The sequence below is a fragment of the Bombyx mandarina genome, chromosome 24 (assembly GCF_030267445.1).
Source record: "Bombyx mandarina strain Sakado chromosome 24, ASM3026744v2".
Lineage (NCBI taxonomy): Eukaryota > Metazoa > Arthropoda > Insecta > Lepidoptera > Bombycidae > Bombyx > Bombyx mandarina.
In genome coordinates, this window is record NC_143230.1 from 9477730 (window position 1) to 9720190 (window position 242461).

At 38.0% G+C, this 242461-nt stretch overlaps 11 protein-coding genes and 4 long non-coding RNA genes across 29 annotated transcripts; 6 read left to right on the forward strand and 9 right to left on the reverse strand.

Moving 5' to 3' along the window:
• The first annotated feature begins 10557 nt into the window (after nucleotides 1-10557).
• On the forward strand, nucleotides 10558-171457 carry LOC149500050 (uncharacterized). Its single transcript, XR_016325294.1, has 2 exons — nucleotides 10558-11467; nucleotides 171324-171457. It is a non-coding gene; the product is annotated as an uncharacterized LOC149500050 (long non-coding RNA).
• On the forward strand, nucleotides 27091-28511 carry LOC149500051 (uncharacterized). Its single transcript, XR_016325341.1, has 2 exons — nucleotides 27091-27988; nucleotides 28093-28511. It is a non-coding gene; the product is annotated as an uncharacterized LOC149500051 (long non-coding RNA).
• On the reverse strand, nucleotides 28509-30432 carry LOC149500052 (uncharacterized). Of its 2 annotated transcripts, none has more exons than XR_016325342.1 (3): nucleotides 29846-30432; nucleotides 29450-29601; nucleotides 28509-28786 (listed from the first exon to the last, which is right to left on the reverse strand). It is a non-coding gene; the product is annotated as an uncharacterized LOC149500052 (long non-coding RNA). The 2 variants fall into 2 exon arrangements; XR_016325343.1 differs by lacking the exon at nucleotides 28509-28786 and adding an exon at nucleotides 28823-29073.
• On the reverse strand, nucleotides 54949-70733 carry LOC114245312 (uncharacterized). The gene is made up of 4 exons (XM_028177444.2): nucleotides 70088-70733; nucleotides 58804-58879; nucleotides 56594-56735; nucleotides 54949-55284 (listed from the first exon to the last, which is right to left on the reverse strand). Exons 1-4 carry the CDS (start codon nucleotides 70503-70505, stop codon nucleotides 55168-55170), a joined length of 753 nt encoding a protein of 250 aa, XP_028033245.1. The 5' UTR covers nucleotides 70506-70733; the 3' UTR covers nucleotides 54949-55167.
• LOC114245306 (serine hydrolase-like protein) lies at nucleotides 108906-119560 on the reverse strand. The gene is made up of 6 exons (XM_028177439.2): nucleotides 119445-119560; nucleotides 117817-117948; nucleotides 116395-116532; nucleotides 113833-113983; nucleotides 112882-113019; nucleotides 108906-111804 (listed from the first exon to the last, which is right to left on the reverse strand). The coding sequence occupies exons 1-6, from the start codon at nucleotides 119500-119502 to the stop codon at nucleotides 111486-111488; spliced, it is 936 nt and encodes a 311-aa protein (XP_028033240.2). The 5' UTR covers nucleotides 119503-119560; the 3' UTR covers nucleotides 108906-111485.
• LOC114243457 (serine hydrolase-like protein 2) lies at nucleotides 119560-130333 on the forward strand. 3 transcript variants are annotated; one of them, XM_089737875.1, is made up of 5 exons: nucleotides 119560-119578; nucleotides 123557-123718; nucleotides 128162-128269; nucleotides 129072-129351; nucleotides 130001-130333. In XM_089737875.1, exons 2-5 carry the CDS (start codon nucleotides 123682-123684, stop codon nucleotides 130302-130304), a joined length of 729 nt encoding a protein of 242 aa, XP_089594001.1. In that variant the 5' UTR covers nucleotides 119560-119578; nucleotides 123557-123681; the 3' UTR covers nucleotides 130305-130333. The 3 variants fall into 3 exon arrangements, with proteins under 3 accessions (XP_089594001.1, XP_028030764.2, XP_089594000.1); XM_028174963.2 differs by lacking the exon at nucleotides 119560-119578 and adding an exon at nucleotides 121547-121790; XM_089737874.1 differs by lacking the exon at nucleotides 119560-119578 and adding an exon at nucleotides 122776-122866.
• On the reverse strand, nucleotides 131147-143043 carry LOC114243514 (serine hydrolase-like protein). Its single transcript, XM_028175030.2, has 6 exons — nucleotides 142664-143043; nucleotides 139090-139163; nucleotides 137665-137934; nucleotides 136633-136832; nucleotides 132210-132307; nucleotides 131147-131464 (listed from the first exon to the last, which is right to left on the reverse strand). The coding sequence occupies exons 2-6, from the start codon at nucleotides 139145-139147 to the stop codon at nucleotides 131170-131172; spliced, it is 921 nt and encodes a 306-aa protein (XP_028030831.2). The 5' UTR covers nucleotides 139148-139163; nucleotides 142664-143043; the 3' UTR covers nucleotides 131147-131169.
• Nucleotides 142373-155646, forward strand: LOC114243515 (serine hydrolase-like protein 2). Its single transcript, XM_028175031.2, has 7 exons — nucleotides 142373-142687; nucleotides 144060-144176; nucleotides 145354-145506; nucleotides 146559-146658; nucleotides 147635-147722; nucleotides 148643-148740; nucleotides 149508-155646. Exons 1-7 carry the CDS (start codon nucleotides 142633-142635, stop codon nucleotides 149815-149817), a joined length of 921 nt encoding a protein of 306 aa, XP_028030832.2. The 5' UTR covers nucleotides 142373-142632; the 3' UTR covers nucleotides 149818-155646.
• DCTN1-p150 (dynactin subunit 1) lies at nucleotides 153331-211084 on the reverse strand. Of its 10 annotated transcripts, none has more exons than XM_089737861.1 (32): nucleotides 210891-211084; nucleotides 210608-210816; nucleotides 208128-208261; nucleotides 204296-204346; nucleotides 201034-201090; nucleotides 197364-197469; nucleotides 196631-196747; nucleotides 194781-194978; nucleotides 194123-194333; nucleotides 191578-191708; nucleotides 190645-190824; nucleotides 183690-183824; nucleotides 183150-183282; nucleotides 181274-181495; nucleotides 180074-180158; nucleotides 179098-179203; nucleotides 178278-178440; nucleotides 176707-176864; nucleotides 174944-175084; nucleotides 173606-173791; nucleotides 173242-173373; nucleotides 171028-171150; nucleotides 170142-170281; nucleotides 169354-169478; nucleotides 168561-168599; nucleotides 167709-167747; nucleotides 164631-164715; nucleotides 163751-163913; nucleotides 163344-163463; nucleotides 161113-161223; nucleotides 160091-160194; nucleotides 153331-159572 (listed from the first exon to the last, which is right to left on the reverse strand). In XM_089737861.1, the coding sequence occupies exons 2-32, from the start codon at nucleotides 210782-210784 to the stop codon at nucleotides 159488-159490; spliced, it is 3957 nt and encodes a 1318-aa protein (XP_089593987.1). In that variant the 5' UTR covers nucleotides 210785-210816; nucleotides 210891-211084; the 3' UTR covers nucleotides 153331-159487. The 10 variants fall into 10 exon arrangements, with proteins under 10 accessions (XP_089593987.1, XP_089593988.1, XP_089593986.1 ...); XM_089737862.1 differs by lacking the exon at nucleotides 204296-204346 and adding an exon at nucleotides 203148-203180 and having other exon boundaries at nucleotides 191578-191723; nucleotides 210891-211083; XM_089737860.1 differs by having other exon boundaries at nucleotides 191578-191723; nucleotides 210891-211083.
• On the forward strand, nucleotides 185841-189760 carry LOC149500053 (uncharacterized). Its single transcript, XR_016325291.1, has 2 exons — nucleotides 185841-186205; nucleotides 187092-189760. It is a non-coding gene; the product is annotated as an uncharacterized LOC149500053 (long non-coding RNA).
• Nucleotides 211085-220087: 9003 nt separating the features above from the next.
• Nucleotides 220088-221668, reverse strand: eIF1 (eukaryotic translation initiation factor eIF1). The gene has a single exon (XM_028175044.2). The coding sequence runs from the start codon at nucleotides 220755-220757 to the stop codon at nucleotides 220425-220427; it is 333 nt and encodes a 110-aa protein (XP_028030845.1). The 5' UTR covers nucleotides 220758-221668; the 3' UTR covers nucleotides 220088-220424.
• On the reverse strand, nucleotides 221052-221612 carry LOC114243525 (protein D1). The gene has a single exon (XM_028175043.2). The coding sequence runs from the start codon at nucleotides 221610-221612 to the stop codon at nucleotides 221052-221054; it is 561 nt and encodes a 186-aa protein (XP_028030844.2).
• Nucleotides 221669-225480: 3812 nt separating the features above from the next.
• LOC149500054 (uncharacterized) lies at nucleotides 225481-227710 on the reverse strand. Of its 2 annotated transcripts, none has more exons than XM_089737884.1 (2): nucleotides 226340-227710; nucleotides 225481-226237 (listed from the first exon to the last, which is right to left on the reverse strand). In XM_089737884.1, exons 1-2 carry the CDS (start codon nucleotides 226341-226343, stop codon nucleotides 225843-225845), a joined length of 399 nt encoding a protein of 132 aa, XP_089594010.1. In that variant the 5' UTR covers nucleotides 226344-227710; the 3' UTR covers nucleotides 225481-225842. The 2 variants fall into 2 exon arrangements, with proteins under 2 accessions (XP_089594010.1, XP_089594009.1); XM_089737883.1 differs by having other exon boundaries at nucleotides 225481-226240.
• A 117-nt stretch (nucleotides 227711-227827) lies between these two features.
• On the reverse strand, nucleotides 227828-232852 carry LOC114243489 (uncharacterized). 2 transcript variants are annotated; one of them, XM_089737880.1, is made up of 5 exons: nucleotides 232702-232852; nucleotides 231378-231471; nucleotides 230218-230391; nucleotides 229090-229202; nucleotides 227828-227941 (listed from the first exon to the last, which is right to left on the reverse strand). In XM_089737880.1, the coding sequence occupies exons 1-5, from the start codon at nucleotides 232822-232824 to the stop codon at nucleotides 227882-227884; spliced, it is 564 nt and encodes a 187-aa protein (XP_089594006.1). In that variant the 5' UTR covers nucleotides 232825-232852; the 3' UTR covers nucleotides 227828-227881. The 2 variants fall into 2 exon arrangements, with proteins under 2 accessions (XP_089594006.1, XP_089594007.1); XM_089737881.1 differs by lacking the exon at nucleotides 232702-232852 and adding an exon at nucleotides 231994-232204.
• A 126-nt stretch (nucleotides 232853-232978) lies between these two features.
• SmD1 (small ribonucleoprotein particle protein SmD1) lies at nucleotides 232979-233812 on the forward strand. Its single transcript, XM_028174967.2, has one exon. The coding sequence runs from the start codon at nucleotides 233096-233098 to the stop codon at nucleotides 233474-233476; it is 381 nt and encodes a 126-aa protein (XP_028030768.1). The 5' UTR covers nucleotides 232979-233095; the 3' UTR covers nucleotides 233477-233812.
• Nucleotides 233813-242461: the final 8649 nt, after the last annotated feature.

Genomic DNA, 242461 nt, shown 5'->3' on the forward strand with positions numbered 1-242461 from the left:
TGGGCTCCAGTAACCACTTAACACCAGTTGGGCTGTGAGCTCGTCCACCCAGCTAAGCAATAAAAAAATAATATATTAGTGGTTTAAAAAAGATTCCCTAATGTTCAAACCGTACATTTCAGCCATCGGCTAATACAGAGCGTTGCATCAAGTACAACAAAAAAAGAAAAAAATTAATTAATTTGTAAGCATCATTAAACATTTACGAATCGATATCATTTAACGATTTAGAACATCACTAGTTGTCGTATTTAATTATATAATAATTCTGTTATAACATTATCATTTTATTATTGGTGATTTATGTCTGTTTAAAATTTAATGTAAATATCTACTCAACTTTCTTCTTTGGGTTAGTGCAAAGGCAAAATAATAATGATTTAATTCGTTACAACTATATTTCTATACTAGCCGTACTCGCCCGCTTCGCTGCGCATTTAAAATTAACATTATTATTTATTGTCATTATTATTAGGGAGTTGACCAGTCTGTGTTGCCAGTGATGACATATGGCACTGAAACGTGGTCGCTCACAACGGGCCTTATGAGAAGGCTCAAGGTCACCCAAAGAGCAATGGAGAGGGCTATGCTCGGAGTTTCCCTGCGAGATCAAATCAGAAATGAGGAGATTCGCAGGAAAACCATGGTAACCGACATAGCCCAAAGGATTGCGACACTAAAGTGGCAGTGGGCAGGACACATTGCTCGCGGAACGGATGGCCGTTGGGGCCAGAAGGTTCTTAAGTGGGGACCGCGAACTGGAAGACGTAGCGTGGGTAGGCCTCCCACAAGATGGGCCGACGATCTATTAAGGTTCGCGGGGATCCGCTGGATGCAGGCAGCGCAGGACCGGTCTTTGTGGCGAGGCTTGAGGGAGGCCTATGTCCAGCAGTGGACGTCCATGGGCTGATAGAATAGAATAGAATTATTAGGGAGTCCAACACTCATGTAAATATTAGCCTATCCATTAAGCACATGTATTTTCTACATGGATACCAAGTTTCAAATCAATCGGATGCACGGTTCAGTAGTTATAACGGAACATTCTAGATTATTTAACGATTCACATCACTAGTTGTCGTGTTTAATTATATAATAATTCTGTTATAACATTATCATTTCATTCTATTTTTGGTCAGGAGGAAATTGCCAGACTTCATCTTTCTTTATAACAGTTTTTGGGTTAATACATATGCAAAATATTACGTATCTAATTCACTACGACTAAATTAATGATATTTTTTTATTTACTTAGTTGATATCTGTGTCTTTGTTTTTTTTTCTTTAAATTGTGTATTTACGTACGTGCTAAATTACAATATTTCAGCTGACAAAGTGATATTTTTATAGTTTTGAGAGCTATACAAATTTAATAGGTTGAGGAAAAAGTTTTTAAGAAAATTCCACCGAAAAAATCTCAGTAAATGACCACCATTTTACGAAGATTATATTTCATTCCAGATCATCTCATCTCCTTTAATTTCATTCCAGTTGATTAATATCTCAAATTAATCATCTTCATTTCATTTCACTCCATATTATCATTATTCATAAAAATAAGAATATAAATTAAAACAAGGCACGACTTAAAGGTCTTAGTAACCAGGTCATAAAATCCCTAAAAAAAAAATATAGCCAAAGGGATTTTATTACAAGTTCATACATACTATTCATACAAATTATAATAATATACATACTACATACATTTCATACATACTAATTTTCCCCAACCTATTTATTACATTACCCATATTCGTGTTTCCCGGTATATAGATTCACAAGATTTTAAGCAAAAATTGCAAGTATTTTTATTAGATAAGGCTTACTATAGTATGTCAGAATATTTAGACGATAACTTTAGATAATTTAGTTAATAAAGTAGAATAGAGTTCAATAATTATAATTTAAGTTATTTTTATTTTTATGTAGATTATACTTACACCTAATATTTGTACGCTTTACTAGCAGGACATAGTGATACATTTATTAATATTAACTTATTAATCTTTGTTAACCTATGACCACAAATAATAAATAAATAAATAAATAAATATTTAACGATCCAAGCCGTGTGTGTATTCGCTTGACATTGAGCGTTGTGCAAAAAAAAAAATTGAACACTATATTCTTTGTTTTTTTTTTGGCGCGATAATTATGCGGTCCGATTTGAAGCTTGCAAAACCTGTATTAGATTCGTAATAATCAAATACTTTAATAAAAAAGCTGTAATAACCATGAAACAAACATAAAAATTCCATTTTTACTTTACTTATTATAATTGAAACAAAAACGACAACACGATTTAAACGAACCAGACGGTTTTTTTTTTGATAACGCCATCTTGTTGTGTCTTTAAAGCGGTTAGTTGCCCTCAATTAAGAAAAATAGTATCATTATTCGCCAATAGATTTCGGGAAGACTTGATTATTGAAAACACGAATAAAACAACATTTTCTGAAAATAAATCGTAGCTAGATCGATTTATCGCCCCCGAAATCGCCTGTATACTAAATTTTATGAAAATCGTTGGAGCCGTTTCCGATATTCAGATTATATACACATGTATTAATGTACAAAAATTGCTCGTTTAAAGGTATAAGATATGAAAAATAATGTTAATTTATAGAATCAAGAAATAATTAATTTGACGTCATCCGAATCCACGAATTCTTATAAAAAAATCGGTGGCCATTGTATGTTGAGGAAGTCGACGAGGGAAAAAAAATAACTACAAAGTAAGTTTTAATGGCAATAGTAATTAAAAATTAGTGATCTTTTCTGTTGTGAACACGATAGGGATAAGGTGGAGATAAAGAAGAAGAAGAACACGATATTTAAAGACGTTAAAATAATTAAATTATTTTTGTGTTGATCCTTGATATGTGTGCCTATTTTCAAGATAATCGGACATCTTGGATTTGTCCGAAAATTGAAGAACTCCGTTAAACAGATTATGTTACAGTTCAAAATTGAAGCAGTAGGTATGTAATAGTTCCATTTTTCCAACTGGAAAGACGAAAGTCATCACACCATACAGCCTAATCTGTTTGTGTATTCTGTTTAATGAAAAACGGAACGTAACGAAATGAAGTTGATTAATTTGAGATATTAATCAATACGAATGAAATTAAAACGAGATGATATGGAATAAAAAAATAATGATCATTTATTGAGATTTATTTTGGTGGAGTTTTTGAAAGATCCCGAGAAGCCACGCCAAGTGGCTATCTCATTTTCCCACGCTTGTGCACTTTTTCCTATACTACTAAACTAAGTCAATAAAACAACGTTATCTTAGGAGCCCGCATGGGCTGGCCGACCAACTACCCTGCCAATTTCTTTTATATGCGTTTCGGTTTGAAGACTGGGCCAGCCAATGTATTGTAAAACTGAGGCTCACCATCCACTTTGATAAAGCGGCACGACACGAGAACCCTCTCATCGTGGCCGCCGTTAACTACATTCCCGATCCTGCGGAATGAATGGAAAGCAGTCGACGTCGGCCCAAACACGTCATTTCGGATCCTCCCGATCCACTAACGGTGCTTTTAGGCACCTCAAGCACCGGTCATCGTTCTCGTCGAACCCGTAGCTTGCGACGTAGGGCTCGACGAGTACATTAACCCTCAGACACAGCCCACTGAGTTTCTCGCTGGATCTTCTAAGTAGGTCGCGTTTCCGATCCGGTGCTAGATTCTGCGAAGAACGGCTCTTGCTAGGGCCAGTGTTAGCATAACTCCCGGTTTGAGCCCCGTGAGCTCACCTACAAGCTCGGTGAATCTAGAATAACCCCTCGAGGTTATTAGTATAAGTAAGAAAAAAAAGGAGCTTCAGATCTCATATCCGCTATGTTTGCATGAATCCTCATTACGACAATTTCATGTTTGCCTTAATGTTTATAATTTAATTTTAAGGTTATATTAGCTTTCAGTGGATTCAACGACCACTGATGACGTCATAGTGCAACAATTTACATGGTTTTTTTTTTTTTGTGTTAATTATTATAAATATTGCCAAATTATGATGTTTTTTTTTCTAATCATTAGAGCAAATTGGGAGCAATTTTTAAGGTTTTATAGCATTATTATTTTTTGGAATTTTATTTTTTTTAATTTATAAAAAATTAACTAATAGTGATAAACGTGGAGAAATTACGGATTCTAATAGAGCATTTAAAGAGCAATTAATTGGCTTATCGCTTAATTAAAAAAAAAAAATCTACGCTGACTTCCTTCCGGCATAACATTATGCTATAGAGCGTCATTTATATAACTGTTTTCACTTTTAATTTCTGGTACGTGAAATAAAAACCACTATCTTCTTCTTTTTCTCCACCTTATCCCACTAGGTGGGGTCGGCACAGCTAATTTTTCTCTTCCATTCTCTTCTATCAGCCGTCATCTCAACACTCACTCCTCTCTCTCTCTCTCATATCGTCATTCACACACTCCATCCATGTCTTCTTCGGTTGACCTCTTCCCCCTCTACCTTGCACTACCATTTCCATACATCTCCTAGTCACATGCATCTTCTCTCTACGCATCACATGTCCATACCACGCTAACCGTCCGAAATAAAATAAAATCCACTATGTTAAACATAAGCTATGCATTCTACATCGTTATTTATAAATTTCACACAACCGAGACTAATGATTATGTTCGATATGTTCTAAATAAACACGTTACTTAACACGGAGAAATCGTATAGATGACTAATGACTAACGATTATTGATTGGCCGCCTAATCACCGAAGTTCAGTGACCGGCGAGTGGCAAAAAGTTACTATAATACCTAAGGTATGTATAAGGGTTATCCCGAATAAAGGCTAACTCAAATTTGCCGAGTTATAAATTTGATTTGCAACAAACGATGGCGCGATACATTCTTATGTCTAGCGACATCTATTGAGGGTTGTGTAAACTCAACTATTATAACGTATGAAATATTATACGTCTAACGACATCTACTGATGGTTGTGAAAACTAAATTTGATAGCAAACTGTGAGATTCGTTCATAATATGGAGGGCAGAGGTAAGGAGAACCATCTCAGTATATTAAAAAATGTCCACTGAAGGCAGGAAATTAAGATGGCGCCATAGTAGCAAGTGGAAAGATTTTAAAAACAGCGCCATAAGCTTTATTTATTTATTTATTGCTTAGATGGTTGGACGAGCTCACTGCCCACCTGATGTTAAGTGGTTAGTGGAGCCCATAGACATCTACACCGTAAATGGGCCACCCACCTTGAGATATAAGTTCTAAGGTCTCAGTATAGTTACAACGGCTGCCCCACCCTTTAAACCGAAACACATTACTGCTTCACGGCAGAAATAGGCAGGGTGGTGGTACCTACCTGCGCGGACTCACAAGAGGTCCTAGCCCCAGTCTTCAAACCGAAACGCATATAAGAGAAATTGGCAGGGTAGTTGGTCGGCCAGCCCATGCAGGCTCCTAAGATAACGTTGCTTTATTGACTTAGTTTAGTAGTATCGGAAAAAGTGCACAAACGTGGGAAAATGAGATAGCCACTTGGCGTGGCTTCTCAGGATCTTTCAAAAACTCCACTAAAATAAATCTCAATAAACGACCATTATTTTTCCATTCCATATAATCTCCTTTAATTTCCTTTAATTTCATTCGTATTGATTAATATCTCAAATTAATCAACTTCATTTCGTTACGTTCCGTTTTTCATTAAACAGAATATACAAACAGATTAGGCTGTATGGTGGGATGACTTTCGCCTTTCCAGTTGGAAAAATGGAACTATTACATACCTACTGCTTAAATTTTGAGCTGTTACATAATCTGTATAACGGAGTTCCTCAATTTTCGGACAAATCCAAGATGTTTGACTAACTTGAAAATAGGCACACGTATCAAGGACCAACAAAAAAAAAAGTAATTACTTTAACGCATTGATATTCATATAAACCCAAGATACACAGTTTCATACAAAAGTAGCACTCGGAACTGTCCCGAAACACTCACCAATTCTATCTACGTTGTTATAGTGAACTATAAACATATCTTTTGCAAATTCAACTTTACGCGCATTGTTTTTTTTTTTATGATTGAAGGATTACTGGTGGCCCGGAGGCCTTTCCAGTTTCACCATGACAGGTGGGCGAGCAAAGGCTCAGCCAGGAGGGGTGGGATTTGCTACAGCTACCCGAGCGCCTCCGAAGGAGACCTCAAGAGGCTCTAGAGTAGCTGCTTCGCGAATGAATCTACTACCGGATCGGAATCGCGACCCGCTGAGAAGATCCGGCGAGAAACTCAGCGAGCTGATTCATGGGTTAGGTTGCACGGCGAACTCTTTGTCGAGTTCGACGAGTACGGTTACCGAGGTCCCTAAGCCTGCTCCTAGTGTTAGAGCTGAAGGCGTCTAATGCAAAGGTTATTGGATCTGATGGATCCGTAAGGACATGTCTAGGGCGTCGACGGTGACTGGCTCCTGCGTGATCAGGATTCGAGGAGTAATCAGCGGCGGCAACGATAAGGCGATTATCATGACGGTACGCGCATTGTTTAAAGTTGTTATTACAAAGCAGTGTACAATAACCAATCAAATTTTACGACCGAAGTTAGCCAGGCAGGACAGGACATGTAGTAGAGACGAATATTTGTATATTTTTTATTGTAAAACATTGAGTAGTATCTTAAGAGTTAGTTAAATTACCTATACTTTTATCTGAGCATAAATATTATTATGTTTTTGGGTAGGACATGTGTACATCAATCTTTAAATATTTTCTCTAAAACTTTTAATGCATTCTTAAGTGAAATGGTCTTTTTCAGTCTAAATTTTTTCTTCCTTAAGTTGTTAATGACTTTCTTCTTGCTAATTAGCCTTCTGCGGCATTTGTGAAGTTCACTTTTTCTGTGAACTTTTCGAGGTGTATCCAAAATTGAGCCTATACTCAGGGAAGGAGTAGGAGATTTGAATTCCTTGTTATTTTCTAAATAAAACATTGAACCTGTACGACAGACTTCAGTATTCCCTAAGTAATCGATATAATAATATAATATTCATTAACTTTAAAAATAACACAATAATTCACAGAAGCGAGACTTTTTTTTTCCTACCTAAGCTGATAGCCTTGAGAGGCTATTTCAGCGGAACCTTAACTAGTAGGTGAGCTCACGGGGCTCAAACCTGAGGACGTTGCTAACACGAACCCCAGCAAAAGCCGTGCTTCGCAGAATCTACCACCGGATCGGAAACGCGAACCACTGGGAAGATCCGGCGAGAAACTAAGTGGGCTGTGTCTGAGGGTTAAGCGAGACTAATGCCCGTATCTTTAGACGTTTCGTAAAATAGTCATCCACTCTTAACTCATCCGATGATGCTCGAGAATTCCCTCCAAACTTACTCGAGTTTGGTATTTTTAGTCGATCATTACAATATTCCTCAACTGTCCTCGAGTGAGGTAATAATGATGAAAATTTGATCAAGCTAGCATCAAACCCATAGAGTTCTGTAGTCTATGGTCATTGTTTAATGTAAAAGTCAGGCTGCCGCTGTCTGTTTGACGCTAGATGAACTTGTTTGATGTTTTGGTTGCTGAGTTATTCGTAAATATGTGTGCGTGCGGTAAATCTGAAAGTATATTACTTATTTTCTAACCTATTATTATTTTAGATTTCGGATCCGGCTTTGTATTTTTATTCGCCGCTTTTGTGTGATTATGGTTGCATCGTGTTGTTGAAGTGCTTTTCCACAACCACCAGTTTATTATTATATAAATAAAACTTATAATCGCATTGACTTTATTTATCAGGTAGTAAGCAAAATATGTCTCTTATGTAGGTAAATAAAATAAAGAGTTTCAAATGTCTAACCTCGAACTATTTACTTTATTAATAAATATTATCAAACTTAAATTATCTAAATATGCGGGAATCATGCACAGATCCAGGCCATTGCACAACAATATCATATATTTCCATTTGCGGTCCACATACTATTTGGACATTGATAGAAAACCAGCCTTGAGGAACGTTCGAGGTACGTCGCGACGTACCTTAACTTGACAGTTCGCTTACTTCACTCCGGTTAGGAAATTTTTCCAAGGACGTTTGAGTGGAGTTTATTTTTACGACTAATCATACCAAAACGCGCGTTGGAGGTTGAGTCGAGTCGAGTTAAGCTCGTGTAAACGACTAAAGATACGGGTGCTATGATTATGATTATTTATGATAATTATGTTCTCGACATGTTACGTCACACGGAGAAAACTTATAAATTACTAATGATATTTGATTGGCCGCCTAATCACCGAAGGTCAATGACCGGCGAGTGACAAAAAGTGTTTAAAAGGTATATAACCTTTAACCATGGTCATTAAGGAACGTGGATTATCTACATAACTCACGTTATACAAATTTTACGACTTATAAATTTGATTTGCAACAAACGATGGCGCGATACATTCTTATGTCTAGCGACATCTATTGAGGGTTGTGTAAACTCAACTATTATAACGTATGAAATATTATACGTCTAACGACATCTACTGATGGTTGTGAAAACTAAATTTGATAGCAAACTCAGAGATTCGTTCATAAATGTCTTTGAGATTCGGCGCGTGTCGCATTTTCGGATTGTTTAATAGAATGATATTATTTAGATGAATCTAATATAAAAAATGGCTGGGCCTAGTTTTCTGTTGTTTTCAATTACAATTAATATAATAACTTTTATCAGGCAATCATTAAATTTTATTCAGCATAATAAAATGCGTTGCAGTCAAAATGTCCGTGGCACCAGGTGCACAAGTGCTTTTTTTAAGGGATTTTATGACCTGGTAACCTAAGTAATTTTTAACTCTTATTTTTATGAAAAATGATAATATGGAGTGAAATGAAATGAAATGAAGATGATTAATTTGAGACATTAATTAACTGGGATGAAATTAAATGATATGAGATGAAATATAATTTCAGTAAAATGGTGGTCATTTACTGAGATTTTTTCGGTGGACTTTTTGCAGGATCCCGAGAAGTTACGTCCAGCGGCTTTGTTTCATTTTCCCACATTTGTGCACTTTCACAGATATTAAACAGTTAATAAACCACCGTTATTACCGTTATCAATTTAAAGCAACTAGAGGTCCCTCAGTAGTCGAAATTCGACTATAATTAATTGGAATTGTAAGTTTATACACTATTATGATTGTATTTTATACTTCTATAATCACAAATTTAGCCAAGGCTACAATATTAAAAAATAATAATAAAGACAGTTTGACCACAGACGTGAAGAACAAAAGTTTGACAATAAATAGTATGCAGGCGTGTGTGCGTCAAATACGTGGTATGTAGTGTGTGTAAAGTTTTCTTTATTGATTTAATGTATCTATAATGCATTATTTTTAAAAAATATTAGCATTGTGCACTTCTTCTCTATGTTCACTATAAGTGTGGAAAATTTCATACTCCTTCGTCCGCGCAATTTTCGTAAAAAGGGATACAAAGTTTTTGCTTCACGTATTAATATATAGATGTTTCATTGTTTTTTTTAAAAATATTCTTGCTTATATAATTTCGGGTGTGCCTATAATTAAAGTGAAATTGGTCATGTACTTTTTATTGAATTATTCATTGTTTTAAATTGATGATGATGGCTTATTGATGTGTCCACGTTCGGGACAATTATTAAGTCTGTTTCTGGAAGTAATGTTATACATATCTATACTTCTATAGGTATACTAATATTATAAAGAGGAAAGATTTGTTTGTTTGTATTGTATAGGCTCAGACACTACTGAACCGATTAGAAAAAATATTTCACTGTTTGGAAGCTACACTATTCCCGAGTGACGAAAGCTATAATATTTTTTGAAAAAAATTAGGGATCCTTACTAAAACTCCAATAATGTAACCAAAGGTGTAAAAAAATTACCTAAAATATTCTTAAAATCGCGTGCGCTGCGAAAACTAGTGATGATAGAATAAAATAATGTACTACGATTTTGTAGAACACATTATTATTTACAAAAAGTGTCGCGACAGCATATGTCTAACTATTATAGTTATGCCCGCAATAAGTGTTCTTTTATTTTTAAAAATAAAACAACGTCAAATAACGTTGAATTTTTTGTTAAAGACCAAAGTGGAGCCGGAGCGGGCCGCTAGTAATTAATATTTTTAGTCCGACTGTAATACATAATTAGATATTTTAAATATAATAATAATATGTAAAAAAAGGCGCCAATTAGTAATTGAGTAAAAAATACACAGATAATATAAAAACAATGAGCAATACGTTTCGTTTCACGCTGTTAAGATCTTGTACGTGGTGCAAGTTAATAAATAAACTAAAAAGAAAGATATTGAAAATGTATTTAATACTTTTACGATTTAATCTTGCGTGTTTTTTATTAAATTATCTTTAAAAAAAAAAATTGCTTAAATGGGTGGACGAGCTCACAGCCCACCTGATGTTAAATGGTTACTGGAGCCCATAGACATCTACAACGTAAATGGGCCACCACACAAAAAAAACACCACAGAAATTTAATTGATATATTATTTCTGTGCGTCACACTGCCGCTTAGGTATGGTCTGAAAAAAGGATTCGTTATGACTTTAAAAATGTAAACAAATGTTTGTTAGATTTTACTTTGCATTTATTGTTTTTAACAATATATTAAACATAGGTACATTAGAATATAACGATATCGGATTTTTGTATTAAGACCACCCGGGCGTTCTTGCACTTTTTAATTATTATTTTTTATTGCCGTATAGGCAGACGAGCATATGGCCCACCTGATGGTGAGTGGTTACCGTCGCTCATGGACGTCAGCAATGCCAGGGGCAGAGCCGAGCCGCTGCCTACCGCTTAATACTCTCCACAAGCCTCGTTTGAAGAAGGACATGTCATAGTTCGGGAAACACCATGGAGGGGAGCTCATTCCATAGCCGGATGGTACGTGGCAAAAATATCTCTGGAAGCGCACTGTGGATGACCGCAGTGGCTCCAGGTAGCATGGATGAACTCTACTCCGGTGGCGGGCGGTGCGATGGTAAAAGCGAGATGTCGGTATCATCTCGAACAATTCCTCAATTTGTATCCCAATTGCTCAGTAACAATTTTTCTTAATGTTTCTTTTTGGCCTGAATAACGCAGATCCCGTTTTGCATTCTTGAAAATTTTATTTAAGGTTGGGATTTCTTTTCTGGCGGTGTAAAATGAGTATATTTTTATAGGACTTAATTTGGCATTAGTACTTGGATGTGGCGAAGAAACTGATGCTGGTAAAGCAGCTGGCTGCGATAATTGTTTGACTTCTTTTTGAAGTTATACTTCTTTAGGCGCGTTATGAAAAATTGATGAGAGTGAAATTTTACGATGCGCGCGCACCGTGACACGAAATTAACAGAAATGAAGTTGCCCACTAAATCGCTCATTACAATACGACCGACGTAACTTGGCGAGTCTGAATATAGCCGCAGGTGAACTTTCGCGCATGTACACTCGTAAAAAAAAGTGTTATTAGCATTCATTTTTTAACGTTAAATATTTAATATTAATTACTTAATATTTAAAAAAAAATACTTAATATTAAAAAAAAAAAAAAAAAAACTTCGCGCGTACATAAGTACACGCACCCTTTTTTTATATTCATTAGCGTCCTCTTAGATATGCCGGTTACGTCACAAGTTCGCTGGATAACTTTATCAACCGGATAGGTCATCCTATTATTTTATTATATTATTCATTATTATATTACTCGTAGCTTTTTCTTCTTCGAACAACTTCAATACTTTCAGGATTATGTCTCTCCCTTCACTGTGTATCACCTTTCCTTTCATTTTTGTTGAAATGAACGTTAGCCGTTCAGTAACAACAGTACAACAAAAACAAATCGGTTGTCTGTATAATCGGCTTACTGACGGTAGTTGAACGTGACAACGTCATAAGAAAATACTGATGGAATGGTTTCATTTTTCAAAAGAAAATTTTAATTTTATTTGTTTGATAGATATTTTGTACGGATATAGAGAAGGAGGTAAATGGAAATCACTATTGAATTGATCAAGTTACATTTATTTGTACGCATAAATACAATTATGTCAATTTTTTGTATAGCAGCTGTCCACGCGGATGCGTCGCTCACTCAAGTAGGAGAGAGACAGATGTAGAACGCTGCCGAACGCGGAGGCTGATTGTGCCTCTTTGTCGCTCGTCGCGCGCTCTCGCTTGCACTTCAAGCCTTAAATGGAACGCCTCAGAGTGAGGTAACGCCGCATGAGTCATGTTTTTTCGTGCGTGCAGCCGCACAGTGGGTCGATACTGTGATTTTAGTGACTTAGGGACCAACTTTGTTTTTATATATATTTTTTTATGTAGATAGATAGAGCTCGTTAATCTCAATAATAATTGTTTTGGGCAAAAATTACAAAAACTTTATAGTTTGGTCAGAAAAATGTGTTTTGTGATTTTTTTGTATGGAGCGGGTCACATTAAATTAAATTCCTGCTAAGTACCGCGAGGTCCCGCTTTGAAACTTTATTTTCCTTATACCTTGTCTAGTCTACTATCATTTGATGCTATGAACATGTGCATAAAGTTGCAACTCTGCCAAATAAATGGATCGAAAAAATTTAATAAATACATAGAATAAAAACCTTTATATTTTTTTTCGTAAGTGCTTTTAAGTTAAATTTGATATGGATTAGTAAGTAAAAGCACGTAATGATACCCATAATTACATAATACCTAACAACAATACATTTAGTAGGTCTCTAATTATGCAATCTCTCTAAATATTATATATTTTGTTTCACCTTTCGATCTTTGGGTCAGAAGACGAAAGAAGATTGTGTAAAATATCCTCATTAGTCGACGTTCTACTTCTCATTCTTGAATAACATCTCTCTGTATATTTCCGAAAATCTTTATTGCGAGCTTCCGCTGCCTCTTCCGAGAGTTTACCTATACGAATGGCACCAAAGTTCTTCATTATTATATATCACTGCCATGTGCTAACAATTTATGGATACTGGAAGGCATATATAATACCAGGGATATACATTAACATACAATTCTGCAGTATATCTAAAAAATTCCGAAAATTTGGAAACGCGCTCTCCAGATGCAACAGAGTGAAGAATCACGTGAAGCCTCTCTATTAAATCTTTACGTATTCCTGTTATGCGGGCTGTTTCTTCTGCATCCCTGAAAAATCTTCTGGCAGTATTGCCATCATTGGTTGTTCCTACTCCTTGCTTGACAACATCTATAAGTAAACCGCATTCCTTTTTGAACGCTTGCTGTATAGCGCTCTTTCTGATTGATATTTTTTCTTTGTCATCCCCCCTTGCAACCCCATTTCTTGAAGTCCAAACGATAAGACGCAAACAAAAAAGTGTCATATAAAAAATAATCTCACAGGAAACTACATATGATGAAAAAATTGTGAAGTAATAAAATTATATTTACCGATATGAAGTAAGCACTCCATGCATCTTATCCAGGCATGTAAAGATGGCATTCCATACTGGAATATTTCTTCATTATTTTCTCTTTGATAAGCAAGTCACTCCAAAAAACTCTGACGGTTTTGCTTTGCAAATATCACAGACAGCAGAAAATGTTTCTGAAAAATATGAGGTTATTTTGCTGTCCATCATCATCATGTGCAATTGATGCTTAACTTCAACTTGTTTGATTTTTGATGGCTGAAGTCTTTCTATTTCTTCTGTTATGCTAGCTTTTATAATTGTTGCGTTTCTTTTGTAAATTTAAACATTATTGGACGGCAATAAAAAGTTGATGAGGTCGTTTTCCCAAACAATTGTTCCATCAAATTTCTGAAGCCTTATAGGAACTAGACTGACCATGAAAATAGATGAATCATCAAACTCTGTTTCAGTTTTTTGTTTATAATTACTTTGACCTGGGGCTCTATCAAAGCCTATTTGCTTATAAGCAGTAGCTCTCTTGCAGAGTCCAAATCCGAAGTAATCACATCTAAAAGCCTATATAGCGCCAAGTTTAGTAATGCTTGCATTTTAATAGCAGCTCCTTCTTTAGTAATAATTACCTCGTCTTTCCCTGGATAACATTTGGTCTTTTCTTGCTTAATTTTATATTAAGAAGGGTATAAATCAGACCCATTTTCACTTGCTGCTTCTCTTAGGTTTATATACTGCCACTTAATTTAAGTGAAACTAATATTGCCTTATCGGGAGAATATGTACTACTTTTCACTTTACTTGTAATTAAATACTCATTAACTTTTTCTAGATCTTCGGGGTGATTTGACAAGTGGTTCATTATTTCTCCTACATCTTCATTTCTAGTGTTTCTCAAACTAGTAATTGTAGTAGCTTTCATTTCATCCGGGGATAACGAAAGCGATTGGTAAATTTTTTCAATGCGTCTTCGTTTTTGCCTGGATCCCAATTCTTCAAAAGGTTTTCGAGGTGCAAAATAGATGTCGAGGCTTCTGTAGTACATTTGAGGGTGGTACATTTTCAACATCTTCAGTATTAGAAATCTCGAGCCTTTCATGTGCAGTGTTGATAGCTTCAGGTATCATTCCTTCAGGCCAGTTTATTGCACATTCTAACCAATCACATTTTTTTCTTATAAACTGTGCTAACATGCGACTACTTCGTTTCCATATTGCACTTATATTTGAACAAAATTGCGTACTGAATTTTTGGAGCTCAACATTTTTCTCTTCGGTCACGTTTATTTGATTTTGTAGGAATTGAAAGAGTTTTTTATTATCAGACAGCGACTGTAGTTGCTCTCTTAAAATCATAAATAATCCTAAATTGTTAACAAAATTATCAATTATAACGGAAACAGCAAGATCACAACGACAATCACGAGATGTTAGTAGTAGTACGAATAAACGAACACTAGTTAGTATATAATAAACATGGTCACTTTATACTTCCAGAGACAAGCAAATGTTTACTATATTTTCTACTACCCAGTAATGGCTACTTAACTAATTATCCTCATTAAATAATGTTAACTATCTTAATAATTAGAGAGATTGCTTAATTAGAGACCTACTAAATGTATTGTTGTTAGGTATTATGTAATTATGGGTATCATTACGTGCTTTTACTTACTAATCCATATCAAATTTAACTTAAAAGCACTTACGAAAAAAAATATAAAGGTTTTTATTCTATGTATTTATTAATTTTTTTCGATCCATTTATTTGGCAGAGTTGCAACTTTATGCACATGTTCATAGCATCAAATGATAGTAGACTAGACAAGGTATAAGGAAAATAAAGTTTCAAAGCGGGACCTCGCGGTACTTAGCAGGAATTTAATTTAATGTGACCCGCTCCATACAAAAAAATTACAAAACACATTTTTCTGACCAAACTATAAAGTTTTTGTAATTTTTGCCCAAAACAATTATTATTGAGATTAACGAGCTCTATCTATCTACATAAAAAAATATATAAAAAAACAAAGTTGGTCCCTAAGTCACTAAAATCATAGAATCGACCCACTGTGAGCCGGCTCCATCGAATTATAAGACGTTGTCACCTCAAAACTTAACAAAAAACAGTCCAGTAATATAACAAAACTTCAAAAAAAAAGCTAACAAGAACAATTCAAATATTTGAATTAAACGGATGGGGAGACGAAAACTCGTATGACGCTCGTCGGCGACAAAGATGCTAACCGTAGTGACGCGATAGGGCGATCGCGGGGAAGCGGGCGGGGCGCCGCACGCCAACGAGGTTAGCTTGGTCGAGTTGTACAAATCGGCAATTTCATACTTTAATCCCTATTAATCTGTATACCATATTAATGTTCAAACTTATAATTTCAATTTTCAACATTATAACTTATAACTATAGTCCAATTTTGACTATTCCGGGACCGCTTGTAAACATAAATACTCACTCTATGAGTCTATATCGCTATTTATAAATTTATAGATTTCAGACAAGCGAGAATAAGTTCGCTGTCCGAGGTTCAAAACTTCAAACACAACACGGAATGAAATTGCCGTGAAACTCGTTTTCAATCGTTATTATAGACACTATAGACAATTATTATATGACGCCCAGTCACCAAAATCAATGACAGGCGGATGACAAAAAGTGTTCAAGGGTATGTACCCTTTCCGTGGTTCGTCAGGAACATCGACTATCTTCAACCATTGCTGAGCAAATTTGTCTTCTTATAGATTTCATTTGCAACAAACGATGGCGCGATACATTTTTACATCCAGCGACATCTATTGAGGATTATGAAAACTCAACGATCACAATAATAAATGAATTATTATACGTGTAACGACATCTATTGATGGTTGTGAAAACTAAATTTGATAGCAAACTGAGATTCGGATTGTTTGATAGAATGTTATTATTAAGATGATTCTAATATAAACAATGATTTGGGCCTAGTTTTCTGTTGTTTTCAATTACAATTAATTTAATAACTTTTATCAGGCAAACGGAAAATTACAAATTTGATACAGCATACTACAATGCGTTGCAGTTAAAATGTCCATGGTAGTTGGTATACCACAGGTTGCAAAAGTGCTTATCACTACATAGTATAAAACAAAGTCGCTTTCTCTGTCCCTATATCCCTATGTATGCTTAAATCTTTAAAACTACGCAACGGATTTTGATGCGGTTTTTTTTAATAGATAGAGTGATTGAAGAGGAAGGTTTATATGTATAATAAAATACATTAAATAGTGGAGAAATACTGTTATTTTTGAGGTTTCTAATGTGATGTCGTAAATAATCAATAATAAAATTTCATGTTTCCGAAGCGAAGCGAGGGCGGGTCGCTAGTAATAAATATAACCTAATCATAATTAATCTCATTGAATGCCATCAAGTTTTTTTTCTCTCTAATGAAGTTTAATTATTAAAACTTTTGTCACTCAATGAAAACGTATTATTGTGGATTTAATTATTCTTACAATATTTCATTGTAATTTAATTATTCTTACTTGTCTGATTTCAAAATGTCGTCAACTATTTATTGCACTATCGGTTGTGACTATATTTAAATGCTTAAAATTAAATTGATATTTGTCATGTACCTTTTTGTTGACTTGCCGATGTTTTAAATTTGATTATCACTTTCTAGGTTTGTCCACGATCTGGAACAATCATAAGTGGGCTTGTAGAAGCGATGTTATTTGATTTTGGTCCGACAATAGTAATCTATATAATACTATATATATTAATACGTGAAGCAAAAACTTTGTATCCCTTTTTATGAAAATTGCGCGGACGGAGGAGCTTATATAAAAGAAGTGCACAATCCTAATATATTTTTTTAAATAATGCTTAAAAGATACATTATATCAATAAAAAAAACATTACACACACTACCATGTATTTGACACACACACGCATACTCATAGATTATACACTTATTATATTTGAGACGCATACTATTTATTTATTGTCAAACCTTTTGTTCTTGACGTCTGTGGTCAAATTGAGAATAGATTAAATATTGTTTGTCTTTATTAATATTTTTCTAAAGTGTAGTCTTGGCGTTGAAAATACAACCATAATAGTGTACAAACTTACAATTCCAATTAATTATAGTCGAATTTCGACTACTGCGGGACCTACATATTAGATAAAATATTTGTAAAGTTATAAAAAGGCGCCAAATTGGTGATTTTTTTTAAAGGATTTCATGATCTGGAAATTAAGACCTTTTGGGGCAAGTCTTATTTCAATTTAATATATTCTTATTCTTATGAAAAATGATAATATGAAGGGATATGAAATAAAATGAAATGAGATGATATGGTATGAAATATAATCTCAGTAAAATGGTGATCATTTATTGAGACTTTTTCAGTGGACATTTTGAAGGATCCCAAGAAGTTACGTCCAGCGGCTTTGTTTCATTTTCCCACATTTTTGCACTTTCACAGATATTAAACAGTTAATAAACCACCGTTATTACACATTTAAACCCGAAGAAACACTAAATAGACAAAATAAAACAAATCTCAACTTCACTCCTCGCGTTCCCGCCAAAAAGTCCCCAAATTGGTGATTTTTTTTTAAGAGATTTTATGACCTGGTAACTGAGCCCTTTAAGTCATGTCTTATTTTAATGTATATTCTTAATTTTGTGAAAAATGATATTATGGAGTGAAATGAAATGAAAATGATTAATTTGAGACATTAATCAACTGGGATGAAATTAAATGAGATGATATGAGATGAAATCTAATCTCAGTAAAATGGTGGTCATTTACTAAGATTTTTTTCAATGGACTTTTTGGAGGATCCCGAGAAGTTACGTCCAGCGGCTTTGTTTCATTTTCGCACATTTGTGCACTTTCACAGATATTAAACGGTTAATAAACCACCATTATTACACATTTAAACCCGAAGAAACACTAAATAGACAAAATAAAACAAATCACACAACTTCACTCCTCGCGTTCCCGCCAAAAAGTCCCCAAATTAGTGATTGAGTGAAAAATGCACAGATAATAATAAAAATGATCATATACGTTTCGTTTCACGCGATCGTGAACATGATGCAACTAAATAAATAAAATAAAGAAAGATATTGAAAATTTACATAATATATTATGAGAGATTACATAATATATTTACATAATATGTTAGAGGAAGTCTGAAAGTGCCACCTGTGACAGAGAAGTTGAGAAGTGCGCGTTTGGGATGGTATGGACATATGATGAGACAAAATAAAAGTGAGGTTATTTTATTTTTATTGCTTAGATGTGTGGACGAGCTCACAGCCCACCTGGTATAAAGTGGTTACTGGAGCCCATAGACGTCTACAACGTAAATGCGCTAGAGCCCATAGACATCTACAACTTAAATGCACCACACACCTTGAGATATAGTTCTAAGGTCTCAGTATAGTCACAACGGCTGCCCCACCCTTCAAACCGAAACGCATTACGGTTTCGCGGCAGAAATAAGTGGGGCGGTGGTACCTACCTGTGCAGACTCACCAGAGGTCCTACCAGCAGTAATTACGCAAATTATAATTTTGCGGCTTTGATTTTTATTGCACGATGTTATTCCTTCACCGTGGAAGTCAATCGTGAACATTTGTTAAGTACGTATTTCATTAGAAAAATTTGGTACCCGCCTGCGGGATTCGAACACCGGTGCATCGCTAGATACGTATGCACCGGACATCTTATTCTTTAGGCCACGACGACTTCAAGGTTCAGGTTGTTAGGAGAGAGTGTTAACTATGAATGTGGAAGGATATAAGGGAAGAGGTAGACCTAAGAAGAAATGGATGGATTGCGTGAAAGACGATATTTGTAAGAGTGGAGTGAGCGAAGAAATGGTATATGATAGAGGCAGTGGTGGATTTACACTAAAAGCAGTCGGGGCAAGTGTCCAGGGCGACAAATTTGTTAGGGCGGCAAATTTTTGAAAGCTAGAAATAAAAACAAATATTTATTTATATTTTTGGAATATATAACATGTTGTAGGGACCACAAATGGCCCCATAGCAACTAATAATTATATGTATGTGTTAGCGGCAATTATATTGCAGTGCTGCTACGTCAGTCTCGGGATTGTCGGGCTGTCGATAGCACGTTAGGTTGTAATCCCAATACACGTTAGTCACTTAACTGAACACGTGTCTTATTAATCCTTGCCCGATATACCTAGAGACTCAACAATCTAATAAAGTTTCTGCAATAAATTACATATTTTAATTTTGATAAATAAAATATGTAAACTATAACAAAAAAACGCTACGCACTACAAGATACGAATTGAAACTAAAATTACGTTTTTACAATAAAATTCTAAATCGACGCGCGCGAATCTCGTCGCGTGACGTCACGGGACACCTGCGCGTTCGGGAACTCCGATCGCATCCGATGACGCCCGAGTGCAACCGAATGTTGCGCGCTACAGACTTACAAAACTTTCGGACTTTCGGATAAATGAGGCCTATAAAATCAGGTAAACTACGAAAATCGGCCCTAAACACGTCATTACGGATCCTGCCGATCCATCGAAGTACCGCTTTTGCTAGGGCCAGTGCTAGCAATACTCCCGATTTGAGAAGCTGAAATAACTGTTCGGATAGCTACGATATTCTTTATTTTAAAGCAGATTTATAAAGAATGAGAATATTACTAAAAATTTGAATTTTAAATGATAAAACTTCGTTTATTAGTACTTAGTACAGAGTAAATATAAAATTTTTGAACTGAATTTGTTAGAGATTTAGCTGCATTTGTTATAACATGAAAACACTAAAGCGTGTCCAACTAACTAAACAAGATAGCGTCATTGTTAATCCATTTTACGACATTAAGGCGTTTAGCTGCCTTTGATTTTATAGGCCTCAAATAAGGATTTTAATTTAACCCTTTGAGCGAGAACCGTCGATATATCGACTCTTTATTAGTGCGTATAAAGTTCGGAGCATCGAAATACCAACCGTTGCGTAGTTTTGGTTAAAGTTAATAAACATTGACTTGTACGGAAGTTTCTTAGAGCACGATCTATAACATTTTTTATTTTGTTAATAAAATTTATAAATAACCATTTAAATTAATTTTATTTTTTAAGGTCGTTTTTTTTGTTTCAAAATTCTTCTGCATGTTCAAGCGAGATGTTAATAAAAACATTATTATGAGAACGTCTCAGACTTAATGTAATGTAATGACCCATCCATACGAAACCATCAAAAAAAATCATCATATTGTTTTATTAAAATTACATAAGTAGATTAAAACATTACATGCCTGCCTGATTAATTTAAATATTAATTATAATTGAAAGTGAACGAAAACTAGGCCCCGGCCATATTGGAATCATCATAATAATAATTCGACGCTTGAAAGGCAAACATGACTAAGCGACAATGACTGCTTTATTTAAAAATGATAGGCAATAACCATAATCGATGCGCAAAAAACAAAAACAAAAATCTAGGTCTATTAAAATCATTTCAATCCTACAGCTAGATTTGTAAAAATAGTTTTTTTTTTCAGGTATTTCAACTTTAAATTAGTCTACTGTAAAGTTCACGCATTGTCGTTTAGTCACGTTTGCCTTTCAAGCGACGAATCATTCTAATAAATAATTCGAAGATTCAAAGAATTTCGCGCCGAATTTCAGTTGGCTGTCAACATTTAGTTTCCACAATCGTCAATAGATGTCGCTAGACAAAATATTGTATCGCGCCATCGTTTGTTGCAAGCGAAAGCTATAAGATGTAAAATTTTTTCAATTTCTTTGTCTATGGGTTATGACGGTAACCACTTAACACTAGGATTTTTGTCCGACTGCCGGTCACTGATTTCAGTGATTTGGTGGTTAATCAATTGTCACATTTATCACTACTAGACTTGCGCAAAATATCACTTCCCAATGTAATGTGATATGACATCACTTTTACAGACAGGTGATATTACTCGAAAACATTACACATCACTCTTAACATTACTCGGTGCGTTCAATAGATACTGTGACGACGAATACATTGTATCTATACACCCGAATCATTACCTAAGTGATGTGTTGATACACATCACTTAGGTATTGATTCGGGTGTGTCATTACAGTAGTGTATTACAATACAAAGTATTAACTTTGTATTGTAATACACTGTTATATTACTTGACAGAGATTGACTTACTTAATAATATAATAATTTTATTTTTTACTTAATATAATTTATTGTGGGATGAACGGATTTCATATGGCGACTTAGACTGCAAATTGAGCTCGACAATAATGTTAATATACGAGAGCAGTAGATGCATTGTTTCGGCGCGATATCCTCAAAGTGCATCCAAGGAGGACTGTATAGTAACCGGCAAACTTCTTGAGCAAATGACCTTGACTGCGCAGAACCGAATTTTAGATCACTTTGGTGGTGAGGGTGAGGCGCGACGGCAGGGGAAATCCTATCGAGCGCGTTATTGGTAGATCAATCGAACCTTGCGTCCCGCACCCCGCCCTCATTCCGCTTGCTCCCAAAAGTACGCTTGCGTACAGTGAAAAGTCTATCGTTATTCATCGTTAAGTTATTTGTTATAATTGCTTGTTGACTTTGTTGCCATTGCTATATGTTGAGTGTTTGTTGATTTTTTATAAAAAATACACTATGCCGCGACAAACTGGTGTAGTATTCAAAAGAAAGGGTAGAAAAATTGTGTACGACGTATATTGCTTCATTATAAAACAGGGGAAGAATGATATGGAAAAAGTAAAACAGACTTCGGAAGCAAGAAAAATATCAGTGAGTAGTGAGTGGCTCGGAATGAAGCTTACGACGAATTATGAAAGAGCTAGGCTTCAGATGGAAAAAAAAACAGAAAGTAATCGGAAGCTGGTAATTGAAAAAAGTAACATTACTACGAATCGAATATCTCCAAAAAATCATTAATTATAGACAAAAAAGAAGACCGAACCGACCGAGTTGTAAACTACACCAATGAGCCCTATGTCGACTCATCACGATGATAGCGACTCGGGTGATGAAAACAGTGATGATGATGATGGTCAAGATTAGGATAACGAAAAAAAAATTACAAATACCAGCTTCGCTTCAACTGAACCAAGACCTGGCAACAGCTCTAGTTTTGACTTAATAGAAGGAATATCTATTTTACCCCAAGATTAAATTATTACAATTATTAACCTATATTTTTTGTTGATGTTCTAATAAATATATAAATAAATACATATGTTGATTTTCATAATTTAATAGCATTATAACGCAGAGTAAATAATGTTTTTGCACGTGAGTGTACCATGCGCGAACTTACCCCCACTACGTCGACAAATGCTCAAGAAGTTTGCCGGCTATTATACTTTCATTTAGACGCCGTTATTTCTTTCACTTATTAAACACGCATTAAAACAAATAATAAAACTATCTTCAAACAAGTGCTTAAGTAATTCAAATCAAACACAAAAATTAATATGAAATATTACTAAACAATTACGAGCGACTAGCGATTTTACAAAAGTTGCGAATAAAAAATTAAGTAAGTACTTGCGGGAAACTACCGGCTGGCCGCATGAAAAATATAAACACAAATACCTATATTAAAATTCAGACGTACCATAGGTATAAAAATGTACCTAGCGGCCAGGACATACGGTTCCAAATCACTAGGAATAATTCCGTGTCGCTTGCTCATTTATTTTGCGTCGATCGGTCTGTCTCGCTCGCTCGGTTCCGTTCGTGTATTAAGCAACATTACACGACAAAGAAAGAAACATGTTGGGTGATGGTGTGATGTTTGTTTCCTTCGCGTAATGTGTGATGTTGCATTACATCGTAGAGTAATATTACCCGAGTAATATCACTCGCATTACTTACACATGTCTAATCACTACTCTTCGAAAATAAATACTTCCTCTTCCTAGAATATTCCACCGGATAGAAAACGCGACCCACTGAGAAAATCAGTGGGCTGTGTCTGAGGGTTAATTTACTCGTCTTAATCTAAGAGTTTCATGTAATAAGCCCAAAATAAAACATCGAACCCGCAAAAATAATTATTAGCGTAATTACTGGTGGTAGGATCCCTTGTGAGTTTGCACGGAAAAAAAAAAAAAAAAAAAAAAAAAAAAAAAAAAAAAAAAAAAAAAAAAAAAAAAAAAGGTACCATCGCCCTGCCTATTTCTGCCGTGAAGCAGTAAATGCGTTTCGGATTGAAGGGTGGCGCATTTACGTTGTAGATGTCCATGGGCTCCGGTAATCACTTATCACCAGGTGGGCTGTGAACTCGTCCACCCATCTAAGCAATAAAAAAAATTATATATTATTATAAGCTTTTATTTTTTCTTTTCTTTTATTTTCTTCTTTACTTCTTTTATTTTTTCTTTTTCATCTTGTTTCTTTTCAAAGGTCTTTCGTCATCAGTTCATCGTACGTCAACTAAATTCCATAATATTAATTTATCTATAGAAAATACTGAATGTGTAATCAATAAATAATCATTATAAATTAAACTCCCGAACTTGTACTCCTTTTCAATTTCCAGGATACGAAATACGCAATGCTTAAGCAACCATTCGCGTATTAAAAGCATCAGTGTTCCCGGGTCGTTTTCAAATTTGGGGCCAAAAGCGAGTTACATATTTGATTTAACTAGAGATCCCGCAGTAGTCGAAATTCGACTATAATTAATTGGAATTGTAAGTTTGTACACTATTATGATTGTATTTTATACTTCTACTAGCTGACCCGGCAAACGTTGTGTTGCCTTAAATAAGATTTCTAGGGAAATTCTACTGTAGAAATAAAAACCTCATTTAACCACATAATACCTCATTATAAACAAAAAAATATATCCAAAAAATTTAAATAAAAAATAAATGTTTGGGGTGGACAACCCTTTTCACTTAGGGGTATGAAAAATAGATAGTAGCCGATTCTCAGACCTACTGAACATACTATTGATACACAAATAAAACCAACAAAACATGGCTGAAAAATGTATAGTATTGTATAGCTCTCAAATATATTAAGTGTATAATCTATGATGTATAGTGAGTAAGTAAGACAGGAGACCGGCTTCGTCCCCATCCCTACTACGTGATGTTTGCTGGATCAGTGGTGACACCTGGTGGGGATAGCTGATCGATTGATAGTTGATCAGTAGTCGACCGGCGAGCGCGGGAGATCAAATTCAATTTAAAAAAAATCATAATTAAAGGAACTTGAAATTATAAACTCTGAATAAGAATTTATCGTACTACAATTATAATATTTGATTGCCATCTTGCAACCTTATTGCGGATGGAAAAATAGGGGTTGATCGTATAAGAGTGAAAATTGAGAGTCATATGATTTTTTTTATTTTAAGTCATGATAAAACTAAATAAAAAACTTGCCAAAAAAATTAAAGTTTATAATTAACAAAAAATAGGGGTTGATCATAGAGGGATGAAAAATTGAGAGTAACATCAGATTTTTTATTTTAATTCATGACAAAATAAAAATAAAAATGAAAATCTTGCCAAAAAAATTAAAGTTTATAATTAACAAATAAAAAATAGGGGTTGATCGTAGAGGGGTGAAAATTTCAGAGTAATATGATTTTTTTTATTCTACGTCATGACAAAATAAAAACAAAATTCTCGCAAAAAAATTTAAAGTTTTTAATTAGCAAATAAAAAATAAGGGTTGATCGTAGAAGGGTGAAAATTGAGGATTGTATGTATTTTTGTATGTTGTATCATAAAAAAATAGAAATTAAAAATTTTGTCTAAAAAATAAAATTAAAAATTTAGGGGTGGACTACCCCTAACATTCAGGGGGATGAAAAATAGATGTTGGCCGATTCTCATAGATACCGGATAAGCACAAAAAATTTCATCAAAATCGGTCAAGCCGTTTCGGAGGAGTATGGCAACGAAAACTGTGACACGAGAATTTTATATATTAGATAATCACAAATTTCGCCAAGACTACACTATAAAAAATATTAACAAAGACAAACAATAAATCTTAATTTGACATCAGACGTCAAGAACAAAAGTTTGACAATGAATAGTATGCATGCGTGTGTGCGTCAAATACATGGTACGTAGTGTGTGTAATGTTTTCTTTATTGATTTAATGTATCTTTTATGCATTATTTTAAAAAAATATTAGCATTGTGCACTTCTTCTCTGTATTCTCTATAAGTGTGAAAAATGTCATACTCCTCAAACATTCATTCGCAAACTTAGCGGCTGTGCAAATGGGTTCGGTACTTAATTTGCGAACCCGTTTGCGCTTCCTCCCACACTTGTTTACGAATGTCTCACGAATTTCTCTTCCTTTTTAATTCGTCAATAGAACATTGAAGAGAAAAAGAGAATTTTTTTGAATTCTTTCCCAGACATCATTAACAGCCATGCTGTTTTTATGGGATTTCTTTTGATGAAGATACGCTACACAGTAGACGTCACGATCTATGAAAATAGCGAAACGTCCGTGTCCGTTGCCTTCGCAATCCTGGGCGCAACTGGTTTGCGCGCTTTGATGTCGGTTAAAAAACCGACACAGCGTGGAAAACCACGAATGCAGCTTTTTTTTTTACCTACATGAGCTGATAGCCTGGAGCGGCTATTCCAGCGTAACCGTAACTAGTAGGTGAGCTCACGGGGCTCAAACCTGACGACGATGCTAACACGAACCCTAGCAAGAGCCGTGCTTCGCAGAATCTACCACCGGATCGGAAACGCGACCCACTGAGAAGATCCGGCGAGAAACTCAGTGGGCCGAATGCAGCGAAAACTTTGCATAATCATTTGCAAATGTCGTCCTACACTTGCGGGTTTGCGCATTCGTGCGAATGTGAGGGACCGGTATTACCGTAATTATAAGTACAGTAAATTTGTTGTCATTGACAACAGGCACGTGGTCCTATAACTATAAATATTCGTAAACATTGTTCAATCAGGAGTTATACATTAATAAATAACAGTTTAAAAAAACTAAAAAAATACGCTTTTATAGAAAATCCAACTAAAAAATAGAAAATAAATTTGAATTAAAAATAGTCTAAGAAAAAATGATTTTATTGTAAAAAAAGGCGTGGGGTGCATGGTATAATATCATTAGTTATAAATATTTTATGAACAGATATGAGTAGAAGGGTTATTTTGATAATATCCTGAAAAGCACCCCGCGCTTTAACGCTATTTTTAATTCAAATTTATTTTCTGTTTTAGTTGGATTTTCTATAAAATCGTATTTTTTTAAACTATTATTTATTTATTCTGAAAATGCCTAAATACAAAAAAAATTGGAAAATTATAGAAAGTTTAAATTCATGAAATCGTTACCTACTTTTTTAGCCGTAAAATTGAAATCGATCCTTCCGAAGGCGCCTGAACTTCGAGGTCACGAGGCGAGTGCTACGCTATTTACCCGCCCCGCTAACCTCACCGCCCGTGGCCGCGAGTCGAACCAAAATCATAACGCATAGACAGATCGAGTTGCAATTCATTGAACTCTGCTGTCACGTGATGGGACTATCATTACATATTGAAACGTCAATGTACACGGTACATTGAAATCATTTTCGTTCGAAACTTGCGGACTTTTTGGCGGGAGCCCGAGGAGTGAAGTTGTGTGATTTGTTTTATTTTGTTTATTTACGGCCGTTTTCAATAACGTATCTGAGTTTACGGATAGATCGTTACTTTATCTCCGAATATCAGCAAGAGCGTATCTATCCTTAGTTTGCGTTTCACAATCACGGTTAAGTGCTATCTCTCTTTAACCAACAGTAGATAGCTTCTTCCCTCCGATTTATCCGAGCCTCTTGATACGTTTCGTTCTACTACAAATACGAAACAACATCAGGATCAAGACTTATTTTATTTTATTCTAAATTATATCTATAATTTAACCAGCATATCGTAGACTATCATAAACACATTTGTTTATAACAAAAAGTAATAAAAACATATGTAGATTTTTTTAAATTGGACGTATTGCCATTTTTATCCTAGTCGAAATTATGAAACGAAACGTTTTGACAGTCCGTTTGCCAATAAAGCAGTGATCAGTTTGTTTTTCTATTGTTTACCTACTATATTAGATGATGACTTACCTCCAAAACGCTTTAAAACTTTCGTTTATAATTCTAAGTGTGTTTATAATTAAAGAGCTACAGTGAAATAAAATGAATTCTGTAAGTATCTATGAACTACATTGATAATAATAATTTTACTTTGAAAACTTTGAGTTCAAGTTTAGAAAATATATCTTTTTCAGTCAAGAAAGGCAGCACCCATGACAAAAGATGAGACGATGATTCTAGCAGAACTTGTGGCGGCGAAAAAACATTTCAATAATAAGGCAACAAATGCTACAAACAATAAATTGAAGGAGCAGGCTTGGCAAACCCTTGTAAATCATTTTAATTCGTCGATTCGTCGTTTCCGACGAACTCCATCGCAGCTTCGACTAAAATGGGAAAACTTAAAGAACGCTACGGCAACATAAGAAACAACCTTAGTAAAGTTAGTATAATTAGTTGATTGTTTGTCTCTAATAACACATTGATAAACATGATTTTTTCTTCAGGTTGCCGTAGTATTTGAAATAATTATGCTCTTTGTTACAGGCTGGAGGTGGTAAGGATTGCAGATGAAATTTTGGATAAAGCATGCACATTGTTGTAGGTCACATATAATATTTTTAACACTTATACAGCCAAGCGGAAACAAGATGGAAGAAAAGAAATGCAAGGCTAGCATAGGGACAATGCATTAGCAGAATATCTAATAGCAAAAAAGAGACTTGACTTGGAAAATAAATAAAAGGAGATTGTTGTAGCAAAAGTTAAGTTAGATTTAGATAATGCTAGTTTAAAAAATTAAAAATTACTTAAAAGGAATATTAAATTTCATAAATTAAAAGTAGGCAATAATAATTTTATGTTAGATAGTTTTTTAAGTATATGTACAAATTCTAAATTAAATATCTTGCATGTACTAACTACCATGTAATTATCATTTTGGAAAATAAAAAATAGTCAAATTATCTTTGGAGTTTATTTTATAAATTATCTTTGGAAGCAATTATTTATAAGTACATAGTTGTATTTCAGATGTAAGTTTTGAAAAATTGTTACGAACAATTATATTATTTTCCTGTAATGTATCTGCGACTGAAATTTCTGATTCTAATTCTTCTAAATTCATACTTCTGACGATATTATGCAGCATGGCAGCTATAATAACAGCTTGCATATTTTCTAGTTTTAATCTACTTTTCAATGATATACAGGGAGTCTTCTTTTATAAACACCAATGCATCTGAAAATTATACATTATTCGCTTACATTATTTTACAATACAGTATAACAAGCTCTTAACTAAAAAAAAAGATTACCTCTCTATAGTATTCCTTGTTTGAATATGTGATTCATTTTAAATCGTTCCGATTGAGTATGTGGGTTAATTAATCACGTTAAAAGATAGGGTTGTGGGGATAGCCTCTATCGGCAAGCAAATAGCAATTTCCAAGTCCACCTTGTTATCAATGTTCTCTTGATATGTAGATAATTTATTATAATAGTGTCATATTAAATTCATATAAACACCTAAATATATAATATAAATAAATAAAAATATAATAATAATCTATATATATAAAAATGAAACCCGTTTTCCGTTGTCACGACATAACATGAAAATGGCTTGACCGATTTGGCTAATTTTGGTCTTGAATTATTTGTTGAAGTCCAGAGAAGGTTTATATGAAGATAAATATGAAAATGCTCGGAATTAAATAAAAATAACAATTTTGTTTTTCCTTTGATGTGTCCCCCGCCGGACGGATTCCTTTTGTTTTATTTTAAGTTTATCTTAAACAAAAGTTTAGGTCTTTTATTTATCGATTGAGGCACTACGAAGTCTGCCGGGTCAGCTAGTATATAATAATAATAATATAAATAAGGTAATATAAATAAGAAATACCTTTTCAATCAGAATGGTTAATTATAGTTGTATCATGAGTAGACCCAGGCCATCAAGCAACAACATTTTGAAACATCAATGATGCATTGCCCACAAATTACACATTCGAAATACTCTTTTTCTATTTCTAAATTCCTCTCCTATATTTGAATCTGTAACACAAATATAAAATGTAGAGGTATCAGTGTGTATATAATAAGAATGAAGGTAAATAGCCTACCAGGTTATTGTATTAGTATATGAATGTCATTTAGGGCACCATGGGAATCCAGCAGTATTATAGAATTCCTGTCGAGTGTGATTTTGTAACACAACAAAAATTAGGTATAATTTTGCTATTGCTATAAAAATATAAGTTGTAATAACGAGTACTTTTATGGTTAAAATTTATCTTACCTTTTTGACGTTACACTCAAATATGGTCTCATTAAATTAGTCAATTCATTCACAACACCTTTGCTCAGAAATCTATAGTCAAATTCGTAATTATTGATCTTCGCCATGTAATTCAGACGATCTTTATTTTCCTAACCATATGATATCGGCCTCACTATCACTATCTGCATCACAATCCATTATCATTTGAAATAATTCCATATCACTATCATCACTGCTACAATATGCCAATATGAAGAGAAACAATTATTAAATTATAGCGATTTACTTTCGAAAGATAAACATGTAACCGGCCGATTTTGACAGATAAGCGAATGCCCTTACTAGAGATAGCGCCGCCTACCGGAGAGTTACTTAAAACTCATATTGAAACGGAAGTAAGCACGATTTGTATGAGCGTTCTATCTTTAGCAGGCTATCCGTCCTCCCGACGATGGATAGATAAATCCGATAGGAACTGCTGTCCGTCGATAGGTTATTGGAACGTAAGTAAGGACAAAAAGACAGATTTGTCTATCTTTAGTAACCGAAACTAGGGATAGATAGGTTATTGAAAACGGCCGTTAGTGTTTCTTCGGGTTTAAATGTGTAATAATGGTGGTTTATTAACTGTTTAATATCGGTGAAAGTGCACAAATGTGGGAAAACGAAACAAAGCCGCTGGACGTAACTTCTCGGGATCCTCCAAAAAGTCCATTGAAATAATATTAGTAAATGACCACCATTTTACTGAGATTATATTTCATCCCATATCATCTCAATTCATTTCATTTCATTTCATCCCAGTTGATTAATGTCTCAAATTAATCATCTTCATTTCATTTCACTCCATAATATCATTTTTCATAAAAAAATTAATATAAATTAAAATAAGATATGACTTAATGGTCTCAGTTACCAGGTCATAAAATCCCTTAAAAAAAATCGAAACTTGCACTGAGCTTATTGCTAGATCAAAATAGACTCTATCTTCATAACTGTAAATATATTTTGTCATGCATTTATTACAATAAAACTAGGTTTTATTTGGGTTCAAGATATACGCGATAAAAAAATCCGTATTTTGATCTTATTATTTCCTATTAACCATCTAAAATAACAAATTAAATTAAACTCAACGGCTACACGACCTAACCAGAATTAGTCGAAAATTAGTGTTTTTCAACTAGTTTATCATCGGTGATAAACGATCTCATTGCAAAGACTGTACAATGAATGTACAATCGTCCATGTCCCGTTTCCAGATATAATTGAGTCGTCAATTATCAAAGGTGGCAATCTGTGCATTTGGGCAAAAAAATGTTATTGATAAGTCAACACAGATTGATTTGAACTTAACCTGTTATTTATCCAAGATGTCGTTCAGAAGAGTTTTGTGACTGCCAAATGCCAATAGAATACAAAGTCTATAATTCGTTTTTCTGATTTACCAATAATTGTCCAAAAGTCACATTGCCGGCTTTGATATAGTCGACTCAGATATAACTATGGAAATTAGAACTTTATTGACAATATTTGACAAGTTTATATGGACTAGACTTGCGCAAAACATCACTCCTCAATGTAATGTGATATGACATCACTTTTACAGACAGGTGATATTACTCGAAAACATTACACATCACTCTTAACATTACTCGGTGCGTTCAATAGATACTGTGACGACGAATACATTGTATCTATACACCCGAATCATTACCTAAGTGATGTGTATCAACACATCACTTAGGTAATGATTCGGGTGTGTCATTACAGTAGTGTATTACAATACAAAGTATGAACTTTGTATTGTAATACACTGTTATATTACTTGACAGAGATTGACTTACTTAATAATATAATAATTTTATTTTTTACTTAATATAATTTATTGTGGGATGAACGGATTTCATATGGCGACTTAGACTGCAAATTGAGCTCGACAATAATGTTAATATACGAGAGCAGTAGATGCATTGTTTCGGCGCGATATCCTCAAAGTGCATCCAAGGAGGACTGTACTTTCATTTAGACGCCGTTATTTCTTTCACTTATTAAACACGCATTAAAACAAATAATAAAACTATCTTCAAACAAGTGCTTAAGTAATTCAAATCAAACACAAAAATTAATATGAAATATTACTAAACAATTACGAGCGACTAGCGATTTTACAAAAGTTGCGAATAAAAAATTAAGTAAGTACTTGCGGGAAACTACCGGCTGGCCGCATGAAAAATATAAACACAAATACCTATATTAAAATTCAGACGTACCATAGGTATAAAAATGTACCTAGCGGCCGGGACATACGGTTCCAAATCACTAGGAATAATTCCGTGTCGCTTGCTCATTTATTTTGCGTCGATCGGTCTGTCTCGCTCGCTCGGTTCCGTTCGTGTATTAAGCAACATTACACGACAAAGAAAGAAACATGTTGGGTGATGGTGTGATGTTTGTTTCCTTCGCGTAATGTGTGATGTTGCATTACATCGTAGAGTAATAGACATGTGTAAGTAATGCGAGTGATATTACTCGGGTAATAATGTAGTATATATAGTACTGTAGATAGTACTGTAATGACACACCCGAATCATTACCTAAGTGATGTGTATCAACACATCACTTAGGTAATGATTCGGGTGTATAGATACAATGTATTCGTCGTCACAGTATCTATTGAACGCACCGAGTAATGTTAAGAGTGATGTGTAATGTTTTCGAGTAATATCACCTGTCTGTAAAAGTGATGTCATATCACATTACATTGAGGAGTGATGTTTTGCGCAAGTCTATAGAGTAATATTACCCGAGTAATATCACTCGCATTACTTACACATGTCTAATATGGACCACCTATGTCACTTGTTAAAGTGAATGGTGGTTTAACAAAAATCCTAATGTTAAGTGGTTACCGTTATAACCCATAGACACTTGATAATTCGACAATGGGGGTTTTTATAGTTTTCGTTTGCAACAAACGATGGCGCGTTTTACATTTTACGTCTAGCGACATCTATTGACGTACATCAAAAAGTATTCGACAGTTTTTCGTTTGAGCTTTATGTGTTGAGTAAACTTATTTATTTTTAAAATATTACGTAATACGTTGAGTTAATTATTGCTGTCCTTAAATTAATGAACTTATGTCCTACATGATTTGAAATGACTTAACCAAGATCATAATATCGACAACTACAGCGCTTAACCTAAGCGCATGGGTACCTACTTTGTGGCAAAAAGTCACCAATCAACTCAATACTATAGATGAGTCGTCTATTATCAAAGGTGGCAATCTGTGCATTTGGACAAAAAATGTTATTGATATGTCAATACAGATTGATTTGAATATAATCGTCTCCTTCAAAGAATACGGTTCAAAACCTGCATTAGATAAAGGTTAATAGTTAACCTGTTATTTATCTAAGATGTCGTTCCGAAGAGTTTTGTGACTGCCAATGGAATACAAAGTCAATAATTCGTTTTTCTGATTTACCAATAATTGTCCAAAAGTCAGATTGCCGCCATGCCGGCTTTGATAATAGTCGACTCAGATAATACAATACAAGTTACCGCATTTTTTCATGTTAAATATTCATTATTTATTTTTTGTTTGTTTTAGTGAATTAATATTTATTAATCTGTGAAGGCGCAACAAAGGCATTTTTTTACACAACTAATCAAATATTACACTAAAGCTACATACAAAGATTATTTAAAGTGCCCAACTACACTAATTTACTGAGTTTTGTACTCTTTTTTCGCAAACCGTACTCTTTTCAAATCCTGTACTCTGAAAGTACTCATTCGTATAATTTTATACTCATTTGTATTTCTAAAACATTTTTTTAGATTACATAGTTTATTTCAATTTTATTGATTAAATATTTTGACATTGAATTAAATTTCACGCGTACATATTATGGCTGCCATTTCCGGCACAATTGAGAGGCCGTATTATGTACGGTACCTGGAGAGATAGATAGATACATATAAATGTATATTGATATATATAATCAGTTTTTAAAAGTAAATAAAGTTTTTATCGTTTTTTCTTCTTTTTTTTCACCTATGAAATACTGCAAAGTGTACTTACTCTTTTTGACCAAAAAATAGTTGGTTATTAATGATTATGAATCTTAAATTATTGTTATTTTATCGATACATTCACTAAGAGATTATTGTCCCGCACTATAGTCAGATACTTACGTTGATTCGGTAACGTTTTAACCGGTAATGAAAGTAAATACGTGCTTCCTATATTTACGTAAACAACTAAAAATCACGTTCTATGACTGGAATGTTTTTGCGTTCATAGATTTGAGAATCAGTCTCTCTGACTGTAGAGTGTTCACTGCAAACATTTTTATTCATTTGAGATGATTTTCGTTATTATTTTTCACTATTCACTATAATGTTATCAAAGTTGTTTTAATATTGTTTGAAAACTCACTCGTTCAGTAACTGTTTCAGTGAAAATGGTGTTATTTAAATCCTTATGATAAGAGATTTATTAAGATCAATGTCATGACCCGTAATCATTATTAAAATACTTATTTATTAACGTTAGAGAGTTTGAGAATTTGTAGGTTAGTTTTTCAGCGAACGAAATCGGATCGTATATTTTGTGTACAGCGCCATCTATTGGTCTCCGTAATTTTATTAAATAAAACAGATAAAAAACAGATTAGGCTGTAGGGTATGATACAAAAATCTAACCACTACTTTACCGCGAAATGCTGTCTTCTGCATCAGTCAAAAACATTTTGTCATCTTAAAAAAGTAAATGCGATAAATAGTTTAGTCAAGAACAAAATTCTGATTACATACTAAGATTTTATATTGAATGTTTATTTTTTTGTTATTATATCAAGCTAAATGAGGTTAAATTTTGAAGTCGTCGTGGCATAAGGTGCAATTAGTAAAGGTAGTTAAAAATCTATCAATTTCTGCCGTGAAGCCGTAATGCGTTTCGGTTGAAGATTGAGGCAGGCGTTGCATTGTAAAACTGACATTTCAACAAATACCTTTTAAGTTTGTGGCGGCATTTACGTTGTTGATGTCCACGGGCTTTGATAAACGATTAATACTAAGAAATAAAAAAATTGGTTCAACATGTTTACTTGGAAATAGTGCGATACCATTTTGTTTCTCATACAAATACGTAGGTAATACTGTATGTGCAAGCTGATTTGGGCGAGGCCATTTTGTTCCTCACAAGATCCCCAAATTATATGGCAGAACTCAACGCCTATGTAATCTTACATTAATAAAAGCCCACGTGTATATATTCTCTACAGACTCCAAAACGGCTGGAGTGATTGCGTTGATGTTTTCAGGAAATATTCAGATTTTTCTAGAACATGAGCCTATGATGTCAGAGTCAGCAACGATCGAACTAAAGTCAAATCGTAGATCAGCGAGCACAAGAGCGGGCGGAATTGCCTAGTGTTAAATTTATTTTATAACTAGCTGTTCCGGCAGACTTCGTGGTGCCTCAATCGATAAATAAAAGACCTAAACTTTTGTATAAAATAAACTTAAAACAAAAAAAAGGAATCCGTCCGACGGGGACACATTAAAGGGAAAACAAAATTGTTATTTTTATTTAATATTTTTCATCATTTTCGAGCATTTTCATATTTATTTACCTTTTAAGCCTTCTCTGGACTTCCACAAATAATTCAAGACCAAAATTAGCCAAATCGGTTCAGCCGTTCTTGAGTTTTAGGGAGACTAACGAACGGCAATACATTTTTATATATATAGATATGTAGATGTGGATTATTAGATTTAATAATAGATTTATAATTTATAATTATTTATATATACACATATTGAAATTGTCTCTTATATCAAGCTTTAAAACTTTGAAATGTATGAAATTAATTATTACATAATATTTTCTTTTATATCACTAAAGATTTTTCAATAGTGTGATTTGGATGTAGCAACGCCATCTATTGATTTTTTTTGTCAATATATAAAAGATTGTGATACTTGAAGTACCAGAGATTACCAGCTTTTCGTGTCCCTAAAATGTACTCTAAATAGTCTTTAATAACGAATTATAAATTATTACTATTTCTGTCTGACCATCATAAAGGAGAGAATAAAGTGAAATCGAATTTTAGTAAGCGATTTTAGTAAGCTGTCAATAGATGGCGCTGAACGCAAAATACCAGTTTTATATAGTGTTTTTTTTTTTTTTTTATTGCTTAGATGTGTGGACGAGCGCACGGCCCACCTGGTGCTAAGTGGTTACTGGAGCCCATAGACATCTACAACGTAAATGCGCCACACACCTTGAGATATAGTTCTAAGGTCTCAGTAAAGTCACAACGGCTGCCCCACCCTTCAAACCGAAACGCATTACTGCTTCACGGCAGCAATAGGCGGGGCGGTGGTACCTACCCGTGCGGACTCACAAGAGGTCCTACCACCAGTAATTACGCAAATTATAATTTTGCGGGTTTGATTTTTATTGCACGATGTTATTCCTTCACCGTGGAAGTCAGTCGTGAACATTTGTTGAGTACGTATTTCATTAGAAAAATTGGTACCCGCCAGCGAGATTCGAACACCAGTGCATCGCTCGATACGAATGCACCGGACGTCTTATCCTTTAGGCCACGACGACTTCAAAAGTGTTCGATTCTAACACCCGTATCTTTAGTCGTTTACACGAGCTTAACTCGACTCGACTCAACCTCCAACGCGCGTTTTGGTATGATTAGTCGTAAAAATAAACTCCACTCAAACGTCCTTGGAAAAATTTCCTAACCGGAGTGAAGTAAGCGAACTGTCAAGTCAAGGTAGGTCGCGACGTACCTCGAACGTTCCTCAAGGCTGGTTTTCTATCAATGTCCAAATAGTATGTGGACCGCAAATGGAAATATATGATATTGTTGTGCAATGGCCTGGATCTGTGCATGATTCCCGCATATTTTTATAATTTAAGTTTGATAATATTTATTAATAAAGTAAATAGTTCGAGGTTAGACATTTGAAACTCTTTATTTTATTTACCTACATAAGAGACATATTTTGCTTACTACCTGATAAATAAAGTCAATGCGATTATAAGTTTTATTTATATAATAATAAACTGGTGGTTGTGGAAAAGCACTTCAACAACACGATGCAACCAAAATCACACAAAAGCGGCGAATAAAAATATAAAGCCGGATCCGAAATCTAAAATAATAATAGGTTAGAAAATAAGTAATATACTTTCAGATTTACCGCACGCACACATATTTACGAATAACTCAGCAACCAAAACATCAAACAAGTTCATCTAGTGTCAAACAGACAGCGGCAGCCTGACTTTGACATTAAACAATGACCATAGACTACAGAACTCTATGGGTTTGATGCTAGCTTGATCAAATTTTCATCATTATTACCTCACTCGAGGACAGTTGAGGAATATTGTAATGGTCGACTAAAAATACCAAACTCGAGTAAGTTTGGAGGGAATTCTCGAGCATCATCGGATGAGTTAAGAGTGGAGGACTATTTTACGAAACGTCTAAAGATACGGGCATATGTATTTCTGTATTATACAGTAAAAGCTCCTTAATCGCGCTTCTTTCATTCGCATTTTCGCTATTCGCGGATTAAAAAATGCGACCCAATTCCTATATTCACCGCTAAATATTTCTTTATTCGCGGATCTGATCAATACATCGGTACATACCTACACACATTGATAAACAGGATTCCAATATGGAGGTATCCAACCGAATATCCTTTGTACCATCACCATACCATATTCACAGCAGTGCCGGATTAACCATGTAGCAAGAGTAGCAATTGCTACGGGCCCCGCGCGAACGGGGGCCCTGCATATTTAAACCCACTCATCTCTGCCCGAACTTAATTTTTTGAGTGACTTATTAAGAAAAAGTTGTTTGTATAAACGTGTAGAATTTCAATCAGCCTGATAATCAGCTCGACATTAAAGCATTTTCGACATTAGAGCGCATAAAAAATGAGTTAATGAACACTATGAGTCAAGAACGTCTGAATTATCTCGCTTTGATGAATATAGAACATGATTTGCTCAGAGAAATTGATACGGATAGTACCTATCATTTCTCAATTTGCCCACATGAAATCTAGAAAAGTTACTTTGTGGAAGTTTAAAAAATAATAAAAGAAACAAATAAATAAATATAAAACATAAACATTATTTAAAGTACCTACACCATTGATAAAATATAACATTAGCTATTCCTAAAAAAATAATATACTTTGCATTAAGTATCAACTTTGAAATATGTATTGAAAAAAATTATTTGTGTAGTGTCATCAGTTTTCAATTGTTAGTTTCTTATCAAAATTATTCTATTCTTTATAGCTAGAAAATCTCATCTCTGGCTTTTTTTACTTGTCGGAGCCTAACAGCGCCTATAGTAATTTACTAAATACCCACAAAATTGTAACCTATAGATGGCAAATAAACGTATAGACTATTGATTTGTTTTTTTACCACTTTATTTTTTTTTATTGCTTAGATGGATGGACGAGCTCACAGCCCACCTGGTGTTATGTGGTTACTGGAGCCCATAGACATCTACAACGTAAATGCGCCACCCACCTCGAGATATAAGTTCTAAGGTCTCAGTATAGTTACAACGGCTACCCCACCCTTCGAACCGAAACGCATTACTGCTTCACGGCGGAAATAGGCGGGGTGGTGGTACCTACCCGTGCGGACTCCCGAGAGGTCCTACCACCAGTGATTACACAAATTATAATTTTGCGGGTTAGGTTTTTATTACACGATGTTATTCCTTCACCGTGGAAGTCAATCGTGAACATTTGTTGAGTACGTATTTCATTAGAAAAATTGGTACCCGCCTGCGGGATTCGAACATCGGTGCATCGCCACATACGAATGCACAGGACGTCTTATCCTTTAGGCCACGACGACTTCTACAACTTAAGAACCCATTTATACTTAAGAACCCATATTAGATCAAGGGCTCTTTGAAATAATTTGCTACGGGCCCCGCGCTTGCTTAATCCCACGCTGAATCACAGTATCTGTATTCGCAACATATTTACAGCTGTCGCCATGTCGGTCTGGCTGTCTGGTGTAGTGGTAAGTGACATGGTCACTACACAAGGGGGTCGCGGGTTCGAATCCCGCCAAGGGAAGGTATTTGTATGGTAAATATAAAATGTCTTTTCCAGGGTTATGGATGTACATTAAATATATGTATGTGTATAATAAAAATCTTACATTTATTTTCCGTTATCTGGTACCTGTAACACAAGTTCTTTACGGAACTTAGCACGGGACCAGTTGACGTGGCGTGGTTGTTAGTAAATATTTATTATTATTATTATTTACGGAACATATAACCCGCGAGTAAAGAGTCCCTCAGTCCCGCTTACCCCGCGCGCATCCTAGGCGTGAGGGCATCGTAGGTTCGGCCCCCGGCCCAAAAAAAAATAAAGGTCTATCCTATTTCTTAAAACAGAGATCCCGAGCGAAACTAATTAGTGATTGATCCCTGTCAAAACCAATTACCAATCAAAACAAACTACCAATTTTCGATATGCCGTAGTTATCAATCACATTCTTAAAATAACTAAATAATAAACTAATCATATAATTACATTTTATTTATATTATACAATAATAAGTGGTCTATTTATGATTAAAAATTGAAATGTACGAAATATGAGTATTTCTTATACTTTGACATTACGATTTTATTTATATGGGATTTTATGACCTGGTAACTAAGACCTTTAAGTCATGTCTAATTTTAATTTATATTCATATTTTTCTGAAAACGATATTAGGGAGTGAAATGAAATGAAGACGATTAATTTGAGACATTAATCAGCTGCGATGAAATTAAATGAAATAAAATGAGATGATATGGGATGAAATATAATCTCAGTAAAATGGTGGTCATTTACTAAGATTTTTTCGGTGGATTTTTTGGAGGATCCCGAGAAGGTACGTCCAGCAGCTTTGTTTCATTTTCCCACATTTGTACACTTTCACAGATATTAAGCAGTTAATAAACCACCATTATTACACATTTAAACCTGAAGAAACAATAAATAGACAAAATAAAACAAATCACACAACTTCACTCCTCGCGTTCCCGCCAAAAAGTCTGACATTACGATGTGTCAATTCAATACAGATTATGATAAAGAATAGGAATTTGTGACGTTAGGTTTATTTTTTTATTTTCTTATCATATTGTAAAACTATTATAATTTTATAGGATCACTGAATTTGGCCCTCCTTTTTTTCATTTTCGGTTTTTTTTTTATTTATTTTTTGTTCGTTAATGTTCGAATGAATTGTCTTTTATTTATTTATAATTAATTAAACAAATGATCACCCTTAAGTTGAGCTCCCCCCCCCCCCTTACTAGATATCTTTACATATTTTTATCGCTCAGATTAATTAATTTTGATAAATTATCGTTTGTTCGACGACTATTGGTGATTGTTCGATCATAAAAACACTTAAATTCCCAATTATTAATTATTTTATATCTAATAAGCAAACCATCACCTCAGATTGTCTTTAACTCAGATGAAAATTGAATAATTACCTTTAATACTAATGTTGAATGGTAATAATTTATTCAGTTTTTCTCAAACATATAAAGCATCTAACGTATCGAACATCTATATATGTGAGCAATGAAATAATGGTGATGATCATTGGCCGTTTTCCAATTACAGCACAAGAGCGCATTATGCGGCATAATGCTCAACTAAGCTAAAGTAATTAACCATTACTTAATGGTAGTTTTTTTTTAAATAAAATCCTGTCGGTAGAGTATATACCTAGTCTGGCCATAAATACTGTTACAATTAAAAATAAACAAAATATTACATTTGAATTTAGAATCTGTCATTTTTATATGATTGCTCATTGAGTTTTCTCATTTTGGCGCCAATACATTGTACAATATTTTGCGATATTAAAATGGAGTGGGGTGATAAAGAGAACCGAATCGCTGTGATTGCATTACACAAAGTAGGTATGGAGCCAAAAGCAATTTTTAAAACTCTCCATACGCTTGGTATTAGTAAAATGTTTGTGTACCGGGCTATTAATAGGTGCAATGAGACCTCCTCGGTTTGTCACAGAAAAAGATTTGGCCGTCCACGTAGTGTTCGTACGAAAAAGGTGGTCAAAGTAGTAAGGGAAAGAATTCGAAGAAATCCTGTCCGAAAGCAAAAGATTTTATCTCGGGAGATGAAGATAGCACCTAGAACCATGTCGCGTATTTTAAAAGATAACTTAGGACTTGCAGGCTATAAAAGACATACTGGTCATTTTTTAACTGATAATTTAAAAGAGAAAAGGGTGGTAAAATCGAAACAACTACTAAAGCGGTACGCAAAGGGAGGTCATAGAAATTTTTTGTTTACGGATGAGAAAAGTTTTACAATTTTGCAACATTTTAACAAACAAAATTGCCGTATTTATGCTCAAAGCTCTAAGTAAGCTTTCCAATTAGTCGACAGATTGCAACATGGGCACTATCCGACTTCAGTGATGGTTTGGTGGGGTATTAGCTATGAAGGAGTGACTGGGCCATACTTTTGTGAAAAAGGTATCAAAACATGGGCACAAGTGTATCAAGATACCATTCTTGAGAAGGTAGTGAAGCCCCTTAACAACACCATGTTCAATAATCAAGAATGGTCCTTCCAGCAAGACTCGGCGCCAGGTCATAAAGCTCGGTCTACGCAGTCTTGGTTGGAAACGAACGTTTCGGACTTCATCAGAGCTGAAGACTGGCCGTCGTCTAGTCCCGATCTTAATCTGCTGGATTATGTTTTATGGTCAGTTTTAGAGAGTACGGCTTGCTCTAAACGCCATGATAATTTGGAGTCCCTAAAACAATCCGTACGATTGGCAGTGAACAATTTTCCCATGGAAAGAGTCCGTGCTTCTATTGATAACTGACCTCAACGTTTAAAGGACTGTATTGCAGCCAATGGAGACCACTTCGAATAAGCTTTTTATACTTTAAATTGTTTTATATTTATGTATTAAACTAACACACTGTAAAAGTAATAAATGTTATTTGCCATAGATTTTTTTTTGTTTTCCTTTGTAACAGTATTTATGGCCAGACTAAGTATATACCTAGTCAGGTCATAAATTCTGTCACATGTTTAATGTAAAATAATTGAAACAAGTTTATTCATTATGTAACCATTCATATACCAAAATGAACTTAACAAAACATAGATTCTTATGACACTAAAGTTTATTCAAAATGACCTCCGTGATTTTGAATACAGGCCTTCAATCTGCGCGGCCAGTCGTCTATCGCAGCACGAACGAGGTCCATGTCAATATCGGCGGCTGCCTTAATCAAAGATGTCTTGAGTGACTCCAAATTGGGATGAGGCTTTGAGCACGCCTTTTCCTCCAAGTGTTGCAATATCGTGTAATCTAACGGATTCAAATCTGGACTGGAGGAGGGCCAGTCTTCGTGCCGGATGAAGTCGATTTCACGCGCCGCCAGCCAGTCTTGTGTGCTCTTCGCTCTATGAGCTGGCGCCGAATCTTGTTGTAATACCCAGTGCCTGTTATTGAACATGGTATGAGAAACAGGTTCGACAAGGTTCGTCAGGACTGTATTTTGATACACAACTGCGTTCGTTTTTACACCTTTCTCACAAAAATGTACCTCTGTTAAGCCCCAATAAGAAACTCCCAACCATACCATGAGCGAGGATGGAAAATGATCTCGTTGGACACGCGGAATACGGTTGCTCGCTTCTTCACTACTGTGTGCGTACACCTTATCATTTTGTTTGTTGTAGCTCTCTTCTACGGTAAAAATTTTGTCATCCGAAAAAAGAATTTCCCGATATTTTTTTCCCGCGTACCGCTTCAACAAAGCGCGGCATCTCTTCAGTCTCAGGTCCATTAGACGAGCATTCAAACGATGTCCTGTTTTTCTTCGATATGCCCGAAGCCCTAAGTCTTCATTTAACACCCTTTTCACCGTGGTTCTGCTTAACCCCATCTGAAGGGCTAACAGTTTCTGCTTACGTTTGGGATTTCTTTGAATTCGCGCCTTCACAGCTTTTATCACTGCTGGAGTCCTAACAGACCGAGGGCGACCACTTCTTGACCTGTCATCTACACTAGAGTCTTCATTGTATCGTTTGATGGTACGATAAACGAATCTTTTGGTTATATTCAAATTTTTCATTATGTTAAAAATTTGAATTGGCGCGTAACCGCAACGATGCAACGCAATAACTGCAACACGGTCTTCTTTAAGCGTCCACTCCATATTTAAAAATTAGTAAAAATTCTAAAAGTATACATTTTTATTTTCATGAACAATTCGAAATTCGAATTCAATAAACTTTTTTGTGGCCAGCATTCTAAAAGAAAAGTTTTTACTGTGTGACAATACTTATGACCTGACTAAGTATACTAAGTTTATTCTTCCGTATTAAATGAATTTCTACTAAATGTCCCTGCAATATATTTCGTGAACTTATAAATAATTATCATTTCAACAAAAACAGATTTTGTGTGCAGTACATTTACATTTTTTGAACTACGTAATGAATTGCGGAATTATTGATTTTATTATAAAATACAAGTATCTTAACTATCTCTTATTGCATGGTAATGAATAGTCTCATTTTACCACGAAAGTTGTACTCCTAAAATATTCTTAGACTAATTAGAAATCACTGAAATTTCAATGTGCTTGTTTATATTAATTTATATTATAATTAATATCATTAAAAAATATTAAAACCGCGCTAACCGCACTTTACTGACTAATTGGCCGTCTTCACTGACATTTTTTTGTTGAAGTTTGTTGAAGTTTTCAATATTTTGAAGTGAAAACTTCTTTAGAATCGTTGTGATTTCAAACCGGATGCAACGGAAAAAACGACAGGTAAGAGACACAAATACAAAAATGTGTAGGATGAAGCCAGCAAAGAATGAGACAGAAATATACATAATATTTAATACAGCGCCATCTGTGAGATTTTTTTAATACTAACGTGTGTATGAAAGCTCTTGTAGTGAATTTTAATTTAGGATTATACGTGAAATTAAAATATCAATTCACAGAGGGCGCTACCTTACTTTTATTTACTAATGACAAAATTTTAAGACGTTTAGGATAACTGTATTTTAATTTTGGAAGGTTTCACTTCTACCACGTGTGAATTGCACACAATATGTATTTTTATTTTTTTTGATCTACATAACAAATAATTAGACAGTATAATAAACATACTTGTTAACAAAACGCTAGTAAATACGGCCATTGCCAGCTGACTGACAAAACCGGCGCATGCGCAATGTAGGCGTGAGGTTGATGGTTTGCTCATTAGATATAAAATAATTAAGAATTGGGAATTTAATTGTTTTATGATCGAACAATCACCAATAGTCGTCGAACAAACGATAATTGATCAAAATTGATTAATCTCAGCGATAAAAATAAAGATATCTAGTAAGGGGGGGGGGGGGGGGGCAACTTAAAGGTGATCATTTGTTTAATTAATTATAAATAAATAAAATACCAACAAACAATTTTTACATTCGAACATTAACGAACAAATAATTGTGAGCCAATTTTATAGTAAATAAATGTTATGGCAGTAAAAAACGGGGGAACGAACCATAAAAGTAATCTTAATTTTGTCTTATCTATGAGTCGCGAAAGGCGAACTAAGTATTATTTATTACATATTTTATAATATCGATCTTAATCTACAATTCGTATTACAATAATTAAATTGATTTGCCTTCACGAAGTTTTATTAAAATTTAACACACATTAACTGCCGTGTAGGTCACCGGTGACTTTATAACATCCTCAGTGACTTGCACGAACGGTGCAGGTGCAACTGCACGGACAAAATAATTCTACTATAGTGAAAAATTAGACTTTTTTTCAACATAATACTTTCTTTATCTGCTTTATCATCGATGATAAATGAGTCGACTATTATCAAAGCCGGCATGGCGGCAATCTGACTTTTGGACAATGATTGGTAAATCAGAAAAACGAATTATTGACTTTGTATTCCATTGGCAGTCACAAAACTCTTCTGAACGATATCTTGGATAAATAACAGGTTAAGTTAATACTTTATTTAATGCAGGTTTTGAACCGTATTCTTTGAAGGAGACGATTATATTCAAATCAATCTGTATTGACATATCAATAACATTTTTTTGTCCAAATGCACAGATTGCCACCTTTGATAATAGACGACTCAAATGGTCTCATTGCGTTGACTGTACATTACTGTACAATGTACAATCAACATTGGTCGACAAACCGCCATTTGACAGATGGAGAAATTCCAAACAAGTTTATGTTGTTCATATCGTGAACTATTATGGACCACTGCGTCACTGATTACAGTGAATGGTGGTTTAACAAAAATCCTAATGTTAAGTGGTTACCGTTATAACCATAGATTATACACTTAATATATTTGAGATAGATGCGCAACTCTCATTTTTATTTTTGCTTTAGTTAGAGCCCAGGACAGCAGGCGTCGCTGCTGTCGATTATTAGTCTCCCTACCCCCCACCAGGTGGCTTTTTTAGTAATTTTAATATTTTTTATAATTAACTCTCTTTATGAAAAAATCTTATCGTTTAGAATCGCTGAAATTCCCGGTGGTACTTATGAAATATTAAAGAACGTTTGATTGTGTTCAGCATTCTAATCGATAAGACCTTTTCATACAGAGAGAAAACAGTTTTTTAAAATAAAAAGCTGTAATTCTCTGTAAGCTATTTAATTTCCCTATATTACAAACAGTTTACTGTTAAAAGATAGTATGAACGTACAATTGTATAAAATTTCGAATAACAATAACTCCTCTAGATTAATCCTACTAGAGTACTTAATAACATTAAATCGAAAGTTATCTAAAAGTTAAATAAGTCTAGATAATCAAATCATTCCATCTCAATTAAGTCATTCGTGCGAAATATAAACATGTCAGCTTTCCATTACAAACATAGTAGACAATTTGAATTAAATTTAATAAATTTGTTTCACAATGATAGCAGTTCTTGCTTAAAGTTGATCATGACAGATCATGACCTTGTACGAAAATCTTACATCTATAAACACTACCTATGCTTCGTCATACAATAATTGTCATTTAAACTAGCATTGTAGAGATAATACACACACTAAAGTGAATACTAAATTATTCTTAGCACTCTTATAAATATTTTCACATTTAAGAAACAATTAACCCACAATTGTTCATAATATGTGACATTTTGTTCTGCACAAAACGTTTTTTACATAATTTGAAAAAAAAAAAGTGTGGAAAAATTGTAATGATTTAAAGTACTCTTAAATATTGATAGTTTGTACTTAATGACGCTTATAGAAATCTTAGACATGATTACAATAGTTATAGTTTTATTTCCCTTCTAATTTATTTCTATTCTGACGTTTCTGACGCTTTAGCTTTGGTAATACGAGATGAAACAAACAGCAGATTGAAAGAAAATCATCTTAAAGTTAATTACATTCATTGCAAACCATTAGTTTGAATTTTGTTACAAAAGAAACTGATGTTCGTTACATGCAAATGAATTATAAACATACACATGCAAACATAAAATGTAAATTTATCTTTTAATCCAAATTAAATGTACATTAATATTACATCTAAGAAAGGGTTTCGAAAATTTTTATTGCCCTCAACGGCAGATGAGTACGCAGCACGGCTCGTGATAAGTGGTCACCAGTGCTTATAAACTTTAGCGGTGCCATAGGGGTCGCTGTCTATCACTTAAGTTTTAATAAATTTTTAATATACTCAGTCACAAGCATATTGATTTCACAGAATGAAAATGTAAGAAACGTAATCATGTTTGGGCATTTTCGTTTATATCTGCTCATACAGAAAACACGACTTAGCTAATATATTCCACAATAATGCTTTTGAATTACCATTAATTAAAATCATCTTCTCGTAGAATTTACAAAAGGTTATTTACAAAAATTTATATCAGTGTTTTCATATATTACTAACTTACTAATTACAACAACTATTCAAATGTAATATACTATAACTATAAGAACTAAACAACCTATTTTAAAACAAAATTGGTATCAATTTAGTTCATATGAACTATTTCAATTAGTAATTTATAAATTATAAACATATTTAAAAAAAATTAAGATCCCTTGTGAGTTCACATTCCTTGCTGAATCAGTTCTTCTTCTGAAAAGGAGAAACAAAGTATCTTAAGTATGTAACAAATATTGAAAAAATACGACCATGAAAAATTGAGTGTTAATCTAATCATACTTACATAACCTTCTGCTTCAAATATAGTGCATCAATCTTAATTTTCATGTTTCAGACATTTTATGTGCTCCGTATAATTTTTTCATAAAATTTTGTCATTATCAAACCTTTGTCTACAAAAAGAAAAACATTATTTTATATTGTGTAGAAGGATGAACGTGGTCACAGGCCCCTTGGTGTAACTTTGTTATCAAACACTAGAAAACAAAACGTGAATGCCATCATCTAACTTTGGATGTGAGATCAATTGGGCTGTATTTTATTTAAACAGGAAAGCATGAGTGCTTCCCGACAGAAATAGGCAGGATGGGGATACATAACGGTATGACTTTACAATATGCCCTACCTCAACCATGTATATTCCAGTCAGTAGTTGCAGTATTCTTGTATAGTACTCAGAAAACGCTGCTGTCCATTCTGCGGTGAAGAGATGATGTGATGCTTTTCATGCTTTTCTGCAAAAGTATTCTATTTCATTTTACCACAAAGAAATCAAAATAATTTATAATTATATTAACCAAGTTAATTTAAAAAAATCATTTATTTTTTATATTTTTTGTTATAATAATCAAAGGCTTGTACTTTAACCAGGTCATTCTTATCAAATTTCGAAATTTTCCCATGCAAAATACGATTTACACCAGTACACCAGCTATATATTATTAATCTAATTGCAAGATCATTAATAAAATTAATTAATTTGGTTTTGTGTTCCTTACACGTAATAAAACTATAATCACAAGCGAGGTTAAGCGCAACAGCAATTTTATGCTTTAAAAAGGATGATTCGGGAGAAAGACGTAAACATGCAACAATTGTATAATAAATATTGTTCATTAAATTGATGAAATTGTGATTGGGATGAAACAAAGATTTCTTAGTGTAATCAATCTCGTAGATAAAGGAATTAATGTCTAAATTGTTTTCAGCTAAATCATGCATGCAAGCAGTACATCCAGTAAAAATCTTTGATTTACATTTTTTTATAATATATCCTGATACATATTTCTTTGATTCAGCATAAATCAAACAATCGCTACTTTTTAATTGACCCACTACTAATATCAGGTGGTCAATATCAAAAGAATAATCTATTTTGGGAATGTCATCAGACTTCTGATTGAAAAACTTTGTAAAGATTTTCATTGGATTATTGTTGTCTTTCTCACAATTCGCTCCTAGAGAATGAGGTGAACTAAAATTATTAATGAGCAATGTTTTAAAAGCACTAATAAATTGACTACAATTAGGGTTAATATTTCTAAAACCGTTACTTCGAATACTACTAAAGAAATTCTCCAATGGATCTTGATTGAAATTTCTAGTTAGTAAATTGCAGATATTGTGGTATTGATTTAAATGATGCCACAATTCTTTAAATACTTTGATGTTATGGATCCAGTTTTGGATTGAAGGAATTGATTCGTGTTTAATATTTACTACATTATTTTTTATAACTACTGATTCGAATTTAATAGACTCTAATATAGGCAGTAAATCATGCCATAAATTAAAATGAGGAGAATTTCTTTTTAAGCAGTTTTTGTATTGTTTTGGAGAATTTTGATAAGAATGACCATTAAATGAATCAAATAATTTGTCAAAAATTAAAAGGAAGTCAGCAGTCTGTGAACACTCCTCAGGAAGTATTTTGTGTTCTGAAAAGAGAAGAAATACTGAAATGACTAATTTGTTTCTGTGTTCACTACATTATAAAACCATAATTACAAGCGAGGTTAAGCGTAACAGCAATTGAATGCTTTGACAAGAATTATTCAGGAGAAAAACGTTTTCTTAGCATAATCAATTAGTTATCAATCAAATAGTTTTCAGCTAAATCATACATATATGTAGTACGTCTAGTAAATTTTTTTTGATTGTACATAAATAAAATTGAATTTACAAAGTCATATACAACACTCACTTGCAAGGAATCTCATAGCTGATGAGACTCTTTGACTGAATATTTGTGCAGCAAATTTAACTTTCATTTTTGGGATCTTTTCTTTAAGAACATGTGCTTCCGTCAGTTTATTGACCAATCTAATTTCATCATCACCATCATCCACATCCAACAACATTCTAATATGATCCCATTTTGCTCGCTTCATGACACCATCCTGCACAAATAAAGCATCTTTGATCAGTAAATTATTTCTCACGCCTTTCAATAAATGTGGTGGATCAAATAGAGGAAATATTTTTTTGCCGCCAATTTCAATGGCTTTTTCTATGTAATCTCCATGTCCTTCCTTCAAATATTTCTCCCTTGTATCCTGATGTAAGTTCTTTAGGGCGTTGACATTTGTCCTGGCTTGATCGCAAATAACTGTAATAACAATAAAACCAATATTTTGTAATTCTAGCACAATATTTTTTATGAGGTTTTTTAGGTGTATAGCTTTTGTTGAATTTTTACAAAAAGTAAAACAAATGGGTTGTTTGCATTTACTTTTGACACTCTTAATCATAAAAACAAGTGCATGGTCAGCCAGAGTTTTATTCCTACTATTAGATCCCATATCCTCAAATCCTATCACTGCATCTGTATCAGGATCATAGGTCACTCCAGGACAAAGTGATATTTCATCAAACATTAAATTCACAATTCTTTTCTCGTCAGGCATTAACCTCACTGCAGATTGTAAATCTTTTAAAATGTGTAGATTCAGACCCGGTTTGACAGAAAATAAACTAAGCAAAGTCTGAAGGCTTCGTTTTGATGGTAAAACAAACATCTGTCTTAAATAATTATATGCCTTTGGACTCTGCTTTAGAATAGTTAGTGACATAATTTTCTCATTTAGAGAAAATCTCCTCCCTCTAGGTTTAGATGCATTTTTTAATTGCATCTTTGTAAAAACATTTATGGGTTCAGGTAATTTATCTATGTATTTAAGAAAAACTTTAGTCCTTGAAAGCTTCTTTGCCATTTTAATATCATCTCTTTGCTTTCTACATTTATCCTTTAACTCTTTCACTTGTGACATCAATTTCAAATATGTCAAATTAGAATTTGAGCTCTTCTTCAAGGCTGAAAAGAAAAGTGTATATTCAAAATCAAATATACTAGACAAACTATCCAAATATTTATGGTTTTTTGCATGAATAATTTTGTGTTCAGTATTAGAGCAGTTTATTAAAAAAGACAGATATTGGCACCTACTTCTGTAAGACACACTTTCAAGTTTTATCATATTATTCATACTTGAAGGCGGCACAATTCCACTCAACAACTGTGGCTGATCAATATCGATGTGAGCTGCATAATTTTGGCCTGAAATATTGACAAGCAAAAATAATAATGTTGTAATAATAATTATAATATTTTAATTCTATAATTACATCTACACTAATCTCTATCTACACTCTATAACTTCTAACTTTCCACTTACATTCTCATATACTAAAAATAATTACAATTGTAATTAAATAAATGATAATAATCCCGTACCCTTTATTTATATTTGTATCTATCAATACTACCTACTTTTATTGAAGTATTTTAGTGTCAGAAAATAATGACAAATCTTGGTTTTACTACATAAATAAAAGGTGTAATATTAATTATTACGATTTACCAAGAAATAATGTTGGGACTGAATTTTTAGTAAGTCTATTTGATGGTAGTATGAAGCACTTTTCAAAATGCCTGTTGCAAAGGCGAATGTTGTTATATATGTATTTTTCACTGTTTTCCTGAGATTCTGCACTTAGTACAGATTTCCATTTATTAAATCTCTCAATTTGTTCTATTATCAAACTTTGTGGATTCGGAAATGCATGGAAGGGACCTTGAAATACGTAAAATTAAGATAATATAAGTTTTTAGTAGCTAGTCTTTAATTGATCATTCCAAAAAACTAGTTCGGGCCCACTTGACAATAAGCATATAATACGCGGAGTTGCAAAGAGACAATTATCTGAGGTGTGATTGGGTGATAGTACGAAACTTAATAACGACTGTTTTGATCAAAACTTAATATATATGATAGCTTGGCAGCAGAAATAGTAAGGACCATTAGTTGGTGCTAATTCATTTAATTATATAATTAATAATATTTCTGTTAGCAAATAATATACCGGGAAAATAGTGAAAATAGTGAAAAAACTCACCGTTATCAAGGCATCCGAAATAGCATTTCATTTTCGATCTTCGAGGCATACTGATTTTTAACAATAAACTTTCTGTAAGAAATTAAAATAGTTACACAGGCTCACGACACTAACGAAGAAAAAAGTATTGGAGCCAAGTTATGTCTAAAGAGAATTTAAAACAGAGTTTCTCAATGTCTAATCGTTTTATATTCTCACAAACTAAAAGTTGCTCCAAATTGATACTAAATCGTAAAATAGCTCACGAACCGAGACCAATCCAAAAACGATTTAAAAAATTAAAGCGTCAGGTACGCCATTATGAAAACTACAAAGTTGCCAATCCAAAATAAAATATTTCTAAAATTTGGTTTTAGTAGCGGTTTATTCCCATGATACTGTTTATTTTCTTAACAAAAATAGCATTTAATGTAACACAAGATAGTAACAGAAGATGTTGTATTTTTGTTAAAAATAAAAAATAGTGATAAGTACGGTTTATGTTTCTAACTTTTTTTTTTTTTGTTTCTGAAATAATTCCAATTTCTACCAACGCTAGCATATTTTATTGAGTCAGAACTCATATCTGCCATCTAGTGAGTTTATTAGATCATTAATGCCTAAACGTTACAAAAATGACGTCGCCACAGGAGTAAGATGGCGCTAGTTGAATGTTATTTTCCTTTGTATGGGAGTTGCACCCCCCTGGTTATAACCCATAGACAATTTAAAACTTCGACAATGGAGATTTTTATAGTTTTCGTTTGCAACAAACGATGGCGCGTTTTACATTTTACGTCTAGCGACATCTATTGACTTACATCAAAAAGTATTCGACAGTTTTTCGTTTGAGCTTTATGAGTTGAGTAAACTTATTTATTTTTAAAATATTCCGTAATACGTTGTGTTAATTTTTGCTGTCCTAAAATTAATGAACTTATGTCCTACATGATTTGAAATGACTAACCAAGATCATAATATCGACAACAACAGCGCTTAACCTAAGCGCATGATTATATAGTATTAAATTTATTTTTTAATTTAAATTTTAATAATATATTTATAATTTATAATTATTTATATGTATGCATGTTGAAATTGTCTCGTATTAAGCTTTAAAACTTTGAAATGTATGAAATTAATTACTATTTTCTTTTCTATCACAAAAGATTTTTCCATAGTGTGATTTGGATGTAGGTAGAAACGCCATCTATTGAATTTTTTTGTCAATATTTTAATGATTGTGATACTTGAAGTATCAGAGATTACCAGATTTTCGTGTCCCTAAAATGTACTCTAAATAGTCTATAATAACGAATTATAAATTATTACTATTTCTATCTGACCATCATCAAGGAGAGAATAAAGTGAAATCGAAAAATAATAATATATATTTAAATCCAATGTTTTAGTACGGTGTCAATAGATGGCGCTGAACGCAAAATACCAGTTTTATAGTTTTTTCGATTAGAGTATGTATTTCTGTACAGTAAAAGCTCCTTAATCGCGCTTCCTTCATTCGCATTTTCACTATTCGCGGATTAAAAATGCGACCCAATTCCTATATTCACCGCTAAATATTTCTTTATTCGCGGATTCAATCGATACATCATTGATAAACAAGATTCCAATATGTAGGTACCTTCCAACCGAATATCCTTTGTACCATCACCATGCCATATTCACAGTATCTGTATTCGCAACATATTTACGGAACATATAACCCGCGAGTAAAGAGTCCCTCAGTCCCGCATACCCCGCGCGCATCCTAGCCGTGGGGACCTCATAGGTCCGGCCCCCGGCCCGAAAAAAAAAAGGTCTATCCGGTCTATCCTATTTCTTAAAACAGACCCCGAGCGAAACTAATTAATGATCCCTGTCCACAGATAATTTGGAATTGGGGGCTATCTGTGTCCCTGTCAAAACCAATTACCAATCCAACCAATTACCAACTTAAACGGCCGTCTGGTGTAGTGGTAAGCGACATGGTCACTACACAAGGGGGTCGCGGGTTCGAATCCCGCCAAGGGAAGATATTTGTATGATAAATATAAATGTCTTTTCCAGGGTTATGGACGTCTATTAAATATAGGTATGTGTATAATAAAAATCTTACATTTATATCCGTTATCTGGTACCTGTAACACAAGTTCTTTACGAACTTATCACGGGACCAGTTAACGTGGCGTGATTTAAAAAAAAATCAAAACAAACTACCACTTTTCGATATACCGTATTTATTAATCACATTCTGAAAATAACTAATTAATAAACTAATCATATAATTACATTTTATTTACATTATACAATAATAATTAGTTTATTTATGACTAAAAATTTAAATGTACGAATTACGAGTATTTCTTAGACTTTGACATTACGATGTGTCAATTCAATACAGATTATGTTATAGAATAAGAATTTGTGACGTAAGGTTTATTTTTTTATTTTCTTATCTTATTTTAAAACTATTATAATTTTAAAGTAAATCAATATAATGACAGTAAAAAACGGGGGAGCGAACCATAAAAGTAATCTTAATTTTGTCTTATTATCTATGAGTCGCGAAAAGCGAACTAAGTAGGTACATTATTTATTACATTTGAGTCGTCTATTATCAAAGGTGGCAATCTGTGCATTTGGACAATTTTTTTTATTGATATGTCAATTCAGATTGATTTGAATATAATCGTCTCTTTCAAAGAATACGGTTCAAAACCTGCATTAAATAAAGGTTAATAGTTAACCTGTTATTTATCTAAGATGTCGTTCCGAAGAGTTTTCTGACTGCCAATGGAATACAAAGTCAATAATTCGTTTTTCTGATTTACCAATCATTGTCCAAAAGTCAGATTGCCGGCTTTGATAATAGTCGACTCATTTATAATATCGATCTTAATCTACAATTAGTATTACAATAAGTAAATTATGCAATTAAATTGATTGCTTTGACAAAGTTTTATTTAACACACTAGCTGCCGTGTAGGTCACCGGTGCCCTACGCGGCGCACTGAAGTAATTACGTCGATTTCTGTTACTAAGGCGCCTGGATTGACTAACTCTTTGCCTTAATTTGTTTGTTAATGTATGTCTTAGTCGTTTAAGTCTTAGAAATAGATTCGTTCTCAGTATCGTTCGGATTCGTTTTTAAATTAATTTGAATTAAATTTTAATTGCGCTTGCATCTGATACCGTTCCCAAAAGCTATAGGTAGTAGTAACACAGTGAGTTTCTCGCCGGATCTTCTCAGTGGGTCGCGTTTCCGATCCGGTGGTAGATTCTGCGAAGCACGGCTCTTGCTAGGGTCAGTGTTAGCAACACTCCCGGCTTCAGCCCGTGAGCTCACCTATTCGCTTGGTTACGCTGACATAGCCTCTCAAGGCTATCAGCTTAGGTAGGAAAATAATAGTTTAAAAAAACTAACAAAATACGCTTTTATAGAAAATCCAGCTAAAAAATAGAAAATAAATTTTAATAAATTTGAATTAAAAGTAGTGTAAGAAAGAATGATATTATTGTAAAGGATTTACTATTTACTACTATTTTTTAGTTGGATTTACTATAAAAGTGTATTTTGTTAGTTTTTTTTTAAACTAATATTTATTTTTCAGTTTTTAATTGAATTTCTATTTTTTTAATTGAATTCAACTTTTTTTTTTAATATTGATTTGTCATCGGTCCTTAATAAGTATACTAAATTTCGAGTTAATCCGACGTTTTGAAGGGGGTCAAAATCATATTCAAAGATTCCGTTACAAACATACATAAAATATACATACATCTGAAGCTAATAAAAGCGTATTAAAAAAAAAACTATATTTTTAACGTTCGAAAAATGAAATTTCTCTTTTTTCCGGGCACGGTGCCTTTGTATACGGGGTGTGCTATATCCGAATTATATCCTAAGCGTCCTCCTCTTGGTCGTGGTGGTGTCGCTGGAGTACGGCCAGCCGTTGCTGCGTCACTTCCAGATGGTGCTTCCGCCATTTTATACGCCGATTTTGGAACCACACCTTCACCTGTCGATTAATGATTGATGAATTCACGAGCACGGTAGCCGTCGCGGCCTAAAGGATAAGACGTCCGGTGCATTCGTGTGTAGCGATGCATTCGTGTGTAGCGATGCACCGGGTACCAATTTTTCTAATGAAATACGTACTTAAGGAATGTTCACGATTGACTTCCACGGTGAAGGAATAACGTCGTGTAATAAAAATCGAACTCGCAAAATTATAATTTGCGTAATTAGGTACTGGTGGTAGGAGCTCTTGTGAGTCCGCGCGGGTAGGTACCTAGCCCTGCCTATTTCTGCCGTGAAGGAGTAATGCGTTCGGTTTGAAGGATGAGGCAGCCGTTGTAACTATACTTGAGACCTAAGAACTTATAACTCAAGGTGGGTGGCGCATTTACACCGTAGTTGTCTATGGGCTCCACTTCACATCACGTGGGCTGTGAGCTCGTCCGTGAAACTTCTTTAAGCGCGTTGAGAGTAAAATTTAATTCGCGACAGATTCGTTACGGCTAGAGAGAAAAGATACAATTTAGGACGAGCGAGAGTGAGAAAATAGACCGGGCGTCTCGCGAACCACCCGACCCTGGAGAGAGGGAGAAAGCGAGCTAGGTCGTTTCGCTTATACACATTCTGTTTACGGGCGTCGGCCACTAGATGGCAGTAACATATTAAGTATCCTATATTTTATTTTTAACGAAGGATTCTAAATGGCGAAGAGGTCGTTTCTCTTAAACACATCATCATTCCCTATTACAAGATAAATTTGATTTAAGGATGTAACACTACACACCGCAAAAGAAGTTTCACTTCTCACACGTGCATCGAGTTGCACGTGCACCATCTATTATTATTCTTATTTTTTATTCCCCGAACAGGCAGACGAGCATACGTCCCACCTGATGATAAGTGGTTACCGTCGCTCATGGACGTCAGCTATGCCAAAGGCAGAGCCAAGCCGCTGCCCACCGCAATTTTTTTTTTCTTTTTTTTTATTGCTTAGATGGGTGGACGATCTCACGGCTCACCTGGTGTTAAGTGGTTGCTGGAGCCCATAGACATCTATGACGTTAATGCGCCACCCACCTTGAGATATAAGTTCTAAGGTCTCAGTTACAACGGCTGCGTCATCCTTCAAACCGAAACGCATCACTGCTTCACGGCAGAAATAGGCAGAGCGGTGGTACCTACCCGCGCGGACTCACTAGAGGTCCTACCACCAGTAATTACGAAAATTATAATTTCAATTTTCAATCGCAATTTTCAAGGGTATAGTTCGAAATACATAGATCTGACCAATAAAAAGATGATTATCTCACCTGAGCTTCCGTGAGATGCAGCGCGTGCGCTAAATACAGCCTCTCTGGGCCGACCATGTACTGTTGCCTCTCGAATTCCGCCTCCAGCCGTTCCAGTTGCTCAGGAGTGAATATTGTTCTTATCCTCTTACTCCGGCCAGAGCTGCGGATGATAGGATGAGTATTTAGAGAGAGAGAAAGAGAGAGAGAGAGAGAGAGAGAGAAAAAAAAAAGAGAGAATATACTTTATTGCACACCAAAACAAAATTTACATTCAAAAACATTCAAAAAGCAGATATATTTGTACAATAGGCGGTCTTATCGCTAAAAACGATCTCTTTCAGTCAACCGTTTAATTTACAGAAGTTCTGGAAAATACAAAAATTTAGCAGGTATGTTTCGGTGTACTATAGACAATACATTATAGACAAAATATTATATATATACAATAAACAGTTAAATACCTTTTACATATAATATATGAAATTTATAACTAGTATTGGAGTATGTACCGTAAGTATTTACGGTCTGGTCACCTGTTTTTTATTGTCAATACATTATTTCAAACGTTTCCAGAATATTGCGCAGTTTTCGAACGACTTTTGTCCCTACATATTTGCTGGTAGCTAAGGGGATATTCCAACTACGGTGAGACCGGTAGGTGAGCTAACACTGGCCCTAGCAAGAGCAGTGCTTCGCTGAATCTACCACCGAAATCGCGACCCGCTGAGAAGATCCGGCGACAAACTCAGTAGGCTGTATCTATGGTTTAATTTACTCGCCGAGCCCTTCGTCGCAAGCAACGGGTTCGACGAGAACGATGATCGGTGCTTGAAGTACCTAAAATCACCGTTAGTGGATCGGGAGGATCCGAGATGACGTGTTTAGGGCGACGTCGATTTCCATTCTGTCCGCAGGGTTCTCGTGTCGTGCTGCTTTATCGAAGTGCGGGATGCCCATACAATCTCTATAAGCTTATATGAGCTTACATTCCGAACGATGAGGAAAAAGATTGGACCGTAAAGTATTTATGACTACGCCTTATGAAAACCAAAGAAGCTATTAATTCAGATAGATTTTATTTATCATTACGCCGCCGCGCCGGTTGCTTGTTTTGCCATAGTCCATCGCCAAATAGCAAACTCAGTGGGCTGTGTCTATGGGTTAATTTACTCGTCAAGCCCTTCGTCGCAAGCGACGGGTTCGGCGAGGACGGTTACCAGGATGATTCTCATAAGCTCGACACTTACAACAATGGCGTCGCAAGAATCCAATTTCACGATTTAAAAATAAGGAGGTATATGACAGCAGGCGCTCTACGTGGATACTTACATGTGGAAACGGGCTGGTAGATAGTAACTAGGCTGGGCCCTGGATTCATTGACGTCTATGAACGACAGTGACCATTTTTTCTGTATTTTATTGCTCTTATACCCAAAAGTGCATACGACTTACCTGATGGCGAACGGTTACCGTCGCTCATCAGCAATGCCAGAGGCAGAGCCAAACCGCTGCCTATTATTAAGTACTCACCGCAAATCTAGTTTAAAGAAAAAAAAAAGTCGCAAGGGACCAAACCAGGTTCCATTATAATATACCGCCGCTGTCAAACCAAAATCTGTTATGTGCAAAAACTATACCTATTTCGAATTAACGAGTAAAAATAATTTTCGTATAAAATTTTATATTATATCAGAGTGAATTTTTAAGAACTATATCAAATGAAAGCTATAGATAAATATTAAAGATATAAATAGTTTCTACACAACAGTTTTTTTTATACGGTAGATAGATAGGGCTGTGAACTAACTATACGAAACAGTTAAAAAGTAAAAATCTCAATAAGCACACAGCAGATTTTGGTTTGACAACCACGATATGTTAGGCGCCTTGACGACCCGTCGGTCTGGCGTTCTCGGGGTGGCGCCACGTGTCTGGTTGTAGTGTTGACCGCGGGAACCCCCCTACTCTGACCGGGTTTTGACCCCGGACGGAGATCGGACGTCGGGTGTAAGAGTGCAGGGGAATCGTTTAGTGGGTGGGCCCTAAATTCCTTGGGCCCGCGGTCTGCTCTCAACAGTCTCAACACCTGCAAATCGTTGAGTCCCACATACCCCGCGCGCCCCCTAGGCGCGAGGACCTCGAAGGAGGTTCGGCCCCCGGCCCGGAAAAAAAAGGCATTGGAGCTTCAACTACACACAAACAGCTTCGTAAACGAATATAGCCCTTACCTTGTAGAACATAAGGTATGGCTCCTCGAGCTCTTCATCTGGCCAATCTGCTGCCGGATTTCAGGTCGGGGACTGTCTGTGATAGAAGAGAATTCAAATGAAACACACGCTTTGTTTTGGGCTTTTAACGAACCGAAGATCTCACAGCGCTTGGTATCGAGTGAACAGCGAAGCTAATAGACATCAAAACGAGTTTGTCCCTGACACATGAGGTAGAACTTCCAACAAATGTTCACGATTGACTTCCATGGTGAAAGAATAACATCGTGTAATAAAAACAATATCAAACCCGCAAAATTATAATTTGCGTAATTACTGGTGGTAGGACCTCTTGTGAGTCCGCACTGGTAGGTACCACCACCGCCCTGCCTATTTCTATCATGAAGCAGTAATGCGTTTCGGTTTGAAGGGTGGGGCAACCGTTGTAACTACTTAGTCTGGCCATAAATACTGTTACAAAGGTAAACAAAAAAAAACTATGGCAAATAACATTTATTACTTTTACAGTGTGTTAGTTTAATACATAAATATAAAATAATTTAAAGTATACAAAGCTTATTCGAAGTGGTCTCCATTGGCTGCAATACATTCCTTTAAAGGTTGAGGCCAGTTATCAATAGAAGCACGGACTCTTTCCATGGGAAAATTTTTCACTGCCAATCGTACGGATTGTTTTAGGGACTCCAAGTTATCAAGGCGTTCAGAGCAAGCCGTACTCTCTAAAACTGACCATAAATCATAATCTAGCGGATTAAGATCGGGACTAGACGACGGCCAGTCTTCAGCTCTGATGAAGTCCGAAACGTTCGTTTCCAACCAAGACTGCGTAGACCGAGCTTTATGACCTGGCGCCGAGTCTTGCTGGAAGGACCATTCTTGATTATTGAACATGGTGTTCTTAAGGGGCTTCACTACCTTCTCAAGAATGGTATCTTGATACACTTGTGTCGATGTCTTGATACCTTTTTCACAAAAGTATGGCCCAGTCACTCCTTCATAGCTAATGCCCCACCAAACCATCACTGAAGTCGGATACTGCCCACGTTGCACTCTGTCGACTAATTGGAAAGCTTCCTTAGAGCTTTGAGCATAAATACGGTCATTTTGTTTGTTAAAATGTTGCTCAATTGTAAAAATTTTCTCATCCGTAAACAAAATCTAAATTTTTTTTTTATCACCCTATTCTCTTTTAAATTATCAGTTAAGAAATGACCAGTACGTCTCTTATAGGCTGTAAGTCCTAAGTCATCTTTTAAAATACGCGACATGGTTCTAGGTGATATCTTCATCTCCCGAGATAAAAGCTTTTGCTATCGGACAGGATTTCTTCGAATTCTTTCCCTTACTGCTTTGACCACCTTTTTCGTACGAACACTACGTGGACGGCCAGATATTTTTCTGTCACAAACAGAGGAGGTCTCATTACACCTCCTACTAATAGCCCGGTACACAAACATTTTACTAATACCAAGCGTATGGAGAGTTTTAAAAATTGCATTTGGCTCCATACCTACTTTGTGTAATGCAATCACAGCGATTCGGTTCTCTTTATCGCCCCACTCCATTTTGCAACGGTGTTCGAATCCCGCAGGCGGGTACCAATTTTTCTAATGAAATACGTACTCAACAAATGTTCACGATTGACTTCCACGGTGAAGGAATAACATCGTGCAATAAAAATCAAACCCGCAAAATTATAATTTGTGTAATTACTGGTGGTAGGACCTCTTGTGAGTCCGCACGGGTAGGTACCACCGCCCCGCCTATTTCTGCCGTGAAGCAGTAATGCGTTTCGGTTTGAAGGGTGGGGCAGCCGTTGTGACTGTACTGAGACCTTAGAACTTATATCTCAAGGTGGGTGGCGCATTTACGTTGTAGATGTCTATGGGCTCCGGTAACCATTTAACACCAGGTGGCCTGTCAGCTCGTCCACCCATCTAAGCCATAAAAAAAGACGAGCATACGGCTCATCTGAAGGTGAGTGGTTACCGTCGCCCATGGACATCAGCAATGCCAGAGGCAGAGCCAAGCCGCTGCCAATCGTTAAGTACGCTCCACGAGCCTCGTTTGAAGAAGGACATGTCATAGCGCTCGGGAAACACAATGGAGGGGAGCTCATTCCATAGCCGGATGGTACGTGGCAAAAAAGATCTCTGGAAACGCACTGTGGATGAACGCAGTGGCTCCAGGTAGTATGGATAAGCTCTATTCCGGTGGTGCGAAATCTCACACATACATACCACCCTGCGTATTTCTGCTGTGAGGCAGTAATGCGTTTTGGTTTGAAAGGTTGGGGCAATAATTGTGATAATGTAAAATCTGAGGCTTATATGTGCTAGCTTCATTGAATATGTAGGTAAGCTTCAAATGAAGTAGGAAGCGATCTGTCGCTGCCGGCCGTAGTGCGGAGGATGGTCGGCAGCGCAGAGTCGTGGAACGCGGTGGTGTCCTTCTGCGAGGACGTGATGTCGCAGAAGGAAACTGCAGAACGGGAGAGGGAGATCTCGACTCCCTTTCCCGGCCGCAGAAGGCGCACCGGGCGCAGGACAAGGGCGGACAACGCCCTTTTCCGCCCCCCATGAATGGGTCCAGGGGCGAGGGACTTGGGAAAGCCCTCGCCCCCTATTCGATGGACCTGAGACGGAGGCGCATGCGGGTGTCGGCGCGTGCCTCTGAGGCGATGCACGGAGTAGCTGAACGCCTCACTACTCCGTGCAGGAGACGAGGCCTGGATAGACCGGGCCAGCACTGGTGTGGGGCTGCGGAAGAATTTGGATTCCCGCGGCCCTGCGCGCACGTGTGGGTGGACACCGGGGTGGTTTTAGCCGGTAGGAGTCCGGCACGCCCCTTCGCTTTTCCCCAGGCGGAGGTAGTCCATGAGGATTTCCCCCCGAAAAAAAAAAAAAAAAAAAGGTAACGTAGGTAAGGTAAGCGTAATATATATAATATAATATATAACTTCGGTAGATTTTTTATTTATCCCGAACCCCAGCGCGTAACAAAAGATAAACCGTTTTAATGTTCCAATTCATGATCAGTGACGGATAGGTACTGGTGTAATATGTTATCCGGCTACTGAGATAGTTTTTGATGTCCGATCGGCATGGCCCACCGAGGGCCAACTTGAGATATAAGATTTGTATTTTTACTTTCCTAGCCTTAAAACTGGACTTAAAAATAGAGAAGGATGAATTCTGAACTTTCAGTGATTATAATAGAATTAAGTAAGAGACTTCAGTCATGTCAAGTTACAAATTATATTACTGACGGTAGTGTAGTTGTTAGCGGTCTGTAGCGCCCAGGGTGGTGAATTCGGTACCCACATTGGGCGAACCTTCACGTGAAATGAAATGGTTTTTTTTTTATTACCCTTGTAGGCAGACGAGCATACGGCCCACCTGATGGTGAGTGGTTACCGTCGCCCATGGACTTCAGCAATGCCAGGGGGAGAGCCACTCCTCACTACGCAGAAACCCGCCGCCGCCGAGCAGGGGGTCGGGACCGGGGTCGTATCCGTGACCTGGCCCCCTAAGAGCTAGGGGTCCCACCCGCTTTGTGCGGGGAGAGACCCAGACGTGGGGTGGCGTGCTTGGCACGCTCACCCGCAATAGGAAGCCGGGTGATGGTAGACCGCGTTCCCCCGACCGCTCTGGGGGAAGGTGTAACGCGGCGCCATCAAAGCGGGCTCTCGGCCCGCTGAACGAGGGAACCGGTGGTCGTGTCGCTGGCGGCCACCGGTCCGGCGTCCGTGGGACGGTGGGATGGATGTAATGTGCTCTGCGTCAACCCTGTCCCGCCGTTTCAATAGCCCCGACTGGGCTCCGGCCCGGTCCGAGGTAGGGCGCCGGTTGTGAGCGGCAGGAGTTTTTAGTGGGTTCAACTCCCACATACCCCACCTGCCGCGCGGGTGGGGATCCGGCGATTTTCTCCTGTGGAAAAAAAAAAAAAAGGGGGAGAGCCAAGCCGCTGCCTACCGAACCAAGCCGCTCTGCAAGCACTCTTGGCTGTGCATTTTGATAGAGTATCTTACTTGCTGTGGCGGGTAGCCATCATATAACGCAAGATATTTGACAGATGCCTGAATTTCGCTTACGACATTTTCAAGATAAGTTCCCATATACAAGTTCCGAACAACAACATTCGGACCGTCGGTCTACCGAGTAATATCATCCGCTCGGTGGAAGATCTTCCCTTTCTCGCATATTCCTACATCTGCTGCCATACTAATACAAATAGCTATGCTGTTATGTACAACAAGAAACTACCCGCAACTTATATTAGTCGGTTTTGAAGAAACAATTTTGGCGGGCAAATTATCGCCCTCTCAAAAGCGACCGCTAAACAAACTAGAATATTTAATTTTAAAACGACAATATCAAATAAAACGTTAGAACGCGTAAAATCGCGACCCCCGTACGACCCTCGGGGGTGGATTACTGATAATAGCCAGTTAGGAAGGGTGCAGTTTTAATTAAACACAAAGTCATTCCCTTCATGTTTAATACGTTAATGAGACAAAACTTAGGGTCGAACTTATTTCACTCGGCTGTCTGATTGAGGACGCATTTGCCTTAATTTAGAACAAATAAAATGAACTAAAATCTGAATCTGAATTAAGTGTTGGTAAAGACTTTTTGGCGGGAACGCGAGGAGTGAAGTTGTGTGATTTGTTTTATTTTGTCTATTTAGTGTTTCTTCAGGTTTAAATATGTAATAATGGTGGCTTATTAACCGTTTAATATCTGTGAAAGTGCACAAATGTGGGAAAATGAAACAAAGCCGCTGGACGTAACTACTGGATCCTTCGAAAGTCCACTGAAAAAGTCTCAGTAAATGACTACCATTTTACTGAGATTATATTTCATCCCATATCAACTCATCTCATTTCATATGATTTCATTTCATATAATATATATATATATATAACAGATTAGGCTGTACAGTATGATACCTTTGCCATTATAATTGAAAAAATAAAACTACTACTACCTACTGAAAGCAAATGTCACTCGCAATCGATTCATATTTAATTGAAAATTAAAGAGTGTAAAAGTATAAAAGGACCAGCTCAACGTATTATAAAGTGTCCGCTGCAAGGGAGCCAATTAAGTTAGCGCCAAAGTAACAAGTGGAAAGATTTTGAAAACGGCGCCATAATAAAGAAATACTTCCTACGTAAACGCGTAATAATAAAAACTAGTGGTCCCAATGTAGTCGAAATTCGACTATAATCAAAGACTATTTTTTTTTAAGAGATTTTATGACCTGGTAACTGAGACCTTTTAAGTCATGTCTTATTTTAATGTATATTATTCATATTTTTATGAAAAATGATATTATGGAGTGAAATGAAATGAAGATGATAATTAAAGACTATTATATTTCTTTAATCACAGATTTCGCCAAGACTACACTTTATACAAATATTAATAAAGACACACAATATTCAATCTATCCTCAATTTGACCACAGACTTTAAACAATAAGAAAAGTTTGACAATAAACAAATAGTATGCATGCGTTTGTGTGTCAAATACATGGTAGCTGTGTGTAATGTTTTCTTTATTTTTTTAATGGTTTTTATATACATAATTTAAAAAAATGCTATCGTTCTGCACTCCTTCTCTATATTGTATATAAGCGTGGGAAATTTCGTACTCCTCCATCCGCGCAATTTTTTGTAAAAATGGGTACAAAGTTTCGTGAAGCAATCACGTATTAATATATAGATAAATAGTTGAGTTTTTAAATACTGCATATTTTTTAAATACAAATTTTCAAAACAAGCCACGAAAAGTATTAAATTTTTCAACCCAGCACACTTCACTTTGTTTAAAACCGCTATATTCCCACCATTTCCACTTCCTACACTAGCGCTGTTTCGTTGAGTCTTCCAACAATAGCTCGCTGTTTACAGGTGGACACTTTTTCAACTTGTCCCCTATATAATATGACGCTCTTTACTTCTATCCTTCACCTAATTCGATTACAAAAAAAAAACACTATTGAGTTTCCGTTTGCGCGAATACAGATTTTTACAGAACATACAGACAATTAATGGAACAAGTGGTCCCGCAGTAGTCGAAATTCGACTATAATTAATTGAAATTATAAGTTTGAACATGATTATGGTTCTATTGTCAAAGAGTATTTTAATAGGTTGGGGAAAAAGTCTTTTCGCGTTATAGTATGTATGAACTTGTAATAAAATCTCTTTGGCTATATACTATTTGTATCTGGCTGGTTTTGGTATCATTAAAAGTTTGAATTTTAAAGAAGATAATTCCAAATTCATATTAGGAAAATGTGTGATTTTTATTTATTTTTCGTACTGTCAAGATGAGTGAATTTAATGAAGAAATTCGATACATTTTAAAATTTTACTACAAAAAAGGTAAAAATGCAAGGCAAGCCGCGAAAAAAAAATTGCGATGTTTAAAGACCTAGTTCAGTGTCTGTGAGAGTAGCATAAATTTGGTTTTAGCGTTTTCAGTCCGGAAATTTTGATGTCAAAGATGCACGTCGCTCTGGTCGCCCTATTACGGATAAAATAGATGGCATTTTTGAAAAAGTGGAGCAAGATCGGCATATCAGTAGTTACGACATAGCTGAAGAACTGGGAATTGACCACAAAACAGTTTTGCCGCATATTTGAAAAAAAACTGGGTACACAAAAAAGCTCGATATTTGGGTACCTCACGAGCTCACTGAAAGAAACCTAATGAACCGTGTACTCATTTGTGATTCATTATTACGACGTAATGAAACAGAACCATTTTTGAAGAAGCTGATAAGTGATGAAAAGTGGATCACGTACGACAAGAACGTGCGAAAAAAGTCGTGGTCAAAGGCCGGTCAGGCTTCACAGACTGTGGCGAAACCCCGGTTAACTCGCAACAAGGTGATACTGTGTGTGTGGTGGGATTGGAAGGGCATTATTCATTATGAGCTGTTACCACCAGGCAGGACCATCGGTTCTGAACTCTACTGCGAACAACTGATGAGATTAAAGCAAGAAGTTTAGAGAAAGCGGACGGAATTAATCAACAGAAGGAGTGTGGTTTTTCATCACGATAACGCTAGACCTCACACAACTTTAGCCACTCAACAAAAATTAAGAGAGCTTGGCTGGGAGGTGTGAATGCATCCGCCGTATAGTCCTGACCTTGCATCTTCAGATTTCCACCTATTTCGGTCTCTTCAGAATTCTTTAGGCAGTGTCAGGTTAACATCAAGACAGGACTGCCAAAACCAATTGTCGCGGTATTTTGATCAGAAGCTTCAAAATTTCTATAGCAATGGGATCATGTCCCTACCTACAAGATGGCAAAAAGTTATCGAACAAAATGGTATCTACATACTTTAGTTAAATGTAAATAAACTACTATATTAAAAAATGTTGTGAATTTTCTTAAAAAATGCGATGAAACTTTTTCCCCAATCAAAAATTTCGCCAAGACTATAGTGTAGTCAAATAACATTAAAGATAAACAATAATACCCTATTCTTAATTGGACCACAGACTTTAAGCAATAATAAAAGTTTGACAATAAACAAAGAGTATATATAATATGTGTGTCAAATACATGGTAGTGTGTGTAATATTTTTATTTAATGATTTAATGTATTTATAATGCATGATTAAACAAAAAAATTAGCATTCTGCACTCCTTCTCTATATTCTCTATAAGTGTGGGAAATTTCATACTCCTCCGTCCGCGCAATTTTTCATAAAAAGGGATACAAAGTTTTTGCGTCACGTATTTATTTATAGATATAATCAGATAAGTTTTAGATTATAGGTACATACCGATTTTCAAGTTTCTATCTCTATAAATATAATATAAGTTATGAATTTTGAAATAGTTTTATGGTTTCTGTGTGGAGTCATGTCTTTCAAGTTACGACAATTTCACTATCTTCCGTCATTATATAATCTTACTGTACGTAAATCGACATGATTACTTCAGTGCGCCGCGTAGGGCACCGGTGACCTACACGGCGGTCAAGGGGCTAATGATGCATATTCAATTTTTTTTATTGCTTAGTTGGTTGGACGAGCGCACAGCCCACCTGATGTTTAGTGGTTACTGGAGTCATAGACATCTAAAACGTAAACACGCCACCCACCTTGAGATATAAGTTCAAATTCAAATTCAAATTCAAAATCATTTATTTCAACTTGGATGTCATCAAAAACACACTTGTTGAATGTCACAATGTAAAAGAAAATGTTAACTCTACCACCGGTTCCAAAAAAAGCCACAGTCCTGAGAAGAACCGGCGAAACAAACTCAGCGGGCTTTTTTTTTTTTTATTGTATTTTCTCAACTATTTTCTTTTTTTTTTTAAACAAGAAAACATATTTACAGTATACAAAAAAACAAGTCAAAAAAATACAATTCAAATAAATAATAATAATAATGAAAAATGAAAAGGCCAGGAGCGAACGCCTCATTCCCACGTGGTGCCATCTAGTAAAAAATTCTTAACTTTATAATATGCCTTGTTGCACAAACGTTCCTTGACAGTTTTCTTAAATCTATGAACAGGTAGTAGTTGAACGTTTTGTGGGATCTTGTTGAAAAGCTGTACACCCAGCCCCCTAAAAGAGTTGCTTATTTTCTTAATTCGAGCCGCCGGCAACGCAAGCCTATGTTTGTTCCTAGTGTTCACATTATGCAAATCGCAGACTCTGGGGAATTCTACAATGTTTTTACGCACGTACAATAAATTTTCAAAAATGTATTGGGACGCTAAAGTTAGAATTTTGATTTCCTTAAACTTGTCCCTCAAGGATTCCCTCGGGTGCATATTATAAATAGCACGAATAGCCCTCTTCTGCAGGATGAAAATCGTTTCGACATCGGCAGCATTGCCCCATAGCAAAATGCCATAGGACATAACACTATGAAAATAACTGAAATAAACTAGACGTGCCGTATCTTCATCAGTATACGTTCGTATTTTTTTTACCGCAAACGCTGCAGAACTAAGTCTATTCGCTAACTTGCATATGTGAGGACCCCACTGCAGCCTGGAATCAACTGTTATACCAAGAAAAACTGTCGAATCAACAAGCTCCAGTGTCTCTCCACTTACAATGATATTAGTGTCTACTTGTCTAACATTAGGTGTGGTAAATTTTATACATTTTGTTTTTTTGTTATTTAATAACAGATTATTAACACTAAACCAATGTACCACGCGCGAGATAGCATCATTCACATCGTCATAATCTTCCAATTGTCGTTTAATTTTAAACAATAAGGATGTATCATCAGCGAATAATACGACCTCGTGACGGGTTTCAATAAACTTTGGTAAATCATTGATATACACAAGAAATAAGAAGGGACCCAATATGGAACCCTGAGGAACACCCATATTAAATAAGACACCGGAAGATCTCTTTCCTTTAACGTCTACCTTTTGGATTCTTCCGGATAAATAAGATTTAATAAGTACTAATGAAACGCCCCTAATACCATAATGGTGTAATTTCCTCAACAATGTATTATGCTCAACACAATCAAAAGCTTTAGATAAGTCGCAGAATACCCCAAGGGCATTATGCGATTCCTCCCAAGCCTGAAAAATATTTTTAATAAGATCTACACCTGCAGTAAGTTCTAAGGTCTCAAGTATAGTTACGACGGCTGCCCTACTCTTGAAACCGAAACGCATTACTCCTTCACGGCAGAAATAGGCAGGGCAGTGGTACCTACCCGCGCGGACTCACAAAAGGTCCTACCACCAGTAATTACGCAAATTATAATTTTGCGGGTTTGATTTTTATTACACGATGTTATTCCTTCATCGTGGAAGTCAATCGTGAACATTTGTTAAGTACGTATTTCATTAGAAAAATTGGTACCCGCCTGCGGGATTCGAACACCGGTGCATCGCTACATACGAATGCACCGGACGTCTAATCCTTTAGAACACGACGACTTTTTGACTCTATTGACTGTGACTTTTATCGAGACAGTTTCATTTTTACATAAATATATTATATTATTTTAAATACTCATATGATGTAACGCGATATTTCAAATTTAATTTTTTCTTTTTATTCTATTCCTAATTTATTCAAAATCCAATTGGTGTTCAGAACTTATAAGCAACTAGCCGTACTCGCCCGCTTCGCTGGCCATTTAAAATTAACGTTATTATTTAATTTTATTGTCATTATTATTAGGGAGTCCCAACACTCATATAAATATTAGCCTATCCATTAAGTACATGTATTTTCTACATGGTTACCAAGTTTCAAGTCAATGGGATGCACGGTTCAGTAGTTATAACGGAACATCCGTAAAAACCACTGAAGATTTATACTTAGTCTAGCCATAAATACTGTTACAATTAAAAATAAACAAAATATTACATTTGAATTTAGAATCTGTCATTTTTTCATTGAGTTTTCTCATTTTGGCGCCAATACATTGTACAATATTTTGCGATATTAAAATGAGGTGGGGTGATAAAGAGAACCGAATCGCTGTGATTGCATTACACAAAGCAGCTATGGAGCCAAATGCAATTTTTAAAACTCTCCATACGCTTGGTATTAGTAAAATGTTTGTGTACCAGCCTATTAATAGGTGCAATGAGACCTCCTCTGTTTGTGACAGAAAAAGACCTGGCCGTCCACGTAGTGTTCGTACGAAAAAGGTGATCAAAGCAGTAAGGGAAAGAATTCGAAGAAATCCTGTCCGAAAGCAAAAGATTTTATCTCGGGAAATGAAGATAGAACGTTTCGGACTTCATCAGAGCTGAAGACTGGTCGTCGTATAGTCCCGATCTTAATCCGCTGGATTATGATTTATGGTCAGTTTTAGAGAGTACGGCTTGCTCTAAACGCCATGATAATTTGGAGTCCCTAAAACAATCCGTACGATTGGCAGTGAAAAATTTTCCCATGGAAAGAGTGCGTGCTTCTATTGATAACTGGCCTCAACGTTTAAAGGACTGTATTGCAGCCAATGGAGACCACTTCGAATAAGCTTTTTATACTTTAAATTGTTTTATATTTATGTATTAAACTAACACACTGTAAAAGTAATAAATGTTATTTGCAATAGTTTTTATTTTTATTTTTAATTGTAACAGTATTTATGGCCAGACTAAGTATATTAGTACCTATAGATGGAGCCGACATGTAAATAATCACATGTTAAATCGCTTAAAATTAAAATAAAAAAACATCGAATCCAGCTTTGCTAGATTCTTGAGACTACGCCAGAAAATATGATGGAAAACTCGTAAAATCTCAACTCACCTTGTCTTAGCCCGGTCGGTCCGGTCACAATGCCTCTGAAGCCTTCATTCAGTCTCTGCACCTCGTGACCAGAGTACAGGTAATTGTGCAGGTTCCTCTGATTCTGTAGTCGTTCCTGGACGCTTAAGTTCATAACGTCCTCATCGGGGCCCGTCAAGCCCAAAATGGCAGCTATCGTAAAAGATTTCCCCCCCAAATTCGTGGATTTTCCGGTCAAATCCACGCCGAAAGCCGAATGGTTACTGTCTCCGTCGTCCAGCGCTGATACCGGCGACGAAGACCTGTCGAGATTCTCCGCCTCATAGTTGTCGTCTTCCGTGAGGTTCGAGAGACGTTCCACGTTCTGCTGGTACGCGGAGGCAGTCAGGAAGTCCGTTAGGTTCGATGGATACACCGAATTCTGACGCTGCTCCATCATGGCTGATTCCCGCGTTCATTTAACGAATTTCCGACGAACCATTTCGGCACTAGCACTTCACATTTGAATTTCAGTAAATCATTAACTTAATTTCAATAGAGAGAGAGAGAGAGAGACACATTAACACCGGCCTTATGAAGCGGTTTATGATATGAAACTGTCAAAGATTTAAATCACTTCAGAGGCGGGGCGGCTGCTATCGGTTTTTGCGGGAAAAAATGACATGTAAAAGATGGTCAATTGAGGGTGCATGATTGCCGATTTGGGGGTGGTGGAGGGACGAGAATGGAGCGAAGCGATTGGACGTTGGCCGCGCATGCGCGAGACTGGGCGTGTCTTCATTCATGGGGGTGTGGAACGTCAGTGATTTGCGGTCGGCGAAACCTTTGATTGACCAGGGTCGGATTAAGCACAATTTGTGACGTTTTTTTTTCCTACCTAAGCTGATAGCCTTGAGAGGCTATTTCAGCGTAACCTTAACTAGTAGGTGAGCTCATGGGGCTCAAACCTGACGACGTTGCTAACACGAACCCTAGCTAGAGCCGTGCTTCGCAGAATCTACCACCGGATCGGAAATGCGACCAACTGAGAAGATCCGGCGAGAAACTCAGGGGGCTGTGTCTGATGGTTAATTTAGTCGTCGAGCCCCTCCTTTTGGAAAAGGTTTAGTTCTTCAAGGCCGCTGAAGTTTTATCCGGCTAATAAACCGCCGCCCAACATTCGACGCTGACTTTTTAACGGTGGAAAGGTCGAACTCCAACTCAAAGTTCCTTTTTCTCATCCGGGCTTGGGACCGACATTAGCAGAGTTGTATTAATATTATATTTTGAATCTAACGTAAATGATACACACACACATTGGACTGCTTTTCGCACCAATGTGTCAATACTAAAGGAGCTTAATGTTAAAACTAGACTCACCACAATGTGCATTCGTAGAGTATTGGAGTTCTTCGGACACATTGCTCGAAGGGAGGGTCATAATCTTGAGCAGATACTGGTGACCGACAGTCCCACGAGATCGTCGGACTAGATTCGGATTCCGCGAAGCACTGCTCTTGCTAGGGCCAGTGTTAGCAACACTCCCGATTTGAGCCCCACGAAAGAGAAAGTGTGTTATCTATATTCGGGAATTCCGATCGGGCCCGATGAGACCCGATCGCGACCCAAATCCGATATGCCAATGTTGCATGCTGTAATCTTGACTAATTGGTGCAGCGACCTATTTCTGGTGAGCAGATACATAGATAATTTATATATTAATTAATACGTGAAGCAAAAACTTTGTATCCCTTTTTACGAAAATTGCGCGGACGGAGGAGTATGAAATTTTCCTCACTTATAGAGAATATAGAGAAGAAGTGCACAATGCTAATTTTTTTTTTAAATAATGCTAAGATACATTAAATCAATAAAGAAAACATTACACACACTACATACCATGTATTTGACGCACACACGCATGCATACCTACTATTTATTGTCAAACTTTTGTTCTTGACATTTGTGGTCAAATTGAGAATAGATTAAATATTGTTTGTCTTTATTAATATTTTTTTATAGTGTAGCCTTGGTGAAAGGACATCGGGCACCTTTGTATGGGACACTTACCTACAGCGAACAAAAATGAAATTAGGTCTGGTGGATAGGCAATTGAATCTAGTTTACAATGGTATAGGTCCCATATCTGTGAGCCGTGGGAATAAGGAGAAACTGGACATTAAAAAAATATATTTTTTTTTACTTTTTTGTGCAATAATTCAAGAGGAAAAAAGGAATAAAAAAAACATGTTTTTCTCTTTACTTTTATTCTGCCGCATCCAAATCTACAAGAGTTTCGTCTAAAAACGCCGCAGGTGCGTGAAATTCTTCTTGATATATAGCCCAAGATAAAAAGTATACCACACTGGCGATGTGCGCGCAACTCCCTACAGTGCGGCGGCCGTGTATACAGGAACAGTAATACCCTTCGAGGATTTGTCTTCCTTGCAATGCCGGATTTATTAGTATATATGTATAATAGCGTTTTGCTCTTATGTGACGAGACTGTATTCTGCCTCGTATTAATATTTTATTTTCTACCAACTCTCTGCGATGGTATAATTCCATTATATACACTCCGTTTGGCCGCATGTGTTCATGGCAATAAGATTTGGCCAATTTCAAATGGTATATTCCCAAGGTAAATAAAAATAGCTCGTCGTAAGTTAATTGTGGAAAATCTAATAAAATAATAAAAATAATAGAAAACAAATAGTCAACTTAAAATATGAATTTCATTTTACTTTTATTTCCATTTTCCCATTGTTATGAATTAAAATAACCACATAATATTAAATATGATTGGAAGCACTATGATTTAAAAGTGTTTTGGTTTATGTTCGCGACTTTAAAAAAAGCGGGTAAAAAACGCCCAATGATCTTTGTGATTATAGAAGTATAAAATAGAATCATAATAGTGTACAAACTTACAATTCCAATTTATTATAGTCGAATTTCGATTACTACGGGACCTCTAGTACACATAAATTAGTTATAAGATAAGTAACTCAAGCACTCAACAAAAGTGTTTACGGGCGTCGGCCACTAGATGGCTTCCCTTCGATTAGTTTCTCCTTGCTCCTGTAGATGGCAAAAACATATTACCTATCCTATATTTTATTTCTGATGAGGGATTTTGTAAATTTTCAGAATCAAGATAACAAGACTTGTATGATTTATTATTTTTTTATTTTCTGTGTATATTTATATAATAATTAATTGCCTTAACTTTAACAACATATAAGTTTAGGAACATCCGCTACAAGATGTCGCTAGTTTCTATACAAAAAAAAAATTGTCCTAAAGTATCGCAGTTTCAGGGCCCTGAACGGATATACGAAGTATGAGGCCTGACTGTAATTATTTTATTTTGGTGTATTTATCCACATTTCTGCCACTAAAATCATAGGAGAAAGAAAATAATAATATGTATTTTTTTTACTTAATTGTTTTTTTTTTCTGTCTGCCGCTAATCGTATGCAAGAAATGATTTTTTCGGGTCTTCTCCACAGAAACCAGAATGTTTCACAACACTTCAGAGGTCTTTCCTCCGCAGCGGTCCGACAATAATTGAATCTCCTTTTTTATTCCCTAACTATTCTAATGATCTTGGTCAACTTAAAAAACTAAAAAAATATAATTCGAATATACACGATAGGTTAAGCTGTTATCAAAATAATATAACAACCAATAGGAATTTTTGGTGGGAACGCGAGGAGTGAAGAACAGTTGTGTGATTTGCTTTATTTTGTCTATTTAGTGTTTCTTCGGGCTTAAATCTGTAATAATAGCGGTTTATAATCTGTTTTGTATCTGTGAAAGTGCAGAAATGTGGGAAAATGAAACAAAGCCGCTGGACGTAACCTCTCGAGATCCTCCAAAAAGTCCACTGAGAAAATCTCAGTAAATGACCACCATTTTACTGAGATCATCATTCATCCCAGTTGATTAATGTCATCATCTTCATTTCTTTTCATTTCACTCCATATTATATTTTTCATGAAAACAAGAATGTAAATTAAAATAAGACATGACTTAAAGGTCTTAGTTACCGGGTCATAAAATCGCTTTTGTTAAAAAAAAACCAATGGGCACTGACCTCCGCGTTAAACTTCCGAGTACATATCTGACATCGCTACCTCCGCCCCGAGTCCGCGGGCCGGTTCAAACAATTTAATATCATAATCTGTACCTGCGTAACAATAAATAACGAAAATCCGTGAAGTCGGACACGGTATTTTCAAATTGGTTTTCGCATTAAGAATTTAATCCTTGCTTTAAGCTGCAAACTTCGGCTACAACAAATACTCTGTGGTTTGTAAGAAACGAATGAAACAGAATAATTAACGCTTATTAACTACCCATTAGTTATTAAGCGTTGAAAAATCTATACGTGAAGCAAAAACTTTGTATCCCTTTTTACGAAAATTGCGCGGACGGAGGAGTATGACATTTTCTACACTTATAGAGAATATAGAGAAGAAGTGCACAATGCTAATATTTTTTTTAAATAATGCATAAAAGATACATTAAATCAATAAAGAAAACATTACACACACTACATACCATGTATTTGACGCACACACGCATGCATACTATTTATTGTCAAACTTTTGTTCTTGACGTCTGCTGTCAAATTGAGAATAGATTAAATATTGTTTGTCTTTGTTAATATTTTTTATAGTGTAGTCTTGTCGAAATTTGTGATTATAGAAGTATAAAATACAATCATAATAGTGTACAAACTTACAGTTCCAATTAATTATAGTCGAATTTCGACCACTGCGGGACCTCTAGTGATATTTATTTATTGAATAAATAGAGATATTAAGAAATATAAATGTTGTTTACGTATTTATAGTACAAACTAGCGACCCGCCCTCGCTTCGCTTCGGAAACATTAAAACACACACGAAAACAAAAAAAAAAAATAAAAAAAAAATTAAAAAAAGTAGCCTATGTTCATCAGGGACAATGTCGGCTTCTAATGGAAAAAGAATTTTTCAAATCGGTCCAGTAGTTTCGGAGCCTATTCGAAACAAACAAACAAACAAATCTTTCCTCTTTATAATATTAGTATAGATGAGTGAATATTTTGTTAGATGAATTTATTATAGTTTTAATTTAATACTTATTTTTAGTTTTATTTACATACTTATGTCAATATTTATCTCAATAATCTTAAGAAATCAAAATAATTGAACATAAATCAATTCATATTGAATTATTGAATTACCTACATAGATGTTAAATTATTTTTGACATTTGTACGTTCTCGCTGCCTATAAAAGGCGGAAAGACTTTTTGGCGGGAGCGCGAGGAGCGAAGTTGTGTGATTTGTTTTATTTTGTCTATTTAGTGTTTCTTCAGGTTTAAATGTGTAATAACGGTGGTTTATTAACTGATTAATATCTGTGACAGTGCACAAATGTGGGAAAATGAAACAAAGCCGCTGGACGTAACTTCTGGATCCTCCAAAAGTCCACTGAAAAAGTCTCAGTAAATAACCACAATTTTACTGAGATCATATTTCATCCCATATCATCTCATTTAATTTCATGCCAATTGATTAATGTTCCAAATTAATAAACTTTATTTCGTTTCACTTCATTATTAAGATTTTCTATAATTTTTTTTATAAAAGACTAGGCTGAATGGTATGATACCTTGGCCTTTCCAGTTGGAAAAATAGAACGGCTACTACTATAAAACTTGAAAGTGCATTTGTTTGTTTGTTTGCCCGTTTGTACTGCTCCCACAGATCTTAGCAGTGACGGCGTGATTTTTGAGTTTCCGAGGCGTTAATCCACACTTATCCTACTTTAGTTATTGCAAATGTAAATGTAACTACTACTAAAAGGCAGGACGGAAAAGCTTTTTTTTTTTTTTTTTTTTTTATTGCTTAGATGGGTGGACGAGCTCACAGCCCACCTGATGTTGAGTGGTTACTGGAGCCCATAGACATCCACAACGTAAATGCGCCACCCACCTTGAGATACAAGTTCTAAGGTCTCAAGTATAGTAACGACGGCTGCCCCACCCTTCAAACCGAAACGCATTACTGCTTCACGGCAGAAATAGGCAGGGTGGTGGTACCCACCCGCGCGGACTCACAAGAGGTCCTACCACCAGTAATTACGCAAATTATAATTTTGCGGGTTTCATTTTTATTACACGATGTTATTCCTTCACCGTGGAAGTCAATCGTGAACATTTGTTGAGTACATATTTCATTTGAAAAATTGGTACCCGCCTGCGGGATTCGAACACCGGTGCATCGCTCAACACGAATGCACCGGACGTCTTATCCGTTAGGCCACGACGACAGCTTCGCGGCTAACGTCATTTCGGATCCTCCCGATCCATTACGGTGCTTTTAGGTACCTCAAGCACTAGTCATCGTTCTCGTCGAACCCGTCGCTTGCGACAAAATGCGAGTAAATTAACCCACAGGTACAGCATACTGATTTTCTCACCGGATCTTCGCAGTGAAGTTACCGGTTAGGGACTTTTTGGCGGGAACGCGAGGAGTGAAGATTGTTGGATTTGTTTCATTTTGTCTATTTAATGTTTCTTCTAAATGTGTAATAACGGTGGTTTATTAACTGTTTAATATCTGTGAAAGTGTACAAATGTGGGAAATTGAAACAAAGCCGCCGGACGTAGCTTCCCCGGATCTTCCAAAAAGTCCACTGAAAAAATCTCAGTAAATGGTTACCATTTTACTGAGATTATATTTCATCCCATATCATCTCATCTCATTTCATTTAATTTCATCCCGGTTGATTAGTGTCTCAAATTAATCATCTTCATTTCATTTCACTCCATATTATCATTTTTTTCATAAAATTAAGAACACAAATTAAAATAAGACATGAATTAAAGGTCTTAGTTACTGGGTCATAAAATCCCTTAAAAAAAATTACCAGCTCAGGTAGAAAGAGGTGGGCGCACGCGGCCGGCCTCTGTTTGTTGAATAGAGGTTCGGTTGCGACGTGCGTGCGGTGGCAGGGCGAGTCTATTGTGGACGTTACGTTCGCAAGCCCGGCCATCGCACGCCGTATCCGCGACTGGAGAGTTTTGGAGGGGGCGGAGACGCTGTCAGATCACCGATATATTCGGTTTGATCTCTCCGCCCGCTCCGCAGTCGCGGACGTCCACGGGGACCACCCCCGTGGTGCATCCCGGTCATTCCCCAAGTGGGCACTGAAGCGCCTGAATAAGGCGCTCCTGATGGAAGCCTCTACGGTGGCGGCGTGGGCGCCCATGCGTCCACACCCGGTCGAGGTCGAGGGAGAGGCGGGGTGGTTCCGGGACACGATGCGTCGCATCTGTGATGCGTCGATGCCCCGGATCGTCCCTAGACTCCCTAATCGCCAGGCGTACTGGTGGTCTCCCGAAATTGCGCAACTCCGCGTGGAATGCGTTCGGGCGAGGCGCGAGTACGCCAGGCATCGCCGCCGCCGCCTGCCGCGGCGCAACGATCCGGTTGCGTTCGCGGCGGCAGAGGCCCGGCTGCACGGCGCATTTCGCGTCGCGCAGAGGGCATTGCAGCTGGCCATCAGAAGAGCCAAGAACCAACACATGGAGGGTCTCTTGGAGACGCTAGATGAGGATCCGTGGGGGCGGCCCTATCATATGGTGCGCAATAAAATGCGCCCATGGGCCCCCCCGATCACGGAGCGTCTCCAGCCTCAGCAGCTGCGGGACATCGTCTCGGCGCTGTTCCCGCAGGAGCGGGAGGGATTTTTCGCTCCCGCTATGGACGCGCCGCCGGAATACGACGGCGAAGTCCCTGCTGAGGTGCCCCGTATAACGGGGGCGGAGCTCCGTGTGGCCGTGCGCAAAATGTGCGCGAAAGACACTGCACCCGGCCCGGACGGCGTGCATGGCCGGGTTTGGGCCTTGGCTCTTGGTGCCCTAGGGGACCGACTCTTGAGGCTTTACAACTCCTGCCTCGAGTCGGGACGGTTTCCTTCATCGTGGAGGACGGGCAGACTCGTGCTGTTGAGAAAGGAGGGGCGCCCGGCGGATACTGCCGCCGGGTACCGTCCCATCGTGTTGCTGGATGAGGTGGGCAAGCTGCTGGAACGCATTCTGGCGGCCCGCATCATCCAGCATCTGGTCAGGGTGGGACCCGATCTGTCGGCGGAGCAGTATGGCTTCCGAGAGGGCCGCTCAACGGTAGACGCGATCCTTCGCGTGCGGGCCCTCTCGGAGGAGGCCGTCTGCAGGGGTGGGGTGGCTTTGGCGGTGTCTCTCGACATCGCCAATGCGTTTAACACCCTGCCCTGGTCCGTGATAGGGGGGGCGCTGGAACGGCACGGAGTGCCCCCCTACCTTCGCCGGCTGGTGGGTTCCTACTTGGAGGACAGATCGGTCACGTGTACCGGACACGGTGGGATCGTGCACCGGTTCCCGGTCGTGCGCGGTGTTCCACAGGGGTCGGTGCTTGGCCCCCTTTTGTGGAATATCGGGTATGACTGGGTACTGAGGGGTGCCCTCCTCCCGGGCCTAAGCGTAATCTGTTACGCAGACGACACGTTGGTCGTGGCCCGGGGGGGGAGTTTTGCTGAGTCTGCCCGTCTTGCTACCGCTGGAGTGGCGCATGTCGTCGGCAAAATCAGGAGATTGGGCCTCGACGTGGCACTCAGTAAATCCGAGGCCATGTGGTTCCACAGGCCCCGGAGAGTGCCACCTGTCGATGCCCATATCGTGGTTGGAGGCGTCCGGATTGGGGTCGGGGTGCAGTTGAAGTACCTCGGCCTCATTCTGGACAGTCGTTGGACCTTCCGTGCTCACTTTCAGCACCTGGTCCCTCGTTTGTTGGGGGTGGCCGGCGCATTAAGCCGGCTTCTGCCCAACGTCGGGGGCCTGACCAGGTGACGCGCCGTCTCTATACGGGGGTGGTGCGATCAATGGCCCTATACGGGGCGCCTGTGTGGGGCCAGTCCCTGGCCGCGGGGGTGGCGAAGCTGCTGCAACGGCCGCAACGCACCATCGCGGTCAGGGTCATCCGTGGTTATCGCACCATCTCCTTTGAGGCGGCGTGTGTACTGGCTGGGACGCCGCCTTGGGCTCTGGAAGCGGAGGCGCTCGCCGCTGACTATCAGTGGCGGGCTGACCTTCGCGCCCGGGGCGTGGCGCGTCCCAGCCACAGTGTGGTCAAAGCGCGGAGGGCCCAATCTCGGCGGTCCGTGCTGGAGTCATGGTCCAGACGGCTGGCTGATCCTTCGGCCGGTCGTAGGACCGTCGAGGCGATTCGCCCGGTCCTTGTGGATTGGGTGAATCGTGACAGAGGACGCCTCACTTTCCGGCTCACGCAGGTGCTCACTGGGCATGGTTGCTTCGGTGAGTTCCTGCACCGGATCAGAGCCGAGCCGACGGCAGAGTGCCACCATTGTGATTGCGACTTGGACACGGCAGAGCATACGCTCGTCGCCTGCCCCGCATGGGAGGGGTGGCGCCGTGTCCTCGTCGCAAAAGTAGGAAACGACTTGTCGTTGCCGAGTGTTGTGGCATCGATGCTCGGTGACGACGAGTCGTGGAAGGCGATGCTCGACTTCTGCGAGTGCACCATCTCGCAGAAGGAGGCGGCGGGGCGCGTGAGAGACGCACAATCCCGCCGCCGTCGAGCGGGGGCCAGGGAGGCGGATCTCGCCCAAGCCCTGGCCCTCTAAGTGTTTCGGGTCCCCCCCTCACATGTCGGTCTGGGGACCGGCGAGGGGGGCCTAAGAAGACGACGTGCAAGCTGCTCTGCACGCGTTTTACGCAAGAGCATCCGGGTGATGGAAGGCCGGCTATCCTCGACCCACGCTGGTTCTGGTCCAGCGGGGTATTCCGTAGGATAGCTCACTCTAACCGGCGCCATCTAGGCGGGCTTCGGATAGCCTGCCGACCGAGAGGGCTGGTGGTCGTGGCGCCGACGACCGCCGGTCCGGCGTCCCGAGGGGGAGGGTGATGGGAGAGATGTACTCCGCACTAAACGCTTCACTTTCCCCCCTTTGCCTCTTCATGAGTTCTGTCTCATGCGAGGTTTGGACGTTGGTTGTTGAGCGACAGGAGGTTTTAGTCAGTTCGACTCTGACATGCCCCGCCCTCTATCCCCAGTGGAGGGCGGAAGTCTGGCGATTTCCTCCTGACCAAAAAAAAAAAAAAAGCTCAGGTAGAAAAAAAAAAACTTCGCTGCCATTTACATTAAGACGCGGTTAGAAACTCTATCAGTTCGATTCGATGTGATTTGTAATTCCGTTCCATTTTATTGCTTGATTGGTTCTTTTTCTTCTCCATTTCTTGGCCTGTACGGCTTGTGCGTCAGCCATGCAAAAAGGTTAGGAAGTGTGTTTGTTATTGGATTGAAAATTGGAACGGAATTTGTAAAAGGATCAGGTTAATTTATTATATAAGTATGACGGCGTTAACGATATTTCTGTTACACAGCACGTGCAATAGGAGTGACTCATACAGAAGCCAGGTGCGCCGGCCGTGTCATTCCACTCGTAAAACAGCACGTGCAACAGGAGTGACTCATAGATAAGCCAGGCGCCCCGGCCGTTATAAAACCCTTAGAAATAAGGTGACACTCTACAAAACTTGCATACGCCCCGTCATGACCTATGCAAGTGTAGTGTTCGCTCACGTGGCCCGCATACACTTAAAATCATTTCAAATTATTCAATCCCGTTTTTGCAGGATAGCCGTCGGAGCCCCGTGGTTCGTCAGGAACGTCGACCTCCATGACGACCTGGACTTAGAGTCCATCAGTAAGTATCTTCAGTCGGCGTCCATGCGCCACTTCGATAAAGCGGCACGACACGAGAACCCTCTCATCGTGGCCGCCGGTAACTACATTCCCGATCCTGCGGACAGAATGGAAAGCAGTCGACGTCGCCCAAAACACGTCATCTCGGATCCTCCCGATCCACTAACGGTGCTTTTAGGTACTTCAAGCACCGGTCACCGTTCTCGTCGAACCCGTCGCTTGCGACGAAGGGCTCGACGAGTAAATTAACTCTCAGACACAGCCCACTGAGTTTCTCGCCGGATCTTCTCAGTGGGTCGCGTTTCCGATCCGGTGGTAGATTCTGCGAAGCACGGCTCTTGCTAGGGTTCGTGTTAGCAACATCGTCAGGTTTGAGCCCCGTGAGCTCACCTACTAAAGTTAGGGTTACGCTGACATAGCCGCTAAGGCTATCAGCTTAGGTAGGAAAAAAAAAAAAAAGAAAAAAACGTTATAAAAAGGCGGTATATGCCTCGCAATGGACATTCGTTGGACTGCGCTTGCCTGGTGCACTTACTATATCGTTGTTACGTTGTGTGATTCAGTGACTGTTGTACGTACTGGTTAAAGTTGGACAAGTGTTAAAGTGAATTGTCAAGTTAACATATTGTTGATTAAATCAGGAATCAAAAAGTGACTTCGTGTTACTTAGTGTTCAACAAAATAATGTCTACCACCGATCCTATAAGTACATAAATGGTTATAATTGTATATTGTTAAGAAAAATGAAACGGGCTAAAATTCTATATACATCAATATTTATATTAGATAAAAGGACAGAAATTGAAGTAGGAAAAGGAATTTTAATTTACAAAAGCGAGGAAATCAAAGCGGAATGGTCACGAAGTCGTCGTTGAAGTCGTCGTGGCCTAAGGGATAAGGCGTCCGGTGCATTCGTGTTGAGCGATGTCACGGTGTTCGAATCCCGCAGGCGGGTACCAATTTTTATAATGAAATACGTACTCAACAAAAGTTCACGATTGACTTCCACGGTGAAGGAATAACATCGTGTAGGTAATAAAGATCAAACCCGCAAAATTATAATTTGCGTAATTACTGGTGGTAGGACATCTTGTGAGTCCGCACGGGTAGGTACCACCACCCTGCCTATTTCTGCCGTGAAGGAGTAATGCGTTCGGTTTGAAGGGTGAAGCAGCCGTGAGCTCACGGGGCTCAACCGGAGAGTTGCTAACACTGACCCTAGCAAGAGCAGTGCTTCGCAGAATCTACCACCGGATCGGAAACACGACCCATTGAGAAGATCCAGCGAGAAACTCAGTGGGCTGTGTCTGTGGGTTAATTCGCTCGTCGAGCCCTTCATCGCAAGCAACGGGTTCGACGAGAACGGTGACCGGTGCTTGTGGTACCTAAAAGCACCGTTAATGGATCGGGAGGATCCGTGATGACGTGCTTAGGGCGACGTCGACGGTTTAACATTCGTTCTATAAGATCGGGTATGTAGTTTCCAGCGGCCACGACAAGAGGGTTCTCATGTCGTGCCGCCTTTCAAAGTGTTCCTCGTGTCACGCGTCTGCTCTTACTCCGCGCAGTTTTAACGTACATTATAGATTTTTCAACAAAAACACAATCCATATAGTTACTTTGCTCACCATGCTTTATATATGCATAGCAATCAAACGCACTGCATATAGACATGTTTTCTCTGCTGACCCATCATGAAATCTTGCTGATCAAATAGTTATTTTGCAGACTGAATTTTTATCATGCAAACTCATGTTATTGTAAGCTGCCTATTTATGATTTAATTTACGACCATTATCAAAATTATTTGCGGAACAAGGATTGCTGCCTGATTTGTTTTAATTGCAAACAAAATCTTTGTATGCCGCATAATTATTTCAATGCTGTTTTTTTGTGGCTCGCCAAATTTTATAATTGCTAAACATTTAATTAATTCTCAAAAAAAAATTGCCTTTTCCCTTGTTACCATACAAAAAATGTATTCCTTTACACGCATCAGTAAATAAAACGAAGAAAGTTGTGTATCATAGAATATTGTAATAATAAACACCTTATATCAATAATTGGAAAAATATTTTTGCTCATAGTTAACCTTTTTAGTGCTAAGCTTATTTTCACATAATTTGCAGAAATTGCTAAAGAATTTTTGAAAAAAACCTTAAATTTAAAAAAAATGCTAAAATCAATGCTAAATTCATAGCAACAAAAAAATGGTTATTTACTAGGCTGCACTAAAAGTATCGGGAATGGAATATTTCCACTGTTCCTGTCATATTAAAATCTTTTTAATTGAAAACGCCTTGGTTTTAAAAATCGAATACCATTTATTTATTTAAAAAAAGATTCTCGGTCTTGTCACGAGGTTTTGTCAAACTTGTTTAGTCGTTGAGAAAATGGAATTGACTCGAGAAAATTCAAGAGCGATGATTTATTATGACTTTCGAAGTGGTTTAACACAAAAACAGTGTGTTGACCGGATGATTTCTGCATTTGGTGATGAAGCCCCATCCAAAACCACAATTTATCGCTGGTTTGCTGAGTTTCAACGTGGACGTGTCAAGCTCAGTGATGATCCCCGTCAAGGTCGTCGAAAAACTGCAGTCACCCAAGAAAACGTTGATGCTGTGCGTAAGCTGATTGAGGAAGATCGACATGTGACATACCGCGAAATTCAGGCAACTTTAGACATTGGCATGAGTCAAATACAAATAATCTTGCATGAACAATTAGGTGTAAAAAAGTTGTTTTCCTGATGGATACCGCATTCGCTCTGTGAAGAGCAAAAAGCGGCTCGCGTTACTTGGTGCGTCAGAACTCTCGAAAGATTCCACGCAGGATCCTCAAATGCTGTATACAACATTGCATCAGGTGACGAATCCTGGATATACGCGTACGAACCCCAAACAAAAAACCAGTCACGAGTTTGGGTGTTCGAAAATGAGTTAAAGCCAACAAAAATTGTTCGTTCACGGAGTGTTGCAAAAAAAATGGTGGCCACGTTTATTTATTTATTTATTTATTTATTTATTTATTAAGTCGCACCAACAAAGTGATCATCAATATTTTGTCTCCAAAACCGGCCATGTTACGAATATTCCTCTTGAGGGACAAAGAACGGTTAATGCAGAATGGTATGCTAGCATTTGTTTGCCACAGGTCGTTTCTGAACTCCGTAAAGAGAACTGCAACCGCCGCATCATCCTCCATCACGACAATGCGAGTTCTCACACCGCGCACAGAACAAAAGAGTTTTTAGAGCAAGAAAACATAGAATTATTAGACCATCCGCCGTACAGCCCCGACCTAAGCCCTAATGATTTCTATACTTTCCCTAAAATAAAGAATAAATTGCGTGGACAGAGATTTTCATCACCTGAAGAAGCTGTGGACGCCTACAAAACGGCCATTTTGGAGACCCCAACTTCCGAATGGAATGGTTGCTTCAATGATTGGTTCCATCGTATGGAAAAATGTGTCAAATTTCGCGGAGAATACTTCGAAGAGCAATAAATACATTTTTAAATAGTAATGTTGTGTCACTTCGTTAATTCCCGAAATTTTCAGTGCAGCCCTCGTATAAATGTTATTAACTTATTAAAAACATTATACGTGCACGCGCGACGACACGTCCTTACAGGTCGATATCTAATACCTATAATCAAACTGCGCAATAGTCAGTATTCCGACGCTCCGTACATTATATATAATAACAGTCGATCTATCGACGGTTTGCGCTAAAAGGATTAAAACGGGTCAACGCCTGTCGGGTCAGCTAGTAAAAAATAAAAACAATTCACACAACTTCGCTCTTAGCGTTGCCTCCAGTAAATCCTATTTTTGTCAACAGGGAAATAAGTCAAATGTATACAAGTCTTAATTCTTAATTTTATTACTGTTCAAGATCTTCCCAACGTGAAACGAAGCACATATCCTGATTTTTATGTTATCTGTGGATTTTTCGCTCAATTACGATTTTGGCGGCTTTTTTTACAAATTTTCAAAAATCTTATCTAGGTAATTATACACAATTGTCTGATTAAAAACATATAACATAACTTCCACAAAGCCGACTTATTTGTTCCGAGCGTGGACAATTACTGATCTGGATTCCGGTCCTTTCAGCAAAATCTTCATTTGCTGCATGATCCATAAACCGTAAATTTCACAGTAACGAAAGATGAAGTCGTCGCGGCCCAAAGGATAAGACGGCCGGTGTATTATGTAGTATCGAGCGCCCGCGTTCGAATCCCGCTGACAACTACAAAATTTTCTATTAAAATACGTATTTAACACTCACGAATGAATTTAAAAAAAAACGTAATTACCTAATGTACATGTACTGTAAATTATTAATGGAGCCATCAGGCATACATCTTACTAGCCTATGCTCCGGAAATGATATTCCATGATGGTTTTCAGCGATTTGGAACTGTTGCTATTACTGGTGGTAGGGCCTCTTGTGATTCCGCGCGGGTAGGCACCACCGCCCTGCCTATTTCTGCCGTGAAGCAGTAATGCGTTTCGGTTTGAAGGGTGGGGCAGTCGTTGTAACTATACTGAGACCTTAGAACTTATATCTCAAGGTGGTTGGCCCATTTACGTTGTAGATGTCTATGGGCTCCAGTAACCACTTAACATCAGGTGGGCTGTGAGCTCGTCCACCCATCTAAGTAATAAATAAAATAATAATAAAAAAGTTACTTCATCATCATCATCAGCCCACAGTTGTCCACGGCTGGACAGGCCTCTCCCAATCCATACCACTGGCCCGGTCTTCGCCTCTCCTCATCCATTTCCTGTCGGCCACTGTTTGGAGGTCATCGCGCCACCTAGTCAGGGGGTGTCCCACGTTACGTCTTCCGCTGCGCGGTCTCCACTTCAGAACCCGTCTACTCCAGCGATCGTCAGTCCTACGGCATATATGGCCAGCCCACTGCCACTTCAGCTTGCTGACTCTTTGAGCTATGTCGAAGACTTAAGTTCTCGAATAATCTCATTCCTGTTTTGATCCTTTAGAGAAACTCCGAGTACGGCTCTTTACACGTCTAAGTTACCATTAATAGCTTCCAAAGGTTTTTTTTTATTGTTTATATGGGTGGACGATCTCACAGCCCACCTGGTGTTAAGTGGTTACTGGAGCCCATAGACATCTATAACGTAAATGCGCCACCCACCTTGAGAAATAAGTTCTAAGGTCTCAAGTATACTTATAGTTACAACGGCTGCCCTACCCTTCAAACCGAAACGCATTAATGCTTCACGGCAGAAATAGGCAGGGTGGTGGTACCCACCCGCGCGGACTCACAAGAGGTCCTACCACCAGTAATTATGCAAATTATAATTTTGCGGGTTTCATTTTTATTACACGATGTTATTCCTTCACCGTGAAAGTCAATCGTGAACATTTGTTGAGTACGTACATAGGCGGCACTGAAAATTTCGGGAATTAACGAAGTGACACAACATTACTATTTAAAAATGTATTTATTGCTTTTCGAAGTATTCTCCGCGAAATTTGACACATTTTTCCATACGATGGAACCAATCATTGAAGCAACCATTCCATTCGGAAGTTGGGGTCTCCAAAATGGCCGTTTTGTAGGCGTCCACAGCTTCTTCAGGTGATGAAAATCTCTGTCCAGGCAATTTATTCTTTATTTTAGGGAAAGTATAGAAATCATTAGAGCTTAGGTCAGGGCTGTACGGCGGATGGTCTAATAAATCTATGTTTTCTTGCTCTAAAAACTCTTTTGTTCTGTGCGCGGTGTGAGAACTCGCATTGTCGTGATGGAGGATGATGCGGCGGTTGCAGTTCTCTTTACGGAGTTCAGAAACGACCTGTGGCAAACAAATACTAGCATACCATTCTGCATTAACCGTTCTTTGTCCCTCAAGAGGCATAGTCGTAACATGGCCGGTTTTGGAGACAAACGTGGCCACCATTTTTTTTGCAGCACTCCGTGAACGAACAATTTTTGTTGGTTTTAACTCATTTTCGAACACCCAAACCCGTGACTGGTTTTTTGTTTCGGGTTCGTACGCGTATATCCAGGATTCGTCACCTGATACAATGTTGTATACAGCATTTGAGGATCCTGCGTGGAATCTTTCGAGAGTTCTGACGCACCAAGTAACGCGAGCTGCTTTTTGCTCTTCACAGAGCGAATGCGGTATCCATCGGGAAAACAACTTTTTTACACCTAATTGTTCATGCAAGATTATTTGTATTTGACTCATGCCAATGTCTAAAGTTGACTGAATTTCGCGGTATGTCACATGTCGATCTTCCTCAATCAGCTTACGCACAGCATCAACGTTTTCTTGGGTGACTGCAGTTTTTGGACGACCTTGACGGGGATCATCACTGAGCTTGACACGTCCACGTTGAAACTCAGCAAACCAGCGATAAATTGTGGTTTTGGATGGGGCTTCATCACCAAATGCAGAAATCATCCGGTCAACACACTGTTTTTGTGTTAAACCACTTCGAAAGTCATAATAAATCATCGCTCTTGAATTTTCTCGAGTCAATTCCATTTTCTCAACGACTAAACAAGTTTGACAAAACCTCGTGACAAGACCGAGAATCTTTTTTTAAATAAATAAATGGTATTCGATTTTTAAAACCAAGGCGTTTTCAATTAAAAAGATTTTAATATGACAGGAACAGTGGAAATATTCCATTCCCGATACTTTTAGTGCAGCCCTCGTATATCATTAGAAAATTTGGTACCCGCCTGCGGGATTCGAACACCGGTGCATCGCTTCAACACGAATGCACCGGACGTCTTATCCTTTAGGCCACGATGACTTCAAAACTAAACTTCTTAATCCCTAACGAAACTACACTGAACCTTCTTGAACACGGGCGAGGCCGCGTGTAACGGCTAGCAATAAACAAATAAAAGCTCCCGTCAAATGATTTCTGTCAATCGTAATTCGAGGGACAGATAATAAAATAACACATGCTATTAAATAGAGCTGAACAATGAAAGTTGCAAGTGCACGAGAGCTTTTTAGCGGAGGGCCCCGCGTCGTTGTAGGGGACTCCGCAATCGTGTGATGCGCTTTCTGATCCCCGCGACACGCTTGACAATGTCAGCTTAGGGCTGTCGCGAAGTTGGAAATCAATTAAGATGTTCTTTGACAAACGCATTCTGGAACGCTGGACCTTCTTTTTTGTTTATGTTATTATGTTTTTTTTATTGCTTAAGTGGGTGGACGAGCTCACAGCCCACTAGGTGCTAAGTTGGTACTGGAGCCCATAGACATCTACAACGTAAATGCTGCCACCCACCTCGAGATATGTGTTCTAAGGTCTTAGTATAGACAACGGTTGTCCCGCCCTTCAAACCGAAACGTATTACTGCTTCACGGCAAAGATTCAGCGAAGCACTGCTCTTGCTAGGGCCAGTGTTAACAATTCTCTCAGGTTGAGCCCGTGAGCTCACCTACCTAACTTACAAACACGGCCCACTGAGTTTCTCGCCGGATCTTCCACGTGAATCACGATTCCGATCCGGTACTAGAATCAGCGAAGAACTGCTCTTGCTAGGGCTAGTGTTAGCAATTATCTCCCGTGATCTCACCTACCGGTTCGCGTGATGTTGGAATAGCCCCATTAGCTACCAACGATTAGGAGAAAAAAGGATACCTTAGCATATTCTCTCAGACTAAGTCCCCTAATATCACCAACCAGATCGCTTCGGAATAATCCCTTAAAAATTTTTGAGGTGACAACGTCTTATAATTCGATGGAGCCGGCTGCACGCACGAAAAAACATGACTCATGCGACGTTACCTCGCTCTGAGTCGTTCCATTTAAGGCTTGAAGTGCAAGCGAGAGCGCGCAACGAGCGACAAAGAGATATAATCGGCCTCCGCGTTCGGCAGCGTTCGACATCTGTCTCTCTCCTACTTGAGTGAGCGATGCATCCGCGTGGACAGCTGCTATACAATAATACATTTACATGTTTTCGTCATCGTATGAAGTTCAGTGAAAAGTGAATGTGGTGTCAATTGTCCATACAAAATATCTATCAAACAAATAAAATTAAAATTTTCTTTTGAAAAAAGAAACCATTCCATCAGTATTTTCTTATGACGCTGTCACGTTCAACTATCGTCAGTAAGCCGACTTTACAGACAACCGATTTTTTTTTTCCCTACGCGTAGGGGAAAAAAAATCTGCGGCAACCTTACAAACAAGTGCCCGTCCCCCTTCTGACTGGGACACGGTGATTAAAATTCCTATTGCTAATAACATGGATAATATATTAAGTGACGCATTAAAAGGAACGCTATTGATGTAGTTATTGCTTTTATTCGATTTTCCTTTTTTTTCGCTATGGCAACATTTCTGTGTTGTCATCTTTTTTTTATTAAATTTTTAAACTAGTGTTGATTTTCTTTAAAAAAACGTAAGCAGTTTTTGATGAAATAAATTTAGTGTCCACAGATTATTATTAAAACTTAATCCTAATCTAAACAAAGAAGGGAGGAGCCTGGAGGTCTGTAATAAAGGTCTCTAAGCCCGAATTCAGCTCTTTCAAAGACTAACATAGTAAATTTTAAGGATTTATTATATCTGTGCCATACCTTTGAGAGAGAAGTACATAAATACATTTTTAATTGTTTTTTGTTTAATGACAAATTTTTTTTTATTAATTTCGTCACAGGGTGTCAAGGATTAGTCACAGATTAATCTGTGACTTTTAAACATTGATTTAAAAAAATCGCGTCAATCGCTTAGCTCACCGTTCTCTAATGAAATACGTACTCAACAAATGTTCACGATTGACTTCCACGGTGAAGGAATAACATCGTGCAATAAAAATCAAACCCGCAAAATTATAATTTGCGTAATTACTGGTGGTAGGACCTCTTGTGAGTCCGCACGGGTAGGTACCACCGCCCCGCCTATTTCTGCCGTGAAGCAGTAATGCGTTTCGGATTGAAGGGTGGGGCAGCCGTTGTGACTATACTGAGACCTTAGAACTATATCTCAAGGTGTGTGGCGCATTTACGTTGTAGATGTCTATGGGCTCCAGTAACCACTTAACATCAGGTGGGCTGTGAGCTCGTCCACACATCTAAAAAATAAATTAAAAAAAAACTGTAGTACCGGTCACTCACATTCGCACGAATATGCAAACCCACAAGTGTAGGACGACATTTGCAAATGATTATGCAAAGTTTTCGCTGCATTCGTGGTTTTCGAAGCTGTGTCGGTTTTTAACGAACATCGAAGCGCGCGAGCCCCGATATTTCGCGTAGTCTCCCACACATTCGTGTTACCAATTGCGCCCACGATTGCGAAGGTAACGGACGTTACGCCATTTTCATAGTCCGTGACGTCTACTGTGTAGCGTACCTTCATCATCGATTGGAACAACACCAAGGTGATGGAGTTCATTGAACTCCTGCAAAATGAATCGACCATATGGAACCCTCAAAAGAAATCCAATAACAACAGAATGGCCGTTAATGACGCCTAGGAAAGAATTAAAAACTCTTTTTCTCTTCCTTGTTCTATTGACGAATTAAAAAAGAAGAGAAATTCGTGAGACATTCGTAAACAAGTGTAGGAAGAAGCGCAAACGGGTTCGCAAAGAGAGAAGTTTGCGAATCAATGTCTGACGGCCCTTCACATGCGTGCAAACATTCGTACAATGTACAAATGCTCGCGCGCATGTGAGTGGCCGGCATAAGGCCTAAGTATAAAAAGTCTCGATTATTGAACCAGTGATTCTCAATCTTTTTTTTGTGGCGAAACATTTTTTATCATTTCAAAACATGACAGCGCACTGTGACAAGGTTTTTGACATTATACATAGACATCATCTTTATATATACATATATATATTTCTTCTTTGCGTGTGTTTGTCACTGAACTCCTAAATGGCTGGATCGATTTGAATGATTTTTTTTGTATGCATTTGGTTGGCACCCTGGATGGTTTAGATTCACAAATCAGCCCAGCAGATGGCGCTGCAGTCGGTGTCTAAGTTATTTATCTACACTACAACTAAACGGCTGGATCGACTTGAATGAATATTTGGAGGACAACGTCTGTCGGGTCCGCTAGTATGTATATAGTTAGTCATTATACATTTAGACTGTTTGCTTTCCTATAAAATAACACCGTGCAAAATATTTTGTGATAATAATTTTGATTAAAAAAAAAGAATCATTCGTATAAAATACACATACTACGTGATATTATATAATTAAAACAGCTTACATACTCGTAATAAATATTAATAAAATAAATAAACCTTTTGCATTTATTTCTAAGATCTGTCGCTGAGAATCGATGACTTACTGCATGTATCATTATTTTTTCTTACTAGATACTACCTTCTTCTACTTCACCGAGCAAGTAGGTGAGCTCACGTTACGCTAACCTGACGACGTTGCTAACACTGGCCCTAGCAAGAGCAGTGCTTCGCAGAATCCACCACCGGATCTGAAACGCTTCTACTGAGAAGATCCGGCGAGAAACTCAGTGGGCTACATCTGTGGGTTAATTTACTCGCCGAGCCCTTCATCGCAAGCGACGGGTTCGACGAGAACGATGACCGGTGCTTGAGGGACTTAAAAGCACCGTTAGTGGATCGGGAGGATCCGAAATGACGTGTTTTGGGCGACGTTCGGTTCTACAGGATCGGGAATCCTACCTGTTTATTAACTGCGTTGTTTTAACATTTAACATTAATAAACTGTTTTTTTTTTAATTATAATAAAACCTCACTCTTCGCTGCCTGTTTATTCTGTAAGGTCTTAAGAGCCTTCCCGGTCATTGACTGCAAATTAATAATGACTTAATTTATTAATTATTTATTATTATATAATTAATTATTAAAAAAATTAATAATGGATGGGCTTACCAGAGTCACAATGCAATAAAACTTCCCATTTTTTATTCTGCCAATGTCGATCCCAAGCCCGGACGAAAAAAGAGGAAGTTTGAGTTAGAGTTCGATCTTTCCACCGTCAAACAGTCAACGCCCAATGTCTGGCGGCGGTTAATTAGCCGGACCCAAATAAAGCTTCAGCGGCTTCGAAGAACTATATAACTTCCAAAAGCACCGCCGTGGAAAGACACGGGAACCCACCGTGTGTATTTACCCAAGAAAGCCTCACGAGGCCACGACCCTTAGCATTGAGGATTATCGATGCAAGTAGTAGGACCACAATACAATAAAAGCTCCTATTTTTATTTGCTTACGGTACAATTTAGTGGAATGCGGTAGAACTTACACTTGCGAACTCACCTAGCAACCAGTGACGTCATCGCTGATATTCTTCGATTCTAATTTAAAAGAGTATTTATGGTAGAGAGCACGTCATTACGGATCCTCCCGATCCATTAACGATGCTTTTAGGTGCCACAAGCACCGGTCACCGACCTCGCCGAACCCGTCGCTCGCGACGAAGGGCTCGACGAGCGAATTAACCCACAGACACAGCCCACTGAGTTTCTAGCCGGATTTTCTCAGTGGGTCGCGTTTCCGACCCGGTGGTAGATTCTGCGAAGCACTGCTCTTGCTAGGGCCAGTGCTAGCAACACTCCGGTTTGAGCCCCGTGAGCTCACCTACACGTTAGGGCGAAGCTGAAATAGCCTCCCTAAGCTATCAGCATAGGTAGTCAAAAAAAAAAATATGGTAGAGTTTGTCGAAAGCCCACTATGGTGGATCCCAGAATTTTGTCGCGAATCCAAGTTTAATCTTATCCTTCAACCCAGACAAGGTCTCGTCAGTCATAGACAAAATTCCGAAAAGTTTTAATACGTCCAAAGAGCAAAACCTGCGGCCGGATTAAAAAAAAAACCTAACCTCAAAACTAAATTAATATTAAAAGCTCAAAGTTATTCCCGTGTATACCTAATACATTCTGCGGTTAAATCTGTATGAAGCAATAACTCGCTTACATTACATAGCTCACTATCTCATTATGTTCCAACCACCTACTGAATCACGCGAACAGAGATGCATAGAGACGATCGTGCTACTAAAATATTACATCGGAGTAGCCGTTGTACTGTCAAAACGGAGACCTTAGAACTCATATATCACGGTGGATGGCCGCATTTACGTTGTAGATGTCTATGGATTCCGGTAACCACTTAACACCAGGGGTTGTGAGCTCCTCCACCCATTTATGCAATCCGATGTATTCGTATCTAGCGATGCACCGGTGTTCGAATCCCGCAGGCGGGTATCAATTTTTCTAATGATATACGTACTTAACAAATGTTCACGATTGACTTCCACGGTGAAGGAATAACATCGTGTAATAAAAATCAAATCCGCAAAATTATAATTTGCGTGATTACTGGTGGTAGGACCTCTTGTGAGTCCGCACGGGTAGGTACCACTACCCTGCCTATTTCTGCCGTAAAGCAGTAATGCGTTTCGGTTTGAAGGGTGGGGCAGCCGTTGTAATCACACTGAGACTTTAGAACTTATATCTCAAGGTGAGTATCGCATTTACGTTGTAGATGTCTATGGGCTGCAGTAACCCCTTAACACTAGGTGGGCTGTGAGCTCGTCCACACATTTAAGCAATAAATAATAAAAGGCGGTACGAAGTTCGACGGGTCAGTTAATATAAGATATAAAATTGGTTTGTATAAAATTGGATAAAAACTATTTCGTTCCATTCCGATCTACAGGGTGTCCCAGAACTAAACGTCAAGCCGAAACGGGGTGACAGGATTGGTTGTAACCATCATGAGAAAAATCAGAAAAAAAATCTATCCCATGCAGTTTGGAAATTATGGGCATTTAAGAAAAACCTATAAATTTGGTCAAACTGTAACCATTTTTTGGTTATTGTGGTTGATTTTTATTAGTTTTTTCATTTAAACTTTGGAACCGTAACCCTAAATAACATTTCTAGAACCACAGTCAAAAATAGATCTTATGATTCAAAAATTAGATATTACGATTACTTAGTAAGTAATTGATTTAAAAATAAGATTATACAAATCAACAAAATCAATACGGTTTGATTCTCGCTCGGGCTTAAATGAAAGTAAAATCAAAAACATAGTTCAAAGGTAATGAAAAAATAACAATTTTTAAGCATAATGTCGTCTCGTAGCTTTGTTTTCCGAGAGGCACGCAGACTACCCTCATAACGCGGCCCAATAAACCTTATTCCTTTGTCACGGGGCCAATTTGTCATCCATTGTAAGCTTCTCCCGGCACCGGCGCGTTTCGCTCTGATAATAACGACTAAAAACATGTTATTGAAGTGCCAACACGCGTTCGAAAAAAAAAAACAATTAAACGTCCTATTTGTGACGGAAGGGTGACGTTTCGGTGATTTGAATTTTGACAATTTGTCATTCTTTTTGTAAATTTCAAATTATAAAGGTTAGAGAAGGAAGGAGGAATATTTCAGTGTATTAAAAAAGTGTCCGCTGTAAGGAAGCCTATTAAAATGGCGGCGTAGTAGCAAGTGGAAATAATTTAAAAACGGCGCATAATTAACTATCGAATTTCACTTCTACCCAGCATATTTTAATCTTTTTAAAACGGCTATATTTATTTATACAATTTCTGCTTCCTACACTAGCGCTAATTTTTTTTCATTACCCGGGTAGGCAGACGAGCTACGGCCCGCCTGATGCTGAGTGGTTACCGTCGCCCATGGACATCAGCAATGCCAGGGGCAGAGCCAAGCCGCTGCCTACGGTTAACTACTCTCCACAAGCCTCGTTTGAAGAAGGATATGTCATAGCGCTCGGGAAACACCGTGGAGGGGAGCTCATTCCAAAGCCGGATGGTACGTGGCAAAAAAAGATCTCTGGAAGCGCACTGTGGATAAACACAGTGGCTCTAGGTAGATGGATGAACTCTACTCCGGTGGCGGGAGGTGCGATGATAAAAACGAGATGATGGTGGCATCTCAAACAATTCCTCAGAGCACTCACTCGGTGAGTCTTCCAACAATAGCTCACTGTTTATAAGTGGACAGTTTTTCAAACTTGTCCCCTATACAAGATGATCCTTACCTTTACCCTCGAAATTTCAAACATAACCTCTCCGCTGTTTATAGATGCACTAAATTGCATAGCATACATAATTGTTTTGATATTTTGAATCATAATAACTATTTGACACGTTATTGTTAGTTTGATATATATTTACGTTTATTTGTATGTAAGGTTCATCATTTTGTATTATTAGCATAATTAGCTAATATCCCGACCGGTATTAACAGGACGGAAAAAATATATATAGGTATTAATATGTGAAGCAAAAACTTTGTATTCCTTTTTATGAAAATTGCGCGGACTGAGGAGTATGAAATTTTCTACACATATAAAAAATATAGAGAAGGATTAATATTGCTAATATTGGTAGGGAAATTGAATATGAACGGGGACGTCTCAGGTATAAGAAAAGAAAGAGGGGCCAATTGGGATGAGAATAAGTTGAATGGGAACGACATAAGTATAAATAGGTACAGTTTTGTAGGGTTGTCTATGTAGTTATAACAATCTTTTTTAAATGTGTTGGTAAGAATCATTCATGATGATCAATTTTTTTTATTGCTTATTGTCGTCAAATTGAGAATAGATTAATATTATTTGTCTACAGTGTAGCCTTGGTGAAATCTGTGATCATAGAAGTAACGTCTTTGACAATAGAACCATAATAATGTTCAAAGTTTTAATTTCAATTAATAACTATGGTCGAATTTCAACCGCGGAGCGATCACTAGTATTTATAGAATCAATTGTTACTTCCGTTTATTATTTAAGCGTGTTTTATTAGTTTTTTCAAGAATTTATGTCATGACAATTCATGCAACATTACTTTTGGATAGTTTACGACAATCCCGTAAACTTTACGGCAAGCGATAATGCTGTACTAGATTTGCACTTTGAGTTAAATGTTTATTTAAAACCGACAACAGCTTTAATCTATACACAACAACATATAAAAACATTTTTAAATGTAACGCGATAGAAACATGGTCTAAAATAGAGTGAAAATCAAAATGAAGGGGCGTGGGTTCGGAAAAAAAAAAGATTTTCCCGCCACAATCAAAAAAGCAATTACCGTTGTTTTTTTTTTCAAAGCGAAACGAAAATGAAACGGCACCGGGCATTAAACGTACAGCCAAATTTAAATTAATATCACGAAACGGAATCTAAACCAATTATGTTTGAGGTTTTCAAACGTTATTAATTTCGAGAGAACAACATTATAATTAATCATGGCCGCGTTGAATGGAGGCATTAACCAAAATTTGCTGAGAGGCAGTAAATGAGAAGAACTTGAAATGTTAACGGGAATGGATGTGGCGTTTTTTTTTTGGAACCAAAAAAGAAAATCTCACTTAACGTGCACCATTATTAAAATATCGGAATAATAAAGACATCGCAACGTGTATTTTCGCCTTTTAGGCAAGGCATAGAATTAATAGAAAGCCTCATAATTTTGGGTCGCATAGAAGGCAAGCGTGCTGTCAACACCAACCAGATGATCAGATCTAGTAAGAGAGCGGCTGGTGGTAGCCTATACCATGTGGTCCATGCTACCCATGATCGAACACTGTGAAGGATAGTCACATATAGTCGAGATCCTCAACAGTGAGGGAACGATGAAGAAGAAGAAGCATACGGTCTACCTCATGGCGAGTGGTTACCGTAGCACATGGACATCAGCAATTTCAGGAACAGCCCAAATAGGTGCCTACCACTGGGCTCTCTCCATACGTCTAATTTGCAGAAGGACATGTCATAAGGAAGGAATGAGTCCTCCTTGACCCACTTTGCGATATGAAGTCACAATTGGATCACGTTCATTGCAACTTTAAAGCTGTAAAACATGTTTGCTTGATAGCAGAAATAGAGACGGCAGTGGTACCTCGTGGTAGATTCTGCGAAGAACTACTCTTGCTAGGGTTAGTGTTGAGCCCCGTGAGCTCACCTACTTAGGTAGGAAAAAATATCCTTTGAGCCGCGGGACGACTCCGCAAATAAAGAGATTCAACTATATTTATAAAGTTTTGAGTAGTGAAATAAGTTTGTGACGATAGCCATCGTAGAACAGAAGATATTTGACAACTGCCTGAATCACGCTTACGACATTTTCAAGATAAGCTCACATATATACAAGTTCCGAAGGACATTATTCGGACAAACACGACATTACGGATCCTCCCGATCCATTAACGCTGCTTTTAGGTACCACAAGCACCGGTCACCGTCCTCGTCGAACCCGACGCTTGCGACGAAGGGCTCGATGAGTAAATTAACCCACAGACACAGTCCACTGAGTTTCTCGCCGGATCTTCTCAGTTGGTCGCGTTTCCGATCCGATGGTAGATTCTGCGAAGCACGGCCCTTGCTAGGGTTTGTGTTAGCAACACTCCGGTTTGAGCCCCGCGAGCTCACCTACACGTTAGGGCGAAGCTGAAATAGCCTCTCAAGGCTATCAACTTAGCTCTACCGAGCAATATCACCCGCTCGGTGGAAGATCTTCCTTCGCCGTCTAAACCTACAAATCTTATTCCTTAGATGGATGGACGATCTCACAGCCCACCTGGTGTTAAGTGGTTACTGGAGCCCATAGACATCTACAACGTAAATGCGCCGCCCACCTTGAGATATAAGTTCTAAAGTCTCAGTATAGTTACAGCGGTTGCCCCACCCTTCAAACCGAAACGCATTACTGCTTCACGATAGAAATAGGCAGGGCGGTGGTACCTACCCGTGCGGACTCACAAGAGGTCCCTACCACCAGATCAAAATTCAAATTCGAAACAATTATACGTTTCGCGCTTCGATGTGATTCAACAAATCATATTTCGGTTGTGAACGTTTCGGTCGCGACGGAATGTTATAATTACTAAAGCTTTCACCGACCTCCCTGAATTAGGGTTGCCATAACAAAATATTAGAGTGCCCATAATTTTAAGGGAATTTTCGAATTTAACAAGCCTCCTGCGGTCGACAACAAAACGGAAACGAACAATAGTCGATTTTGTTTCAGTGGTTGTGATTGGAGATGAATTTAGGTGCATTTCTGTTACATTTTTGTTACTGCTATAAATACTACGTGCTCGCAAAAATAATTTGGTAGGCAGTGGCTTGGCTCTGCCCCTGGCATTGCTGAAGTCCATGGGCGACGGTAACCACTCATCATCAGGTGGGCCGTATGCTCGTCTGCCTACAAGGACAATAATAAAAATTTAAAAAAATTAACATAACGAAAAAAGAAACCTTTGATAAATAACAAACCTGGAATTTTTTTTTTTCTAAATAATTCTTTTTAATGATGCGTTGTGGCCAGCAGGGCCCGCAACTGCGATACTTTAAGACAAATATTTTTTTTGTATGGAAACTATTGATATCTTGTAGCGGATGCCCCTAATCTTATATGTTGTTAAAGTTAAGGCATCTAATTATTGTGTAATTAAACACAGAAAAAAAAAGAAAAAATATAAATCATACATACCAGTCTTTATTTTTTATAAAAAAATTGATTACATTTTAACAATTCGTGGTTTCTGAAAATTTACAAATTCCTTCATTAAATATAAAATATAGGATAGATAATTTGTTACTGCCATCAACAGGAGCAATGAGAAACTAATCGAAGCCATCTAGTGGCCGACACCCGTAAATATTTTTGTTGAGTGCTTGAGTTGCTTATCTATAGCTAATTTATGTGTATTATCTATGGCGGCCAGGTGTGATACCATGCTATCATGAATGGTTTCTTGTTGAAACACCCGGATCTGCTCTAGGTCCTATTAGACTCTCCAAGCACCGGTCAATGACGTCATCAAATTCGTCGATCACGACAGAGAGTTCGACGCGCGAACTAGCCCATATACACAATCCATTGACTTTCTCGCCGCATTATCTCGGTGGGTCGCCATTCCGATCCAGTGTTAGATTAGATAAGCACTTCTCTTACTAAGGCTAGCTTTAGCAATTCTCTGAAATTAAATTCGTTAGCTTACCTGCCAGCTAGTGTCTAGTTGAAATAATTTTTTTTTATTGCGTATATGGATGGACAAGTTCACGGCCCACCTGATGTTAACTGGTTACTCGAGCCCATAGTCATCTGCAACGTAAATGCGCCACCCATCTTGAGATATAAGTTCTAAGGTCCCAATATAGTTACAACGGCTACCCCACCTTTCAAACAGAAACGCATTACAGCTTCACGGCAGATATAGGCAGGATGGTACCTACCCGTGCGGACTCACAAGAGGTCCTACCGCCAGTAAAAGTTAGATAAATCAATTTCCGAAAATAATTAAAATTTCTTCCAATTTTTGTTTTCCTATACATCGGCAGTTTTTTTTTTAAATCCGACCACCCCATCCGACAGCGGTATGCTTTGCGGACCGATGATTATTTTTATTGAATTTTTGTTTTTCGCGATTTCATCATTCATATCAAAGTTATCGAGATCAAAGGAACAAGTTTATGAAAATTATTCGAGATACGCCCTTTGATGTTCGCGATATTAAATCCGTGACTGAACGATATAATAACCGGGTAATAAATCTATATGTAAGTACATAAGTATATATTTTATTTTAAATTAACTACAAGATATTTTATCAAGAGAGAAATTTTTTGCCACGTACCATCCGGCTATGGAATGAGCTCCCCTCCACGGTGTTTCCCGAGCGCTATGACATATCCTTCTTCAAACGAGGCTTGTGGAGAGTACTTAATGGTAGGCAGCGGCTTGGCTCTGTCCCTGGCCATTGCTGAAGTCCATGGGCGACGGTAAACACTCACCATTAGGAAGGCCGTATGCTCGTCTCCCTACAAGGGCAATAAAAAAAAGATTCCAATAAACTTATTGAATAATACGTCTTTAGATATGAAGTTCCCGTGTTACAATGCAATGGCCATTTGAGAAGTGATTTACGTATGGCTGACAATAAGCTGTGAATTCAAATTCATTTCATTTTCAATTTTCAATGTGAAAATTAATGCCCCAACTTCTATGTACCAGTCCAAGATAACGCAGTAGGCCCAAGAAACGCTGGTTGGACGTGGTAAAAGATATGAAGAAGAATAACCTCGTCCAGAAGGATACCAAAGACTGGGAGACTGGGAAAAATGGAGGAGCTTAAGTAGTAAGCCGGACCCCGGAAAACGCTAGAAAGAAGCAGAAAAAGAAGACTATTCTCGAATTCAGTCATTTGTTTTCTTAATATTCTGTTTTGTTTTCACTAGATTTGTATGTTTTTCATTAAACCTCTTGTTTTTGGTCGCATACTTCATTGCTATTTTATTACCGGTGGTAGGACCTCTTATGATTCCGCACGGGTAGGTACCACCCCCCTGCCTATTTCTGCCGTGAAGCAGTATTGCGTTTCGGTTTGAAGGGCGGGGCAGCCGTTGTAACCATACTGAGACCTTAGAACTTGTATCTCAAGGTGGGTGGCGCATTTACGTTGTAGATGTATATGGGCTCCGGTAACCACTTAACGCCAGGTGGGCTGGGAGCTCGTCCACCCATCTAAGCAATAAAAAAAATGCTGAAGGTCATGTCCTTGAAAGGCCTTCGTGGATGCTTGTACCATCATCTTCCATTTCGCTCGGTTGTCGGCTTCTCTCAGGGCGGTGGTAACAGAGTCCCATCTGTCCTGGTGAAGCTGGAAGGGCCTCCGGGCCACCAGTAACCTTTCAATCATAAAAACAAGGTAACAGTCCTCTGAACGCGCTTACCGGTGTGCTTAGGGCGAGTTTTTAACGATCTCGATAGCGTAAAAGTTAACTCAAATTCGTATGCATTTGAAAGAGCGCCTCTCTCAAGCTGGAACGAAGCAGATATTTTGAAAATCAATAATAGTTTAAAAACTAACAAACTAACAAAATACCCTTCATAAAACATTTATAACTACTAATACCATGCAACCCACGCTGTTTTTTTTTAGATTAAATTCATTTTTCTTTACACTATTTTTAATTCAAATTTATTAAAATTTATTTTCAATACTTTATTTGGTTTTTCTATAAAAGCGTATTTTGTTAGTTTATTTAAACTATTATTTATTTTTCATTTTTTAGTTGAATTTAAATATTTTCATATTTTTTTTAATTGAATTGTCATCGCTCCTTTTTTTTTTTTTGCCTTTGTAGGCAGACGGGCATACGGCCCACGTGATGGTGAGTGGTTACCGTCGCCCATGGACTTCAGCAATGCCAGGGGCAGAGCCAAGCCGCTGTCTGCCGTTAAGTATTCTCCACAAGCCTCGTTTGAAGAAGGATATATCATAGCGCTCGGGAAACACTGTGGAGGGGAGCTCATTCCATAGCCGGATGGTACGTGGCAAAAAATATCTCTCTTGATAAAATATCTTGTAGTTAATTTAAAATAAAATATATACTTATGTACTTACATATAGATTTATTACCCGGTTATTATATCGTTCAGTCACGGATTTAATATCGCGAACATCAAAGGGCGTATCTCGAATAATTTTCATAAACTTGTTGATCTCTGGAAACACACTGTGGATGACCGCAGCGGCTCCAGGTAGTATGGATGAACTCTACTCCGGTGGCGGGCGGTGCGATGGTAAAAACGAGATGCTGGTATCATCTCGAACAATTCCTCAGAGCACTCCCCATGGAACATACGGTACAAAATACAGAGGGAACCGAAGTCTCTCCGCAGACCCAGAGGCTCCAAACGATCCTTAATAAGTATACCAAATTTCGAGTGAATCTGACGTTTTGAAGGGGGTCAAAATCATGTTCAAAGATTCCGTTACATACCAACATACATACGTCTGAAGCTAATAAAAGCGTATTAAAAAAAAAGATTAAAATCGGTTGATTAGTTTCGGAGTTCATCCCGGACAAACATCGTGACACATGATATATACAGGTAGATACAGGAATCCTATAACGCGGTAACTTACAACACGGTTCCACTCTAACGCGAAAAGAAAAATTCCCTAAAACCCTCTTATAGCACGGTTCTACTACAACAGGACAACGAGATTTTTGTTTAAAATGATTTAGAAAGTTACATTATGCACTTCTTCTTCTTCTCAGTCATGCACTCTTGGCAGAGTGGTCGTGGTCATCAGTTCGGGTGGTGGTGCGCTTCACCAGACGTCGCCATTCCTCGCGTACCGCGGTCATTCTTGTGCACTCGTTAACGGGACCGCTTAGAGCTGCCTTTATTCGGTCGGTCCATCGTAACGGTGATCTGCCGCGCGGTATTGTACCCTCTATCGTGCCCTGCACCACAAGGCGCTCAACTGAGTCGTCACCCCGCCGCGACACATGCCCGAAGAAAGTGAGAATGCGACCCTGAACGATAGAGGATGGTCGCTATGAATACACAATATATCGGAATAACCAAAATTTTGCTGCTTATTTTTTATGTATAGGTAATAAATAGGAAAACAAAATACATACAGGAAAGTTGAGGCGTTTGTTTCAATCAGAAAAATTACTATGCGTCTTTTTTATACTGGCTTCTGGTCTCATTAACACGATTTCGCAAATCACATATCTACCGTATTTTAACAGGGTTACCAGATTTAAGTTTATGCTATAGAAATATTAAATAAATTCGTTTAATTTTTGATTGTTTGTTTCTATGACATTCTCTATAAACCATGCCTTCAGAGTTATTTTTTTACATTATACAATCAAAAAAGCTCTAATAAAAAAATAAATTAAAAAAAAAAACACTCAAAAAAATTACAGCTATGCAAATGTCAGTTATGACAGAAATATAGATTTCATGAATTGAATCCACTGAAGTAGGAAACCTATGGAAATGAAACGTCAACAAAAAATTCGTGCCACTGTGACGTCATCTGGCCACAAAACATGGCGGTTTTAGTGCTGCCCAGAAGATTTTAATGTTAGTAGGTTTTATCGATAAACGTTCTTGGCTCATTTTATTTTAAATATTGTTGAGTGAATGTATTTGTAGAATTTATACTTTAATAGGAAGTAGTATATTGTTATGTGCAAAGATGATGTGATTTAGATATTAAGTGAAATCTAAGACGAGTTCGTGCTTCAAATTTGCCAAGTAAACGATATGACGATTTTTAAAATTTGCTACACTGATTTTATAAAGTTGTCGTTTGCCGCAAAACATAAAGATATGGCGTAGTACAGTGCCATCTGCCCATTTCTAGCATGCTGAATGTTATCGTATTTTGAGTACGTGTTTTTCTTAGACTATTACAATCTATTCTAATTGTTTTGCTGAGAGTCTCGCTTGAGAGTGATTCAAATTTTAAACTTCTCAAGGGACCGCCTGATAAAAAAAACACCTACAGAACATTTATTCGTTAATAAAATTACAAACGTCATTCCTTGTGACTTCCTCTCTAAAATCACTTAATTATTAAATATTTAACGAGTTGACAATAGTGTTATAAAACTATTTTATTTAAATAGTTCCGACGACTTTCTTGAGATCCTATAAAATATGTTTTAATTATTATTTTTGTATGTTTTAAGCATGATAAAATAAGAAATTTTATATAAGCAATCATATTAAATCGATATCAAAGTCAATAAATAATGTACAACCCAAAACAGACGGCCGAACTGACGTGACAATGACATTTGGCGCGCTAAACCTGGCGGATTTTCGGCCTCATTAGACGGAGACGGAGACATTTACGTATATTCATGTTTCATTTTATGTACGCACTGAAATACTGTTATATTGTTTTCCTGCGAGTTAACGTGCTGAGTAAGAACGAGATAGATATATGTTTATGTATGTGCCTTCAAAATGGGTGCTATTTATATAAGCAATTGTACGTATAGAACAATAATATGTCGTGTCCCTACTATATAGGTCTATGATTGAATCCTAAGAGATAGATAGATAAACGAAGATTCATATTAGGCTATGAATACATACAATGAATGATATGAATAAAAAGAAATACACATTGAGGGGTGAAAGGCTTGATTTGATTTATAAGCAACATTTAGCATAATACGCTACTTCAGTCTTTGTAATTAGTGATCCGTGATTTATTTGGTACTAGCTGACCCGGCGGACTTCGCAGTGCCTCAATCGACAAATAAAATAAACTTAAAACAAACAAAAGGAATCCGTCCGACGGGGGACATATCAAAGGAAAAACAAAATTGTTTGTTTTTATATAATTCCGAGCATTTTCATATTTATTCACCTTTTAAACCTTCTCTGGACTTCCACAAATAATTCAAAACCAAAATTAGCCAAATCGGTCCAGCCGCTTTCGAGTTTTAGCGAGACTAACGAACAGCAATTCATTTTTATATATTATTATAGAGATTACCATCAACAGTTCGATGTTTTTATTTGAACTTCCATTAAGTTTACTCCATACAAATAGCCGAAGAAGTTTTTTTGTTATGATATTCTTTCCAAGCTTTAGACTTTAAATGGCGCTCCGGTAAAGCTTAACAAATGTCGCACAAATTAGCCATCCACCTGTCGATATTAACTATTATTAGTTAATTTTCGCTACATTGAGACGATTTGTGTATCTTCCGCAAATAATTCTTTGAAATTGCAAAATAAAATAAATAATAGTTTAAAAAAACTAACAAAATACGCTTTTATAGAAAATCCAACAAAAAAATTGAAAATAAATTTAATAAATTTGAATTAAAAAAAGTCCACGCTTTTTTTACAATATATAATTTTTCCTTACACTATTTTTCATTCAAATTTATTAAAATTTATTTTCTATTTTTTACGTGGATTTTCTATAATAAAAACTTATTTTGTTAATTTTTTTTTATTTTTTAGTTGAATTTCATTATTTTTTTATATTTTTTTTATTAATATTGAATTGTCATCGGTACATAATAAGTATACCAAATTTCGAGTTAATCCGACGTTCTGAAGGGAGTCTAAATCGTGTTCAAAGATTCTGTTACATACTAACATACATACGTCTGAAGGTAATAAAAGCGTATTATAAAAACAAACAAGATAAAATAATTTCGTTTATGTCATAAGATTCGCTAAAATATCTTAATGGATACCTACTTCAAATAAAAACTAAAGGTATGCATTCAATTTCTAGATAAAATGTGAGATAGCGTTAAAATGGCGGCCTCTGTGAAGTTTTCTAGCGCGCTACCTATGTCTACGTTAGACTTCGAAAAGATACAAGTTCATGCCCGCGATGCAGGGGAGAGGATCCCCCAGATCTGCACGGATTAATTTAAATACCGCACATAGCTTCGGTGCAGGGTCGGACTGAAGGAGCTGGGTTTGGACGTTTAGAGTTCCCATGATTCTCGAAAATTTAAAAGTTCTTTTCCGAATTTGGAACCCTTTGTGGTTTGTTATTTACTTCTCCTATTAGTGGGAAATTTACACTCAAAATATCTAAATGAATCAAACACACTATTTTATAAACACTTATAGATGTGTACATCATCATTCTCCTACCCTTTTCTCAGTCACCTGGGGTCGGCGCAACATGTTTTCTCCTTCCATACTCCTCTATCATATACCGTTTCTTCGCTCACTCCCCTCTTACACATATCGTGTTTCACGCAATCCATCTATTTCTTCTTAGGTCTACCTCTTCCTCTATATCCTTCCACACTCATAGTTAACACTCTCTTACCAACCTCATTTTCATTTCGTCTCATCACATGTCCATACCATCCCAAACGCGCACTTCTCAGCTTCTCTGTCACAGGTGCCACTTTCAGACTTCCTCTAACATATTCATTCCGTATTTTATCCATTCTCGTTACTCCACACATCTATCGCAACATTCGCATCTCTGCTGTATGCAATAGCGTTTCATCTTTCGCCATAGATGTGTACAATATTATAATATTAACAAGAAACGGAGAAAACGATGCTATGCACTAGACGATACTAATTGTATTAATATGACAAAAATATTATTTTGGTGTTAAATGTTAAATCGGCGCGCGAATCTTGTCGACTGACGTCAGTTGAACTCAGGTGACCCCTGCGCGTTCGGGAATTCCGAATGCGCCCGATGTCGCCCGAGCGCGACTCAATAGTGAATGCTACAATCTATATATTATATTATATTAATACGTAAAGCAAAAACTTTGTATCCCTTTTTACGAAAATTAAGCGGACGAAGGAGTATGAAATTTTCCAGACTTATAGAGAACATAGAGAAGAAGTGCACAACGCTAATTTTTTTTTTTAAATTATGCATTAATGATACATTAAATCAATAAAGAAAACATTACACACACTACCATGTATTTGACGCACACACGCATTCATACTAATTATTTATTGTCAAACTTTTGTTCTTGACGTCTGTTGTCAAATTGAGAATAGATTAAATACTGTTTGTCTTTATTAATATTTTTCTATAGTGTATGTAGTCTTGGCGCAATTTGTGATTATAGAACTATAAAATACAATCATAATAGTGTACAAACTTACAATTCCAATTGATTATAGTCGAATTTCGACTACCGGGGGACCTCTAGTTAATTTAATTCAACGACTTTAATTCAATTCCGAAGAGGTTTTGTTTACCTACCTACTGATTGTGAAAACGCGCATACCGAGATTTACGCATGTTTCGGAAAACTTAGTATAGAGAAGGACCAGCGAAACAAATTTATTTAGAATTTGTAAAAAGTCCTAGAAGTTTTTATTTTTGTCTTCTTATGGCCAAATTTCCTGCCAATGATTTATATGTAAAACCCATACACAGAGCTCACTATCAATTTTTTTTTCCTACCTAAACTGATTGTCTAGAGAGATCATATCAGCTTCACCGGGCTAGTAGGTGAACTCACGGGGCTCAAACCTGACGTTGTTGCTAACGCGAACCCTAGCAAAAGCCGTGCTTCGCAGAATCTACCACCGGATCGGGAACGCGACCCACTGAGAAGATCCGGCGCAAACTCAGTGTGCTCTGAGTATCTTATGTCACTTAGTATCACTTATGTCGGTCAATGGCACAGTGAAGCGCGTCGCTCAGACTCACATCCAGGTGCTCAGACGTTTGATTACATCATACTTTTGGCCCCAACCTCGGAATCGCCTTCCTTCCGCCTTACCCGTCACTACAACTCTCTCCAGTGTGCTTAGTGCGAGTTTTTTAACGTTCTCGATAGCGTAAAAGTTAACTCAAATTTGTGTGCAGTTGGAACAGCGCCCCTAGCGGCAAACGTAGGCAAACGTTCCAACTCCATACAAATTAGAGTTAACTTTTACGCTATCGAGAACGTTAAACAACTCGCACTAAGCACGCAAAACCTAGGGGGTTAATTTTAATATAACAGTTTCGAAGTACTGATTTCGCGCCTGTGCTAGCAGCGACAGAAATTTATAACAATTGTAGCGTGGGGGCAAAACTCCTCGCAAATAGATATTAGGGCGATAATGATTACGGACAAGTGTTCTTTAAAACTAGACAAATTAATTTTTTTTTAATACACTTTTATTAGCTTCAGACGTATGTATGTATGTTTGTAACGGAATCTTTGAACATGATTTTGACTCCCTTCAAAACATCGGATTAACTCGAAATGTGGTAGGAAAGGAACGATGACAAATCAATATTTAAAAAAAAAATTAAAAATTCTACTAAAAAATTAAAAATAAATATTATGTATGGTATCAGTAGTTATAAATATTTTGATAATATCCTGAAAAGCAACCCACGCTTTTTTACAATAACTTATTTATTTCTTACACTATTTTTAATTCAATTAATTTTTTTTTTTTATTTTTTTGTTGGATTTTCTATAAAAGCGTATTTTTTTAGTTTTTTTAAACTATTTTTTTTTCCTTCTTTAGCACCTGCTATCAGTCAAGACTCAGGTGAGTTCCGAGAGGTTATAGTTTGGAGAGGCAGAGCCAATGCTCCGTCTTGCCTTAGTAAAATAGCACGTGAGTTCTCTTGAGTCTTCTAATCGGTTTTCGCTGCAAGAGCATACCGGACAACGGGTTTTGGATGAGCTGTCAAACGTTTCTTATGGTTGGTTGAGTATCGTTTAACTAATAAATAATAATAATCTATATATTCATATAAATGAATTGCTGTTCGTTAGTATCGCTAAAACTCGAAAACGGATATTTTGCTAATTTTGATCTTGAATTCAGGATAATAGAGCGAAGTTATAAAACGATTGTAACGTCATCGGACCTTGACGCGCGAACGAATTGTCAAGTTGATCAGTGTGCTTAGTGCAAGTTTTTAAACGTTCTCGACATCGAAAAAGTTAACACGTCTGTGTGCAGTGACTTAACACTCTTGACAGTTATGGTTCCTAAGGAACGTGGATCTCTATGATGACCTGGAGCTTGACTCAGTCAGTAAGTATCTACAGTCGGCATCATTGCTCCACTTTGAGAAGGCGGCATGACATGAGAACCCTCTTGTCATGGCCGTTGGAAATTACATACCCGATCCTGTAAACCGAATGGTAAATAGTCGACGTCGCCCAAAACACGTCTTCACGGATCCTCCCAATCCAATTAACCCACAGACACAGCCCACTGAGTTTCTCGCCGGGTCTTTTCAGTGGGTCGCGTTTCCGATCCGGTGATAGATTCTGCGAAGCACTGCTCTTGCTAGGGCCAGTGTTAGCAACACTCCAGTTTGAGCCCCGTGAGCTCACCTAAACGCTAGGGCGAAGCTGAAATAGCCTCTCAAGGCTATCAGCATAGGTAGGGAAAAAATAAATTGACAGTGTGCTTAGTGTTTTTTAACTTTCTCGATAGTGTAAAAGTTAACTCATCTTTGTATGGAACGTGATCGTTTGCGTACGTTTGCCGATAGAGGCGCTGTTCCAGCTGCATAAAAAATCGAGTTAACTTTTACACTATCGAGAACGTTAAACAACTCGCACTTAGCACACAGAGGTCTTGAGAGGTCTGTGAGAATGACTGTCAAAGATTTATTATCATTCGTTTCCTTATCGGCTCTCTCTCTCGCGACAAACCTCGGCCGGAGTCCCTCAAGGTTCCGCTCTCTCCCCTCACTGTTAGTAATTTTCTCAAGCTGAGCCAGTAAGCTCATCTATGGCCAATGTGTAGCTGGAACAGCCCCTTACGATACCAGCAATTAAGGAGAAAACAAAAAAACAAAAAACGTTAATGCCAGAAACCTTCTCTTTATTTCATATTACAAATTATTACAATGGTTTTTACAAATAAAAAAAAAACACGTGTGGCACTGGAGGACTGCCGCGGTAAAGCTATTGCATAGCATTTTTTATCAACTTATGCAATTATAATTAGATAATAATAATTTAATATTGAAACATTAATAAGACCACGCTATATTTATAAACATTAGCAAAAGCAAAACATTAACTGTCCCCTTCACACTCATAAGCTAGACCGCGGGAGAGAGAGATAGGCAGACTTTTCTTAATGCGCATGCAGTGCGACGTCACGCCGCGCGCTTATTCACAAACACTACACAAGCGCAACGTGTGAATGTGTTGAACGCGAGCTACATGGTAAGCGGAGTGGGGGTGCTACGTTTTATTTTCGTTACGGAATTTCTTGATTCGGTCGCCGCGCTCAAAGCCCGCGATAAAAGCTATGCAATAGCTTAAAACTATGTCTTGGTTTATTGCCATAACATAATCCAATCTACCATATTTGGTATAAAAAGACTTCACGCAGAGTGTATCCATCTAAAGTGATATATCAACTTTATTATAATGTAATCTGATTTGGTTTATACCGCTTGAAGCCAGAACCTATCAAAAGCAATCATTCAGAAGTAGTTCATGCTTAGCTGCTTGTATAAGCGGACGTGACTTCAACATGGCTGTGTTAGACACAAGATATCATGAGATATGTCTTGCAGTCATAATGAAAATCCTAACACTGCTCTGAGATTACTTACAAAGGTAAGATCAACAAGTTTACAAAAAGAGCATGAGGTAGCAGTAAAAAAACATTCTTATTACTTATATCTGGTGTTCATCGATTACCAGAATCCATAGAGATGAACAACATAAATATCACCAACCACCTTGAGAAATGAATTTTTATAGTATAATGGCTGCCCCATCCCTCATACCAGATCGCATGGCTGTAATACTCAGGGTGGTGGTACCTACCCGTGCAGAATCACAAGAACCCTCTACCACCAAAAGAAGGTGCTAAATGCAATAAGAATAACACCTCAACTATTATCCGTATCATAAAAATTTACCCATTATGATGCTTTTATTACCTATACCTTTTGGTATGTGAAGAAATCTTTGGAAATTATTTTCATGGTTTGCTTTAACTTTAATATTTAACAGACACAGATACAGAACTGTGCAATACGTTTATAAGTTTTTTCCTGGCCCCCCACATTTGTTTGCAATCAAAACACTAGTTTTGTTGTTAGCTTAATTCATAATTTCCAGTTATTAAAAACGTATCGTTTGTTATAAAACATATCTTTGTTTAACTTAACTTTATTTAGTTTTACTTGCAAATAGAACAAAATCAACATAATAATATATAATAAAATATTTATTTATAATACGAATATTGTAGGTAAAAAACCTTTTTTTTTAATAATACTTTTATTCCCCTAGATGACAATATAGTTTCCATAAAGTGTAAATCTAATTTTAAACTTTTTTTCAAATATATATATACATTATGACAAACAAATACCCAAATCTGAGCGCGTTTTTAAAGCAATATTTTCGTGTTATTCTTATTCATACAAGAGATACACAAATATAAAGCTTACATGTTCTTAGTGAGGAATTTAAAATACAATCATCCCCATTTAAACTATAGAACACAATTTAGAGCTTAGAGTAACATCCATTCCTACCAAGCACCAGAATGAATCCATTTTCATTCCATATCTAAAACTTTTAATTTAATGTTCTTGCAATTTATGCTTACAAAATTAATCTCAATATATTTTTAATTCCAAATTGATTTTTAAAACTGAAATGCATGGAAAGTAAACGTCTTAACGAAAACAAACATTAGTGATGGCTGATTTCAGTTTTTCGAAATCGATTAAACCTTAAGATATCGATTTTATTTAAGATTACATTTAGTAAAAAAAAATTTCGTTTTAAGTTTGATGCGTTGATGAGTCAATAGTTTATTTTTAATTCTTTGTATTATTAAAAAAATACTGTATTCTTTCTTCAACGCTGTCACGATACGCCACGTATCCTGCTAATGAATACGTCTTCACTACATTGTTTTTAAAACAAAGTCGCTTTCTTTGTCCCTATATCTGTCTGTCCGTATGTATACTTAAATCTTTAAAACTACGCAACGAATTTTGATGCGTTTTTTTTAATAGATCGAGTGATTGAAGAGGAAGGTGTAAATGTAAAATAACATCCATTAAATAGTGGAGAAATCAATAATAAATTACAGTTTCCGAAGCGAAGCGAGGGCGGGTCGCTAATTTATTAATGAAATAGAAGTTTAAATGAGCTTGAACCGTTCATTAAATCTTGAAACGTTCCACACAATTCATTTATTGGGAAATATATTATTTATCTTTCAGTTCCACAATTTGTCTCTTTTTGATTTATCACACATATTAAAATAAAGCAAAGAAATGCAAATTAAATGAAAATTTACAAGATAGTTATCGAATTAATTAAATTAGGATATGCTCTATTCAGCAAAGTACATTAAATCAATGCTCATTGTCATGCCAATTCGACTGACTGTTCGTAAATTCTAAATCTTAGATTTGATCATGCTCCACAGTTTATTTCTTTTGTAGTTTAAAAACTTAACAATGTATTCAGCCACCACTTCGGGCATGGTGATGTGTACGTCATGGCCTCCGGGTATGGTCACAACATAGAAATTAGGTAAAATATTTTGGCATTTCTCTAGAATATTCAAAGCGAAGCTCTTAGCTGGCCCGACCGTGTTCGATTCAGATGCTGCTATCACTAGAGTCGGGGGACTGTTCGCAGTTAGAGTGGTGTACAGGGTTTCTTCAGAGACGGAAACATTCGATATTTTCTTCATGCTAGGTTGCCATGATAGTCTGGTGGAAAGAAACTTAGCATTATATGCAAAGTTAAGTGCGAGCACTATATAATTGAAACACAAATTCGTAAGGGCGTACGTTCACGAAATATTTCTGGAGCTCATTTCGTTTCTATGTCTTCACATTAAGGTGCAAATCTGCTATTCCTATAGTTCTTTGTTTGAGACAATATATCATTTAAAATTGGAGAACGCCACTGTTTATAAGCGATCAGTAACCCTTCACCCCCGGAAAAAACGTTAATCCCTTTGTCTCTTTTAATAATGAAAATATCTTCAAATTTGCCTTTGACTTTGATAATACGTCCGGTGCGTTCGTATGTAGCGATGCATCAGTGTTCGAATCCCGCAGGCGGGTACCAATTTTTCTAATGAAATACGTACTTAAGACATGTTCACGATTGACTTCCACGGTAAATTATAATTTGCGTAATTACTGGTGGTAGGACCTCTTGTGAGTGTGCACGGGTAGGTACCACCACCCTGACTATTTCTGCCGCGAAGCAGTAATGCGTTTCGGTTTGAAGGGTGGAGCAGCCGTTGTACTGTTAAAAGTGCGACCTAAGAACTCATATCTCAAAGTATAGGCGGCATTTACGTTGTATATGTCTATGGATTCCGGTAAACGGTAATCAGATGGGCCATGAGCTCGTTTATCCCCCTAAGCAATAAAAAAAAGGGTGCGTGTACTTATGTAAGAAGTTATACTTTATTTTTATTAAATTTATTTCTTTTTTTTTTTAAATATTAAATAATTAATAATAAGTATTTAACGTTAATAATTTAATAAGATTTAGTATGAATTATATTAAATAATAATTTTGTCTTTTATATTATTAAAAAATGAATGCTAATAACACTTTTTTACGAGTTTACATGCGCGAAAGTTCACTTGCGGCTATATTCAGACTCGCCAAGTTACGTCGGTCGTATTTTAATGAGCGATTTAGTGGGCAACTTCATTTCTGTTAATTTTGTGTCACGGTGCGCGCGCATCGTAAAATTTCACTCTTATCAATTTTTCATAACGCGCCTAAAGAAGTATAACTTCAAAAAAAGTTGCCTTTTAACTTACTCAAACTTATCGCCCGCGACGGGATCCAATGATCTCGCCAGGATAACTTCTGCTTGCTCTTCGGACAAGCTTCTGTTGCGGACGACTAGACTGAGCGCATCGTCGTAGGTGTAACGTCTTTTCTCAGACGAATTCCATCTGAAATAAAATTTTCATTTACCCTCATATTATTAACTCATGAAAGAAGTATATTATTATGAAAGATCTCTTTACTGTTGGTAGGACCTCTTCTGAGTCCGCGCGGGTGGGTACCACCACCCTGCCTATTTCTGCCGTGAAGCATTAATGCGTTTCGGTTTGAAGGGTAGGGCAGCCGTTGTAACTATAAGGCAGCCGTTGTAACTATAAGTATACTTGAGACCTTAGAACTTATATCTCAAGGTGGGTGGCGCATTTACATTGTAGATGTCTATGGGCTCCAGTAAACACTTAAAACCAGGTGGGCTGTGAGATCGTCCACCCACGTAAGCAATAAAAAAAAATGTACTAAGAAACTAGACCACTGAGTTTTTCGCCGGCTCTTCTCAGTTGGTCGCGTTTCCGATCCAGCGGTAGATTCTGCGAAGCACTGCTTTTGCTAGGGCCAGCGTTAGCAACGCTCCCGGTTTGAGCCCCGTGAGCTCACCTACGCGCCAAGGAGAAGCTGAAATAGCCTCTCAATGCTATCAGCATGGGTAGGAAAAAAAACTAAGAAACTCATGAGACAGAACACATAAGTGGTTGGCGGCATTTACACTACTAATATGTCTCTAGAGGAACAGAGATCTCAGCAATTTAAAATAGATGACGACAATTATGACGATGGAAATCGTAAACTTATAGTATTTTGGTTCCTATACGTGGTACCGAGAGTTCAAGCTTAAAAAGCAACAGTTATTTTTTCACTTTGATTAACAATTAAAAGAAACAAACTTAATCTAAATAAGTCACTATTAACATAGTTAACTAAACCTTTTGAAGCTATCGTAATAATCCGTATAGATGTAGTTGAACCAGAAGGGCAGCTTGTGATGTACATAGTAGTACATGGATATCGGCGGTCCGGGGTCCAGGTGTATCATTCTCGATACTTTATTTGGATACACGTAATTGTAAAACAAACCTGCGGAAGCGACAACGTTAGCTGGTCTAGAGCAGTTGGCTTATCGTTAAGAGCTCAGCGAACTTAACGCAAATGAAATACGGTACGAAACGTAATCTTGTTGTCAGGGTCCTGCCTATTTCTGCCGTGAAGCAGTAATGCGTTTCGATTTGAAGGGCAGGGCAGCCGTTATACTGTTAAAACTGAGACCTTACAACTTGTGTCTCGAGGTGGGTGGCAGAATTTACGTTATAGATGTCTATGGGCTCCGATAACCACTTAATACGTGGATCGTGAGCTCGTTCACCTATAAATAAAAAATAATTATGTGGTGTCGTGGGACACCAGGTAGGAACGAAGTTCCTTCGGCTAATGTAGAATCGACACAATTTGCAAAAAAAAAAGACAAAATGTGGTGTCGTGGGACACCAGGTAGGAACGAAGTTCCTTCGGCTAATGTAGAATCGACACAATTTGCAAAAAAAAAAAGACAAAATGTGGTGTCGTGGGACACCAGGTAGGAACGAAGTTCCTTCGGCTAGTGTAGAAACGACACAATTTGCAAAAAAAATCGTGCTCAATTTTATGTTGGTTTTCTTGATTTTTCTCTTAAATTTTGCTGATTAGTTTTTATTTAAGTACAGGAAAGTATTTAGGAAATTCAGTATTTTAGGAAATAATAAATTACGTAAAATAAAAATAAAATCGTAATTCAAATTATTAATTAAAATAACAAAATATGTCTCTTTATTTTTGTTTGACAACATAAAATTACATAGAAATAGAAATAATTACAAAATAGAGAGAGAAGGGATGAGAGAACGAAAAGAAAGAGGGAGAAAGAGAGAGGTCGAGAGAGGAGATTTTTATTAATATTTCAACAAATAGTACTGTTTTTTTATTATTATTATTATTATTATTGTATTCCATTTTCGAGCCGATGAATTGCCAATGCTATGTACGCCATTGTTGTCACATGCATCAGGCCATAAATTAAATAGTTTAAATTTATTTTCAATGTTAGATGTTTGTGATGTGGCAGTACTTATTTAAATAAATAAATAAATAAATAAAAGGTCGTATACACTACTCGCTTGTGTATACGACTGTCGCGCCTGCGCACGTCTCATTTAACGGTTTTATTCCACGCACTTTTTTCCACGGATTTTTTCTTACGGTTTTACTATCACATTTTTTTCAGTTCGGTCGCACAGCAAAATCCCTATCCCCTCCAAGCCTGCCGTAAGGAACTTCGTTCCAATAATATAATAACAATCAAAACTTGATGTATTTTTAGATTATATTCTAAAGCCTATCTGATTATATCTATATCTTATTAGTAACTTTTTACTGGTAGTAGGAACTTGTGAGTCCACACGGATAAGTACCACCACCCTGCCTATTTCTGCTGTGAAGCAGTAATACGTTTCGATTTGAAGGATGGGGCAGCCGTTGTAACTATACTGAGACCTTAGAACTGATATCTCAAGGTGGGTGGCGGCATTTACGTTATAGATGTCTATAGCCAACGGTAACCACTTAACACCAGGTGGCTCATGAGCTCGTGTACCTATCTATGCAACAAAGCAAAAGTTATGAATTTTTAAAATGGTTTTATGGCTCCGATGTAAGCTTGGGTTTTTTCAAATTACGACAATTCCGATTTCTTCCGTCGTTATACTAACAATTTATAATATTGCCTTGTTACTGATAAGAGGGTATAGATTGAGACAATACGAATTATATAGTACGACGAGATGTAAAGAATATTTTAGGTAATTTTTTTACACCTTGAGTAACATTATTGGAGTTTTATAAAGAGTCCCTAATTTTTTTCAAAAAATATTATGTAGCCTATATCACTCGGGAATACTGTAGCTTCCAAACAGTGAAAGAATTTTTCAAATCGGTTCAGTAGTTTCGGAGCCTATTCAATACAAACAAACAAACAAATCTTTCCTCTTTATAATATTATTATTATTATTATTATTAGTATAGATTATCCTACAAGCGTAACTATTTCTAGGACAGACTAAACATGAGTCCTGTTTTAAAGGTTGTGATTGTGATAGTCCGTCGAAAGGTCAGTGTGATTATTGCGAGTTTTTTAACGTTTTCAATAGCGTAAAAGTTAACTGGAGTTGGAACGTTTGACTGCGTTTGGCGCTAGGGGCGCTGTTTCATCTGCATACAAATTTGAGTTAACTTTTTCGATATCGAGAACGTTAAAAACTGGCACTAAGCACACTGATCTCTTTGAAGTCCGGTAACCATATTATGCTCGTGAGGCGCATAACATCTGCCCACGACAATGATACTGCATGACGACCACGACCCTTCTGACATGAGTGATCCGACAAAAGAGAACCACTTAGTGCCAGATTGTTGGGAGCTAATTCAGACGTTAATGCAGTAAAATAAAATAAACATACCTATGACCACACCCATGGAGTGCGCCATATAGACGAATCGATCCCATTTCATGAATTTAACGATTCTATGTATCACTTCGATGATATGTATCTGTGATATAACTTGGCCCATCGGAAAGTTCTCGGATTTACCGTGCCCTGTAATAATAACCATTTAATAACCAACCATTTATGTCAAATAAAAAAAAACACAACATGCTATTTTTTAAAGTTCCGGCACACCGGCAGTTTTTATCTGAAAACCGACACTTTTCGTGTGGACCCATCTAAAGTTTATCAAGATCTGTCTAACAAATTGTTTTTGAGTTAACTTTAAATTAATACATGAAGAAAAAACTTTGTAACGCTTTTTACGAAAAATGCGCGAAAAATTTGAAATTTCCCACACTTATAGAAGGAGTGCAGAATGCAATTTTTATTTATTAATTATGCTTAAAAAATACATTAAATCGAAAAAAAAACATTACACACACACACGCGCATATTGTGTTCAAATTGAGAATAGATTAATATTATTTCTCTATAGTGTAGCGTTGGCGAAATCTGTGATTATATTGTCTATTGCCTTTAACAATAGAACCATAGAAACGTTCAAACCTATAGGACTACTAATCATAAATATTTTTTTTTTTATTTTTATTACGTAGTTCCCAAGCTTTTATTTTGCTTTGTGGCAAATGCGCAAGCCGCGCGAGCCAAAATCAAACAGAAGAAGAAGAAATCTACCGTCATTTGACTTCGACTACATTTTTTTTTTAAGAGATTTTATGACCTGGTAACTAAGACCTTTAAGTCATGTCTTATTTTACTTTATTTTCTTAATTTTATGAAAAATGATAATATGGAGTGAAATGAAATGAAGATGATTAATTTGAGACATTAATCAACTGGGATGAAATTTAATGAAATGAGATGATATGGGATTAAATATAATCGCAGTAAAATGGTGGTCATTTACTGAGATTTTTTCAGTGGACTTTTTGGAGGAACCCGAGAAGTTACGTCCAGCAGCTTTGTTTCATTTTCCCACATTTGTGCACTTTCACAGATATTAAACAGTCAATAAACCACCATTATTACACATTTAAACCTGAAGAAACACTAAATAGACAAAATAAAACAAATCACACAATTTCACTCCTCGCGTTCCCGCCAAAAAGTCCACTTCGACTACATTGATAATATTCTCGTTTACTCTTTGTTATAGTTAGTGTTTTTTTTAATTTTTTTCTCGATTGTCCATCATCATCAGCCTATAGCAGTCCACTGCTGGACATGGGCCTCTCAAATTGCTCGCCACCGAGCACGATCCTCGACTTCTCTCATCCAGCTCCTACCGGCTACCTTGCGCAGATCGTCACTCCACCGGGCCTGAGGGCGTCCTGCGATACTTATGTACTATATATACTCATAAATATATACCTGGCATATCGAACGCGACATAATAATGGCTGTCTGTCAATTCATTTACTAGTGGAATGAATGTCGCTGCTGTATCCATGTAGCCGTGTACTAATAACATCGGAGGTTTTGTTGAATCACCCCACGCGATCACTATAACAGATTAATATATTATCATTTCGATTTAAAATGTCATTGAACTTTTATCAATGTCACTTAAAATAAAATCAAAAGCACCGTTAATGGATCGGGAGGATCCGTAACAAGGTGTTTTGGGCCACGTCGACTATTTACCATTCGGTCTACAGTGATTGCTAACAAGCTCAGAACTAAGCCAATAAAAATCAAACCCGCAAAATTATAATTTGCGTAATTACTGGTGGTAGGACCTCTTGTGAGTCCGCGCGGATAGGTACCACCGCCCTGCTTATTTCTGCCGTGAAGCAGTAATGCGTTTCGGTTTGAAGGGTGGGGTAGCCGTTGTAACTATACTGAGACTTTAGAACTTGTATCTCAAGGTGGGTGGCGCGTCTACGTTGTAGATGTCTATGGGCTCCAGTAACCACTTAACATCAGGTGGGCTGTGAGCTCGTCCACCCATCTAAGCAATAAAAAAAAAAAAAAAAATAAGCCAACCTATGAAACCCGTGAATACGCTTCACACGGATTGCATGTTTTATTATCTGAGAAAAATCATGCGTGCATTGCATGTTTTATAATCTGAGAAAAATCAAATGACAATAAAAACTGAATAAAAATTACTCAAATAAGTCTCGGATAATTGTTGTGAAGGTGCATAATGAAAAATGTACATATTGATACTTTTTACTATGATCGAGGGCTTACTGGTGGCCCGGAGACCTTTCCAGTTTCACGGGAAAGCAAGGGCTCAGCCAGAAGGAGCGGGATTTGCTAACAGCTACCCGAGCGCCTCCAAGGGAGACCTAACAACTCAAGAGTAGCTGCTTCGCTACTACTATGAATCTACTACCAGATCAGAATCGCGACCCGCTGAGAGATCTGGCGGTATTAATACACCATTTGAAGTGAGCATGTGATTATTTTTTTTTTGCTTTCGAGCATTTGGCTAACAGGATGGTGAGTGATCGCCACCACTCCTGGGCATTAGAATGCCCTCAAAGATGTACCTATTGCATAAAGGTAGATACTTTACCTATGTTTCATTCTCCTACTAATTCATCCTCTGTCTGTCCGGCGTACTGAAGAGGTAAAAACGCATTAAGTGCGCTCGAGCTAAATATTTCATTAGTACCTAACTTAATTTATTTTGTTCAACTTCATAAGACTTTCAGAAATATCGATTTTCTAATCTACAACAAATAACATCGATTTGCCACGAAATCGATGTTATCACATTTGTACATTCGAATCACAGTAGTGATCATTCCTACACTATTCCCTTCAAAGTTTTTTGTGTTTTTCAAAACAATAATTAGACATTAAAGGCCGAATAAAAAGTATCAAATGTGTAAAATCTTGTTGTACAATGAATTCTCCCTATAATTTTGCGTTTATTATCTATAACTAATAGTAATCTATATCTCGAACTCTCAACATTACCTATTTAATAAGTTTTTTTTAGGTTAAACTTTAGACATTAGCTTTGTATGTGATTTGCTTGCACTTACCTGCGACTTTTCCCCACGGGAGATCCACGGTCCATTCTTTTGTTGCTTTGTTAGACATTTTAATAAAATAATCAACTTTAAATACTTCAGATCGTCACTTAAGCACTACACTGCACACTGGCCTTGAATAATAGGTAACATTATCTACATTATTTATCTCGGTATCACAATATTAATTTAATTGATTCAGTAAATTAAAATACACCTGTGTTTACTTTATTTAAATTTAATATAATGTTGATGAACTATTTTATTAATAGGTATGATAAAAATTTATAATGCATATTTGTATTAAAATTCTAACAACAACGTATAACTCAAGGGATTTCAACCTATAGTTTGATAAAGTTTGATTATGGGATAAGAGAGACAACAATATTTGCATGAATGAGACGGCTAAGTACAGTTCACTGGCACATTACGTAATGCTGTTTTTTTTATTAATTCATGTTTGTTCTTGCTTCATACAACAGACAACTTATTAGTATAGAGCGGCTAGTTAACCCTTTGACTACCACATAGGTCACCGGTGCCCTACGCGGCGCACTGATGTAATTGTGTCGATTTATCTTTTCGATTTTCTAAGACTCTGGAATATCTAGAATACCCTGGGAGAGACGAATTCGAAGTTAGGTACTGAGAATGAATCTATTTCTAAGAGACCTAATGACCTAACACTAAGACTTAAGCATATATAAAAAAAAAACGAAAGAAGGCAAAGTTAGGCAATCCAGGCGCTTAGTAGGTAACAGAAATCGACATAATTACTTCGGTGCGCCGCGCAAAAAACCTTGATACCTTACACAAAAACCATGGAGTATTGTGTAATAAAATTAAATTTTGATGGGCTTCGCGAATATTGAAATAGAACTAGTGGATCTTCAGAGAATATAAACATACTCCTTATGCCCTTATTTGAACCGAGTCGACGTCGCCCAAAACACGTCATTTAGGATCCTCCCGATCCACTAACAGTGTTTTAGGTAGCTCAAGCACCGGTCATCGTTCTTGTCGAACCCGTCGCTTGCGACGAAGGGCTCAGCGAGTAAATTAACCCACAGACAGCCCACTGAGTTTCTCGCCGGTTCTTCTCAGTGGGTCGCGTTTCCGATCCGGTGGTAGATTCTGCGAAGCACGGCTCTTGCTAGGGTTCGTGTTAGCAACGTCATCAGGTTTGAGCTCCGTGAGCTCACCTACTAGTTAAGGTTACGCTGAAATGGTCTCTCAAGACCATCAGATTAGGTAGGAAAAAAAAATTTTGAACTGAATGTAGGTTCCCGACAGAATCATGTAAGATAAAATCTCCGTTTCTTTAATGCTGAGCGGACGAGCCTAAGGCCCATCTCATGTTAAGTGGTTACCAGAGCTCATATAGGTACAAATACAACGTAAATGCCGCTATTCACGATGAGACATGAGTTCTAAGTCTCCGTTTTACAGTACAACGGCTGCCTCATCCTTCACACTGAAACGTGTTACTGCTTAACGGCAGAAATAGGCAGGGTTGTGGTGCCTACCCGTGCGGACTCACAAGACGTCCTATCACAAGTAATTACGCAAATTTTATTTTTTGTGTGTTCGATTTTTATTACACGATGCTATTCCTTCACCATGGAAGTCATTCGCGAACATTTGTTAAGTACGTATTTTATTACAAAAATTGGTACCTGTCTGCGGGATTCGAACACCGTTGCATTTCTAGATACGAATGCACCGGGCGTCTTATCTTTTAGGCCCCGACGACTTTGCTACGTAAAACTGTAAAATTAAATTGAATTTCACAATATTTGTTCAATTCAGTCATTTACTTAAGTAAATTACAAATAATTTGTCTTAAAAAACCTACTGCCGATAGAAGTGCAAAGTGTGCAAACATATAACTTCGTCTCAGTGATCTTCTCAGTGGGTCGCGTTTCCGATCCAGTGGTAGAATCTGCGAAGCACGGCTCTTGCTAGGGTTCATGTTAGCAACGTCATCAGGTTTGAGCCCCGTGAGCTCATCTACTAATTAAGGTTACGCTGAAATGGTCTCTCAGGACCGTCAGCTTAGGTAGGAAAAAAAAGAGCATTCATTATTCAACTCGATATTAAATCGCCATTCGACTTACGTACGTAGAGTTGACAGATCTCTACTATTACGTCAAACACCGTATGTATCTACTTATGTCAAAGTACACAAACTTCAAACAAATGTAAACAACATGGACTTTGGAATGAAATATTTTTATTTGAATGAAACTTAGGTTAAAAATTTACCCTGTATATTACATACCTATATAATTTTAGTAACTGCAATGAAAGTACTTAAAGAATGGACGATCCCATTGCCTTGGGGGAAATTAGCGCGTAAGTCGATTGCATCTGAAGTTTTATGAAGTAAACTTAGTTTCCTTGTGCAGACAGTGCTTTAGCTTACGTTCGATCTTCACGACACATGATGATAACTTACCGTTACGATCGCGGTAGATAGGGCTGCGAGTAAAATATAAAACCGTATTGTTGTGGTTACATTTCGATTATAGTCATTGTGCATTGTAAATTCAATAGTTAGGTAATACTATTATTGTAATTACTGGTGGTAGGACGTCTTGTGAGTCCGCACAGGTAGGCACCACCACCCTGCCTATTTCTTCCGTGAAGCAGTAATGCGTTTCGCTTTGTAGAGTAGGACAGCTGTTGCAACTATACGGAGACCCTAGAACTCATGTCTCAAGGTGGCATTTACGTTGTAGATGTCTACGGGCTCCAGTAACCACTTAACACTAGGTGGGCTGTGAGCTCGTCCACCAATCTATACCAATAAATAAAAAAGTTATTACTATGTAAACATTGTATGGTGTCTACTTTGTTGATTGCATTATATTATATTTTATATTACAACATTTGTAATTATATATTCCAAACCATTCTTGTTTATCTAAACAGAAAAAAAAACCATGACCTGATTGAAATTTTGGTTATAATCAATAATCTGATTTTTAAAAACAGTTGTTAGTAATAGTTTAACAATTATTACCAATAGATAATATAAAAGTGGGTAATATAAATATATACGTATTGTTTCAATGAACGGGACTGTTGTGATGAAATAAAACTTGAGAATTAAACTTTATGGATCCAGGTTTTCACTGTAATATCTAATGTCTATGTCATCATCATTAACATCATTATTAGGCTTCCCCCAAAGCTTGCCAGAATGAACAGTCCTGCAAAGTCCCCAACCAGTGGATTCCCGCTACCTTAAGCAAATTGTCAGTCCAGATCATGGAAGGGCTACACACAGGCTCCAGTGTGTGGTGGCTACAAAAGAACTTTTCTGTCCGTGTCCATCTCTTCTATGCACAACATGCCCTGCACACTGCCATTTCAACCTTGCAATCCATCGGACTATGTCAATTGCCTTAGTTCTTCTGTGATTCAATGTTGGTATTTTTTTTATTGCTTAGATGTGTGGACGAGCTCACACCCCACCTGGTGCTAAGAGGTTACTGGAGTCCATAGACATCCATAGCGTAAAGGCGCCACCCACCTTGAGTTATAAGTTCTAAGGTCTCAGTATGGTTGCAACGGCTGCCCCACCCTTCAAACTGAAAGGCATTACTGCTTCACTGCAGAAATAGGCAGGGTGGTGGTACCTACCCGCGTGGACTCACAAAAGATCCTACCACCAGTAGGTCTTACCAATGGCAGGTATCTCTGAGCATTGAGCACCAGGTGATAAGGTCCATTGTCAGTGTGCAGACCACTGCCACATTTTTAGCACGTCAATAGATCACGATATGAACGTCAATAGCATAATGATATTACTATTTTTATAAACATCATAATAAATATAGAATTTATATATAAATATGACATCTTCTTTTCAATGCTGCTGGTACGATTTTGAGTCTGTATTGGTAGATATAGCAGGTAGGTATGACTTAGAACTCATGTCTCAAAGTGTATGGCGCCATTTATTTTATTGATGTCCATGAGCTTCAGTAACTACCTAACAGGTAGACCTTTAGGTCTTACCTGTCTAGTCTAAAAAAATGTTATTCCTGTCATGAAAGTCTTTAGGGATCACTATGAATATCACAACGTAATGTGTACCTGATCTACTGTTTCAGTCGTATCCTGGGGTGATCCACGAGGTGATCCAATACTGCTAATACACGGTCGTCAGGACAGTGTGGCCACCTACATTCCATTACTGGAACTGCTCCCGGATAATTATTACTATGTTGGATATGACATGCCCGGACATGGAAAGTCAGATGCTTTCCCGATTGGTATGAAATTGTTATTTTTTTTATTTTTTTTAAAGCTTTTAAGAATTCCTTTTTTCTTAAGCCATATTCATTATTTTTTAATACGCTTTTGTTAGCTTCAAACGTATGTATGTTAGTATGTAACGGAATCTTTGAACATGATTTTGACCCCCTTCAAAACGTCAGATTAACTCGAAATTTGGCATACTTGTTAAGGACCGATCATAATTCAATATTTTAAAAAAAATAAAAAAAATTGAAATTTAACTAAAAAATAGAAAATAAATTTTAATAAATTTGAATTAAAAATAGTGTAAGATAAAATCATTTTATTGTAAAAAAGCGTATTTTTTTAGTTTTTTTAAATTATTATTTTTGTTTTTAAACTATTACAATATCTTTTGTTCATAATAAATAATAAACTATAGGGATATATTTTTTGGTTTGGTATGCACTTGAGGATACGGATACCATCGGGTAAGTGAGTGGCTACCATCTGTCATGGACCTCAGCAATGCCAGGGACAGAGTCTCTGTCTACAACTCAGTTCGCTTAGTTCAACTAGTCTAGTTACAAAAACAGGTTTTTTTTACAATAATGTGATTTTCATTTTTTTTATTGTTGATGCGAACTTAGATAAAATTTTTTTGGGGTTGCTTTAAAGTTGTTTAAACTATTAATTTCTTTACAAAAACTTAGTAAAACAAAAAAGAATTGCATGATTCTGCCAGTAGTCATGTGCTTATCGGGTTTACCAGGGGTCGCTCTACAACTAATGCAGGTGCTTATCTAGTCAAAAATATTTTTAAATCTTGGGAGGAATCGCATGATTGTCTTGGAATTTTCTGTGACTTATCCAAAGCATTTGACTGTGTTGAACATGAAACATTGGTGAGGAAACTACATCACTATGGTATTAGGGGTGGTGCATTGGAACTTATTACTTCCTATTTATCAGGACGGATACAAACAGTAGATGTGAAAGGTAATAGATCTTCAGGCACCTTGTTGAAAATGGGTGTACCTCAGGGTTCCATTTTGGGTCCTTTTTTATTTCTAATATATATAAACGATTTACCTAGTTTTATTGAGTCCCGACACGAGGTCGTATTATTCGCAGATGATACATCTTTATTATTTAAAATTAAACGACAATTACAAGTCTATGACGAAGTGAATGATGCGATTTCGTGTGTGGTTCATTGGTTCCGTATCAATAACCTATTATTGAATAGTAAGAAAACTAAATGTACTAATTTTCTTTAAAATGTATTAAACCATCTTTAAATGTGAGACAAGTGGATAGTGATGTAATTGTTTCTGAGGAATCATTGGAGCTTGTTGAGTCAACCGTATTTCTTGGTATAACAGTGGACTCCAAACTGCAGTGGGGACCTCATATTCATAAATTGGCGAGTAAGCTCAGCTCTGCAGCATACGCAGTAAAAAAAATTAGAATGTTAACAAACGCGGACACGGCTCGTTTAGTTTACTTTAGTTACTTCCACAGTGTCATGTCCTATGGCATTTTGCTATGGGGCAATGCGGCCGATGTAGAAATGATATTTATTCTGCAGAAAAGAGCTATACGTGCTATTTATAACATGCACTCAAGGGAATCCCTGAGGGAGAAATTTAAAGAAATTAAAGTTCTCACTATGCCATCCCAGTACATTTTTGAAAATTTTATGTACGTTCGTAAACATATTGAGGAGTTTCCTAAACAGTCGGACATACATAATAGAAATACTAGGAACAAACACAAGCTTGTTGTGCCGATGAGTAGGTTACATAAGATACGAAATTCATTCGGGTGTTTGTCTGTGCGCCTGCACAACAAAATCCCACAAGATGTTCAGAACCTACATATACATAGGTTTAAGAAAACTATTAAAGAACATCTGTGCAATAAAGCTTACTATAAAGTCAATGATTATCTAGAAGATTGCACAAAGTGGGAATGAGTTGCTCGCTCCAGGCATTTCAATATTGTAGTAATTGTTACATTATAATACTCATTGTAAAAAATCATATTTAAAAAAAATCTAATATTAAAAAATAAATAAATAATAATTTCATATGTAAAAAAAAAAAGACATGCCCGCTGAGTTTCTTGCCAATTCTTCTCAGGACGGAGGCTAGTTCTTGTGAATTGGCGGTACCGTAAAATGGGGCGATTAGGGACAAATTCCAACTTTATGAGCAATTTTAAGGTAGTTGTTGATGTATATAATGCTATATCAGGATCAAAATGATTGAGTCTTGGGGGCATCTTTGTTGTCTAATTTAAAATTATACAACTAGCATTACAGTTTAAGCAAAAAATGCAAAAATAGGTGTAATCCCTATTTACCCGAAAATTGCGGTTAATTGGGACGAAATGAGAAATTTGCTAGGGTTGGCACTACTTTTATTTTTATATATAGTTTTAATTTATTTATTTATTTAGTTGCACCAACAAAGTGATCATCAATAAAAAAAATTGAAAAACTGACAAAAGTACATGGCAGACATCACCTCAATTATAGGTGCAATCGACAGTGCATTAACAACATTAATTGCATTAACAAATATATATATATATTTATACATATATAATGGGCTTTCTTAGAAACGGTTTATATTTCTCCGTTCTTGGTAAGTACTTAGGGGCTGATATTTCTATCTGGGTTAAGAGATTAGGTGTGTCGGTTATTCTATGGATTAATCAGATGAATACCCCCACTCTGAACAAATATTAAATATTTTATTATGTATTACTTAGACATTTTTGTCCACCTTGAGATTTCATTGATCTTGTTACATGTCTCTGCAAAATCGACTTCCTTATATTAAATTGCTTATCTATTTCAACTAAAGACTTATTCCCAATTTCGCTTCGAATAAACCAGATTTTTACTAACAAATTTAAAAAATATTGTTATAACTACATAGACAACCCTACAAACCTGTACCTATTTATACTTAGGTCGTTTCCATTTCACGTATTCTCATCCCAATTGACCTCTTTTTCGTTGTTATTTGTACCTAAGACGTCCCCAATATCCCCAAAAACAACAGATTTTTACATGTATTTTTATTTAATCAAATACATTAAAACCAATAATAACTGAGACTTACCTTTAATATATATGCTGGTTCAAACACTAAATAACGTTTATAAATCATAGTCGTCTTCTATTATTATCAAATAAATAAAAGAGAGCAAAGTTTCTAGCACTAAAATAATTACCACCACAGGAAGTTAATTTGATACGCGATTTTTTATAAGTTAGCAGCTATTATCATGCATATTCAGAGTTGTTTTGTGAACTTTCAATAATTCTACTATTAAACTACAAAAAATGGAAGATTTTGCAACGAATATAAAACTTATATTGAGCGTCGAAAGATTTTCCCGGTTTTTTCCCGATTCGCCTCTCAATCCCTAATCGCCCCATTTTACCGGTAGTTTTTTTAACGTTCAACAAGTATGTACTTTCATTTATGTTGAATAATTTTTTTTGATTCGTGTTGATTTGATATCTCGAAGATTATATGTCACGGTTTTTTTTTTTTTATTGCTCAGATGTGTGGACGAGCTCACACACCTTGAGATATAAGTTCTAAGATCTCAGTATAGTTACAACGGCTGCCCCACCTTTCAAACCGAAACGCATTACTGCTTCACGGCAGAAATAGGCGGGGTGGTGGTACCTACCCGTGCCTACCACCAGAAAATGCATGTGGTGTACTGACACTTCGAATGTGTAATTGGCGCGAACAATTTATCTCTTCATGATAATCGCCTTATCGTGACTGCCCCTGACTACTCCTCGCATCCTGTCCACGTAGGAGCCAGTCACCATAGACGCCCTAGACACGTCCTTACGGCTCTACCAGATCAAATAACCGTTGCATTAGACGCTTTCACTCTAACACTAGGAGCAGGCTTAGGGACTCTGGTAACCGTTGAACTCGGCAAAGAGCTCCACGTGTAACCTTATCGAAACATCAGCCCGTTGAGTTTCTCACCAGATCTTCTCAGCGGGTCGCGATTCCGATCCGGTAGTAGATGCATTGGCGAAGCAGCTGCTCTTGAGTTATTAGGTCTCCTTTGGAGGCGCTCGGGCAGCTGTTAGCTAATCCCACCCATCCTGGTCTTTGCTCACCTACCTGTCCTGATGAAACTGAAAAGCCTCCGGGCTACCAAGAATCCTTCATTCATAAAAAAAAAAAAACTATCTTTGGATATAATCTATCGGGACAAATCCGGTCAGAATAGTGGGTCAAATTATTGTATTATCAACGCCTATTGATATGTTTTGAGATTTTGATGTAGGTGATAATTACGTTCAAAGATGCGGTACATACATAGAGGCGAATCCAATAATAAAGTGTTCACACGTACATTACTATTATATATTCTTCTATTATTGTATTCATACATTAGTAAGAAATCCATTTTAATTGTTTCTTTTTCAGGCGTAAAATTATCTAGGCTTCATTTCACGCCCGTCATAGAATACGTTGCTAAGCATTTGGGTTGGACGACGTTTACATGTATGGCACATTCTATGGGCGGCGAACAAGGTACGAATATCAATTGGTGAAAGGTTATTGACGTGACAACGTCTTGTAATTCGATGGAGCCGGCTGCACGCACGAAAAAAAATGACTCATGCGGCGTTACCTCGCTCTGAGGCGTTCCATTTAAGGCTTGAAGTGCAAGCGAGAGCGCGCAACGAGCGACAAAGAGGCACAATCGGCCCCCGCGTTCGGCAGCGTTCGACATTTGTCTCTCTCCTACTTGAGTGAGCGATGTATCCGCGTGGACAGCTGCTATACAATATTATATGTTTTCGTCAAATATGGAGTTCAGTGAAAAGTGAATGTGGTGTCAATTGTTTACAGCAACGATAATTGCGATAATTGAAAAATGAAACCATTCCATCAGTATTTTCTTATGACGTTGTCACGTTCAACTATCGTCGGTAAACCGACTTTACAGACAACCGATTTTTGGCTTAAACGATATTTTTGCAACTTTACTTGAGAGCCATTTATAATTAAAACATTTGGCAAAAAATATTGACAAAAAAACTCCTTCAGCTAATCGAATGGGGTAAAATAGTGTAGGCATGGAGGGTAGAGGTACGGAAAACTGTCACTATGTGTGAAAAAGTGTCCGTTAAAATCTGCTAAATAAAGGTGGCGCTACAGTAGCAACCGGGTAAATTTAAAAAAAGGCGCTGAAAGTTTTTAGAATAAGATAGAGAAATAAAAATTTAACGAAAGAACATTTATTTGACAAGTTAAGGGAACGCAGCCACACAGCCTCGCGTTCCCGCCAAAAAATACTGAAATAAACTTGACACTTATTGTTTTTTTTAAGCCATGTTCTACAACGCTATCAATCCGGGCCAAATAAAAAAACTGATTCTCCTCGACGTGGGTCTTTCGTTGCAACGTTTACAAATGGTGCCGATGAATGAATATTACAAAAGTTTTTATGACGCTCACTACGTCGACTACCACAAACAGATTACCGAGAGGAAAGCTTACAGCAAAGAGGAAGCTTTGAAAGCTGTCGTCAAAGCTAGAGGCGTTAATAGAGAACAAGCTGAGATAATTCTATCTAGGAACTTGATTCAAATCGGAGATGACAGATTTGTGTGAGTGACGAGAGTAGTTTTTTTTTTTTTTTTAAAGCAAACGTTTTCAGACCTGACATCCTCAAGCTAATATTTACTTTTAAGATTCAAGCCAAAAACATAAATGTCGCAATTTAGTCGTGATACATCAGGTCGAAACTATGTCTGCGCTGCGTGAGAGCTTGAGTATAGAACAAGGATATGAAGGATCAGGGTCCTGTGTGTGTGGGATTAAAATATACTCAGACTTCATAAACCCTGATTGGCAGCTTCGATAATGTAATATATTCGGGAAACTTTATGCTACCTATCTATTCTTCGGTGAAAACTTGTTTTTTTTTGCTTTTAGTATGGCAAGCTCCTTTTTCCTATTTATTTACGGCTAACAGCTACAAGACCTTTTAGGCAATAGGTTTCTTGCTATACCATTGTTGCCAGTGTTCAGTTTTAAGAAATTATTTACGTACATTTATTCTGTTATATGAAAATAATTTGGAGCAGAATTTAATCAAGGAATGCTCCGGTAAAATGTTAAGAATTCACTGAGATTATTTTAAACCAGAGAAGCCGCCATTTTGTTTTATTATCTCACAATCGTGCACTCAACACTCCACAGTCCAAGACGCTCATAAATACCCTTTTTTTTAATTCATTTTTTTTTTAATTCCAGCCTATCTTGGGACAACAGATTGAAGTTACTAGCACCCTCAAACTATCCAAAAGAATATTACTATGAATTGTTCTCCAGAAACTCTCCTCCCACTTTATTGCTCCGAGCCACCGAAGAAAGAAGGGGTTCAGAGGACAGAATACAAGCCGTCAAGGAAATCCTTACTAAAATGGAGGAGAACTGTGGGAATTTCCGTATCGTGTCAGTGACGGGCGGACATGACGTTCATCTGACAAATCCGGAGCGCTGCGCCAAACATATCTCCGGATTTTTGGATAAGGACTTCGGGAAATCTAAACTGTGAATGGATATAAATAAAATAATAAACCTAAATTAATGTTTTCTTTTAATACCAAGTGACGTCATTTGGGGTCAAATAAACTTTACTGGTGGTAGGACCTCTTGAGAGTCCGCGCGGGTAGGTACCACCACCCTGCCTATTTCTGCCGTGAAGCAATAATGCGTTTTGGTTTGAAGGGTGGGGCAGCAGTTGTAACTATACTGAGACCTTAGAACTTATATCTCAAGGTGGGTGGCGCATTTACGTTGTGGATATCTATGGGCTCCAGGAACCACTTAACACCATGTGGGCTGTGAGCTCGTCCACCCATCTAAGCAATAAAAAAATAGACTAATGACCGTCTCCGACATATAAATTAATACGTAAAGCAAAAACTTTTTACCCCTTTTCAGGAAAAATGCGCAGACGGAGGAATATGAAATTTCCCACACTTATAGAGATAACAGATTACTATAATAACATTTTTTTGCAAATATGGATAAAAAATATTAAAAGTTATTCACTTTTTTTACTTGTTGGCTGACTTGTTATTGACTCTATTCATATGTTTACTTAATTATGCGCTAATTGTTGTATGTACTATAATGACATCACTAATAAAATAATCAAATAATTGCGTTCGAAAGAAATATCATCTAAGCACAGAAAACTGTGAACCATTTTTGATTATTCATTAGATTGACGCATTAAAATGTTAAAACATGTTAAATTCTTTTTTGGCAATTTCGATCATTTAACCCGAAATTAAAACTAAAGTGACATTAGAATACAATAGAACGTGTCGCGTTCCCGCCAAACTATCGATTTCAATTTATGAGGGTTACCAATTAAAAAAAAAATCAAAATATTCGCTAAGAATTTTATTTAATTACAATTTCGATTTGAATTCTTCTAAAATGAACTTGGCTATGTCGTCAGCCATGCACGAAGGATTGTCGATATGCACATCGTGACCGCCTTCAACGATTTTATACTTGTAATCGATGTTGGGCCAACATGTTGGGTCCATAACGAATGGAACTTCCGTGTAGGCGCCATAATCAATCATTCCTTGAGCCAACACACAGAAGGTCGGTGTGGTTGTTGGCGTGTATATCTTTTGTAGGAGCTCTCCGGAGAATGGTAATACAGTAACTTCTTTCATGCGTTGGTCGTACGTGAATCTGAAAAGAACGGGGTAGGGAACGGTGTGGTCTCTGACTATACAATTACTGGTGTTAGTCTTGTGAGCGCGCCCGGGCAAGTACCACCACTCTACCCATTACTACCACAAAGCAGTACAACGTTGAGACGTTACACAATTGAGACTTAGACCTTATGTCTCAAAGGGTCGACGAAATTCACGCGAGTGATGACTGAGGTATTCACTAATTAACACCATGTGTCCATGACTTCATTCGCGTACTTCAACCAAATAATATAACTTAACATAACCTAGGATTGGTAATCAAGCAAAATATAACTTGTAAGGGTTTTATTACAGTAAATTAATTGTATGAGATGATCCCATGATCTCGTTTTTACCATCGCACCGTCCAACATCGGAGTAAAGTTCATCCATACTACCTGGAAACACTGCGTTCATCCACAGTTCGTTTCCAGAAAAATTGTTTGCTACAAACTATCTACCACCATCATCCATCCACCATCTTTCTTCAAACGAGGCTTGTGGAGAGTACTTAACGCTAGGCAGCGGTTTGGCTCTGCAACTAGCATTGCTGACGTCCATGGGCGATGGTAAGCACTCACCATCAGATGGACCGTAAACTCGTCTACCTACAAGGGCTGTAACAAAAAATAAACATATCGAATCACAACTTGCTGTTCAGAGCTTCGTCACTATTTCGGTTTGATATCTTTATATGATACTCCTACCTTCAATTCTCATAGTAGATGTGACCGGCTCACCTGTAAAGACCGTTCTCAGCAGGCACAAGGACCCTCTCGAGTACATGAGCGGACGCCTCTTTACTGAGACCTCTCGCCTTCATCATCAGCTCTTGAGCCTGACGGGAAACGCAATTGTTGAAATTGATTAAATCTAAATTTAAAGCAATGAAATAGAGCTATGCGGCGATAGCCATCATATAACACAAGATATCCCGGTCATAGACTCGACGAGTAAATTAACCCGCAGACACAGCCCACTGAGTTTCTCGCCGGATCTTCTCAGTGGGTCGCGTTTCCGATCCGGTTATAGATTCTGCGAAGCACGGCTCCTGCTAGGGTTCGTGTTAGCAACGTCGTCAGGTTTGAGCCCCGTGAGAACCCACTAGCTCGGCGAATCTAGAATAACCCCTCGAGGCTACTAGAATTGGTAGGAAAAAAAATTTGATATTGACAAATTTCTAAATCTCGCTTACGACATTTTCAAGATAAGCTTTCATATATACAAGTTCCGAACAACAACATTCGCCTAGTTAAGGCTACGCTCATATAGCCTCTCAAGGCTCTCAGCTTAGGTGGGAAAAAAAAATTTATCGTAGGTCTCCCGGCAGACCAAAAAAAAAACGTCCTTGAGGTGAGCCGCGCCGTCTGGTTGTAGTGTTGACCGCGGTAGCCCCCTACCTCATCCGGGTTCTGACCTCGGAGGGGATTGGACGTCGGGTGTAAGAGTGCAGGGGAGTCGTTTAGTGGGTGGGCCCTGAAATCCTTGGGCCCGCGGTCTGCTCACAACACCATGCAGATCGTTGAGTCTCACATATCCCGCGTGCCCCTTTTGCACGGGGACCTCGTAGGAGGTTCGGCCCTATACCCGGAAAAAAAAAAAAAAACTACCGAGCAATATCACCCGCTCGGTGGAAGATCTTCCCTTCCGCCGTTATACCTACAGTTCAATCAGCACTAAATTAATTTAAATAATTAGCAATTAAGAGTCCGCTGGTCGCAAACTAGGATTCCACATGCTATAATGTATCAGAGATTAATATGTAGATAATATATAAAAAAAAATTTTATTGCCTTTGTAGGCGGACGAGCGTACAGCCCACCTGATGGTAAGTGGTTACCGTCGCCCATGGACTTCAGCAATGCCAGGAGCAGAGCCAAGCCGCTGCCTAATTTATATTTACATTTAAATAAATACCTGATATAGATGATGCTTATCATGATGGGCGCTTGCCCAGACAAAGACCAAACAAACCTGTTCATAGCACGAATGTATGGAATCGAACCCCTGGCTCTGCAATCAGGGGCAGTAACTACTGCACTACCGAGCCTGAATTATGTTCTGCTTATTTGCAAAATCCTACAAAAACTTCATCAAGTTCATTAAAATCAGTCATAAGAAGGGTTTCGTTGGTTTTTTTTTCACTGGTTAGATGCAGGTCGAACCCGTCGCTTGCGACGAAGGGCTCGACGAGTAAATTAACTCTCAGACACAGCCCACTGAGTTTCTCGCCGGATCTTCTTAGTGGGTCGCGTTTCCGATCCGGTAGTAGATTTTTTTTTATTTTTTTTTATTGCTTAGATTGGACGAGCTCACAGCCCACCTGGTGTTAAGTGGTCACTGGAGCCCATAAACATTTACAACGTAAATGCGCCACCCACCTTGAGATATAAGTTCTAAGGTCTCAGTATAGTTACAACGGCTGCCCCATCCTTCAAACCGAAATGCATTACTACTTCACGGCAGAAATAGGCGGGGTGGTGATACCTACCCGTGCGGACTCACAAGAGGTCCTACCATCAGTAAACCAGTGGTATCGACTGATTGTTGAAAGAGCCATATTATTACCTCGAACAACGCAAAATACGTAGTGTAGAATGTATGGCGTACGTAATCGAAGTATCAAGGTATTTCTAGAAAGATCGTCTCCAGTTAATAAATGTGTATAGTGAGTTATTGTTATACATCATTCCTAGTGATTTCCGTGAAAAAATCCTACCTTGCAACCCACAAGACTTCAAACAATATGTCCAAAATAAAGTAATCTAGACAGGATATAAAAGCAATATTTATTTTTTTGGCGCACTTCGATAAAGCGGCACGACACGAGAACCCTCTCATCGTGGCCGCCGGTAACTACATTCCCGATCCTGCGGACAGAATGGAAAGCAGTCGACGTCGCCTAAAACACGTCATCTCGGATCCTCCCGATCCACTAACGGTGCTTCTAGGTACTTCAAGCACCGGTCACCGTTCTCGTCGAACCCGTCGCTTGCGACGAAGGGCTCGACGAGTAAATTAACTCTCAGACACAGCCCACTGAGTTTCTCGCCGGATCTTCTCAGTGGGTCGCATTTCCGATCCGGTGGTAGATTCTGCGGAGCACGGCTCTTGCTAGGGTTCGTGTTAGCAACGTCATCAGGTTTGAGCCCCGTGAGCTCACCTACAAAAGTTAGGGTTACGCTGAAATAGCCTCTCAAGGCTCTCAGCTTAGGTAGGGAAAAAAAATAAAAAAAATAAAAAAAGAAAAAATAAAAAAATTTTTTGGCGGTTCAGGCCGATTTCAGTACCCACTTAGTTGTAATTTTTTTTTTATTTATTTCCTACCTTTTTGGTCGACCTAAGTATAGGAAAAAAGGATTTTAATTCGACTGTATATTTCTTCTGTGTGAAGCGTTTTTGACGTTTATTTTTTTATTTGAAAGCGTTATTTAACTACGTATCAATTCATGGGGAGCCCGTTTTTCTCAAGATCCGACCGGTAGTTATTGAATTATCCATAATAATGCACGTTTATTTTACTTAATCTATCTATCTCTAATCTTGATGTTTCACTTCTTTAATTATGTCGATTTCGATTTTTGTATTAATTATTAACGCAAATTTTTAAACATATATTTCAGTTATATGTTTATTGTCAGTCTTATGAGTCAACGGTGGAAACTTGTTTGGTTTTTGTTTATATATTTTTATCTATGTGAATATGTGTGTGTGTGGATGTGTGGTGTATTTTCTTTTTTTTTTGACTCCGTCACGGTTTGTGCATTAGCCAGTCTCAAGTAATTAGATTTTTATAATTCGCCATTTTAATTAATTACAGTTTATGAATAATAAAAAAAGGTAAGAAACTGTTGGCCATTATTAATATTAGTGTAAGGAAGAATTAAATTAGCAGCGTGGGACGGTATAAATAAATTAGATTGAGATAGTAATTTCATTATTATAGTAATTAACTCTGTAAATGATATAATGAAGTAAAATGAAATGAAGTTCATTAATAAATATTATGAAACATAGCTTTTTTTTTATTACTTAGATGTGTGGACGAGCTCACAGCCCACCTGGTGTTAAGTGGTTACTGGAGCCCATAGACATCTACAACGTAAATGCGGCACACACCTTGAGATACAGTTCTAAGTTCCCAGTATAATCAGAACGGCTGCCCCACCCTTCAAACCGAAACGCATTACTGCTTCACGGAAGTAATAGGCGAGGCGGTGGTACCTACCCGTGCGGACTCACAAGAGGTCCTCTACCACCAGTAATTACGCAAATTATAATTTTGCATGAAATGAAATCTCAGTAAAATGGTGGTCATTTACTGAGACTTCCTCAGTGGACTTTTTGGAGGATCCCGAGAAGTTACGTCAGCGGCTTTGTTTCATTTTCTCGGATTTATGCACTTTCACAGTTACTAAACAGTTAATAAACCACCGTTATTACACATTTAAACCTGAAGAAAAATATTAAACAGACAAAATAAAACAAATCACACAACTTCACTCCTCGCGTTCCCGCCAAAAAGTACATGTGCATGTATTATGTAATACTATGGTTTCTCAAATTTATAGATAAAATAAATAATATTTAAAAAAAACTAAAAAAATACACTTTTATAGAAAATGCAAACTAAAAAATAGAAAATAAATTTTAATGAATTTGAATTAAAAATAGTGTAAGAAAAAATGATTTTATTGTAAAAAAGCGTGGGGTGCATGGTATCAGTATAGTTATAAATATTTTATGAACAGGTAGATATGAGTAGAAGGGTTATTTTGATAATATCCTGAAAAGCACCTCACGCTTTTTTTACAACAAAATCATTTTGTCTTACACTATTTTTAATTAAAATTTATTAAAATTTATTTTCTATTTTTTAGTTGGATTTTCTGTAAAAGCGTGTTTTTAGTTTTTTTTTAACTATTATTTATTTTTCATTTTTTAGTTGAATTTCAATTTTTTCAATATATAGGTATATATGTATACATTTTATTTATTTATTTTAAATCTTGATTTGTCATCGATCCTTAATAAGTATGCCAAATTTCGAATTAGTCTGACGTTTTGAAGGGTATCAAAATCATGTTCAAAGATTCCATTACATACTAACATAAATACGTCTGAAGCTAATAAAAGCGTATTAAATAACAAAAAGGTTCTAACCTTTTCGTAGCTGTAACTAGGAGCCGTTTCCGGTCCGCCGTTGAACTTCGCGTACTTCTTCTCTTCGTAGAAGCCGTAGTAGTCGTGAAACCACTTCCTCATGCCCTCCCTCGTGGTGGGCCAAGTGTGATGGGCCGGCACCGGGTCCACCTCCACCATCCGCGTAACGTACCCCGGGTGGGCTATATTGAAGAATTTACCTAGAAATTATTACGAATGTTAGTGAATAGGTATGCATTAAATCTTGGCTTGATATTGAATGCCCTACATTGTATATAAATGCAGGTCGAACCCGTCGCTTGCAATGAAGGGCTCGACGAGTAAATTAACTCACAGACACAGCCCACCTGGTGTTAAGTGGTTACTGGAGCCCATAGACGTCTAGAACGTAAATGCGCCACCCAACTTGAAATATAAGTTCTAACGTCTCAAGTATAGTTACAACGGCTGCCCCACCCTTCCAACCGAAACGCATTACTGCTTCACGGCAGAAATAGACAGGGTAGTGGTACCCACCCGCGCGGACTCACAAGAGGTCCTACCATCAATATTTGCGAAGCACTGCTCTTGCTAGGGTCAGTGTTAGCAACACTCCGGTTTGAGCCCCGTGAGCTCACCTACTAGTTAAGGTTACGCTGAAATAGCCTCTCAAGGCTTTCAGCTTAGGTAGGAAAGAAAAAAAAGAGAGTTTGATCGTACCACCTTGTCGGACTGCGCCCGCGCGGTCTCTTTCCCTCGGATCTTCGACGAATAGTCCCAATTTTTAACACGCTTTTATTAGCTTCAGACGTATGTATGTTAGTATGTAACGGAATCTTTGAACATGATTTTCATCCCCTTCAAAACGTCGGATTAACTCGAAACTTGGCATACTTATTAAGGACCGGTGACAATTCAATATTTAAAAAAATAATTAAAAAGGTGGCGCATTTACGTTGTAGATGTCTATAGGCTCCAGTTACCAATTAACACCAGGTGGGCTGTGAGATCGTCCACTCATGTAAGCAATAAAAAAAAAGATTTTTTCCTTACCAATAGGTACTCCGAGAGAATGGCCTATATAAATGAATTTGTCCCATTTGAAATGCTCCCTCACTTTTATTACGGCTGACACCAGATCTATCACGGTATATCTGACGCCTGGGGGCAGGTGATCTGATCTGCCATTGCCGGGTAAGTCTATGGCCACGTAGTAGAACGAATCGGGCAGGAGGGAGACTAGGGGTCTGAAGCCTGAACTAGCGTCCAGCTTCCCGTGGCATAGCAGTACTGGTGGATTCGAAGGGTTACCCCATGTCAATCCTGGGGAATACAAAATATATGATACAGTAGGAATCTGCAATTATCTACAGTGCGTAGCTTTCTCTGTGAAACTGTATGCTTAATGCGAGTTTTTGAACGTTCTCGATAGCGTAAAAGTTAACTCAAATTTGTATGGCGTTGGAACGTTTGCCTACGTTTGCCACTAGAGGCGCTGCAGGGCGGAGAAAACGAAGGTAGGCTTTAGGTAGGTTAGGTTTTAGGATTAGGGTAGGTTTCTTGGTAATTTTATAATATACTAGCGGCCCGCTCCGGCTCCGCTCGGGGCTTTAACAAAAATTTCAACGAGATTTGACGTTGTTTTATTTTTTAAAATAAAAGAACACTTATTGGGATATAACTATAATAGTTAGACATATGCTGTCGTGACACTTTTTGTAAATGTGGTCTACAAAGTCATAGCACATCATTTTATTCTATCATCAATAGTTTTCGCCGGGCACGCGATGTAAAGAATATTTTAGGTAATCTTTTTACACCTTGGGTTACATTACGGGAGTTTTAGTAAGGATCCTTAATTTTTATCAAAAGATTATATCCTATGTCACTCGGGAATAGTGTAGCTTTCAAACAGTGAAAGAATTTTTCAAATCGGTTCAGTAGTTTCTGAGCCTATTCAATACAAACAAACAAACAAATATTTCCTCTTTATAATATTAATAATAATATAATAAAATAATAGTAATAATAGTAATATAGTATAGACCATTGTTGGAGTTGATAAATATAGAAACTTCCTAAAAAAAAAAAAAAAAAACATAGACAGTGACAATAGGTGTCCTGACTAGTGAAAAAAATATCTTTCGATTCGTGAAGTAAAACAAAATAACAAAATTGTGATTTCGTTAAAAAAAATCTAAAACATCAGCGTAATTAATTCTAATTCATAAAAGTGTGTTAGTATATTATTTCGTAACTGCCTGTGCTCTGCGATTTAAAGATAGGACTCCGGTAAAATATTTAAATTATATCAACTATATACTATCAAAACATTATAACTGTTTATAAAATTGCGTGATCGACTTATTTATTTCTGAGTGCAAATTTCCCGCTGATGTGGTAGTAAATAACAAACCAAAAGTCTAAACAAAGGTCGGAAATCTAAGTGACTATGTGAGCACGAATTTTTTTACCCACCTCTGATGTTACCCCACGGGGCTTTAACACAAATCTCGTTTTCATTTAAACATGCCATTGCGCGCTTTCCAATTCTGGAACAGAATTAAAATTTGTATTATCTATGAATTTTAGCGGGAAAAAAAAGTAGAACTGTCATAATGACGGATGTCAGATGCGTTAATCGCGAACGTAAAAATTGACTCAAAAAGTAAAAATGCAAAGACAATAAGGGATATGATGGATAATTACTGGCGGTAGGACCTCTTGTGAGTCCGCGCGGGTAGGTACCACCACCCTGCCTATTTCTGCCGTAAAGCAGTAATGCGTTTCGGTTTGAAGAGTGGGGCAGCCGTTGTAACTATATACTTGAGACCTTAGAACTCAAGCTCATGGTGGGCGGCGCATTTACGTCGTAGATGTCTATGGGCTCCAGTAACCACTTAACACCAGGTGGGCTGTGAGCTCGTCCACCCATCTAAGAAATAAAAATAAAAATTTTGTTTTTGGGACGTGCAGCTCCCGACTTATAACTGGACCAAGTGGGGAACTTTAACTAGCTATCCTCTTATGACAACGATATCAATCCCGAGGAAAATTCAAATCAGGCCTCCTCGTAAAATTCAACCCTATATCATTTGTAATAAGAGCAAGAATAATTAAATTTAAAGACCGTGTGGGAGGTCGTCAATGCCGTGGACCAACCATATTAAAACTACCCCTAAATGAGTGCAGTGGGATGGCCTCAAGTGTGCCTCTTACAACATGACGATCACGACTTGACAATGCAACCACTAAGTCAAGAATGACACGATTGAGAAGAAGAATGAAATATAGGCCGGAATCAAAAATTAGTATGGCAACTCTGGTTCTGTCATAATTCTACAATTTTTGCGTTTCAACTGTTTGAAATACTGCTTAGGGACTTTATGGCGGGAACGCGAGGAGTGAAGTTGTGTGATTTGTTTTATTTTGTCTACTTAGTGTTTCTTCCGGTTTAAATGTGTAATAACGGTGGTTTATTAACTGTTTAGTATCAGTGAAAGTGCACAAATGTCGGAAAATGAAACAAAGCCGCTGGACGTAGCTTCTCGGGATCCTCCAAAAAGTCCACTGAAAAAATCTCACTAAATGACCACAATTTGACTGAGATCATTTCGTTTCATTTAATATTTATTATTATTCATTTAATTTTCGCATCCCATATCATCTCATCTCATTTCATTTCATTTCACTTTATATTATCATTTTTCATAAAGGCATAAGGCAGGGCGGTGGTACCTACCCATGCGGACTCATAAGAGGTCCTACCACCAGTAATTACGCAAAATATAATTTTGCGGGTTTGTTTTTACTATACGATATTATTCTTTCACCGTGGAAGTTAATCGTGAACCTTTTTTAAGTACGTATTTCATTAGAAAAATTGGTACCCGTCTGCGGGATTCAAACACCGGTGCATCGCTAGATACGAATGCACCGGACGTCTTATGCTTTGGGCCACGTGCGAAGCACGGCTCGTGCTAGGATTCGTGATAGCAACGTAGTCCGATTTGAGCCCCGTGAGCTCACCTACTAGTTAAGGTTACACTGAAATAGCCTCTCAAGGCTATCTATCAGCTTAGGTAGGAGAAAAAAAGAAGGTAAATAAAACAAAAATCTTCACAAGATTGCTCTTTTTCAGTACCGTACGCGAATTAAAGAATCGATGTAAGCCGTACGGTTGTGGATACCTCTTCTGCTATCGTCCTTCTGCTCTGCGGCAGTAATGCTTTCCAGTTTGAAAGGCATCGCAGGTGTTATAATAAATATTAAGTGTATGGACTTTTGGACGAAATATGAATACCTACTACGTGTAACATCTATGAATGTTAAACAAAAGTATTCCGGTAGAGCTAGATTACACAATATCTACTTCATAGGGATGTTAAAGATATTGAACAATTTGAAATCGATACAATTTAAAATCGAAATAATTGTCTCTCGACATAATATATCAATTTATAAGCTAAAAAAAACAGAAGATCGAATTAATTTTCAAGATATTGATAAATCCACTATTGATTATTAACATATTAGTATTTCGCAAACGGTCAATCTGATTGATCAGATTTAAGCTTTAAATTTTGGATTAAAGCTCTAAAGTACATTAATGAGAATTTTTAAAATCCTATTTGCTAACAACATGCTGAAACCTATTTGGAGTAGCGGTGGGTTGTAGCGGCATTTTCGGTTAGCGAAACGAAACTAGCTATCGAATGTCAATAGCGGCTTTTGAAACGCGCTATTTCATTAGCGAGCAATAGCGGGTTTTGTTTAGCAGTAAACTAATGTGCACACGAATGAGCTAGCTAGCGTCGCGATTAATATTTCAGTAATTACGACTTTATTTGTAAATTATCTTTAAGGATAATCTATATTAAACAACTATAAACTTTATATTTTTAACTATTCAATTTGGCAATTAAACTTAAAACTTAGCGCCGAGTCTTTAATACATTTTGTCGCTAAACACGCGATTCGTGAATAACTGGTTCAAGGCCACAAAATTCGACTTTAACTTGCACTCATAATTTAATTTTATAAATCTTATTTTATGGGCTTTAAGGGTTAAAGTCAAAGGTCAAATGCATCTCAGTCGTGTGCGTGAAAGAGACAAAATGATGATTGTCTATTTCGATCGAACCGATGTTTGCGCTGCGTGTCGCGATAGCTGCCGACCGAGCGGTACGAAGTAAAACGAATATTGCCGAACGTTGTGTGATTTGTGTTCGTGATGGGTGACGTGATTGAGTAGTAGATGTTAGCAGGTTATTGCAGTACGGCGAAACTAGCTAACCGCTATTTTGTCTATAGATAGTTTCAATAACCATTTACGTTGCGCAACGACCATGCCTAATTTGGAGTCGTCACGAAACGCGTTCTTTTGTCATGGTAACGTCTTATAAATCGATGAATATTGGCTGCACGCACGAGAATGTGTCACGTTCCAACTGAGCCTGAGCGTGAAAGCAAGAGCGCGGAACAAGCAATAGAGAGGCACGATCGGCCCAAGCGTTGGCTTGCGACACATTTGTCTCTGTTCTCGCATGACGTCAGAGCTAGAAGTTCGAATAGTTCTGCTTCTAATAATATCACGTAAATTACAGAACACGAATTTACAGAAAACCAATTCTTTTTAGTTAAATTTATTAAAGGGGTGAAACCGCATATTTGTTATTCATAGTCAACAAACAGGCGATAACGAGTAATCCTGATTACAATGAAATCGATTTCATTTCAACCTTATCGAAAAACTTTCAGCACTACCCTCATCACTACGTTCAGTTGCCTCACGTCACTTGCGATGTAAACTCTTTACACACTTTTTATACATTTATTTTTATTTTTTTCGTTACATACAGACAGAAATTAACATAATTACAACTTCGATAAATTTTTAAAACGTGACTACAGTAAATTAAAATATAAAATTATTTGTCATACGAATTTAACCTAATTTAATTGTCAAAAGTACCTAATACACATAAAAGTTTGTAAAGTTTTTAAAAATTTATTTTCGAAATGAGTTTAATAGAAAAAGAATGGTACATACAGGTTCCTTGGGGCCGGATGTGCGGTGAGTCAATCTTTTAATACTTTAAACGCTCCATACAAATACATTCGAGTTAAATCGTATTTAATGAACTTTGTCCTTACATTTATCTAACAGTTTTGATAATGTATGTTTATGATAATGAATTATCTTTTTTTTTTATGATGCGCTATATCGGCACAGGTAAACTTATCTCATCTGCCACTTTCAGAGTCAAACATTTGATAAGAATAGTATCAAAATTACTTATCTAAACGTTATTTAACAATGCAAAATATATTCGAAAGGAAACCTTGAAATTTTCGTATTAATTACTTCAATCTAAAATAAATAAATATTGTTTTGTGTGAATTGTATTCTAATTTTAATATCGTCTAAATATTAATAATATTTAATTTTATTGAAATATGTTCCCTTACATTATTAACTAAATTTGTCTGGAAGTGAAACCGAATTTAAACAGAACAATATTCAAAATGTTATTAATAATTAATTGAAAATTATAAACCCAAGATTATACTTTAAAAACAGTTTTGATTATGTTTATATTTCACGAACCTCACCAATATTCAGAAACATCTCCATTCACAATATGACTGGAAGATATAACTTTCATAGATAAGTCCGCCCATTGTACTATTGTTATAAGTTATAACATTTATTTTGTCTAAACATTTTCATTACTTTCCTGATTGCTATATAAATAAGGTCTTCTGTACTATATTGTAATGCCATTTTAATTAATTTAACAATTAACCTACTATTTTTAATTAACCCTCTATGTATAGGCACTAAGACCATCCATTGACTGCTACCAACTGTATAAATACAGAACTCGCATAGCATACAAGACATGCACGTGTAGAATAATTATTGTATCATTGCGTAAAAGTGATTGAATTGGGTCATGGCCAATAAATGGTTGAGTATTCATTTCCGAAGCAGCTAACTTTTAGCCGATAGGTCCGTTTAGAAGGTGCTTGGGCAGCTATTAGCGAATCCCAGCCCTTCTGGATTAGCCAGAGCTTACCCATCTGCCCTTTTAAACTAAAACTGTCTTTGAGCAACCTATAATTCTCTGACGCCTGAATGTTGGTACCCACTGATATGAATTTACAATATACCCTAAAGCCAGTAATTAAGAAAAATAAATAATAAAAAATAAAACTACATATTCCAAATAAAAGTTGCTATCAAAGACAAATATTTATTTCAAAAAGAAAAAAATATTGTATGATTCAAGTTACTGTAAGAACTGTATAAGTGGATTAATGTGACACAATGAACAAGTCTCACCTATCTTAATAGCGGAAATCAGATAATTTTCCATGAGAAAAAAGGCCTATCTAAGTCGTGTCTAACAATAAATTGATTCCTGATAACATTTTCTTTCCAGTGGTGGCTTGGGGCGATTGCTGCAATCCCCCGGTTCTGCTCTGCCATGGCCTAGCAGACTCCGCGACCAGCTTCCGCCCTCTAATCAAATTGATGCCTGAGAAATTTTATTTTATAGGTAAAACATTCATACATATATAATCACTAAACAATTATGGGATATAGTGAAATTTTCTATTGCATATTTGATTTTGTATATTTATTTACATGAATGAATAAATATAAAAAAACGAAAAATATATGTTTTTAAACATTCGTTGAATTTCGGGCAATTGCTGCGCAATACGAAAACTATCTATAACCAAAAATAGTATAAACAAGTTTTTTATTGTTATTGTGTTGTCCAAACAAACAACAAACTTTTGTTTCATTTGAATAAACCAAGTCTAACAAACTACCAGCTTTCAAGGTGCTATTACTTGATTATGTGATAACAATAACTTACTGATTACATGTGGACACTTTTTCAACTTATCCTGTATAGAAGATGGTGCTCCTTCTACCCTCCATATGTAAAGAATTCAAAACGTCAGAAGTAATTTAATGACAATAATACGATATAAAAATCTCAAATTAATTTTAATTTTCTCCGCTTCCCAAAAAGGATAATGCTTAAAAAGTATTTAGCTATTTATTGAATGAAATTAATTTGATTAATATTTCTGCGATAACTTAATTGTACAAAAATCATATCAATTTTCTTAAACTGTGGCGAGTATAGTCATCTTAGACTTAGTCATCTTAGAACACAATTTGACCGTCATTTCGGATCCTTCCGATCCACTAACGGTGCTTTTAGGCACCCCAAGCACAGCCCCAAGCACCGGTCACCGTCCTCACCGAACCCCTCGCTTGCGACAAAGGGCTCGATGAGTAAATTACCTCATAGACACAGCCCACTGAGTTTCTCGCCGGATCTTCTCAGTGGGTCGCGTTTCCGATCCGGTGGTAGATTCTGCGAAGCACTGCTCTCGCTAGAACTAGTGTTAGTAACGTCTTCAGGTTAGAGCCCCATGAGCTCACCTAATCGCTCGGTGAATCTAGTATGACCCTCGAGGTCACTAGAATAGGTAGAGAAAAAAATGCAATGTCACTCGCCCGGTGGAAGATATTCACTTCGACGTTATTCCGTTATTATTTTTGTTAAAATAATTCCAACTTTCATTGACGTAGAGCATTTCTGTATCGCGGAATCTTAACAGTTAGTTAGTTAGTTAAATTTAGCCTCAAATGACGTCACGTCGGTCTTAGTGAAATGGCGGTGTTTTTCAATATTTTTTTCTAACTCGCTACAGGCATAGACCTCCCGGGCTGCGGCAAGTCGGACCGGTTCCCGCCGGGCCTGATGATCAGCATATACGATCTGGTGTACGCCGTGAACGCGGTCGCGAAGCATTTTCGTTGGGACGCTTTTAATCTGGTCGGCCATTCGCTCGGCGCCATCATCGGTAAGCTTGACTTTAATGTACCAGTGTGCTTAGTGCGAGTTTCCTAACGTTCTCGAGAGCGTAAAAGTGAATCCAATTTTGTATGCGCTTGGAACAGCGCCCCTAGCGGCAAACGCACGCAAACGATCCCATTCCATACAAATATGAGTTAACTTTTACGCTATCGAGAACGTTAAAAAACTCGCACTAAGCACACTGGTTGGTAGCTTCGGACCCCTCTCAAAACTGAAAGGTCGGTGGTGATGGAGAAGTGGTCGGCTACGACCAAAACTGATGGTCTTCTAATATCGAACAACGAAGCGACTTGTTCACGAATGACTTTCACTACGAACGAATGATTGAATGTAATTCAATTTAATGACTGTCATTTGCATTATCTGTGGTAGTTGGGATTTTTCTTTAAGGGATTTTGTGACCTGGTTACTAAGACCTTTAAGTCATGTCTTATTTTAATTTATATTCTTGTTTTTATGAAAAAATATAATATGGAGTGAAATGAAAAGAGATGAAATGAAATGAAGATGATTAATTTGAGACATTAATCAACTGGGATGAAATGTAATCTCAGTAAAATGGTGGTCATTTACTGAGATTTTTAGTGGACTTTTTAGAGGATCCCGAGAAGCTACGTCCAGCGGTTTTGTTTAGTTTTTCCACATTTGTGCACTTTCACAGATATTAAACAGTTAATAAACCACCGTTATTACAAACTTAAACCCGAAGAAACACTAAATATACAAAATAAAACAAATCACACCTCTTCATTCCTCGCGTTCCCGCCAAAAAGTCTGAATTTTTTAATGTGATTAAATTTAATTATTGTGATTTGCATTATCTGTGGTAATTGGGGAACGGTTCGCGCGCTCATGTAATATTTTACAGGGACTATTAATGTATGATGATAATTTTGAATGTAAAATCTGGCGGCACACGAAAGGCTTGAGAATCGGCCGCCTGATATTTCTTTGCTTTTCCGGCAAAGGGAACCTTGTCCACGCAGCCCGTGCGATTCTGAGATGACATTCTATTTTTATTTTTTTCATGAACATCAGGTAAATTATATAATCTCGTCTACCCCGGAAAGCTGACGAAACTCATCGAAATAGATCCAATTAATTTCTACGCTGTTCCGCCGGAGAAATTTCCTAAATGGTAAGCCTTTTAGATTAGAATTCGAGATTAAAAATGCTGATCTTGCAATATGAGGGTTTTTTTATTTTTTTATTGCTTAGATGGGTGGGTGGACGAGCCCACAGCCCACCTGGTGTTAAGTGGTTACCGGAGGCCATAGACATCTACAACCTAAATAACGCCACTCACCTTGAGACATAAGTTCTAAGGTTTCAGTATAGTTACAAAAATACATTAAATCCATTAAAAAAAACATTACACACACTACCATGATTTGACACATACACATGCATATATACTTTTTTTTTTATTGTTAAAATCTGTGGTCGAATTGAGAATAGATTAATATTGTTTGTCTGTAATATTACTTGTCTATAGTGTAGTTTTGGCGAAATCTTTGATTATAGAAGTTTTAAATAGTCTTTGACAATGGAACCGTAATGATGTTCAAATTCTTCAATTCTCTCTCAACAATTCTTCTTTCCTTCTGCGGGTCTACTGGAAGAGATTTCAACATGAAATAAGTAATGCCCTTGTACTCTGTATCCTTATTGTCGTGTTTCTTCTAGCAGCTGTGTGTACAAAATATAGTAAATAAATAAATAAATCTTTTTTTAATTTTTTATTGTTTAGATGCGTGGACGAGCTCACAGCCCACCTGGTGTTAAGTTGTTACTAGAGCCCATAGACATCTACGACGTAAATGCCGCCACCCACCTTGAGATATGAGTTCTAAGATCTCAAGTATAGTCACAACGGCTGCCCCACCCTTCAAACCGAAACGCATTACTGCTTCACGGTAGAAATAGGCAGGGTGGTGTTACCTACCCGCGCGGACTCACAAGAGGTCCTACCACCAGTAAACTAAGAAAAATGAAAATAAACTTATAATTTCAATTAATTATAGTCGAATTTCGACTACTGGGGGACCACTGGTTCTAATAAATGCTTAAATAACAATTTATAGACAGATAGTTAAGTATCTTTCGTTTTTTAGGTACAAGAAACATTTCATAGATTATTATGAGCAATATGATAAATTGAACGCTCCCAGAAGCGAAGGAAAGGTGACGACAGTTAAGGAGGTGAGTGAGAATGTATTTATTTCTCTGCCACGAAAAGTAATTACAGCGTGTTTAGTGCGAGTTTTCAGAGTTGAAACAGCGCCCCTAGCGGCAAACGTACGTAAACGTTCCAACTCCATACAAATTTGAGTTAACTTTTACGCTATCGAGAACGTTAAAAAACTCGCACTAAGCATATAGTTTCGAGAAAGCTACACACCGTAGAAAATTGCAGATTCCCACTGTATCATCATATATTTTGTACTCCCCAGGATTGACATGGGATAACCCCTCAAATCTACCTTTTTTTTTTATTGCTTAGATAGGTGGACGAGCTCACAGCCCACCTGGTGTTAAGTGGTTACTGGAGCCCATAGACATCCACAACGTAAATGCGCCACCCACCTAGAGATATAAGTTCTAAGGTCTCACGTATAGTTACAACGGCTGCCCTACCCTTCAAACCGAAACGCATTACTGCTTCACGGCAGAAATAGGCAGGGTGGTGGTACCTACCCGCGCGGACTCACAAGAGGTCCTTTGATATTTTTATTTGGTGTTCGTCATCTCTTAAGCTTAATGCGTTAGCACTGCCGATGACCGTGGTCCGCGATCACCTCTCGTAGAATTTTTTGTATACAATCTTCAACACGGCGTCTATCAAATCATATAATATAAAAAGGAAATATGGTCTTCTGTGATTTTCTAAAGCATGATGAAACAGTCGTCATATGTACGTTGTGTAGGCAGCGCGTATCTTAATGATTGCACCATAATCACAATTCTTTTGATGGCTTCAACCCTTGCATACATACCCTGCAGCGCTAAAACATAGGGGGTACCTAAGCAATTAAGACTTAGATCTCATGTCGCAAATCGAATTCCGACAGCCACGTTGTAATGTCTACAATCCGTACACGACTTTGCCTAATGTTTAATAGGCAATAGCGGTTCTAAGGAAAGAAAGAGGCTTCTCCGAAGATTTGGCAGTGGAAGCCTTGAAGCGATCAACTGAACCCGCCGGTGATGGACTCCTTAGGTAAAACCACTGAAAACTACCAGATCCGATCACCAGAAATGAGCAGCATTGTCCCACTGGGCCCGTTTATACCACCACCCCACCGTTTTTCGGGGGTGTAGTAATACCATTAAGGGATTAGAAGAACGATCGTCATCGTTCTCCAAGTATTGTTGTATTAATGGCATGTAAATGCACGATGTTTCCCGAGCGCTATGACATGTCCTTATTCAAACGGGACTTGTGGAGAGTATTAAGCGGTAGGCAGCGGCTTGATTCTGCCCCTGGCATTGCTGAAGTCCATGGGCGACGGTAACCACTTACCATCAGGTGGGACATACGCTCGTCTGTCTACAAAGGCAATAAAAAAACAAAAGATGTAAGTCCGCACGGATAGGCAAAATCATCCTGCCTATTTCTGTCGCGAAATTACCATACGTTCCGTTGTAGAGGGTGGGATACCTGGTTTTTAGTTCAATTGAGATTTTAACATCATGTCTAATGGTCGGTAGTGGTATTCATGTGTGACGGAACCACTTAACACCTGTGGGGCTGTTGGGTCTTACATCCGCTTAACCAATAATAAAAAGACGTTTTCAAAATGAATGTCTGTTTGTTCGCCCCGAATTCGTTCGTATGAAACTTAAAAAAATTGGTACCCATCTGCGGGGTTCGAATGGCTGGCACAGTCGCATCCCTCCATACGAACGCACCGAGCATCCTTTACTTTCGACAATCCGCCAAGACAAACGACTCGGGCTGAGCGTTCCAACAAATCCCATTCGCAGATACACAGACGACATGCGTCTCAAATACGTGACTACGCCCGCATTCTCGGCGGAGCACATGAAGACCTTATTCGGCTCCACCGATACACAGACGTTGATAATAAAAGCGGAGAACTCATACAAGAACGGCCTATATCGGAATACAGACTTCCTCTTGGACGAGAAGACGTATCCGTCGAGGAACGTCAGGGTCCGGAGCGTTCCGGGCGATTACAACGTCCACGTGACCTGGCCTAGGAACGTAGCCTTCTACATGGCCCTGTATCTGTTGTACGGAGCCGAAGGATTAAGCAGCAAAGCAAAATTGTGATGTTGAGCTCGCATTGTGTTTTGTTGATATAATGGTATCCAGTCGTAGTGGAGATTTCGGTTTTAATTCGATGAGTCAATCTTTGGGAATGGACAAGGGGTATAAGCTTGGCTATTCGTTGGCATGTACCGATTTTCGATTGTGCGATTATAGAGTTTGGAGGGTATTTAATAATATTAATAATAATTATTAGGTTAGGGGTCTAATACAGAAGGCAATTATCCTCGATACTGCGCGTATTGCGAGAAGGTTTTTTCACTCTGGAGTCCTAACCACTGGTGGCTTGTGTCGTAGACACCGCCATCAGCGGCCATCTATTTTTTAAGGTTTTCTAAAAAATGTATTATTAATATCTATTTTTTAAAAATGTGTATAATTCATAAGATTTTAAATAAGTATAGACTATGTTAATAATTAAAATTGTTAGGAGCAGCCAAATCAGTCTACCCTCTTTTTTGTCCGTTTTCGAATGGAAGGGAAGTAAGGAGCGCCATTTCAAAGTATTAAAAGTGCCCCCGAAAGGAAGCCAATTAAGGTGTTGCCATAGTACAATAATTATATGGAATACCATAGTAGCAATAATGGATGAATTGCGTGAAACACTATATTATTGAGATTATGTTGAAAAACAAGAATTCTTTGAACTATACGTTTTATTTTTATAAATTAATTCACACACGTTTACACACCGCATACAAGATGGCAAGATGGAAGGATGTACAAAAATGGCGCCATCTGGCGTTCCTCTATAAATAAGGGCAGAGCATACAGCCTAAAATCAATAAAATTTTATCCAATATAATATATGTGTCAGATGGGAGTGAGCGAAGCAATGGTATATGATAGAGGAGTATGGAAGGAGAAAACGTGTTGCGCCGACCCCAGGTGACTGGGGAAGGGCAGGAGAATGATGACACATAGTAACAATAGTGGAAAAAATTTTAAAAAAAAGCGCCATATACTTTAACAGTAGGCTCCTAAATTAAGAAGGAAAGAAACACTTTCTTTCTTTCTTTCTTTCTTTCTTTCTTTCTTTCTTGCTGTTTACAGGTAGATACTTTTTCAACTTGTCCCCTATACAAGATGGCGCTCCTTACTTTCTACCCTACTTTCTAGAAATACAAGTCTTAGCGGTGGCGGTAGTTAAAAAAAAGTAGTTTCTTTTAGTGGGTTAGAAAGTGAATTATGTTATTAAGGAATTTGAATTAAAGATAAATCCGATGGACGAAAGATTAATTCCCCCGGTGACCGTACTCGTCGAACTCGACAAGGAGGTCGACGTGCAACCTAACCCATACATCAGCCCGCTGAGTTTCTCGCCGGATCTTCTTAGCGGGTCGCGATTCCGATCCGGTAGTAGATTCATTCGCGAAGCAGCTGCCCTTGAGTTGTTAGGTCTCCTTTAGAGGCGCTCGGGCAGCTGTTAGCAAATCCCGCCTCTCCTGGCTGGCCTTTGCTTGCCCCCGTCCTGGTGAAACTGGAAAGGCCTCCGAGCCGAGTTACTGGTGGTAGGACCTCTTGTGAGTCCGCGCGGGTAGGTACCACCGCCCTGCCTATTTCTGCCGTGAAGCAGTAATGCGTTTCGGTTTGAAGGGTGGGGCAGCCGTTGTAACTATACTGAGATCTTAGAACTTATATCTCAAGGTGGGTGGCGCATTTATGTTGTAGATGTCCATGGGCTCCAGTAACCACTTAACACCAGGTGGGCTGTGAGCTCGTCCACTCGTCTAAGCAATATATAAAAAAAGTTTTACACTTTAAATTCAATAAAAGGCATTGTTTGGAATCGTAAGTTTTAATTACTGTCACTATGGAAGGCAATGACAATGATGAACAGAATGGCGTTAGGGACGCTGACGTCAACATTATAAAAACACAATGGAATTAGTCTCTACGTCATATGGTCGTTGTCAAACCAAAATCTGCTATGTACACTTTTTGAGATTTTTCCTTTTTGACCTTTTCGTATAGTTCACAGCCCTATCTATTTACCGTATAAAAAAATCTGTTGTGTGTCTATCCATAGCTTTAATATTGAAGTTATACTTCTTTAGGCGCGTTATGAAAAATTGATGAGAGTAAAATTTTAGGATGCGCGCGCACCGTGACACAAAATTAACAGAATGAAGTTGCCCACTAAATCGCTCATTACAATACGACCGACGTAACTTGGCGAGTCTGAATATAGCCGCAGGTTTCGCGCATGTACACTCGTAAGTGTTATTAGCATTAATTTTTTAGTAATATAAAATATTATTTAATATAATTCATACTAAATATTATTAAATTATTAACGTTAAATATTAATTACGTAATATTAAAAAAAAAAAAAATTATAAAAATAAAGTATAACTTCTTACGCGCGTACATAAGTACACACACCCTTTTCTTTATTTATATATAGCTTTCATTTGATACAGTTCTTAAAAATTCATTCAAAATTTTATATTAAAATGTTTTTACTCGTTAATTCAAAATAGAGTTTTTGCACATAGCAGAGATTTTGGTTTGACAGCGACGATATTAAGTTGAAATATGTAAGCACGAGATTGGAGCAATTCTCTGTGGTCAATCAATGACGGGGTATTAGTTTAAGAATAACAATAATTACCCATACACTATTTATTGTATACATACACACATTTTATTGTTAAGTTCAACTTATCGGAGAGGGACGAAAGGCTAAGGGGTTTAAACTACATTTTTGAAACTTTACAAGAGAGCCATTTACAATTTAAGCATTTAATAAAAACTAGCTGACCCGGCACACTTCGTAGTGCCTCAATTGATAAGTAAAAGACCTAAGCTTTTGTATAAAATAAACTTAAAACAAACAAAAGGAAGGACGGGGGACACATCAAAGGAAAAACAAAATTGTAACTTTTATTCAATTCCGAGCCTTTTTATATTCTTCTCTGGACTTCCACAAATAATTCAAGACCAAAATTAGCCGGTCCAGCCGTTCCCGAGTTTTAGCGAGACTAACGAACAGCAATTCATTTTTATATATATAGACTAGTGGTCCCGCATTAGTCGAAATTCGACTTTAATTAATTGAAATTATCAGTTTGGAATACTATTATGGATCTGTTGTCAAAGACTATTAAACTTCTATAATCACAGATTTCGCCAAGACTATAGACACTATAGACAAATAATATTAAAGATAAACAATATTAACCTATTCTCAATTTGACAACAGACGTCAAGAACAAAAGTTTGACAATAAATAGTATGCATGCGTGTGTGCGTCAAATACATGGTATGTAGTGTGTGTAATGTTTTCTTTATTGATTTAATGTATCTTTTATGCATTATTTTAAAAAAATATTAGCATTGTGCACTTCTTCTCTATATTCTCTATAAGTATGGAGAATTTCATACTCCTCCGTCCGCGCAATTTTCGTAAAAAGGGATACAAAGTTTTTGCTTCACGTATTAATATATAGATATCATATTCACAATATATAGATATCATCACACAAAAAGAAAAACTTCTTGAGCCATTTGAACGGCGTAAACTTAATTGAAGTTCAAATTAAAAATATCTGATAAAAACTGTTGATGCTAATACCAAATAAAACGAACCTTTAATTACAAAAGATAAATGTCTGGTATCAAGCGAAATGTCACTTAAACCAGATAGCGTTTCACCCCTCAGCACTCGGAATTCAATTTCACCTAAGAATATTTAAGCGAAATACAAGCTTATAACATACAATACAGAATATAATTTAAAAAATACCATTATATGTATTTTAAATAATAATAAAAAAACATACAAACACACATATACGCGCCTTTAGAATTGAAGTGGCTTAACTAAAAACATTTAAAAAAAATGAGGTTCATATAATCTGAATGTCTTATAGACATGTATACTAAGTTCATAAAATTAATTTTAATTAAAAAAAAATCTTATACAAGAAAAAGTGCACTTTAAAAGGCTTAAAGTATTGAAATTGAAATTGAAACTGAAAAATTACAATTCTTCAATTACATTTTTGGCGCTTTCCAAAAAAACAAAAAAGAAAGTAGCCCTTTTTAATTCTAAAGGTGTGATATTTGTATACCAACCAACCCATTAGCGTATTTCAAAAATAACTTAAGTAACTAAGAGACCTTTACGAAGACAAAATTCCCTATCGACACAAAGAAGACTTGTGTGTAAGTTATTTTGTGTATTTCATATGGTTTTTTTTCATTACTGAATATATCACACTTAAAAAAAAAAGTGTGCAATTCACACTAGGGATGTAAACCGGTTCGAAGAAAACCGGAGAAAAACCGGTTTTTATACATACCGATAAACACCGGTTTTTATTTAAGAATACCGGTTTTTAATTACGCGTTACATTCACAGTTCACACCAGTGCTACCAGATCAAAATTAAATATACAAGCTACCTAAAAAAAACCGTGTTTCAGACTCAAATTACCGTGCATTACATTTAAAAACTACAGTTCAATAACCACAATATGGTTGGTAGACTTTTAGCGTACGAAACGAGGACCGTGATCCAAATTTCCACATATCTGCACCCAACACTCAGAAATGGCTTTCGCCAACCAGAGCATATGTTGTCTGCAAAAGAGATGGTGCGTCGTGAACTGGGGAATCTTCTTAAAGAATTTTCAACCCTCACTTTATCATCGGAACAGCCAGAAGAAACCACAAATTTTTTTAAAAAGCCTGGTATTCTGGATTTTTTGCATTCGCGAAAACGGGATATTCCGAATGCCACGGTGGCCGCAGTGAATATAGTGCGAATGTATATTGAGACTGAAGCCGCCACAGGAAACCACACCGAAATTGCTGGCACTTTTTGGATGAGCAATACTCATTTAAGGCCTTTAAACAAAATAGCATTTAAATACCTATCAGTCCCAGCAACTTCTGTGCCTTCCAAACGTATGTTTTCGACGTCGGGGTACGTGCTAACATCCAGAAGGAGCAGGCTTCTGGATGACGCAGTGGACCAACTATGCTTCTTGCATCAAAATTTTGATTTAATACAATAGTATTAAATAAAAAATAAAAAGCTTTTTATTATTGGGTAATATAAATATGATCATTAAAAGCCTATATAAAATATGTTCACCCAATTAATTGTATGAAGAAAACTCTTCGTTTGCACGTAAATTTGTTTTATTTAGTGATTATTTAGCCTTTATAGGAAAAACCTAAAAATACCTAAAAAAACCGGTAATAAACCGGAGCCAGAAATTGTAATCGGTTCACATCATTAATTCACACGTGGTTGAAGTGAAACCTTCAAAAATTAAAATACAATTATCCTAAATGTCTCTAAGTATAATATGTAAAATTTTGTCATTAGTAAATAATTGTAAATCATCTTTTATAGTATGAGGTAGCGCCCTCTGTGAATTGATATTTTAACTTCACGTATAATCCTTAATTAAAATTCACTACAAGAGGTTTCATACACACGTTAGTATTAAAAAAATCTCATAGATGGCGCTACATTAAAAAAATACACAGAACGTCAGTGTTCTATCTCGTTCTCTCAGCGGCTGAATCCTATACATTTATGTGTTTGCGTCTCTATGGACTTATTTTTTCGTTTCATCGACTTTGAAATCACAACGATTCTACGAAAAAAACAATTGCAAATATAACACGCCGTTGTAACGTTTTCATTACGTTAAAATCCACTCCTCATCAACGAGCAATGTACAATAAATTAATTATTATGTTAATTATTAATATTATTAATATTAGATTCTCGTCATTTGTGGGTAGTTTGTTAATTATTTGTCCCTTAAGTGTACGGTGATAATTTTGAATATAGCATTTATTTTCTGTTGACTCGTGTGTTTTATTTATCTATCTCCGGAAAAACCGGATCCTCCTCAACCCTGGATGTCTAAACGTGACTGATGCGTCTATTTCTTATAGGTAACTTGAGGACCGAAAAATGAATAAATGCGTTTACTTCTTCAAATACTAGTAATAAAACAAAGAATGTGCACGTCAATGACCTTGATCTGTCAAAGTTCGATAAAAAAGTTTGGACAGTAACAAAAAAGCTTTTATCTTCTATTTTTTAGTGATTTTTTTGCCTAGTTAAAAAAGACTATTAATATGTTTGTTCTAATGAACCTATATAATTTTCTTGATATGCTAAGTGCTGGTCGATTTGGATTATAAATTAATATATTAAAAAAATCCTGCCTTTTTTTACTGACTACCCACCAATTTTTTTCAATTTGACAGCTATGACGTCACAATATGGCGCAGGTCCATGCACATTCTTATTTGAGGCCATGAGCGCAAAAGCGGCCTCTACTCCGATGGCGGGCGGTGCGATGGTAAAAACGAGATGGAATCATCTCAAATAATTGCTCAGCAGTGCCAACGGATCATTATTATATCAGTACACCACGATTTCCAACAAGATCTGACTGGTGGTGAATGGACTCATAGACACGGGTTTGGTACTTTTTTTATGATTGAGGGGTGGAGGTAGAATACTGGTGGCCCGGAGGCCTTTCCAGTTTCACCAGAACAGGCAGGCGAACAAAGGCTCAGCCAGGAAGGGTGGGATTCGCTAACAGCCGCCCGAGCGCCTCCGAAGGAGACCTAACAACTCAAGAGCAGCTGCTTCGCGAATGAATACAGGCGGATATAATCCGAAACACTCATGCGCTCTATTTCGAAGCGTGGGGCAGGCTTGTAATGAGGGCGATTGAGGTCTAGACCACGTTTTGTTTATTTATTTTTTATTGCTTAGATGGATGAACGAGCTCACAGCCCACCTGGTGTTAAATGGTTACTGGAGCCCATAGACATCTCAATGGGCTGTCTGTGAGTTAATTCGCTCGTCGAGCCTTTCGTCGCAAGCGACGGGTTCGACGAGAACGGTGATCGGTGCTTGTGGTACCTAAAAGCACCGTTAATGGATCGGGTATAAGTTCTAAGGTCTCAATTAAGTTACAACGGCTACCCCACCCTTCAAACCGAAACGCATTACTGCTTCACGGCAGAAATAGGCAGGATGGCGGTACCTACCTGCGCGGACTCACAAGAGGTCCTACCACCAGTAAAAAGTCTCTCAAATGTTCTTGTTGTTATTGTTTTATTGCTTAGAGCAGTGATCGGCAAAACGCGGCTCTTCGACAAAGTGTTTCCGTATTTAATTGTTATATCGAGGGTTGAAAAGCTTTAGCGATATTTTTGCAACTTTACAGGGGTGCGATTCAAAGTTTGGGGGGTTTACAACGAAAGGAAAGATCTTCCACCGAGCGGGCGATATTTGCTCGATAGACCGACGGTCCGAATGTTGTTGTTCGGAACTTGTATATAATATGCAAGCTTATCTTGAAAATGTTGTAAGCGAGATTCAGGCATCTGTCAAATATCTTGTGTTCTGTGATGGCTATCCGCCACAAAAGCTTCAAATTTGGAAAAAAAATTATAACAAAAAAAATCTTATTAGTAGAGTAATTAAGATCTTAAGAATGAAGAGAATAATTAAGATCTTAAGCCAAATGTCGCGTAAAACAAACACCCTTTCACCATATATAATTATTTCTATAAGAAGGTCTCTTACAGCCAAGGATATGTTAAAAAAAAAGACGGAAGTTTCAATGGAGTAATTTTTTTATTGCTTAGATAGAGAGACTAGCTCAGTTGCAAAACAGTCCAAAGCTGCCCCACCATTCGAACCGAAACGCATTACTGCTTCACGGCAATTTTAATTAAATTATAACGCGTACTTAGACGGAGCTAATAAACAAACAAAACCTTAGATTAGTAATAATTTATTAATGAGCATCTCCAAGTTTGATGCCGTCACGATATTCTATCACAGAACACGGGATACTCGACGGATGTCTGCGTGCTTAGTGAGAGTTTTTTAACGTTCTCGATGGCGTAAAAGTTAACTCAAGTATGCAGCTGGAACAGCGCCCCTAGCGGCAAACGTTCAAACTCCATACAAATTAGAGTTAACTTTTACGCTATCGAGAACGTTAAAAAATATCGGTTGTCCGTAAAGTCGGTTTACTGACGATAGTTGAACGTGGCAACGTCATAAGAAAATACTGATGGAATGGTTTCATTTTTCAAAAGAAAATTTTTATTTTATTTGTTTGATATGAGTCGACTATTATCAAAGGCGGCAATCTGACTATTGGACAATGATTGGTAAATCAGAAAAACGAATTATTGACTTTGTATTCCATTGGCAGTCACAAAACTCTTCGGAACGACATCTTAGATAACAGGTTAACTATTAACCTTTATTTAATGCAGGTTTTGAACCGTATTCTTTGAAGGAGACGATGATATTCAAATAAATCTGTATTGACATATCAATAAATTTTTTTTGTCCAAATGTACAGATTGCCGCCTTTGATAATAGACGACTCATATATATTTTGTATGGACAATTGACAGCACATTCACTTTTCACTGAACTTCATACTTGACGAAAACATGTAAATGCATTATTGTATAGCAGCTGTCCACGCGGATGCATCGCTCACTCAAGTAGGAGAGAGACAGATGTTGAACGCTGCCGAACGCGGAGGCCGATTGTGCCTCTTTGTCGCTCGTTGCGCGCTCTCGCTTGCACTTCAAGCCTTAAATGGAACGCCTCAGAGTGAGGTAACGCCGCATGAGTCATGTTTTTTCATGCGTGCAGCCGGCTCCATCGAATTATAAGACGTTGTCACGTCACAAACTCGCACTAAGCAAATTGAATCGCGCCAACGACATTAACAAAATAACCTTCCAACACTCAAAGATGGTGACAGTTTCGCTATTATAGCGGCGGTCGACACCAGTCCGCGGGCATCAGCCGCGCCCAATGAATCAACTTCATTCACATACAGATGGTGCAGTATGCTTTTTTTTATTTATTGACCGTGTATACAGACGAGCCCATCTGATCGTGAGTGGTTATCGTCGCCCATGGACATCAGCAATGTCAGGGCTAGAACCAAGCCGATGCTTACAGTTAAATTAATGAAGTATTCGAAAATAATACCCTTAATTCGACTGCCTTGTAGGTCACCGGTGTCCTACGCGGCGCACTAAAGTAATTATAGCAATTTCTCTCTTTGATTTATTTACTAAGGCGCCGGAATATCTTTTTTTAAAACTATTAGCTTAGCTTTGAGCGCGGCGAACGAATCTAGAAATTCCGTAACGAAAATAAAACCTAACACCCCCACTCCGCCTACTATGTAGCTCGCGTTCAACACATTCACACGTTGCGCTTGTGTTGTGTTTGTGAATAAGCGCGCGGCGTGACGTCGCACTGCATGCGCATCATGAAAAGTCTGCCCATCTCTCTCTCGCGCGGTCTAGCTTATGAGTGTGAAAGGGACAGTTGGTGTTTTGCTTTTGTTAATGTTCATAAATATAGCGTGGTCTTATTTTTTTATTATTGTTTTATTATTAAATTATTGTTGTCTAATTATAATTGCATAAGTTGATAAAAAAAAATGCTATGCAATAGCTTTACACGGGCACCCGTGATCTACATAACAGTCAAAAGGATTCAATCATCAGTGAACGAACGAACGAATGATTTGAGTGAACGATTATATAATCTATATATATATTATACTTATTTATCTATACAGCCAATATAAGTTATATTGTTTTCAAAGTGATATATATTTCTCGCCTGTCGAGTGAGTCAGGCCGCGCAAACCGTCGGCTCGAGGGTTGTGAGTTCGAGTTTGATGTCGTCTGACTGCAATTCAGCCACCAGATCTCGCAATCTGAAGTAATAAAGTCATTTAATCAGCAATGTACAATTTTTTATTTATTGATCAGATGGGTGGACGAGCTCACAGCCCACCTGGTGTTAAGTGGTTACTGGAGCCCGTGGACATCTACAATGTAAACGCGCCAACCACCTTGAGATATAAGTTCTAAGATCTCAGTATAGTTACAACGGCTACCCTATTCTTCAAACCGAAACGCATTACTGCTTCACAGCAGAAATAGGCGGGGTGATGGTACATACTCGCGCGGACTCACTGTAGGTCCTACCACCGTTGCGCTGTTAAAACTGAAACCTTAGAACTCTTAAGATGTCTATGGGCTCTCGTGACCACTTAACACCAGGTAGGCCGTGAGCTCGTCCATCCGGCGCAGTACATTTGAGTGGACGTGTTCACGGGTCACCTTGGTGGTGATCAGTCAAAGTCGCCCATGGACCACAGCGAAGTTAGAGACCCTGCCCGATGTTGTCTCCGGCTTGGTTACGTCTCGCATACCGGCAACCGATACTCACGCGGACAGCTGGCTCGGCGTGACGTATATCGTGTCGTCGTTGGGCCCCTGGTCCGATGCAGGGAACTTTATCGTTCCGATGTCCACCGACTTGGGCGCGATCGCCTGGGGAGCAACGAGCTTAAATATGAAAACGCCGGCCGCACATTGTCCGACAGTTATCGTACGATAGAGACTTAAGGCAATACGACGGAAACTTAAAACGGTTCGTCTATATCTATACTAATATATAAATCTACAGTGGTTATTACGGATGTTTCGTTATAACTACTGAACCGTGCATCCGATTGACTTGAAACTTGGTATCCATGTAGAAAATACATGTACTTAATGGATAGGCTAATATTTATATGAGTATTGGACTCCCTAATAATAATGACAATAAATAATTTAATGTTAATTTTAATATTATTATAACGAACGCGTTACACAAAAATAGAGAATGTTGTCGGATCAGCAGACAATGTCGGACAATGTGCGGCCGAAATTATTGAGATACTCTCTTTCTTTTGATAGAAAATAAACAGGAGACAGATGAAAAAAAATGTCAATGCACAAAATTAATCTATATCTTCAAGCATCAGTAATTAACATTAATTAGCTGATTAATACAATTATTTAATAAAATATTTTTTTCCAAATGTGTATTCGGTTAACTAGTTGACGTCCCTTATAAATAAATAAATATATAAATCAATATTTACTAACAATCACGCCACGTTAACTGGTCCCGTGCTAAGTTCGTAAAGAACTTGTGTTACAGGTACCAGATAACGGATATAAATGTAAGACTTTTATTATATAAATACACATGTATATAATATACATACATAACCCTGGAAAATACATTTTATATTTATCATACAAATATCTTCCTTTGGCGGGATTCGAACCCGCAACCCCCATGTGTAGTGACCATGTCACTTACCACTACACCAAATGGCCTTATGGTGCTAAGTGGTTTATCGAGTCCGTAAACCTAAGTATCGTGAGGCGTCCGGCAGGAGACCACGGACCACTCACCGCGGCGAGGTCCGGCGCCGGGAACTCCGCGAGGTCCGCCTCCACGCACCTCCAAGGCCGGTGCAGCAACAGCTGGCGACGCGCCTCCGCCTGCAGGGCCGACAGGCGCTCCTGGACAACACCAGAGCATTCACTTAAATGGGCATTTTCTTTTTTATTGCCCTAATAGGCAGACGAGAATACGGCCCATCTGAAGGCGAGTGGTTAACGTCGCCCATGGACTTCAGCAATGCCAGGGACAGAGGTAAGCCGCTGCCTACCATTAAGTACTTTCCACATTGAAGAAGGACATGTCATAAGGCCTCACAAACAACGGGAAACCGCTATTCAAATGGAGTAAACACAATTAGAAACATCGAACTGTTGATGCTTTTACCGAATACAACGGACCTTTAATTAATTACCAACCAAACATGTAATAGCTTTTCATCCCTCAACACATATTTCCACAACTAAAACCAAATCTGTTCTGTCGCGTTTTTAGTAACAAATTCCTTTATACATGTAAAGACAGTGATAATGTTTTAGTCCCAATTTATATTTATATTGTGTTAAAATTAAAGGCATATCTATAATAGTACTATCGTCATCCTGTCCATCTATACCACGAAGCAATGACGCGTTACGATTCAAATAGTTGAGGTCGTAACTTCGCCCCCAGCATGAGGTCCTTTATGCTTAGTGCGAGTTTTTTAACGTTATAGCGTAAAAGTTACTTTAAAGGACATGGGCCATTTTCGGTCCAGCTACTCGTGTTCTCAAGGGCATTAATGAAATATCAATAGAAAAAATTTCATTTTATTTACTTATTATAAAATTTAAGGTCATTTTAATAGTGGGATAATTAAAATCATAAATAAAAAGGAAATAGCATGACTAAGCTACATTGATAATATTGAAGGAGTTGCCATAGGCAAAATATATTTATATTTTAAGCAATTCACATTAAATCTCCTTAAAAAAACATTATATTGCAAAAAAAACTAGCAAAATATATTAACATATTTAATTAATGGATTTTAAAATTATTATAAAATATTATATCTAAACAAAAATCTACTTTTATACTTTTAAATCTGTAGAATAAACCATTACATGGATGTTTTAATTTTTTCTTAGACGGGTGGACGAAAAATCGTGAAGCGTTCCACATTTTTAGCCCATCGTATTATGTATCACTACATAGTATAAAATAGTATAAAACAAAGTCGCTTTCTCTGTCCTTATATCCCTATGTATGCTTAAATCTTTAAAACTACGCAACGGATTTTGATGCGGTTTTTTTTAATAGATAGAGTGATTGAAGAGGAAGGTTTATATGTATAATAACATCCATTAAATAGTGGAGAGATCAATAATAAATTACAGTTTCCGAAGCGAAGCGAGGGCGGGTCGCTAGTAATATATAAATCTACAGTGGTTTTTACGGATATTCCGTTATAACTACTGAACCGTGCATCTGATTGACTTGAAACTTGGTAACCATGTAGAAAATACATGTACTTAATGGATAGGCTAATAATTATATGAGCGTTGGACTCCTTACACCAGTTGCGGGGGCGTTCATGATTTTGACCCTTTGTGGGGGTGAGAAATAAGAATGTTAATTTTAAATGCCCAGCGAAGCGGACGAGTACAGCTAGTTATGTACAAGTATATATTTTTTGTCGATGTGAGTGTGTCGAGCACGTTGCGAACACCCCCCCCCTTCATGTCACCCTGCATCTACATCACCCCTGCCCTGTGCGGCAGGGAGCTTCTGCCGGGGCAGTGGTGTACCACCGAATTGCTCATTAAAAATTCGTAGTAAGTCAATCTGGCAAATGCTCCCTCCAACAGTGCGTCTTTTGTTCCGATTCGCTTAAAAAGGCATGCATGCGCTAGTGACGACTCATTACGAAGCCGCGCCAACCAGCTACAGGAAAAGTCCTTAGAGTACGCAGATTTTTAGTACTGTATAAGAATGTTTTAACATTCAAGTCTATAAATTGTGCCCGATGTAATTTATCAGTAAGTCATTGATTTTACATATATGTTTGTTCTATAATGTATCATGAACTTATTGTGTATAATTCATACGTTATAGGGTTCCAATAGTCCCGTAAATCGTGACATTTTATATATTGGCTGGGATGGGCTGGAAGTTCCGTGTAAGGGGATACGACGACCCCTCTTGTCTTGTTGCTATCGAAGACGTTAAAGAACTCGCACTGAACACACATGAGGCATACCTCCAGACGCTGCTTCGTCTCCCGCTGCTTCTCGCGGTGTATCTGAAGGGCGCGGGCGTACTTCCCAGGCTCCGATGGAAACTGCACCAGACCGGACCGCGCCACGAACAACGTCCACTCCTGGAAGGAAACGATACGTGGCGGAGTATTTTACTGATGGTAGAACCTCTTGTGAGTAGGCGCGGGTGGGTGCCACCGCCCTGCCTATTTCTGCCGTGAAACAGTAATGCGTTTCAAGGGCGTGGCAGCCGTTGTAACTATACTGAGACCTTAGAACTTATATCTCAAGGTGGGTGGCGTATTTACGTTGTAGATGTCTATGGGCTCCAGTAACCATTCAACATCAGATGGGCTGTGAGCTCGTTCAATCATCTAAGAAAAAAGAAAAAAAAATTAAATCCACTTACAGTTTGCAATTCGTTTAGCTCCTTCTCGAGTTGGCTGGCGACCTGTCTCCTGGCCACGGCTCCCGGCGCTGTCGGATGCTCTAGAGGTCTCAGCCTCCTCAGGGTCTGTATCTCAGCCTTGCGGCACGCGGTTATACGAGCGGCCCTCTCCCTCTCCACAGTCCTGAGGAGGACCAGGCATTGAGAATATAATAATGTTAGGCCGACAAGAGTAACGCCATCTATCGCCGAATAGTCGAACGAAGGACCTAGAACGCTCGAGAAGCACAACGCCATCTGTTGTCAGATAGCGGGAACTGCTACTAGAGTTGTGTGGAATATTATCGATAATTCTAGAGATGAGGTATCGGCTATAAAAGCGTTGTAGGGATGGCACGCAGTCAGTCAGTAATGGGAACTACTCGAAGGGAAACAGCGAACGGATCATCTGAAGCGAAGCGGAAGAAGCGAATTGAGAGTTTTAAAGTGTTTGTGAAGTGTTTAGGTTTTTTTTTTTTTAAGTTCTTTAAGTTTATGTGTTCTTTTTTTTATTGTTTAGATGGTTAGACAAGCTCACAGCCCACCTGGTATTAAGTGGTTACTGGAGCACATAGACATCTACAACGTAAATGCGCCACCCACCTTGAGATATAAGTTCAAAGGTTTCAAGTATAGTTACAACGGCTGCCCCACCCTTCAAACCGTAACGCATTACTGCGCACGGCAGAAATAGGCAGGGCGGTGGTACCTACCCGTGCGGACTCACAAGAGGTCCTACCACCAGAGGTGCTAAGTGATAAATGCAGTTTTTAAGTTGTACTTTGGTGACATTTCCCAAACCCCAGAAGCGTAACAACAACAATGCAACAGTCTAAACACGACCCTTGGAAACCGTTCTTACCAGCTGAGGACCTTAAGCTGATGCTGTAGGGCTTCGTTGACTTCGCCGGCGGCTACTCCTGGGGCGACCTTCAAGGGTGCCTCCTCTGAAATCATTCGATCAATCGATTCAAATTAAATTTATATCAATTTTATACATACGTTAACATTTAATGTTAGAAAGAGACAGCAACGTTTGGTTTCCTGAAAGATTCACAAACAATAACTTTTTGGATGGATTTTAATTATACCTTATAAAGGCATAGTTAAAATTAGACCTATACTAAAAAAATCTTGACAATATAATTTTTTTATTACTACCCTCCAATATGTGTTTTTTTTTCTTTTCTAACTATGCCTTGAAGGGCTATTTCAGCTTCCCCCTAACATGTAGGTGAGCTCACGGGACTCAAACCTGAGTGGCAACCTGCATGGGAATCATCGGTTATTATAGCGCTTGGGTTACGAAAAAATGCGTTTTTTTTATATAAAATATACGGGTACGCTAAAGAGGAAGAGGTGGACCTAAGAAGAAATGTATGGATTGCATGAAAGACGATATGTGTAAGAGGGGAGTGAGCGAAAAAATAGTATATAATAGAGGGGTATGGAAAGAGATAACAACTTGCGCCGACCCCAGATGACTGGGAGAAGGGCAGGAGAATGACGACGCGGGTATGCTGAAAACAAATAACCAAAAGTTTTTGAAGTGAAACTTCTAATGCGACTTCTAACAAGGTTGCTTTAAATGTTTAACGCTACCATGGAATAGAGAGAGACAGAGCGAGAGTGAATGCGTGGTACCCGAATGCATGCGCGTAGTATACCTGTTACCAGCGTTAGCAACGAGTAGCGTCCAATATTTAATGAAGTATATAAAAATACATATCGACGCTTGAAAGTCAAACGTGACTAAGCGACGATAACTGATTTATATATAAACGATAAGCAATAGCGCATACTCGATGCGCATAAAAAATATTTCTAGGTCTATTAAAATCATTTCAATCCTACAGCTAGATTCGTTAAAATAATATTTTTTTTCAGGTATTTCAACTTTAATTTAGTCTACTGTAAAGTTCACGCATTGTCGCTTAGTCACGTTTGCCTTTCAAGCGTCGATATACATATTTATTTTTCTATCTATAATTTAAAATATATATAACATAAATGTTGAAAAAATCTCATCTCTAATACACAGCATTCCCTATTACAAGAGCGATCTGATTTAAGAATGAAAAATGAAGAAAACCACAATACTACACACCGAAAGAGAAGTTTCACTTCATTCACGTGCACCAAATTGCACGCGCACAGTTTTTCTTTTCAACATTCACTGTGATCAAAATTATTATATTTTACCCGAAAATAAAAACACAAGACAAATCTTTCAGAAAAACCAAACGAATTTAAATCAAAGCAATTATTTATTATTTAAACGCAAAACGAATGAATGAATGAATGGTATTAATGGAAACATTTAGCTTTCGACTCGGGAGTTGATTTGCGAATCGCCAGATAAATTAGCCTTGATATTAATATTACAGTTTTGTATGAATAAAAAATTATCGGTACTCTATATTATCCCAATTTATCTAATAACGGAGTTTAAAGATAATTGTCAAATTTCGGATGTGGGTAGTTTGACAGCGCGAGTGAACACTACGCACAGCCGAGTTTCTCGCCGGATCTTCTCAGTGGGTCGCGTTTCCGATCCGGTAGTAGATTCTGCGAAGCACTGCTCTTGCTAGGGCTAGTGTTAGCAAATCTGCCAGGTTTGAGCTCCGTGAGCTCACCTACACGTTATACAAAGAGGGGTGAAAGGTTATTAGGTTTAAGCCACATATTAATCACACTATCGTTTAACAAGCGCCTTTTATTATTATTTTATCATTTACTGGTGGTAGGACCTCTTGTGAGTCCGCACGGGTAGGTACCACCAGCGTTCCTATTTCTGCCGTCACGGCAGTAATGCGTTTCGGTTTGAAGGGTGGGGCAGCCGTTGTAACTATACTGAGACCTTAGAACTTATATCTCAAGGTGGGTGGCACATTTACGTTGTAGATGCGTATGTGCTCCAGTAACCACTCAACACCTGGTGGGCTGTGAACTCATCCACCAAACTAAGCAATAAAAAAAAATTACATATCCGTTTTGTTTGGTATTGGCATCAGAAGTTCGATGTTTTTTTATTGAACTTCACTTTTGTTTACCCCACTCGAATACCTAAAGAAGCCTTTTTTTGGTATGTCAAGTTGACGTATGATATATCATTGATATGACGTATCATTGATATCGACGCTTGAAAGGCAAACGTGACTAAGCGACAATGCGTGAACTTTACAGTAGACTAATTTCAAGTTGAAATACCTGAAAACAAAATGTATCTTAACGGATCCAGCTGTAGTAGAATCTAGCTAGTAGCTGTAGGATTGAAATGATTTTAATAGACCTAGAAATATATATTTTTTGCGCATCGAATATGGTTATTGCCTATCATTTATGTACAAAGCAGTTATTGTCGCTTAGTCATGTTTGCCTTTCAAGCGTCGATATGTTTAATGTTACATGCAGGGCGCGGAAATGACGATGTTGCCTTGAATGATAATACAGCTTAGCACTGTAGCTTTTATATCCTGTCCATACCGGGATATTAGAGCGAAGTTACGCATTGATTGTGACGTCATCGGTCCTTGACGCCGTCGCGAATTGTCAAGTTGATCTGACGTTTTACAAGACGGTAGGGCGTTGTGCGAGAAGTTTCGATACATCAAATCCTAAACACGATTTTTAGGCAACACCGCCAACCCCGTTTGCTTTTAAAAATAATATTAAAAAAAATAATTATAACTCGTTTGCCGCCACCGAATCAAATAAATTCCGTGGCGGGTTGTTTAAAAAAATAAACGGAACGAAACATATCATTCAGCATCTACGAAATTATTCAATCTTGGTAACGGAGGTTATTACCATTGATTATTTAAAAAAAAACAAGATAAACAGAAAGTGAATTTACGATGATTTTTTTAAAGAAATTTATAAAATTCAAAATAAAAACGTAATTAACTAATTAAATTATGTCAATATATAGTAATCTTACGGGTTATCTCTTGGGAGGCGGCCGCCGGAGCCGCGACCGCTACAACGTGACAGAAGACGTCAGTTTGACAAGTCAATTTATGTCAATGTCAAATGTTACGTACGAATGCGTGAACTTTTTTTTTAAATTTTTTTGTTTGTTTTAAGTTTGGTATTGAAACACAACACTTTAACATTATAACTTTTTTTTTTGTTTTTATCAGAAACTTTGAATTGGGCGTATTTTCTAAGACTTCGAACCTCCATTCGAAGCTAAGCAGTCATGAGTTTCCACTGCTTAGCGACAGAAATGAGCAAGAGGAATAATACAAGCCGACAGTGGTCCAACTCTGCATCCACCAATGAAAATCTTGGCTTCGGATCCAGGGAATTTTCGCACATCAATGAAATCTATAGGGAGTTTTTTTTTTATGAAATGTTCACACGTTTCTAACACCGAATAGAAAATCAAATGCCAAAACAGAGGCATGTTATTCACATAGTACAGCCAGTGCATTGCAAATTAATAGAATTTAAAAAAAGAACATAAAAAGCGGACGTTAATGTTTTTTTTTTAATACTCGACTAGGCAGTAGGTTATATTCGTGAGATCAACATTGAAATTAATTATGACGTTTTAAAAATGGAATTAGTGAGAGCGTGCGACGGAGACAGCATATATCTAGTCGTCTCTATCGCTCGTGCCACAGTGACGTCACAGACCGTTAATAACTCGGTTACATCACAATTACCATTACCTAATTAAAGTTAGCGAACGTTAAAAACATGTTGTTAAACTTAGAGAACGGAATAAAAAAAAGCATGCTATTTTTTTTTGTTTTTTTTTTTTTCGTCTACAACAATGCGTCCTTACGTGAATAGTCTCTGGTCGGAGCGACAGGCGGCGCCACGGCTGCACGCCAGAACACACACACACACACAAAAATACGTCATAAAAATATATTCGTTATATTCAAAATAGAGCTTTTGCATTACCAAAGACAAAGAAATGAATAAATAGTATCTTAGATTGTTGTCGTGCGAGCAAGTATTTTTTGTAGTTATATTAAAGTTAATTATTATTTAACTACCATATATGAGTCGTCTATTATCAAAGGTGGCAATCTGTGCATTTGGACAAAAAAAAATTATTGATATGTCAATACAGATTGATTTGAATATAATCGTCTCCTTCAAAGAATACGGTTCAAAACCTGCATTAAATAAAGGTTAATAGTTAACCTGTTATTTATCTAAAATGTCGTTCCGAAGAGTTTTGTGACTGCCAATGGAATACGAAGTCAATAATTCGTTTTTCTGATTTACCAATCATTGTCCAAAAGTCAGATTGCCGGCTTTGATAATAGTCGACTCATATATTGAAAATCTTATTAATTATGCAATATTTTCTTTTTTTTTTTTAAATATTAAAATACCTAATTTTTTTACATTCACCTTGATTTGTTTTTGGTAATTATAAAAATTGCGAATTCCGTACGATTACAAGGAAGCAAAAGTTTGGATAACTTATTCAGCCTTAATACGATAACCGAATTGGAGATTTAAGATTCAAAATATTTCGTGTGAATCTAGATGACCGTTTACGGGACAACGTATTATCACCTCTATTACCGGTGCGTTAAGAGCGTAATTCCAATGCAACTGACCGTGATGTCCGCCGCCCCTCTTGGCGTAAAGCTTCAGCTTATCCCTCAGAGCGCCACGTTCGTTCTCCAGCGAATCTATATCGTGCTGAAGATGATCCATGGTCTCCTCGTACTCTTTCTCTTTCCTGAAATTAGAAAGAGATAGACTCTAGAATCGTTCCACTCGATGGGTGGACGAGCTCACAGCCCACAAGTGGTTACCGGAGCCCATAGACATCTACAACGTAAATGCGCCGCCCACCTTGAGATATGAATTCTAAGGTCTCAGTATAGTTACAACGGCAGCCCCACCCTTCAAACCGAGGGCGCTACGCGTTTGAATAATGATCAATACGTTTATCCCCTCTGCGTCCTCGAACCGGTGATACGATTGTGGTGGAATTTGATATATTGGTTCAGTGAAATACCTGTCGTAGTACCATCAGCTTGCGATAGATGGCGCGCGAATAGTTTAAAGAAATCGATATTGCTCGAAGAAGTAGCTCGCTCCGGGCATTTCAATATTGCAATAATTGTTACATTGTCATTGTAAAAATGAATATGTATTTAAAAAAAAAAGTTATGCCCGCTGAGTTTCTTGCCAGTTCTTCTCAGGACGGAGGCTAGTTTTTGTGAATTGGCGGTAGTTCTTTTGACGTTCAACAAGTATGTATTTTCATTTATGTTGAATATTTTTTTTTGATTTGATTTGATTTGATTTGTTGGTTTTCACACAATTAGCTATGATCACGGGGGAGCGCGACCAGGACTACTAATTCCAATTCCATTGCCACGTCAGTATGGCCCACCTTCTCAATTGATTCTGAGCGTCCTCCAGCTTCCTCTGCAGCTGTTGAGAGCGCAGCTCCGCGTCCCTGGCCGCCGTCGTCAGCTTCCTCTCGCCCAGCTCTTTCCGGATCTGCATCTCGGAGACCTCCTCCTGCTTGGCCTGGAACGTGGTAACATTGAACAAATGAGACCTACTGGTGGTAGGACGTATTGTGAGTCCACATGGGCAGGTACCACCACCCCGCCTATTTCTGCCGTGAAGCAATAATGCGTTTCGGTTCGAAGGGCGGGGCAGCCGTTGTAGCTATACGTGAGACCTTAGAACTTGTAGATGTCTATGGGCTCCAGTAACCACTTAAACACTAGGTGGGCTGTGAGCTCGTCCACCCATATAAGCAATAAAAAAATAAAAAAAACATTATCTATTACTAGCGGCCCGCTCCGGCTCCGCTCGGGTCTTTAACAAAAATTTCAACGATATTTGACGTTGTTTTATTTTTTTTTTAATAAAAGACACCTATTGTGGCATAACTATAATATTTAGAAATATGCTGTCGCGACACTTTTTGTAAATAATAATGTGTTCTACAAAGTCATAGTACATTATTTTATTCTATCATCAATAGTTTTGGCAGGGCACGCGATGTAAAGAATATTTTAGGTAATTTTTTTACACCTTGGGTTACATTATTGACGTTTTAGTAAGGATCCCTAATTTTTTTCAAAAAATATTATAGCCATGTCACTCGGGAATAGTATAGCTTTCAAAGAGTGAAAGAATTTTTCAAATCGCTTCAGCAGTTTCGGAGCCTATTCAATACAAACAAACAAACAAATCTTTCCTCTTTATAATATTAAGTATAAAGTATAGATTAGTATAGGTAGGTAATAAAAAAAATAGCTCACCTTCAGAGCTTTCCGGAGCTCTTTAATATCGGCTTCCTTGTTCTCCAGTTTTATCGTCAGGATCTTGGTTTCCTCGAGCTGTTTCTTCACCAGCTGCGCTCTGATGACAACCGGCGGTGTTGGCTGTGGAATTTTTGAAGTTATACTTCTTTAGGCGCGTTATGAAAAAAATTGATGAAGGTGAAATTTTACGATGCGCGCGCACCGGGACACAAAATTAACAGAATGAAGTTGCCCACTAAATCGCTCATTACAAAACGACCGACGTAACTTGGCGAGTCTGAATATAGCCGCAGGTGAACTTTCCGAACCGTACCGAGAATTACCGAATTTATACGATGTCAAGAAAAGGGATGTCCAATATGCGTGTTTGAGGATGTTGTTTAATCGATTTTTTTTCAAATTGATTAAAATTTAAATTAAAAAAAAAGAAATAAATTTCATAAAAATAAAGTATAAGTTCTTACGCGTGTACATAAATAAGTATACGCACCCTTTTTTTTATTATTGCTTAGATTTTTATGGCCTTAGGGATAGAGGTCCCAAACGATGGTCGGACCAAATAGCGGAGGAGCTGAGGGTGCCTGTCAGTGACGCACTCCACCAAGCTACAAAAGGGGATCGATGGAGACAGCTGGTTGACGGAATCGGAGTCACGATCCTCAGCAGTGAGGGATCGATCGAAGAGAGAGAGAGAGAGAGAGATGGATAGACGAGCTCAGAGCCCATCTGGTGTTAAATGGTTACTGGAGCCCATAGACATCTACAACGTAAATGCCGCAGCCCACCATGAGATAAATTATAAGGACTCAGAATAGTTACAACGGCTGCCTCGACTTTCAAACCGTAACGCATTACTGCTTCACGGCAGAAATAGACAGGGCGGTGTTGCCTACCTGTGCTACCTACCACCAGTAATTACGCAAATTATAATTTTGCGGGTTAGATTTTTATTACACGATGGACTCCACTTCACCGTGGAAGTCAATCGTGAACATTTGTTGAGTACGTATTTCATTAGAAAAATTGGTACCCGCCTGCGGGATTCGAACACCGGTGCATCGCTACATACGAACGCACCAAACGTCTTATATTTTAGGTCGCGACGACTATTAATATCGAATGAGCCCTTGGTTTGAGGTAGGCAAGGGCTTGGGCGCGCTTCTCGCTTTGAACCATGATCGACAGTAACCACTCACCAGGAGGGCTATATGACTATGACCTGTAAAACCGTTTGTCTCCAATATCAATAAAATGAAAATAATACTTTAGAGGACAAGTTATGACCCGCAAAGCAATTCAGCTTTCTTAGGCTCTATGGTACGCACATAACCTACCCGATGCGGGTTCAAACATCAATACATCAATCATTAGTTTGGTAATTATATTAGATTGAAATCTGACGATATTCTGTCACATAAGATATAATTTTTTAACGTCAAAATGTTATAAGGCATCGTTCCGTATTAACTCATCCGGTTATCGTTCTCGTCGAACCCGTTGCTTGCGACGAAGGGCTCGGTGAGTAAATCAACCCTCAGACACAGCCCACTGAGTTTCTCGCCGGATCTTCTCAGTGGGTCGCGTTTCCGATCCGGTGGAAGATTCTGCGAAGCACTGCTCTTGCTAGGATTTGTGTTAGCAACATCGTCAGGTTTGAGCCCCGTGAGCTCGCCTTTTTTTAAAAATTAATATTCAAGGACCAAACACTTATTGTTAGTTTTATAATTCGTTAGCTCGTTCTCGATGGGCAGACGCGAGACGCGTTCCCTCGAATGCACGTCGCCATTTTAAGAAAAAATGAAACACAAAAAGGCGGATCTTTTTTTTTTATTAAGGAAGCTAAAGAGTGCATTTTTATTCGTATCGTGAAAATTAAATGACCACGGAGTTTTTTTCTTTTCTTAATTCTATAGCGGTTTTAAGTGGTTGCCAGAACTAATGGACATCACAATATCAATACCTCCGCCCACCTTGAGACTTGAGGTTTATATCTCAATCGTATTGTTGTCACGCAAATTTAAATTTTTAAGTCTCAATCTTATTACACTATGTTATGAATTCATCGTAGAAGTTGTTCTTGCATATCAAGTGCGTATTTCATTAGAATAATTGGTACCCGCCTGCGGGATTCGAACACCGGTGCATCGCTACATACGAACGCACCGGACGCGTTACCCTTTAGGCCACGACGACTTCAAACTACGTACTCACCTTCTCAGTGGCAACGTTGGTTAAGGACATCATATCGTATTCCTTGTCTTGAGCGAACGCGGCAAGTTTGTTGACGTCCACAGTGACCTGCGCCAAGGATTGCTTGATGATCTTCACCACGCTGTGGTCATCCTGTGGGGACCGGAGACGAGATGAATAATATGCCAACGATCCCATACTGATTTACGATTGGTAGGACCTCTTGTGAGTCCGCGCGGGTAGGTACCATCACCCCGCCTATTTCTGCCGTGAAGCAGTAATGCGTTTCGGATTGTATCGGATTGTAACCGCGCGGACCCACAAGAGGTCCTACCACCAGTAAGCTTAGACCACGGCCTCAATTAGTGGAGGGCCGAGCGTGTACCTGCTGGTAGAGCTTGTAGACAGCCTTGGTCCATATGGCGGCGAGGGCCTGGTGGGGCAGCGGCGCGCCCTCGGCCTGCGCCCCCGCGCTCTCGGCCGCGGTGGCCGCCGCGCGCGCCGCCAGCGAGCACGCGCGGCTGCAGCGCCACAGCACCGGCCCGCATTCCTCGCGGAGGCTCTCAACCAGCTGGTGCAAGACACAACTTAATTAGATACACTACAGTACAATTGGTTTCGGATCAGATTATCGGTTATGATTTTTGATGTGAAACATCTATAGCCGCACGTAAAACCGATTTCTGGCGTGGCGACGCATGCCGTGGCGACGCGTCGCCATGCGCAATCGACTGTGCGATTCTCTCCCACTCGATCCGGCGTTAAGCCATCTCTCTTGCTACACTGAGCTCGGATACCTATAGTGTATACTCCGTAGTGTATACAGTGTTGTTTACTACAGTACACATAACCTGTGTTTTACTTGAAAACAAATTATTTTTACAAAATAATGTCGATGTTTCACATCTGCCAGGCGTCCCGTGACGGCTCACATGTTTTTTTTTTATTCTTGACTTATCGTCTTTTCGCATTAAAAGTGTATAATTACCAAAAAATAACGCAAGGAATACGGAAACTGACGCAAGGAGGAGAAGCCTTTAAAACACTCCGGTAAAATTAGTAAGTTTTGAGATTATACAATTTTAATGCGAGAATACGAAATGTGCGGCCGTATTTGGGATGAGATTTTTTTTGGTTGAATTATTATTAAGTAACGATCTATCTGGAGATGATAGACGAGACAGATTCGTCCGCGACCGCCGACATCAGTATTCACGAATCGAAAATAATATAATAGCAAAATAAAATACGCGATGCCAAATCGTAGAAATAAGTTTTAATCGTGCGATTAAGACCAAAACACACAAACACGAGTCCAGATGAGCATGTTTTAACCAAACGATAAGGCTCGAAGGGCCTTCGAGGACATCCTTTAAATAACAGCTAATAACAACTGTTTCTATTGTTTTTCTATCAAAATCTGACCGCCATATTTTATTGCTCTCAACAAATGAGCGAGCTCACAGTCAATCTAGTGTTCGATGGTCACTGGGGCTCATCGGTGCAGCAACGTTGAGACATGAGGTTTGTTCACGGAAATATTTTTGTTTAGGCTTAGCCTTATGAGCAATCCCTAGCGGTGAATACCCCTTTTTTCCTTCTTTTTTTTTTCGGGCCGGGGGCCGAACCTTTTAGGAGGTCCCCGCGCCTAAGCGGTGAATACCCCTGACACTGCCAATGTCATGACAGCCTGGAAGAAGCTTGTCGAGTACACGGTCCCCACCTTCGGGTCGATGTTGACGGCCTGCAGACTGGCCCCGGGAGGCAGGCGCCGCTTGATGCCCTTGAGCTGCTGTTGCAGCGCGTTGGCGCTCGCGTAGATGTCCGCGTGCAGCGACCCCAGCTCCAACTCCCTGTCGGACTCCTGAATGCAAGCACACCGATACCTTAGAATTGATACATCGGATAACCGATCGATTATCGATTTTTTTATCGATAACATTATCGATTAGCGCTGTGTCATTTAACAGGTTTTTACCATCGCAATTTAATTAGTGATTAAATATCGATTATACATCGAGGGATGAGAAGTTGATGGGTTTGAGCGACATTTTTATAACATTAAAAATAAAAAAGAGAACGATTTAAAGTTTAAAATTTGGAATAATATGGAAATTCACTGGTGGTAGGACGTCTTGTGAGTCCGCACGGGTAGGTACCACCGCCCTGCCAATTTCTGCCGTGAAGCAGTAATGCGTTTCGGTTTGAAGGATGGGACAGCCGTTGTAACTATACTGAGACCTTAGAACTTATATCTCAAGGTGGGTAGCGCGTTTACGTTGTAGATGTCTATGGGCTCCAGTAACCACTTAACACCAGGTGAGCTGTGAGCTCGTCCACCCATCTAAACAAAAAAAAAAAAACGTTATCGATTTTTTTATATCGATAACATTATCGATTACCACTGTTACTTAACACGTTCTTACCATCGCATTTAATTAGTGATAAGATATCGATTATATATCGAGGGCTAAAAGGTTGTTTGGTTTGAGCGACATTTTTGTAACATTACACTCATAGCATCCTACCCTCTAGAGTCTGCCCGTCATTATTGCACTTAAAAGGGCCGAAATATGATGAATTAATCAAATGTAAAAATCGTAGCAATAACCTCCTTTTAAATAAGATTGCCTGTAATTATCGATCATTTAAACGCCCCCAATGAATCTTGCAAATAGCCGTAGGGACCATAGATTATGCCGATTTCGACCAGAGATTATCCAATTTCGTAAAAACAAACACTATACTGTTAAATCTACTTATACACGACAGTGTACTTAGTTCGAGTTTTTAAACGTTCTCGATAGCGTTAAAGTTAACTGAAATTTGTATGGAGTTGGAACAGCGTCCCTAGCGGCAACCGTAGGGAAATTGAGCTGCATACTGAGCATTATTAAGAGTAAAGGTTATTAATCAGGCCGTCAGAGGAAGTGAGAAAGTACCTTCGGACGCTTGGACGAGTTCACAGCCCACTTTTTGTTAAGTGGTTACTGGAGCCCATAGACATCGACAACGTAAATGCGCCACTCCCCTTGAGATATAAGTTCTAAGGTCACAGTATAGTTACAACGGCTGCCTCGCCCTTCAAACCGAAACGCATTACTGCTTCACGGCAGAAATAGGCAGAGCGGTGGTACCTACCCGCGCGGACTTAAAAGGTCCTACCACCAGTAAGCTAAGCGGATGGTTATCGTGGTATGGACATGTGATGCGTAGAGAGGAGATGCATGTGACTAGGAGATGTATGCGAATGGTAGTGCAAGACAGAGGGGAAGAGGTCGACCGAAGAAGACATGGATGGAGTGTGTGAATGACGATATGAGAGAGAGAGGAGTGAGTGTTGAGATAACGGCTGATAGAAGAGAATGGAATAGAAGAATTCGCTGTGCCGACCCCGCCTAGTGGGATACGGTAGAGACAAAGAAGAAGATTAATCAAACCGCTTGACCCGGTCCCTGCGGCGGGGGGAGGGGGTTTGGGGGTCACCTTCAGTATGTGCTTGAGGGCGGAGGCGTCGGCGGCGAGCGCGCGCGCCAGGGCGTCCAGCGCGGCCACGGCGTGCAGCAGCGGCTCCCGCGCCGGCCCGTCGCGCAGCCCCAGCGCGCCCCACATCGCCGACAGGTAGCTCCACGCACGCTCCAGCCCTGCCCGCCGACACACAACCTTATTACAACCAGACTCTAGTGGTAGGACCTCTTGTGAGTCCGCACGGGTAGGTACCACCACTTTGCCTATTTCTGCCGTGAAGCAGTAATGCGTTTTGGTTGGAAAGGCGGAGCAGCCGTTGTAACTATACTTGAGACTTCTTAGAACTTATATTTCAAGGTGGGTGGCGCGTTTACGTTGTAGATGACTATGGGCTTCAGTAACCACTTAAGGCCGGATGGGCTGTGAGCTCGTCCACCCATCTAAGCAACAAAAAAAAAGGTACGCCTGGACAGGTAGGTGAGCTCACGGGCTCAACCTGAGAGATATTTGCTAACACGAGCTCTAGCAAGAGCAGTGCTTCGCAGAATCTACCACCGGATTGGAAACGCGACCCACTGAGAAGATCCGGCGAGAAACTCAGTGGGCTGTGTCTGTGGGTTGATTTACTCGTCGAATGCTTTGACTCGTATTCACTCCCTATGTGTATCTGTTTTCAATGTCACTTTCTCGTTTCATTGAGTTTCATCAGGGACGTGTGAGCTTCAGAAGAACTTAACTCGCTAAGTAACATTGAAAAGAGACAAACATATACTATTTGTCTTTTTTTATTCTTTTTTGTTACTAAGACGGGTGGACGAAGAAATAAAGAAATCAAAAAATCAAGAAATGAAGAAATCTCAAAATTTACATTTTTTGATGTAAGATTCGTCATATATTTTATTAGTCCGTACAATAAGTCAGTTTTTTTTACAGCTAATATGTGTGGACGAGCTCTCAGCCCACGTGGCGTTCAGTGGTTACTGGAGCCCATAGACATCTACAAAGTGAACGCTCCACCCACCTTGAGATATAAGTTCTAAGGTCTCAGTATAGTTACAATACAATAGTATCAATATCTCGGTTTGTCGAGTTTACATTAAATCACAATGGTGCTAACGTGAAAAATCGTGGTCTCCCAAATCCAAAGGGACGTGAGAACGAATAACGGAACGGTGCTCTGAGGAATTGTTTGAGATGATCCCCTCATCTTCTTTTTACCATCGCACCGCCCGCCACCGGAGTAGAGTTCATCCATACTACCTGGAGCCACTGCGGTCATCCACAGTGCGTTTCCAGAGATCTTTTTTGCCACGTACCATCCGGCTATGGAGTGAGCACCACGGTGTCTCCCGAACGCTATGACATGTCCTTCTTCAAAGGAGGCTTGTGGAGAGTATTAAGCGGTAGGCAGCGGCTTGGCTTTGCCCCTGGCATTGCTGAAGTCCATGGGCGACGGTAACCATTCACCATCAGGTCGTCTGCTCGTCTGCCCAAAATAAGGAGAGCCGAAGACACAGGTCAAGTGGGGTAAATGAAGAGAGACCTATATCCAGCAGTGGATCAACCACTCTGTGACCCAACCAACTGACCGTCCAGAGCGCAGTTCTCGTCCAGCTCGTTGTACTTCAAGAAGTGGATGTAGGCGTCGAGCATCTTCTCCTGCTGGAGAGCGTCGGGCAGGGCGCTGGCGCAGCGCAGCAGGACCTCTGGAGAGCACGTCTCCAGAGCCGTTATCCACATGCTGACGATACCCTGGTGAGAAATTTGTAGTAGTAACGTACTACGCTAATTTGTGAAAGGGACAACGCTCTACAAAGCCGGAATCAGCCGAACGTCTCTTTCTAAAGTAAGGCCAACCAGACGAGATAAAAAATGTAAACCAAGTTTCAGGAGTAAAAAACATTTTTATTTAAATAAATTATTACAAAGTTCGAATTTTAATCGCCGTCATCTGTACTAGACAAAGATGATTCGTCGGAAGAGTCCGAGTCAGCTGTGTTTATGATAAAACTATCTATTGTATTATCAATCATGTTGTCAATATGTATCACTTCGAACGCAATCCAAACAGGAATGAACTTGTTCACAAAATGGCGGACCAAATGTTGACAGCTGCGGTACTCAGTGCTTTCCTGTACCACGAAACACACAACGACAGCTGTTGTCGACCAACTGACGCCATAACTGCGCGTGCGAGCGATAAGGACAGAGATAATAACCCGTCGCTATCGCAATGTAACTCAGTAACGGTCCGCTTGTTTACGCTTATTATCTCGTCTGGTTGGCCTAAGTTTAGAGGTCGATGTGCATTATTTCTTGTCCAGTACTGTACATACGTACGAAGCTAATAAAAGCGTATTATTAAAAAAGCATTGATGACGTCAACCGTGTATCTATCTATCTATGTACCTGTATCATGTGCAATTGGTATTCGAGCTGACACCTGAAGCTGTACTGGACCGCGGTGTGAGTCTTCGTGACCACCTCGCGATCCCACACGTTCACAGCCGGGAATCTGAAATAAAGAATCATCTATACTTAATATTATAAAGCTGGAGAGTTTGTTTGAACGCGCTAATCTCAGGAACTACTGGTCCGATTTGAAATTTTTTTTCAGTTTTAGATAGCCCATTTATCGAGGAAGGCTATAGGATATATAACATCACGCTAAGACTAATACAAACGGAGCACCAATAAAGAATGTTTCAAAATCGTGGTTTTTTTTCCTTTTGAGAGCTTCCGCTGCGTGCGCTGCGGAAACGGTTAGAGTTTCGCTAAAATAATGTATGACAGAATTGTTCCCCTTTAAAAGATCTCAAAAAAAGTCCGCGACAGCATATGTCTATATATTAAGGTTGGCTCACTATAACGTTTTTTATGCTGACCAAATTTGTTCTAAAATAAAGCATTATTTGTGAACTATTCCACGCGGACGAAGTCGCGGGCAAAAGCTAGTTAAGAGATACAATAGCAATAACCTTCACATTGAATTATTATTCAAACACAACACATGTTAACTGGTCAAAAGAGTCCATGGGCATCTACCTTCACAAAGTCGCGGTTTCAATTATATTTTTTTATTTTTAGATGGGTGGACGAGATCACAGCCCACCTGGTGTTAAGTGGTTACTGGAGCCCATAGACATCTACGACGTAGATGCGCCACATCATTGTTATTGTCAAACAAATATCTTGTGTTCTTTGACGGTTAGCACCACACAATCTCCCCTGGATTAATTAATGTCTGGTAGTAAGTAGTTCTTTCTTTCTAGTCGTTCCCTCAATGCTTAGGATCGTGACTGTATGTCAATCTTCTCCACTCGGTCCGGTTCTGCACCACATGTACACCGCTCCCTGTGATTAGTATGCAAGAACATGAACCGACCTCTCTCTGATCGGTCCTAATATGATCTCCGCCTTCGTGTGCAGCCTCTGTAGCAGCAGTATCAGAAGGATGGCGTCGTGGTCGCCTGGAAACAGAATAAAAAAGTACCATCAATCACCACCGCCTAGATTGAAAAGAGCCCAGCTAGAACCTAGAGCTTTTACCCTCGCAAAGATTTTACTGGTGGTAGGACCTCGTGAGTCCGCATGGGTAGGTACCACCGCCCTGCCTATTTCTGCCGTGAAGTAATAATGCGTTTCGGTTTGAAGGGCGGGGCAGCCGTTGTAACTATATTGAGACCTTATAACTCATATCTTAAGGTGGGTGGCACATTTACGTCGTAGATGTCTATGGGCTCCAGTAACCACTTAACAACAGGTGGGCTGTGAGCTCGTCCACCCGTCTAAGCTATAAAAAACAAAAAAAATGTTGTTTAAATTTATTTAGTAAGCCCGCAATGTATAGCTAAGGTAGCTGACGCGCGGTAAATTCGATTGCATTACATTGATTCGTCAGATATTATTTTTGGTTGTTCTGTTAAAAAAATGTTAAGACTACACCATAGTATATGACACCCATGTGCAGTCGTTGTCACCCAGTGCTCCCAACTACACTGTAAGGCTGCCTGTCTACCGGAGCGGAGAAACGGAGTAATATTAACCAATAAGATTGCACAAAATCAAAATCATAAAATTGCAAAATGATTTTGTGCAAACACTTTTTTTTTTATAAGAACCACACAATTTACCTGGAATCTACTGTATTTTTATTCTTACTAGCTGACCCGGCAGACTTCGTAGTGCCTCAATCGATAAATAAAAGACCTAAACTTTTGTATAAAATAAACTTAAAACAAACAAAAGGAATCCGTCCGAGGTCGACGACGAAATCAAAATTGTTATTTTTATTTAATTCCGAGCATTTTCATATTTATCTACCTTTTAAACCTTCTCTGGACTTCCACGAATAATTCAAGGCAAAAATTAGCCAAATCGGTCCAGCCGCCGGCCGCCAGCAAAATAAACATGGCGCGTAACGGAAGAAATTAAGATGGCGCGTAACCGAAAAACGTTACATACATGTTTTCCTCCCTACGTCGATAAAGAAGTTTCACTTAAATAAGACATGACTTAAAGGTCTCAGTTACCAGGTCATAAAATCCCTTAAAAAAATATGTCTAGTTGAGAGCACTGTTGTCACCTGAGGGCTGCATGAAGTGGTCCGGGAGACAGGCGGCCAGCATGTCGGCCCGGGCGCCCGCCTGCGCCAGGTCGAGGGCCCGCAGGCGCAGGTCCACGCTGCGGGTGCAGGCGCGCGAGGCCGCCATCAGGGACGTGAGCTCGGCCGGGGGGGAGCGGGGGGGAGCCTCCCCTCCCTCCCCGTTGCTCTCGCTCTCCGGCCGGGGGCGGAGCGATTCCGACTCTGAAATTTATTACATTATTGAAATCACCTACTATAAATGAAAATACGATACCAAGCCAATGAGTGCGAGCCGTCGATAAATCGACTCTTTGTATGCGAATAAAGCGCGGAGCGTCGAAATACCGACTATTCCGCAATTTGATTATAAATAACCTGTACGGGTATCTTAGCTCGCGCACATATAACGATTTTAATAAGTTAAGAACATTCATAAATAACCCTTTAAAGTTATTTTGCTGCTAATTTAGATCATTGATTTTCGTTTCATTTTTTTTTTCAGTTAAAACTTTTTGTACGGCTTCTTTTCTTTCAAAAATCCTTTAGCAATTTCCGCAAAATATATGAAAATAAGTTACGACATTTCCGCTTATACTCCGCTATACTCAAATGAGATGGCGTAGTAGAATAAAGCATACTTTCTCAAGTGTTTCACAATTAATATCATTTCTTGCCTTAATTTACCACGGAACGTCTAACCTCCGACACCTTTTTTGACAACCAACTGACATTGACATCATAAGTAAATCGACTAAACTAAACTATTCCGACTTTTTTTTCCTTTATTGCCTTCGCAGACCTTAGTCCTAGTAGGCAGACGAGCATACGGCCCACCTGATGGTGAGTGGTTACCGTCACTCATGCACGTCAGCAATGCCAGGGGCAGAGTCAAGTCGCTGCCTACTGTCAGTTTAATAATATTTCGGCCCAACGTCACTATTTAGTTAACTAAAAATAGTTACAGTTAACTGTTTCCTTAATGTTACATTTCAACAACTGTTTATGACGGTATTCAAGAGAATTCATGACTGAGCTACCCCCACTTTCTACTATAAATTACGATAACTATTTTCGCACAAAACAACGCCACTTCGAGAAAGCGGCACGACACGAGAACCCTCTCATCGTGGCCGCCGGTAACTACATTCCCGATCCTGCGGACAGAATGGAAAGCAGTCGACGTCGCCCAAAACACGACATCTCGGACCCTCCCGATCCACTAACGGTGCTTTTAGGTACTTCAAGCACCGGTCACCGTTCTCGTCGAACCCGTCGCTTGCGACGAAGGGCTCGACGAGTGAACTAACTCTCAGACACAGCCCACTGAGTTTCTCGTCGGAACTTCTCAGTGGGTCGCGTTTCCGATCCGGTGGTAGATTCTGCGAAGCACGGCTCTTGCTAGGGTTCGTGTTAGCAACGTCATCAGGTTTGAGCCCCGTGAGCTCACCTACAAACGTTAGGGTTACGCTGAAATAGTCTCTAAGGCTATTAGCTTAGGTAGGAAAAAAAAAGAAGCACAAAACAGTCAGACTCGAGCAGCCGAACCGAGCGGAGCTCTCTGTTGTTCTCGCTGTACACTTGAAATAAAATAAATGGAATTCATCGAAAAAGTGAGACTTAATTACTGTCACTATGGAAGGCAATGGTAATCATAAAGAGAATGGCGTCAGCAACGCTGATGTCATTATTTTAAAAACACCCTATAACTAGCCTCTCCATCAGATACAATTAATTATATACGTAATTTTAAGTACGCATTTAACGTTTTTATTCAGTGCATAACAGTCATTCGTGTTATAGGGATGTAACTATGCAATTATTAACACAGATCCTACAATAATACCTCAAGAAGAAGAATGTATACAAAAAAACACACCCTGTTTGTTCTCCAGCTGATTCCGCAACTCGTTGTACTGCTCGGTCATTCTCTGCACCAGCTCTCTGAACTTGAGGATCGTGGAGTCGCGGTCGAGTATCGTCTCAAACACTGCCTCTCTCTCTCTCATCGCCTGAAAGATTGAGAGGTTGGGGAGGAGAGCGGCGCCAGACAGAGATCGCTTGTGCCTTTGACCATATTCAGAACATATATTTTTTTATTGCTTAGATTTTGAGAAGTCGTTGTGGCCTAAAGGACGCCTTATGAGTCCGCACGCTTCTGCCGTGAAGCAATAATGCGTTTCGGTTTGAAGGGTGGAGCAGCCGTTGTAACTATACTTGAGACCTTAGAACTTATATCTCAAGGTGGGTGGCGCATTTGCGCTGTGGATGTCTATGGGCTCCAGTACCACTTAACACCAGGTGGGCTGTGAGCTCGACCACTCATCGAAGCAATAAAAAATAAAAAAATCTAAGCAATACTAAACGCCCCTTCAATTTTCGCGCGCGCGATTCTCATCAGTTCCAGCCCGCAACTCACCTCCCTGGTGGCCGCGTGAGCCATCTCCAACTCCTCGCGCAGATCCATCTCGAGCTCACGGTTCGACTCGACCAGTTGCTCGTGGACTTCCTGAAGGGCCTCCAACTCCGACACGTCCTGTCTCAGTTGTTCCACCTGATGACGTATAACTTACTTAACTTCAGTTTAGGGATTTTATGACCCGGTAACTAAGACCTTTAAGTTATAGTTACGACTCTATTTCTTTTTTTTTATGATTGAAGGATTTATGGTGGCCCGGAGGCCTTTCCAGTTTCACCAGGACAGGTGGGCGAGCAAAGGCTCAGCCAGGAGGGGTGGGATTTGCTAACAGCTACCCGAGCGCCTCCGAAGAAGACCTAAAGCTCAAGAGCAGCTGCTTCGCGAATGAATCTACTACCGGATCGGAATCGCGACCCGCTGAGAAGATCCGGCGAGAAACTCAGCGAGCTGATTCATGGGTTAGGTTGCACGTCGACCTCTTTGTCGAGTTCGACGAGTACGGTTACCGGGGTCCCTAAGCCTGCTCCTAGTGTTAGAGCTGAAGGCGTCTAATGCAAAGGTTATTAGATCTGATGGATCCGTAAGGACGTGTCTAGGGCGTCGACGGTGACTGGCTCCTACGTGATCAGGATTCGGGGAGAAGTCAGCGGCGGCTACGATAAGGCGATATCATGACGCATAGCCTTATCGAAGTACCGTTCCGACGCTGACTTCATGTATTTCTGGATAGATTCGAGGCCTAAGTCGTCGTGTAGGTCAACGTTCCTCACGAACCACGGAGCTTCGACGGCTAACCTGCAAAAGAGGGATTGTAGAGATTGGAGGGTGTCTATATGTGTGCGGGCCGCGTGAGCGAACACCACACTCGCGTAAGTCATGACGGGCCTTATGCAAGTTTTGTAAAGTGTCACCTTGTTCCGAAGGGACATTTTACTCCGCTTACAGATCATGGGGTAGAGTCTACCAAGAATAAACGCGGTACGATCACGGACTGATTTTATATGCGGGCGGAAGGAATGTCATCGATGATTCTATTTCTCTTACTTCCCCCATCTATCAACCAAAATGTGAAGAGCCAAAGAGACTAGAGTTAGAATAGGAACAAATCTGAGATGTCACAATAATTTTGTTGAGTTGTCCGATTTAACTTCGTTGAACTGAAAATGACTTTTATTTAGTGTTTATGAATATTAAATAGTTTAATTTAATCATCAAAGTTTTGTAACTTATTAAAGATATTAAAAAGTTAATTATCTAAAGTTAGGTGCCTACCTGACAACTAAATAGTGCCAGCCCTATCGGGAAACTATTGTCGCCATACGTAACCTGGTTCACCTCAAAGTCAAGGTGAATCGGGTCAAGTTAGTTTTTTCAGTTTTGATGTGAAACGTCTATAGCCGCACGTAAAACCGATTTCTGGCGTGGCGACGCATGCCGTGGCGACGCGGCGCACGCTATATGATGGTATATATATACAGTCTATGCAGTAGTGTGTACTGTGTGGCGACGCGTCGCTATGCGCAATCGACTGTGCGATTCTCTGTGCTTTACTTGAAAACAAATTATTTTTTCGTATTTTATTTATCATTATGACATATTTAGTTCCTATCACATTTTTTTGTGTATATTTTGTAATGAACTATATATAATGATGCGTCGCTCCGGAACCATTTAAATCTCAATTTTATTGGTATTACCCTAAGAAGAACCCATTGAAAGTTTGTGTCGGATTTGGAAAGGGTCCCGATTCCCCCCAATCTACGGTTCGTATTTTACGCGGAGCCGATCACTATGACCGATCTTGGGAGGGACTCATATCGACCTGTGGGTTTATGTGGGTCAATGATATAGATCGTGAACTAAAGTGGTTCAATAGAGATTTTCCGGTCACCGTTCTCGTCGAACCCGTCGCCAGCGACGAAGGGTTCCGCGAGTAACTTAACCCACAGACACGACAGATCTTCTCAGTGGGTCGCGTTTCCGATCCGGTGGTAGATTCTGCAAGCACTTGCTAGGGTCAGTGTTGGCAAATTCAATCAGGTTGAGCCCATGAGCTCACCTACTCGTACGGTGAACCTAGTATGACTCCTCGAGGTCACTAGAATAGATAGAAAAGACTCGTACGAAATGAATATTACAGTTTTACATAACAATAAAACCGATATTATGTGCCGAGAAGGAAAACATACAGCATTGTATTATGAAGAAGCAGTGTGTACTTAGCTTAGATTCCTTGTCTATGTCCAACCATAGACCGTCAATTTAGTTCCATCTTTAGCCGCTAGGTGCTGCCAGCAAGTATAAAGGGAGCGCAGCCATCTTTGATCTTCATAGTCTTCACCAGGAAGAACTTCCTGCAATGCTGTATGTTTTCCTTCTCGGCACATAATATCGGTTTTATTGTTATGTAAAACCGTAATATTGATGTGCCTTTGGAAAACATACAGCATTGTATTATGAAGACGTGTTTGTTATCTGCTGGTGAAATTATTAAGCACAACGCTATGATGAAATAGGTAAAGCCATAATAAAATTATGAAGCGCAATGATAATGTTCATAATTTATATAATTATTAAATCGAAAAAACAGTTGTTAACTTCCACGTTAATTCAATGATTAAAAAATATTTATAAGTTTGTAATAAACATTTTATCTTGTATATACAAGAAAATGTATAAATTGTATAAATGATGTATATAGATCATGTAGAAGTAAATGTGTTGAAAAAAAGAATCGTGAGGATCTTTACGAAGCTCTATTATTCGGCAATAATTATTGTAAACGTTTGGATGATTTGCAATTGCCTCTAGAAAGTATTTCGTCCATTGGTTCATTATCAATCCATCTCAGAGGCTACTGCTGATCTACCACTTCTTAGAGATGCGTTGATGCCATTACCTCGTAAGGTTGAACGAAGACCAGTTTCCAATTACAGTACGGGATGCCGCTTTTGTGACAACACACATAGTTAGAAAAAAGTCCTTACGAATCTTACCGGGCATGTCTTTAGTTTCATGTTTAGAAAGCACTTATGCAGATTATTGACGAAAATGGATTTCAATTTTAGACCCAAAGACTGGTATCAGAAAGATGTTTTTCTCTGTTATCAAAGAAACTGTCTTTAGAAATGTTGAGCAAAGTAAGGTCATTAACTCTGCGTCCCGTAGCCAGCAACATGGTTGTTGGTGTCCTTCAAGCTACATTGAGGCGTGATGTGGTGGCTGGGTTTGAAGAAAACCAGTTTAGAACTATTCTCGGATCTCATGTGAATGGGACTACACTTAGTAAAATTGTAATAAGTAGTTGAATTTTGTTTAGCTATTCCGATGGCTTTTTTAAATTAGCAATTTTTATTAGAGAGCTTGAGAATGTTTGCTGTCCTACATGTATTTCGCCCACAGAAAGTCGACAGCGCTGCTTTATGATGCAGAAGGATTGTTTTATAGGCAAAATTTTCTTTTTGGAAAAGAAGAAAGAATTTGGCAACATCTGCAGACTTAGGATCAATTTTAAAACTGTAGCACCATATGCACCATCTTCTAGTTGCTGGTAAGTATGCTGACAAAGTGGATAGACACCAGTTAATTTTCAACAAATCTTCTCCTGTTTAGACCAGTCATTATTTGTACAACCTCCCCCCCCCCCTTTCTAAGCTTTCAGGGTTAATGTTTAACCTGTGGAGGAGGCAGGTTTTGGATTTCGTGCGAGTTATCTAGCGTTCGGGATCTGAGGGCTTGGAAACCCAAATGCTTTCGCTCAGTCTGGGAACACTACCAGGTAGGTTCCCTAGACACTGTTGAAGTGAGTCAGTACTTTGGGGAGAAGGTTGAGAGGAGGAATTCTCCATGCTAGTTGCATCCTCTACGGTCTGCTGAAGGTATCCAATCTTGGTCGGCGAATGGGTTTATATCCGGATGACCCCACTTTCGAAAAACTTTTGTGGTCACTTGTGGTAAAAAGTGCCATTTCGCAGGTTGATTTCCTCGTGATAGCCTGTCGGCTATGATGTTGTATCTCCCCGAGAGATAAGCTGACAGTTATCTTGAACTTATCGCTTAGGTTTAAAAATCGAAAGGTCAACGTTAGTGAAATACTTTCAGATTCATTTTGATTGTCACTACCATTGCAAATAGCTCTTTTGTGGGTGAGCCGTTTCTGTTGTTGAGCTGACCATAGACAGGACGTTAATATTTTGTCTAATTGTAACCCCTACCCATGTCCGAAGCTTCCGTTGCCAGGAAATGGTTGGTTTTGGGTCTCGGCAATGTTTGACATGTGGCTCCGCGTCAGCACTGCATTTGTAACCCCTACACATGTCCGAAGCTTCCGTTGCCAGGAAATGGTTGGTTTTGTGTATCGGCAATGTCTAACATGTGGCTTCGCGTCAGCACTGCATTTAATTGTTAAGACATGCAGGATGGCCTGTTTTTTACCCCTTTTCTTGAAACTTCGCAAGAAAATTTGCAAGTTAGCATAGATTGATGTAATTCCGTCAGAGTTTGAGCTAGGATGTTGTTGAGTGGCCACTTCGTTTCTCGCAATTTTCCATCGAATCCCTAGACATGTCATCTCTTGAACCAGTGTACTAATTGATTTTTTGTAAGGCTGACTTGGCAGCCCAAATAATCCAAGAGCTTTACAGCTTATGTGGCCTGAAGACTCAACTTGGACTTCTTTTGATGGACCTGGTGGGATTTGCGTAGGTGGGATAACACTCAACATCCCTTTGCACGCAATGTTTCCGCGACCGAGCATGCTATGCAAGCAAAAAAGGTGTATTTGTCTTCATGGACCAAGAAAAAGTCGCGTAGGTAGGTTAACATTTGACTTCCCTATGTACGTAAGGTCTTCGCGACCGAGCATGCTATGGGAGCAAAAACGTTTATTTGTCTTGGTGAAACAAGATCATGTCGTGTAAGTAAGCTAGCACTTCGATTTTGCACGCAATGCCTCCGCGACCGAGCATGCTGTGGAAGCAAAAAGGTGTATTTGTCTTCAAGGACCAAGAGAAAGTCGCGTAGGTACGTTAACATTTGACTTCCCTATGTACGCAAGGTCTCCGCGACCGAGCATGCTATGGGAACAAAAACGTTTATTTGTCTTGGTGAAACAAGATTAAGTCGTGTAGGTAAGCTAGCACTCGACTTTGCACGCAATATCTCCGCGACCGAGCGACCGAGCGACCGAGCACCCTATATAATGGAAATTGACATGCCAGCCCAGATAATCCAAAACCTTCACAGCTTCTGCAGCCTGAAGTTTCAACTTGGATTTGTTTTGGTCGACCAAAAGGAAGTCGTCTAGGTAGACTAGCACTCGAGTTCCTTTTGCACGCAAGGTCTCTGCGACCCAGCATGTTATGGAAGCAAAAAAGGTTAATCCAAAAGCTTCACAGCTTCTGCAGCCTGAAGTTTCAACTTGGATTTGTCTTGGTCGACCAAAAAGGAAGTCGTCTAGTAGACACTAGCACTCGAGTTCCCTTTGCACGCAAGGTCTCTGCGACCCGCATGTTATAGAAGCAAAAAGGTGTGGCTCTGAAGCCAGACCGAAGGGTAGGCATGTCATTTCATACTAACTCATAAGAAGGTACCGATTCCTTCCTGGAGGTACTGATACTGGTACCTTGGTACTGATCCTCAAGAAGTATCGACGAAATTTTGCGACTGATACTAGAAAAATATTCCTGAGAAATGTTCAATTCTATCATCCAGTCCCCTGGGTGGAGAAAGTTTGGTACCTAGGTGTCCGAAAACAGTTAGGTGTTTTATCTTTACGACCTTGTTCAACTCTCGAAGATCCAAAATTTGACGCATTGATCCGTCGCTTTTCTTCCGCAGAAAAAAGGTAGTTTTTTTTTTTTTTTTTTTTACGGTATTTGGTAACCATACGTGGTTTACAAATTATTACAATTTTGGTGGCACTCAGTGCCTCCCGTCGGTGTCTTCAATTGCCCCCCTCTGGATTGTGCCAGATGTTACAGACTATGATTGTTTATAATGTTTGGCTTACCTTTTGTACGAGATCGTGACAAATAGGATTGTAGCCCTCCGAGGGACTGAATAGATTTCAATTTACTATTATCAAACAAAAATTCCTCAATGAGTGGTGCGTTGGCAACAGGATACTTTGTTAGAGACCACGGAAATTAAACTTTGACGTGTTATTTCTATACATACGGCCCTTTTTTCCGTATACAATTTAAAACGCTTTTTACGGGTAACTTGTACGACGGAGACGATTTGTCAAAGTTTTCAGTAATTATGTTACAAAGATTATTAGTTTAAATCTGTTGTGTTTTTGTCAAAATTTCCGTATTGACGAGATCAATTTGTTTACAACATTTTTCGTTACATTCAATTGTTACACACAGTTGATGCATTATTAGATTTACAACGTCACTGACCTGGTGGGATAACGAGCCGATTCGAAGATCGACCGTTACCTTTGAATCCCGTCGTTTCTTACGCAGAGACTCCTTTTGTTCTTTTTCGCTTGACGAGCTGTTCGAACGCGAGGCGTCTCCATCGCGTCTCGCCTGGACATCTTCCCTCTCGGAAATTATGGAGTTGACTCAACATCACCTCCAACAGATGACGCGTGATTCATGGCGTCCGATGATAGGATTGGTAAATAATACTCGTAATGATTGCAAAATAACACTCATAGAAACACAAAATAAATATTTTTTGCAATTAATAAGAAGTCGAGTAAATATTTGTGGACTTGCGACTTCACAGTACGAAAGTACACAACGCTATGAAGATCAAAGATGGCTGCGCTCCCTTTATACTTGCTGGCAGCACCTAGCGGCTAAAGATGGAACTAAATTGACGGTCTATGGTTGGACATAGACAAGGAATCTAAGCTAAGTACACACTGCTTCTTCATAATACAATGCTGTATGTTTTCCAAAGGCACATCAATATAGTAATGGTCGCATCGCCAACCACTCACCTGATCTTCCAAGGCCATCTTCTTCTCGGCCAATTGCTCGACCATCTCTTCGGCTCCTAAAGCCGCGTCCACCTGCTCGCGGAGGTCGCTGACCTGCGCCTCCAGTTCCTCGACGCGAGCAGACAGCTTCTCTTTGGTTCGACTCAGTTCTGCGATCTCAGACTTGTAATGCTCTAGGTCCTTTGCCAAACAAATATATAACCGTATACAGGGTGTTCAAGATGTTCAAGACAGGGTGTTTCATTTTTAAAGTCCTTAGACATCACAACCTCAACGACGCCATCCAATAGGCAGCGGCTTGGCTCTGCCCCTAGCATTGCTGAAGTCCATGGGCGACGGTAACCACTCACCATCAGGTGGGCCATGTATGCTCGTCTGTCTAAAAGGGCAATAAAAATAAATAAATAAATACATACGACTGCAAATCGGAAATGACTGCCTCACGACAGAAATAGGCGAGACGGCGTGGTACTGCCATCAGTAATTACGAAAACCCAAAATATTGGCTGATTTGATCTTCATCTAGGTGTTATTTCTTCATCGTGGAATGTATGTGTTCACTTTAAAATTTAATTCCGATCTAACGGCACGAGTTACTGATGGTAGGACGTGCTATGAGTCCGCAGGAGTAGGTACCACCACCCTGCCTATATACTGATGCGAAGCAGTAAAGCGTTTCGGTTCGAAGGGTTAAACGATCGTTGTACTGTGGAATTTACTCTTAAGCATCGCGGTATTTGAGCTCCGTTGACCACTTAACCACAAACCGGCCGCCCTTTCAACGGTATAACAACAAAATTTAATATCAAGCTTCAGAAGCAAGATGGAGGCTTCGAACGCAAGCAAATACTCATTACGTCGATAGGGATTTCGTTTATTTTTCTTTTTAACATTCCAGGCTCTGCCGTCGCAGTTTTAGCCTGCAGCACTGACCTTCTGCATCTTCTGCATTTCGTGCTTATCGTGCGCGGTTAGATCCCTCAGCCTGACCAGGGTGTCCCTGAGGCGGATGTTCTGTTGCTGTAGCTGCCTCATCTCGTAGCCAGTGGCTCCGCTGTCGGCGGCTGCGTACGGGTGCTCTGTTCAGCCCGCGCACACACAAGTCCACGTTTAAATATAACATCACATGCGCTGCCTCCCTGGGTTTCGTGTGAATCCGAAATGAGGGTAGTTCGTAATTTCTCTTTCACTAAATTTTCATCTACCCTCTTAGAGCACTAAAAGCAAATATCAAATTGTATTTATTCAATACGCAAAGTACAGATCTTTCTTTTTGCTAGTTTTTTTTTTGGTTGGAATAACACCCGACTATCTTTATTAACAAATTAAATTTAGGTCCAGGGAGACATTTAGAAAACAAAAAAAAACAAATATACACACACAAAAAACAAAAGACAATGCGTAAATAAAAATTAAAAACAATAAATACAAAAAAGAAACATGCATGTAATATATATTTTAACAAAAAAAAAATACTTTTCATTAAAACTACTTTTTACATTTTATAATTTGCGACGTTTCGAGAACTTTACGGCACGTGATTTGAGAAAAGAGTGTTAAGATGACGGCTGATAGAAGAGAATGGAATAGAAAAATTATGTATTACATCGTGTAATAAAAATGAAATCCGCAAAATTATAATTTGCGTAATTACTGGTGGTAGGACCTCTTGTGAATCCGCGCGGGTAGGTACCACCACTCGGCCTATTTCTGCCGTGAAGCAGTAATGCGTTTCGGTTTGAAAGGTGGGGCCAGCCGTTGTAACTATACTTAAGACCTTAGAACTTATATCTCAAAATGGGTGGCGCATTTACGTTGTAGATGTCTATGGGCTCCAGTAATCACTTAACACACCAGGTGGGCTGTGAGCTCGTCCACCCATCTTACCCCCAGTACATTCCTTTATCCATACTAGTCATGACAGCGATAGATGTTAATCGTATTTCGAATATAATTTTATTCTTAAGTCATCATCGTCATCATCATCATCGAGAGGGGAAACAAGAATTGACGTGGACGTCGAATTCGTAATCGAAGAACATATTTACTGGTCTCATTCTGCTGAACGCCGTCCAACATATTTACTGGCCTCATTCTGTTGAACACCGTCCAACATATTTACTGGTCTCATTCTACTTAACACCATCCAACATATTTATTGATCTCATTCTGTTTAAAGCCATCTAAATCACTTCCAGCATAAATACACCGCGATCCGTATATTAAAAGCTTCGCGAAAGTACTAAGAACGTGGTCATGCATTAAGGACACATCAATGAAACATTCAATAATATAGTCGTCTCTTTCACACTTACACACAGCACACATGATAACAGTTCAACTTGGTTATTTTTTAATTTTTTAAAATAACAACCTATAGACTACATAAAAAATGTTTACAAAATGAATTTATATATACATAATGAAAATAACGTGTACTCATTTTAAATGTAATGTTGTATGTACGTACATTTAAAATTTTTTTTGTATATCTATAAAATAACATTCAAATTAGCAGAGATTCTTTCAAAGGTTCCTTGCAGACTTTTTTTTTTTTTATAATACATGGAAAAACAATATATAAAATATAGCATTTTAATCAAAGATAATTAATTGCACACCAATTACCACTTTTCTTTTAGACACCCCATACTATTATTCTACAGTGAAATAATAATATTTAAAATCATAAATAAATATATAAACAAAGACAATAGCAAAGCAAAAAGCATAAATAATCATAAGTAAGTAGGACTTGTGTGCTTACGAGCAGAACTGAAGATGCTTTGTATTATAAGCATACATATTGACCACACAAAACGGATCTCTATGAATATCGCAGCATGTGCCTTATTATTAATGCGTTAAGGTCCACTTTTGATTATTTCATATCAAATTTAGAGGTCAATATATATGTTACATTAATCTTGATGTTAAGGAAAGACTACATACGTTATTCCTTTAATTTTATTTATTTATATATTTCATAAGTTTGACTATTGACTAAAGTAGGAGGAATTAATGAATTATCAGGGGCTCGAACTCCAAAAATATTGCCAGGATTAATCCGTTTAGTGAAATTTAAAGTAACTATAATTTAAAATTTTCAATTTTATATCATTATTGAATATAAAGCTTAATAAAAGAGATTAATTCTCATAAATTAATTTACAATTTATCGCTTATTTTTCAGGCATTTTATTTTTCTTCCTTTTTGTAATTTAGCAAAAATAAAGTTATTCTACAAACCATAAACTAAATATCTGGTTTCTGACCGCCCAAACAGGGACACTCGAAACTTTTGTTGAGATCCCAAAATTTTCGGTAGGCAGCGGCTTGGCTCTGCCCCTGGCATTGCTGAAGTCCACGGGCGACCGTTACCACTCACAATCAGGTGGGCCGTGTGCTCGTCTGCCTACAAGGGCAATAAAAAAAAGTTCCCAAAATTTACAGATACCCTCAAAATTAAAATACTCACGAATGTTCCCGCCGGCTTCCATCTCGGCCTTCATCAGCTGCAGGTCGAGAGTGGCCTCCTCCAGTTTCTCCCGGCACTGCTCCAACTCCATCTGCAGGGCCTCGGCTCGCTCCTCCGCCATCTCCTTGTCGAGGGCCGCCATCTCTGCCGCCTCCGACAGTTCGGCGGTTTCGTCGTTGTGGACCTCTAGAGCTTCTTGGGCCTCGCGAACCTAACAACGGAACGAACATTTCAATATTTAAGTCCCATTTTTTTTCCTGCCTTAGATGATAGCCTTGAGAGGGTAACGTGTAGCTGAGCTCTCGGGGCTCAAACCAGGAGGCCTTACTAACACTAACCCTAGCAAGAGCGGTGCTTCGCAGAATCTACCACCGGATCGGAAACTCACTCGAGAAGATTCGGCGAGAAACTCATCCGTCGTCAGATTTGAGGCCCGTAAGCTCACCTACTTGTTAGGTTACGTTGACACAGCCACGCAAGGCTAACAGCTTAGGTAGAAAAAAATATATTGAGAAACTCCAAGATTCGTCGGTGAACAAGTAACACTAACGTCGTATAGATAGGAGACATTAAATATGAAACTTGGGATTGTGTGTATAAGACGCTGTTGGAGTTGAAAGAGAGTTTGGTCTCTGGAGAGTTCGGGTGCGACACCTACCTCCTGTTTCGCCCGCTGGAGATCCCTCTGCAGCTGAGCTTGAGACTCCATGATCTTAGTCTTGAACTCGTTCGCCTGCTCCAGCTGCAGCCTCAGACGCTCCAGCTCGCGCAGCTTCTCCCGATCTTCGGCGCGTCGAACCTTGACGGTCTCCAGTTTCTCTTTCAGGTCTTCGACTTCGGATTTCAGTTGGGTTATCTGTAATTTGAGTGAATCGTTTTTTTTTTAATTTTTGAAGTGAAACTTCTATATCGACGTAGGGAGGAAAAAACGTATGTAACGTTTTTCGGTTACGCGCCATCTTAATTTCTTCCGTTACGCGCCATGTTTATTTTATTTCTACTTAGTTTGTTATAAACAGATGTCGCTGCACGTAAATTCAACAATTTCTGAATCGCGGTGACGAGTTGTTACACAGTTGATAGACGTTCTCGTATTTCTCTTGCTAAATCATACCTATCTGGCGTTGGGATACCGTGATCATGCAGACGGTTCTTTCTTTTGATTTAGCACTAAACTTCCATTATCTTGGAGGCATAAGGTTGACTGACCCGATGGTGCTGTAAGTAGCGTCCCTGATTGTTGCGCCGAGGGCCGTGAGTTCGATTCCAACATCAGGCAAAGATTTGTGTGATAGTTTTGTTTGCTTTTCTTTTGTGTGGGTGTTTATTAACTATAAACTTTTTATCAGTCTCTGGTACCTTATGGGTACAGAGAATCCTAAATTAGGGCCGGATGACCGTGCGTGATTTGTTCCCAATTATTATTATTAACATAAGGTCGCTGTTCCAATCCCATTTCAATACCCAGATTCCTTCGAACCGTAAAGCGTGTCATTTGGCCGAAATAAACAGAATATTTTGGCTTGTTGTTTTGGTGGTCAATTTCCATTAAAATCTTCATATACCTGCGTCTAATTACACATAAGAGGGATCCAATTTCGGGGCAGTTTTTTTAAGTCTTAGATGGTTGGACGAACCCAAGGTCCACCTGATATTAACCGCTTACCGAAGCTTTTAGATGTCAACTAATTAAATGCCGCCACACATGTTGAGGCCTAGGTACTAAAGTACCAGGTTTAAGAGTATGCAGGGACCACAAATGTCCCCATAGCAACTAATAATTATATGTATGTGTTAGCGGTAATTATATTGCAATGATGCTACGTCAGTTTTGACCGCAGTTTGCTCGCAGATTGTCGGGCTGACGATAGCACGTTAGGTTGTAATACACGTTAGTCACTTAACTGAACACGTGTCTTATTAATCCTTGCCCGATATAGAGACTCAACACTGGTGACCCCGACGTGACCCCGAATGATGTAGGGACATTTGTGGTCCCTACAAGTACACCGGCTGCTCCACTATTCAGATCGGAACGCATTACCGCTTCTCACTTTCGTTTGTCGTATCACTCTTGTCAGTGAAGTCATCGGTATCATTGCTGTGGGCAGATGTTATGCGCCTCACAAGCAATCGCCACTTCTCGTGCATTAAGCAGCGTCTTTCGGGTCTCGTGCATGGGCACATACTATCATTTTTTGGACATATCTCACGGCGAGGAAATGACTCCAAAGAGCGCCTTGTGGTTCAGGTCAAGGTGGAAGGTACAAGACAACGTGGAAGGCTGCCCATGCGATGGACTGACCAAGTCAAGTCGGCAGTTGGCGGTTGTTTGCATGAGTGTACCAGGTTTTTCTTTCATTGCTTAGATAGATGGATGGATGGACGAGCTCACAACCCAACTGGTGGCAGGTGGTAGGCAAGGCGGCGGCTCACAAGAGGTCCTACCACCAGTAAAATCACCATTGTTTCTCACTACGAGATAAAAAAAAACACAGTACAGCTTACCTCTTGCTGGGCCTGAAGGTTAGCCAGCTTATCTTCAACGGACGAAGGAACGGGCTGTGGGGACGTTATGCTCTGACCTGGTGTGTACTGAGGAGTGAGGGTCTCGACGAAACCAGTCTGGAAATTAAATTTTCAAATTCAAATTTACTCTTTTCTCTGAAGTTTACAAGCAACTTGAGCGTAGCAGAAACCAGTTGGAGGTGAGCCTCCCCCGCTTGCTACTTGCTACTTGCTTTTGCTACTTGAGTTAAAGTGGTTTTATGATGGTGGAGGACCGTGGAACATCATCAGGTCCAAGTTATTGTGCACATGCTTTCCTAACATACAAACCAGAAAGTTATGAAGGGGAGACTGTGAAGATAATGAATCTCGTATGAATGGAGTGCCAAGTGATCACGGGCACGATTTTTAATATCCATTTTTAAACAGGCAAAGGTGTAAAAGTTATCAATTAAGAATTTAATTCAAGCCTTTTTTCATAAAAAACCATTTGCCCTTTGTGTGTGGAAAGAAATACGTTCTTGATTTGGCAAACTTTTGGTAATAACATGAATCTAAGTCTTCATGTACCAGGAATTAAGGTTGAATTTCGTTCACTGTGCGTTCACAAATCTCGAAAGTTACACGTGAACGTTTCATGTGAGTTTTCTCTGACAACTTTTTCAACTGCTACAAGTTCTGGACCATTGACAAGGGGTCTAACAAATAGTGACAAATGCCTTATCGGGTATACCTCGACAAAAGACGCTCTTTTCGCCTCAGGCGAAGATGCCCTTTCGGTTGTTGGCGAAGCGTATGACATCAACGATTGCCGACTGCTCGCCAGCGAGGTGCGAGAACTGAAACACCGAAGAATCATTCAACATACGCGAAACTTGATGCGGCAGAGTGATACGTAGCGATTCTGTGCTCGAAAATTATAAACCGACCCCCATTTTGTATATTATTATCCGTTCAGAATTTCGTACATTGTTTTTTAACGACTACCCTCTCAGAAAACAATGTACGGTTTATGAGGTAGCCGCCATTTAAAACTGAACGTCCGGATGGGAAAGCGAAATAATCCTATGCAACCACTTAATTAATTAATAATTAAAATCAATAATTTTAAAAGTATTTTACATTGAACGACATTGTCACTAGTTTTTCTTTTCTCAACTTTTGGTATTTCAACGAATACATGCTTTTTTGTTAATTTTACCGGCAGTTCCTTAGTGTTGTGGTTTCTGATCAAACGCCTTATGACCTGTCTAAAAAGGACTCCAAGTCTTTAGAACTCGCTTACCCAATAATATTGATTGACCAGCGTGAAGCTTTAATGATTAATTAGGTCAATATCAATGTCCGTCATTAAGCGTTTCCCAAAAGTTTCTATTTTGTTTCGAAGCGCACAAACCGATCTATCACTCTGCCTTCTTACCAGGCTTTTTACAAAGCTTTAATAGCACCGGACATATTGTCCCTAATAAGGATTTTTTTAAGTCTATGCTAACTACGATTGACGTGCTTTAATTTACACATAAGAAACTAAACACATACAATTAGAACAGTGATATAAAGAACACATACGTCATATTTTACTGGTGGTAGGACCTCTTGTGAGTCCGCACGGGTAGGTACCACCGCCCCCCCTATATCTGCCGTGAAGCAGTAATGCGTTTCGGTTTGAAGGGTGGGGCAGCCGTTGTAACTATACTGAGACCTTAGAACTTAAATCTCAAGGTGTGTGGCGCATTTACGTTGTAGATGTCTATGGGTTCCAGTAACCACTTAACACCAGGTGGGCTGTGAGCTCGTCCACACATCTAGGCAATAAAAAAAAAAATTATATATATTGACTTGTATAATTAAGCATTGATTCCGGTTTGAGGGACTGAATAAAGTCGAGCTTTTGAGCCGGGATGAGGTGAATAACCACATTAATCTAATTCGTCTACAGTTTTCGGGCACAAAAGCAATAACACTCTCGAATTATATTTAAAAGATTTCATGATTAATATCAACAGATCCAATGAACCGGTTTTAAGAAACGATAAAGATTCTGGTAGTTACGATAATTTTCACCGCTGTAAAGGGCGATTCACATTTTCTAGACAAGCATATTAATTACGAAGAGGCTCTATTAAATACAGTGAAATCTGACAACTATGACTATATGTTTCACATGAAGCAAAATGCAAAAAGAATAGTTTATAGGCCCACGATCTGGGCAGCTGATACTATGGCCAAGTTAAAGAGGAGAGTCACTTAAAAAACCTTTCCATGACAATACTATAATTTCATTACTTTGGCCTGTTACCTCAATCAATGTTACCAGGATAAAAACTGATAATTTTACTCTATATGTTCAATTAAAAGTTTTCTTTCTAGTGAAGGCAAACAAGACGTCACAAGACGCCATATATGGGGCTAAACGTTGTGTATAATTATACTATCTATTGATAATACATGACGTTTAGCCAGATATAAGTAATAAGTTAGCTCGTCGTTAATTTTCGTGTCCCAAATGACGTCACACGTGGTTAAGTTACGTTATACCGAATTTCGTAAAATCTACTATGTCTCTCCTTAACTTGTCATAGTACGTTTAAAAGTCCGAATCCCTTACATTAAACCAAGATTCATTGCAAATTAGAAAAGAAGCGGAAAAGAAGGAATGAATTGTGCATACAAACCGTAGTGATTCTTAAGACAAAAGCAACTAGGGTGATTTTACATGATTTTTGGGGTCATAGAAGAAGTTACATAATTTGGCCAGCTCATTTAGCACTTGCTTGGTATAATTGGGCTTGCTCACTTCTAACCCATTAGTAAAATCACTTTAATTACTTTTAAAAGACATTTAAAATTAGACGCTTAGGATAAGGTACTGGAAAGAGAAGATGCGTGAATCATGTGCATCCAACAAATTACCGTGCATTACTTTCGCAGTTCAAACACGATTACCATACGTTCAACTTACCGACATCTTGGCGCGTACCAAAAATAATACCGTACTTCCTTATTGCTCTACAATTTTGAAACGGAACCATTTGAAAATCAACTTTAAAACGTGGTGGTAGGGCGTCTTATGAGCTCGCACGGGTGCTATGTTCCACTACCGTACCCAAATCTACATGCGATTCGGTTTGAAGCGCAAAAAAGCCGTTGTTACTCTATACGATTGAATTTCCAAATTGGGTGAAATAACTCCCTTTATCAACCTACAAGGACTGCAGTAGCAATTCCAGATTAAATGATACTAATTTGAACCCTTCCAAGAGCGGTTTCGTATTCAAAGTCAACGTCATCGACCGGACATCAACGGTCTGTGAATCGCGAAGATTTTATTACGACGGTTATGAGCAATGGTCGGAGTAGGTAGATTGATTTTATCTACTTGCATCAAGATATTATAATATGGACATGCCATTTTATCATTTAATGTTTTTTTTTTTAAATTGAAAAAAATATATTTTTAATCCTCATCGGATACAGTTTCTGTATTTATGAGATAAACTAACAAAAATCCCTGTCTAAGTTTTGTCTAATACTGACAAGCGTCATTTCTAATTCAACCATATACATAACCGACGTATACAATTGTATCATGACTCGAACGATCCGACAGCTCGAATGAGAATGAACACTGCACGGCTACCAGTCGTATATATATAACCGTAGCAGTTGTTTTTTTCAACTACCTCACATTCACAACGAATATAGAAGAGGTTCAACGGAAAGCAAAGCCGCGCGTGGCCATACTGTCACCAATAATAACACAAATACGGGATCATTCCGGTGTATATATATATTTTTATGAATGAGAGATTACTGGTGGCCCAGAGGCCTTTCCAGTGTCATCAGGACAGGTGGGCGAGCAAAGGCTCAACCAGGAGTGGTGGGATTTGCTAACAGCCGCCCGAGCGCCTCTAAAGGAGACCTGACAACTCAAGAACAACTGCTCCGCGAATGATTGCGTTGATTGAATACACAATACTACTCGTGAAAGAGTTCACTTTACATTGAATTTTGTCAGAATTACCCTCACCTCGGACGTGTTTTTAAAATTCATTGAAAAACATCGAACATATTTATGAAGGCGTATTAATAACAGCAAAATAGACAATTATAAAGTATATTACATAAACTAGTAGACATCGTTAATAGGCAATCCAACCATGTATCAACTACAGTGTGTTCGATTTATAAACTTTTGCTTTTTAAAAGTACCCTCTCTTTCAATATAGCTTTTTGTACCTCTTAGGAGAAAGCTGCTTCAAAAATCTCTACAAACCTCGTTTATCGCCAGATTACATCAAAAGTCCATAAATCTACACGTGTAAAAATCTAAAAGAAAAAAAACTACACGTGCCACATAACAATTCATCCCGTGTGCATATTTCGTTCGCGTACGTTATTACCTCGACATTGACAAAGATCCCGCCTTCGGCTGCGCGGGTGACGCCTTGCGTCGCACGCTTAATGGAAAACACATCAACATGAAGTTAGTCAGTTACGTGTAGGTATACCGTTGTGAAGATAGCGGTTAATAAGATTCGTTTTTTTTTTTAAATCAAAGGGATGTTCGATCCTTTCGGAAATCCGTTTGTTTGTTGAAAGGGTCAATGTTTAGAGGGAGGGTTAATGTTTACTGTTCAATCGTTATTATTTAATAATATTTAATTAAAAACATCTTAAACATAACACAATTTAAATATATATTCATAAAAAACTTTGACAGAAGGTTTGAATAAAGAAAAATCAATCAGCGGACTAAAGATCCTTTTAAACGTTATTCGAGAACTTTCTGCGAACTTTGATTACAAAACTACTTTGCAATTAATTAGAGGCACGGCAAATACTTTATCTTTGAAAAACCGTTTAGTTATATTGTTGTTGTTGTCAAAACGTTCATTAATCGTATGATCTTTGGTCACTGGACCGATTCTAGTGGTAATTATGGCCACAAAGCATTCTCTGCCATCAATGAAATAACAATTGAACTGTATTTTATATAATACTAGGTGACCCGGCGAACTTTGTTCCGCCTTAGAGCCAATAAATGAGCAGACTTTTGATTTTATCAAGGTCAATTTTTTATTTGTCCCGGCATGGCTTTCTTAATGATTACCTATCTCGGCACAATAAGCTAATAGAAACTTGAAACAAATACATCAACCGGTCAACTTCAAAATTCTCTTATAATTAATCATAGACTACATTACGTTTAGCTGTCAGTTGCGTTTTGTTATTCCATATTATTTCATTTTGTTATACCACGTTTCATGTCACGTCCCACGGGAACGTGATAAAAAGTGTCCATTGTCCTTCTCCTGGTTCTAAGCTACCTCCTCACCAATTTCCAGCCAAATCAGTTTAGCCGTTGTTGAGTTATAAATAGTGTAACTAACACGACGTTCTTTTATATATATAGATATACTGTAGAAAACAACACCCTTTGATTTAAAAAAAAAACCAACGAAAATTTCAATTTAACATTATTTTAACGTAATAATTATTGACATGACAATGTTTTTATTTATTACTGATTATTATTACAACATAGTATTTCTATGATTAAAATGCCATGAAACGACTGTGATGAATCGGTCACGGGTTTCGTATAAAATTACGACTGCAAACAAAAAGCCGATCGAGTTTGCTGCGCCAGTCTAAACGCCGGCAGTAGAGTAGAGTAGTGTGAGTCCGCACGGGTAGGTACCACCACCCTGCCTATTTCCGCCGTGAAGCAGTAATGCGTTTCGGTTTAAAGAGTGGGGCAGCCGTTGTAACTATACTTGAGACCTTAGAGCTTATATCTCAAGGTGGGTGGCGCATTTACGTTGTAAATGTCTATAGGCTACAGTAACCACTTAACACCAGGTGGGCTGTGAACTCGTCCATCTATCTAAGCAAAAAAAAAACATACTAATATTATGAATGCGAAAGTCTGTTTCTTTGTTTGTTTGTCTGACTTTCACAAATTTCGCATGCACACTGTTAAGGTACACATAAGGATTTAGTATCCAGAAAAACACTTGAAAAAATTTTTTCTGCCTTATCGCGAATAAAGGCCCGGTAAAAAGTTAGTTTGAAATAAAAGATTTTGTGTTTGAATTGAATCCCAATTATTTCATTCGGATTACTATTGCAAATGAAGTGATTCGAATTAGGTAAAAATCTCCCTTTATCTACTACGTAAGGGTTTCAGAAGCCTTTTGAAATTGCCACTATTTATGTGTCGGAAATAGAAAGAGTATTGCTTTAGGGAGATTAATTTGCTATCAGTACTTAATTCAATACACAGACAGCCATGACTCCACAATCCAAGACATCAGTTCCATCTACTAATACCCTACGAATCGTTTGAGAATCACTTATATGTCAAAACTGAGGGCTTTACATTACAAAAGCGCGCATATTACGAAAACTTCACACAGCACTGACGGGCCAACGTCATCAAAACATCACAGTCTCGTTTAGAAAGTGCGTAAGCTCTACAAGCGTGTGCTTTTAACTGTAATCCGGTACTTACGTGGTCGGTCTAGACCTCTGGGCCACTGTTAAACTAGCAGAGAAAGAAAAACCATTGTTGTTGTTTTTTTTTCAATTAACACCGTCACACTATTGATCATGCATAGAGAAGGTGGGTACAGCGGTCTTATCAGTTAATCATTAGAGTAAAATTTCAAATGTAGAGTAAAAATTAATGAGATCACATCTGAATAGAGATTTATCGAAAACAGAATCGCACCGCTTCATCTCTCTATGCAAGAACACATAATTTTAATCGTACACAATCTAAAAATGTTATTACAACTAAGTGACACTTGTAGCTTAAGAGCGAAGCGAAACACGTTATCATTTTCAAACGTGGAAGATTTAATTTTAGATAAATCAATTTTAAACTACACCATAGAACGTAATAATAAAGACTAAATATATAAAAATTAATTGCTGTTCGTTAGTCTCGCTAAAACTAGAGAACGGCTGGACCGATTTGGCTAATTTTGGTCTTGAATTATTTGTGGAAGTCCAGAGAAGGTTTAAATAAATATGAAAATTCTCGGAATTAAATAAAAATAACAATTTTGTTTTTCCTTTGATGTGTCGTTCCCCAGTCGGACGGATTCCTTTTGTTTGTTATAAGTTTATTTTAAACAAAAGTTTAGGTCTTTTATTTATCGATTGAGGCACTACGAAATCTGCTGGGTCAGCTAGTAAAGACTAAAAATCTCCAACTATACAATCATGCTATAGTTGCGCAGAGTTAAAGCCTTAAGAAAATTTCGACAAAGTACAATCCGACTTATCTTATTAAACCACTGTCTGGTTTAATTTTAAACATCCACACGATTTTTAAAATGACAATTATAAATAAAAAGCTAAAATTAATATTTCGCTTCACTCTCAAGCTAATTTATTTAATCATTAATATGAAACACAACAAAACACAAATCACTCGAATATTTAATTATTATTACTAGCGTTATATTTTAACACCTTAGCAACACTTATTTGTTTATGGCAACACAAACACACATTAATATTTTTATTATTTAAGAGACCTCTATTTTTACTAAATTATCCGCCTTTTTAAATATGGTAAACTAGCAACAATTCTTTTGGCCGCTACTTCTCATCATTTTGCAGCTTCTTAAATTTTAAAAATATTTGATATACCTTGTAACTTTACCGCACTTTCGATCTAAATTTGAGTTCGGTGTTGCCACTCTAAAAATAGTATTTGAACAGTTTAACAACTACAACGCTGTTTGACTTTGGTTGCTCAGATTTTTCTCGAGTTTACTTGATTTATATTCATAGTTAGTAATATTACGAATTTAACCCTTTATCGCATAGTACGTGAAACCCAAAACGCATGCCACTAAAACCCAATTAAAAATTCTAACTTAACGTTGAATAATATATCTAAATAATAAACTAGATTTGATCACACATATTAATGGGAATGGCGCCTTCTGGTGAAGCGAATCACCACCCGAAATGATGACCACGACAACTCTGCCAAGAGCGCATACGACTGAGAAGAAGGATTAATGGGAAAGCGGAAATTTATACTTTAATAAAGAATCTTTTGACACTCATTAGTCGTGTTGAAACAAAGCGTAATGATAATTTGTTAAAACGCTTTTATTAGGTCGACCTGCTTCTATCTAGGTCACGAAATCTTCAAACGTAAATTAATAGCAACGTAATGCTATATCCAGTCCTTGCTCATAAACCTGGAGGCGGTAATAGAATCTTCAAGAACAAGAACTCATAGAGTTGAAACTCTTTAGTCGCGTTGAAACAAAGCGCATTGATAATTTGTTAAAACGCTTTTAATAAGTCGACCTCTTCTATCTATATAACGAAATATTTCAATTAACTTAATAGCAACATAATACTATTTACAATACCTGCTCATAAACTTGGGGGCGGTTATAGAAGCGTTAAGAACAAGAACTCATAGAGTTAAACCCCTTTGTTGCGTTGAAACAGAGCGGATTGAGGATTTGTTAAAACGCTTTTATTGGGTTTACCTGCTTCTATCTATGTAACTTTCAACGCAAATGAATAACAACGTGATACTATATCCAGTGTTTGCTCATAAGCCTGGGGGCGGTAATAGAATCTTCAAGAACAAGAACTCATAGAGTTGAAACTCATTAGTCGCGTTGAAATAGAACGTATTGACAATTTGTTAAAAGGCTTTTATCAGGTCGACCTGTATCAATCTTACGGAATTTCCCAGCGCTATCATACTTCAAGAGATCCGATTAACTTGAATATTTGCACACGTATCAAAGATCGATGACAAAACATTAACTACAGTACTTTATCCCAATATCCTGATCAAGATTCCCAATATTTTAAATACTTCAAGTTTTTATGGACGACCAAGGTTTGTTTCGACGATATCATCATCTTTTGTTTTTTTTCTCAAAAAATTTAGGTCCTAATATGAACTCTATCTTAAATGTCTATACAATTACCACACCTAAAATTGTTACATATACAACGAATATATCTACTATAGAGTATAACATTTTCAAGTTTCTAATTTTGAGAAGGAATTTTTACCAAGTATTAAGAAGAGTTTTGATGCCGAAAACTGGGCAAAGTGGAGGAATTTAATTAGGAAAGCGGACTCTGGCACTAGACCGGAAAACGTTAGAAAGAAGAAGAAAATTAAGAGGACTTTTTATGGTCATTATCTACAATGTTATTGCAGGCTCTACGTGGAAGAGGTAATGCCACGACCGGAACTTATGGCAGGATTTGGGGGAGGCCTATGCGAAAGCAAAACAATCTTAGCCGATGTGAAATGGAAAGAAAAAAAAAAGAATAGTATGTACCTAAATATGAATTAAGGTTGTTAATAAAGGCTTCTTTATCTTTATCTAAAACATTTAGCTCTAGTGCGATCAAAGTTTTATTATTATTTAGATACATTATTTAGATTCACCAACGTTTAACTTATCGAAACCATGAATGAAAGATTAAGCTCAGAGTTCATGTTAATCTAGAAAAAAAATACCCTACATTATTTAATACCTTATCCGTCGCTTCTTGATAAATTTAGACACATAACAATTGGTCGGTTTTATGAATTGTTTATATGCTGATTGTTAAAATTGAGAAATAAATCAGTATGTCAAGATTAAGCAACTCTGATAAAAATAAGTTTAAATTATTGGCTAAATTATACATTAGATCCATCGCGAAGGAACATTAAATCAAAAAATATATTGGAAGCAATTCCAAATCGAAATGTGGCTTTAATATCGAGATATACATATATTTTATATAATGCTGTTGTCTATTCTAACCACCCTCCCTTTCCATTCTGATGTTGTGGAGGCGCTTATGCCTTTATTATCTTATTACTTAGTTATCTAGTTTATTATAGAAGAATTATTTTGTCCGTGCAGTTTGGGTGATAAAAAATCGGAGCTGTGAAGCGAGTATTTCGCTCTCTCTTCCACTCACGAGCCTTATGGACGGGCATAGTGATGCGCATTATTGTTGTCGATAATCGTTATCGATAGTGTATTTAGTTTTATCATTTTGTGGGTTAGTGATAAAAATGAAAGAAAAAATCACTAATCGAACACTTACACCACATATCGCCGCAGCAAGTTAACGAGAACGGCAGAAATTAACACTTTATAACTTTTCGGGATCTATTCTTATTTCAGTGAAAATTTTTAACACATTGTTGATAACACATGCAAATATTATTTTGAATAAATTATGCCGTTTTGATACAAAACAAAGGAGTAGCCATTGTGTCACTAAAGAAATTCAGAGAACGAATGCATAAAAACACATTTCTCTTCGACATAATCTATACTAATATTATAAAGAGGAAAGATTTGTTTGTTTGTTTGTTTCGAATAGGCTCCGAAACTACTGGACTGATTTGAAAAATTATTTTTCCATTAGAAGCCGACATTGCCCCTGATGAACATAGGCTACTATTTTTAAATTTTTTTTTATTTTTTTTTTTGGTTTCATGTGTGTTTTATTGTTTCTGAAGCGAAGCGAGGGCGGGTCGCTAGTGTTCTATAATTGGCAGGTAACTCATAACATAACAATATATCACCACCCTTCGTATACCACCCCGCCGCCGAAGACCTGCCTTCGATGACTCATTTGTTTTTATCGATAGTGGCGTTGCGCCCGCGCAACATGATCACCGCCCTAGCCGGGCTATGTTTTATGACCCAAACTGCACGTACAAAATAATTCTACTATTGTCATCTATTAGACCGTTTTTATTTATAGAACTTTCGAAAATGTCTATAGTCTGTCAAACGTAGCTTGATGCGCGGGACTGTTTGGCGAGTGACTTAATAAGCTATTTGTTTTACATTAATCGAATTTCTTAGAACAGAACTTAAGTTTTTAAATATAATTTTACCTAAAATCCCATATATGTTTAACTAGCTATTATATTGTTGTCAAAATTTATCAAGCAAACAGGCGTAGGATAAATTACTAATGAAATAGAATTTGGCATATTAAATCTATCTCAACTAAAGTGATTCCTAAAATGACACCCATTTCCGTGCTCCATTATAATTTATATGCTTTTAATTAATCCGCAAACATTCTACGAATAAATCCAAATTGGTAATACCACAAAAATAGCACAAAGCAAAATGTTGACTATATTAACTGCGTATGATCTCACATCTAATGTCTGTATCAGATTTATTTTTGTCTTTACTAAATTTTTTTTAATTATCATATCACTTTCCGAGTAATATACTAATCTGTGACATAACGGTTCGTTCACATACTAGTGATAGATTTTTCAGCTACATTTTGCCTTGCAAATAATTTTTCAAGCTATTACACTAGTTCACCCATTAAAACATAACTTTTATTCTATGATTTTCAGTTTATCATTATACAAACATTAAATACGGATAATAATTTTTTTTTAACTTTTGAGGTTCGTTTAGTCTTTTATAATATTTAGAACTTAAGTACAGTTACATACCTGCTCAATCTCCTACCAAGAGCAGTCTTGGTGTCCCCAGAGGGGGTAGTGACGGATGTCTCCATCGGATTGTCATCGGCGTCCAGCAGCTGTATTTGGGCAGGACGGACGAAGACACCGAAATTCTCATCGCACTGAAATTATTTGTATGACCATTTTAATTTTTCCACATTAACATGATAAACGTTAATTTGCAATGTGCACCTTCTGTGAAGGGTAGATTTTGATCAACGAATTTCTCTTTCGAACTTCCTCTTAATAGCAAAAAATCTATGAGATAATACTGGAGATAATACTTCAATGCGGTTAGTTGCCCTCAATTAAGAAAAATAGTATTATTATTCGCCAATAGATGTCGGGAAGAGTTGATTATTGAAAACACGAATAAAACAACATTTTCTGAAAATAAATCGTAGCTAGATCGATTTATCGCCCCCCAAATCCACTGTATACAAAATTTTATGAAAATCGTTGAGGCCGTTTCCGAGATTCAGATTATATACATATATATTAATATACAAGAATTGCTCGTTTAAAGGTATAAGATAACACTAAAGGCTTTAATAGAAACTGTCGATAAGCCCAAAGCAATCTTACTTGAAACTATAATTAACCATATTAAAGTATTATCTATATAGACAGAAAACATAAACAAACAGAGGTATTACATGGTGCCTATTAGGTATACAGTCAAAACCGTTTACTGCGACATCGTTTAGAACAACATGCCGGTTATAATAACCTAGAACAAAGGTCCCGGCTGAATGCTATATGACCGCCTTATTAAAAATATTGCTTTATACGACATTGCTTATAACGACATACCTCATAAAACGACCACATTTAACTAATATTTCGGAGAATTAGATCTGTTAGAACGACCGGCTAAGCTGTATTGTAAACAATTTGAATAGGTATCCACATCTGTCTTCAATGGCTATTAAAATCAGGAAAGAAAACAATAGGATTTAGTTTAGTGTAGGGTCTTTTCTAATTCTTAGAAACAAAACACGTGCATGCAGTAGAGTCAAAGTCCGCTTCTTCATATCTATTCAGTTAGTTTGTTACTTATCTATACACAAGACGCACCAAAACTTTGTGGAGTTATTCGTGAAACTTTCAAAATGTCGCAAAGAAAAAGAAAACAAATTAATATTGAAGAAAAATCGCGTATTATGTAAATATATTTTTCCAATAATTCCCTATCGATTTGTTTGTACTTGCACGATACACATTAAACATCACCGGTTGTTACGACTATCGGTTTTTACGACTGAATATGAGCAGTCCCTTCGATGTCGTTATAACAGATTTTGACTGTATTTATGAAATAAATATATTTATCATAATATGCATTTAAATTAATTTTTATTATATTATGTGCTCGTTTCATAGGCATAATTCGTATACTGAATACCATCTAATTGATCATCTCTTCCAATTATTCAACCAATGCACCTACTACACTCTTTTGCATCACCCTTTTGATAACTGGTAGAGATGTCATAAAAAGTCTTTATGGCCTAAAGGATAAGACGTCCGGTGCATTTGTATCTAACAATGCAACGATGTTCGAATCCCACAGGCAGGTACCGATTATTCTAATGAAATACATACTTAACAAATGTTCACTATTTACTTCCACAGTGAAAGAATAAGATCATGTAATAAAAATTAAACTTGCAAAATTATAATTTGCATAATTACTGGTGGTAGGACATCTTGTGAGTACGCACGGGTAGGTACCACCACCCCTCTTATTTCTGCCGTGAAGCAGGAATGTATTTCGATTTGAAGGGTGGGAGGTACGTGAATGGGTGGAAAGAAAGATATTATACTTTATCGCACACCAAAACACAATTAACTTTGAAAAACAGTCTACCGGCAGATATCATTATACAATAGGCAGTCTAATCTTCAGATTCAAGAGATATTTTTTTTTTTTTCTGTGAAAGTAACAGCATGTTTGTTGTGGTATACCATTATTAACAATATTCGGAGTGGTAAAATCAAATCTACGTAACAGATGGAAAATTAATAACATGACATGTACATTGTCAGCAAAAAAATATTTTATACAAATTAAGGTATGGCTATGTTTCAGCTTATACTTAAGGTACAAGACTAGACTGAAATTTTATGTAAATTATGTAATCATAACAATAAAAGTTAGCAGAACCTTCAAGAACCAGCCTTATAAGACAAACGAGACCATAGGAGTACTGCAGTCACAGAATGAAAAAAGTCACCAAATATACCACCAAAATAAAAATATAAAGGTCACCAATTGAACTGCTTTAAGCTTTGATCGGTTCTCCCAATATCAAGACACACATTAGCTTTTGTTAAGTTGTCAATATTTAAAAATAATTATTCACCATCGGAATATAATAAGTTAAAAAAAAATTAGGAGTTACAAACTTTGTCTTATATGTAAATATAACAAGTGAATAGATAATTTTAACTTGATTAATACTTACAGTGAAATAAGCGTGACCACGGACTGTACCGTTGTTTTTTCCCTTCGGTTCATCCAAGATCACGCCGATCCATTTCCCCGTAGCGAATGTTGGGTGTCCAACATAAGCAACTGTGCCTTTCACGTCTTTAACGACAACCATCACCCGCTGCCCCAACGTTAAATCCTTATCGGACATATTTAGGGTATTCTTCCCTTAAGAAAATATAACTGAAAAACAATGAATAAAAAAATACAATGTTCTTTCAAATTTATTTTATAAGTCAAAAAGCCTTAATGTATACCTTATTTGGAATACACGGCTCTTAAATTAATACTGTGTATTTAGTATTTAAGAATTTGCTCATAATTTTATTCAAAATTTATTTTGCTGTTATAATCTAGATTTTGATAATCCTATTTAATAAAAAAACGTATTTTATTGCAGATTTTCTAATGCATTTGTATTGCGGATTTTCGTTTGACACATATCAACACAATAACGTCAAATTGACGGATGAGCAATCGCTTTAGATCTTAATGTTCCAATACACGCAGCATTGACTTTTGATAGAAATCATGACCACGTAGCTGGACAAAGGTGAATGAAGTTAGCCCCTCAAAAAATTTTTTTTTCCTGTTTTCTACTTATTTTCTATTAATTCGTTTGTTCATCATTTGTTCTTGATTGTTCACTGTTAATAATTGTGTGTTCTGCATTTATTTATTTTTAAAAAAATTATTAAAAATATATCTCCATTTGACCGAATCCAACGTAGGGCATCTCGGATTGTCGACGATCCTGAACTTGCCGATCGGCTAGATCCTTTGGCACTGCGTAGGGATCTATCTTCCCTATGCATACTTTACAGAATTTACAATGGGGAGTGTTCCGAGGAGTTGTTCAATTTAATAGAAGCCGCTGATTTTCGCAACCGATCGTCTCGCCGGAACTATCATCCGCACCATCTGGATGGTTGGCGTTCCACTACAATGCGTTTTAAAAACAGTTTTCTGCCACGCACAGTAAATCTCTGGAATTCGTTGCCATCAGCGGTCTTCCCCAACAACTGCGACATTGGGTTATTCAAGAAAAGAGCATATTCTTGTCTGAAGGGTAGGCAACGCACTGGCGTAAACGCTGGTGACCGTGGGCGGCGGTGAATCACTTACCATCAGGTGACCCGTCTTGCTAGTTTGCCTCTTAGTTGTTAAAAAAAAAAATACAAATAATCTTGCATGAACAATTAGGTGTAAAAAGTTGTTTTCCTGATGGATACCGCATTCGCTCTGTGAAGAGCAAAAAGCGGTTCGCGTTACTTGGTGCGTCAGAACTCTCGAAAGATTCCACGCAGGATCCTCAAATGCTGTATACAACATTGTATCAGGTGACGAATCCTGGATATACGCGTACGAACCCGAAACAAAAAACCAGTCACGAGTTTGGGTGTTCGAAAATAAGTTAAAGCCAACAAAAATTGTTCGTTCACGGAGTGTTGCAAAAAAAATGGTGGCCACGTTTGTCTCCAAAACCGGCCATGTTACGACTATTCCTCTTGAGGGACAAAGAACGGTTAATGCAGAATGGTATGCTAGCATTTGTTTGCCACAGGTCGTTTCTGAACTCCGTAAAGAGAACTGCAACCGCCGCATCATCCTCCATCACGACAATGCGAGTTCTCACACCGGGCACAGAACAAAAGAGTTTTTAGAACAAGAAAACATAGAATTATTAGACCATCCGCCGTACAGCCCCGACCTAAGCCCTAATGATTTCTATACTTTCCCTAAAATAAAGAATAAATTGCGTGGACAGAGATTTTCATCACCTGAAGAAGCTGTGGACGCCTACAAAACGGCCATTTTGGAGACCCCAACTTCCGAATGGAATGGTTGCTTCAATGATTGGTTCCATCGTATGGAAAAATGTGTCAAATTTCGCGGAGAATACTTCGAAAAGCAATAAATACATTTTTAATTAATAATGTTGTGTCACTTCGTTAATTCCCGAAATTTTCAGTACCGCCCTCGTAAGCCCATATTTAGCATATTTGTGGAAAACAGAATCAAAATAATAATGAGTTGCTAGCCATAGAAGACCAGCATAGAAGTCTTATTAAAATGATCTTGTATGGCATATAATTCTCCATGTAGTTTTCCAGCTAAAATGTTATTTTACTAATTTTAGGAATATAATTTCGACTGTGTAAAAAATTTATTATAATGTATACCTACATTATCTCTTGAAAGATAAATAATGAACATATTTACTTATTTGTTTATATTACAAGTGAACTCTTAGCCTATCTTTTTTATACCTTCATAACGATAGGTAGGAGGATGGAAAAAATGTATTTGGTCTAACTTTACGCCAATGCACATTGTTTCATTTATTAATTTTTTAATTTTTTTAATTAAACTGTATACCAATTAATTGCCCCTTCAGGATTTATATTTTTTTTAAAACCGCGTAGAAAGTTTAGGCATTATAGTTGACGCATGCGCAGTACACATATTTTGCATACATCTATTCAACTAATACAAATAGTTAATTTAAAAAAAAAAGAGTAATTTCGAAAGAGAACAAACGTATTTTATATAAGAACAATCGAAAATGAATATTTACGAGTCATTAAGGACGAAAAATATAAAAAATTGCAATAGAGGGGCTAACTTGTAGATATATTTTTAATAATTTTTTTAAAATAAATAAATGCAGAACAAACAATTATTAACAGTGAACAATCAAGAACAAATGATGAACAAACGAATTAATAGAAAATAAGTAGAAAACAGGGAAAAAAAATTTTTTTGCTGGGCTAACTTCATTCACCTGCTGGACAATTAATTATTTCAAATTCCGTTCCAATTTCCAATCCATAAAATAAAACACACTTCCTAACCTTTTTGCATGGCAGACGCACAAACCGCGCAGGCCAAGAAATGGGAGAAAAAAAAAAGATTTAATTTTGAATTTTAAAAGCTGGCTTTACAGTTTATATATGTCGTATGTATTGAGAAATCTGTTCATAATCTAAAATGTAACAACGCTATAAACGTCAACACCGTTATAAGGAATCCTTCTTATTTGAAGTGAACCAATGAAAAAATGTACTGTTTTATAGGTAGGTCGTCAAATCCAAATTCTGTGGTCAAATCCCATCAAAATGAAATTTGTCTACATTATTCATAGCACACTAAAATAAATTCTTTTAACAGGTATATGTTACGTAGCAATGTTTTTATATTTATTTTAAGTTCTCTCTATTACTCAAGATTTATATGTAATACTATATAATATTAAAACTACTAACTATATAATATTAGAATTTCTTTTATAAAAAATAACAATTACAGACTAAACTATAAATCCCGCCACAGTACAGACACTGAAAAGTCGATAATCACAATTCATCCAACACCTTTTTTTTTATTGCTCTGGGTGACCAACGTCTGTGGAGCAGCCACGTCAATGCCTACCGCTCAGTACTCCGTTCAAACCTCTTTTGGAAAAGGATGTTAAAGATAGTTCCGCTTAAGAGAGTTCAATTCCAGGCTCGACGGTATGTGTCAGAAATGATATCCGAAAACGCATTAAAGACGAGCGCAGCACGTTCAAAGTAATATCGATGGACTCTGCTTTCATTGAGGATAGTACTATGAGAAAAGGAGAAGATCATTGCAAACAAGTCGTCGTGGCCTAAAGGATAAGACGTCCGGTGCATTCGTATGTAGCGATGCACCGGTGTTCGAATTCTGCAGGCGGGTACCAATTTTTCTAGTGAAATACGTACTCAACAAATGTTCACGATTGACTTCCACGGTGAAGGAATAACATCGTGTAATAAAAACCAAACCCGCAAAATTGTAATTTGCGTAATCACTGGTGGTAGGACCTCTTGTGAGCCCGCACGGGTAGGTACCACCACCCCGCCTATTTCCGCCGTGAAGCAGTAATGCGTTTCGGTTCGAAGGGTGGGGTAGCCGTTGTAACTTTACTGAGACCTTAGAACTTATATCTCGAGATGGGTGGCGCATTTACGTTGTAGATGTCTATGGGCTCCAGTAACCACTTAACACCAGGTGGGCTGTGAGCTCGTCCATCCATCTAAGCAATAAAAAAAAAAAAAAAAAAAAAAAAAAACAATCCGCGATGACACATAATCTTCCACAATCCGCCTTTTCTTCATGGAGTCCAATAGAAGTATGTGCTAATTATAGGCCTCAACGAAAAGTCCAAGCGAAGCCGCTTTTGTACATTATAAAGCAAAATCATTACCCAGACATGAAGTTCCGCTTTCTTTCGAGGACTCTCAACATTACCAATACCCTCGGAAGGGTCCTCGAATACTATTTAGAACTGTGACACCACGACACGACCAGACTATTGCAGTAACAGCTCACGTGAAGTTGTTGTTGTGGCTTAAAGACGTCAGCAATGCCATAGGAAAATCGCTGCTTACCACTGAACTCTTTTCCAACTTCGGTCGACGGAGGGTAGGGACAAGGTTCGGCAAACACTGTTAATAATAATTCGCAGTCAAATTTTACCTGGTAAAACCGCACCCATTGTTCCACCGTCCAAACTAGAATATATTTATTCTTTATTTGTACACACAGTTAATATAATACAGTAATTGCGATAAGATATAAAAAATGGCGAGCTTAACTCAACAATTGAGTTGTCTACCAGCTAACCGTTCTTAAAGAAGGAAAGCTTTACATGAGTGGGTAGATGAGTACAATCTAATTAATTTAATTATTGATACTATAGACAATAAAAATAAAAATAATAAAAATAAACACTAATACATAATATATCAAACTATATACATACACAATTACACACATAAATAACATAAACATATACATACACGTACATATATAATGAAATACATAAAATAAATACATTAAAGTAATACTAAATTGATAGATAGTGCTCCTTTATTGCCTTCCTGAATACTTCAAGTGAGGGACTTGCACGGATTGAGGGTGGAACTGAGTTCCACAGACGCACAGAGTGCACAGTGAACGAACCGCCGTAGCGGCTGGAGGAGTGAGGGGGAAAATTAAGGAGAAGGGATCTACTTGTTATAATACCGCTTCACCCTAGAAATAGTTAAGACGATGGTATCTAAGCCGTGCGCGCTTATAATACGATCTATAACCAGTAAATGTAAGATAAGTCGTCGTGGCCTAAAGGATAACGCGTCCGTCCACCCCCGATTACTCTCTTTAGACAACCCATACCCTGGGCCAGGAAGATCAAGTACCTGGGCGTTACCCTGGATGCATCGATGACATTCCGCCCGCATATAAAATCAGTCCGTGACCGTGCCGCGTTTATTCTCGGTAGACTCTACCCCATGATCTGTAAGCGGAGTAAAATGTCCCTTCGGAACAAGGTGACACTTTACAAAACTTGCATAAGGCCCGTCATGACTTACGCGAGTGTGGTGTTCGCTCACGCGGCCCGCACACACATAGACACCCTCCAATCCCTACAATCCCGCTTTTGCAGGTTAGCTGTCGGGGCTCCGTGGTTCGTGAGGAACGTTGACCTACACGACGACCTGGGCCTCGAATCAATTCGGAAATACATGAAGTCAGCGTCGGAACAATACTTCGATAAGGCTATGCGTCATGACAATCGCCTTATCGTTGCCGCCGCTGACTACTCCCCGAATCCTGATCATGCAGGAGCCAGTCACCGTCGACGCCCTAGACACGTCCTTACGGATCCATCAGATCCAATAACCTTTGCATTAGATGCCTTCAGCTCTAATACTAGGGGCAGGCTTAGGGACCCCGGTAACCGTACTCGTCGAACTCGACAAAGAGGTCGACGTGCAACCTAACCCATGCATCAGCCCGCTGAGTTTCTCGCCGGATCTTCTCAGCGGGTCGCGATTCCGATCCGGTAGTAGATTCATTCGCGAAACAATTGTTCTTGAGTTGTTAGGTCTCCTTCGGAGGCGCTCGGGCAGTTGCTAGCAAATCCCACCCCTCTTGGCTGAGCCTTTGCTCGCCCACCTGTCCTGGTGAAACTGGAAAGGATTGACTTCTAAAGTGGAGGAATAACATCGTGTAACAAAAATCAAACCCGCAAAATTATAATTTGCGTAATTACTAGTGGTAGGACGTCTTGTAAGTCCGCACGGGTAGGTACCACCACCCCGCCTATTTCTGTAATGAAGTAGTAATGCGTTTCGGTTTGAAGGGTGGGGCAGCCGTTGTAACTATACTTGAGACCTTAGAACTTATATCTCAAGGTGGGTGGCGCATTTACGTTGTAGTTGTCTATGGGCTCCAGTAACCAATTAACACCAGGTGGGCTGTGAGCTCATCCACCCATCTACGCAATAAAATAAAAATATACTCTGAGCCCAATCACGTGCTACTAGTTTTATTTAACGCTCTATCTAATTAAATAATACTCAAGTCAGTGACCATGAAAACTATATAGTATTGGAAATATATGAATTGTTCCATCCGGGCGTAGCTGGAATAACTCCTTAGGATACCAGGCCCACTGAGTTTCTCGCCGGATCTTCTCAGTGGGTCGCAATTCCGATCCGGTAGTAGATTCTGCCAAGCACTACACTTGCTAGGGTTAGTGTTAGCAAATTCTTTCAGGTTGAACCCGTGAGCTCACCTACCCGTTAGGGCGTAGCTGGAATAGCCCCTAGGCTACCAGTGAATAGGTAGGCGAAACAAGGTAGGTACCACCACCCCGCTTATTTCTGTCATGAAGCGGTAATGCGTTTCGATTTGAAGGGTGGGGCAGCCGTTAAAACTATACTGAGACTTCAGAACTTATATCTCCAGGTGGGTGGCGCATTTACGTTGTAGATGTCTATGGGCTCCAGTAACCACTTGACACCAGGTGGGCTGTGAGCTCGTCCACCCATCTAAGCAATAAGAATTGATAGAATTAAAATAATAAACCCAAGACAAAATCGTATGAGTAGTTTTAATTGTATCTCAAACGCACGAAAACCAAGGAATATGTTTAGATCAATCACCATCTTAGACTATTTTTGCCACGAATCAGTCATGCGTTCCGATTTCCAGGGCGTTATATCCGTTTTACAGCTTCGAACTCACTATTAAAGTGTGCTTATTGCGAGTGTTCTAACGTTCTCGACAGCGTTAATGTTAACTCCAATTTGTATGAAGCTGAAACGTTTGCCTACGTTTGCCGCTAGGGGCGCTCTTTCCAACTCCATACAAATTTCAGTTAACTTTTACGCTATCGAGAACGTTAAAAAAGTCGCACTAAGCACAAATAACAGTTTTATTTATTTATTGCTTAGATGGGTGGACGAGCTCACAGCCCACCTGGTGTTAAGTGGTTACTGGAGCCCATAGACATCCACAACGTAAATGCGCCACCCACCTTGAGATATAAGTTCTAAGGTCTCAAGTATAGTTACAACGGCTGCCCGCCCCACCCTTCAAACCGAACGCATTACTGCTTCACGGCAGAAATAGGCAGGGTGGTGGTACCCACCCGCGCGGACACTCAAGAGGTCCTACCACCAGTAATTACGCAAATTATAATTTCACAGGTTTCATTTTTATTACACGATGTTATTCCTTCACCGTGAAAAATCAATCGTGAACATTTGTTGAGTACGTACCTATTTCATTAGAAAAATTGGTACCCGCCTGAGATTTGAACACCGTTGCATCGCTCAACACGAATGCACTGGACGTCTTATCCGCTAAGCCACGACGACTTCTAGACAGTTGCAGCCTTCACGTTCTGAATTCTGTGAGCTCTAGTATACTTAACCGATAAAGGATAAAAAGCGCAATGAATATTTACTACGTACAGTGTAGCATTCTTTAGTAACCCAAGCAAGCCGGGGTCATAACCCTACTAGACTATCAAATTATAAGGGTATTATAATAATGTATTTTAGCGTAAGTTATTTAACATACAATATAAACAAGAAAAGGTAGCCAGCGATATGTAGGTAGCGTAAGCAATAACGTACTTTTTAATTACACTTACGCGGAAGCAAACTAGGAAACATTAAGCAAACAGATAACAAAGTATTGTAGGTATCAATGTGTATCAGTCGGTAATAGATCGAAAACGAGTTACTTAAATGACATCATTGAACCGTGGAAAAATACCGGAAGTACCCTGGGATCTTGCAACTAATTTATATGAGTTTTGCTCAAGTTTAACTAAGCTAACAATGGGCCCACTAAACTAACACAGTCGTTGACTAGATTGAAAAGAAATGAAAAGCAGCTTAGACATAAATTCCAATCACGCAAAGAAAAAAAAAATGTTATCGTATGTACCTATTGTAAATATTATTGTCTGAAATTGGGCGTCAGATACGTTCAAACTTAGAGTAATAATAGCATACTAATAGCATATTTATTACTTCTATGCGTTCAAAAATATTTATTCAGTTCTTAGTCTCAGAAATTTGACTTTGAAACTGACCTACAGTAATCTTCTCCCTCCATCCGCCTCCATCTTTGCTTATAAGAATTATACTGTGTACAGGACACATAATTTCAGTAATAAAATTAATAGTATATACTGTCGACGTAGATTCATCATTTTAATCATTAAAGCATCAATTGTATTGTCGGCGTGCTTCGCCTTAATGATTGTAAATTAATTTATTTCATATTTGCATTATAGATACCTATATGTCGTAACAAAACCATTTTAAACACTTTTGAAATATGTAAAAATATTTGACATTGGATGCCTCGTTTTCCATCCACTCGCTTAATTTCTAATTCCAGGCTCTTAAAGTAAACTTCCTTATCATTTGTCTGAAGTGATCTTGTATTTAATAATTATCTCAACTCTAGACCTTATTTCAATGCTGATTGTAAAAGGCATTCTGTGATGAAATCAACACATCACATAAAAAATATAAAGTAGCAGTGATTCAAGTTTCAAGAGAATCCAATGACCTCACTCATTGCCACACTGGCTAAATTAAGGTTATGAGTCATGTTTCCTCTATGTCCACAAACTATATTGTATAGGCGATAAAGGCGAAATTTGTTTGCATTGTCTGTGTAATTATTATTAATACAACAATTTGTCAGTTCGAGAATTTACTTACGAATTATCTAGTCTGTGGTATTTTTCTTGACACAAACATACAAAGTCCAAACCGATACAAATTATGAGCATGTGTTGAACAAATGATTTTAAAATTATGGTTCGCTTAAATTATATCGTCATATCTGTTAATCAGGTAAACATTGAAACTAAATAACGAAGGCCCTTTGCTTATCTTTGTTTATTATAACAAGGAAACGTTAGAAAACTTCACAGCATCATATCACCGTGCCTTTGTTCCATGCAACACGTATTTCCGTGACTTAGCTCCAACTTACCTACTTTCACTCACATTCACTGCACACATAGGTAATCACATTTGCAGAACCACCGTTATGTGCTGCTAGCAACCATAGCAGATTGCACACGCGACAATCAAAATAAAAGTGGAATGCATACAAAAACATGTTATTTATTAATTGAATTATTACAGCAATTTAAAAATACAATGTCGTATAAAAACAAAAACAAGCTATTAGGTATATTCACTATTTCGTTCGATTGATTATTTTGCAACTTATGAGACGAGACGGCGGCGATAATATATAAGATTTACAATATTTTATACAACAGAGGAAGTCGCAAGGCACAGGGCGCGGACAACCGTGTTCTCTTTTCTCTGTAGACGTCGGTGCTCTCTAAATACATATTTTTAATAGGATTTATAATTACAACGCGCAATCTCTCATAATACAATGTTGAGTGTGGACATGTTATGTTTTAGCAGGGCGGCTTAGAAACCGTGCACCTTGAGTTGTTCAGGCTTCACTAAGCCGGATTTGGTGAGCCACTGGCAAATATTCTCTCGCTGGTCGCCCTGAAGCTGCAGCACCTCGCCGTACTCCGGGTGCTCCACGACCGTACCGTTGCACGCGAACTCCTTCTTGCATGCCCGCACGATCTTCTTCAGGTCATATTCCGAGGAAAGGCCTTGCACCGTAGTCAGCGTCTTACGCCCGTTTCGTTGCTGGATACGGACGTGGACTAAACCATCTTGAACGTCGTCCTCCGAGCTTTTGATAGCATCGGCGAATGGGTCGAATGTGTTGAGATTCTGGATGGACATACGATTGAACGTAGGGTCTCTTTGTTTCAACGAAACGCTGCGATACTACGCACTCAACAATATAACTGTCACTGATAACGCGCTGTTATGTGCTCGCTGACAAACAGCCAATTTATGTTAACTCCAAAACGTAATGGCGGATGAGACGAGAAAAATGGAAATGTCACGCGGAGGCGGAAACAATCGATCCGTACCATAGACAAAAATGACAATTCGCTTTCAAAGTAAAGGTAGCTACACACAGTTAGAAACCATATCGATTTTAAATATGTTTTTAACATTTTAAGTTAGTATCTATCCCTTTAACTTCGCGTACAATTTTGGAACATAAGAATCGTACTGAGCAACGAAGAAATTTCCCGCAACTGGAATTCCAAGTGTATACTGCTGAGCAAATTGAGAGATAGAAAACTTTCCTCTCTTTTCACCGGAATCGTTTGGTAATTTTGGAACTTTCGAAAAATCACATTTTTCTGGTTGCTTGTAAAGTAAAAATATGTACCTATGAAGGCCGGTTCCTTTCGGTGGCCCCGATCCAATATATTCCGATAAAATTTCACTTTTACCAATATTTCCACCGGAGATATTCCCGACTAACCAGTGCTGCCATTCTCGGAACTTTGGATTCTCCCGACTCGGCGCGTCCGGATCCACCATTGCAAGTGTATAATATTCATTTTCCTTACTAGCCCACTTGACAGTCGGAGCGTCTTTTACTTGAGTTGGAGTCACCTCTTTTCCCAAATCAACATTTATGCCGTTAGAATACTGAATATTCAACAACTCCGACGGTGGTGTTGTAATAATATCTGGCACTATGCAGTGCTTCTGGAACATTGTCTGTACGTTTGACATGATCGTTTAAGAACTCTGAACACGTGAGTCTGTTTGAGAAACTAATAGAAAATAATTGTTACCGAGCAAAGTTGAATTGTACTTTTCAACAAATTTTAGTTGCTAGGTTACCATCACAGATTACAACTATTTACATGTTTTTTTTAATTGCACTGTTTTCATTCAGTGAGCTATGACAAGACGAAAGACAATTATTTTACAATTCATTTTCAAATAAGCAACGCTTAGCTTTTTAAAAAACATCCCCCGCTAATTAACATAAAAATTACAATTGTTATATTTTATTAATAAGAAATATGTTGCTTCTATAATGACAGGATATAACTAGCCCACTGAGTTTCTCGCCGGATCTTCTCAGTGGTTTGCGTTTTTGATCTGGTGGTAGACAGGTAGATTCAGCGAAGCCCTGCTCTTGCTAGGGTTAGTGTTAACAACGCCCCATCTCAGAGTCCCGAGAGCTCACCCACTCGCTCGGTTACACTGGTATAGCCTCTCAAGGCTACCAGTATATACAGGAAAAAAAAACAAATTATCTTAATTTGCCATGCCGAAGATAGACAAGTTGCCGATTGCATTTTAAAGTAATGTATTCAAGCTTTATCCAGTAGGGTTAAAAAAAATACAAGTATAAAAAATATATGTGATATTTAATTTCCTATCAATCAGTCGTTACATAGACTAAATAGAAAAACTGTAAGCATGTGTACATCCTGTAAGTAAGTTGCTCTATAAGCTTTTGAAAACATTTTTCACACAAACAAACACAAACAGTTTTTTGAAAACTTCGAGGCCCACCAATTGCATTTACTATATCCTCACAAGGACAAAATAGCTAATTATTGTCAGAGTCCAAAAATAAGACGCCACTACCGAACTAAAAGTGTAAACGCTATAAACTAATGTCGTAACTTCGTTTTTCCTTTTTTCTGTGTGGCAATCGAATTAATGCGTTTTCAACTCAATGTTCCCAACACTAAAAATATTTACTCTTCGACATAGACCATAGTTCACCATAGATAATACATATGTACCCACACAGACAATACACCTAGGACAAATAAATGGTAAAAAATAATAAATTCTCAGTTGCATGAAAAATCAAGTGAGAAAGAATGAAAAGTAGATTTTTCTGAAATAGTTGTCGCCTATCTCTTAATTTAAATGATGCGAATATATTTTTTAATTTTATCTACTTAATTCTGTGAAACCGACGATATCGTTTCTACTAGTATTCTTTATCTACGAAGTTGAGAGTTAAGATATAATTCCCGCTAATTTATGCAAACCCTTCTTAGTCATTCGTTCATAGATTATACTTAATATTCATTAGTCTTAAAATATATGAGAATTTCGTACAACCCCCCCTATAATTTCTACAATATTGGTAGCAACAACTATTTTCCAAGGATCTCCTTTTAAATTATGTGCTAATGATTGTCAATGAAATTTTGCTATGCAAGAGACTCGGGGTTTTCTTTTTTGAAACTTACACCTACTCTAATTACCCCAAGCACTCTTAGTAGGTCTGGTAGGACCTCTTGTGAGTCCGCGCCGACAGGTACCACCGCCCTGCCTATTTCTACCGTGAACCAGTAATGCGTTTCGGTCTGAAGGGTAGGGTAGCCGTTATAACTATACTGAGATCTTAGAACTTATATCTCAAGGTGGGTGTTACATTTACGTTGTAGATATCTATGGGCTCCAGTAACCACTTAACACCAGGTGGGCTGTGAGCTCGCCCACCCATCTAAGCAATAAAAAAGCACTGGTATAAATTCAAATCCAAGCACCCCATCATTCACATCTTTTTTTTTTATTATATACTGGGCCAGGAACGACTTCATGATAAAAAACTTATCACTTTGCATAAGCATATACAAGGAAAATTTTGATGGACATGTAACTTACGATGTAATCTCGACAGTAGGATGACATTCCGCCCCCACATCAAGACGGTACGCGATCGTGCCGCCTTCATTCTAGGACGTCTCTACCCGATGATATGTAGGCGAAGTAAAATGTCCCTTAGAAATAAGGTGACACTCTACAAAACTTGCATACGCCCCGTCATGACCTATGCAAGTGTAGTGTTCGCTCACGCGGCCCGCACTCACTTAAAGTCATTCCAAATTATTCAATCCCGTTTTTGTAGGATAGCCGTCGGAGCCCCGTGGTTCGTCAGGAACGTCGACCTCCATGACGACCTGGACTTAGAGTCCACCAGTAAGTATATGCAGTCGGCGTCGATGCGCCACTTCGATAAAGCGGCACGACACGAGAACCCTCTCATCGTGGCCGCCGGTAACTACATTCCCGATCCTGCGGACAGAATGGAAAGCAGTCGACGTCGCCCAAAACACGTCATCTCGGATCCTCCCGATCCACTAACGGTGCTTCTAGGTACTTCAAGCACCGGTCACCGTTCTCGTCGAACCCGTCGCTTGCGACGAAGGGCTCGACGAGTAAATTAACTCTCAGACACAGCCCACTGAGTTTCTCGCCGGATCTTCTGTGGGTCGCGTTTCCGATCCGGTGGTAGATTCTGCGAAGCACGACTCTTGCTAGGGTTCGTGTTAGCAACGTCATCAGGTTTGAGCCCCGTGAGCTCACCTACAAAAGTTAGGGTTACGCTGATATAGCCTCTCAAGGATCTCAGCTTAGGTAGGAAAAAAAAAAAAAAAAAAAAAAACGATGTAAGAAAAACTACATATACAACGTAATGCTTGCCAGAATTTCTTGTGGCCTGACACACGACGGTAATAATTACGAGCGCGCGTTAAGCACACGAAAGGTTAAGCAGCACATTTTGGTGCTTGTATATGGGTGCTTCCTATCATTTTTTGGACATGTCTCCCGGTGAGGAAATGACTTCATAGAATGCCTTCTGATTCAGGGCAAAGTAGAGGGCACCAGTCCACGTTGAAGGTTGCCTATGCGATGGACCAACCAAGTCAGGTCAGCAGTTGCCAGTTATTTACATGAGTGACTTGTGATACTCACTCTCTGACAAGAGTGATAAGACAGAAGAATATACTTACTTTTTGTATTGGATAATATAATATTGATTATGCAAGACAAATGCTATATATAATTATGAATCTAATTTTCTCCTTGCTTAGTTCTCCTCATTACTGAGGGTCATGACTCCACTGCTGCATCAACGTCTCTTGTACGATTGTTCCCCGTCTGCTGCAATCCTAGACCTCGTGGAGGACTGCATTGTAGAGCTTGGTGTCCAGACAAGACCAAATTTAATCCTATTATATCGTGGGACTACATCCTCTGGGACGTTTACCCTCTATCTTGCTCTATTGTTGGCTATATATACTTCACCCCAGCACAAACATATAACAATGTTTTGTGTATATCATGTTTGCAAACCATAAATGATGGGGTGTTGTACTTAAAATTAACAGCCACTTTTAACCAGTGGGTGCTATAACAGTAGTTTGTGTTTTGTATAAATCTTGTTATATTTAAATTCTCTTAAAATTATCAAAACTCTAATTCAACATTTGGAACCTTTGATTTGTAATCAATCTAATTGAAAGAAATAGGAATCAACTGCTCCCTTCTATGACACACCATAATTAGTTTATGGCTCAACCCAGTAGGCATTTTGGTTTTCTTGATCATCACCACAGTTTCTTATTGAAAAGTTTATAATTTTATTGTAACATAATTATGAAATATGAGAATTTTGAAATTTTTGTAATATAATAAGTAGGTATCAGACTAGATTTTTTTATACATATTAATAAGTGATATAGACAATAACATTTCATTTCATAACATAAATCAAATTTATATGACAAGTTGCTAAGAAGCTTACATTGATTGACAAAGTAGTAACAAAATGTAGAAAAAATTGTTTAAAAGCATTTTATTTCTTCTTCAACAAGTAGCGTTTTGATTGAGTGTAATTCAATTTACACCTAACATCTTTTATTTATTACTTAGATGGGTGGACTATTCCACAAACGGGACTATCTCACGATGTGCGGACACAGCCCACCTGGTGTTATGTGGTTACTGAAGCCCATAGACATTAACAGGTTATATGTCGCCCCTGCTTAAGATACGAGTTCTAAGTCTCAGTATTTTATTACAATGGTGGCCTACCCTTCATATCAAAACGCATTACTGCTTCACGGCAGAAATAGGCCGAATGGTGGTGTCTCACGCCCTATCTCCAGTAAATTGTGTCATTTGGTTACCATATTCATAGCTTCAAAGTTGTTGCAGCTGTTTACTTTTAGCGTTCTCCAACATTAGCTCGGCATCGACTGGTTGACGCAGTTTGCCGCCAATTTTATCGTTTCTCAGTTGCAAAACAACAGTTTGCGTGTTTCTTAACTTGTTTTTCAATTCATCTATCCGCTTTTGTCGTTCTAATAATTGGACAGTAAAATCTTCGATTTCTTTCGTGTCTTCTCCGCTGATAGCGGGAACGGAATTTTTCGGTTTAAAACGATAGTTCGAAAACGATTCGATTTTCAAATTTAAAATTTTATTTTCCATGGACGAGCTTTTGAGTTCGTATTCGCTGCACATTTTCCCGAAACGTTTTCTTGATTCCACTACAATGTTCATTAGATTCTCGCACTTCGTCTCCAGCATGTCGTCTTCTTAAAGTTACATGGAAATACAATGGGAAATATTTTCATATTTTAGATTTGGTATTTTAAATTTAAGAAATATCACAATTAAAATAATTTGTTATTTACCCATTTCCTATGTAGTTACGTTATTTGTACACAGTTGAATAAGTTTTCAAGAAGTATGTAATTTCAGCAGTAAAACTTCACGTATTTACCAATATTACAATAAAAATTGGAGATAATTGGAATAAAAACACATATTCCACAACAGAATTCAAATAAATTTCAAATCAAATTAATTTTAGTAAAGGCAAAGTCAACGGTTTTCTTTTATTTTTTTATTTTATTTATTTGGTTGGATAGGTAAAGGAAGCACGACACATACGGCTAACTCTTTTCACTTTATTGATTGAAGAATTAATTCCCCTTTAATGAAATTATACTTGTTTATGGTATAGAAATAAAATAACCAAGGCAAAGTAAAATTACAATCATATAGTCGGAGTCTAGTTTAGTATAATAGAAAAGGCTTATTAATATAATAGGGATGTTATACAGTAAAACCGCATACAAGGCTTATCTGTTCAAAACTCGGCATTTTTACAAATGGTACTGATTTGTTTGAAACGTTTTATGGAGGAGGCATAATTATTTTTCCATAAGTCATTTTTACGAGTCACCTCCGACCGCATCTTACTCAAACCTTAAATACTTTCCTCCCATCAACCTCTGAGCAGTCCTATCACGGATTAGAAACAATACTTAGAAAAACAATTACAAGACCAAATAAAATTGACCAAACTTAAGATTGCAAGATTTTTTTGGTAAAACGGACCGTCCCTATAGTGCAATACAATTATTAAAGAATTTTTATTTCATCAAAACTATATAAATATGAATCTAACAATTGTATAATTTTTTGTTGTAAGTCGACAGGATTTTTTCGAAAACTGTTTTTTCTTACTAAGTTTACGAAGACAACTGCTGGACTTTTTAGCGGGAACGCGAGGAGTGAAATTTTGTGTGATTAAGTGATATGTTTTATTTTGTCTATTTAGTGTTTCTTCAGGATTAAATGTGTAATAACGGTGGTTTATTAACTGTTTAGTATCTTCTGTGAAAGTGCACAAATGTGAGAAAATGAAACAAAGCCGCTCAACGTAGCTTCTCGGGATCCTCCAAAAAGTCTACTGAAAAAGACTTAGTAAATGACCACCATTTTACTGAGATTAAATTTCATCCCATATCATCTCATCTCATTTCATGACAATTGATTAAGTTTGCTTCGTTTTTTTATATTCATAAACTCTAAATAATTAAAACGGCGAATTATAAAATTCTTATTACTTGACGCTGGCTAATGCACAAGCCGTGCCAGAGATAAAAAATAAAGGAGAAGAAGACAACTGTTAAGTTGGCATCACTGGCTTTTAGGTTTCTTGCGCTGCCATTGTTGCCAGTATAGTATTTAAAAATCATCAATTACTATTCACATGCTAAGATTCAGATAGATCAAATATAGACCAAAATGAAAACGAGGGAAGTAGATTTTTTTAAACTATAACCAATGAATTAAAGTATCAGTAAAATAATGGTAATTTAGTGTAAATAATATTTAAAAAAAAACTACAAAATAGTACATTTTAATTTTTTAACATCGTCAAAACCCTACAGAGTTTCTATGTGAACACTATTTTTTATCATTTTCATAAATTCTTCGACCGATATCTGAAATAGAAAATAAAATGAATCAAGTTCAAAAGTAAAAGGTTGTTTTTTTAAATGATCTACACCTCCTTGAACAATCGCATAGCGTGCCACTGGAGTATAGTTCCTCACTGCATGTATCCAAGGACCATTTTTGCTTCGTATTATCGGGCTCACCCAATTATCCTTCTCGGCGTTTCTTGAGTATTATGACATGTTCTTCTAGAAAGGTTTAAAGGTCCCCTGCATAGGTAGTAATGTGACTTTGCGCACGAATTTCCTAATATATATGAGTGGCAGTTACCTCTCACCGCTAGGTAAGATGCTCTAGGTCTACTTTTAATCTACTAAAAAAAATGATAAAAAAAGATTACTTTACCGGTCCTCACCACGACATTCACATTCAACGAATTTTACTCTCCTGAATAATATCGTAAACTCATACGCCTCAACATGAAGCTAGTCTAACCTCTTGAAGTCAACAGAAAAAAAACAAACACAGAATTCCATACTTAATAGATGCATAGAAAATTACTGGTGGTAGGATCTCTTGTGAGTCCGCACGGGTGGATACCACCATCCTGCCTATTTCGGCTGTGAAGCAGTAATGCGTTTTGGTTTAAAGGGTGGGGTAGCTGTTATGACTATACTGAGACCTTAGAACTCATATCTCAAGGTGGGTGGCGGTATTTACGTGGTAGATGTCTATGGGCTCTGGTAACTACTTAACACTAGGTAGGCTGTAAGTTCGTCCACCCATCTCTGCAATATAAAAAAAAAACATATATCACACTTTTTTTTCAAACAATCAGTGTGCTTAGTGCGAGGTTTTTAACGTTCTCGATAGCGTAAAAGTTAGCCCAATTTTGTATGCAGTTGGAACAGCGCCCCTAGCGGCAAATATAGGCAAATGATCCCATTCCATACAAATATGAGTTAACTTTTAGGCTATCGAGAACTTTAAAAAACTCGCACTAAGCACACAGGAGATTGTATCTCTGCTTTTGTCGTTTCTCATTAACATAGTCACAGACTTAAAAAAACCATCATAGTTCTACAGCATAAAGATAATTTCAGTCTCCTTCTGGTCATCAAGTTTGTACGTTTCTCATTAGTACACTTATTCGAACCTTCATAGTCTAACTAATAAAAAAATCATTACAACTAACCAGTCCATCGAAATCTTTATCGGCATCGTCAATCATTTCTTCAATCTCCTCGTCCGTTAAATAAGTACCTAATATTTGAGATACTTTCTTGACGTTTTCGAAATTTATGAAACCTGTCAAACGTCAAACAACATATTTCGACTGCAATGAAGGGCACAGCATGGAAGGTAGAATTAAAGAGTACCATATCAGTATAATAGTGTTCGCTGTAAAGTAGGCAATCAAGGTGGCGCCATAGTAGCAAGTGGAAAGATTTAAAAACAGCACCACGCTTTACTTCTACCCAGGACACTTCACTCTGCTTAAAGCTGCTATATTCTTATCATTTCCACTGCCTACACTAGCGCTATATGGGTGAGTCTTCCAATAATAGCTCACTGTTTACATGTGGACAATTTTTCAACTTGTCCCCTATACAAGATGATGCTCATTACATCTACCCTCCATAGATAATACACTTAAAGGCAAGGAGCACACTCACTGTGTTTCATTGAATAACTGTGACATCTTTCAAGTCGGAGCGAATTACTCCTACGCGCCAGATTAGGTAGAGCGGTGCGTACCTTTTTTTTCTACCTAAGCTGATAGCCTTGAAAGGCTATGTCAGCGTAACCGGGAGTGTAGCGAACACTGGCCCTAGCAAGAGTAGTGCTTCGCGGAATCTACCACCAGATCAAAAACGCGACTCTCTGAGAAGATCCGGCGAGAAGCTGAATGGGCTGTGTATATGGATTAGTTTACTCGTCGAGCCCTTCGTCGCAGGCGACGGGTTCGGCGAGGACGGTGACTGGACTACCTTTAATAGCTCACAAAACGCTCTACCACCAGTAATTTACTACATAATACGATTGCTATGAACCGCCTTTCAACCGTGAGCACTTATGATCATATTGCTTGCTCTAAAACCATACACTTTCATTGAGCAATTATGTTACGACGTATCGCAACGTATGACTGCGTCGACTCTACCACGGCTATGACAGTAAAAGAAATCCATTAAAATTTCCACGTGTCATGTTTTTTGATAGGGCATAATAAGCTTTGAAGTTTATTAGGTCAAATATCTGTATGGCTATTTTATGAGTGGGCCGTTTATAGTAATCCAGTAGACAGAGGAATATGACTAACCACTGTCATCGTCATCGAAGAGACGGAAGCTTTTCATGATATCGCCGTCGCTGTCCAGGGCCATGATCTTTCTCATGATGGCCGTTTCGAAATTTTCGAAGCTCAATTTCCCGGTGTCCCCTTTATCCACTGCTCTTATCATTGTCTGCAGCTCCTCGTTAGTTGGCTCGTAACCTGTCCAAAGAGAACAGCAGCAATCAATTCAACTTATTGTTTCGAAGTCGTCGCGGTCTAAAGCATAAGGCAGCCGGTGTACTATTTTTTATAGTTTAACTCCTACGATAGTTCGTGTGGTTAAGTGGTCACCGGAGCCCATAGAGATAAATGAAATAATTTCAATACATCCTACTCGGAGACTCGCCTCAGATAGCTCTCCAGTTCAGACACAAGTTTTGATTGTCTCTCCTGCACCACAGAAAGACGCTGATGGCCAATATATTCCGTATAGGAATGCATGCCGTCTATAGATAGTATGTTATTGTTATACAGGATGAAGAGCGTGGGGGGAAGATGGAGAGCACCATATAGAACTTTAAGGAACGCCAGCGTTAATAGTATCGGAGCAGTAACCATCTAGAACGACTGTGATGCTCCGCCCATGCAAAAATCTAGCGATCCATTTGCATAGTCCCTTGGGGATTTCTTAAAATTGTAGTTTCGACAGAAGTGCCCTATGCAAGACCTTATCGAAGTCCTTCGCGATATTAAGACTTCAGCCCTTCTGTGAGTAAAGTATACAAAAATATCACCAGCTGAGCGACCGTGACGGAAACCATACTGTCGGTCACTGTTCAGCTGGCGATTCTCAAGATACTTCAGGAATAGAGTATTTATTATTCGCTCCATCTTCTTGGAAAGCAAAGTAGCTACTGCGATAGGCCTATAACTCGATGGGTCTGGCCGGTCAGCTTTCATGGGGATAGAATGAACATGAACTGTCTTCCGTAAAGTTGGAACCCTATTAGCGTAATAGGAGAGGCGATACAAACCAGTTAGCGCAGATGTCAGCTCAGGGGTTCAATTTCAAAGTAATCATTTGCTACCACAGACTCAAGGAATTGTTCTTTGTATACTTTTAGGAGCTGGGCACACCGTTGCATGGCACTTAGACCTTTGGGAACTTTTGTGTGACCCTCCTAATTTTTTTCATGTTCATATACCTAATGCTTTGATGGCAACACGAAAATCCTCGGCTCTTATTTTCCCTTCTCCTGTATAGTCTAGAAGGTTGAATGCCTCGCGTAGATCTTGCTCCTTACGGATATGAAAATAAAAACCAAATCAGGAAATACTTCGAAATATTTTGGTATATTAAAAATAATAACTGGGAACAAATCACGCACGATCATCCATCCCCAATTTAGTATTCCCTGTGTTAAGGGTACCAGACACTGTCATACATACATTTCTATATATTCCTTTAAAAATACATTTCTACCCAGACAAAAAGTGAACAAATCTATATCATCACATTAATGTTTTGCCCGATGTGGGAATCGAACCCACGATCCTCGGCACAACAGTCAGAGCCGCTAACTACTGCACCATCGAGTCAGTCCAGGTAATTACGTAAACATGGAACAAAACTTCTATTTTACAAATTATACGTTTGGTGAACTACCCATAAACATTCTTGAACTACTAAATTAGCTTTTTCAATATTCTATGTTTCTACTAAAGATAAGTTAATAAGTCAGAAATATTTATTTGTTGTAACTATCATGGGCACTTGAATACCTTTTTAATTTAAGATAATAGTCTTCGCAATAATACTACCTGTGCGTTCGTTAAGGTCAATTTAGCTTTTATTTCATTTACTTTAGACGACTGGTTCAAATCCTCTTCGCTATTGGAATAAGCGATTGTTCCGGAAACTACAGTTTCCTCCATTTTTCTTTATTAAGAATGAAATCTCGTAGGTCGCGCTCACTATCTTATGATTTATCGAACTAACAACTCCTTAGTAAAAATTAATTACCTAGGTACGCGAAATAGAAGGATGATCCAACCCTTTTGTTAAATTATTGCCATGATAAATTAATAAATCATACCATTATGCGATTTATATTTTTCGTAGCCTATAAACTAGTTATTTTGTTGTATAACTTTGTTATCATTATAGTTAATTTAAAAACTTCGTCCAGGAAATAATTATGACATGACACAGTTAGGCGACCATGGCTTACTTTAGTCCGTACTATTTTCTCATTATTCGTCCGTAGTGTCATTTCACCATTTACTAACCCTATTCTACCAGTAAAAGCTACTACAATGTTATACTAGGAAATGCTAGAGTGCATTTCAGTTCTACACACACCTGTGCACTTTTATTTTACATTATCGAGTAAGGTCTTATGCTAATACAGCAAATAAAATCCCACAAAATTTTTTTTTGGTCCACATCTACTAATAAAACAACATAACAACACTACCTTTTAAAGTATTAACGCTTGAATCAAGGAGACTCGATAGATTATTAATCACCTGTTCTTTGCTAAAAATCAATCGAGCATGGACTACTAATTCATGTTCTTCTTCTTTTTCTTCAATTATTACATCTAACTCCGTTGAACTGTCGCCTTGATTTATTGGATTTGCCTCTTTCATGATTTTCGATCAGTGTTTCAGATTATCGATAAGTAAATTTGATGGTCCTTTTATATTTTTCTGTCAGAAGACAGGCGTTTTAAGTCGAAAGAGTTTTATTGATTTAAAAACTAGAACAAAACTTTTACAAAAATGTTCGTTCTATTTTTCTTTTTATTAGTCTTGCAACATACAAACGCTCGCGGCGCCATATTTTGTTTAGACTTTTGAGGTTAAGCCGTACCGACGCCGTTATTGTTTTCACGATAAATTAGTTAATAAATCAAGCAGAATGAAACTCGTCAGGTTTTTAATGAAACTAAGCCACGAGACGGTCACTATAGAGTTGAAAAACGGCAGTGTCGTTCATGGAACAATTACCGGGGTGGATGTCGCTATGAACACACATTTAAAAGCCGTAAAAGTTACGTTAAAAAATCGTGAAGAACTACAATTGGAGACCTTGAGTATACGCGGGAACAATATCCGATATTATCTACTTCCAGACAGTCTGCCTTTAGAGACTTTGTTGATCGACGACACTCCTAAAGGCAAGGGCAAAAGGGAAGGATTTGCGCGCGGCGGCGGCGCCAGAGGTGGTCGTGGCAGAGGCCGAGGTGGCCGCGGTGGCCCCAGAGGCGGTCGTGGAGGCCGAGGTCGCGGACGCCGGTAGATAAAAACCTAATTTTAAGCCAAACTTGATCACAGTAAGTGAGGTCTGATATTTGTGATTGAATTAAATTTTCATGGTGTTTTTTATTCTACAAAGTAACAGTGTTGATGCTTAACACAATAATAAAACTACAATAATTACTTGCAAACTGTTATTAAAAAGTATTGTGGTCCTTTAACCTAAACAAAATGTTTTCCTGGACAACTTTTTTACACAGTGATGCAGGGTTCCCTGGGTCTTATAATCTAAAACATAAATTAGAGAATACATTAAATTGTAATTTAGTAAACATATTCCGTAAAGATAAGTCAATAAATTGTATTGTGTAAGATGAAATTCTTTTATTTATGGAATTTGACCTTATCGTAATTTCAGGACATTTCACAGATCATACTGATGTGTGAAGCCATGCATGAGTATATTCCATGACACTTGATTTAATCATCATCCTTATCATATTGTTGTATTGAGAGTTAAAAGGCTGTTTAATTTAAGTGATATAATGCTTAATATCTATACTTATTATATAAATCTACAGTGCTTGTTACAGATGTTCTGTTATAACTACTGGACCATGCATCCGATTGACTTGAAACTAGGTATCCATGTAGAAAATACATGTACTTAATGGATAGGCTAATATTTATACTAGTGTTGGACTCCCTAATAATAATGACATTATATAATAATGTTAATTTTAAATGTCCAGTGAAGCGGGCGAGTATGGCTAGTTTATCTATGTAATTAAAGGTCTGTTTTATTTTGTATCAGTATTAAAAAAAATTTCAATGTTTTTACTAGAACTTCAATTAAGTGTGCCTCATTTAAATAGCTGAAGAAGTTTTATCTTGTAAGTTCTCTCTGGGCTCTCCTGCGAGTGTACTAAATTTTGCTTAAAACAAATAGCCATTCATCCCTCTATATAACTTCTTCTATTGTATTGTCTCGTATCTAATTATCTGGTATTAATTTGTTAACGGAGCCCATAGACATAAGTATGAATGGTGCCAGACACCTGGAGATATGAATTCGGATTCTCAATATATGGTAAATTATGCATAAAGTAACAGATTTCTCATCATATAATCCTGACATGTGACATACTGAAGCAGGATTATGGTACCTACCTGTATGATTTTAGGAAATGCCATTTCACCAGAAAAATTGTATTTGTGATGACAATAGTGAAATTCCAGTCTACAAAAATACAGTCTGAAAACAACCTTCATTCCGAGATGTCAAATTCTATTTGGATTTCAACTTTAATTAAAGAACTTTAATGGCAGAGGCCTAAAAAGAACTTTTGAAATCCAAAAGATTGATTATAGTATAGGTTTATACTAGTGCTTATTCCCCATGGACATAACTCACTCAGTTTCTGGCTGTATCTTTTTGGACGGTTGTGATTATGATCCACTAGCAGATAAAAAAAAAAGTAGTTTCAGCAAAGCACTTTTTTTGCTATGGCTAGTGATAGGAAATTCACTAGGTTGAGCCCGCAAACTCACCCATCTGTCTGGATGTAGCTGGAATAGCAAATATTTTTTATAATAATCCTTTTTTTATGGCTTAGGTGGGTAGACGAGTTCACAGCCTACCTAGTGTTAAGTGGTTACCGGAGCCCATAGACATCTACAATGTAAATGCCATCACCCACCTTGAGATATAAGTTCTATAGTCTCAGTAATCAGACAACTAAAAAGTAATCTTTGATAATGGAATCATAGATATTACACTTAATATTTGAATAGAATCATAATATTGTTCAAAGTAATGATTTCTATTAATAATAATTATAGTAAAGTTTCGATTACTGCGAGACTACGTACTACTATTAGTAAATACGTCTTTATGTGTAATTTGGATCAGTGTCGTCTTTCTATACATACCTAAATGAGCGGCTTCGTTAGCAGTATAATTAAACAATTAACAGTTTCAGTGCCTATTGATTTTTACTCATATATACTGAGAAATGCCAAAGAAATCCTTTGCTTTTTATGTCCTTCTGTGTGAAAAGAGCACGTCAAGGAGAAGCTGATTTTTTTTTCTTTTTTTTTCCTACCTAAGCTGATAGCCTTGAGAGGCTATTTCAGCGTAACCTTAACTAGTAGGTGAGCTCACGGAGCTCGAACCTGACGACGTTGCTAACACGAACCCTAGCAAGAGCCGTGCTTCGCAGAATCTACCACCGGATCGGAAACGCGACCCACTGAGAAGATCCGGCGAGAAACTCAGTGGGCTGTGTCTGAGGGTGGAGAAGCTGAAATAGCCTCTCAAGGCTATCATCATAGGTAAGAAAAAAATACTGCAAAAAAGAAGTTTTTAATAAAAAATATGTTAAGGCATTAATTTATGCACTTTAAGGGCATGTTTCTTTATACCCTATATGAAAGTTCTGCTCATCCTTAATAACCTCTTAATACCTTAATGTTCTTGTAATTTTCGATTCTTGAAGCGCTCCAAATTGTCAAGTTAATCGGCGCAAGTTCCCGTCATTGAGAACGACGTTCAAAGGTGTCTTAAAAACAAACACTAAATATCCAACCAATAAAACCCCAACAACCCTTTTAATGCTGAACTTATTTTCACATATATTGCATAAATTGCCAAAGGATTTTGTAAAAAAAAAAACATAAACTTAAAAACGATACATGAGTCGTCTATTATCAAAGGTGGCAATCTGCGCATTTGGACAAAAAAAATTTATTGATATGTCAATACAGATTGATTTGAATATAATCGTCTCCTTCAAAGAATACGGTTCAAAACCTGCATTAAATAAAGGTTAATAGTTAACCTGTTATTTATCTAAGATGTCGTTCCGAAGAGTTTTGTGACTGCCGATGGAATACAAAGTCAATAATTCGTTTTTCTGATTTACCAATCATTGTCCAAAAGTCAGATTGCCGCCTTTGATAATAGTCGACTCACATGTTAAATTCACAGCAAAATAATTTTAAATAGTTATTTATAAGCGTTATTAACTTTATTAGAAAGGTTATAGGTACGTACGTGCGCGCGGTTTTGTTTTTCCTACCTAAGCTGATGGTCTTGAGGGGTCATATCAGCGTAACCTGGCGAGTAGCAATGGCGGATCCAGGGGGGGGGGGTCATGGGGGTCATGACCACCCCCTGAGCTCGTTCCAGGACTTAGGTGGACCACTAATTGAATATAATGATTTTATTTATATATTTTGTCACCACACAGATTTTATGTAACTACATACCTTCAATATTTAATTAATTTAATATAATATAATAACTTTGTATAATGGAAAACGTTTGGGAACGAACGTATCTAAATTTGACTATGTGACCCTCTCCTGGTACCAAAGCTGGATCCGCTCTTGGCGAGTAGGTAAACTCACGGGGCTCAAACCTGACGATGCTAACACGAACCTTAGCAAGAGCCGCGAAATCTACCGCCGGATCGGAAACGCGACCCACTGAGAAGATCCGGCGAGAAACTCAGTAGGCTGTGTCTCTGGGTTAATTTACTCGCCAGGCCCTTCGTCGCAAGCGACGGGTTCGACGAGGACGATGACCGGTGCTTTAGGTACCTAAAAGCACCGTTAGTGGATCGGGAGGATCCAAAATGACGTTCGTGTGTGCGCGCTAAGACGTCCGTATAGGTTGATACCTCAGACCTATAATCAAACTGCTCAATAGTCTGTATTCCGACGCTCTGCACTTATTACGCATCAATAAAGAGTCGATCTAACGACGGTTCGCGCTCCATGGTTTAAAAAAAACTTTTTTCACACATTTTGTTACGAAATAATTGATGAGTTTGCGAGTGTGTTCGATAGATGGCGGTGTAATTATAATAGAGGTAGGTTGCTTAATATTATCCCAGAACTAACTTAAAAATCAACCCGCCGAGTTTCACGCCGGATCTTCTCAGCGGATCGCCACACAGTGGGTCGATTCTATGATTTTAGTGACTTAGGGACCAACTTTGTTTTTTTATAATTTTTTTTATGTAGATAGATAGAGCTCGTTAATCTCAATAATAATTGTTTTGGGCAAAAATTACAAAAACTTTATAGTTTGGTCAGAAAAATGTGTTTTGTGATTTTTTTGTATGGAGCGGGTCACATTAAATTAAATTCCTGCTAAGTACCGCGAGGTCCCGCTTTGAAACTTTATTTTCCTTATACCTTGTCTAGTCTACTATCATTTGATGCTATGAACATGTGCATAAAGTTGCAACTCTGCCAAATAAATGGATCGAAAAAAATTAATAAATACATAGAATAAAAACCTTTATATTTTTTTTCGTAAGTGCTTTTAAGTTAAATTTGATATGGATTAGTAAGTAAAAGCACGTAATGATACCCATAATTACATAATACCTAACAACAATACATTTAGTAGGTCTCTAATTATGCAATCTCTCTAAATATTATATATTTTGTTTCACCTTTCGATCTTTGGGTCAGAAGACGAAAGAAGATTGTGTAAAATATCCTCATTAGTCGACGTTCTACTTCTCATTCTTGAATAACAACTCTCTGTATATTTCCGAAAATCTTTATTGCGAGCTTCCACTGCCTCTTCGGAGAGTTTACCTATACGAATGGCACCAAAGTTCTTCATTATTGTATATCACTGCCATATGCCAACAATTTATGGATACTGGAAAGCATATATTATAATACCAGGGATATAAATTAACATACAATTCTGCAGTATATCTAAAAAATTCCGAAAAATTGGAAACGCGCTCTCCAGATGCAACAAAGTGAAGAATCACGTGAAACCTCTCTATTAAATCTTTAAGTATTCCTGTTATGCGGGCTGTTTCTTCTGCATCCCTGAAAAATCTTCTGGCAGTATTGCCATTATTGGTTGTTCCTACTCCTTGCTTGACAGCATCTATAAGTAAACCGCATTCCTTTTTAAACGCTTGCTGTATAGCACTTTTTCTGGTTGTTATTTTTTCTTTGTCATCGCCCCTTGCAACTCCATTTCTTGAAGTCCAAACGATAAGACGTAAAAAAAGTGTCATTTAAAAAATTATCTCACAGGAAACTACATACGATGAAAAAATTGTGAAGTAATAAAATTATATTTACCGATATGAAGTAAGCACTCCATGCATCTTATCCAGGCAGGTAAAGATGGCATTCCATACTGGAATATTTCTTCATTATTTTCTCTTTGATAAGCAAGTCACTCCAAAAAGCTCTGACGGTTTTGCTTTGCAAATATCACAGACAGCAGAAAATGTTTCTGACAAATATGAGGTTATTTGTCCGTCTATCATCATCATGTGCAATTGATGCTTAACTTCAACTTGTTTGATTTTTGATGGCTGAAGTCTTTCTATTTCTTCCGTTATGCTAGCTTTTATAATTGTCACTGTTGACTGCGTTTCTTTTGTAAATTTAAACATTATTGGACGGCAATAAAAAGTTGATGAGGGTAGGTCGTTTTCCCAAACAATTGTTCCATCAAATTTCTGAAGCCTTATAGGAACTAGACTGACCATGAAAATAGATGAATCATCAAACTCTGTTTCAGTTTTTTCTTTATAATTACTTTGACCTGGGGCTCTATCAAAGCCTATTTGCTTATAAGCAGTAGCTCTCTTGCAGAGTCCAAATCCGAAGTAATCACATCTAAAAGCCTATATAGCGCCAAGTTTAGTAATGCTTGCATTTTAATAGCAGCTCCTTCTTCAGTAATAATTACCTCGTCTTTCCCTGGATAACATTTGGTCTTTTCTTGCTTAATTTTATATTAAGAAGGGTATAAATCAGACCCATTTTCACTTGCTGCTTCTCTTAGGTTTATATACTGCCACTTAATTTAAGTGAAACTAATATTGCCTTATCGGGAGAATATGTACTACTTTTCACTTTACTTGTAATTAAATACTCCTTAACTTTTTCTAGATCTTCGGGGTGATTTGACAAGTAGTTCATTATTTCTCCTACATCTTCATTTCTAGTGTTTCTCAAACTAGCAATTGTAGTAGCTTTCATTTCATCCGGGGATAACGAAAGCGATTGTTAAATTTGTTCAATGCGTCTTCGTTTTTGCCTGGATCCCAATTCTTCAAAAGGTTTTCGAGGTGCAAAAATAGATGTCGAGGCTTCTGTAGTACATTTGAGGGTGGTACATTTTCAACATCTTCAGTATTAGAAATCTCGAGCCTTTCATGTGCAGTGTTGATAGCTTCAGGTATCATTCCTTCGGGCCAGTTTATTGCACATTCTAACCAATCACATTTTTTTCTTATAAACTGTGCTAACATGCGACTACTTCGTTTCCATATTGCACTTATATTTGAACAAAATTGCGTACAGAATTTTTGGAGCCCAACTTTTTTCTCTTCGGTCACGTTTATTTGATTTTGTAGGAATTGAAAGAGTTTTTTTATTATCAGACAGCGACAGTAGTTGCTCTCTTAAAATCATAAATAATTCTAAATTGTTAACAAAATTATCAATTATAACGGAAACAGTAAGATCACAACGACAATCACGAGATGTTAGTAGTAGTACGAATAAACGAACACTAGTTAGTATATAATAAACATGGTCACTTTATACTTCCAGAGACAAACAAATGTTTACTATATTTTCTACTACCCAGTAATGGCTGCTTAACTAATTATCCTCATTAAATAATGTTAACTATCCTAATAATTAGAGAGATTGTTTAATTAGAGACCTACTAAATGTATTGTTGTTAGGTATTATGTAATTATGGGTATCATTACGTGCTTTTACTTACTAATCCATATCAAATTTAACTTAAAAGCACTTACGAAAAAAGTTATAAAGGTTTTTATTCTATGTATTTATTAATTTTTTTCGATCGATTTATTTGGCAGAGTTGCAACTTTATGCACATGTTCATAGCATCAAATGATAGTAGACTAGACAAGGTATAAGGAAAATAAAGTTTCAAAGCGGGACCTCGCGGTACTTAGCAGGAATTTAATTTAATGTGACCCGCTCCATACAAAAAAATCACAAAACACATTTTTCTGACCAAACTATAAAGTTTTTGTAATTTTTGCCCAAAACAATTATTATTGAGATTAACGAGCTCTATCTATCTACATAAAAAAAATTATAAAAAAACAAAGTTGGTCCCTAAGTCACTAAAATCACAGTATCGACCCACTGTGCGCCATTCCGATCCGGTAGTAGATTCATTCGCGAAGCAGCTGCTCTTGAATTGTTAGGTTTCTTTCGGAGGCGCTTGGGCAGCTGTTAGCAAATCCCACCCCTCTTGGCTGAGCGCTTGCTCGCTCTCCTGTCCTGGTGAAACTGGAAAGAAAGCAATCACTCAATCATAAAAAAAAATATGTGGTGTCGTGGGACACCGGATAGGAACGAAGTTCCTTATTATAAAAATATTAATTTTAAGTTCTATTCGAGGTATAAAGAAAATAAAACTGGAGGTTCCGCAACAACCCACGGTCATTCGGTAGCGTGCGAACTTATTGTGGTACATTTCATTCACGGTTGTTTGCATAAGAGTTAGTGTATTCCGCAAACGAACGCTCTGAGATCGTGGTCAATTAATGATAAAAAAATATGTTATTTTTTGTACGTTATTACAAAGTTAAGTTGTACACTGTGTGCATTACTAATAAAAATCTTCCGTTATGGACGTTTTTTCTCGGTTAGGGTACCCCTCCGCATCGTCCCATAAGGAACATCGTTCCAAAAGTCTTATATAGTATCGCTATCCGTGTCCTAAGCTGACTGACTACATATCATCCTATATAGTACCGCTATCTGCGTCCTAAGCTGACTACTTACCATGAGCTTCGTCTACTTACAATACAAAGAAAACAAACAAAAAAATCGATACAATATTTTCAGACAAAAATATTATTATTATTATATTTCTTAACGAACGAAGCCTTTGACAAAAGTCATATCGCATTGTAGTTTTGTCACAAAACAAATACACATTTTTTTTGTTTTATTTCGTGGTTCGCTCATTAAGTTTTCGATTGTTTCAAATGTAGGTATTCATAATATGTCATTGCCCTTACATTTATAATTAAGAGATAACGCACAGGGTTCCGTGACCAGAATGAAAGTTTATTTAAACATTCTTTTTTTTTTATTGCTCTTGTAGGTTGATAAGGCCACACGGCCTAGCTGATGGTGAGTGGTTACCGTCGCCCATGGACTTCAGCAATGCCAGGGGCAGAGCCAAGCCACTGTCTACCATTAAGTACTCTCCATAAGCCTCGTTTGAAGAAGAACATGTCATAGCGCTCGGGAAACACCGTGGAGGGGAGCTCATCCCAAAGCCGGATGGTACGTGGCAAATGTCTCTGGAAACGCACTGTGGATGACCGCAGTGGCTCCAGGTAGTATGGATGAACTCTACTCCGGTGGCGGGCGGCACGATGGTAAAAACGAGATGCCGGTATCATCTCAAACATTTTTTTTGTTGCTTATGGGTGGACGAGCTCACAGCCCACCTGGTGTTAAGTGGTTCCTGGAGCCCATAGGCATCTACAACGTAAATACGCCATCCACCTTGAGATATAAGTTTTAAGGTCTCAGTATAGTTACAATAGTTGCCCCAACCTTCAAACTGAAACGCATTACTGCTTCACGGCAGAAATAGGCGGGGTGGTGGTACCTACCCGTGTGCACTCACAAGAGGTCTTACCACCAGTACAGTAATTCCTCAGAGCACTCCGAATGGAACATACGGTACAAAATACAGAGAGAAGCGAAGTCCCTCCGCAGACCCAGAGGTTCCAAACGATCCGTGAGAATGGGAATATCGATAATCCGAACGACCCACTTCTGTATGGAGTCCAATGGAAGTAGCTAGTATTATTATACATTATTATATACTAGAGGTCCCGCTGTAGTCGAAATTCGACTATAATTAATTAGAATTGTAAGTTTGTACACTATTATGATTGTATTTTATACTTCTATAATCACAAATTTCGCCAAGGCTACACTATAAAAAATATTAACAAAGACAAAC

Coding starts and splice junctions, on each gene's coding strand:
- LOC114245312 (XM_028177444.2), bottom strand. CDS start 70,505: ATGATGGAGCAGCGTCAGAATTCGGTGTATCCATCGAACCTAACGGAC. Junction 58,880..70,087: donor ACCGACCGGGCTAAGACAAG/GTGAGTTGAGAT, acceptor CTTCTATCACAG/ACAGTCCCCGACCTGAAATC. Junction 55,285..56,593: donor TGCATCTCACGGAAGCTCAG/GTGAGATAATCA, acceptor ATTAATCGACAG/GTGAAGGTGTGGTTCCAAAA.
- LOC114243457 (XM_089737874.1), top strand. CDS start 122,782: ATGCACAACATGCCCTGCACACTGCCATTTCAACCTTGCAATCCATCG. Junction 122,867..123,556: donor TAGTTCTTCTGTGATTCAAT/GTTGGTATTTTT, acceptor CTACTGTTTCAG/TCGTATCCTGGGGTGATCCA. Junction 129,352..130,000: donor ATCGGAGATGACAGATTTGT/GTGAGTGACGAG, acceptor TTTTAATTCCAG/CCTATCTTGGGACAACAGAT.
- LOC114243489 (XM_089737880.1), bottom strand. CDS start 232,824: ATGAAAGAGGCAAATCCAATAAATCAAGGCGACAGTTCAACGGAGTTA. Junction 231,472..232,701: donor TGATTTTTAGCAAAGAACAG/GTGATTAATAAT, acceptor CATATCCGTAAG/GAGCAAGATCTACGCGAGGC. Junction 227,942..229,089: donor ATAAAGATTTCGATGGACTG/GTTAGTTGTAAT, acceptor TTTCTATTTCAG/ATATCGGTCGAAGAATTTAT.
- LOC114243515 (XM_028175031.2), top strand. CDS start 142,633: ATGAGTTTAATAGAAAAAGAATGGTACATACAGGTTCCTTGGGGCCGG. Junction 142,688..144,059: donor TCCTTGGGGCCGGATGTGCG/GTGAGTCAATCT, acceptor TTTTCTTTCCAG/TGGTGGCTTGGGGCGATTGC. Junction 146,659..147,634: donor CCGGAGAAATTTCCTAAATG/GTAAGCCTTTTA, acceptor TTCGTTTTTTAG/GTACAAGAAACATTTCATAG.
- DCTN1-p150 (XM_089737860.1), bottom strand. CDS start 210,784: ATGTCCGATAAGGATTTAACGTTGGGGCAGCGGGTGATGGTTGTCGTT. Junction 208,262..210,607: donor GTGGTCACGCTTATTTCACT/GTAAGTATTAAT, acceptor AAATAATTTCAG/TGCGATGAGAATTTCGGTGT. Junction 179,204..180,073: donor TTAGGACCGATCAGAGAGAG/GTCGGTTCATGT, acceptor TCTTTATTTCAG/ATTCCCGGCTGTGAACGTGT.
- LOC114243525 (XM_028175043.2), bottom strand. CDS start 221,612: ATGTCAAACGTACAGACAATGTTCCAGAAGCACTGCATAGTGCCAGAT.
- LOC114245306 (XM_028177439.2), bottom strand. CDS start 119,502: ATGTCTAACAAAGCAACAAAAGAATGGACCGTGGATCTCCCGTGGGGA. Junction 116,533..117,816: donor TGTCGCGTTCGATATGCCAG/GTATATATTTAT, acceptor TTATTATTACAG/GGCACGGTAAATCCGAGAAC. Junction 113,984..116,394: donor CTCCATGGGTGTGGTCATAG/GTATGTTTATTT, acceptor TCGCTTCCGCAG/GTTTGTTTTACAATTACGTG.
- LOC114243514 (XM_028175030.2), bottom strand. CDS start 139,147: ATGGCATGTTTAAATGAAAACGAGATTTGTGTTAAAGCCCCGTGGGGT. Junction 136,833..137,664: donor TTCTCTCGGAGTACCTATTG/GTAAGGAAAAAA, acceptor AATAATTTCTAG/GTAAATTCTTCAATATAGCC. Junction 131,465..132,209: donor GCTGAGAACGGTCTTTACAG/GTGAGCCGGTCA, acceptor CGTTCTTTTCAG/ATTCACGTACGACCAACGCA.
- SmD1 (XM_028174967.2), top strand. CDS start 233,096: ATGAAACTCGTCAGGTTTTTAATGAAACTAAGCCACGAGACGGTCACT.
- eIF1 (XM_028175044.2), bottom strand. CDS start 220,757: ATGTCCATCCAGAATCTCAACACATTCGACCCATTCGCCGATGCTATC.